The following is a 243,793-nucleotide window of genomic DNA, read 5'->3' as shown; positions in this document are numbered from 1 at the left end:
CGGGCGCCATGGCAGCGAGCAGCTCCTGAAGCCAACCAGAGCCAACTGCGCTACCAGGCTGGCTCCGGGCTGCTTCCGCCACGTTTCCCAGGGACAGATTTGCAAATCTGGGAACATTCCAGGGATGGAGTTTGTCTGGGGACAGATTTGCAAATCCGGGGACTGTCCCCGGGAACTGGGGATGTCTGGTAACCCTAGGGCCTAACATCGCCTACATGTCATCTTGGCTGTTAGAAATGGCAGATTTTGGGGTTCCAAGATCATGTCCAGCTTTTTCCCTCCCTCCCCCCACCCCGGCTCCCACAGCCCTCATTTAGCTTAGCATCCAGACTGAAGAGGAATTGCTTGTGCATTATTTTGCAATGTACTTGTTGGTTCTAATAAAAGTACTGCCTGGTTTTTGGATTCCTGCCTTTCAGACTCCAAAATGGTTCGTTACAAGACAATAACAACGCCCACATTCTGCTGCCATGAAAGTAAGTGTGTGTGTGTGTGTGTGTGTGTGTGTGTGTGTGTGTGTAACATATATCCCAAGGGATGTAGACTATTGGGGAAAAAATGTCCCCCCACTTTACTTGTTCTAAAAAGCCACACAGCAAATCCAAGCTGAAGCACAACTTCATTACTTTTGAAAACATGCCACCATTATCTATCTATCTATCTATCTATCTATCATCTATGTGTACTCTGCCCCGGGGCACCAGAGGCAACATTTGTATGTTGAAGCTGCCAATATAACTCATAAAAGTAAAACTCAGCAAACAGAATCAATGTATATTTATTTAATTACTGTAAAAGTCCACATTAAAGGAATGTACTGTCATGTTATTTAATTCTCATCTCTAATTTGGTTTTTAAAAAGTTGAGCTTGGATAAGCATATATTTAGCTTGCATATATTTTTGCTGACGCATGTAGCATGAACATCATGTGATGAAGGGCAGTATATAAATTTAATTCATAATCACAATAACTTCTTTGTGGACTGCAGATTTTCAAAGGTAGAATAATAGTTAACTAACATATTCAGTGTGCAGCACAATATTATCCATATCTATTGAGAAGTATGCCCTGCTGGGTTAAGTAGCTTTACTCTCAGGTAAGCAAGTTTAGGATTGCAGCCAAAATCAGGAAAGCTGGAAATTAAACTTCTTGGGTTATATGTGAGACACACCAACATGCCAGATTTTCATTTCTTGTTTGCGCAGCAAAACAAAACACAAATACACACCACAAATTACCCTTCAAAGCTACAATTGATTAGCTGGCTACAAAAATTCAAAATTGCTCCCCACCTCTCTCACTCTCTCGATCTTTTCCAAAAACTCTTCTGCACAGAATTGCATTCAATTATTTAGTACAAATATTTGCTCTGGGGCTGTTTTGTGTGGGTGGTGGTTGGAGGGTGGGCGGGGAGAGAGAAGGCAGAATTACTTGCATTATTCACAGTTTGTCCTTGTTTTTTCATAGCCTAGTGCTTGGGCTCTGCCTAGTAGCATTAGGGCATGTAGTGAATGGGGCATGAAGAACATTGCACTGTATAATAAATGAATGGAAAAGGTGGAGTTAGAGATCTGGACAACGCTGATTCGGGGGGGGGGGGCGGCGGTGAGATTCAGGCTCTGGGGCCAAACCTGGTCCCCAAACCTTTCCATTTGTCCCTTGGGAATCTCCCGAGGCCACACTGCCTCCCACAGCTCAGAGGCTCCTTGAATGCTCCTGGAAGGAAGATTGGGTGATATGTCTGTGTGCAGAAACCACTGATTTTGACATGGCTGGAATGTCACCTTAAGAGTCCTATCCATTGCCTTATTGCGTCTGACAGCACCCACATCTGGTTGGTGGCCCCTAGAAGTTTGCTCACAGGCTGATGTGGCCCTCAGGCTGCAAATGTTTCCCCATCCTTGGGCCTAATTCCTCCAACCATCTTTTCCTAGCATTGCAAGGTTGAAAATCTGGAGCCTGAATAGTTCCAGAAACACTTCGTCGACTCTCCAAATCAGGGCACAGCTCCTTCCTCTGACTATCCTGGAAACTTTTGATAGGCCATTTGCAAGAGGGAGACTTTTAACATGGTTTGGATTAGGCAGTGGTGATGCTATCTGAGAAATCTGCCCTGCATCTTAGTACAACCATCGCTGCACATGTTGGGAGCAAGTAGCAGGGCTTGCCAGATACTTGGTCATGGGCCAGGATTTGTGGTTTGGGGGGGGTTGGCTTTATGTTAGGGGGTGCAGAACACAATTATCTGTGATGCAATCAGTCAATTAAGTATTTTTATTTATTTACTTGGGGGCGGGGGCAGCTGGAGCCTGGCCTGGCCTTGCCACTGCACCTCTGGCCCCCTCATTGAATGGCTGCCTGGCTGGGCTCCCCCCTGCACAGGCAGGCAGGCAGGCAGGGTGGGTGGAGTGGGGTGGCCCTATGGACCTCCCATGCCCTGCGCCCGAGGTGGTGAGGGTTGGGTTGGCATAGCAGGTTTAGTGTGCTCTCCGTGCCCAGCTCCTGGGCCCCCCGGGTGCATGTGTGTACACCCTGGGTGCCAGCAAAGGATGCAATGCTGCTGGATGGGACCATACCCCTTCTACTTTGGAGGAGGCACTGGCTGCTACAGAAAGTTGGCTGTCCTCTATGGTTTTTATCTCCATCACAACCACGTAGATTTCTATAGTCCTCGCATATGAGAGTGTTTGCATGCTTGTTCACTCAGCCTATATGAATGCCTGCATTGGCTTATTTGAGTTGTTCATATTTTGTATATTGTTATTGTATATGGAGTTACCCATAAATGTTAATCATGTGACATATGTGCGTGTAGGAGCTATGTGTCACATGCATGGTTCCTTGGAGTAGAGCAGTGGGGCAGCAGAATGTGACATCTCAGTAGTAGAGCACCTGCTTTCGAGGCCCCAGATTCAATCCTGGCATTTCCAGGCAGGGCTGGGGAAGACCCCTGTCTGAAACCCCAGAGAACCTGCTCCCAGCCACCATAGACATTACTGAGCTAGATGGGCCAATAGTCTTACTCAGTAGAAGGCAGCTTCCTATATTTGTGCCAGAAGCCAGAGTCCCTGATGTGGGAAAGCCCCCTCCCCCAATTGCTCAGTCAGTAGAGCATGGGTAGGCACACTAAGGCCCGGATCTGGCCCAATCGCCTTCTAAATCCGGCCCGCAGATGGTCCGGGAATCAGCGTGTTTTTACATGAGTAGAATGTGTCCTTTTATTTAAAATGCATCTCTGGGTTATTTGTGGGGCATAGGAATTCGTTCATTTTTTATTTTTTATTAAATATAGTCTGGCCACCCACAAGGTCTGAGGGACAGTGGACCGGCTCCCTGCTGAAAAAGTTTGCTGACCCCTGCAGTAGAGCACGAGCCTCTTAATCTCTGGGTGGTGGGTTCGAGCCTCACGCTGGGCAAAAGATTTCTGCTTTGCAGGGGGTTGGACTAGATGACCCTCGGGATCCCGTCTAACTCTACGATTCCAGGATCCCATCAGCCTCAGCCCCATGCGCATCCTTTCCCACATGCCTGAACGCAGATAAACCCTCTCACTCGCAAGACGCCAGCGGCAGCTCCCTCGAGACAGCGCCACGGGGTGAAGGAGAAGAAGAAGAAGCAGAAACCCCTGATAGACCCAGCGCAACGAAGCGACCGCCCCGTCTGGCAAACTCTCCCCGCGCGGAGTCTGGATTCCGGAGCCTTCCTACTAGTCCCAGCCTCCCTCCCCTGTGCTGGGCGCAGGAAACTGGGGAAGCGGCTCCTTCTCCCTCCCGCCGAAGCGCGGCTGGGCTGGGCTGCTGCTCCCCCGTGATTTTGTTTTTGCGAGGGGGCGGAGCTCCTTCGAAATCCCACTCCGCGGACTCCAGGAAAGAAAGAGAGAACGGGATCGCCCGGGAGAGGGAGGGTCAGTGTATTTGTGCGTGCGTCTTGCTGTCGCGGGGAGAGCGCGCCCGCATTCTCTCTCGAAGCCCCGGGGTTGTTTCTCTCGCACACCGCCCACCCTCGCCTCCAGCGCCGAGGCAAAGCGAGGAGGGCGAGCCTGCTGAGCCGACGAGAGCTCCCTGCGAGCAAGATCGGACTCTCCACGCCCCGCAAGCCGGCGCCCGGGAGCCTCGTCGAGCCCCGACAGCTGCCCTCTCCGGCGTGGCCCCCATGGAGGAGGACGTTCTGGACAAACTCGAGGACATGGCGTCGGTGCGGGACTTCGACCCTCTCACCGGCAGCATCCCCGCCACCAAAGTGGAGGTCACCGTCTCCTGCAGGTAAATGGGAGGCCGCGTGGGCTCGTGTGCAAGGTGTACGCGTGTGTCGGGGTGGTGGTGCCTTTGGGGGCGCGCACACCTCCAAGTCGAGGAAGGCAGCAAGTTTCTCCTGGCGCAGCTAGCAGCTGCTGGCAGAGATTTTCAGCGGGGGGGGGGGGGGGAGATGTGCGATTTGCCGCTTGCTTGCTCAAAGTTTCTGCTTCTCCCCATGATTCGGCTGGGATTCTGAAAGGCCGATTGGAAATCGTTTGGAAACTTGAGAGAAAAGGCGCGGTTGAGTTAAGGGGGAAGCACAGTCACAGAAGATAGAAATAATCCACGCATCAGTTGCCTTGTCTGAGAACTTGAGATGGTAGATGTTATTGGGGGTCTCTGTTGCACATTACCTGTTCTTGAGTACAGTGGCGTAGCGTGGGTTGTCAGCACCCAGGGCAAGGCAAGTAATTTGTGCCCCCTAATCTGTGGATTTGCGCCCCCTAACCCGTGGATTTGCGCCCCCTAACCTGTGGATTTGCCCTAACCCCAGATGTTGCGCCCGGTGCGGCCGGCCCCCCCTGCACCCCCCACGCTACACCACTGCTTGAGTAGACAGCCCCTGGTCCGGATCCCAATAGCAAAGCTATTGGTGAAGGAGGAAAGGATGCCTCAGGAATCACTGGATCAACTTTTGTAGGTGAGGCACTGCATAGATCTCAAGAAGTATACTGAGCTCAGAACTCTTCACAAAAGGAGGTGTTTGGGCTGTTTCTGATTGTGATGGAGGTGTTTGGGCTGTTTCTTCTTGCTCTCTAGACCTGTGATAGCTGATTTTCATCCTGCTGGAACTGTGTGAAGCTGTACCTTGAGAACTGACCCACATCTCTGTGGCGGAGCCTCTGCTCATCATTGAGAGCAGAGGCTCAGTTCTTGGCATCGCTGGTGGTGAGGCTAGGCAAGACCACCTGCACTCTATATTGAAAGCAGTATCAAAGCACCTTAAACAGTCTAGGCTTCCCCCAAAGAATCCTGGGAACTGTAGATTGTTTAAAGGGCTGAGAGTTGTTAGGAGACTCCTATTCCCCTCCACAAGCTACAATCCTCAAGATGGTATAATATTCAGTTCTTCTTTCCAGGGAACTGTAGCTCCGGGAGGGGATTAGGAGCCTCCTAATGACTCTCAGGATCCTTAACGGACTACACTTCCCAGGATTCCTTGGGGGAAGCCGTGACTGTTTAAAGTGCTATGATACAGCTTTCAATGTATACTGTGGATGAGGTCTGGGAGAGAAGCTTCCAGGTGGAGAAGATGAGGGGTGGGGCCTGTGTGGTCCCCCAACAGTTGTTGGACTTCCAACTCCCATCAGTTTCAGCCAGTGTGGCAAGTAGTGAGTGATGACAGGAGTGGTAGTCCATCAACATCTGGAAAGCCACATGTTACCCAAGCCTGCTGTAGATCAACATCTGGAGTGATGCTAGATGGACCAGGGGCTTAACTTAGTCTCTAAGGAACCTTTTTATCAAACTGTAGCTTCCACACTGCTGCAACTGCAACAAATTAATTTAAGGAAATATCTTACCTATGTTATTTTTGTAAACCCTGGGAGAAAATTTCTCTTATTTGATAATGAAATGAACATGTATCCAGTGAGGAATAAATTCCTCTTCTACTAAGCTCCACAAATACAACATTTATATAGAACATCAAAACATGAGTGGTTTTACAATATGTAAGTCTTACTGCTATATAAATATAGACAGCACCTTTAAGATTTCACACATTATTTTTGTTGTTGTTGGCAAGCTCATGCTGATCAAGGGCGGCAAGGAATTGTTCTGCACAGATGTCTAAAACTGAACTACTTTTACACAAAACGTTTCTCAAACTATAGAATAGGGGGACTTTCCCAGGTCCTATCAATCTCAGCCAGCATGGCTAATGGTCACAGATGATGGGCATTATAGTTCAATAACATCTGGAGGACTGCATTTTATCCACCCCTGCCATAGATCCATCCTTTTAATGTTTAATGTTGCAAAATGCTGCTAGATCACTTAATATGAGACTGAAAAAGTATAGGAAGCCATTTTTGTCCATAAGTGAAAAATAAATACCACCAAGGTCAACAGCTGGGCAATATATTTATTAGGACCAACTGAAATGGTCCTGGTTATGAACAAGCTTTTGAGTTCTGTAGCCTTCATCAGGTTGCTTGCTTTATGTGCAGGCTGATGAAAAGTTCCGCTCAATTTGAAAAGCTTGCTCGCTATTTTGAGACATTTTGCTTGGACTTAATAAGGGTATTGCCCAGCTGTGGAATTTGGAATTAATGCAAGATAGTTATGCTGTACGTACAATTGGTAGGGAGAAGGAGGTGAGCAGTTGGGGGCAGGGTGGGTGGGAAAGAGAAGTCACTCTACTTTACTTAACAGATACAATGATGCGGTCTTGTGATGTGCTCCAGGTTAGCAGGGATGGGGGACCTGTGGTAAATAATAATAATAATAATAATAATAATAATAATAATAATAATAAATTTATTATTTATACCCCATGTTGCTGGACTACAACTCCCATCAGTGCCTTCGTGATTTCCCAGAAAGCAGAGCTTTTCCCTTGTACACTGATATCCTTTGAGCAGTGTATCATTTTGGATCTTCATTTCAGCCTGGAGAAGATACGGGGTTTTCTGTGTGTTTTGTAGCCGCATACAATTAGCAGGCCTATTACAAAGGAAGCATCAGACTGAATCACACGCCGTCATGCTTTCTTAACAGTGCAATCCAAGCCAAGTGGAGTGAATGGGTTCAGTACTGAATCGGAATGGAACTTTGCATGCAGCATTCCTTCAGCCATCCATGCCCCACTTTGAGGGAGAACACGCGTTTGCGCAAGGCAGCAAGGCCCCCTTAGTGTTAAGCATGTTCAGATGGAAGCAGAGAGTGAGAGGAGGCCCTTTCAGGTGCTTTGCAGGTTTCAGGTTGTAGTCAGGCCTCCTGGGAAGGAGAAAATGCAGGTGCTGTGAGGGCTTAAAAAACAAAAACAAAATAACTGGTATATAAATTTGATGACATAAATAAAAAACAAATAAACTTTTCCAGCTGTAATTCTTGTTTGTATCGCATCATTGATGGAAACAAATCTCTGCATGCAGAATTAAGGAGAACTATCTGTAGCTCTGGATGTTTCTTTCATATATAAACTAGCCTTGCTTAGGACATAATTTGTGATTAGATTGCTTTCTTAAAGGAGGATGAAAAGAGGCTTGTAAGTTGTAAATAACCACTCACCTGGTTACCTGTGGTGAATAGGAATTGCCTCCAGGTGACCAAGCGGGGAAACAGGCAAAGCTCTCCCTCCTTTCCTTTCCTTTCCTTTCCTTTCCTTTCCTTTCCAATAGGCACAGTTATCTGTACGTTAACTAGTAAAATTGTTTCTGGTTAATTAAATTGCAAGAACAAATGAAAAGTATACCTGATTATAGTGGTTTATTTGGAAATGTCTGTAATTCACTTGTGGAATGATGCATAGAGAGTACCGGAAATTTGCTGTTTGGTGGAATGCTTCCAGGAAAATAATAGATCTAAATACCATCAGTAATGTTTAATGTCTGCACCTGAAAAGTGCCAAGTTGTGATTGGATATTAGAAAGTGCCTTATTGGGAGGCTTTACTGATATGCTCCCACTGTAACGCATCTCCTTTTATTCATCAGATGGCTTGCAGATAACTCAATTTGCAGATCAGCCTTTGGACAGTGTGAATTCATTCCAGTGAATCAGATGTGTTGGTTTCAGAGTGGTCTTGATGAAAGCTCACCGGTTTCTCAATGGAACAAAAGATGTGGGTCGTGACATGAATCTTACTCTACTTTTCCTGCTAGAGCTAGGGGCACAACTTCCAGTGAAGTTTGTTCTTTGTATTCTTCCCTTTTTTTAATGATGAGGGAATGAAGAGCTTTTCAATGTGCAGTTGGGGAGAAAACCTAGCTGTTGGGTCCACTCAGCCATCGACTGACTCTTCTAGTTGGAAACACACGTGGTCTATACGTATGCTCACAATGGAATTGTGATATTTTGCTACATGCATTTGCATTCAATTTCACAGTGTGGAATTCAGGCTATAGCAGCAAGGATTAGAGCAATCTTTTGGCAAATTAACAGCAATTACATGATGCTAGAAATTCATCCAAACCCCAGCTGTTTCGCATAGCTCCTGTTTTCTGAGATTCTCATTGTGCACTCAACATCTGGAATAACAGCCCAACAGGTGAAACCAAGGCTCCTTTATCTTTTTGCTTGTAGTGCTCAGGCCCAGAAAAAACTCTAGGCAAAGAGGGTTATACGTACATCTATAACTCCCATAGGGAAGAATCTCTTCCTCCACAATTTCCAGCAGCCTGGCGTCCTGCTGGGCTATAGCTTAGAGTTCCAGGCACTGGGATTAGGTGCCTGAAGATCTAACTACAGCCCACTGTGAAGGAGGATTGCTGGATCTTTCAAAGCAGTGCGTTCTTTTCATAAGAGTTCTGTAACCACAAAGCGGTTTCTTAGCGGGCTCCTGACTAGATCTGGTCCTTGCACTGCCAGCCACACAAAAACCCAGCAGGAGGGAGGCCAATCTGCTTCTGGGTGTATCTGGGTCAAACTATTTGAATGCAATAGACTTGCATATGTTTTAAACATGTAAAATAGCAGCCATGAGGGGGCCTGTGTAGCAGTGGGAGCATAGGAGTTGTGGAGGGGAAGTTTGATTCTCTCCCCCTTCCCATGTGGTCCCAACAACTGAAGCTGCATTAGGAGGGAAGCCTCTCGACTATTGATGGGACAAAGCCCACTAAGTCAAAGGCATGCAGGAAAGAGTTAATAGTCTGGATTGTACATTTAAACTAAGGAACCTCAGTGCTTCCTAACCCAAGGAAGCTAGAGCACAAGGATCATTAACCTTTCAGCATTGATTGTGCAGAAGAGGGAAGTGGCAGCAGGGTTCTGCCCACCCCTCCAAACAACTGAAGCTATGTGATATGATGAGCACCAACCACAGACATTCTCTCTTCCACACAACCATTAAATGGAACCCTTTTACTGAAAGATAGGCCAGCTGTAATAAGTTTGTGAAGCATGATCAATGCGGCAATGCATTACTCTGAGTTAACCCATCTATCTCTCTATCTGGTATTGTCGTCTTCTGACTGACACTTGCTCTCCAAAGCGTCAGCTAGAAATCTTTCCTAGCACCTAAAATTATGGAATTCACTACCACACAGGCCCTTTGCAAGCATTTGGCCTGAATACACAAGGGTAAAATGCATAGAGTGGGGTGGGAATGCCACCCCTGCCCCCAATATCCCATGCATGCTGGCCCCACCCGACTTCATTCCTGTCCTTTACATGTTTAGCACAAAGGTCTGAAGGGGGTATGTACAAAGGTTCAGTTGAACGTGCTTGGAAACCTGCCCACAATGTGTTTCCAGTTGCAAGGAGGCTTCAAAGTCCATTTGTTGATCCTGTGGAGGAGCCCAGGGGACAAAGGAGATCAGTTGCCTTAGCACCGTGGAGAGCTCTTAGTGGGCAACTTGCTTTGACAAGGGTTGGAAGGAAACTGAGGCCTTCAAGCTTCTGCCTCCACTTCTAGGCTCTGCTCCCTTTTGGAGAACTAGGGACTGCAATAGTGCCAACCTTTCGTCCTGGAGAAGGGCACATTTTCTGCATCCCATGGTCTCCTGATGGTGTCTCCCTGTGCTGTTGGACTGGCAAAGTACTGTGGGAGACACTCAGGGTTACTCAGGCCCAAGAGAAAGTGTTTGTGATGGTCCTGGCCCTGCTTCTATTTTTTTTAAAAAAATGTTTATTCAAATTTTTCAAAATAAAAAACGTAAGTTTACAAAATAGAAAAAATTATAACAACAATTAACAAACTAAAATTATAACAACAGTTAACGAACTAAGAAAAAACACACATAGAAAAAAGAATAAAAAAGGGTACAAAATGCAAAACAACAACAACAGGCAGTTGAAAAAGAAATTTAAAAAGAAAAAATATCCATTTTTCAATATCTTTGGACTCATTTACTTGTTTCCTTGACCTCTCACCTCCCCTTTTTGTATTCCCATTCACAAAGACATTTCAGCAAATCCTTACCCTCTTTCAACCATCTTTACTCTATATCTATCTATCTATCTATCTATCATCTATCTATCTATCTATATCTACCTATTATAACTATATATTTTCATTCATTATCAATCCATATTTACATATTCTTGTTAATCTTAATACCAATACCACTTATTTTCAATCCAGCATCATTTTAACATTCATTAATTTTACAGTATTTCTGCAAATAGTCTTTAAATTTCTTCCAGTCTTCTTCCACCAACTCTTCTCCCTGGTCTCGGATTCTGCCAGTCATTTCTGCCAATTCCATATACTCGATCACCTTCGTCTGCCACTCTTCCAGTGTGGGTAAATCTTGTGTCTTCCAATACTTTGCACTGGCCCTGCTTCTAAAGACCCTGGTGATGTTATCTAACTGGGGTGCTTCTAGCCTTGAGTTCCTGGTCTTCTAATCACCAGTATCGGGCTCAGAGCCAGGACCCTGGGCTGGCTCCATAGCCAGCAGCACCATAGCCTCTAACCTAGTATCTGAAGTAATGACAAATTCATCCAACATGCTTGGAAGCCCCCTTCAGACCATCCCATGCATTGTACAAAGTTCAAGGTGGATCTGATATACCCAATGTTCATGGGCCTGTTGAGGTCAGGGCTGGCACATGTAGGGCTTCCCCCTAGAGGTTCCCTGCCCCCACCCCTGCCCAAATGCTTGGAGAGGGCTAAAATCTGGTAATAGCTGCTAGCCTAAATGGCTTTAAAGTGAGGTGGTTGTTGTTGTTTAGTTATTTAGTCGTGTCTGACTCTTCGTGACCCCATGGACCAGAGCACGCCAGGCACTCCTGTCTTCCTCCCGCAGTTTGGTCAAACTCATGCTGGTAGCTTCGAGAACACTGTCCAACCATCTCGTCCTCTGTCATCCCCGTCTCCTTGTGCCCTCAATCTTTCCCAACATCAGGGTCTTTTCCAGGGAGTCTTCTCTTCTCATGAGGCGGCCAAAGTATTGGAGCCTCAGCTTCACGATCTGTCCTTCCAGTGAGCACTCAGGGCTGATTTCCTTCAGAATGGAAAGGTTTGATCTTCTTTCAGTCCATGGGACTCTTCATGGATCACTGCTTTGCCGTGGCTTGAATAACTCAGAGAAGCTATGAGCTATGCCGTGCAGGGCCACCCAAGATGGACAGGTCATAGTGGAGAGTTTTGACCAAACGTGATCCACCTGAAGCAGGAACCGGCAAGCCACTCCAGTATCCCTGCCAAGAAAACTCCATGGACAAAGACAACAGGCATATAAAAGTGAGGCTAGGCAAATGCATGTAGGAAAGGGCTATTGGTCACCACTAGCTATGATGGCTAAATACCACCTCTAGAATCGGAAGCATCATGCCTCAATACTGGTTGGCTATAACAACAGGAGAAGGCCATTGTGCTCATGTCCTGTTTGTGTGCTTCCTATAAGCATCTGGTCAACCATTCTGGAAAACAGAATGCTGGACAAGATAGGCCTTTGGTCTGATGCAGCAAGTCTCCTCTGATGTGCTCAGCCACTGAGTTATGGGGCCTTCCCCATGTTGAGTTTTCTTCAACATGTCTCTTCTATTCAAGAATTTCATCTCTTCTTCTTCGTCGTCGTCGTCTTCTTCTTCAATATGCCACTTTTGTTCAAGAATTTCATCTCTCTGCTTCTAGTGATCATTACTGCTATCCTCCCTGCCCTGCATTTACATCAGATGTTACTTAAGAAGATTTGTGTGGCATTGTCTGCCTTCCAGTTCTTTGATACCAAGATAGATGCTGTCTTGCGTTACAAACTGGAATGAGCAGTTCAACGATTTTTCGTATCTGAACTCTCTCAGAGCCCCTGGGTGAATATTGTCTGGGACGGGTCTCTTATTACTGTTTAACCTATCAATTTGCTCTGAAACCTTCCATTTGTGATGGGATTTTTTCTTTCTTTCTAGATTTAACACCTGGGGGGGGGGGGAGAGAAAAAGTCAGGTGTTGGTATTTCCTTGGTGACATCCTTCATTCAGATATCTGTCATTTGTGCTGTGTAGTTTTGTGGCCCTTCTTTTCTGCAATAGGTTGCATATTTTTAATGCATTATTTTAACCATTTCCTTTTTTGTACATTTCAATGGATTTTTTTTTAAAAAAGAATTCTCTTGTTTAAGCTGTTTATTATTCAGTGTGTCAAATTGATCTTTTGGTTTTCCATGTTTAGAACTCGACATCTTGGTAAACTTTTTTTTCCTTGCTACTTCCACCTTTCCTCCCATATTAATAGCTCTAACACATTTCTCTTCTACAACAGCAATGGCAAGAGTATAAAACATTGATAAGGGAGAGAAAAATGTGCATTATGAAAATCTTTGGAAATCTTTGTTTCTCACTCTTATTGAGGGGAATAGATCAAAATTTTGGAACTTAATTCAAGGAGGTTTTGGAGACAAACCTTTTGAGTCTGTACCTCTCATAATACCTGAAATATGAGTTGCCAATTTTAGTGCCATCTTTGGAAGAAAAATAAACCCCTCTGTAAAGGAGAACCCTTTGAATCTCCCTAATTGGCCACCTGTTTGCACCACTTTTAAAATGTGTTTTTTTGGGGGGGTGTTATTGGGTTGCTGTTTTTATTTTTATTATGTATTTTGTGGTTTTATATTTTGATTTTATTCTGTGAACCTCCCCGAGACATCCGGATATAGGACAGCATATAAATTCAATAAATCATAATCATAATAAATAATAATTCTGACACTGTGGCCTGGGAAAGCACTGAGAGAAGATATGATTCCTCCTGTGATTTACCCTTTTCTCCCCTAATCATAGTTCTAACAAATGTATCAATAAAAATGCACAATGGGATTGATTAAATAATGCGCCTTCTTTATCACAAGAAATCAGACCAACCATGCCCTCGCTCTTGCAATGATATCCCGTGGAGTTTGAGCTGGAAAACAAACACACAAACAAATTAAACCACAGAAGGAATGGCTGGCCAAGATCAGCTTGGACAAAAAAAGGAGAACTCCTCTTACTGTTATCAACCCAAGCTGTCAGTGTTGAAGAAGATATTTCATATAAGTGATTCCTGGTGTTAATTTATATATGATACAGCCACTTTGTGCACCTGAGGAGGAGGAGGATATATACTACACAGTCATCTGTGTATGTATATTGGCTGTTATAGTTGAATCAGCCCCAACCGGAGCTAGTGTGCATAGAGTGTTCTGAGGAGAGTCCTGTAGTTTATAAGTTTATATGTTTGTTCCGTTATGAGACGGCTTGAGTCCTTTTGGGGCACGTCACTCTCATAGAGTCATTTAACTCATACCAGTAGTGGCTGGTGAAGCCATTCAATGAGAGAAACCCTTGACTGCTATAGCAGGTCATTCTGAGGTGGAGGAAGATTCCTGCCTACATTGGTAGCAGACAGCAGGTGGCAGAAGCAGTGGGGGTTCTTTGAGCATGGCGCAGACACATGGTTGCTGACTGTCTAGTTGCCCTGGCATAAGCTGTTGTTGTCCGTGAGGGAAACTAGCCAGGAAACAACCATGGGAGGCATTCAACTAGGTTTTCCTCAGAGTAGATCCACTGAAATTAATGAACATAACTATGTTAGGGCCACTGATTTCAATAGGTCTACTCTGAGTAGACCTAGTTGAAAACTGCCCAGAGGGTGGATTTCAACTAATGAGCCCTCCCTGTGCAAGGACTCAGTGGTGGAAGAAAGCCTCTTGGGTATCTTGGGCGGCGCACCCAAGGACAGGGCAAACCGCCCATAGGGAGGGACGGGACGGGGGTGCGGCATCCATTCCCATCCCCCTTTGTTATTTGTTTGCCTGCCTCCTTCCTGTCCTCTCCCCTGCCTGCCTGCCTCCTCCAGTTGGGAGCGCAGGGTAATGGTGCACCGCCTGCCTGTTACTCAGGGGGCAGGGTGATCCAGCGTGGCTGGGGGGCACAATCCAGCGTGGCGGCCAGGCCAGGGGGGATGTGATCCAGCATGGTGGCTAGTCTGGGGGTGCAATCTGGCACACCAGCCAGGCTGGGGGTGCAATCTGGCCCGGCCGGGATTTTGTCACCCCTCCCTCAGGGATGACACCTGGGGTGGACCGCCCCCACCTTGCTCTGCCTCTGCAAGGACTGAGAATTGTAGAGTTATAAGGCAGCTCCAAGTGTCATCTGCTCCAACCTCCTTCAAAGCAGGAATCAAAACTAAAGAATTCCTGACAGATGGCCATCCAACCTCTGCCTAAAAACCTCTGTTGAAGGAGAGTCCACCACCTTCCACTCATGTAATGGGGCTTTCTCCCCTCCTCCCACATGTCCCCTGCACCCCCTCAGTTGTCTTGAGGACAGATTGGGAGTACAGCCTGCAGGGGGAAGAGAGGGCAGCTCACTCCATCAGGGCAAACATTTCTGCTTGCCCGATCGAAAGAGCTGCCCGGCTCTCTGTTTAATTCCTTCCGATGTGCTTGCCCTGTGCTGCCTGAACTGCCACTCAGCGACTGTGTGCATGCATGGTGCTGTCTGAGACATATCCTGCCTCTGCAGCCGCTTCTGACTGCTACTGGTAAGCAAGGGAAATCCAGCTGCCCCCTCCATCACGCCACTGTGGCAGTCAGCAACTCCTATTAGCTACTGGCTTCTCAGTCACAGAGGTGGTGACTGAGCTTTGGAGGAGAGATAATGTGTAAATGTAGCTGCTATCAGGTCTGGACTTGCCAGAGGCATTGTCTCCTCCTCCGTGTTTCCCCAAAGAGTGAATGCAGAAAGATGGTGGGGTTTTCTGTTTTTGTTAGCAACTCTGATGTTTACCCAACCAACAAAGTACAGGGAAACCCCAAACTAGGTCAACACCGTCAGCTCTTCGTCTACCCCACTTTTAGTCTTGAGTTTCATCTTTCTTGAAAGTCATTTGTGCCATGAGCCCCACAAAAACTCCTTGGCAGGACTGGTGGGGGTGGGGAGAGGAATGGGATGATAGTGGCAGGAAGGAAAATAAGAAGGGCCTGTTGGATTGGATCAGGCCAATGGCCCATCTGGTCCAGCACTCTGTTCTCACAGTGGCCAACCAGATGTCATTGATGAGGGAGGCGCGAAGGAACCAGCCCCTGCTCTGGCTCCTGCTAGGAGATCTTCATGGCAACTAGGGAGCGGCTTGTACCTGTGAACCAGCTGAGTGGACTCCACCTCTGTCCCCTAAGAGGCACCATCACATGGACAGGCACGAGCAGATCCAGCCTACTCACAAGAGTGCCCACTTACTTGCCCAATCCCATTGCTCAGAGGGGATGGAGAAAATGGACAGAGATATGTTCTAGTCCCCCTCTCCCAATACAAGAACGCGTGGGCGTCCAGTGAAGCTGAAAGTTGGAAGACTCAGAAGAGATGAAAGAAAGTGCCTCTTCAGACAGTGCATAATTAAACTAGGGAACTTGCACAAATTGGAGGCAGCGATGGCCTCCAGCTTGGTTGGCTTGAATGAATTCATGGAGGAGAGGGCTATCCATCGCTGCTAGCCAGAATGGCTATGCTGTGCCTCTAGGGTTGGAGGCAGCGATGCTTCTGAATGCCAGTTGCTGGAAGCCAGCCAAGAGGCGGCAGTGGAGAGGGCTCTTGTGCTGGTTTCCCAGAGGTATCTGGGTGACCCCCATGACAACAGGATGCCTGGCCTGGCCCAGCAGACACTCCTCATGTTCTTATGTACAAGAACTACAACTCCCATCAGCCCTGGCCATTGGCCTTGCTGGGCGTTGGTGTCTACCTGGAGGGCCAAAGTTTTCCCTATTCCTCTTCTGGTGATTAAACCCATTCCAGAGGCCAGCACCACTTAGATTCTCTCCCTGCAACCGTCCCTACGCACAGGGGAAGGAAAAGAGCAGAGCAGATTGTAAAAGGAGTCAGGATGATTGCATGCAGCTGCGAAAGAAAGAATATTCCAATATTTCAGTAATACAATAAGAGCAAGGAACCCAGCAGAGCTACGCTGTGAATGTAAATTCAAATCTATAATATATAATGCACAAGGATAATAGATTACAATGATAAATCACATTTGATTTGGGGAGCCAGCTGGAAGCCCAAAGTAACAGCTCACTCCTGTAGCAGCCTGTGATCTCAGTGCTTGACCTTTGGCATATGCAAATGAAGAAGCCAGCTGTTTGGGGGGGGGAATCTCATTTTTCTCCTCAAAGCTTGGATATTTTGTAGCTATTTCACGGCTTCCAGCTCCATATTTTAGTAAATTTGACCTTCTGTTTTCTCCTTGCAAATGGAAAGGCTCACTCCAGAGTGTCGGGGGAAGGGCTCTAATGTTTCAACAGAGCTTTCATGAGGGATCAGATTCACTAAATCAGTGTATTTCATCCCCACAATTTGCAGGATTCCAAGGTCAGCATGGCTGACCCTCCACCGATCTACAGATGTGGACCATAAGTTCACCCTCTGTGCGATTAGAGTTGGGCAAAAGAAGAGTGAAGACGAGCCCTTTAACTCCACAGGTCGTGGCCTGGGGATTTTGCAGTGTGCAAGGACTCTGATGAAGATGAGGTTCAAACTGTTTCGGAGGCTAGGACTTCTCCAGGTCAAGAAAGCACAACCCTATCACCATCCTCCAAATTGTTGTTGGATTGGCAGCAGTGGCTCAGCTGCAGTGTCTGTGAAGCCCTGACTTTGCCACCACCTTGCCCTGCCTTGGCCCCATCCAAGTGAGCAAAGGTGACACCATCCCAACACACATGCTGCTAGCGTGTTAGGGACCGCTGACCTAGTGAGGAACCTTCTCGCATAGACTCCCTGCCGAATTAGAGCCCTGGAAACTCTAGCTTCCAAGTCCTATGGGGATCCTGTGTGAGTGCAGCAGGTTGCATAATTAAATGATGTCACTATGTGACTATGGCCACAACTTTAGATGACTTCAAAGTGCATTAGAAACATTCAAGGGAGATACAGGTCAGTGACAATGTAATCCTGGGCATGTTTACTCTTAAGTCTCACTGCACTTACTGTGGATGAGGTCAAACAATCAGCGACTGAATCCAGTCAAGATAGAGGTAAGGTGGGTAGATGGTCCTGATGCTCTAGATGGGGGCTGTCTTACCTGTGATAGACAGGGTAGCAATTGCTCCATCAGATCAGGCCCAGAGTCTATGATTGCTCTCACAGTCCCCTTTGCCTTTTGGTAGGCAGGTGTCAAGGGTTATCAGGAGCTATTTTTCCACCATGCCTGCTACTACACAGCTTTAAGTTAAGAGATAGCAATATTGGATACAGTGGTACCTTGGGTTAAGTACTTAATTCATTCCGGAGGTCCGTTCTTAACCTGAAACTGTTCTTAACCTGAAGCACCACTTTAGCTAATGGGGCCTCCTGCTGTTGCCGCACCGCTGGAGTACGATTTCTGTTCTCATCCTGAAGCAGAGTTTTTAACCCGAGGTACTATTTCTGGGTTAGCAGAGTCTGTAACGTGAAGCGTATGTAACCTGAAGCATATGTAACCCAAGATACCACTGTATATCTATTTACGAAGGCTGTGCCTCTTGAAGGAGTAGTGAAAGAGATATCTGCATTCATCCAAATTGGCATAACTTCTGAGATCGACTGCTGTAATGCGTTCTATACGAGACCTGCCTCCTGTCAGATTTAGGGATGCAGAAACATATTCAGATTGATTGTCTGCAGCTGCACTGGCTGCCAATTAGGTTCTGAGCCCAAATCATGGTTCTGGTTCTTAACTTTTCAAATCCTTTGTGGCCTGGCCTGAAATGCACATCTTAGAAACCTATGACCCCTACAGCTCTTTAGGATCTGCAGGACCTTTATGACAAATTGCCCCAAGGCTGTGGAATAACCTCCCAGAAGAGGGTCATCAGTTGTTTCTTAGTTGTTTCTCCCTGTTGGCTTTTCAGAAAAGATGAAGAGTTGTCTTTTCCAAAAAGCCTTTGGCTCTAAAGCTTTGTATTGCTGCTGCTGCTGCAGTTTTCTGGCTTAAAAGAAAGAACGAATGGGAAGTTTTGGTTTATGTTTTCACTGCGTTTCTATGGTTTGGGTTATTATTGTACATCTCTTCAGGCCTGGGAAAGGGAATGAGAGGCAGTATGGTGTAATGGTTAGAGTGCTGAACTCGGTAAGGTAAAAACGGTAAAGGTCCACTGGATGGTTAAGTCCAGTCAAAGGTGACTATGGGGTGTGGTGCTCATCTTGCTTTCAGGCTGAGGGTGTTGGCGTTTGTCCACAGACAACTTTCCGGGTCATGTGGCCAGCATGACTAAACCACTTCTGATGCGATGGAACACTGTGACAGAAACCAGAGTGCATGGCAACACCGTTTACCTTCCTGCCACAGTGGAACCTATTTATCTACTTGTACTGGCATGCTTTCGAACTGCTAGGTTGGCAGGAGCTGGGACAGAGCAATGGGAGCTCACCCCATCGCGGGAATTCGAACCACTGACCTTCTGATCAGCCAGCCCAAGAGGATCAGTGGTTTAGACCACAGCACCACCCGCATCTATGGCCTTCAGACCAGGATTCAAATCCCTACTCAACCAGACATTGATGGGATGGCTGCAGAAATGTCGTGAAGATTCTACTAGATCTTGGCAAATCCCAGGGGTGCACTGCAGGGATGAGGAAGGACCACAGACCCAATAATTCTAGCCTCTAATGTAAAGGAGGAATGCTATTGTGGTATTTTTGTGTTGCTTAATTCAAGTCTGCAACATGCCCTGCCCATTTCTGCAGTCAGCACATGCTAGCAGTTTCAGCACACAGCAAGAGACTCCCTGCTTGTCTATGCAGCCATCAGGATGACTGATGGAAGAGCAACTGGCTTCCTGCTGCCAGCACAGGACCATCGATCCCAAAGGGGGAAAGTACTTGGCTTTTCCACAGGCGCTTCCCGCCCTTAAATTCCAGCATGATTCCCTTCTGCCTCTCTCCACTTTACTCGCTTCATCCTCCTTAATTAATCTTCCTTCCCAGGACTCGTTTCAGTGAGGCACAGCAGAGCATCGCTGCCACCTCTATTTACGGCGACACCACAGTTGTGTCTGCAGCTGCAATTGGGATGGTAGCTCTGTCATGGGATAAGCTGGGTAATGGCAGAACATCTCCATCATTTCAAGAGGGGCAAAGTGGCCCAGAGTAACCCACACCTTGTAGCCTTGCTGGCAGACAAGACTGGTGCTGCGTCCTTGCAGACCCCACGAGTCAGCTCTGTGTCAGATGTGCAACCACTCTCTCCTTATGAGAGTTATTGCTTGGTTTCATTTCACAACTCCTCCTTAGGAAGCAGTTTCAACCGGCATATAGTTGGGAGACAATTAACTTGAGAGTGAGACTCTTGCGTGATTGAAAATGCAACTTCAGAAAGTGCCCTTTGTAGCGAGCCGAGGTCTTCCTTGAAACGGTACCAGAGTAAAGAGCTTGGGCCGAGGGGAGGCAGCCTCATTAACTGGGAAATCCTTGAGGGAGTAATAAGCACAGCCTTCGTCATCTTTCAAGTTGTTTGGTCTCTCTCACTACAAGGGAAGGGAGGGGGAAGCTGAGATCCCAGTGAGCCCACAGCAGGCCTGACAAATCTCCCAATCTAGGCTTCTTTCTCTCCGACTCTGGATGAAAGGAGATGGGTTTTTCACTCGATGGCGTTCTGGGTTGTGCGCTTGTGAGGGTGATTAAGGAGGAGATAGAGAGCCGTGGGTGCCGTGCCTTCGAAGTTGCACTCTTCCAACAGCTGTAAACCAGACACCCGGATTCTGATTGATTTTCTTCTAATGCAAAGCAAATATGAAAGGGGGCAAAAGCCTAATTTCAGTGCCAGTTTTGAGCATCAGCCTTAACAAGCCTTTAAATAGGATTAAAGCATTTCTCTGATGACTCTCAGGTTTCCCTCTTGGATCTTCTTCAAGGAATATTAATCCCCCTCTATTGCACAGGGCAGCTTGTGCTGCCAAGGCAGAAAATGCAGCATAACATTTCTTCCTTAATGCTTTATTGCCATGGCTACCCCCAAGCCCCATAGAACTCCAAGACATCATGGAGGGGGTTAACAGTGAGGTTAAACTATGCATATTTCATTTCTAAAAGTCAATGGATTTGAATGACTCGTGTGGCTTCCAATTAATAGATGCAGAGATAAGACTGCCTCACTTTCTAGAAGAATATTTTTGGTGCTCTGAATGTATTTGGTGATCCCGATGAATCACCGGATTCTGACTCTCCCGGAAGAGTCGATACACTTCTTGAAAGGTGGGCAAGATAAAATGAGAGAATTGGTGTCATGTAGTAGAGGGTGTGCTGGACTTTGGCTGGGAAGAGCTGAGTTCACATTCCTGCTGAGAAGCCTGGGGTAGCCTTGGGCCAGTCACATTGCATCAGGCTAGTCTCTTTCACATGGTTGTTGTGAAGATAGAATATTCCATGTTTTCATGGATAGAGTTCACTTAGGTACAAGTGGCATGAATAGAATGGCCATCAATTTATTAAATAAGGGAACAATCTCAACCCCCCACACACCCAGCCCAGCAGAAAGTAAGGGGCGTGCAGATTGCTGCCCCAGCCTGGAGGTGTTGAAACAATCTGGCCTGGATTGAGCACAATTCTATCATATGGTGGCCGTGGGATGGCTCAGCCCCAACCCCAGAAAGTTCCTTTGATGGGTTGCTGGCAGGATTTCCACTGGCATCCCTTCCTAGGTGGGGGCCACTGGGAGGCTGATGGAGGCCAGCTCTTTCAGTCTGCAGACCTCATCAAGAAAGAGCAAAAGAAAACATATTGAACACTCCATGTAGGAGTAAACATAAAACTCAAGCTAAAGCAGAGTTTTGTATTAAGTTTTTACCAAATCCAAAGTAAAAACAGGGGAGATAACATGTTAGAATGAATTTATATTGTCAAAACCCAGACCCTCCTTCACAATCACTTGAAATGGATCCCAAATATGGCATGAGGAAATAGTGGTATTTGTGAAGGGCAATATTCAACTAAATAATTGCATGAGGAGAATGACTTCCCATCCCCCTGTGTGCACCCAATGCCATCCTCAGATCTGCTCCAGCAGTTTGGGGGAACCCCAAGAATGGATTTTAAAGGTAATGGGGAGGGGAACATTACATTGCTCAAGAAGAAATCCTTGCACTGATGTAACCAGTGACTTAGTCCTACATTGTATTCCTCCCAAAGCCAGAGTGTGCCAAGAAACTGCTTTTGCTCTTGTTTATTATGATTGTATATTAATAGTAATAGAACTGGCCTATATACTGTGTGAGCAATTGCAAAATCTGGGTCGTATGTCATAGATTTGTCTGATATATTTTAGGGGAAACACAGTTCGCTACAACATAGGTTCCCTGTTTTTTACCAGCTGAGGAGCAGTCTCATAATTCTTCCTCCTCCCATCTGTGTCTTTGAATTCCCAGATGTTGATGGATGGCCACTTTGCTTTAGTAAGTGGCAAATACAGTGGTACCTCGGCTTACAGACACTTCAGGTTACAGACTCCACTAACCCAGAAATATTACCTCGGGTTAAGAACTTTGCTTCAGGATGAGAACAGAAATTGCGCAGTGGCGGCGCCGCGGCAGCGGGAGGCCCCATTAGCTAAAGTGGTACATCAGGTTAAGAACAGTTTCAGGTTAAGAACGGACCTCCAGAAAGAATTAAGTACTTAACCCGAGGTACCACTGTAAATTAATATTACATTTTGCTGCTGCTGCTGTTACTGGATCAGGTGAAATTGGGAGCTCTGTCTGGATCTGTTCAGCCTGGCTTCACTTTTCAAAGAGAAAAGAAGGCCTCTGATTCTAAGGACTTCCCCCCTTCCCCTCCTGTTGGCTGAAGATTGCTTTTATTTTGCTTAGATGTACAAGACTGGTGTTCCTTCCTCCTTAGTCATATACAGATTACTTTACCCTCAAAACCCTCCCTCCCTCAAGTTATATGCATATACACTCCAGTAGATCTTGTAGAAGTGTTAATTTCTGCAGCACTAAATCAAGCACAAATTAATGTTCAGTGTGCGGTATTAACTGTCTCTCCTCTCGTTAGACTACAGTTCTTACCTTGTAGAACTTCATTTATCTCTTGTGATTTGCATAGCTAGCTGCCCTTTATCAAGTTAGCCCATTGATCCTTCTGGCTCTCTATGTCTACATAGACATTGACTGGTAGCAGCTCTTTACCATTGCAGACAGGGCTGGAAGCAGAGGCAAAGCATGTGATTTTTCCACTGAGCTCTAGCTCATTTCCAATTACTTCTTGCTGCCTTTCCCAGATGCCTTTTGCTTCAGCACAGGGAGAAATCCAGCAGCTCATTGGTGCAGTAATGAAGGGACATGTAGAAGCCTACAAAATCCACTTTTTCCACTTGAAATTCTGACTTAGCACAGCAATAAACCTGGCATTGCTATCACCTCTGTTTCCATCTGAAGCTGGCATTTCTGCACTGTTTCTTTACTCCCTGTGGGATTAAATGGCAGGACTCAGTTGCAGTTATGAGAGCACCCCTAGCCAAGCGGAGACATAGAGCTCTGTCACATGTGGGACACATGACACATGTACAAGCAGAGAACAATTGACTTTGGCTTCCCAGCAACACAGCAGCAGCAGCAGCATCAAAATTTCTATACCACCCTTCATCCTAGGACTAATCCAAAACTAATATAAAGTTGGTGCCTGGTGGTCCTCACTGAGGAGAGTGTCCACAGATGGCAGAGCCGCAACTACTGAATATGCCCTCTTTTTGTCACAATCCTCTGAATCTCCCTCAGAGCAGGTACCCAGAGGCACTGGTGCCATCTCCAGGGTCTCCACAAAATTTTCACTGTGGTTGTCTGGCCTCCACTTGCTACCACCACTGCCTTACCTCCCGGTCTCTGGGGCTGTGGCAGTGGCTGGGCCTGGGCCATTGCCTTCACCATCTTCATGGGACATGGGACATGGGACATGTTCTACTGCCCCACCCCCACTGCTGCTGCAGAAGCATGTCCCCAACAGAGGCCCCTTGCTGGAGGCCCTGGCCCAGTCTCCACTATGGCACTGGAGAGTGGCAGCAGCAGACAGAGGTCAATAAGTGTGTGCCGCTGGGCACCCACAGTATGAGGCCCAAGTTGGCTCCTCTACCTGGAGAAGGGTCTCAGATGTTGATCTAAGGGTATGGACAGGTTCCTGTCAACAGAGGCATTCCATTAAGTATTGGGACATTAATTTGAGATGTGTCTTTCCCCATGCATTAGACACTACAGTAAGACAAGTTAGAGAGAGACAAATATTATTTCCCAAGTATAAATGTTAAGTGAGACTGGCATTGACCAGCTGTAGTGCTTTTGCCCAATGCATTTTGTACCAGATTTTACAAAAGAAGGCAACTCTGGTAGCTGGGTCTTAGCTTATTTTCTACACATGGAATCATGAGTTGTTGTTTGAAGGCAAAAAATGACAGGGAGAGGATATCCAGAGTGAATAATGAAGCAATTAAAAAGTCTAGCAAAGTTGAAGCCCTTTGGAAATGTGGAAAGTAACTGGAGAGAATTAAACAGCCTTTCTCCTGCAGTTGGTGACAGAGAACAGAAGATCATCACAAGGTACTTTGTTTATGACAAAAGCTGATGCCTTCGATGGGCTTAATTGTCTGGAGTTAACCCAGGAGAAGGAGGCAATTATGTACCTTGTATTACAGAGGGTTGAACAGAACTGCATGGAACGTGGAAACAAATTATACTGGAGAGACATTTTCAGCCATGTCATCATATTTAGGGTGACTTTCTCACCCTTTGTAAAGTGCAAAGGCGAGAGGGAAGAGAAGGAAAAAGTTTTGCAGCAGGAAGTGCTGATAGCGTAGGGGGATGCAAACCCAGTTATGAGTCTGAGAAAATTAAAGAGCTCATTAGAGGCCCTCGTGTTATTGCATAGTTCTCATGAGAAGTGCATAGCAAAAGTTCCTCTGATGCAGTGCTTCCAAGGCAGGCGTTAATGCAACATTATTGTACCTACAACAGGAGATTGGAAGTTGGGCAATGTCCAGCAACTTGAGCGTGTGTGCAGCCCCCTCAAATATTTTATTGGAGGGTGTGTGTGAAGGAGTTGCCCTGGGCCCCTAGGAGTTGAGGGTGATAAATTGGTTGAGCAGTTCTATGCACACTTACAGAGGAGGCAAGCCCCATGGAAGTAAGAGAGATTTATGTTTGAGAAAATTTGCAAAGGATTGGGTTGTAAATCAATCACCAGCACATTATAGTGATGAATTATGTTCCGCTGAAATGGATTTAGGCTTTCTTTTGCAAATAGCCTTCTACGTATTGAAATGCACTGGCAGTCAGAATGACCACAAAACGCAACACAAAGAGAAAATGGGCTGGCTCTCACTTGCAGTAGAGTTTATTTTTTACCTCATCACATTATATAGTTTGCTGATAGTGGTTATGATTCCTCCCTGACAAAAGCTCGGTCTCTTTGGCAGCTGCATGGCATAATTTCCTTATTCTGTTTTCTCCATGATGGGAAAGAATCTTGAATTTCAACCTGGCCTGCAGGTTTCAAGGGGCACAGGAGCCCTGCCAGTGAAAAGATGGCAAGCCTATTTGCAGCATGCCGGTGCTTTGAAGTGGAATCATTTTGTTTCTATTCAACCCCCTGAGAAGTTGAGAGCGGGCACTTTAGTTTCACAACATGCTTGCATGAAGTAGTTTGTGCCAGTAAATGTTGCAGCGTGGAGTGCTTCTCTTCAGGATCCTAGCCAGCTATGCCCTTTCCCATGATAATCCATTCCACTCCCTGCTCCCTTTTCCATTCCTCCCTTCCAGCAGTCAATCAGTGTTCTGTCCCCACTGAGCTGCCTTTACTGAGCTGCTTTTATCTCAGCCCCACACTCAAGGTTTTTCTAAAGGTTTTGTTTCGGTGGGGGGTAGTTCTGCAAAGCAGAGACATCACCTTGCTAACATAAGTCCGTATAGTTAAAGCTATGGTTTTCCCAGTAGTGATGTATGGAAGTGAGAGCTGGACCATAAAGAAGGCTGATTGCCGAATAATTGATGCTTTTGAATTATGGTGCTGGAGGAGACACGTGAGAGTCCCATTGACTGCAAGAAGATCAAACCTATCCATTCTTAAGGAAATCAGCCCTGAGAGCTCACTGGAAGGACAGATCGTGAAGCTGAGGCTCCAGTACTTTGGTCACCTCATGAGAAGAGAAGACTCCCTGGAAAAGACCCTGATGTTGGGAAAGATTGAGGGCACAAGGAGAAGGGGACGACAGAGGACAAGATGGTTGGACAGTGTTCTCGAAGCCACAAACATGAGTTTGACCAAACTGCAGGAGGCAGTGGAAGACAGGAGTGCCTGGCGTGCTCTGGTCCATGGGGTCACGAAGAGTCGGACACGACTAAACAACTAAACAACAACAGTTCTGCAAACCTTAAGTTTCCTCTGGTCTGCCAAGCATCCACACTCTGAGAACATATCTGTGACATCTGGTAACTTGCTCAACACCACCCACCTCCAAGTTTCAAGCCACTCCACACCACACTGAGTCTGGAAAGCACAGCATTTTATTGCTCTTGTGGCAGTGAAGCATCGTTGTGAACAGGACGTGTATTTGTCTGGGAGAAAAGGCAGGAACAGAAAGGCAGAAGTGGGAGGAGAGAGAGAATAAAAGGGCTGCAGTAACACACACACAGAGAGAGGGGGGAATTGGAGTGGTGGTGGGGAGAGATTGCTGGGAGATACAGTGGAAAAAAGAGAAGGATGGTGACAGACAGGTGACTTACTTCCAAGATAGAGATATACAGAGCATGGGAGAGAGAAAAGAGGCAATGTGGAGAGTGTGCATTTGAGAGGGAGGGGCATTCACAAGAAAGATTCTTCCACTGTCCGGCATTTAGGTAGCCAGTACGAGGAGGGTTTGGATGTTGGAATTTACCAGCCAAAACATTGGCTTCAGGCTCCCAGTCTGTTTCACAAACACAGGGTGAGATTCCCCTGCATGCTGCAAGTTCCTTACAGATAGCTTTCAGATATTTTCCAATAATAAAAAAGACTTGCCTCACCTTGTTTTGAGTTTTCTTCCATGTGTTGAAGAGCTGCTTACTTTGTTAGAAGATTCAGGACAGCTGTTCACAGTTTCGGACCACAAGTTTGCCATGAATCAGTAATGTGACTATATGTAATAGTCCCGCTCTAGTCTGTCTTGGTCAGACCACACCTGGAATACTGTGTCTAATTCTGGGTGCCACAATTTAAGAAGGATATTGACAAGCTGGAATGTTGGTAGAGGAGGGTGACCGAGATGATCAAGGGTCTGGAAACCAAGCCTTATCGTTGAGGGAGTTGGATATGTTTAGCCTGGAAAAGAGATTGAGAGGAGTCGTCTTCAAATATCTAAAGGGCTGTCACATGGGAGATGGTGCAAGCTTGTTTTCTCCTGCTCTGGAGGATGGGACCTGAGCCAATGGATTTAAGAAAACAGATTCCAAATAAATTTCAGGAATAACTTTCTGATGGTAAGAGCTGCGTGACAATGGACTGGATTCCCCCAGAAGGTGGTGGACTCTCCTTCGTTGGAGCTTGTTAAGCAGAGGTTGGGTGGCCATCTGTCATGGATGCTTTAGTTGAGATTCCTGCATTGCAGGGGGTTGGACTAGATGATCCCTGGGATCCCTTCCAACTCTGCAATTTTATGATTCTAATGGAAGATAAAAGCATAATCCATAATGAACAGAAACATTAAAATAATTATGATAAATTACATCATTAACAGTGTCACAAAAATGACATACCCGCCAGCCTCTAAAACCCTAACAAAAATGTGCTTCTTTCAAAGTGAATATTGTAATTAGGGAACATCCAGTACAGACCTGCACATTATTTGTTTAAAGAATGAAAATTGTTATGCACTAGTGCCTTTTTGAAATGTATGCCTTCCCACCCCCCAGATATAACTCAGCTGTGTTCTCTGTGTGCTTATGAAATGAATTTATAAATTTAAGGTTGGATATCTACAAAATCCATGGGGCATGTGTTGGCTTACATATGTGGCAGCATCATAGCCTGTATTTGCTACTGGGATTGTTTTGGGTGAACAAAAGGTGTTTCCTAGTAGTGTCAAGAGGGGACATCCAGGCTCCAGTAGCGGACAGCGCAGTGGGGCAAAGACTCTTACCTGACCTCCCAGCAGACGAGTTGCTGCTTCTGGGAGGAGAGAGGCAGTGGTGAGGGCAGTGCAATGCAGTGCAAATGCACCAGTGCAGTCAATCTATTTCTGCTTGTCTGTTTGCACCGCACCATTCCAGTCACTGTCCAATCCTGGTAAGCAGCAGTGACTCGCCTGTCAGGTTAGGAGGCCAGGTTAGCATCTCTGTCACTGTACATTATTGCCAGGCTCCTTAGCCTTAACCATCTAAATTTTCTTCCTCCAGTGACTTCAGCAATGAGGCTTTGTGGATGGCTGTACTTCTGTGGACTTTCAATCCTTGGAAAGCTGATGTCCCCAAAACTCATAACTTCTTTTTCTCATTGTTTCTCTCATGAGTAATTTTGGGTTACATACACAAATAGCTGATTGAAAGATAATTCCGTAATCATAAAGTTCTAAAAACTAGGCTCTGTTGCCTTTTCAGCGACCCAGATCTATAGTCTCTAGCTGAGAAGGAAATTGACATCCTTTGGTTTGCATTTCTGTCTGTCTATATGAGAAGCTGTCAGCATACAGCTTTTGTCAGAGTGCTAGAACCACCCAGGAGAGAAATGTGGGTGGCTTGGGCTGTTGTGCACAAATGACACTTTGATTGGTGTCTCATTTCTCCTATTTGTTGAGGCAGTGAAGAGACTACATTGACATTCAGTTTCACTCGCTTTCATTTCCCATATCCCATTAACAATATTCACCAACGATGCACTCCTGGCAGAAAGGCATTCTGAACATTAGTTGTAGCCGCCACCACCACCCAACAAAGATGACCTGTTCTCTTCTTTTCTGGTGGCCACTGTGAGAACAGGATGCTGGACTAGATGGGCCAATGTAGGGCAACTTGGGGAGAATTCCCTCTGATGCTTGTGGAAGCAGATTTCAAAGCATTATTCTGGAGATTGTTTTCAGTCACCAGTTGTAAGTCCTGTTCCCAGAGTGCTTTGAAACCTTCCTTAGTCCTCACAATCTCCTCTGATAATCTAGGTAAAGGGACCCCTGACCGTTAGGTCCAGTTGCGGACGACTCTGGAGTTGTAGCGCTCATCTCGCTTTACTGGCCGAGGGAGCCGGCATACAGCTTCCAAACCAGAGCAGCGCACTGAAATGCCGTTTACCTTCCCGCCGGAGCGGTTCCTATTTATCTACTTGCACTTTGACGTGCTTTCTTACTGCTAGGTTGGCAGGAGCTGGGACCGAGCAACAGGAGCTCACCCCATTGCGGGGATTCGAACCGCCGACCTTCTGATCGGCAAGCCCTAGGCTCTGTGGTTTAACCCACAGCGCCACCTGCATAATCTAGTTGGGTCTTAATTTGGTTTCCTGATTTGGGCCTGATGCTTTAGAAAATAGAGGTGTTTAGTTTCCCTTTATTTCTCGCCATCCCCTTCAAAACCCTCAAGGCCCTTGCCCCCTTATCTCTCCACTCTTAGATCCCAATACACCCACACTCATGACCTTTTGCATCTCTAGCTCTACCTACTCTTCACAGGTCTCCTGTTCTCTCAAAAGATGTTATTATTTATAAAGTGACTAATGTTGACTAGGGGGTGCCTGGCTCTGTTGTTGTTTGAATATACACTTCTGTGAGTGTGGGGCCAGTGAACCAGGGAGTTCCACTAAGGCTTTGAGGACTGAATACTCAGACCTTCAGCATGCTCTTATTGTCTTTACTGATGTATAACACAAAATAGCTGGGTAGACAGGACTGAGAGCCTTCAATAGACATTTTAAGTCTTCCCTTTGGGACTGGAAGCTTCACTGTCTGACCCTTTCTGCTGCCTCCACGTGGACCTGTCTCATACTCTCCTTGCTTCCTCTTCCTGCTTTTCTTCACCAGCTCTGTACTAGCTTCCCTTCCCATCCTTGAAGTGTGATGCAGCTGCAATCTGCTTAGTTCATGTGCAGTGAATCTTTTTGTATTTTTTGGCAGCCCTTGTATGACTTACCCTGCCAATAGAGTATTATTTTATTTTGTGGGGGAGCTGGGGGTGGGATCGTTATCCAAGCCCTGTCCTCCAGCAGAAAGTCATAGCTGCTCAATGAGTGGAGAGACTGGAGGAGGTTTTGTTCTATCCCAATGGGCTGTTTATTATTGCAGGAATGAGAGACACTATGGAGGGAGGGAAGAGGGTGATGTATCAAGAACTCCCTGAGGAAACCAATGCTGAGAGAAGAGTGGTATTTTAGGTAGCATCAAAAGGCCAGCACTACTGTCTGAAGGACAAATGGTCCCCATTTGATTGGAATTATTATATTTCTAATTTCTGGTCTTTTGGTTTCCTTCTCTTTTCAGTTCCTTCTCTTGCTCTCACACTGTTCTGTTTTCAGTTCTTCTTCACTTCTTGGTTCTTCTGCTTCAGGGTGAGCTGCATGTAAGGCAGCCAATTCCCCGCATGTTATTCTGTCTCATTTGGGACAAGAGGGGGCTTCTTTTTCTCTGCATGCTTCTCACGCTTAACGGGTCATTCAGGTAATTTGCGGTGGCCACCCACACAAATTCTACCATCTCTGCACATCGTTGTCAAGCAATTGCAGCTTGTCACTGCAGGGCAGGACATCCTACTCAACCAAAGCATTCTTGCAGCAGCATAGCTAGAGGCTCATGGATTCCACATTTTTCAGTCTTGTCAAAAAGAAGACTCTACTTTTCTTATATATAAATCACTTCTAAAGTACTATGTGCTTCAACACCAGTTGCTGCAAACCAGAGCCCATGCGTGGAAACAAGTCTGGCAGGGCATTACTTGAGACGGCATATTCCATCTCTGGAGACTTACTTCACATCCATATTTTTGTGAGAGGACAACTGTACAAAGTGTACAAGGTAGGACCAGCTGTCTGCATCGGATGTCAAAAAGTGCCAGGAAAGCGTCACACCAAAAAACAAAAATAAAAGCTAGTGCAGTCGTGCCCTCCAGTCCCACCCTCCTTTTACGCTCATGCAGCCCAGGGAATTACAACAATAACTGACAGCTTCTCCAGAATTTCTCTGCCCCTCTGATTTCATTATCCATGGGTGTTAACAGGCCAAGTAGAGTTTTTCTGCTTTCTTAATCACTGGTTGTCACTTCCTAAGACAAGGGGATAGATTATCCTTCTCAAGATGCCCCTAAATCTTCCGAGTGTTTAGAAAGAATTACAGTGGATGAATCACTCAGTAATTAGTACTCTCTGTAGCTTCCTGTACTGCAGCTTTCGGTTCTCCATGTTTTACTGTAGTCAGGGACTGGTATTCAGTGCCCTCTGCAATCCCACCAACACACCTTACCTGCTCACTGACAGCAATTGAGAGGAAACAATACTATGGCTTCTTTATATCTCCCTTGTTACTGAACCACATGGTTGTGCTGACTCAAAGCAACTTTCTTCATTGCCCAGATGCAACAGCCTGACCTGCTGCAATCCCTGAAGTTGAGCCTGTCTCTAAAGCAATGAAATATCGTTTCCTGGAATGAGTATGCCAGTGAGTTAAAGCAAGCTCCCTCTGCACTCAGTCTGCATATCTCCTTACATTTAATTGGTGCTCTTGCGTGCTTTGAAGATAAGCTATTGAAAGAAACATTCAGAGAAGTTCTGGCTCTGAAACTGGAATGCTATTAAGCCCTTTCTAATCCTTCATTATCTCTGCTATTCATTGCTGACACTCTCTGCCATTAGGGCCCAATCCAAAGTTCATCCGAGTCAGTAAAGATCCCACTAACTTTTACGGTAGCAGCTCATCTGAGATAGCTTAGCTGGTAGAGCAGGAGATGCTTAGTATCAGAGTTGTGAGTTCAAGTCCCACATCGCAGGGCATTGGGCTAGATGGTCCTTGTAGTCTCTTCCAACCCTACAGTTCTGTGATCTTAAGTGCAGAATTTTCTGACTGCATTCAGCACCACAAGTGCTGGACAGCTCCCAGAATCTTGTCATCTTGAGGACTGTCGATTAATCAAATGGGCAAAGGGAGGGAAGGGATCTTGAAGGAACTGAAGCTACACATTGGGTGCTGGTATTAGAAACCCTGAGACAAATTCCTGTTATAGTAAAATGTATGACAAACTTTCCTATTCATAGAACACACAAAGATGTCTAAGTGTAACCCACCACCTGGCATGGAACAAATGTTTCATCTAAATTTAATTTAAATTTCTTAAATTATTTTTGCAGCCTTTTTTCCTCCCCTCTGTTCATATTACAAGAGTCCATTTGTAGATATTTACATGTAGCAATGATGCATTCAGTATGGTCCAAATTGCACACATCATCTACACAGAAGACCACTCAGCCAGCACCAACCTCAGTTGCACATAAGTCAGCATGGCAAGTGCAGTCTGTGTAGGGCAGTAACAGTTTCAGTACGGAATTATTCTGATACATCATTATTGCTCCTAAAGAGAAAACACTATGTTGTTGTTTTGTTGTTTAGTCGTGTCCGACTCTTCATGACCCCATGGACCAGAGCACGCCAGGCACTCCTGTCTTCCACTGCCTCCCGCAGTTTGGTCAAACTCATGCTGGTAGCTTCGAGAACATTGTCCAACCATCTCATCCTCTGTCGTCCCCTTCTCCTTGTGTCCTCAATCTTTCCCAACATCAGGGTCTTTTCCAGGGAGTCTTCTCTTCTCATGAGGTGGCCAAAGTATTGGAGCCTCAGTTTCACGAGTGCTCCAGTGATCACTCAGGGCTGATTTCCTTAAGAATGGATACATTTGATCTTCTTGCAGTCCATGGTACTCTCAAGAGTCTCCTCCAGCCCCATAATTCAAAAGCATCAATTCTTCGGCGATCAGCCTTCTTTATGGTCCAGCTCTCACTACTTTATTTGCAAAATGAAGTCAGCAGAACATAAAATTGTTGTTTGCATTGTCTTCATTCCATAACATTCCCAGATGGAGGCAATTTAAGAATGGACTCAATAATGCAGAACAAACACTTTCGCAGGTGATTCCAATATATGAGCCCTTATTTAGTTCCTTTGTGCTATCAACCATTCATTTCCCCTAATATCTTTAGAAAAAGTCCTAAAATCTCTATAATCTTTCAGGATGCAGGAGGTGGCTGCTCTTCAATGGGGAAGATAATTGATATAAATAAATCAATACCTTGGAGGACAAGGTGTTTTCATGCCAACATTCTGGTCTACATTAAGAATAAATCAACATTCTGTCTACATTCAGAATAAGTGGTTTTGTGAAACCTTTTTTGGGATTCAAGGTGAATACGTGTAGGCTTAAAGTGGGGAGGGAGAGGGGGCATACATGGAGCCTCACTCCAATTCTCCTGTGTGTGCTGGCTCCAGACATTTCTACATGCAATATGATGGCATGAAGGGGGATTCTAAAGTGCATTTGAGTAAACGTGCTTAGAATTTGCCCTTTGATCAGGAATCCTGATAACACAAGATTCCCAACCGCTGGGAGGATTCTAAGCACATTTACCTGAATGTGCTTAGCATGTCCCTATCATATATTTGTGCTGGATGTGGGAAGTGGATCTGGAATGTGCAGGAATGTCGAGACGGGCTTGTGTGTGTGTCCCTCCCCGCGTCAAGACCAGATGCATTCTTCACAAATGGGGCTTAGATCTCCATAAAGTTGGGAACAACTTAGCCGAGCAAGAAACTCTTCATTGAATGTGCCTACGGACTTGGTTGCTACTACAAGAGAGTCGTTTTGAAGCTGTTTGTCAGTTTGACATGCCATTTTTCACAATGAGATCAAGGAGATGGTTTTCATCTAAGCTTGGATGTAGTTGGATACCATCTTGAATCATGATGGTGGACTGAACCTTTCAAAACTGCATTGGTTTTTGAGTTTATTAGAATTCCTGAGCAATGCCAAGTAGAAGACTTCTGTTCTACTATTGTATATTGGAACGTTGTTGTTTACTGTGCATTTGGACACTTATTAAGATATTGTAACTCAGTTTTCTGTGATCAAGGAGCAGATTTTTGTCTGTGTGCGGATACCATTGGACACCATTTTGAATAATGATAGCAAACTATACTCTAATTTTAACCATTGGGTTTGTTTGTTTGTTTGTTTGTTTGTTTGTTTGTTAGATGTCTTGAATGACTAGTTATGTATATTTTGAGGTTTGCTGAAGCCCCTCCAGTTCCATTCTTTCATATTTGCACGGACATAACTTGCCATGTACATAGCTCAGGGATAACCAATGTGGAGCCCTCCAACTATTGTGGACGATCTCTCTCATCAGTCTCAACCAGCTCTACCAATAGTCAAAGATGATGGGAGTTGGGGTCTACCATATCTAGAAGGTGCTACATTGACTACCCTGATGTAGATCATCATCTTTATACCAAGAGATAATATGGGCCACTGCCTGCATTGGAAAGGTTGAGTTCTGTGGAAAGGAAACACACACTTGGGTGCTGTTGATTTAGAATATAGTTGAAGCATTATCATCCAAAGCGTCAACAAAGAAAGGAATATGGCCAACATACAGAGATCTATTAACTGAGCAAGAAGGAAAACTAAAACTTAAAGACTATGATGAGATAAAGGAATATCTTCAGAGTTGGTTGCATCAAAGGCAACTAAACGAAATCTTTAAAGAGGACAATAAGAGAGGATTTACTTACACAGCTTCCAAATTCCAAAGGGATATTATAGACGATAATTCCAAACTATTGAAGAAGGCCTATAATATACTTTTGGAATGGGAAACTAAAGACAAAGAAGTTAAATCGGTAATGATTAAGTGGGCAGAGGACATAGGTCATAATATGCAATTTGAAGATTGGATAAGGCTTTGGAAAGTGATTTTGAAATTTACAGACTGTATATTGCTGAAAGAGAATTATATGAAGATGATGTATAGGTGGTAAAGGTAAAGGTAAAGGGACCCCTGACAATTAGATCCAGTCGTGACCGACTCTGGGGTTGTGGCACTCATCTCGCTTTATTGGCCGAGGGAGCCGGCGTACAGCTTCCGGGTCATGTGGCCAGCATGACTAAGCCGCTTCTGGCGAGCCAGAGCAGTGCACAGAAACGCCGATTACCTTCCTGCCGGAGTAGTACCTATTTATTTACTCGCACTTTGATGTGCTTTCAAACTGCTAGGTTGGCAGGAGCAGGGACTGAGCAACGGGAGCTCACCCCGCTGCGGGGATTCGAACCGCCGATCTTCTGATCGGCAAGTCCTAGGCTCTGTGGTTTAACCCACAGCGCCACCCGCGTCCCTGTATAGGTGGTATGTCACACCAAATAAATTGGCAAAAATGTATAAAACAGAACAAAAGAATTGTTGGAGATGCAAAGAAGGGGAAGGTACATTTTATCATATGTGGTGGGATTGTAAGATTATTAAGAAATTTTGGGAAATGATTTATAATGAATTGAAAAAAATGTTTAAAGTAACGTCTGTTAAAAAAACAGAAGCTTTTTTGTTAGGTATTCTAGGACAAGATATTCCGAAAGAAAAACAGACATTGTTCATGTATGCTACAACAGCAGCAAGAATTCTAATAGTGCAAAATTGGAAGACCGGACAAATTACTTTTAAAGAACAATGGCAAGAAAAACTGATGAATTATGCAGAGTTACGGACAAATTGCGTGAAAAGGACAACAGTGACTTTGGAAAAGAATAGGAACCTTTTACAACATATTTACAGGGGGGGGAACATGGACTCATTGGCAGGATTTAAATAAATATTCACAACTTTAATTACAAAGAACAAGAAGATTATACAAGTTGACAAAACATTATTATATATACACAGCGGAACGTAACATTTTATGTAACAAACCAGAAATGGAAGCTGAGGGAAGTCAACAAGGAGGGGGGAAACTGGAAAATGAATGTTATTGATATTGGATATTTGTTATGAGAAAAAGAAAATTAATAAATAATATAGATAGATAGATAGATAGATAGATAGATAGATAGATAGATGATAGATAGATAGATTAGATAGATGATAGATTAGATAGATGATAGATAGATAGATAGATAGATAGATAGATAGATAGATGATAGATAGATGATAGATATAGTTGCCTTCTGCTAGGAACTACAGCCAGGCACCTTTAGCAATGTGTGCTGAGCTAAGTTACACCACTGTGTAACAGAGCATCTTCCTTGACAGTATTGTCAGATTGGTGTCTCCCACCCAGGCTGGCCACTAGGCTATTCTAGGTAGAACGGCTTCTGTTGTTTGGGCTAAATTGAATTGGTTATTATTATTATTATTATTAGTTTTGCTCTGTACTGGAAATTGTGTAATTCTTCCTCTCTCTCTTTCATTTCAGAAATCTTCTGGATAAGGATACTTTCTCCAAATCTGACCCATGTATGTACATTTTCTATATAGGTTCACTGCCTTGTAAAATACAGTTTAGCTACAGGGCTTCTGTGATTAGCTCACAGAGGTTCTTGTAGAATCCATGCATTACATTTCAAATGCATGGATTCTTGGAGTTTAACACTGCTTAGATTCCCCCCTCCCTGTGCTTACAGATTTCTTTTTTTTAAAAAAAAAGTTTATAAATGCTTTAAATGAATGAATAAAAGACCACACTCTTTGAGCATGCTGAACAAGATTAAGCAGTTTAAATCCCATTCATTTTAACCTCTGAAACATAAATTTAGTTCTTCCATTGACATCAGTTGAAGTTGAAGTTGCCAGGTAGTGTTCTGGATTCATTGACTCCTGGTTGGCAACATGGCTGGCTGGCTAGAACCTTAAAGAGGAGCCCTCCACTTTGGTTGGTGGCTCCACTTGCAAAATGCCATTTTCTTTGAAATGTCCCTTTGGGAACATAGACAGCATCCTTAGCAGCTCACACAGATGAAGGAGGACAAGCAACAGATCCTGATCAAATCTTGGTGGGGCAGCAGCCTTTGTTGCCAGCCAGTTTGCTGGTGCCTTGGCAGCGGCTCTTCATTAAAACCTCATTAATCTTCTCTACATCTCCACTGTGCTTTTGCTAATGGGGAGTATTTGAAAGGGAGCCAAATACATTAATGAAGGTATCATTATTGGCTAATTTAAACAGACACCCTTAAGATCTCGTTTTGATTTCTATAGTTCCTAAACCATGAGAGACTGGCCTTTGTGTTTGCATTTGCCATAATAGAATGTCCAGGCTGCTTTCTGATGGGCCTCTAAGAAAACAAGCAAATCCATGAGCCAGAGGGTGAAAAATGGTTGAGGGGAGAGATGGTCCACCCTTTCAGATGGGTAGAACTTTGGGCTGGTTCTACAGAAATCAACTTCCACCTGTCCACATACCATGGGTCATATCTAATCAGTGCTTCAGGCTAATGAAAGTATCTTTCATCAGCAGAATGGGGGAGTGAAGCAGTTTTCACTGATCTCCACCTCCACCCTCTCCCATCCAGCACCCCACCACCCACACTTCTTCAAACAATTCCCCCAACCCCCCGGAGCAGATTTTTGGGGCATGCGGGAATATCACAGGGGGAAAGGGAAACCACCAAAAAGTGCCTCCCTCCCTGTTCCATGGACCAAACCCTACACTGGATCTTCCATCACTGCAAAGGGCATCATTGGATACATGTCCCCATGTCTAGAACCGAGTGACCCTGCTTTTGTCTTTTTGACTCTGATAGGTTTTTTGTGCACAATGCCATCCGTTGTGCAGAAAAATGCATTGGTGCTGTTTTTCTACACAGCTGTCAATGTGGTGGAAAGGGAAAAGAGAGAGGTAACAGATCCCAACTGTCCAACTTTTGAGATCCCCCCTTCCAATCACCAATGGGGAATTAGGCTGTAGTTAAGCTTGCTGGGTTCCTGTTTTTGCAGAAGCTTGTGATGGATTTGGGTAACACAGACTATGCTGTATGATACCACTGCCTTCACTCTGCCAGTGACTGAGCTGAGCTGTTTTCCCTTTGCAGTGTGTGTGCTGTATACTCAGGGCATAGAGACCAAGCAGTGGAGAGAGGTATGTATCTGCATTTATTTTCATTTTTGACTGGAACAGGTCTGGTCTTAGAAAGATGCTGGGTGATCAAAACCTGCATTTAATTCCACTTTTCTGCCTCCGATGCCTTGGGCAGTATTTGCAAATGATTTCCCTGCTTTGTACCTCAATTTTCTCACCTTTATGGTTCATCTCCTGAAATGCAGGCTTGGTGGGGCCGGCCCACATTACTACCTGCACAGCTTTCCCCTCTATTACATGGAAGACCACTAGGGGTCTCTATAGGGCCCAGCAAAGCAACATGGATACCGTATATTATTAGTAGGTGTGGTGCAGGTGACATTCCAACTCTAACCAACTGAGCTTTCCAGGATGCTGTGCTGTCCAGGATGCTATGAGCATATAAGCGGAGCCTTTGATGGGTGCAAACAACAAGCAGCCAAAAGCCAGAGAGAGACAGAAATAAAAGGCAAATGAATACGACTTGCTTCCTGAATACCCTTACAAGCACATCCTGCTATAGGTATTGGGCTGTTGACTTAGCTGCTGTGAGTGCATGAGATAGCAACTCCATTCTGCCAGCATTAGCCAAACAGTGTAACTGAGCAAGTTTCCAGCCCCTAAAGATGCTCAATGAACTATTCTCTTCTTCTCATTCCAGCTAGCCTCCAGGAGAGCCTCCTTTATTTCTTGGTGACTTTCTATGCTATTAACCAGGCATTGGCAAACTCCGGCCCTCCAGATGTTTGGGACTACAATTCCCATCATCCCTGACCACTGGTCCTGTTAGTTATGGATGATGGGAATTGTAGTCCCAAACATCTGGAGGGCCAGAGTATCCTTAATAGTATCCTTCTGAAGCGGCTATATCGGAGGTGGGTGGTACTGCTTTGTGGTGGTTCTGGCGCCACTTAGATGGGTGACTCCGTAAAGTAGTGCTGGAGGAATATTATTCAGCCCCTTGCTATGGAACATCTGCATGAAACCACGGAGTGGGGTCACCCAGAGTTTTGGAGTGCATTGTCATCAATATACTGGTGGCACGCAGCTCTGCTTCTCCTTTTCGTTGCCAGAGGCTGTTTTGGTGGATGCACTGAACTGGTGCCTGCCTGAGATAATGGACTGGATGAGAGCCAGTAAACTGAAGCTCAATCCAAATAAGGCAGAGATGCTGCTAGTGGGTGGTTCTGCTGTCTGGGTAAGTGGCATTCTCCCAGCTCTGGGTGGGGTCTCACTCCCATTGATGGAGGAGGTTCATAGCTTGGGGACACTTCTGGATCCATTATGGTCTTTGGAGTGGAGGCGCCCTTATCTGGATGCTGGTAACCTGTATATGCCCTGGTATCCTCATGGTTAGATTACTTTTATTTTTGGGAGTGCCTTTGAAGATGGCTTGGAAACTGCAGCTGCAACAGTTGTTTTGTGGCCAGACTGAGGGTTCAATCATATAACAACGATTCTACTCTGGCTGCGCTGGCTTCTGGTATGTTTTCAGATCCACTATGAAGTGCTGCTTTCGACATATAAAGCCATATATGGTTGAGGATCCCAGTACTTTACAAACAACTCTTCCAGCATGAACCTAACCAGACCCATAAGTCAGCATCTGAGGCCCTCCTTGGATGGTCTCATCTTACAGAAGTATGGGGGGGCTATTACAAGAGATGGGGCCTTTTCAGCAATAGCCCCAGACTGAAGGGATGCTGTTTCCAGGAAGGCCCACCTGGCCTCAGTGGTATCTTGTTGACACCAGCTCAAGGCTTACTTTGACTGTCAAGCATTTGGTTGCTAATTTGTATCCTCTTCGCTGGCTTTTGCTGACGATTGTTTTAATGGTGATTGATTATATTAATGTTTGCAATTAATCCAGAATGCGGCAGCTAGACTGGTGACTGGGAGTGGCCGCCGGGACCACATAACACCGGTTCTGAGAGATCTGCATTGGCTCCCAGTACGTTTCCGAGCACAATTCAAAGTGTTGGTGCTGAACTTTAAAGCCCTAAATGGCCTTGGTCCAGTATACCTGAAGGAGCGTCTCCACCCCCATCGTTCAGCCCGGACACTGAGATCCAGCGCCGAGGGCCTTCTGGTGGTTCCCTCATTGCGAGAAGTGAGGTTACAGGGAACCAGACAGAGAGCCTTCTCAGTAGCGGCGCCCACCCTGTGGAACACCCTTCAGATGTGAAGGAAATAAGCAGCTGTCCTACCTTTAAAAGACATCTGAAGGCAGCCCTGGTTAGGGAAGTTTTTAATATTTAATGCTGTATTGTTTTTAACACTTGATTGGGAGCCGCCCAGAGTGGCTGGGGAAACTCAGCCAGATGGGTGGGGTATAAATAATAAATTATTATCATTGTTGTTGTTGTTGTTGTTGTTGTTGTTGTTGTTGTTGTTGTTGTTATTGGAGGTTTTAAATTGCTTTTATTTTTATATAATCACTTTTAGTCTCTGATTTCATGTAGTTGTGTATTATTTTCTTATTTATTCCCAATATGCATCACCTTGAGATCTTGGGTGCATATAAGGAGATTATTTTGATATATTTATATAAAATGCATCTCTCTCACTCTCACTCTCTCCACCTCCACCCCACCCCCATATATACATACACAAATAAACACACATCCACATTCATGTGTGTCTTTATACATACACATTATATCTATATATCTATATCAAAATGAGAGCCTCATTGTGTGTGAGAGTCCAGCCAAGGACTGGCCAGTGATGGGGGGGGAGAAGAAGGAGAGATCCATTGACCTTTATACTAGTCCCCCCCCTCCACCCCACCCCTCATGTGTAGCTCTGCCTGCGGAAGGTTGAATGTGCAATCATGTCCTAATTTTGTACAATGCTGACAAAAACCTAATTAATCCTAATTTAAAGCATTCATATCCCCCTCAGTTATCTTTTGTAATCACAACTTTCATTAGAGAAGATTGCAATAAATTGCACATGGTTAAGCTTAATTTCATTTTCAGATTTTGATTAAGGCGGATGATTCAGAGATATATTTATGCTTATAAAATAAGAAGGTACATTTTACATTAATATGCACTTTAATTGTTGACTGTTGAATGAACAAATGTGGTTTTGGTTTGTCATTTACTCTGTGTGTGCGTGTGCTTTTAGGAAGTTATACAAGACAGTCCAGTCTTGAGAAACCAAAACTAGAAATTAAAATTATACCAGCAAACCACAATGCATATCTCTAGCAGCGGGAAAGGACAGAGCTCAAAGAAATGTAGCAAAAGGTACAGCTGAACTGGAAAATCCTCAGAGAGGCTTCTCTACTGGGAGGAGAGAAAAAATAAGAGGATAAGGAAAGGAAAAACTAAAAATTTAAGGGGCATGCTGGGCGTATTGCAGTGGAGGCTGGTCCAATCGGGTGAATAAGGTATTGTCACAGTAAAACCACCCTGCCCTCAGTCAGCTCCATGGGTGCTTGCTTAGAACTTGCAGGATGTACCAAATTGCATTTAGTCCCCTCTCTGTAATAAGCGACTTTCCTCAGCTTAATCCAGTGCACTAACAAGACTGAGACGCTACAGCGGGCCAATGCAAGGACTGCCTGAGGTCAGGCATTATGGAGCTGCTGCTTGGGTCCAAAGCTCATAAATCACCAGGTAAATAAAGCTGTGGAGCAGAATCCCATCTAGCCAATGCCTGAAGTCAATGGTTGCCTACCCAGGGTGGTGTAGCGTCTAGGGATAGCTGTGGTGCCAATATGCAGAAGTCATTTCTTGGAAAAAAAGCAATTATTCTTGGCAGGAAGATTCTAGCAATTAGTTTTAGGCAGCCAAGTCCTAATTGAGTGTACCCAGCAACACATGCAAATATTTAGGTACAAACAAATGAGAAGTATACATACAAGGAGGAGTCAATATTGTGATACGTTCTTGGCAATATGGCTCAGGCTATTCTAACCTTGTTTGTTCCCTAGTATAGTAGCACTGATAGTTATCACACATGGACATTCCCTTCCACGCATCTGCATGCACGCAGTAGGACCCCCATATCAAAAGCTGCCACATCTGTAAAAAAGGGATCGTTTAAAATGCAGCTGCAGAGTGCTGTCCTGCCTGTCTGCATTTACAATACAAACAAGATCCTCATTTATTTGTAATACTGCAGAACCTGCTTTTGTTGGGCTAAGGAAGGTTCATAGAACATTCTCACAATACTTACTGGCTGAGCTGCTGTTGTAAGAGGAGCTTGGCAGTTGTTTCTCCATGGCAATTAACCTCTCAGCTCTCGCCGGGCGCCTGCTTAGTAAGGGGTCAGCTGGCCTCAGGGCAGGGCAGCTTTGTATCCGTGCTGTGAGCCATGATTGTGTGCAGGGAGGTTTGTGCAGAGATATCTTGGGAGAAGTGAGGTATAGCAAGGGTAGCAACATGGTGCCCTGCAGATGTTGTTTGGCTCCATCTGCCATTAGCCCTGACCAACATAAACAGCCGTCAGGGATGATGGGTGTCCTAGCAACACCTGGGGGAGCCACTTTGGCGATCCATGCTCTATAGGCTGTTGGTGTGTGTCTTTTTTTGGAGAATTTACTATTGCTGGACAGTGGAAGATCAGGGGCAAGGCATCTCCCGTTTGGCTTTCCTGCCCACCGCATGCGCTCAGCTGGAGAAGAGGCCCTCCTGCCTGCGTTGACTAAGGCATGCTGGGTGGAAACAAGGGAACAGGCCTTCTCCACAGCAGTCCCCTGAATGTGGAACATAATTATTTAAACATTTGGATATGCATAAAGCAGTGTGGGGTGACATCAATGAGCAGACATGGGAAAGATTGCTAGACTGGTTTAATTGTAGGAGGCTTTAAGTTGGTTTAATTGTTTCAGCATAGAATTCAAACCCATTCAATTTGACGCCCCAGGGAAAGGGAAACTTGGAAAAGGAAAAAAAAAGGAATGATAAAATCCCATTCTTATATTTACTTGCATTTGGAGGATTCCACCCCACTCCTCCAGACTTGAGTGTCTCTGGTCTGTAAAAGACAGTTATTGTTTATCATATATTGCCACTTTAACACACTACCAGTGCTTGAAACTTACATTCCAAAGCAGTTACATGCATCAGGCTGCTGCTGAAAGTATATTCCTCTCCACAGAGTCAGTGCTTGAATTACAGAGGGTGTGTGTGAGACTATCATTTTTGAATTATTGAGGGGACTTCTACCCCACTACCAGCATGAACTGGGCTGAGAACAGATGGACATTAAGCTCACCGTTGCACACTAGAAGCAATTGGTTGATTATGATGCTTTGTTCGAAGTCTATCCACTCTGAAGTGAACTTATGTGAGAGCAAGTGTTACATGACCCCATTCAGTGAAAGTGTATAGTGGGGAGAGAAAGTCGCTGTTTTGGAAAGTCTGGTTTGACCATATGAGCACCACAACATTAAGTTTTATTTGTTTCCCAGGAACTACCTGGGAAGAGGGATTGATTGTTAAAGCACTCTCGGAATGGTAGCTCTGGGAGGGGAATAGGGGTCTCCTTACAACTCTCAGCACCTTTAACAAACTACAGTTCCCAGGATTTTGGGGTGGAAGCCTTGACTGTTTAAAGTGGTATGATACTGCTTTGAATACGTAGTGCAGATGGGGCCAGAGTAGAAGGAAAGACCAGTCTAGTCTGTAGCCTAAACCTGACCCCAAGCAACACGGCACCCATGACTGTCCTGTTGAGGACCATAGGTCTACTGCAGTGGTTTTTAACCAGTGTGCCATGGCACCCTGGGGTGCCTTGGCCAGGGGTGTCACAGGCAACACTGGCCTCTGTCCCTCTTCCTTCCCTCCCTCCTCTGATGCCCTCTCGTGTCCCTGCCTACAAGCTCCACGGGTGAATGGTGCCTCTGGGGCTGGCCAGGGGGTGCTGGTTGCCAGGAGCTGAGGCTGCCCTGGAGTAAGCATGCAAGTGGGTGTGGTAGCACAGCCAGCCAGTTTGCAGGCCTTGCTGTTGGGAATGGACAGACTAGTAGGAGGCCAGGCAGGCAGGCACTGTGCTGGCCTTTCTTGTGCTTACTGTGTGCAAGGCCTGCTTCCCAAGGTAAGGTGCTGGCCTCACACTCACCTTTGGCCAGTCTCCATTGGGCCTCCAAGGCTGGGGACATCCTCTTCCCAGGCCCCTGTGGGGCAGTGTGAGGAGGCACCTCTCTTTGGGGCTGGTTGGGGGCAGCTCAGAGATCAGGGGCAGCAGCAGTGCCTGCCCAGGGGAGTCCCAAGGAGAGGGGAGGGGAGGCTGAGGGAACAATCCACAAGGGAGGGTGTTCAAAAAAGGGCAAGAGGCTGTCAGTTCTGCAGGCAAGGGGTGACATAACTGGGCTCCTGAGCCCCACAGGGCTGTCACAGAAAGAATGGAGTTGGCCAAGGGAGCAGTGGACTCAAAAAGGTTGAAAACCTCTGTCCTACTAAGAAACAGACTTAGACTCCACACTGCTGTTACATAGGTATACTCTGTTAACTTCAGGTGATCATGTGTCATATTTCACCAAGGACATTTGAAAGACTGTCAGGGGGTAATCCTCTTTTCAGAAGGTGTCTTCTATTTGGAGGGCTGTCCAGTCCAAATCCAGTTGTAACATAAACAACCCCAAGAAGGGACTTTGATGTTGCCTCTCAAGAGTCTGGACAGCAGACTGAGCCAGCACACAGGTCGCCTGGTCCCTGTCTCGATCCTCCCTGTGGTGAGATGCATTGTATTTCTTTTTCAATAAAACATTACTTCTAAATTTGTCCCTATGAACAGAAATGAATGTAGATCTGTATCCTGTTTTGGACTCAGTTTTACTGATGCATTTCCTGTTTCTTGGAGTTGTAGCCACCCTAGTTAACTTACTAGTTCCACAAGGGAGTCACAACTTCCTATTCCTTCTGTAGAGCCTTTGATGGAAAAAGGAAGGATTACTCAATCCCCTCTTTTGCACTCTGGCAATAGAAAGATCCTGGAGGGTGTGGGCGTGTGTGTGTGCGTGCTGTCAGAGCAAGTTGCTCATTTTGCTGTGATAACATTGCAAATCTTGGTCAAACATTTCACTGCCTGACAGTCAGGTTTTATTTTATTTTATTTTATTTATTTATTTTATTTTTATTAATATCGAGAGAATTCTCAGATTTGTAAGCAGTCGTTCAATCCTAACTGTTAGTACTTTGGAGAATATTGGGCAAGTAGTAAAATGGGGAGCCCCAATTAGTTCTTTGTGATGCTGTCCATGGTATTGCACCTAAACTAAAAAGGAAACTCCCAAACTAAAAAGGAAGAGGTCTGGTATCTCTCTGAAGATGGCATTTGTATCACCCAAATCAGTGTTGTGAGCTGCATAATTGCCGAATCAACACCATGGGCTGTTGTTTGTGAAAGTGAAGAGAGGGAGGCTTATCGAGAGCTCCTGTAGTAATTAACAGGGTGAATTGTGCGCCAAGAAGTCATTGGTGCAAATCCCACTGCAGTCATGAATTCCCTGGGTGGGCACAGCAAGTTACCACCTCTCAAGTCTCACTCCCCTCCAACCCAGCAGCAATATGAGGATAATAATATTGGCCTGTTTTACTGCATTGCTGGGAGGATTGCTGATGGGATGTGCTCAAAGTGCTTTGAGCACCTAGGAAACATTCTATATAGATACTTAGAATGCAAGTGTATGGATTTCTACTCAGAAGTAAGTCCCATTGAATTCAATGAGACATTCCCTGGTAGAACGGCAGCTTAGGCATTCATGCATCTTGAAGGAAAAAATAAAAGAGAAGTATGACAAGCAAACTAGAAAATGTCACTTTTAATTATTTAGTTTTTATATATAAGAAATTACAAAATTAAATCATGAAAGTATTCTTTAATGGATGTATTTTTTCTCTCTCTCTCTCCTGAAGCTGCAGGGGGCTGAGTGGGAAAATTGCCTGGAAGTTTGTATAATTTCCCATGAGAAGATGTTTGACTGTGCTGCTGTAATGACTTGTGTGGGGTGCAAAATTCTTCTTTGCTTGTTTGAGTTTGTGATTTCTTTTTCTTTTTCCTTAGTTTTCATTAAAATTCATTAGCATTTTAGGGGAAATTTCTCCTAATATGCTCAATTTTGCCTGATAGATGCATATTTCCCTCTAAAATAATGATTTTTGTGGGTATGTTTTGCTTAATATATGTATTTTTATGGACACTTTACTCTCGTATGTGCATTTTTCTGCATATTGCTTGGTTGGATAACTGAATCGCAAAATTCAGAGAAGTGTGAATTTCAAAGGATGGCTGTATTTTCAATGCTTGCATTGTTTTGGAAAGTATGCCTTCCCTTTAAATGCAGTCTCAATTGAATGTATCACTAATGCTCTATTATTGCATCAGGGACATGTTGTAGGATATGCCCACAAAAAAACACAAGCCTGGAGGGGCCATTAAGGCTATAGTGTGATGCTTCCTGCAGGGAGGTGGTTTGCTGCCATAGGAAAACTAGGGGAAAGACTAGACTTCTCTTTGCCACACTAGTTTTCCGCCTTCAGGTGTGTGTATGGCAGGAGAACATTTGGATTTCTGGCTCCTGACATGCCAACTAATGTTCTACTATCCAGAAAAAGAGTTTCCTCTTGATTCTACTGCCTGTATAAGCCAATCAAAAGCATGTGAGTTGAAGCATGGGAAACAACTCTTATTAAAACCATCTTGTACCTATTGGTATTTCCCTTGGGCTCACTCTTACACTTTTTGAGTCGTAAAATATACATTGTTCCATTGGACGATGTTGAAATTTGTTTGCTTGTTTAGACTGAGCTGTCTTGATTTCTCCCCTAAGATGGGGACCTGGTCCATTTCACGATTCTGTCAAGGTTCAAAGTCCCCATGGTGTGAAATAACTTTTAAGTCCAGAGTTGACTTTAATTATTAAAAGCAGGCCCCGTGCCTATCAACTCATCTGCTGCTTCTCAGAACATTTTATGGCATTCTGTGTTATTGCACAATAGACACAAATTAGCACAATGAAGTGGTGGTTAATACTGCCACTCATCACAGATAATTGTTCCCTGAAGCACTGCCCCATATCTGGAGATAATATTTGAGGCTATCTTTGGCCTCCTGTATTATATCTCCACTGCTGTACAGCTGCAAGGCTAGCATCCCCCAGCTCCTACCTATCCACCCATCATCCGCATCTCACCTCCCAGTGGAGGCAGTAAAGAAGCATGGGGGAAGAATGTGCAAAAGACAGTAACCATCATGGGATGATGTGGAGGATAAAGTAGGAAATTGGTCCTGTTCAGTGCTTGAGCAAATGTTGCTGGCTTAATTGGAGCCTCCATCTAGGGGTTGAAACAGCTCAACTGTCAGAGCAGCCGCTCAGGACTCAAGAAGAAAGAGCTCTGATTCTGGCATCACCAGTCATTTGGGATAGTATTTTCTGCTCTTCTGTGATTGCGAGCTTGAAAGTTGGTATGGGGTGCAAGAGGGAGCATCAGGAAGCTTCGGTTTCTTTCTAGCTCCTGAATAAAGACTTGGAAGGGTGCTTCCCCAATCTTATCTCAGAAGTGTGGGGGTGGAAGAACAGGATTTTCAGTGCTCAGGCATGAGAGCGGTGAATAGTTGTAAGAGGCCGTATTTATACTTGTAGCAGTATCAACTTTATCTTAGGAAATGACACTTCAGGCTGGACAAGGAGGTCTGCATGTCTGATTCCTCCCTGGCCCCTGCCAAAACCTTCTTGCATGTAAAGAAATTAAACATGGGATGCGGGTGGAGCTGTGAGTTAAACCACAGAGCCTAGGACTTGCCGATCAGAAGGTCGGCGGTTTGAATCCCCGCGACGGGGTGAGCTCCCGTTGCTCGGTCCCAGCTCCTGCCAACCTAGCAGTTCGAAAGCACGTCAAAGTGCAAGTAGATAAATAGGTACCACTCCGGCGGGAAGGTAAACGGCGTTTCCATGCGCTGCTCTGGTTCACCAGAAGCGGCTTAGTCATGCAGGCCAATAAAGAGAGATGAGCACCGCAACCCCAGAGTCGGCCACGACTGGACCTAATGGTCAGGGGTCCCTTTACCTTTACCTTTATGCTCTACCTCTGCTGTCAGGGATGGCAAGGTGAGGCAGTTGCCTCAGGCAGCAGGTTGGGGACAGCTGGAAGGGGTGGCAGATCTGTGCCTTGAGGAGTGTGCTGCTTGCTGCCTCCTGTGTTTGTCGCTTGTCGCCTGCCTCCTCCTGCTCCTCCACCTCTGCCCCTCTGCTGCTGCCTGCTCATATTCAGCCTCCTTCAGCTTGCCTGGGCTTCTGTGTGCCACTTCAAATCACCTCAGGCAGAGACAACAGGGGAGGGGGCTGTGGCAGTGGAGGAGGAGGTGGGGAAGGTGCCACTTTCTGTTTTGCCTTAAGTGAAAAAACTTCCTGGGCTGGTGCTCTCAGAGGTAGTATGCCTCTAAATACCAAGGGGACGCAGGTGGCGCTGTGGTCTAAACCACTGAGCCTCTTGGGCTTGCTGATCAGAAGGTTGGCGGTTCAAATCCCCGCGACGGAGTGAGCTCCTGTTGCTCTGTCCCAGCTCCTGCCAACCTAGCAGTTTGAAAGCATGCCAGTGCAAGTAGATAAATAGGTACCACTGTGGTGGGAAGGTAAATGGCGTTTCCGTGTGCTCTGGCTTCTGTCACAGTCCTCCGTGTGCCAGTAGCAGTTTAGTCATGCTGGCCACATGACCTGGAAAACTGTCTGTGGACAAACGCCGGCTCCCTCGACCTGAAAGTGAGATGAGCGCCACAACCCCATAATCGCCTTTGACTGGACTTAACCGTCCAGGGGTTCTTTACCTTTTACCTGCCTCTAAATACCACTTGCTGGGAATCACAGGTGAGCAGAGTGCTGTTGCTCTCATGTCCAGCTTGCAGACTCCTCACAAGCAACTATTCAGCCACTGTGAGAACAGGATGCTGCAGTAGATGGCTTGACCCAACAGGCTTGTCTTATCTTCTCATTTCCCCAAGTAGCTTTGCCAAGAGTGCAATTCCCGAATCTCTCCTGAATTCCTTTCTTTTAAAAATGGCATTAAGAAACGTTCAGCTTGAAGACACCTAGATGTCTCTGCTTTCTCAAAAAGAGCAGATGCTCAGCCTGTGACGAGGTGGCCCTCTGGGCAAATTGCGAGAATTATTCCACATTATTATTTTAAGCTCTGGCATCTGTCCGTCTCCCTGGTTAACATAACAGATGCATCTTGAGAGTGACTCAGACAAAGAGGTTCCGTTCACCACCTCTGCCTGGCAAGCGTACCAACTATATGGGAATTAGTTTTAATTATATATTGTGCTTAGCTCCTTCTTCAGTCAACAAAGCGTAAATATTTTGAATAGGCAAGCATGGATTTATTTATGCTAAACCTTGTGGTGATGAGATGGAAGGAAAGTGCAACTTTTCATGATCAGAGATGTCGGCCTTTGCTCTGTTCATCATGATTCTTTTTATCCAGGGCAGAGCAGGGCAGGTGCTCCCTCTGGGGGAGCAACGTTCTGTGTTGACCCTGTTTACCTCTGCTGCAAGCTGAGGTTGAGGAATGGGAGTCCCTGGGCAAGAGAAATTCACACTCAGAAATGTGTGTTTTTCTAGTTTCCTTTTTTCCTTTGCCATAATAAGACTTACTTCCACAGGATTCTCACTGTATCATGTAATCTCTTTCTCATCATTAGAGTAACTTTTTTGCCTAAATTTCACACTTTGCCTTACAGAAAGAGAGTGAAAGAAATGAACTGTAAGAATAAAACAGGACTTTAAAGCTTTTCCCCTCTGGCCTATTGCTGAGATGTTTGCATATTAATCCTCTTGCCGATTATCCCCTCGTCATCCTAATTCTTGAGTATCATACACAGAAAAATGCCAGCAAGGCCTGCCATGTTTCCATTGCAACTAAGGAATAATGATACGGGCAAGCTTAAATTTTGGAATGATGATCTAAGATTGGGGCAGAGGCCTGTAATAATAATGACAGACCCTCCACATGTCCTTATTTTCCAGGGACGTCACTGATTTACAGAAGCCATCCCGGTTTCTGATTTGATCCCCAAATGTCCCACTTTTTCTTAGAATGTCCCAATTTTCATTGGAGAAATGTTGGAGGGTATGGAGTTATCCGCCCCCCCCGAGCCGTCTGAAGGCAATCCTTCAGACATTTTGAGACTACAATTCCCATCATCCCTGACCACTGGTCCTGCTAGCTAGGGATCATGGGAGTTGTAGGCCAAAAACAGCTGGAGGGCTGAGGTTGAGGAAGCCTGCTGTATAGGGAAGTTTTTTCGATGTTTTATTTTATCTTTATATATCTTTATATATGTTGGAAGTTTCCTAGAGTGGCTGGGGCAACCCAGTCAGATGTGTGGGGTATAAATAGTAAAATTATTGTTACTGAAAGGGTCGTCCCTATTTTCATCGGAGAAATGTTGGAGGGTGTGTAATGGCAATGTCATTAGTAATTCTGATCACCTAAATTCACTAGTCACTGTACAAAGTATACACAGAGACTGCTGCTACCTAGTTTATAGTTTAAAACATGTAGAAGAAGAAAGGTGAAATAATAATAATAATAATAATAATAATAATAATAATAATAATAATAATGGCTTGGTTTTCCCCATGATCAGCTTAGTGTTATTATCACTGTAACTGAGATCAGTCTAATTTGCAGAGCTCAAATAATTCCAAGTGCCTCAATGAGATATTTCTCCCTGTTGGGTTTGTTTTCTCTTTCTCATGAAAGACAAAAAAGTGAATCTGCAGGTGGCTTCACACAGCCATTGTGAGACAGAGCCTGAAATGAGAAAGCTGTTATGAATTGATTTAGTAGAGGGGTGGGATGGCTGGAGAGCTAAATGACACACCCTAACAATGTGCTGAGTTGAGCAGTCCACAATTTTCTGGGTAGCCTTTGCAATGTGGATTAAGCCAGGAAGTGGAACACTCCAATATCAACACCTTTCTGGGACTTGTCTTTCATGCAACAGATCACATTAAAAAAAAATCAGTTCACAACTGAATCATCCTCTTTAAATGTTGTCATAGCGAAAGTGATTGGATAAGGGGATCCCTGGATCTAAATCCCTGCTCCACCAGGGATCTCACTGAGTGCCCTTGGCCAAATCACTTTCTCTTACCCTAATCTCCCTCATAGCTGCTGTGAAAGTGAAATGAAGTAACACTCTTTATGCTGTCCAATTTCTGACAAATCTGACAAATTTGCAGCGGTCTGATGTGTTGCTTTTCTCTAAAGGCCTTTGCAAAATAAGATGAATTAAATCACCCAACCATTTTGAGTATCTTATGATCTCTAAGGCAGAGATATGGGGAAATCTAGAAGCCTTGATTCCCTACAGGAATTTCAGTGAGCTGTTCTTTCACAACTGCAGTCCTGTTAAGAATACTTCCCTTTTATTCTCTGCTCTTCAAATATGTAGGATCACAGGAAGCTGCCTTGTACCAGATCAGACCACAGGTCCATCTACTTCAGTATTGTTTACACTGGCTGGCAGTGGCTTTCCTGGGTTTCAGGAAGGAATCTCTCTCCCTGCCCTACTGGGAGATGCTGGGGATTGAACCTGTGACCTCCTGCAGATGCTCCATCACTGAGCCACGGCTCTTCCCCATGCATGGCATATACATGTTGGGAAAGAGACTGAACCCACAGTGCTTCTACCACACCAGTGCAAACTCACAGTCATGGCAAAGCGCATGCAGAAGATCCTATGTTCAGTCCTTGGCATCTGCAGGTAGGGCTGAGATAGGTATCTGCCTGATACCCTGGAGAGTGACTGCCAGTTAGTGTAGACAGTGCTGAGCTAGGTGGACCCAATGGTCTGACTTGATATAAGGCAACTTCCAAGGTTCCTAGGTTTGTTCCAGCCTGTGCTTTGCTGCTTTACAAACAGCAATTGAAATGAGTTCCATCAAGTGGTCAGCTGACAAATTCAGCGCTCTTACAGAAATGATCAGGTCCTTTAGCTTTACCTTTCTGTCCTTCAGTTCACAAGGTACAACATGGCTCTCCTGCCACTCAGATTGTACAACAGCTGAGAGTTGAATTTTCTTCAGGGGCAGATTCCTTTCTCCATGGTCTTGGAAGTATCTCCCATCAGAAGCCACCCATTGCCATTTGGAATACACACAGAGAGAGAGACACACACACACACATAACCATGATTGTGTCATAGGATTAATTTATCCCCTAAAGATATTAATTGTTAGCAGACAGGAAGGCTCCGTAAGTCCACCCCGCTATTCTGTGACCCCCTGAGGACTGATGACGTATAATTAACATCCGTTTAATTGATGCACCTAGAGAGACTTAATCACACAGCCTTTATGAACTCTTGCTAGGCTAGCTTTGTGCAAAGACAGCTGCCCTTTGCTACCATACTTACAATGCAAACAAGAAATTGGCAGTTTCAGATCTAAGAAGTTCCTGTCTTTACACTGACTCTCTTGTCCACCCCCTTTCTGTTTTCACTGTTGCATTTCCTCAGTTTGAATATTTTCTTTTCGCACACACCCTTCTCTATCTCTGGAAAGGTCAAACCACTCCCATATACTTCAGCAGTATCTGTTTAGTAGGCTGAGTTACTGTGCATCAGTTGCTGCAATACACAACTAGTTTGCACCAGATGACTGAGCATTCCCAGTGCGCTGCAGTGGTTAGAGTGTTGGACTAGGGTCTGGGAGACCAGGGTTCAAATCCCCACACAGCCATGAAGCTTGGGCAAGCCACTATCTCTCAACCTAACCTTCCTCACAGGGTTGTTGTGAGGATAAAATGGGGAGGGAAAGAACCGTGTGCCTTGAGCAACTGGAGGAAAGGTGAAATATAAATGTAACAATAAATAATGTAACCAGCAGACTGCCTGCCTCATGCTTTTGTCAACCAATCTTCATAAAGGCATTCTGATATTGGCAGGTTCATTTTCAGTACTTTTCCTCATGACCCTCTAACTGGAGTTCATCTTTTTCGTAGCACCACATATTGGGTTGAAGTTTGAATGAAACGACTCTCCACAAGCCCATTTCCTGGTCAGTCCCTATCAACTCAGGTCTCAGCAGCATATATATGAGGTTGGGGGCTTCCGCCTGCCACTGTATGCATCATTGTACAGTGGTACGTCTGGTTACGCACGTAATTTGTTCCAGAGGTCCATTCTTAACCTGAAACCGTTCTTAACCTGAGGTACCACTTTAGCTAATGGGGCCTCTCGCAGCTGCCACACCACCAGCGCGCAATTTCTGTTCTCATCCTGAGGTAAAGTTCTTAACCCGAGGTACTACTTCCGGGTTAGTGGATTCTGTAACCCAAAGTGTTTGTAACCCAAGGTACCACTGTATCTCATTTCTCTTCCTTCCCTTCACAGTTTGGCAGGACCGAAGTCATTGACAACACCTTGAACCCTGACTTCGTGCGCAAGTTCATCCTCGATTACTTTTTTGAAGAGAAGCAGAATTTACGTTTTGATCTGTGAGTGACATCACTCGGGGCATTCTGAGTGTGGGCGAGGAGAAGGTGCAAAGAGAATTTCAATGGCCCCTCCATGTGTCCTTTTTAGGGTGCATTCATGACAATTTGTGCTCATTATGGCATCGGGGCAGTTATATGCGATCGCGCCTTCAATGCCATTTGAGCCTGCAAATGTTTTTGGGTAGACATATTGCTTTATTTCTAGTCAGTGCCAGTCCCTGCTGAAATGCTGTGATTTCTTATACCACAAATGTTCTAGTATATTCCGCACCCTCTCACTGTTGCTTTGCTATAGCGCAAGAAGTCTTCTCCAGATGGCAATGCGGTAGCGACACTGAGGAAGCACCACAGAACAATGAATAGAATGGACTGATGTGTGGATGGCCCAGTGTAAATCCACACACTGATCCACTAGTACTGTGTCAATGACATATTGCAGAATACAGTGGTACCTCTGGTTAAGTACTTAATTCGTTCCGGAGGTCCATTCTTAACCTGAAACTGTTCTTAACCTGAAGCACCACTTTAGCTAATGGGGCCTCCTACTGCTGCCGCACTGCCGGAGCACGATTTCTGTGGTGTAGTGGTTAAGAGCGGTAGTCTCGTAATCTGGTGAATCGGGTTCACGTCTCCGCTCTTCCACATGCAGCTGCTGGGTGACCTTGGGCTAGTCACACTTCTTTGAAGTCTCTCAGCCCCACTCACCTCACAGAGTGTTTGTTGTGGGGGAGGAAGGGAAAGGAGAATGTTAGCCGCTTTGAGACTCTTGATGGGGAGTGATAAAGTGGGATATCAAATCCAAACTCCTCTTCTTCTTCTCTTCTTAACCCGAGGTACTATTTCTGGGTTAGCGGAGTCTGTAACCTGAAGTGTATGTAACCCAAGGTACCACTGTACACCTGCAAAAAAGCAGGCAGGCAGGCAGTCTGGAGATGCCCAATGCCTATCAATAACATTTCTGGTTGGGTAACATCTGATGGCTTGGTGAGACAATATTGGAAAGAGAAAGCATGCGCATTTCCCTTGCTAGGATTTGCAAAGACAGAAAGGAGCCCCAAGTGCATTGAAATTCAGCAGACTTCTTTTTATTCAGAGCTTCAAGGGCAGCAATAATTCCAATTAATCTCAGGATTATTGCCTTATCGAGCCAGGCTTTGTCAGTTCTCCTTTGGAATTCTTACACTGTTCTGCCCTGAAATTGGCTTCTCCAAAGTTCCTCCTTATTTAGGAGATCTGTACTTTATTGAGCAATGTTGCCAAAGGCCCTTGGCATGGGGGGAAAAACCCCTTGGGGAGCAGAAAGTCATGCTGACACAAATTTCTTCCTCATAATTATCCTTTGCCATTTTATCCCCTACAAACCATTCTCCAGCACAGAACAGATACTATCCAAATAATTGTTTTTCTTGTATCAACAACTCTGCATGACAGTTAGGCTTGGGAAAGAAAACTCCCATTTGTGTCAATAGGTCTTTTAGGTGTTTTAAGACCTAGTTGCTATGTGGGGAGGAGAGGGCAGCAAGGATTTTGGGACAGCTCCTGGTCGGACAGAGGGTGGGGAGGGTTAACTCTCCCCTCCCTGGCAGCTACTCCTGCAAATCCCCACTGTCGCTTTAACACAGCCTTCCACAACTGGGGGCCCTCCCGAGGTTTTGTACTACAACTCCCATCAGTCCCGGCCAACACAGACCTGCTGGTTAGGGCTAATGGGAGCATGTGTCCAAAATATATGGAGGGTCACAGGTTAGGAAACGGAAGGTTGTTTTAAGTAATGGATAAAGGAGACAATTCAAGTCTGCTCTCAAGATGCAAAGCATACGAACCCACATAAGGAAAGTAGTGGGTTTGCTTGCCTGGCCTTAAAAACCATTGCAGCTGTTTCCTACTCCACGGATGTTGCAGTCTCCTAGCTGCCATGCTCTTATTTGCTGCATTGGCTTTGCAGAGTACAAAATGCCAGGGCAGGACATGGCTGGAATGTGACATATGGTTTCTGCTTCTCTTTCTGTGCAGCTATGATGTGGACTCCAAGAGCCCCGACCTGTCAAAACACGTAAGTTAAGGGCACATTCTCTGCTTCTTCGTGCAATCCTTTCACATCCATTCTGAGATACTTACCCATTCATCCTTGTCTTCCTTTTCCCCCCTTACAATTCCGTTGTTAGGAATATAGAAAACTGTCCTATCCTGCGTCAGAATATTTGCCTGTCTAGTCCAATACTGCCCACTCTGACTGGCAGCAGCTCCCCTCAGTTTCAGACAGAGGTCGTCTTCCCCGTTCTCTGCTAGCAGAACATTTCTTAACCAGAGATGCCAGGGATTTAACCCTGGACTATCTGCATGCAAATCATCATGTGCTTTGTACAATGGTCCCTCCCTTATGTTGTAAAACCCAGTTAAAATCCAGTCTTTTCTTTCTGCTGATTCTGTCCATACTTTGGTTCATTCTCTCTTTCTTTTTGTCCTTGTTGGATTATTGCAATTCTCTTTTTAATCAGTCTGTTCCCAGCTTCGGTTTCTGTTTAGTATTCTGACACCTCCCTTATCTTGTCTGCATGCATGATTATGATAATAATTTCTCCGCTTTTAATTTCTTTTAGCTGCTTATCGTTTCCTTTTCCTCATTTAGTGTAAGGTTCCTTTACATGTTCTGTTGATTCATCCTCCAGTTCTCCTATCTCTAATTTCCCTACATCAGGGAATGGGGGGGGGGGGGAATCTAGACCTCCAGATGTGGCTGGACTACAACTTCCATCATCCCAGAACATTATTTACTTACTGTTTTTCTGTTGCCCATAGAAGTAAGGTGACCATGTGAAAAGGCGGGCAGGATTATTGTACCTTTTAATAACTGGTCAGAAGAGGAAATTTCAGCAGATGCTGATGCCTCTGTTTGAGAAAATTGACGTGCAAAAAGACACACAGCTATTGAAGATAGGACCATTATCCTCTATTGCATGTGACCACCCTAATAGGCAAGGGACCGTATATGGCCAGGAGCAACCAGTGAGGAGGGGCAGTGCTAATCTGGTCTCCTGGCACTGGCATCGCTGTGTCTTACTGGGATGCAGAGCTATGAAGCTGCAGAGAGTTGGCACCCTAGTGGAGCACTGCATCCATCTCCCCACCACTTCTCCCTTCTGGTAAGTCACAATGACTCTAGTGCCAGGAGACCCAGTTAACCTTGGCCAGATCTGGTCCAGCAAGTTCAGGGCAGAAGCAGATTGGGGTCAAAGCCATGCACAAGGCATGGATGCTTCCAAGGGGCAGACAAAGAATCAAGACTGGGAAGGAATTCAGGGCAGGCCCAAAGCAGAGATTCACCGAGGATGGAAATCAAGCAGAAGCAAAAGTCCTGGAATAAGCAGGCAAAGCAGGTTTGAGGAGCTATGTCAGACAAAAACTCCTGGCCAGCCTACCATCTGTCTCCTCCAGCCTCTGTGTTACCAGTACAACCTGGAGTTGTTGAAGGTAGGACAGCCAAATTCATCTCAACTTCACTGCAAAGCAGGACCAAGCAGGACATGCACCCATCTGTGTACAGATGGATAGAAGCCAATCAGACCCAGACTCTGGCACTGGTATCCCGCCCTCCTTGGACTAGATCTGAAACAGCTGCCTCTCCTGTGTTGTAGGATTAGAGCAGCATGCCATGGGCCCAGTTCAGGGATTATTGGTGTGGTAAGGAAGCCACTTCCTCTTAGTTCAGTTTCCTGTTGCTCCAGTAACGTCTGTTGCAAGGAGCCATGCGGCTTGGCTGAAGGGCTGATTTAATTCTCCTGCAGCTTTGGGGAAATTGAAGCATCCTTAAAAAACAAGTCAGCTCTTCCTCTTGCAAAATAATATATTGATATACTGTATCAGACAGGAAATATTGATGTGCATGGTCTTTTTCTTCTATATTTAACTGAAATGAAGAAAGCCCCACAGGAATGTTGAATTTGTTGACTGGATTCTTCCACGAATAGATAAGGGTTTTACCAGGCCATCTTCTCATCTTCAGTTTCCAGGGATCCCTGGACAGAGGGAAATAGCTCCAATGGACCTGTGCTCTTTCATAATGATTATATTGGTTTCCTTCATCAGGATTTCCTTGGCCAGACATTCTGCACACTGGGTGAGATTGTTGGGTCACCAGGAAGCCGCTTGGAGAAGCCATTGATGTGAGTGCTCACTCCCTACATCTGCTGGGGGCCTGATGGGCTGTTGTTGGGTTTTTTTGTCTGCAAAGTTATAAAGTTAGGCAGAAAGCTTTAGCCGTTACAAACCAATAGTGGATGAAATCACACAAGTCTTATTCCTATTTGAGATCCTTTGGTGTAACCTTTGCCTCCCTGGTTCCTACAGGATGTTTTGGACCACAGCTCCCATCTGCTCCAGCCAGCGCAGCAATGGCTGATGGGAGTTGTAGTCCAAAACATCTGGAAAGCACCAGGCTACTGAAGGCCACTGTATAGGTTTCCTGACTGATTCATAGTTGAGTAGATAAAAATGTGAGCTAGCGCTGCTGCTAATGCGTGATGCAGCCTGCAGCCGAGGTGTTCTTCCTCGCCCAGTCAAATTAAATGAAAGCACAAGAGAAAATCATGCACATATATGCACTCCATATCAGTTCTGTAGCGGTTTAATTGTCACGGCTCCCCCCAAAGACTCCTGGGAATTACAGGCGAGGGTGCTGAGAATGAGCCTTTAGATTTTACCTCATGCATCTGAAGAAGTGGGCTTTAGTCTGTGACAGCTAATGCCATTATACTACTCCTCTGGAAATCATAACCACATGACATAAGTTCTGCTAGCATTTACAGAGGGAGACATCTAATGTTTGGTTTCGCGCAGTGTCTTAAATGCTAAACACGTTTACTAGGAAATCAGTTCCACTGAAATCAACAATATTTTTGAGCAAATATGTTGATGTGGAGGCAGGGGAATGGAGAGCTAGGAATGCTAAATATATATTTTTCTCCAATAAACTTGAATATATGTATATGCGTGCCGCAGATAACATCCAGCTCCTTGAACCTTTTCTCTTGGCTAATATATATAATCCACATCATTTATCACATTTCTTTCTACTCTCTGGACTCATTAATGCATCCCACAGTGGCATCTGCCTCTTATTTAATTTGCAATCTGCATTAGCTTGTATTGAAAATGCCTATCTTGGTTAGTTTTCTTTCATATTTCTAGAAAAACAAATATAATTTTTGAGGATTCCTCCCTCCTCCCCAGGTATAATGCTTTTACATATGTCTTTATTGAATTTCAAGTTATTATTTTTGGTCCCGTTCTCCAGTTTCTCAAAATTACCTTCGGTGCAGATTCTGTAAACCAATGCATTTCCAACTACCTCCAGCCCTACATTTGTTTATTTTTATTTTTCATTTTTAACATGCCATCTATCTCTTTCAAAAGTAATGCTGAACCCATCTTAGGATTCCTTCCAGTAGCACCTTAAAGACCAACTAAGTTAGTTCTTGGTATGAGCTTTCGTGTGCATGCACACTTCTTCAGATACAGTGTACACATTCTTCAGTGTGTATCTGAAGAAGTGTGCATGCACACGAAAGCTCATACCAAGAACTAACTTAGTTGGTCTTTAAGGTGCTACTGGAAGGAATTTTTTTTGTTTTGACTATGGCAGACCAACACGGCTACCTATCTGTAACCATCTTAGGATGATACACTGTGGCCAGTCTCAGGCTTATGCCCTCTCCTTAGATTTTATGAAAGAGAAAAATGGAAACTTCTGCTCGTGATTTGAAGCAAGCTGCAGTTTCCCATTTTTTCCAGACACAGGAAACTGTGATTTGTACATAGTCATTTAATAAAGTAGGATATTGTTTCAAAAACAATCAATAGCAGCTGTGCCATGATCCCATTTTGTATTGGGGTCCGAGGGCTGCTTTTTGAAACATGGCTAGTCTTAAGCCAACTGGTTAAAAATATGTGTAAAGTCCCATCTAGTTTGACACTAAGCAAATCCTTTTTGCTGTGCTGTTTTACTTATTTCGATGCTCTGTTCTGATTGCCCTGCTGATTCTTCTCTTGTGTTAGGTTTTGGATTAATTGTCTGGACTTGAATTTCCTTTAACCATAAATTCTTCTTTAGCAGCCATTATGGCTAAGGGGTGGCCTGTAACTATAGTAAATAAAGAAGTAAGGATATGAGGTTTTGAGCACTCTAAAACACAGATGGGGAAGTGGATCTACCCAATGGGCCACATAGTTATCTCTCCCCCCCCCCACCCTTTGCTGGCCAATTGACAGAAGCAAGCTGGCAGTATATTGCACTGTTCAAGTTGGAGTTTACTCTTTATTAGCAAGAACATGATCTGCACGGACTTAGAAGAGTATCTGGCCCAATGAACACTGCAGCTCATCCCCAGTAAGTTTGACCCCATGGATCAGTTGCCAAGTCTGAAAGTCCTTGCCGCCCCAGGGTTTCCCCCAAGCAATCAGAGACAGTGCCTATGTAAAGCCAACCTCTCCTCTGCCCTTTTCATGCCTCTTCTGGTTCTGGGAGATCAGGAGGCAGGAAAGCCTGTCTTACAGCAGCGTAGCTAGAGGGGGCAGGGCACACTGGGCGCCACTCACTCAAGGGGCGACACTTGCCGTGGGGCCTGCAATGCGCCCGAGCCACGCATCCCTCCTGGGAGTGATGCGGTGACTCAGGCACCTGCAGCCACTGTGCCACCTTTTTGGGTGGCATGGAGCTCATGTCCACCCGCTGCAGCTGAGGGAGAGGAGGCGGGCAGACTCCTACAGCCACTGTGCCATTCAAAATGGCGGCATGGGGCTCACGTCAGCCCACTGCCTCCCCCTCAGCTGGAGGGTGGCTGAGAGGGGGAAGTGGACTCCTCACAGGCTCCACCAAGAGCACCCTGCCTGGCTCGTCCTGCCCCCATGGACAATTCACCCTACGCCGCTGCTGTCGCAGCAGGAGAGGGAGATACTCATGACTCCTCACCAGCCTGACTTATCTCTGCCTCTTGGCCTCTCCTCTCCTCTCCTGCTTCTGCCTCTGATTCTGGACTTCTCTGCCTCAGACTCTCCCAGCTCACTATGCCCTGTTACCTCTTCAGCTTCCGACCCCCACCCCCCGGACCAGTCTTCTCCCTCAATGGCATTTTTCCTTCTAGCAGTAGTAGCTTTTAAATTTTAGAATGCCAACCTGTTGCCCTCCAGAAGTTTTTGGGCTGCAGTTCTCATCAACCCCATTCTGCATGGGGAAGCTGGTTTGGGGCTGACGGGAGTGATTGTCCAGAACAGCTAGAGGATACTAGGTTGGCCAAAGCACAGAGGCGGAGCTAGCTGCTCCGGCTTCCGGCTATGCACCTGGGGGCGGGGCGGCAGTGTCACACCCCCTCAGGGATGACACCTCAGGTGGACTGCACCTGCTGCACCCCCCTTCCTCCGCCGGTGCCAAAGCAGGTTTAGGAAAACTTTCAGGATATCAGCCAAGCAAAATCTTAAGTCCTGGTGTTTTTTAGGAAAGGCATGGGGATGCAGACTGTGTCCTGCAGTTGACCCTCCCTTCTGAACTCACAATGGGAAGCAACTGTTGGGAGTGCAAAACTCTGACAATACAGTCATACAAATGTAGTTTTCCATTCCCTCCAGAGCCCCAGGAAGGCAGCAGGTGCCAAGGGTAGGCTTGCCATGGGTCAGGAAAATTCCTGATATGTCCTGGTTTTCCGGGGGGGGGGGGGGGATTTTGCCGAACTGGCAAAATGTCAGGGAAAACCCGGATGTATGGCAGCTCCTAAAGCTTGAAATTACTATAGGGGGGAGGTCTCCCCAAAACTAAAAAAGCTCAACAATTTTGGTGGGTTTCTAAAGAAAATTTTGGTGGTCTCCTAAAAAAAAAATTCAGCAACTTTGCGGGTGTCAGGAATTTTACTTTTAAAAATATGGCAACCCTAGCTAAGGGACCACTTCCAATTGCCAGACATAATTGGAAATGAAGATTCATACAGTGGGGAAAAAAGATTCACATTTTCTGTCTTTTGAGAAGCTGCTTTTTAATTCAAAAGCACCACGGGAGGGTGACTGCAAGGAGCAAGGCAGTCTTTCCTAGTGGGTGGGGGGCATTATGGAAACCCACTGTGGAATTAATTATCATTACTGCTGGAAATAAGTCAGAACCCCATGCTTTCTCCTTAGAGAAGCAGCAGGTACAAAGTGCCGGCCCTGACTGGATATAAAGAAACAATAAAGGGAAGCAGATTTCCAAATCATTATTTAATCCTTGCACTGCTCTTCTCATGTGTAAAAAAAATGCACTCCCAATTCTCATTTGTTTCTGCCACACGGGAACCCTGTAATATAGGTCATTGTTATTCCCATTCTATAGGCAGAGGAATAAAGACTGGGGAATAGTGACTTGGATCCTGAGACCTGTCAGCAGAAAGAACCGTGTGGGGAAAGGACTTTATCTCCCCACCCCACAAACATACTGCACTTCCTCCTTCCCCAGCAGCCTCCTGTGGCTCTTTCCACACTGTTCAAGGGGATTCTCCAACTCCGCTGCGATGTTTTTCAGTGGTGGGGAGAAAATAAGGTAGTAGAGAGGATTTGCATCACCCAAAAAAGAAGACAAAATAAGATACTAATATGCATAAAACTACATATGGCGATTTATGTCTATAGATGCAAATTTAGAAATAATTGCAATAAATGCATCTTGACATAATAGGAGGGACACCTGTGACTGCTGTGACAGTCTGCACAGACTGCTAACGTGCAATTCCAAGGGACTTCCTGCTCTCCATTTTTATGGTTCTTTATCTTTAAAGCAAACAGAGGACACCTTTGAAAGAGGACTGTCTCCTGACAGCCCTTCAAATAGACTTACACTCCTGTTTATTAGGATCCAAGCCTGTGACTTGCCTGAGGACACCAGAGATGAAATCATGGAAGACCACCTTCATTCCTTGCATAAGGTCTTGATATCAGCATGAGCAGAGCTAGCTCAGCTCCTGGAGGCAAACTGGAATCAGCACTGACTGACTTTAACTTATGGCTGCTAAAGACTCCAAGCATTGTGCAACTTATGGATGCACTCTAAATGTATAATGTAAACAGGTGAACAGCGTAAGAAGAGCTTTGCTTGATCAAACCACAGGCCTATCTGGGCAAGCATTCTGCTCTCACAATGGCCAACCAAATACTTATGGCATACATGTCAACTGCCCCAGAAAAACAGGGACATCCCATTTTCCCCTGCTAGAGTACGGAGGCCATTTTGGACCCCTTGTTCTCGCACAATTTCAGGCTGAGATCTCGCCCTGAAAAAAGCATTTGCCGGGTATGCGATCTCGCACAGTGCCCCAGAACACATGTGTGCCATGTGACTCACACAGGATTTCAGACCTGGAAGATGGTGTCCCAGATTTGGGCCACGCCGTATTGGAGGGTATGTTATGGGAAGCACCCCCAAGCAGGACATGAGCACATGCTCTGCTCGTGTTCCTCATCAATTAGTATCTAGACATGTAAAATATAATCTTATCCTCCATGAAAACAGCAACCCTTCCTAGGCCACAGTGCAGAATCATTTTGTGCTTAGCGTGGACAGACTGATTGGACCGCAACAGGCAAAGCCGGCGAGCTGCCAGGGAGCTCACGGCAAACCAGCAACTGCACTGATTTAATAACAAACACAGAGGGGAGCAGAAGATGTACCTCTACATCAGCACAATCTTCGTTCTTCTTGGATCTCCAGGAGGTGTGAGCAGGCCTTTCAAGCACAGCTACAGAACCCATGTTTTGGCATGTGTCTCTTCCCCCCTTTCCCTCCAGGTACCAGGCATATTTTTGACAGAAGATGCAGGAGCTGCTGACACAGCACTTTGCCTTTTCATCTCCTAGTCTGTGATTTGGTGCTAATAGTACGAAGGAGAGGGTGGCCTGGGAACAGCCAACTCCTGGGAGACAGAACGTAATTGGCCTCTGTGTTTGCAGCCTACTAAGTTAGAGAGTTGCTTCAGTGAAAGTGATAATGGAACACAGAATGAAGCGTTTGGTATTATTAATCCACAGACCCATCCTCAGCATACCCAGGGGGCCAGCCAATAATAATAATAATAATAATAATAATAATAATAATAATAATAATAATAATAATAATAATTATTATTATTATTATTATTATTATTAAGCCCACCTGGCTGGGTTACCCCTGCTCCCTGGGCAGCTTCCAGCACACATAACAACACAAGAAAACATAATACATTTTGGTGTATGAAGTAGAAAATCTAAACTCTACTTGCTGCCCCACCCTGGATGCAGAAACACACAGTTAGATTTATGGTCAACTTCTATTATCAGCATTTAACTATTAAACCACTGGTAATTTACAAAGTACTGTTTTATATTTATTCAATTTATTAGTCACCCACAACAAGGCCTCAAGTCAACTTATGGTAAGGGACAGGAATGTCTCAGGTCTTAATGCTGAACTGCACTGGACATCCAGAGAGGTTTTTCCCTAGGATGTCACCGTATGGGGCTTTCTACTGCTCCCCATTTGTGTTTTTGCCTCATCAGAAGACAACAGCATGGAAGGCATGGGCAGATTCTGCATTTCCAACACACCTTGCTGGCCATTGACATGAGTTTGCAGCCACTTATTGCAGTCGGCCTCTAGCTCTAATTGGCTTTTTTCACAGCCAGGATGTCCTCCTCCAGCAAAGGTCTGGGACATGTAGGCAGTGAGAACAGCATGCTGGAGAGCTTTTCTGACCTTTCCAGTTACAATTGTGGGCCTCTCCTCATTGGTGATTCTGAAATCCCATGCTAGCAAAATAGCGGCAGATTTCTTAAGCACAGTTTCCAGCTAAGCTAATTCAAGATTGTTTCTCCTCTCCTCATATGATGCCTGTGCTTTGAGAGTTTTTGACTTTTTAAACCAAGGATAAATGATTCATTATCCTTCCTCCCCCCCACCCCGCTCCCACATACTGGATTCAGCACAGTTTCCATGCATGACAGTCACTTGTCACTTGAATCTCGATTTCTATTACAGAAGTCATTCTTCACAATTCCAAATGTGTTTGGCACATTGGGTGCACCCCTTTGCTGTGAGAGATGCTAGTGCACAAGTAAATCATGCTATGCATCTTCCAAAGGGCAAGTTCAGTACATCTCAGGAAACGGGAGAGTTGAGTAGAAGCGACTCAATCAGGTAGCTGATTTGCTTTCATAATGAGGGGATGCATGGAATCAAGCTAGCTCCTCCTGTTCAGATACACAGAATGTGAAGGAGAATACTCTGCTTGCTCTAGAGATAAATGCAATTGGCTGGGGGCTCCACTTCCCCCACTGGAGGTAGCAAGGTATCAGGGGGAGTGATCCTCAGCTGTCGCTTGTCGGAACAGTGCCAGGACTGAGCAAAGTGATAATAGCTCTAGGGAAGCAGCAAAGTGGGAGAATAATTTCCGTGCGTCCTTCTCATGGGTGCTGCTTAGATGGATGGGCAGATGAGGCAGTGACTCTGAAGCCACCTGGGAGCAATCCCCACTTGCCACCCATTGCCACACCACCCACCTGCTTACCCACGCAAGCAGTACAAGTCAGAAGGAAGCAAATAACTGCCTCTGGAGCTTTCCATTGTGCATGTGGATGTTCTGCATTAGCCCAGCTTTCATAGGCATGCCTGGAAGCTGCAGCTGATTCTCGTGACAAGCATGGAGAGGGATTTCCCATTCTTGCCATCTGTACTGACTTCTAGAACATACACAGCCGTGGGCTTGACTTTGTGCATTTTCTTCATCGTGAAGGCAGTGCGCGAGTCAGCTCTGAGATCCAATGGCAATCTGCTGAGCCATTGGATAGGATGTCAAAGGAGGCTCTTTTGTGGCCTCACTGTGCCCCTCAATCTGGATCTCACACATATTTTTTTTTTACAATTTTGTTTATGCGTTTTCACTTTTAACATTTGTCATCATACACAAATCTTAATCATTTTACAAGTAGGATTCTCGGAATCCTCTGACTTCCCTCCACCCCTCTGTGGTTTCCCCAGATATTCTTTTCAAACTGCATCTTATCATATTCCCCATATTTTCTTAAATATCAATTTTTATCATAATTCCTGCTTCATTCAACCTGGATCTCACATAAATGGCATGGCAGAAAATGGGCCAAGTGGTCAAAGTGTCATTAAAATGGAATATTGTTGTGTGAGACAGATTGAAACTCCTGGATATGTGCATATTTTGCAACAGCAGCCACACTCGTATTCTCAGCAGTCTCCTCTCAGTCCCGATGGTTTGGTTGCATATTGCATAATGCTAAGGTTCAGCAACCCAAAACATGGTTATATGGATTGACCTGACCTTGGAAGGCAGCCAGGGTGTTGTTGGGAAGCTTGGCCTTGCCCTACTGACCCATAAAGAGGCAAGCTAAGACTGACTTGGCTGCCTTGCCATTCTTGGATTCATCTTCCCCACAGCCCCTGAAAGAGACACAGGAAAATACTGGATGTAGTAGGCTGGCTAACCATTTCTGCACAACATCATTTCACATTAAATTATATCACCCCTGACTTGACTACCTGTTTCCTTTTGTCCTGTATCTTCTGTGATCCTTTACCTTGAACCTGCTGCTGATCCTAAATTTCTTCTTAGTTCTGCCTATTTCCCTCCCTCCAGTGTGGTGTAGTGATTAAGAGCAGTGGACTCATAATCTGGTGAACTGGGTTCGATTCCCCGCTCCACCACATGCAGCTGCTGGGTGACCTTGGGCCAGTCACACTTCTTTGAAGTCTCTCAGCCTCACTCACCTCACAGAGTGTTTGTTGTGGCGGAGGAAGGGAAAGGAGATTGTTAGCCGCTTTGAGACTCCTTAGGGTAGTGATAAAGCAGGATATCAAATCCAAACTCCTCCTCCTCCTCCTCCTCCTCCTCCTCCTCCTCCTCCTCCTCCTCCTCCTCCTCCTCCTCCTTGTGTTTTAGGGCCGGACCCTCTCTTGCCTCTGTCCTTTGATGGAGAGTTGATCACCATGTAGGTATTAGGGCTCAGAGTGGGTGTTCAATAGAGCAAGGTACATTGTATTAATAGCCACACCGGTGCTGCTGGAAGCTTATCAAACTGACTCTTGCTCATTGATGGCAAGTGCAGGATAAATCCCTCTCCTCTTCTGGGGGAAACAGCACCAGGCAAATCCATGTCCTCGGACTCTGCAATTTTCTTAATCAATGCTGTCTCCAGCTGGTAGAGAGAGAGGTTGCTTCACTTCGCTGTCAGTAGCTGCAGCTGTGATGATCCGTCATCTCTACTCCTTTGCCACCTACCATCACTCTGACTGCATGGTGACCAAAGCCTGAACGTGAGGCTGGTGGTGCATAGACAAAAAAAAAGCCTTGCTGAGCCTCAGAATGTAATCTCAGCCCTCCAGTTGGAGCAGGAACTGGCAGAGTTTCACAGTAGAAGCAGGGCATGGCTCTCAGAATTTGGCCACAGCCTATTTCCCCCTCTTTTCCTGTGCTGCTGACATCACAAAAAGACCAGCAAAGAGGATAGGTATATAATAATATGTGTAACCCACTTGGAGCCCTCTTTAAATAGGAAAGGATATGAGGTGATAAATGACATGGAAGCAGACTGCGGGATTTAAACCTCGTGCCCTTCAGCTGTCCTTACTAGCTGGGCCTTATGGGTACAGTGGTGCCTCAGGTTAAGAACTTAACCTGAAACTGTTCTTAACCTGAGGTACCACTTCAGCTAATGAGGCCTCCTGCTGCTGCCACACGATTTCTGTTCTCATCCTGAAGTAAAGTTCTTAACCCGAGGTACTATTTCTGGGTTAACAGAGTCTGTAACCTGAACCGTCCATAACCTGAGGTACCACTGTATTTTAGTCCAACAACATCTGGGGGCATCAGGTTGAGGAAGGCTGATTTAAACTCACCATAGAGTTTTCCCAAGACACAAGAAACTCTGCTTAATTTAAAAGCAGTAACATTGCTTCTTGCTTCCTCTTTGCACCCACACTAGAGAAGAGGAGAAGGGGAAGCAGGTGTGTCTGGGGCTAACTAAGACTTGTTCTCATATACTAAACTATGGTTTAGGATTATGTACTAAATGGGCAACAGTGATGCTTGAGTCACCTGTGAATGTCATAGGTCTTGGGCAAGAAGCCAGCTGACAGCTGAAAAATGCCAAATCCTGGCAGAAGTCATCACTCTTCAGAAAGGTGTTGCCACTGGTCCCCAAAATACTATCACTTTGGCCTCTGCTGTTCCATATCAGATCACTTTGACTCAGACTGATTCAATGAGATCATCATTTGCTTATGATGAAACAATCCTGTGTCTACCCTTCTTCATACCTGTGAAATACAGGACAGTCTCATGTCCTTGCAGAGTGGAAGGAAACCCAAATTGATTAGAAATTGCAGCTTTCCAGATGCGTCTCTGAGCCATGGCTCTTTCAGAGCATTCAGGGAGAGAAGGAATATTAGAGTCAGGTTCCATAAATGTTATCAAGGAAGCTGCATCTCTATAGGAGGGGACCTGATCACAGTCTCTGTAGCTGTGGCCCCCAAACCAAGGAATACAGGTGATGTCCAAAGGTTTAACAGTTCTTAGCAGCCTGGGAGAGGTTGGAGCAGCGAGCTCAACCTCATCACAGCAGCAATGTGTCTCCAACTTACACACAAACACTAAGTTGTTAAGTTGAATTCCAGAGCCCGGGTCGAACTTTTGTCAAGGTCATGGCGTGCTTGATCATTGGCAAGCGTGCAGATTCTGTCATGATGTTATCTCTCTGAATGCACCTCTCTGAATGAATCCCTCAGAGTCTGTAGCGGGTTTTCAAGAAGTGAGAATTTTTGTGGGGTGAGCGCTTACGGACAAAAAACAGGGTTCTGGAGAAACACAGCCAGAGGTTTCTTCTCCCCAATACAGCCAGATGAGCCTATTGCCTGCTGTTAATGAGAGGCTATTTGTAAGCTAATAAGGCAACTTCACTGCTAGACATCTCTGAGCTCAGTGATTTTGACACGGGATCCAAGAGGGTTCCATTGTGAGCCCAGGGAGAGCGAGGGCCATATTGGAATTTCCATTTTGCACCAGGGGGCTGATTCACTGTTCAGTAGCTTAACTGGGAGGATATCCTGAGTCATTTGCCATTATTTTATTAGGTTGAGGTCTGAGTCACCCACATGCATGTAATTGCTCAGTATATCTTTTTGCTCTGTTACTTACCACGAACTCAAAAGGTTGCTATTTGAGCTGACATGTGAAGTGATATGAAAGCCCTGCCTTTCTAATATTTGATCTGCAAGCATAGTTTTGATCATGTAAGTAGTTGCTTGGTGTAGCAGGAACCAAGCAAGGAACAAACACATGGGAAACTCAACCTGAGACTAGACTGCAGTTTGCACTCACTGGCATCTGGCATGTTTTCAAAAAAGGCCTTTCCAGCTCTTGCCACTCAAGCTGATTATGGGATGTACAGAAGAACCTCCACAGAGAGCTGGTCTGCCCATGAGGTTCACTGAGGCAGCTGCATAAGGTGGTGGAATTCTGTGGGGCAGCACCCACATGGGGCCCCCACCCACCCATGCCATCACCACTAGAGAAGAGGGGAGAAGCAGTGGCTTCTGATAAGATATTGTGAGTGCTATGCAAGATCTCGCAAGAGTTTCACAAGATCTCACTGGAAGTCGCAACTGCCTCATGATCCTGTTAAGTGAGGCTTTGGCAGGGAGAATGGGGACACCTTTCTGTTTCGTATGTTTAACCTAACTAAATGTATTGAACGTTTGTATTGAAGGCTATGATTCCTTAAGTGTCCTGGTCCAAAGCTGCACAGAGCTTTGAAGCTAGTAACTGTGGCAATCACACAGGGTCCCCGGACGTTTCACCATCTATTGATCCCTGTGCCACCACTTTATTTCTCGCTGCCACCACCAAGGCCCTACCTGGTACAATACTGAGTCCAGTCAGGGTTAAATTGGAACATAAACTTCTGTTTATTGATTGCAGTTTAACAAGCATGTGGTTTCATAAACGATATTGGTCAATTACGATCATGGGGTGCCTATCCGGACCTATAACTTCCTCTACCTGCTCTCACTCACTAAACCACCTCTCAGATATTTACTTGTCTTCCTAGCCCCTAACTGTTCCTGACTCAGCTTATTTCGCTATACTAACTCAACCCACCCACAGACTCTATCCCAATTCACTCCCAGTCGTACCATCCACCCAACTCCCAACGAACTCCTCCCTTCGCCACTCCCAGAGCTGGTTTTATTGTCCCTCTGACTCCACCCCCTGGGTTCTGATTGGGTAACTTGTTTAACTATTTCACCTCCAGCACTCTCATATGTTACCATCACAGTAACCGCCATATTTAGGACAGGAAATCAGAACCAATTCCAGTCTATACTTTTACATTGGATGAACAGGAAATGATGCAGAGAGAGAGCTTGCACAGAAGTATGGAATCAGTAGGAATTGAAGTTTTAGGTGTCTTTCTTTCCTTTCCCCCTTTTCCAGGATGGGAGCCTTTACATTACATTCCAAAACCGGGAAGCCTATGCCATCTGTCTCCAATGGGTAAGTCATGCCGAAGCGTCTTATTCTCGTACCCTAGAAATAACTCTGTTATTTTTTATCATAGGTTGGCATGTAGGCATATATTAAGGAACCAAGTGCTAGAGGAGAAAGTGGGAGGAGAAAGGCTGTTAATTCCAGCACTGACCTAGCACATTTCACCCACTGCTAAATATAAGCGTAATTTGCACAAAGAACACCAGTCTTTCTTACCCAATGGTGGTACCTCCACATGGTTGTCCTACGCCATTCTGAGCATGATGCTGTGGGCTGGAGTAGATTTTTCACTTTGCGGATGGAATTCCACATTGCTGGTGAGAACTGTGTTAGTGCTATCATCCCCACCCCTGTTCAGATGATATTTACATTGGCTTTACACACAACTGAGACCAGCCCATTGTTTCTAACACTATTTTCAGTGTTAGCAATACTTATGTCATCAATCCTCATAAGAGCATAGCACATATGGCTGACTCTAGGTAATAGAGGAAGAAGAGAGAGGAGATGTGTAACATTCAAAGCAGGTACTGCCATACATGGGCAGTGCAAAAAGGAGCACTCCAGATTCTTCTTTGTCCTTGATACATCACAGAATCAGCCATAGGCTCAGAGGTAGATTTGATTTTATGTAGGCATTTTATTTCATAAATTTTATGCACCTTGAGATTGCAAAGAAAAAAAAAAGAAAAACCTCAACTAGGTTTACAATGAGGTTTTTTTGGTAAAAGCAATGAAAAACAGCTATTTAAAACATTAAAAAATAAAATCAGCAGTACACTAAAAACAGATTAAAACACACTGGATTGAGCAGAGATTTTTTTAAACTTGGATCATTCATATCTAAATGCATTTATTTATCAAACTTTTCATAGCAATAAAATTTCTCATGCAATTGGCAAAAGTATAAAACATATAAAATTATTGATAAAAAGTGGTGAAAGGGTGCCTGCAAACACTCGGTTCTTAACAGCACACTAACCTAATCATGATCTTACTGCTGCCTAGTTATGGGGCATGCTTATGTGAAAACCTACAGCAGACTGTAAGGTTCAGATAATGGTCATCTTAGCGGTGCTGTATACATCTACACTCCATTTGGCCTGCCAGGTCATTTCCCCCAAACCATGCCCACCTGCCCCACACCTGACATCATATGTGATGTCAGGAATGGGCCAAGTAGAGCCATGACTGCTGAAAGCAGGATTGAAAACACACACGCACACATGTACATCAGCTGGTGGGTGTGGAGTTTGATCCTGCTTGCTTCAGGCTGGCCAGTGAGTTCCTGTTGCAAACTGGCTGGCAATACCCTTCAGTAAGCAGGATTGACATTGGCCCACACATTAGCTGTTGTGCAGGGAGTTCAATTGCACTTGGTCAATGTCACCCACCACCTCTTTGGGCCAAGTTTGACAGGTGGGTGGGACAACCCACCTATCAATCACATGGCACCATTGTGATGCTAGATGACTGACAGGTGGCCTGGGTGGGGGTAGGGGAGATAAATGAATGGCCCATTGGGTCAAAAAACTTCCCCAGCCCAGTTTCTCTTTCTTCCTTTCTGGCAGTGGAAAGGTAGGATAGAACTGAAAAGTATATAATCATGTCTCCTGCATATTCCAGCAACCATCACTGCTGTCGCATGTAGTAGGGTCCATGCATGCTTCCCTCCCAGTAAGGTGCTGCAGTTTCCCCAGTAGACCCAGTCTTAATATTTGTTCCTTTTATTTCTCACATATTTATAAACCTGAAGAAATTTGTCCCAAGGCCACACACATGTGCAAAACTGCACTACTGTCATATTTCTTTTTAATAGAGTTAGTGTGTACACCAAGCAAGACACAGATTTTCACACTCTGCCTGTCTATCCTGAGGGAGCCTAGTTAATCTGGCATGACCCCAATGTTTGCAAATGACCCCCCCCCCCGCAAAAGGGAAATGAGATGTGGGGCACATAGTGAAAGAGGGCAGTTTGTAAGCAATATGAATCACAATTGTAGAAAAGACAACTGGGATGTCTTCTTGTACAGAAAGAGCCAAGGAGCACCAGTCTACATAATTCACTTAATTTGCATGATACTGGACACTTATTTTAAAATCCAGATTGCTCCAGACATGTGGCAAATCAGTGGTCTGACTCTATTGTCCCAAGGGATGGGCAAATCTGTAAACTTTAGTTTCTCTTGGTTTCTCATTTTGCCAACCTTGATTTCAGTTCTCCACATTTTCATGTTTGAAATGTTTTTTTTAAGTCCTCATGAAAAACCAGTGTTTTAGTCTGAATTTCTCCTAATGTAGAAATTCAGTTTCTCTGCAGTTTTGTCTAATATACACATTTCCCAAAGTAAATTTCCCTAATGCAGTGCATTTTGTATGCCGTTTTCACAGATACATTCCATTTTACGAACGCTTTACCCTCATATTCTGCATTTCTGTACACATTATTGGCCTGGAGAACTACATTGCAAAATTTAGAGAAGTGCAAATTTCAAGGGATGACTGTGTTTCAGGTCCCATATTGTTTCTGAAAGTGTGGATTAGGCAGATTCACCTTTAAATGCAAAGTAAATCAAATTTATCCACCACCCCTAATTGTCACCGCCACAAATTAGGACTTCATGCCCTACTCCTAGCATGAGTGGTGGTGCTCAAAATTGCAACTTCTGTTCATGGGAAATTCTTCAGAGGACCAATTCGCTACATGCGCAACAAACATTGTGCTCAAATACCTACTTTTCCCTCTTGTGCAAGAAGTTGGTCAAGAACTGAAACCATAATTTAGGTAGCCCATGGGTAATGTCGTTTTTGGAATTTCTTTTACAAAAATTTGATGTCTGGGAAAAGGTCACATCAGTTGCTTACTGTCTTACTCCTAATTTCCAAACCCCATCAAACAAATAAACTTGTCATCTGGCCTGCAGGATGAATTCGTTTTGAGTGATCATTACCCAGCAGGGCTTCCTGCTCTTGTGGAATTGAATGGACAGAATGATTGTAAATCACAAAGCTGGCCAAAATTGTTCTATTCAAAGATGCTGACAATAAAAAGGAGGGTGGGGTGTGTGTGTTGAAGTAAACCTCTTTTCTTAGTTTTGCTCCATGGTGAGTTGTGTCTCTCAATGTCCTACTTACTTGTGCACTCAAAATAAATATTTCAGTTTGTCTCAAGCTTCAGAACCAGTAGCATAAATCGACCAAAAGCTTCATCTTTTCATCTGGGAAGGGAAAAACCCTTCTTGGCTTCTCCTTTATTTTGCCACCTTCAGAAATGTTTGCGGATGCAATTCAAAGCACACTTATCAGGAGTGAGTCCCAATGAACACAGTGGGACTTACCTCTGAGTAAGCATGCACAGGATTGGCTGAAAGTGGCTGTTCAGGTTGGACTCTTTTATTTATTTATAATAGTTTAATGTTTCAGCCTCCAGCAAAACTTCCCAGACCAAAAATAAAAACCAACAGCAACCAAATAAATTAAGCAACAGAACCACAGCCCTAATGCAGCAGGGCCTCATGTTTCAAGCTGGGGCTGAGGATAGATCCCAGGTCTGAAAACCACCGTAGCAAAATGCTAGTTTTTGAACACGGGAAGCCCTAGCCCATATTCCCATCTAAGCTTTCTGCATGATCTTTGGGAAGTTAGACTTTTTCCAGCCAGAAAAAGCTGGAAAACTACTTACACCTGCAAATAAGACTTCAGAAGGGCTCGCTGTAATCCGTTATTGAGCAGTTTCAACCAGCTTCTTTGAAGTTGTCGTGTGAGCACTAAACAACTGATTGATGCTGACAGCATGCCTTCCCAGGGGCTCACTGCAGTTGCCAATCAGCCTATAGTGCAGCCAATACCAGGGGGACTTGCTGGCAGCATCGATCAGCTGCTTGCTCTTTCTTCATCTTCTTCCCAGCTGCTGAACCATTTTCTTTCTTCTTGCAGGGGGATTCCAGGGAAGAAGTGTGGCACCATTATCCTGTCAGCTGAGGAACTGGGTAACTGCCGAGTAAGTAATTCTCTGCTCTTTGAGCTTCTGGTCAGGCCTCTGCTCCTGAGGGAGCAAGGGAAGCTCCTGTCTGCTGGCGACTTGAGTTCAAAAAGCCAAAGAGCTCTAGGGATAATCATATATAACAAGGTGTTTTCTTCTCTAAGTCCTTACCATACTTCATGGCTCGTGAAGATCAGCTGTATAATAATGCAGAGTATGGTGAGAGAGGCTGAGACACAGACAAAGTAGATACGCTGACAAATATTCCATGCTGTTCATCTCATTTGAGTGCTCCTGCAATGCATGCTGGTTGTACATTTGCAGCATTGGCACACAAAATCTCTCACCCTTGCAGATGGTATGCTCTCATGCCAATTCTGCCTTGTATCCATCCACCCATGGGCTGGCAGGGCGTCATGAGGAATGCACCCCAAAGAAAACTGTACCCGGGGTGACACCCACCCCCCAGCCCTGCCCATGTTACGCCTCTCAGAACACTGAAATGAGGTATTGGACACATGGTGCATGTATGTGTATGCACTGTAGAGCCTTGGTGGAACAACGTGTTGTGCAATTGGACAAACTGTTCAGTGAGTTCTCAGCAGAGACCAGAATAGTTGTAATGTGGAAATAGAAAATGTGCAGCTCTGGAGAGTCATAAGGTTGCAATGAGAGATTCCACTCCCTTCAGCTCTTTATCGCTTGTGGTGGGGGTGGGAGTGGGGAGACTACCATGTAAGCTCACTGTCTGCTGCAGTTTCTGGACAAACACTCCTCTCAACAGCTCTCAGAGCAAGAACCGAGATTACAGCCAACGTCAATGGCTAAAGTGTGGTCACAGCTGGAAGTTAAGAGTTCAGATTGTGTACTAAAGGACAAACAAGGGCAGCAACTAAGAAATAATAAGTGTGTGGAAAGATTTGCTGTGAAGAGAAATGCATCTGATGCCTTAACCATTAGGGATGCAGTTTCTGGGTAGAGGTAGGTGGGTGTCAGAACGCAAATGAATATCTGCACAGCGTTGTGTGGATGGAGTGTTTGTCTGTGTCTGTGTGGCATTTGTATGCTGCCTAATAGTACGAAGTTGCCTGGCAGTTTACAGTGAATAAGTAAAAAGCCCATTGAAATACAAAGTAAAAATAAACCATTAAAGCTGGAACCTGCAGAAATGCAACAAAGCAAAACTTGTCAGAGTCAATACACACTCACTCAACATTACTCACTCAACATCTCCAGCCAGTCGCACATTCTCTCAATCTGATCTACCTCAAAGGGTTGCTGTGAGGATAAAAGAGAGAAACCCATGTGCAATAATATTTGGAATTCCTCAAAGGAAGAGCAAGATAAAAATGTAATGAATCAATGGCTGACTCATTGGGCTTCCAGCACAAATCTGAATCTCTGTCCCAGCCCCATCACATTCCAAAGCACAAAGCTGTTCAAAACTGGGTTGACTTGCCATACAAACCTGCCACTGGGCATGCCTGTTTGCTAAAATGTTTTCCTCCTTTTGTAAGGCTCCTTTCCCCAGCCAGCTCCATCAGAGGAAATGGCCACAGAAAATTTTCTGGATTATCTGTCCTGAAGAGGTTAATGAAGTAAAATCAGGTTTCTTCCAGAGGAAAATCTTACCACATCTGGATCGAGGTTCTTCCTAGCATTCTCGGTCACAAATTTGTTTTGTGAAGGGGAGACAAGAGGAGAATGGGCAAGTTGCAAGCCTATGCCCGGTTGAACCCAACTGCCAGAGTCAAGTATCAGCCCCTGACAAGCATCAGAATCTGTCCACTTGCTTGCTGCTGGTGTTGAACAGAACAAAACAGCACAGTTGGTGTATAACTTTTAAGAGAAAGACAGGACTGCCTAGAGACTAAACATCAGCAAAGACAGATTCTTTCCTTCCCTTTCTCTCCCACATACAGAAATGAACACAAACAGTATCACTACATTTTTGTCACCTTCTCTCGCCCACACAGCTGACGTCTGCAAGAGGGAAGGAAATCCTATTTTTTCTCCTACACAGACAATTACAATATATTTTTTAACCCCCCTCTTCACACACCTATGTTGAACTTGCACAGCTAAAAAAAGACATACAGACCAACTCTTTCTCACATGTTCATTTGTGGATTTGTCTTTCTGTAGGCAGACTTGTGCAGATGGATGCACCACACCAAATACTTATATTCAAACAACACGAAGTGCTTCACACTTTTTGCTCATAAACATACAGCACACAGACCCATCCAGCTCACGAGACATGCGCTGTCTGGTTAACGCAGGCTGTTTGTGACACTGATGTCCGTGCAGAATTTCGGGAATGTGCTTGAATGCATCCAAAGCAGAATACCATCTGTTGTGCCATAAAGAGAATTTAATACTCATTTCGATCTGAAAGAACCGAGACAGAACCAATTAGCTCTGCATGAGCCGTTCTGCAGCCTGCGCTAGAATCTGGTTTAACTTTTCCCTCTGTGCTGAGGATAGTATGGGAATGCATCATATGGGATTAACTGTGCTTCCACCCAGTGACATTGTTCCTTGGCAGTTTCTGCACCATCACCCCAAAGAATTCAACTTGCTTGTGTCCTCCCCCCCCCCCCCCGATTTTCCAAGAGCCTTGTCTTAACCCACCCAGCACTTTCTTGCCTCCCTCCCTATCTTATCCTGAATGCTGATAATGGGAAGTCACACTGATAAGAGAAAATCAAACCTGCATACTCCCTCATTTCTATGGATTGGGGAGTGCAGCAACAGAAGTACCGTACTGCCTGAGCACATCCCACTTCTCCAAACAATTACTATTTCAAGATACTGTAAGTGATCAATGGCCAATTTCTGAACCCCAGCTGGGAGAACAATTATTAGACCTTGCCTAGCTAAGCTACTGGAATGCGGGTGGCGCTGTGAGACGCGGGTGGTGCTGTGGGTAAAACCTCAGCGCCTAGGACTTGCCGATCGCATGATCGGTGGTTCGAATCCCCGCAGCGGGGTGCGCTCCTGTCGTTCGGTCCCAGCGCCTGCCAACCTAGCAGTTCGAAAGCACCCCCGGGTGCAAGTAGATAAATAGGGACCGCTTACCAGCAGGAAGGTAAACGGCGTTCCGTGTGCTGCGCTGGCTTGCCAGATGCAGCTTGTCACGCTGGCCACATGACCCGGAAGTGTCTGCGGACAGCACTGGCTCCCGGCCTATAGAGTGAGATGAGCACACAACCCTAGAGTCTGTCAAGACTGGCCCGTACGGGCAGGGTACCTTTACCTAGCTAAGCTACAATTAGAGGGTCACACCTCTGAGCCATGAGATCATTGCCCCTCATTCCCAGAAGTTAAGGATGTGTGGATCGGCCATCCCATTGTGAGTGGTGCCTGCCAAGGCAGAAGGAATGTACCTGCATGCTGTTTCTTCCTGGACAACCCAGCTTTCGCTCTCTGCTCCAGAAGCAGCATGCAGGACACCATACATTATCTGGTGGACACCCCATGGGAAGTGATGACATGCCCCAAGACCTCTGCACTGTTCCATTTTGACTTTGTCCCCAGATCAGGAGCAGTTCGCTTGATTCTTGTGTGCTGTTTTTGGCTTGATCAGGGAGTAGTGCTGCCAAGGATTAAAGCTGCACAAAGGAGCAGGTGACCTCTGGCTAAGCATCCTGCATCACCTGAGAGCCTTTTGAGCATCTTCTGCCCTAGAGTATCTACCATGGTCCTCAAGGATATTTTGCTCTTGACCATCTCAGGAGGCAACTTCTAGGACTGTGGTGAAGATTCTCTCCTCTAAACCAGTAAAGCCATTAGACCATTGTTGGGAAATGGCTTGAGATCAGGGGTTCCTTAAAACATTCCACTCCCTACTTTTATCAGCACAATGCACCACCTCGTGGGTTTCCTTATCTCACCATCTGCTTTGCTACCACAAGCACTAGTGATGTTGATCCTGTGGGAATGTTCAGGGAGGCAGGAGAGGATATATTGTTTAATAATATCCTTCCTAACTTGTGCTAGCAAGTTCTATAACTTAGCAGAGTTTTACATTCCCCTCTTAAACACACAGCAGGTAGCTGGTTGCAAGCTTGTTTAAGCTTCTCAATATAGATTCCTGGTAATTTCCCTTAAAAGGGACGCGGGTGGCGCTGTGGGTAAAAGCCTCAGCGCCTAGGGCTTGCCGATCGAAAGGTTGGCGGTTCGAATCCCTGCGGCGGGGTGCGCTCCCGTTGTTCGGTCCCAGCGCCTGCCAACCTAGCAGTTCGAAAGCACTCCCGGGTGCAAGTAGATAAATAGGGACCGCTTACTGGCGGGAAGGTAAACGGCGTTTCCGTGTGCGGCTCTGGCTCGCCAGAGCAGCGATGTCACGCTGGCCACGTGACCCGGAAGTGTCTCCGGACAGCGCTGGCCCCCGGCCTCTTGAGTGAGATGGGCGCACAACCCTAGAGTCTGTCAAGACTGGCCCGTACGGGCAGGGGTACCTTTACCTTTACCTTAATTTCCCTTAAAAGAATAGACATGGCACAATCTTGTGTAAAGTATATAAAATAAGTTTACTCACACATTCAGTTCACAGATGGATCCCTGAAGGCAAACTTAGTTACAGAGTATATACATGTGGAATCTATCCCATATGGAAATGGTCCCTTTGTCCTCTGTTGGCCAACAGAGCATCTCTAAAAAGCTGCTGGTCCTATAACGAGAGGAAGTGAGAGAGAGGGAGTTTGCAGCATGCTATGTCCTTTTGTGTTACCTGGGCAGGTAAGGTCAAGCCAACCTCTAGCCACATGCAAGAGGAAGTATGTCCCAGTCAGTAGGAAAGAGGAAGTTTTCTACTGACTGGACCAAACATTCCCTTGCAAGTTCACTCTAGGAAAACAAGGAATGTTGTACTTTACTGCTATCTATGTATCACCTCCCACAGGTCCTAGCTTAGAAAGCAATGCTTTCCAAACTTTCTTTAGGAAGCATGAGAATGTGCACATTGAGTGGGGACAAGGCAGCCATTTAATTCTTGGTAGAGTTGGCCTGTCTCTCTACCCTGGATTTTTGCTGCCTTGTCCCCACTCTCAAAAAGTATTGGGTACTTATTAACAAACCATGATGCCAAGACAGATCACTGGGAACAAGAGGAGGAGGAGGAGGGGCACATGACAAGGCAATAGTGACACACCTGGGACAGAGTTATGACATCCCAACTGCCCTAAATCTGCTCCCCTCTTGAAGATGTGCTCCTCCTATTCATTCCCCTACAATGGTATCCTTTGTAAGATTAAATGCTTACACCATTCACACGGTGAGTCACTCATTTCCAACTGAAGAGGGTCAGAGGATCACAGCCTGTAGCATCATTAGCTGAGAGTTTGGCAGGTGAATGGAAGAAGAATTGCGCACTGAGTTGAATTCACAAACAACATGTAAGGTTGGATACTCTGGCTCCCTCTCATACCTGCCTACTACCAAGAAAGTGTAGTGCAGCACTCAGGATCTCTGGGCCAAATTAAAAAAGACAACAAATACACAATTAGCAATTGCACGGATGGTGTCTTACAGGCAAATTGCAGGTACAGGAAGCCCAGTCTGATCTTGAGATGTGTGCAAATTAGGGAGTATATAAATATTTTCAGAAACAAACAAATAGTTTATAGATATATTTTCTGTTCCCCATTCCAAGGATGTGGCCACAATGCAGTTCTGTGCCAACAAGCTGGACAAGAAAGATTTCTTTGGAAAATCCGACCCGTTCATGGTATTCTATAGGAGTAACGAGGATGGGACGTAAGTCAAAGTGCTTTTGCTTTGGGGCAGGATAATTATTCAGATTGTAACAGAGCTTGCTTAGGTGACCTGTAGCAAAATGTTGTCCCAAGCACTCCCCCTTCCCCCCGCCAAGAAGCATAAAACATTTCCCTTGGTAATGAGTTTGTTCAAAATGTATTGGGCACCACATTCATGGTGCAGCTGCTCTCCTTTTCTAACAATAGAAGTATTATAAACCCATCCTCCTGCTCCAAACAAGGGACTCGGCTTAGAAACTAGGTAACAACAGTTGAACAACTATGGAAAACTTAAGATGGAAAACAGAGTATATGGACGCACACATACCAATTGCAGACACAGAAAAACTGGATCTAAACAACCCAGTGTCTGCAGTGCAATGTCCCCCCAGGCAAGATAGGGAAACTCTTTTAAGCATTCTCATGTTTATAAATGTTATGCACTGAGCGTTATGCACTGTTCTGGGAGAAATTAATCCATCTTTACGAAGCCCGTTTTGCAATGTTAGCAGTCCTCAAAAATTGACTGACACCTGTTCTGATGTGACTTCCTAGTGGGTCTACTTACACTTACGCAAGGTCACTAAGAAATGGTTCTCTCAAAATCATTTCAAATCAGCGAGGTAAGGATGTTCTTTGGCTGAGATTTTAAACCTGCTTCTTGATATGGGACAAAAGCCTGCATGTAGTGATTCTCAAGGCCATTTTTTAAAAATGCTTATGAATACTGCTTGGGTTGTATGCAGAGCCAGTTAGAGATTAAATTATATGCTTAATTTAAAACAGATAAAGATAGCCGTTAATAAGCCTAGAAGAGGCATTGGTAGTCTACAGATGACCAACATTGTCCTCCTCTTGACAGTTCTAAATAAAAGGGACGCTTAGTCATAGTTGAATTTCCAATGGAGTAGAGAACATGGCATCTCCATCAGATAGCAGGGCTAGGATTAGGGTTGAACTGGCAACGGTTTCTGTCCCAACCTGTGTTAATCAAAATCAGCTCTGCTTCTGTGTTGCTGCAGTTTGGTTTCTGCCAAATACTACCTTATACATTTCATGTCCCCTATTTAAGAGAAGTTACCTAACTTATGTAACATACGGTACATAACTGTTTACATAACTTACATTCACATTTCATTGTAAAGGCAACATCAAAATGCTGTAAAAAAGAGGGGGAAATTAATTACATATTAGTTAAATGGGGATAGAATAGAACTATGCATGGTCTCCTTCCCATGCCCATCTTTCAGCTAGGTGTTTAATTGGGGTTTTAAAGGCCTAATTAAATATAATCCCCACCCCAAACTTATTTGGGACTGGATCCAGGGTGGGGGTTCCCAATTTGATCCAGAGTCTGATGCCCCCCTCCAGATTCACTGCATGAATTGGCAAGGGCTACTGGAAACCACAACAGGGGAGATTGCAATTGTGTTCAGGTCCTGCATCTCGTTGGCTAGTATGAGAATACGAAGCTTGACTAGACGGGCCCCTGGCCTGATAGAACAGGCTCTTCTTATGTCATTACGTATCATCTGCAGACTTAATAATAACAATGATATTGGTGGACACCAATTGAATTTGCTTGACAGATTTCCATTCCTGACCACAGACAAGCATGCAAATCACAGCAGCTTCTGCTTCCTTTTCCATTTTCATTGGCGTTTTCCACCCTCCCAAGATAGGGGAGACTCTGCTGAGGATTTCAGACAGCTACTACCAGCTGATCTCAGTATAAGGCCATTTCCTTCATTCAGTTGCCAAGGAAGCACAAGTTTGTTTTTTAAACCTGGAGTTGATGGAAGTTGCATGTCCAAAACTATCTGGAGAGCTACAGGCTCCCAACCCCTGGCTTCTAAATTTTGATCTGCTGGCACTGAAGGCCTATGATGCTGCCCTTTGGTTGTATGCAGTTCTATTTAGGCTCATCCAAAAGACCAGGTTCACTGAGGAAGATCCAGACACCTTTTACCAAGATGGTGCTTTGTTAGAGAGTTGTTACATTTTTAAAAGCAAGTAATCCATTTTGGTCCTGGTCCAACCTTGTGCTACTTTGCCCCTGTCCATGACTGCCTGACATTAGGGGAGCATTATTTATTTTTCCCTGTCTACCCTAACTCAACTGGCCTTATTTGTATCCTGCCAGATTTACCATCTGCCACAAAACCGAAGTGGTGAAGAACACTTTGAACCCTGTATGGCAGTCCTTTGCTATCCCGGTGCGGGCCCTGTGCAATGGAGACTATGACAGGTACAGACCCCATGGAATAAGATGCCGTTTTGACAACTGTGTGTCTTGGTTTGTTAGAGGAAAGGATCAGGAGGTCTTACAGGAAAGCAACACTGAGGGAGGCTTGGGTCCAACATAATGTCACAGATGCCCCCAAAATTGCGCTCTAAATACTAGATGCTGGGGATAAGCAATGCAGGGGTGCTGTTGCTTTCAAGCTCTGTGGGGGGCGCTCTTGCCTTCAAGCTTCACTTGTGGGCTTTCTGGAAGCCCTTGGGTGGTCACGGCTGGAAAAATAGGAAGCTGGACTCCATGGTCCCTTGATCTGGTTGAGCAGGATCTTTCGTTTCCTCTTAAGTTCAAAATAAGAAAAGCATGCAGCAATTGACAACAGCTCCCTTTTGCCTCTGCAAACAGTAACTGTCCATTTCACCTCTTCCTATTGTATTAGCAACTGCACTGATTCTATGACTTCATAGGGATCACAAGCCCTTTGAGGATTAAGGCTTTTGGGGCCAAACCCTGAGAGCCTCCTGCAACTTTCAGAGCTGTGTGGTGAGATCTGGGTAATATGCATTAACTGTGCTACCACCACCAGTACTCAGTCAATTCATTCACTACCCACATGCTGCAGTGAGTGGGATTTAAACTGAGCTGAGAGTGGGGGATCAGTGGTGTGCATGGGGACTGGAAGGGCAGACTGCAAGGAGAGGGAGCCCAAACAGTAGGTGGAGCCAAAGCCAAGGAGAGGCAAAGCCAGCTAATTCTAGTTTCCTTCCTGTTTGCCTCCCTGCCAAGTTCTATAAGGGCAACACTGAGGCCAAGGAAGAGGGAGCTGACAGGGTGTTGGGGCAGTGCCCCACTTGCCTGAATGGACTGGTCTTCACTGTGGGTGAAAGAAGGGAAGATGAGTGGACCATTGGAGCAGTGGAGTAGGAGATACCCCTGTTTCATTTCCTGATATATCACTAAACTATTTTTTAGCATTATATGCACACATGAAGATGAGGTCGGACTTGCTTTTAAACTTACCAGAGTTCTGTGTTTATGTCCAAACTCTGGTTAGTTTAAATGATGGTATGTTCAATAACCAAGGTCAGCTATGGCTTATGATTTCTGTAACCCAACTGGCTATGCACTGTATACTGTAGAAATTGTCACATCCAGTAACAAAGCGATGTGAGTGTTTTCTCTTCCCTGGGGACTTAAGAGAATCTAAAAACCTGGGGCTCTGATCTGTTCCAAATTAGATGGCTCAGGTTCTGTCAACATAACTGAAAAGGCAAAAGTGGAGGTGGTGTGAAGAGAGACGACTCTCTAGAGAAGGCTGCTTGGAACAGAGATGTACTTAATGGGTGATTGATGGATGGAAATGAACTAAAAGGCCTGGGAAAGGTGTGATTGAAGATGTCCTGGAGATGGATTATCTGTTTCATTTGCAAAAGCAGCTAGCATTCCTATGCCTAAAACCACAGAAAAGGTCAGTAGCAATTCAGGAGAGATAGTCTTGCTGGGAGGGGATTGACAGTCATGTTAATCAGCGTAATAAGAGAGCCTTGTACATAGGAATGCCAATTACATGAAGAATGATTGGGCCCATTACCCAGTGCAATATATTCTTCACTCAGCTTGCGGTTGTCATAAAACACAATAGAATTCACTCTCAGCATTCGTGTGTTTACACTTGCAAGCTTGAGAGCTGTGCTTTAATTTCAGCTCTTACCACCATGAAACCTACAATGTTTACCATTGATTAGAAGCTCAGCGCTGATGTACATTTACAAAGCTGTTTTCCATGCCAGTGGTTCCTGGTGATAAAACCCAGCTATATACTGGGCAAAGTGTACATCAAATGAACAAAACATCTTCCCCACCCCTTCATTGTGGAGTGATATCATTTCTTGGCAGAAAAGCAAAAAAATGTGACTGAGAATGCAATCCTAATACATCCACTCAGAAGTAAGCTTCGTGGGGTTGTCTCCCAGGTAAGCAAGTGTAAGACACTATCTTAGGACCTATTCATTCATTCTGTTTCATGATAAAGAGTTCTGTGTAACTTGGAATCTTAAATCAGTAAGATATAGTACCTCATACCTATTTTGCTCAGTCATTCTCCAGAAATGGGCTGACAGCTCACTGCATTTTCCTAAATGATTTGCTTTCATATCCTTTAATACAATTCCCTTTAACTTTTTTGCTTTGCTTTGCTAAGACTTCTGAGATTTAAAAGCAAATGAACCTAATAAAATTCCTCCTGAAACAAAGTAAATAAAGAGAAGAATCTATAAGAATATTGACTCCCACGAGGCATATTTTCTTAGGTGTAAAAATGACCCAGTTGGCTGCAACCTCTTGGCTTCATATCATATGGCTATCTTGCTTAAATGGAAGAAAAACCACAATGCATCATTTTCTGAAGGACTCCAGGTTGCACTCCAAAGTATCCATAAAAATATATAGCTGAGAACACTCCATCACTTACGTTGATAATCTGTCAGTGCATTATTATAACCATTTAGGCGTGTGAAGGGTTTTGCTATGGTTATCTTATTAATCCTCACACGCAACCATGTCACTGGAGCTCCATTTCACAAAGGGGAAAAAGGAATGGTAAAGAGCGTTCAGGAATCGGAGCCCATAATAGCCCTCTAGTTCTTGCAGCTGTTCAGAGCAGTCTTATGTGTGTTTGCTCAGAACTAAATACCATTGAGTTCAGTGGGGCTTGCTTTCTAGTAAGTGTGAAATCATTCTACACATACTTCCAAATATATGTGCTCTGGGTTGCCTTTTTTTTTAGCTTTGCCCATTCTACAAGGATGCAGTGTGCTCAACTGTGACTTTAATTTTGCCCAAACTAGCATTCACGACAAATTACTACAACCCAATGAGGTGGCAGACATTTCCTTCAGGGTATTCTGCACTGACACATTCTGTTCTTATAGAAAGTGACGACTGGCCTAATAAGACCTGGGATGCACTCAAGTTTTTGGATGCTAGCCACATATCTAATGACATAGTTCTATTTATGTGAATGGGTTTTCAAGTGCTTTTTGGTTCCCTCCGCCCCCATCTTCATAAATTCTCAAGTTTGATGGTTGCTGATATGGGAGTGATTTGAATCCAGTGATACTGTTAATTTAATTTTATTTACAGATTTTCTTTTTCATTTCCGAACAGCTAAATACATCCAGATTGGTCTACTTAGTGATGCAATATTGCTGGTTATGCAAGCAATATGAAACTTGAGTGCTGCAATTATTGCTTAGAAATTCTGACTGGGATCAGAATTACATTAAGCAGCTTGAAGGCAATGGAATGTTTGGTGCAATCCTGTATGTGTCTATTCAATAGAAAGCCTCAATGAATTTTGTGGAGCTTACTCCCAAGTAGGTGTGTATGCAGCCATAGCATCGCACTGTTTAAGGTTCCTGGCATTGCTAGATTGTGCCCACTGGGCTTCATTTTACAGTTATTTGAATTAGCCACACATCCGCACTGAGAGGTCCATGTCTTTTTATTTGCCAATAGAATGGATTTTCTAAGTGCCTGTTACAAGGATAATATTAGAGGAATGATTTCCATTGGGACCTGCATATAATTCCATTGGCCCAGAAATCAGATGTTCAGTTGTGGATGAGAGCAGCCTTTGCCAACCTGGAGTCTTTCATATATTTCACCCTACAACTCCCATCGGCCCCAGAGTAGCCTAAAACATCTGGAGGAGCCCAGGTTGGCATTGGCTTGGCTAGAGTGTTGGATTTGCCCATAGAGAAGCCAGATTCAGTAGACCAATGGAACAAAGTGAATAAGCTTGTGGAAATAGTGGATCAGTCTGATGGTACTGTTGAACTGACAGACTCATAACTACTTCTCAGTTGTTGAGCATCCTTTCTGGAGCCTTTTAACTCTACCCATTTTTATTATTTTTTTAGCTTCTCCAGAAGAAACCTGAGGTGATAATACATACATACATACATACATACATACATACATACATACATACATCCAGCATACAAACTGGGCAGTAGTTGTGTGTCGAGACACCGAGGTTGATGAATAAGACACAAGGAAATGGATATTAGGTTAATGTTATTGGGCAAATTTAGGCCACAACTTTATTGGTTACAGAATGTGAGCAGTATTGGCTTACGCATTGGAATTGACCCGACTATGTCTGACTCCTGCCTATCACACAGGGAGTCCAGTAAGGGTCAACCACCGGTAGGTGGAGCCCCGTTGATGCAAACCAACTTGAGCTCCCCCTGGGTTCCCGGTGGGGTCGTGGCATGGCCCTAGCCCAGCCCCGGACTTCAGACAAGACCCACACCCCCGGATTCCTTTAATGGAATACCCTTAAGCTTGGAGGGGCAGGTGATGGCCACACCTACCCTCCCCCATCATAAGATCAACCAATGTCTAACCACCAAACCTTACAGAGTTGTGACAAATGCTATGAGGTAGGCGAAAACCAAATGGCCAAATGGCTCATGCCTCAGTTTAAGTGGGGCCTGGCCACACACCCCCAGCCAGCGGATTGGCTGGTAGGCAAATGACATGGCTGGGAATCTCCAGAAGACACAGGACTTTGTCTCCTGCCCCCGGAGAGGAGTGGGTGGCCATGTGGTCCACTGCAACTCCTCCCCACTGTGAAGTGGAGTGGATTTCTCATTTCTCTCCCTTGTCTTCCTTCTTGAAGAGAACTATATTGAATGGAAGAGAAAATGTCTTGTATCAATGATGCTACTATAGTAGAATCACTGGAGACCCAGTCATAGGCAGATCCAAGAAAAATACTTTTGCATGTACAGAAACCCTGCCATTAAGTTTTTCAGGGTGAAGGTTTTCCACCCAAATGCTGGGTCTGCAATGATGCTACTATAAAGTTTGCAGAATATTTTATGAAGGCAATTCTTGGCAGTGCCCAAGATCCATCTTACTCTGCTTAGAGTACACATGGGAGCCCTATATATTGCCATGAAGGCCTGCCATCAGCTTTAATTACAGTATTGTCACCATCCCTCTAATACAAATCCCTCTAGATGTTTATGTCTGTGTCTCTTGGAGGCAGTCAGAATTCATCACGGCTTGCTAATTTATGTCAGGGGCTGCATTGGTGGGGGTCAGAACTTTGTTCAAAGATGCTATTCTGGTGAAGGCTCTATACTAGAAGAGACTAATAAACAATTAGATCTGCCAATGCCCTAGAACATGTTACAATCCTCCTCTTGGGAACCACATTTAGACCTGGCGCATCAATCAGAATAGCAGCCAGACAGGTTGAGATGTATTCAGTTCTTGACCTTGCCGTACTAGGGCCTCAGTGTGGAGATTATCGAAGGAAGGGTCAAAATGATTCTGGCCTTTTGCTTCTTGCAAAACTGAAAACTCGCTGCATTATCACCTACCTTCCATTTTCTTTGCTTTGAAAAGGAACAGGTCTCCCTCCTCCAGCCAAGAGTGCTCTTCTCACAGCAACACAGATGGTTGAATTCTTGCTTTTAAATAAAAAAAATTACACACCCTGTGAGTTATTTGACCCTCAGAGCAGACAGGCAAAGGGCTGGGTATGTTTCTTCAGGGTTGGTTCTCAGTGTTTCTCCCTCACCCTTCACACTCCCCCACTTAACAGTATTTGTTTCGTTTTCTAAATCATTCTAATTTTGCTATCACTTTTCTCCTCTAGAGGTGGCTTAATTTATGTGAAATGTGATTCTGGCTGCCACTGCATTTTACCTGGGTAAAATGAAAAGGCTAAACCTACCTGTGACAGGGAACTGGGGATGGAAAGAGATGCAGTTCACATTTTAATGTGAACCTGCCTAATTCTCATTTCCCAGAGCAAAACACAAACCAAAAGCCAGCTACTCTTCCAAATTGGAGCTTCTCTGATTTTTGTGTTGCAGCCTTCCAACCAAACATTTTGCATTCCGTTTTTGTTTTTTTGTTTCTGTTGATATCTTTACTCACCCTTCACCACACTGGCTGCTTATAGCAATTTACAAAACTCAGAATTACAGTCAGTTTAAAGCAAACAGTAGCAAATGAAAAAGGTCATAAAGAGATAGCGATAGAATATTAGGGCGAAGTGTGCAGTGAAATACATATTTTCATATAAACAACATGCAAAAATACATTTTATTAAGGAAAATTACTCACAAAAATGCATGTGCATTAGGACAAACAGCATACTGTAATGTGTATATAAGGAGAGATTAGCACTAAAATGCTGCTGAATTTTTATAAGAACTTTTTTAAAAAATATGTTAACTCATGATAATCAAAAGTGAGTGCTAGATCTCTGTTCTCACATTTATTTTTGATAATTTTAAAAATAATAATAACCAGCAGAAATACTGAGCCAATAATAATAATAGTAATAATAATAATAATAATAATAATAATAATAATAATAATAATAATAATAATAATTTAAAAACAATTATTATTTAAACCCTGCCCATCTGGCTGGGTTTCCCCAGCCACTCTGGGCAGCTCCCAACAGAATATTATTATTAATGAAGAAGAAGAAGACACATCTAACATTAAAAACTTCCCTAAACATGGCTGCCTTCAGATGGTTTGGGTATCTGAGTTCTGCAAGGGTGGCAATGAAGTTATGTAAATACTAGACCTCTAAAACATATTCAAAGGACTAATAATAATAATAATAATAATAATAATAATATATTATTTCTACCCTGTCCATCTGGCTGGGTTCCCCAGCCACTCTGAGAGGCTTTCAACAGAACCTTAAAAACAGAATAAAACTTCAAACATTAAAAACTTCCCTAAACAGGGCTGCCTTCAGATGTCGTCTAACTGTTTATTTGCTTGACATCTGATGGGAGGGCATTCCACAGGGCAGGCACTACTACTGAGAAGGCCCTCTGCCTGGTTCCTTGTAACTTGGCTTCTCGCAGTGAGGGAACTGCCAGAAGGCTCTCAGCACTGGACCTCAGTGTTCGGGCTGAACGATGGCGGTGGAGACGCTCCTTCAGGTATACTGGGCCGAGGCCATTTAGGGCTTTAAAGGTCAGCACCAACACTTTGAATTGTGCTCGGAAACGTACTGGGAGCCAATGAAGGTCTTTGAGATATGCTGACTGCACCCATTTCACCAATCTGCTTCCCACAGAGAATAAAATATATGGAGTTGGAGCACATTTTGTCTGCTTGAGTCTGATGTAGAGGAGGATGGGTAGAGAGCTGCAGAAGCTATTGCTAATGAAGACTGGAAGGCAACAAGGAGGGACCTGCAACAGAAGGTTTCAGTATGCTCCTGCTCAGGATCTGAGTCAGCTAGCCATGGCATTTTCCAGGATATGACATTCCACCCCCAACTTTCCACCCCTGCCCCACAACAGTCAGGAGCAGCTCAGTCTTCATCGAACTGCCTTCCCTCACTTTTCTTAAGGGTTTCTTCCGCTACATTCGATTGTACTTCTGCAAGTATGGATGTACCGTAAGCCTGTTCCTATCAGCTGGGCAGTTCCAGTCCCGCACATGGATGATGATCATAGAAACAGGAATCAAGGGGACAGCAGCTATGAGAGAGCTCTAAATACAGCTCTAGGTAGTGACTTTCTATACAAACACCTACCCTGTCAGTAGCCAGGATTTGCAGCCAACAATCCTGCTGTCATTTCCAACCACTGGAAGAGGAAAAGGTTAATATTTGAAAGCACACTTTCAATCAGGAAACAGAATGAGGAGAAGATTGCATTTGTTGTCTCGATCGGTGACTAGCTTGGTCCCAGTGTCATATGTTTCCATGGCAACTAAAGCTAAAAATATACCACCTAAAAATGAGGGGTGGGGGTGGGGAAGGCCCACGCAGCAGTTGAAACAAACTAATTAAAGATCCAATGCAGGAATTGCAAGGATAAGAGGGTGGGAGTCATTTTAATAATTTGTTTGGACTTGTTCAGAAGCAGATGAACAAGTTAAAGATGGCAGAAAATACGGTTTGCTTGAGACGCAACGCTGCAATTTCCACCAACCAGAATGGAACAAAGCTCTATAAAACCATCGTGTTTTTTCCACCATATAATCCGAAGAGCATGCATCTAAATCAGTGCAAAAAAAATATCAGGCTTTTGCAGAACACAGCTCCTGTCAGGTGGAGAAGAGCCTTCAACAAGGTATAATTGTGTGCATAGGGAGGGATGTCTAGCAGTGATCTTTGGTGTGAGAATAGGGGTGTTAATAAATACACCCGAGTGTCGCTCTTTTGAAATGTGAAATATTTAGAGGGTATTAAACTGATAAGACAATATAAGCTCATGGGTTTACCACATTAAAAAATAGTGTGTACGTCTGTTCTAAGAAATTTGTGAAATTCTAAAATCTGAGAGACTGAAAGGAATTCATTTGTAGAAGGGAATAGCAAATGCACATAGACCCAAGAAAGAGAATGTGTGTCCTGATGTTACCAATTGGCAAGCTTTAAATTGAGTATCTGCCTGTTTTTTAGGGCCTAAACTGCCATTTTCCGTTCTGGATACTATAAACACAGATTAACTGTCCAAGTAGCGATACACATCAGAGTGACGGAATGCGACAGAGTCAGCTCTGTCCCAGCTCCTGCCCACCTAGCAGTTCGAAAGCACGCCAGTACAAGTAGTTAAATAGGTACCGCTGCGGCGGGAAGGTAAATGGCATTTTCATGAGCTCTGGTTTCTGTCACGGTGTTCCGTTGCTCCAGAAGCAGTTTAGTCATGCTGGTCACATGACCTGGAAAGCCGTCTGTGGACAAACGCTGGCTCCCTCAGCCTGAAAGCGAGATGAGCGTCGCAATCCCATAGTCGCCTTTGACTGGACTTAACCATCCAGGGGTCATTTACCTTTACCTTTTAGAACAAAGCAGCACTTCTCAACCCAAGAAGAGGTTACCAGTGCTGTCCCATTGGACTTTGCAACCCATAGACCCATCATTAGTTAGGCGAGAAATCTCCAGTTTGGGGTTTGAACGTTTATAATGCTTTTTGCTTGACTGGGTTGGGGATAAGACGGTAGGAGCTGTTTGACTGTGGAACAGGAGGTTGTGAACTCTTCTTCCTTGGAGGGTTTAAAGCAGAGGTTGGATGGCTTTAGCTGAGATCCTACAGGGGGTTGAACTAGATGACCCTTGAGGTCCCTCCCAGCTCTACGATTCTATGATTCTATGGACATATATAGGTGTTTGTAGAAAGCTCTACATGGATGGAATGTAGCCTGCTGTATAAAGGTTCCCTACCTCTGATATTTTTATTATTGAAAAGATTTCTATATTGTCCTTCAGCAGAGCTTTGGAGTGATTTGAGATAGGAATGTAGCAGACCACTGGCTGCCTTGATTGCTTTCTGCGCTCTGCTCCCAGCTCACCAAGAGATAACAGCGTCTCTCATTTGCTGCCATTCTTAAGTTTGTGAATATTTTTGGGAAGATTCTTTCAACTTTTTAGAAAAATAGTTTTCGCAAAAGATTTTGTGAATATAGCAGAAAGAAAGAAGAGAAAATCAAACTAGTGATAATTTAAAAGAAATATTGCCAGCTGACATTAACACAAAAAGAATATTTCATCAATTCTGATTTAAAAATGTAGACAGTCCAGGTAGGTATCTAAACAAAACTGGTGGTTATAAGCCATGCAGTGGATCCCCGGGTTACGTACTGTCCTCCTTACGATCGCTTCGGGTTACGAGCTCCGCTAACCCAGAAGTAGATGCTCCTGGTAGCAAACTTTGTTAGTATTTCATTCCTCCGATGCTGCAGATGAGATTGGTGTAAATCACATGCCTGTCTGGGAAGAGTGTGGGAACAGAAGACAGTCTTATCTCTTCCGCTGTATTTACTATTGTACTGTATTTTTGCTTTTACTTGTTCCTGTTTCCTCTCGGAGCTGGAGAGAGTGAGCACCATGATTCCTTTGTCTGCACAAAGCATGTAAATAAATACAGTGGTACCTCAGGTTACAGACACTTCAGGTTACAGACGCTTCAGGTTACAGACTTCGCTAACCCAGAAATAGTACCTCGGGTTAAGAACTTTGCATCAAGATGAGAACAGAAATCGTGCTCCAGTGGCGCAGCGGCAGCGGGAGACCCCATTAGCTAAAGTGGTACCTCAGGTTAAGAAGAGTTTCAGGTTAAGAACGGACCTCCAGAACAAATTAAGTTCTTAACCCGCAGTACCACTGTACGTAGATTAGCTCTACGATGTCTCATGCTTCTTGCTGTGTTATGCTAGAAGATTAGTGTGCATATATCATTTGATATATGTCGCTGAAGCGCACTGGAGAAGAAGAGAAATGCCTTCTCCAGAGCTGTGCATACCGGACGACGCTTGGAGTTCAGGGCTGCAGGGGCAGCCCCAGGGCGTTTCCCAACAAACTTTGCCCCAGGATGCGAGCGGAAGTCGCACACCCGTGGCACGGCAGCAGCAGGAAGCCCCATTAGCAAAAGCGCGCCTCAGGTTATGAACAGTTTCGGGTTAAGAATGGACCTCCGGAACGAATTAAGATCATAACCGGAGGTACCACTGTATGATCAAACACAGAAAAGGGAGTGAGGTCTTCAAACCACTGGGTGAAAGATGGCGGGTGTGTCCTCCCAACCTTGCAGTCTCTTAGCCAACATAAGGATTCATAGAACTCACATTCATTGGCTATCCATTAGTCCCCACACAACAGGAATCCGACAGTCTTTCATCTTCATGAGTATGTTTATAGTTATTTGCTGTCTACCCCCTTTTCATGGCCTTTTAGGAATGCTTATCTATTCGTTGATGAAAGACTGGCTTTGCTGTATATTTTACCACTCATTCCTTTTCTATAACTTGCTGGCTAGTGCAGCCATTCGGCTTGCAGACTGGCGAGCTTCAAGAGGGAGTGAAAATATTTAGGCAGCAATTGCAAAAGTCACTGGGGGACGTGGCACATTCTCTGCAAATGAACTCCAACTGGAGTTGAAAGAGTGATCTGACTTCTCCACTCTCCCCAATGCCTGTGAGACTTCACCTGTCACCTGTCAACATGCATGGAGCCACGGGTGAATTAATCACTGTCACTCTTCTAACAGGACTTTAAGAAGCTGGCTAGCCAAGGGCATTTCTTGACAACAACCCAGTGGCTGGGGACCTGGCATAGGAAGGGGGACAGTAGGAGGAAAGTGATTACGGCCAGCATCTCCACTGCCTTCTTCAGAGTAATGAGAACAGCTGGTGTCGTTGTAAGCAAAATAGTCTTTAGACGCTGGGTTTGCAAAGTTGGCCACAGTGGGTCCATCTGTTAACCAAAGATGAAACTCTTTCCTGGTGCAACTGAATAAAGCCTAGAGAGCTCATCTGGCAGCATCCACTCACGTTTCTTCATTATTCAAAGACAAAGCAAAGCCAGTTTATTTGCCAGTTCATCAGAATCTTTTATATCCCAACTTTTCACTTATCAAAGTATGGCTCCAGAGGTGGTGTGTCCCCTTTTCGCCACTTGAGGCAAGATGGGAAGTGCCACCCTGCTCTGCCGGGCCACAGGCACTGACAGCACCACTGGCATCGGCACGAGTTTCTGGTGAGATCTCACAAGTTCTCACCAAAATCTCACGAGATCTGTCACTCTCCATGAGAACCCGTGAGATTTCAGCCAGACCCTGCAAGATGTCACCAGAAATTGGCATCAATGCAGTTGCTGAGCTCTGCCAGTGACGAAAGCGGGGGAAAGAGGGCCTACAGGGGCATCACCTCAGGGGCTGAGGCAACTTCTTCACTCTCTTTCATGGGTGGACAGGCTACTGGGGGTGGAAAAAATGGGGGTCTCTGGCTCCTTTCCCTGTCAGGACACATTCTGAAAGGGCTTAGAAGAAAGGGCATCTTGCCCACCTCACTCCCTGGCAACAAATTGCCTAACACATTGAAAGCCATGACTGTGTACACACTATACCTTTTGAGCACATTCAAAGCACATTTCCCTCCTCTGGACATTTTTGTTTTCTAAAGGTTGCTAGGAGTTGTAACTCTGTGAGGGACAAATTACAGTGCCCAGAATTCTTTGAGGGAAAGAATGTGCTCTGGATGTGCTTTGGAGATACTGTATCTGTGTACACAGCCCATCAGCTTAAACACATGCTCATTTAACTATAGCAGGGGTGGCCAACTCCCAAGAGACTGCGATCTATTCACAGAGTTAAAAACTGGCAGTGATCTACCCCCTTTTTGTGGGGGGTTCGGGTCAAAGTTGTTGAGTTTTTTCAGGGAGGAGGTAAAATGTTGAGCTTTTTTTAGGGGAGCCACAGTTGTTCAGCTTCTTTGGGGGGAGCCAGTGATCTACTGCAGACGTGCTGTGATCTACCTGTTGGACATGCCTGAACTATAGTATATGAATGTACAGAAACCTCATTCCCAAATGGCTCAGAAGTGCTACTGCAGGACCCACACAAGAAACTCCCTGCCACAGAAAGAAAGCAGTGCCGTTTTAATATCACCAAAATCCCACTGGGCTCATTTCCCCCAGGTTTTCTGCGAAGGATAACTTTTATCTCTCGTGTACAGCTTGACATTTTTCTTGCCAATGATTTCCACAGAGAGAAAGAATCTGAAGTGATAGCAATAGGGATGGCAGCTTGCTTTGGGAATGACCATTAATATCATCTTTTCCAGAACTATAAAGGTGGAGGTATATGACTGGGACCGAGATGGCAGGTAAGTGGCATTTATAACTCCTTTGTTTAAAAAGGTGGGGGTTTTTAATTATCATTATTCTTTCTGGCTAGGAGGAGCTGGACTGAAACCAAAGTTAGATAGAAGAAATTTAGCAGTATCGTGTATTGCAGGTCTGTGAAATGCTTAGAGGTTCTTTGAGGATCGCTAGGAAACAAAACAAAACAATTTATACAAAATATGACCCCTCTCCCATTAATCAACACATTTAGTAAAAAAGGAATTTGGCTTATGCAGTTGGCTGCATTGTACTGGCAGAGTACATTCTCCCCCCTATCATGTAAACAACAACAACAACATTTTTTATCCTAGGGCCACATGTGTAAGATTCACATTGGGAAAATGAAAGGTGGGTGTGAAGGGATGAGAAGGGGATCTTGTCACTTATTTGCTGGCATCATTATTATTATTCAGTTAAAAAAAAGAGGCCTATCAAGTAGAGGAGGTGATGGAATGGGAGTACCTTTGTTCTACAGTGTTGTTCATAGCAATTTCTTTCCCACTTAACAGCCACGACTTCATTGGGGAGTTTACGACCAGCTACCGTGAATTGGCACGAGGACAAAGCCAATTTAATGTCTATGAGGTGAGTGACTTCTTCAGCTGCCCCCAAAACATCAGGGCAGAAGCCTTCTTGGCACTGACCCCAAAGAGTTTTTTGAGAAAAGGGGCCTCTTCCAGGCACTCAGAGCCTATTGGGACACAACCCATTCTGTTGTTCTCCTATGTAAGTCTCATTGAGATTAATGGAAGCTGTGCAAAAGCAGCTCCCATTCACTTCACTTGGGCCTTCTCAGTTGAACTCCCCAAAGGATTGTGTCCTTTAACTTTATTAGCGCTACAGGCTCAGTAGCAATTTTCTGCCCCCAGTGTTGTGTGTGTTAACTTGAGATTGGTGGCGTGTTACTGTGTTCATGAATTTCAACATACTATTGTACTTAAGCCTTTCTACTGAACTTGGCACTTAATGAAGGGTTTAGACCAGCATTCACCCAACCGGTGCCATGCTGGCAGGGCTGATGTGAGTTGTATGCCAAAACATCTGGATGGCATCAGGTTGGTGAAGGCCAATTTAGATGCTATTGTGAATGATTCCTTGACCCTAGAGATCATATAACAGATAGTGGGCTGTATTTGACATATCTTAAGGTAGTACCTGTAGCCATGGCAACTAAGATGCTCACATCCCATCCTACTACTATTGTATCAATAAAACGATAGCTTTGAATGAGTCCATCTATCTGGATAGCCATTGAGACAGGAGACAAACTCTGTTTGGGATGGAGTTTGAAGGATGAAGGTCAGAGCTGATGAGGTGTCTGCAGGCCATACATCTTCATGGGGCCCAGAACCAGAAAGGGATCCAGATTCTAAATTTCATTTGTAAAAAGTATCTAACCCTTTTGGAACAAAAGTTATGAAAGAAAATGAGCAGACACCATTCAAAACAATTGCTTTGTGAGATATGAGACTGTCCCCACCTTAGTGTGTTTAGCCAAAACGTGGCCAGGTAACTCATTAGGTAATAACTGCTAGGTAGAAATTTGGAGTCATACAAGCGCAAGGGAAGACCTAAAATGGCTTCAAAATGGGCCAGGGAAGTTCCTTCTTCAGACAATAGAGAAAGGACTTCCTGGCTCATTTTAAAATGACTAAGTGCTTATTTTGAAGCTGTTTCCCATCTTCTCTGGTAAAGAGAATAATAATAAGAATTTGCAATAAGAAAATAATAGAGAAATCCAGAATTTGAGTATAGTTGCAAATGGGCAACAGCATGTCCACCCCAAAGCAAAAGAAAGCAGCAAAGACAAGAGCTTATTGCTCTTCCTAACCGAGGATTAATTTCATGCAAACTATTTTGTAGGCATTAAATCAATCACATATCTATATTGCAAAAGGGGTGGGTATCGTGGCAGAGAAAGTGTGGGTTACATCATCCCTGCAAAGTAGCCCAGTGTTGCTATAGTAAGATTACAGGGGGCAGCTTGTGAGAGAGTAGTAGTACTGCAATGTAGTCCACTATCTAGCCTTCTGGTATGTGTGTTTTTAGGGAAATATGATTGGCCCAGTGGTGATTAGCTGCTTTCTTACCCATGATGGTAGGATAGTTTGGGGTGGGTTGTTGCTGCTGGTATAAAATTAAAATGGGTACCGGTATATTCATGACAGAGACTCATATGCTTTTTGCTCAAGAAAACAAAAAGGGTCGGTTGACCTGTGCTGATAACATTGCTGTAGCTATTCTGAGGTATAAATAATATATAACCGCAACACATGCTCTTAGAATACAAAGCTTTCTTTTTAACCATTTTTATATTGAATTTATCCAAGCATGGGCATCTGGTTGCTGTAAACCTTAAATATCTTTACTCACACATTGCCATCCGAAATACCTTGCTCTGAATATTGTACTGCCAGCCTAAGATCATTTGATGAAAGACCTATACCAGTAACATAACTGGTTTGCAACTCACAACGCTTGTTTGCATGGTTTAGGAATGGCATTGGAGGGAGAGCAGGGTTCTTGTGTCATTAGCAGCGGTGTGGCAGGCAGAAATCCAGCAAGTTAAGCTTTTTCTAGTGTGGAAATACATTTACAGGAAAAGCTTCACATGTTAGAATTTTGTTTGTCAGACATCGTCTTACTTGCATGTTGTCACAAAGTGTTGCAAATACTTGTGCTCTCTTTTGCAAGTGGGACAGAGGTCCCAATCCACACACAGTGTACATTTTGCAGATATTAATATTACACAGCTTGAAGCAATAAGATGAATAAAAACTGACTCCTCTTGGAATAAATATTGTCCAGACCCAAAATATAGTTTCAAACCTTTACTAACACAACTTTCAGACTGATTTAAAGTAATAAATGATGTATCCAAATAGTTGCATAATATCATGTACCTGTCCAAGCACAGGTTCAGCTTCTTACAAATATTAAATACTATTTACAATCAGAGCTGACAAACAGAGCTCTTTCTCTCCCACAGAGTCCATTAGCCTGGAGGCTGTTTTCTCTCCAGAAGAGACTCATTTGCACACCTTTGTCTTCTGTGACTTGAGAGAAAAGACAACTCACACACCCAAAATAGGGATTTGCAACTGAATAACCCTCCCATGTGATCTTAAGTTAAACACCATGTGAGTGAGCCAGCAGAGATACATCAACAGTTAATTATCAACCTGTTTAGGTACCCAGAGAGCTCTTCTTAGCTTTGGTGGAATTTTCCATTCCCCTTTAGCAATACACATTCAGACTCATTTTCCATTTCAATGTACAATTAAGCAATTATACTTAACAGTACTGGGCCCAGAAAATCTGATTAAGATGTATGCACTGAATGACTGGGTCTCAGGCTACTAAGAATTAATACATCACTGGTTTTTAGTAGCCTATTATACAAGTTAAACAAATTAAATGTGATCATTTGTTGACTAATGTCCATGGAAAGTAGAGTTTTGTGGAAAGACAGCTGTGCAAGGAATTTTTTTAGGTATGTTGATCTCTACTGTACACACAGGAAAAGGTCAGTTTTGCACACCTGAATTCTTTCTTTCTTTCTTTCTTTCTACATCAGCTCTAAAAAATTTTTAGAAAGGGAGCAGGTACTACATTGCTGTAGCAGGTTGAATTTCAACAGAGAAAATTGTTGCTACTCATAGAGACTGTGAGATCACCCCCTTAAGGGAAGCGGGGGGGGGGTCTCTTCTTTTAAGTGACTTACAACTGCTACTTCGCTAAATAAAATGACCCAATGGGGTTGGAATTGGTAGGCAAATATTTCCCCTCCCCCCATTTTTCTGCAATGTTGATTTTGTGTTTGCATCATATAAACAAAAAATCTGCAAGCAACTTGTACTTCTCTAGGGTATGGCAAAAGGGGGAGTTGTAATATGTTACAGTGCTGCTCATTGCAACCTCTCAAATGAGAGTCGTGTCTGAAGACTAGGAGATAAGCTTCAATTTCTTCAGCACAATAAATTAAAGTATATAGTTAATACATCAAGTTAATACCAAATAAATAGAAAAAAGATTCAAGAAATTATTTCCTGCATTCCTCTTATATCAGAGGGCACACATGCAAAGAATAGGAAAAGAATAGGAGGAGCATCTTGCCAACTCTTTCACAAAGATTTTGAGTTTTGCTGGATGCTTTGTGAAATAATCTTTTTAAAGCCTTTCTCCCCTCCCCCCTTCTTTTTTTGGCTGAGATTATTTTTAACTGAACATTTGTATGCAGCCTCTTGCTTTCCTTTATTCCTCTGCAGTTACAGATTTCTGTTATGGAATGCACATTATTTAATGGAGCTTGGAAACAGAAGTTTGGGTATAGATTGCTCAGGTTGTTATTATTATATAACATCCTTTATATAAAGATGTTTCCATTTTTTAAAAAAAATACTCTAAACGGCACTATTAGGAATGTGCCCTTTTACTTGCAAACAGTAAAAATGAGTCTGTTTTGTTTTTGACACCATCAATCGTCAGTACAGTAAATAACTTATTGCACCAGCCTTCTAGAGAAGTAACCTATACTATAGTGATCGTGTTTTGTTCTCTCTCTTCCTTTTCCTTTCTTTTTTGAGCAATTATCCCTGCCTATAACTGTGTGCAAAAAGGCTTGCCTCTGAAAATTTGGTTTTCTCCTTTTACCAGTGGTGGGTGGAGCAGGAAATGTAATTTTTTCCTTTGGACAGCAGGCTAATTTCTACACCCCCCTCCCCCCCACACTCCATGCTCCATCCAGGTAAACAGGGGGCCTTAGCAGAATTCAAGGTCACTTTCCTGCCAGGTGAAAAAACTCGAGGAGGATGCAAAGCAGGGTTGGTGAGGTGTGTGGCTCATGAAAGTTTGTGACCTTGAGAGGATCCTGAGGACCAGATAGAAAAGCCTGGAGGGCTGCATTTAGTGTTCCCTGCCCTTGCCCTATTGGATCAGCAAAGAGCTCACAGGATCTCACCTTGTGTTGGGAGAATGCCAGTAGGCTACATCTCGCAGCAACATCATCACCAGTGATATTGTTACTAAACTTTGTGTAAACCACAGTTTTATATAAAATATCACAAAAAAATCTCAGGTTTGAAAGGCCTGTCAGAAAAAAATACAGTTGTTAGAGTAATCTATTTTTTTTAAAAAATAGTTTTTATTTGATTTTACAAATATAAAATTATAACAATTCAAATGCATATACATATACATATATAGAGATTGAATCTCGTGACTTCCCCCCACCCCCTCCATGGATCCTATTATCAACATTTTAAAGTAAAAAAGTAAAGGACCCCTGACAGTTAAGTCCAGTTGTGAACGACTCTGGGGTTGCAGTGCTCATCTCGCTCTATAGGCCGAGGGAGCCAGTGTTTGTCCGCAGACAGCTTCCAGGTCATGTGGCCAGCATGACTAAGCCACTTCTGGCGAACCAAAGCAGTGCACGGAAACGCCGTTTACCTTCCCACTGGTAAGGTAGATATGTTATAAATGTTCCCCATTCTTTTTTAAAGTTTTTGTCCTCTTGGTTCCTGAGTTTTCCAGTCAGCTTTTCCATTTGAGCATAGTCCATCAGCTTAGCTTGCCATTCCTCTCTGGTAGGGACTTTATCTTCCTTCCGTCTGAGTTGTTACAGTCATCTAAAAACGAGCAGAGATGATTTGTGCTGAACCTCTATTGGCAAGAAGTTCTGCCACACAAAAAAGTTGACCCCTGGTAAAACCCAGCCGAAGCTCAGGGGCATGTGGGAGCATTTAAAGTACCCCATCATGAGACCTCTGCAACTGAGGAATGGGGCTAAACCTGACTCTGCTCAAGTGCCAAGAGCAGTAGATATTAATGCTGCTGTGTCACAAAATCTTGGTTCCCCTGCTATAGTGCAGAGGTATCACTCCGGTGGCATAGGAAGGTAGCAATGTCTGCAGTATCTTGGCAACCCTGTACCAGTTAATAAGAACAGGGCTGAGGGTGGGGCGGAATGGACTGAGCCCCAATGGCTGTGCCCCGTTTGTCAGGCATAGGACTACACTTCACCAGCAAATGAAGCTGTGTGCACTATCACAATTTTAAGTGAATCGCGCTGCTTGGTCACTGTGGACAACTGACTGTGCAATCTGTGCATGTATACTTGGAAGTATGTTTCTTTTAGTTCAGCTGGGCTGATTTCCAGGTACGTGGACATAGAATTGCAGCTTCGGCCTCAAAGAAACTCACTTCCGTCAAGCTCTATCTTCATGCCAAATATCTCTATTAGGGAAAGGCAACTGCAAGAATCCCTTGGATATCTGTAGTGCCAATTCAGCTGGAGGCACTTGGCAGTAACTCTTGTGAACCCACTATGGGTTTTCCTTTTAGCTTTGATTTACTAGATAATTTAAGCGCTTTTGTCAGCTGACATCTAAAGTACCTGAGGTAACCTTATCTGTTCCTATTGCCTCAGTCTCCAGATAGCGAGGAGCAGGAGTGGGAGTGCCTCTTTCATCATTTGTGTTAGGAAGCAAAAGCGTGGATCAGCTTGATAGATTCTCTCATTCTGGCTCAAAGCAATTCTTATATGTGGTGTGGATGTTTTATAGCTCAGTGCTAGAACATCTGCTTTGCATGCAGAAAGTCCCAGGATCAGTCCCTGGTGGGAGAGACTCCCTGCCTGAATCCTGGAGAGCAGCTGCCACTCAGTGTAGACAGATTGTGAGCTGGATGGACCAAAGCTATGCTCCTGTATTCAGTGTCAAGTGTCCCCTGTTCTATAGGTAGGGTTGATTAGCTGGTGGGCATTGTATTTTTTCTTCTCCTCTCTTTGTGCTTTTAAAATCGTTTTAAGTTGTTTTTTAATTCAGTGCTGTTTTTAATACAGTAACTTATTTAATTGTATTTTTTAAAAAAAAATGTATATAAACGATTGGTGTGAGGTTGTTGTTTTTTAGCTGTATCTGTTTTTAATTTGTGTTGTGAGTCACCTTGGGTCCTGCACTGGTATAAATAACATCTCCAGCTTATTAGTTGGTTCTTGTATTTCTGCCTGGCATATTAAATACTAATTTTCCTACTCTCTAATAACATTTATCTTCCAAATTTCCCCATCTTTCCAAATCAGAGAGTTACTATTTTCTGTTTGTTCTGGAGCTGCAAATCTGCAAGTAAGGGGTTTTGGAGTTGAAATACTACATCAATGTCATTCAGGTGATACCACTCAATACCCCAACTGTATTATTATTTTTTAAGAAACTATGTAGTGCCTTCTGTTATTGCTGTCACTTGCAGTATATACAATTTGCCTTGTGTAGCTGGCAGAATAAACAAGTGACTGTGATTAAAGAGAGTTACAGTGATTAGAGAGAGTTACAGTTATTAGTTTAAACAAAAAATAAAAAACAAATTTGGAGGAATGGTTTCACTTTAATTGAAGTGGAACTTACAGTGATGATGGCATGATAAGGGGCTTATATGAACAACAGGCTGCCCCAAGTCTGCTTTCCCCTTCACTCCCATTAGAAGAAGAAGAAGAGTTTGGATTTGATATCCCGCCTTTCACTCCCCTTCAGGAGTCTCAAAGCGGCTAACAATCTCCTTTCCCTTCCTCCCCCACAACAAACACTCTGTGAGGTGAGTGAGGCTGAGAGACTTCAAAGAAATGTGACTGGCCCAAGGTCACCCAGCAGCTGCATGTGGAGGAGCGGAGACGCGAACCCGGTTACCCAGATTACGTGACTACCGCTCTTAACCACTACACCACACTGGCTCTCAATTTATTGTGGTTGACTGCCAAATAAAAATTTTAAAAATTGCCCTGGCAAGCATAACCAGAAATACTGTTTACTGTGTGTATGATATAGTTACAAGAAGAGACACAACAATGGCATGCAAACTGTTCATGCAGTTTTGGGGGATTAGAACATTTTAGTTCTTTAGAAATGCTCCCCTTCCTTCCTGTCTCCAAGGACTCTCTTACTTTTTCTGTTAAAGTGTGTACATTCCACCTCTCCAACACACATTTCATGTTTATTTTCAAGAGGCAAATCCCCCTACGTTGTTTCTCCTCTCACCCCCAAAGCAAATGTTGTGGGACACTGCAATGACATATGCTCCAACTTTTTCTGTCCTAAATCTGGGACACACCTGTATGTTAAAGCAGCTATGCAAAATAGGAAATTGAATTGAAAGGATTATATCCTGAAAGGTAAAGGTAAAGGTACCCCTGCCCGTACGGGCCAGTCTTGACAGACTCTGGGGTTGTGCGCCCATCTCACTCTAGAGGCCAGGGGCCAGCGCTGTCCGAAGACACTTCCGGGTCACGTGGCCAGTGTGACATCGCTGCTCTGGCAAGCCAGAGCTGCACACGGAAACGCCGTTTACCTTCCCGCTAGTAAGCGGTCCCTATTTATCTACTTGCACCCGGGGGTGCTTTCGAACTACTAGGTTGGCAGGCGCTGGGACCGAACGACGGGAGCGCACCCCGCCGCGGGGATTCGAACCGCCAACCTTTCGATCGGCAAGCCCTAGGCGCTGAGGCTTTTACCCACAGCGCCACCCGCGTCCCCTTATATCCTGAAAAGTGGGGTATAAATAATTGTAATTTTAAAAAGACATACAAACGACTTATATCATGGTTGTAATATAATCATGATATGATATCCCCTTGTATCATCAGAGGCACTCACACTTGGCACCGAGAAAGCTCATCTGGGTCATGTAGATTTATTTGCAAAGCTCGTAATACACGCTTCTGTTGTGAATCCTAAGCTGCATTGCGGGGGGCTGGACTTAATGACCATCATGGTCCCTTCCAACTCTATGATTCTAACTTGCGAAATTCTTTATCACAAAAGCAGCTTTTTAAAAAAAATCAGGCAAATTTGAAGAGAATAGGTCTAGTATCAGTAGCTATAGCCATAGCAGTTAAATCAAGCCTCACAGTCTTGCCAGCCACTGATGGAAATAATATGGTGGACTAGATAGACCTTGATTTCATCCACCAAGGTAATAGTTAAACCAGGCTTCTCCCAACCCCATATGTTTTGGACTCCAATTCCCATCAGTCCCAGTTAACATGGCCAGTGGTCATGGATAATGGGAACTGTAGTCCAGCAACATCAGGAGGGTATTGGGTGGGGGTGGCTGATTGATGCTCATAAGCTGAAGGCCAATGCAACAGGCCAAATCTAAATAAAGATCTGGTTTGTTTTGGCAATTGTTTAAAAGATGTGACTGAATTGTGCAACAGCTTGGGAACTAATTGAGGAAGGATAGCTGAGATGATGTTATAAATAACAATAGGCAAATAAATCAGATAGACATGGTCTTTCTCTCCTAGATAGTTTGTGTTTTCATAGCTCATGTTCCTGTCACTCTTTCAGCAAAAGTAGCTCGGTTCTTCTCCACATCGCGCCCCCTTGCTATGTTCTGACACATCTGTGAAGAGAGCTCTTCCACTTCCCTTCTAGTTACCCTGAGTGTGTCTCTAATGCTGGGCTGGTTTCTGTGATGGGTGACAGTGCCTATGAGTTTTGCCAGTCAGATGAGCACGATTCCAGTGGGGAAGGAGAGAATTCTGATGTGTGCCACCTTTGGAATAAGTTCTTTATTTTATTTTACTTTGGAGCCTTTTTGTTTCTGAGTTGCACTTGGCATCAGTGAGTGATGATCTGAACCTCTCTCTTCAAATGGAGAATTTGGCCCCATGAGCAGATGGCAGAGTCCATGTGGAACTGAAAACAAACCACTCCAGTGACACACTCACACACTCATCCCTAAGCTTCGATGTCTGGGTTTCCTCCCTCCCGTTATCTAACATTTTTTGCACTCCGCATGTGTTAAGTGTTCAGCGGCTCCACTTTAATATTATCCATTGTGACAGTTCTAGGCCGGTTTTCTAAAATGATTGACCTGACTGAGACACAACTGGATCCCCTCACAGAGCTTTTCTTTTCCCCTCAGCAGGAAAAGATGGGGGAACACGAGGAGGGAGAGGAGCTCAGGCAGAATCTGTGTAAATCATTAATGCCTTTTGTTCTGGATGGATTCTTGAGATCTTATAAGAATACAGTCACACATACAGTCAGGGTGGAGGGAATAAGAAGGGAGAGAGCTGCAATTCAATATGAGTGTCTTCCAATGACTGAGGTAAAAATCATTTTACTGCCTGGGAAAGGGAACCTATCCGTTTATCATAATGAGGATCAGAAAAGAAGAGCCTTTTGAGATGCTGGCAAAAGGGAACTGAAATAGCACAATCTGAAGTGCTGCATTGGGAACAAAGCAAAGCGAGAGTAAGGCTTCTGTCAAAGCACTGGAAGGACCAGTGACAGCTCTTTCCTGAGGGCAAATGGGGTGCTGCCCCACCAAACTCAGTCTACTCTCATCTCTCCCCCACAGGTCTGTCTTCTTACTTTCAATCAGTCCAAGGGGTTACGCTGCCTGTCAGCTTCCTCCTTTCTTTCAGGCTGTGTACATGCTGTACCTTTAAAGCACATTCGAAGCACATTCTTTCCCTCAAAGCATGCTGTAGTTTGTTAAGGGTTGCTGGGAATTTTAACTCTGTGAGGGGCAAACTACAGTGCTCAGAATTCTTTGAGGTCCAGCTCCTAGAGCCTTCTGGCAGTTCTCTCATTGCGAGAAGTGAGGTTACAAGGAACCAGGCAGAGGGCCTTCTGGGTAGTGGCTCCTGCCCTGTGGAACGCCCTCCCATCAGATGTCAACCAAATAAACAACTATCCTATTTTTAGAAGACATCTGAAGGCAGCCCTGTTTAGGGAAGTTTTTAATGTTTGAAGTTTTATTCTGTTTTTAAGGTTCTGTTGAAAGCTGCCCAGAGTGGCTGGGGAAACCCAGCCAGATGGACAGGGTAGAAATAATTAATAATAATAATAATAATAATTATTATTATTATTATTATTATTATTATTATTATTATTATTATTATGGAAATGTACTTTGAATATGCTTTAGAGGTCTAGTATTTGCATAACTTCATTGCCACCCTTGCAGAACTCAGTAGACTCAGTAGAGAGGATGGAGATAAAATTAGATTGCTGTATCACTGGCTGTGGTTATGTGCCTACTGTTTGTGTCCCTGCCTTCTGCCTTACCAGTTCCAATGGGCAGAGCCAGCACAAAATGCAGGGAATGTTCCTTCTCTCCCCCTGCACCTTTCACCAGCACAGGCCCTCCAAGTGTCCCTGTTTTCCAGGGACATCCTTGACTTAGAGAAGCCATCCTGGTTTCTGATTTGACCCCGGAATGTACTGCTTTTCCTTAGGATGTCTCTATTTTCACCGGAGAAATGCTGGAGGGTATGCCAACAATGAAAGGACAAGTTGATATATATAAAAGACTCATTCTAATACTTGAGCCATTCACCAATAAAAAAGAAAAGGAATCAGCCTCGTTCCGGCCAGCCGCACCTCAGAGGAGCCACCTTTGACATTGGTATTGCTCAGGCATCAGTCATAAACCATCTCTGGAGATGCCTGGGATTGTCTGCGTGCAAAACAGATTCTCTGCCACTGAGCTATGACCCTTCCCACTGACATAAGGCATGGCAATTTAAAAGCTTGATACAGCACCAGGCCCTCCACTTTTTTCACATTAATTTTAAGTTGTGATTATCATGTACATCACTTCTTTAAAAAATAAAATAACAGAAGCAAATTCTGAGCACAGCAGCTCCTGCCAGACGTTTGTCCCACTTTCATCACTGCCAAGAGGTGGCTGGTGCTGTGTGATGAAGGCTTCAGGGCCTAATTATGAAGTGGAGACACACACACACACACACACACACACACACACACAGAGAGAGAGAGAGAGAGAGAGAGAGAGAGAATTCAGAGAAGTTATAGAAAAGAGGAATGCTGCTGTTTATTGGGGATGAAGATAGGGTTGGGAGACAATGATGGTTTCTTGTCTACGGTCCTGTGGGAACCAAGCCCAGATGGAAAGAAAGACCTTTGAATTTAGGAAGAGAGGAAACTGTCGGAGTCAGACCCATTGTCCACACAATGGACAATGCAACTCTCCAGGGTGTCAGACAAAGGACAGCCCTGTGGCCTTACCTAGAGATTCTGGGAATGGAACCTTTGGCATCCAAATCATGCACTCGGGCATTGCACTGTGGCCCTTCCCAATTCTGATAACGCAGAATGGCTTGCTTATTACTTGGCCATTGGGATCTGAGCTCAATGCAGAAATAGTGCTTTATTTTGCCTATGAAACATCAGGCCATGAGATTGTTGAAGCATGAGGGCTCTATTTTTATAGAAGATGAATCGGTACACATGCTGTGGTTGTTTACAGTATGATTATATACAGAATGTTTGCTTTGCATTTTCAATGCTTTCTCGCTACAGTTAAACGATTCCCTACTTCATGTTTGAATTTGCATCAATCATATCTCAGGGGATGTCTCAGATCTGGTACAGAAAGAAACATCCAGATCATTTGGCTTCTTGGTCTTTCTTCAAAGCATCCTACACTATAACAATACTGAGGGCTCAGTGATCCACAGCATCAGCAGACTGGTGTATTGAATGGGGTATAAGGACAGCTGCTCCGTTGCAGTACAGAAATGTGCAACCCTGAAACTGGGGCTGTATGTACCTTGTGCTAAAAATAAAATAAAATTCTCTACCATGACAATCTAAACCCTTTACCAGGAAAATCTGAATTATGCAGCCTACATAAACCTGCCTCTTACCTATTTTGTGTAATTGCCTTGTTTACTATTTTGCAGAAATTATTCTGGTTCTCTTAGTCATGAGCTGGTAAAGCTTAGGGTTGTGGGTTTGAGCCTCAATTTGGGTGAAATTTGCATTGCAGGGGGTTGGATTGAATGACCCTCGAGGTCCCTCCCCACTCTACAATTCTATGATTCTATGAAGACAAGCACATGGCTATGCCCATCCCTGTGCATTGGCAATTTTATCCAATAGCACTGCTGGCTCTTGAGATTTCAACAGGCATCGCCTCTATGCTTTCAAGTATATTGTCAATGCCGTAATAAGGAATAGAACCCTTCTTTTTTTAAAAAAAGAATGATAGTCAAGCTTCTCAGGACACTGAATTCTGCACTTGAAACCACATTCTGTACTGCAGCATAGATGCAGCCCTATCAGTAGAGCAGCCAAAGGTGCAAACCATCAGCATAGCAACATGTGTCAAGACTACTGTGCTGGCAGCAGACTGTAGCAGTAGCTGCAGTGACTGGGGCAACCCAGTCAGATGGGCGGGGTACACCTAATAAATAGTGGTGGTATGCAAGGCTTGGTGAGCTCCTGGCCTAGTGGGCTTTATCAGGTCCTGCTCATGGTGTAAAGCCAGCACATGGCACAGAAACAGGCCTGCGGAGCCTAGCAGTTGTGGGGTGTGTGCAGGACTGGGTGAAAGCAGACCCGAGAAATAAAACTTGAGTGGATCCAGATGCTGTCGTGCATTCACAACGTTGCAGCTGAATCAGACCATATTTTACATTTGGAACACCAGAAAGGAAAGCATTTGCACTATGATTGTTACTGTTGCTAGAAAAACCATTGGAACAGAGCTGATTTTGGACCCCAAGAGACCCAGTTTCACATCTTAGCTCACTCGTTGGCCTCACTCTCAGCATGTCTCTCTCTGCTTCCTTTCCCACATGGTTGTTGCAAGGATGAAGAAGATCCTCCTGCAAATCCCTCCCCAGTGCTGCTTTTTTCACGAAGCTTTTGACTTAACCCCCTGCTCCCCATCCCAACTGAAACAAAGCCTAAGGAGGTACAACTCAAACCAAAAAGCCAAAGGACATGCAGCTGCACTTGCCCATCTCCATCGTTTACGTATATCTGTGCATCTTTTCTTCCTTCCCTCTTCTTCCTCTCGGATAATTCTTCATTCCTTGAGGGAGGGCCTCCTCTTCAAAGTGCTGTCTACATTGATGGCATTGATATAAATGAATGCTTCTACTTCCTCAAACCACTCTCTACTCAGCAACACACTACAGTCCAGTGGGTTGCAAACATCTGTCTGAGGGGGCCTCCTCTATTGTCCAGGAGGCACACAAATAGGGATTTAGGTTTGCATAATTAAAGAAGATTAAAGTCATTTGTCACTCTGATGCAACAAATTCCCTTAGAAAAGAAGAATAGGAATAGGAATAGGAAGAGGAAGAAGAAGAAGAAGAAGAAGAAGAAGAAGAAGAAGAAGAAGAAGAAGACAATGTAGCAGTCAGAAAAGTGACAGTAAAATGTGCTGAATGGTGTGGAATGAACAAAGGAATGGTTAACAGGAAGCAAGCAGCTCAGGATGAATGCTTAGTGTCATATAACTACCTCACAAACAAATCAGAATGAATGCCCAGTGAAGACTGGATGCAAGTCATTTCCAGATGACCTGTTTATTGGTGATTCATCCTGATTTGTTTGCAGGGAGATTCAACAATGGCAGATTTGGGGAGTGCAACCGGTTCGGCTACACTGGAAGCAGAGTCTTGCCAGGGGTGGCACAATTATTATTTAGAATGGAGATCAAGAGGCGCAGAGGCCCCAAATTTTGGTGTTGCACAGGGGCCCACTAAAATTTGAGACCCCAAGGTCTCCTACTGGATTCAGTTACTGGGATTGTTGCCCAATAGCGCTAAATTATTAATTGCACAAATTGGATTTGCTAGTATGTGATTGTATCCCACCTGAAAATAGCTGCAGTCTGGAAGAGCCCACTGTCTGATTTCTAGGTATGGGAGAAAATGTCAATTTCTGTTCCTCTCTGTTTCTCACTTTTCCACCCTTATGTTCAGCTCTCCACATGTCCACATCCGTTTTTGAATTTCTTAGGATCCTCATGAAAATTCATCAGCATTTTAGTATAAATTTCTCCTAATACACACATTTTTTGTATGCGACTTTGCCTAATATACACATTTTAGCAAGACAATTTTCCCAAACATGTTTGTGTGTTATTTTCACTAATGCATACATTCATGTGCACATTTTACACCAGTGTGTGCATTTTTGTACACATTACTTGGCTGGAGATTGCATTGCAAAATTTGGAGACATGTGAATTTCAAAGGATGGCTGTGTTTCAGTTCACATTTCCTTTCTGAAATTGCAAATTAGGTAAGTTTGCCTTTAAATGCTAACAGAATCAAATTTCTCTCCCCCCCCCCCATCTCTACAAACCTGCACATAAGTTTTTGTGCAAGGAGATCAAGGGGTGAATGCTCAATAAACATCTGAAGGAGCCCTTTGTCTTTCAAACCTTACCTTCACAGGTCTTTTTTCTTTCTTTTTTACTCTCTTAGGTAGTGAATCCCAAAAAGAAAATGAAGAAAAAGAAATACAATAACTCAGGAACAGTGAGTAACATTGTTTTAATGTTGACTTTATGTCACTTAAAAAAAGCTGAACAGTTTTAGGCTTCCCCTGAAGAACCCTGGGAAATGCTGTTTGTTAAGGAGAGTTGCTTAGAAGCCCCTGTTCCTGCACAGAGCTACAATTCCCAGAGTTCTCTGGGAAGAGGGGTTGATTGCTAAAGTACTCTGGGAATTGTAGCTTTGTGTGGGAAATAGGCGCCTCCGAACAACCCTCACGACCATTAACAAACAACAGTTCTCAGGATTATTTAAAGTTAAAGTGGTATCATAGCCCTTTAAATATAGATTGTGGGTGGGGCCTCTTGTGTCCTGGCTATGTTTGTTGGGAACATATCACATATCTTTAGGCGCCAAGCAAAAACATGTCTCTTCTCCCAGGTCTTTGGCTAATTAAACTGTCTATGGCCTTTTAAACTGTGGTGGGTATCGCTTTTGTTTGTCACCATGTTACATATTTTTGTGTTTTTATATTGTAAACCTCCCTGTGTTCCTCAGATGAAGGGTGGTATAGAAATCTAATTACAGTCATACCTTACATTCTTTCCGGTTACGTCCTGAGGTGACCCGGAAGTACCGGAAAGGGTTACTTCTGGGTTTTGTCGCTCACACATGCGCAGATACACAAAATGACGTCACATCGTGCACAGAAGCAGGGAATCGCAACCCGCGCATGCGCAAACACACTGCTGCGGGTTGCGCTCTTTTCATGTTGCAAATGGGCCTCCGGAACGGATCCTGTTCGCAACCAGAGGTACCACTGTAATGAATAATACCTCATTCACACCAGTTTTCTGCCTAAGAGCAGGGCCAACCCCACCCATTGGGGAGGGCCATAGCTGAGTTGTGGAGCACATGCTTAAAATACAGAAGGCCCCAGGTTCCAGGGCTGACCCAAGATATTGCTGCCTGAGGCAGCAAGATGACACTTCCCTCTCTCATTCAATGTATAGAAACTGTGTACAAGATTAGCAAGAGACTCCTAATGGCAGGGCTGTGGGTTCGAGTCCCATGTTGGGCAAAAGGTTCCTGCATTGCAGGGGGTTGGGCTCGATGTTCCCTGCGGTCCCTTCCAGCTCTAAGAGTCTATGATGGTTAAATCTTATTTAAACACTGGTTATAAGAAAGCACCCTCCACCACACCTGAGAGCAGCAAGCTAGCTTAGGGGGCACAGATCAGGCCACGAGGCACACACAACTCTGACCTCCAACACCTCACTTCTACCACTCACAGCCTCCCGGGATCTGCTGCCTGAGGCAGCTGTCTCACTCTGCCTAACTGCAGAGCCAACTCTGCCAGGTTTAGTCTTTGGCATCTCCAGCTTAGACCAAGAAAGAGTCCTGTCCAAAACCCTGGAGAGCCCCTGCAATTCAGCCTAGATAATACTGAGCAAGATGGACCAACAGTCTGATTTTGTGCAAGGCAGTTTTCTACACCCAACTTCCTCTGCCTAGTATGTAACACACCAGCTTATTATAGCAACTGTGGGACAGGAAATAAGCAGGAGAGAGAGACTGTGGTTTCCCAATTCAGCATCAGCACACTTCCAAAGCCGTGAGACAATTCTCCAAGTTGTGATCTGGCAACTTTATAAAAACGGGATTTGTTCTCCATGAATTTAAGAAATTGATTTCCCATGGCATAGGGTGGTGAACGTTGGTTTCAAAATTTTGAAAATAAGGCTACAGAATCCCCCTGGAAATGGGAGTTGTTTGGGGCTGGAAAAATCAAGGCACTAACAATGTGGCCCCATGATCGCCAATATCACTCTCCTGCCTATAACTACCGTATTTTTTGCTCTATAAGACTCACTTTTTCCCTCCTAAAAAGTAAGGGGAAATGTGTGTGTGTCTTATGGAGCGAATGCAGGCTGCGCAGCCATCACAGAAGCCAGAACAGCAAGAGGGATCGCTGCTTTCACTGTGCAGCGATCCCTCTTGCTGTTCTGGCTTCTGAGATTCAGAATTTTTTTTCTTGTTTTCCTCCTCCAAAAACTATGTGCGTCTTATGGTCTGGTGCAGGTACTTCGTTGTTTCCTGTATAACAGCATCCCCATTTCTTTCCTTTCAAGGTGACGTTGCTCTCGTTTGCTACAGAATCAGAGCACACGTTTCTAGACTATATCAAAGGAGGGTGAGTAGATTCTCTTTCTGCACAGTGTTTGGGAGGGGATACGTGCAAGCAGAGGGCCACTGGCTGTTTCTACGCTGAACAAAACCAAGTGTCTTCAAGAGGAGTGTCAGGTCTGAGTGTCCCGTTTCACTCTAGAGATGCTATACCGGCAGGATGTAAAACTATTTGCATACAGCAGACTGGGGACGAGGGAGAGATTCAATTCAGTTTGCATTTGAAGGCGAATGTATCAAATTTGCACTTTCTGAAACCATAGGCAAACTGAAACACAGCTATCTTTTATAATTTGCACTTCTCCAAATGCTGTGGTGCAGTTCTCCAGCCAAGCAATATTTACAAAAATAATAATAAATGCATATATTCGGAGCTAGTGTGCATAAAAAGCAATACGCTAGTGAAAATAACATACAGAAATGGATTATATTAGGGGGACCTGCTTGCAAAAATGTGTATGTTAGCTATTACTGCACATAAAATGTGTTTATTACAAGAAATTGTCATAAACAATTAGTGATGAAATTTTGAGTGTGTGTTTTTTATGAAAAAAACACAAATTGCTGCAGAAACATGGTGAACCAAATTTTAGATACCAAAAATGGGATGCTGAGAGAACTGAAATTGACAGGTCCTTCTATTCCTACTGAAGACAGAACACTATGTATTATTCAGGAACTTTAATGTCATGATAATTTTTTCAGATTTTCAGAACACAGACTCTCAATTTTGAGCTGTGAATTTTTAAAGTGAATTCAAATTTCTATCTCAGAAGTGTTTCCGTTAGAATCAAAGTACCCATCAAATTGTACAAGCAGAGCAATCCTGAGCACGTCTACCACTAAGCAAGTCCTACCAACTTCAGTGGAGCTTTACTCCCAAGTAACAATGTATAGGATTGTAGCCTAACAAAATTTAATATATGTCTGTTCTTTCTGAGGAAGAAAAGCTCGTGTACTAAAAAAAAATACACTTTGGAATATTTGGTGCTCAAAAGCAGAGAAAATTATATTTGAAATCCCCAAGGCACTTTTTGACTAAAACACAAGTCTTGCCGCTGACATCCAAGCGTAGTGTACACAAACTGAAAACAGATTTTTAGCTGTTGATTTATTTCCACATGTACATTTCTCCCAATGTAACCTGTTTCAATGGGCTGTAGTGAGGTCAAAATGGAGGATAAACAATGTACACAACCCTTAGTGACTTGGTGGAAAGGCAAAATGGAAGTGGTATAAAGAACTATAGCTCCTCCTTCCCATGAATAATAAGTTAAATTGAAAGATTGCAACTAACCCAAGCAAGCTTCACCGCAGTGAGGTTTTGAACCCAGTTCTCCTCAGTTCTAGACTGACACTACAAAAAGCAGGCTCTCTGAGCCATCACAGTGACATCTTCTTCTGTAACAGCAGTGTGAACTTTTAGTCTCATGTCAGGAAAGGTAAATAACCCTTCTACAAGCAGGTGCTTTTTATATTCTCATGAGATTAGGTTGAAAATTCTAGGGATTTGACCAAAAACCTAAAGGAAAGTTCACAGCCTGCAGAGCCATGAAGTATATAAATTGCATCACAAAGTTCCACTGATGGAGTCTTTGCTAACAGATAAAATTCAACTGATCTCCAAAAAGAAATATGTTAATCTCCTGGGATGACAACCTTCTACGGGGGAAACAGAGTGGCCTGTAATAGAGAAACCAAAGCACATCAAAAATGAAGTCAACTGCTGCCGAAATCCCATAATGGAGAAGAATGAAAGATGGATTAACAATATCAATGTTCTGGGAGGGAAGGTATCTGTACTTGGGAAGATGCATGAGGAAGAAAAATAGAGTCAGCCACCCATTACCTAAACATGTTGGTAGTCTGGAAACTCGCTGCAAATAAGAAGGACATCCTGGTCTGGAAAAGACCTTTAAGACACAAGCAACTAAAGAGTAGCAGGCATGTCTGATGGTTAGATCAGCAGAGGTTGGGTCAGTACTATTTTCTGAATTCATCTTAGAAGATAGAGCCAAACTACATACCATCTTACACCAAAAGTTCATTTTTGTGTTGGCTTTGCCTGTTCCAGCCATCCCGGAGTTACACTAGTTCAGCATCCTCCTTGTGCGAGTACGCAGCACTGTCCAGTCACAAAAGATTCTGCCAGAGATCAATTTGCTCCTCTTGAGTGGCAACAGACTCTCGGAATCAATACAAGTTCATTCAGAGCACTTAACAACAATCAGGTTGTTAGGCCTTTATTAACTTGTCAGAAGGATTCCTAAAAGAACAAGATTTAGATTTGATTAAAAAAGAAAAAAGAAAGCTTAAAGGTCACAGAGATTTCTACAGTTTATTCCATAATGAAGCAGAGTCAGAATTGTTCATCAGCAAGCAAACACACGTTCCTTGAATTACAGAGCATGGCATTTCCAGCTGTTGAAGGCCAGAGCTCTATTACCTCTCCCAAACAAGAAATTAAATGTGTTTCCTTCGTCACATTTTTGTGGGCTGAAATTCCATCAATTTCATCTCAAAATAAGGTATTTAATTATGCACCAGTTTAATAGCTTGTTAATTATTCCTTTCCTTTCATTGAATCATCTGCCCTCTCACTTAGTGGGGGTGAACTGGGATTCCCAACTGGACTATTTTACCAAGCTTGTTTCATATATATATATAATTTTATTCATGAGTTTCATTTATACACATTTCAGTAGTAGTTTAACAAGAAATCAAACATGTAAAAACTCGACTTCCTTCCTCCTCTTTCTGCAGTTCATAAATTTTTTTATCGTAATTCCCTGCATATATAAAGTTATATTAAATCCTTCTTTTATTCATCTATTTTCATATATCTATATTTTAAAAACTGCAGGTTACTACAATAGTCCTGCCAGTGTTTTTATCTGTTTGCAGTTTGAGTGTAAATATTCAATACATTTCCATTCCTTTATAAAAAGTTTGTTATCCTAGTTTCTTATTCTTCTGGTAAGTTTTGCCATTTCTGCATGATCCATAAGTTAAGCTTGTTTCATTCACAGAGTGGTGCTGGAGAGCCATTGGCACCTAGGCAAAGATTCATTTTCTTTATTACTTCTTTTGTAATACTTTAATGATAGAGGGTATTTCTTTTTATTAGTATTGAATTTACACTTAGGTCCAGCAATATGTCTACCAATGCCTGTGAGCCAGGTTCAGAGGTATTTATGCAGAGAAACAGTGGGAGGAGTTGCCTTCAAGTCCTGCTTTTGGATTTCCCAGTAGCTTCTTAACAGACAATGTAGGAAACAGGACGATGGACTACATGGAGCCTTGCAAAAGCTGGGTTCTTATGTCCCTGTGTTCTTATTCTCAAATCTCCAAGGAAATACCATACCGTTGCCCTTTAACTCCAACCTTCTTAATCACACACACACATCCTTTTATGCCCATGTTGCCTGTATGTGTGTGTGTGCCTGTGTATTATATATAGCGGCAGATGAGGACCACACTCCATGTATCTGCACTAGTTCTGGTACCCCAATAGATCTCAGCAGCAAAACAAAAAGTCCTTTCCCACTGGCCTTGTCTCTGCCTATCTAACCAGAAGTTTAAAATGTTATCTTCCATTGACAGCCGCATTCTTTCATTACGGTGGTTGCACAACATCTGAAGGAAGGGTCTGTCATGGAAGCAGCTGATATTGACTGAGGGTAGGAGATGACAGGCTTGGAATCTCATCTGAGAAGGCTGCCAGAGAAATGTCTGCAGGCAGCTTTTTCAATCATCCCTTTTATCAGCACTAATGTTAGCTGTCCTCTAAACCACTGTTCTTCATCCACTGGGATGGAGCCCAGAAATGGGACTTGCTTCGTACCAGTCCTGGTAAGACAAAGAAAACATAATGTATAACTGATGTGCTGTGCTGTTAGCAATGCCACTTGGCACAATCACCTGACATTTATAACTGTTGGTTTATCATCAGTTATTGAAAGCAATGTAATGCAGCAAGGGTGGAATCCTAAGCTGGCAACTCTGTACACCGTGGCAAACTAAGGCCCGGGGGCCGGATCTGGCCCAATCACCTTCTAAATCCGGTCCGCAAACGGTCAGGGAATCAGCATGTTTTTACATGAGTAGAATGTGTGCTTTTATTTAAATGCATCTCTGGGTTATTTGTGGGGCATAGGAATTAGTTCATTCCCCCCCCCCATATAGTCTAGCCCCCCACAAGGTCTGAGGGACAGTGGACCGGCCCCCTGCTGTACCCCATGGGCCAGCAACACGGCAGTCACAGGTACAGAAGTGTCAACAAAGGTTTTCCCTGGTGACCATCCCCACCTGCCTCCCACCACAAAATGAGCTTGAAAGAAGCCTTCTTAAACCAATAGAACAGTTACTTCAAGCCTATGTAGAATCCAAAGAAGGTTACATTGGGGAAGGGAGAGGTGTGGTGCCCACAACAACATATCCATTTTGCAAATGTGTCCACGCCCCCACCCCCAAAAAAGGTTGGTGACCCCAGGTGAATACACTTAGGAGCCTAAAGCCTCATAGTACTTGGTTCCAGGGGCATACCTAGGGATTGGTGAGTTTGGCACCCAGCAATGGCACAGGGCCAGGGGCCCTCCAAAATCACACCTCTCCACTCTGGCCCTGAGTAACTAGGAGCCTGCCTGCCCATCTGCATGTTCCCTGGGCTGCTCCTCTGCTGCTCTGGGCAGCTGGGCACATCTCCTCGCCTAGAGTGCAAGGGTCAGGAGGTACCAATACAGCTCCTTGCCAAGGGCACAAGGGAGCCTAGGTACACCTCCGCTCAGAACACAGAACCATGTTGATGTGTGAGGATTTGGGCTATAGGTTCCTTAACAGTGAGCTATCACCCAGAAAAGAAGAATTTCATCTTTTTCAGCATTATGCTGTGCCTCTGAAGAAGATAAAGTGGCTGGGCTGTGGTGCGTACTGCATTCATGCCCTAGTTTTCAAATAGGCTCTGGGGAATCGTTGAATTAAAAGAAAGATGTTACAAGGGAGCCTCTCAGCCTACTGACATCCTGCAATGAAAAGCAGCATGTTTGGTCTGTGTATTAATTGGGGGTATTTTACCAACCCTCCCTTCTCATATGTCAAGAGCAATGGCGCTCTAGCCAAGGTCCAGCGGCTTCAGCAGAGGACTTGGAGAGTTCAGTTTTGTTTAACCTTGGTCAAGTCAACGAGAACCCAGGCAGCCCAGTTTGCCTGGTTATGGTTTTGTAGTCTATCATTTGGCGTATAAAATGTGTGTTGTAAAGCCAGCTGAAAAGATGGCAGGATTTGGTCAAATTGGCCTAATTAGCCAAAAACTGTCCAGCAATGGTAGCTTTACTCACAGTGTCAGAAGTTTCTGGGACTTGGAGCTGTTGCAGTTGGGAGGAAGGGAAGCAGCTGAGAAATGTGCAATCCTCTTACTCTGGGTGGCCTAGAAGAATCGAGGCTCCACATCTTAAAAATTCCCATTTGGCTTCTGCTGAACTGATAAAATGGAAGTGTGGAGAACAGCTTGCCATGCGATTAGCTCCTTTGTTTCCCCCTGGAAAGATGGGATTATGTATGAAGAAAGAGACTTCTGTTTTTCAACCTGAACAGTAGTAAAGTCACAGGGTTAGGGAGCAATCCCAAGCAGATGTAGTTATGGGGGGGTGCTGGATGAATCCTCCAGGTGCCAATAAGTGGATGCTCACTTTCTTTGCCTGCTGCATTCCTCCCCATAGCCTTTCTCCCCACTGCATCTAGCTCTAGCTAGGCTCCAATATTATAAATTAACCCAGCTATGGAAAAAAACTGAGGGTGGGAGGGTTAGGAGGAATAGGAAGAGGATGGATGGTTCAGCACCCCCATCCCTATAATGCTACTTTACTGTTTTGTGGTGATGACACATTTTCAAAGGCAAGAGGCTGCTGCTCTCACATATATTTGAGAGAAACCACATGTTGGCACAGATTCCTGAGAAGAAACATGTCTGACACCACATGGCCGTGTCAAACATGTTTCTTCTCAGGAATCTGTACCAACATGCAGGAACTCTAACACCCAGTCTTGTGTATGTTTACTCAGAAGTAAGCCCCCACTATGTCCAGCAGGCTTTGCTCTCCAGTACAGTGCAAAAAGCTAAACATTGTCTACGTAGGCTGTTGAGGATCCCAAGGAATATGAGGTCACTTATCTGTTGTGTGTGCCTGTTAAGTGGGTTGAATCCAGTATTAGTTCTGCTCAGAATAGACCCATTTATATCGATGGGCAATACTAACTTTTGTATATTAATTCCAGGGAGCCTTCTCTGAGTGGAACTTAGTTGGTTAAAACCTTGTGATTTTACTTTTGAACTGTTTCCTTGTTTTAATAAAGAACTTTGTCCAGGTTGCCTTTGGGACCACCCCAACCTGACAGTGTGAGGTATTAGGTGGAATCCGTGAATAAAATAAATAATATGGAAACATTGGTTGCTCACAAAGTATCTGACGATTGCTGTGGCCAAGTGTGTGTAGAAGGCACATGGCAGCATAACCTGTCTTTTTACATCTTCTCTCAACTCTAAAGAGAGAGATTCAAAAACTAAATCCAACTCTGAATGATTACAAAATGCAAGGTTTGTGGGAGACAGATGGAAAGAGAAAGGAGCCAGGAAAGAGACGGATAAGTGGTGTTCTAGACATTCACTTGGGTTGGTCATTCCACTCAAAGGTTCTGAGCTAATCAAAATGCTTATAGATTTATCAGTCTAAGTAATGTGATGTGACATTTTTTCAGGACGCAGATCAATTTCACAGTGGCCATTGACTTCACAGCTTCCAATGGTAAGTTTTTTATAGCAGATGTCTCACAGAGCTTCTGTTAAGTTTTTGTTCACTTGATTTCCCAATGTTTAAATAATTCTTTTTGGAGATGCACGTATTTATTGAAGTTGTTAAATCTACAGTGCAATCTATAGCATGTTTTCTCAAAAGTGTTCATTGTGTTCAGTTGTACGTCTGCGTAGGACTGTAGCCTAGAGGCATAATACCGTACGTGCCTAGTCAGAAATAAGTTTTTTCACTTTCGCTGCAGTTTACCTCTGAGTAAGTGTGTTGGATCTTCAACCTTGGAAGGTGGGATACATCTTAGGAGCTTCCTCTGTTCCTAAGGCTTCATGCAGACCTCATGAATGCCACACTACAGCCTACCAGACAGTGAACCAACTACTATTCATTCTCTCTCTCTCTCTTTGGCAGGGAATCCCTCTCAGTCTACTTCCCTTCACTACATGAATCCATACCAGCTCAATGCCTATGCAATGGCACTGAAGGCTGTTGGCGAGATAATCCAGGACTATGACAGTGACAAAATGTTCCCAGCACTTGGGTTTGGAGCCAAAATTCCTCCAGATGGGCGTGTGTCTCATGAGTTCCCCTTGGTACTGACACTTTCCTTGGAATCAGCCCTCAGAAACAGCTTCTTATACTTTGCCTCAAATTGAATCCAGTGGCAGGCAAACGGGACCCATCTGCCAACATTCCCTTATGAAGGAAAATTCCCCATGTTCTCCTTCAGCAGGAACTTTTCACCAATAGCAGATTCCTTAAATATTTTAGAATAAAATCCTAAACACATTTGCTTGGGAGCAAGCCTCATTAAACATAGTAGGACTTACTTCTGAGCAAACATGAATAGGTTTGCACTATACACCTTTGCTTTCTCATGTGATGGTCTCATCCTTGAAGGCTTACCTAGCAAGGAACATCCGAGAGTCCTGGGACTGACTTAGATAAGTTTGGGGCTGGTTTCTTTGTCTCTCTTTGAAAAGTTGACATGAGCTTCAGATGCAAAGAAGAGTCATCATTTTCATTTGCTGTTGCTGTCCCTCTAAATCCCAAGAGACAGCTCCCTTTGCATCAGAGTAATATCTGATTGGTGACATTTATTGCACTCCCTTAGCTAGCAGTTCCTCTAGCCAGTGTATTGATCTCTGCCGATGGTCATCCAAACATTAAGAATGGGGTGGACAGTGGTGGAGAAAGGGGGCAGGGGGGGCAGTCTGCCCCGGGTGTCATCACAGGGGGGGGTGACAAAATCCTCCCCGGGAATATCGCTGCCACGCCGATCGCCCCCCCGGGCAGATCGCCCTGCCCCGTGGACAGATCACCCTACCCCATGGGTGGATTGCCCTACCCCCGGGTGCACAGTATGTGCGCTGCTCCAGGTGCCCAAGCGGCTAGCTCCGCCGCTGGGGTGGGGAATCCCAAAAGGGCAAGGATTCAGCCACTCTGCCTGGGGAACTTTCACCCTAATTGTCTCTCCCTTTCTCTCCTGCAGAATGGCAATGTTGACAATCCTCATTGTAGTGGAATAGAAGGTATCCTTGAAGCCTATCACCAGAGCCTCAAGACCGTCCAGCTCTATGGTCCAACTAACTTTGCACCGGTGGTTAACCACGTGGCTAGGTATGTCTCATCAGTGCAAGGTATCGTCACAAAGCATGGCAAATGCTAGCTGTGTTTGGAAATGACCTGCAGGTACTGAGAATGCATCTCCCATTCTTATGGGCATATTTGGATGGCTGATGACATTCTGGTAGCTTCTTACAAACCATGAAGCGAGATAACCAGCATAGCCGAATGAAAATGTGGATTGGTAAAATTCTCCTTACTTCATAACCATGCTATTTTAAACATCCTTTTCAATTCATTATATATTTCCCAGTAAGCTTTAACGTTACTACAAGACCATATGTCTTTCAGAATGTGAAGTGTTTAGTTCAGAATTCAGACCACCCTGACAACACTCCTGCCTCTGTTCCTAAATTCTCATGATCTCCTCCCAAAACTCAGGTACGCTGCAGCTGTGCAGGACGGTTCCCAGTATTTCGTTTTGCTCATCATCACTGATGGTGTGATATCGGACATGGCCCAGACAAAAGAAGCTATTGTCAACGTGAGTAGCACAGGTTGGGGGTGTTGTCCCAGGAGTTAAGATCTGCCAACAAACAAAAGTGTAACTGCACCTGCCAGGATGGGGAGTAAAATAGTTTCAGGTAGGCAATGTAATATGCTAGAGATTTAAGATCCTGGAATTTATTTCAAGCCACGGGGGGGGGGGGGAGAGAGAGAGAGATGTAGCCACAGCACAGATCCGTTTTCCCACTGCAAAAAGGTCAAACTTTCACTAGCCTCACAAGAACTCCACATAGGAGCACTAAATAGTATTTTTAAAAAAATGCTGTTCCTTCTTTACCTTGTAGCCATTTTCTGCCCTCATGTTAACAACATGAGTGAGCACTTCTAATTAGATTTAGAACTCGCATAGTGCTTAACTTAATTAGTAACCTCTGCACAAGCCTATAAAGTAGACCCCCATTTTAAAGGTGGGGATAACCAAATCTAGCAGCAAGCCTAAAGCTTGGATCTTCCCAACTCACTCTTTTAACCACTGTGTGCCATCCTCTGTTATCTCCTGCCTGATCAAAACAGCTGATGAAAGATTAAGGGTGAGAGAAAATGACTTGCCCAAGGCTAATTTGCCCATTGCTTAGGCAGGCTTTGAACTCAGGCCTCCCAGGCAACTTTGTGTATCACCTGGACCACATGAACTCACAGCATCTTCCTGTTTGCACCATAATTGCTTTAAGCACCCAATCACTTCTTTGGGCAATTTTCCTTTTATCTCCTCCTAACCATGCAGCCATTTTGACGCTTCCATGTGCTGTGTTGTGGGTGAGGGGTGCTCATTATTAAACTGTTCCAGCCCGGCCAGAGATCAGCCCCAGCAAAGAACACACTGATGAACAGCTAAATACAATCAGTGATTGCTGATGGAGAAGAAGAGGAAGCTTGATAATTGAATAAAAAGACAGTGTGTGTGTGTGTGTGTGTGTGTTAACAACAACAACAACAACAAAAGAGTTCCTGAAGGTGTTTGGCAGCAAGCAGAATGGAAAGCACAAAGCGTATCACTGTGATTTCTTTAAATAACACAATGGCAAAGCCCATTAGCAAGTAGGAGAGCATTAGGGTCAGGGAGAGGTCTCAGAAAGGGTTGTTTCTATAAGCAAACAGAAGGGCTTAGCCTATTAAAATTGGAAGAGGCGGCTAAATAAAGTGGGTCTGCTCCCTTTTTCTATGGTAGCAACAGTTCCTTGCTAAATCAGTTGTGACAATGGGTTAATTCTGATTTCATGACTATGTTAGTTTAGCACCGTCGAGTGTGAATTGGCTCCCGCCCCATCTCCCCCATGGCAATATTCTCAAAATATTTTGCTACCCATATAAGGACGAAGTGGCATTTTGTGCTTTTTAAAAGGTCCAAAGTCTGCACGTATAAAGTGTGATCAGAGTTAAATATACAAATATGCTGCAAAGGAGTGGGGGTAGGGCTAGACTGGCAATATGCCATTACAACCAGCAGCAAACTTAGCAATGCGTTTAAAAAGACAAATCTCTCTTCATTGTTCATACGGAATATGGGCAGCGGGGGAACTCAAAGTCCAAGTTCTGCTCCCCCTGGTGTAGTTATTGTGGTGATCACACAGGGTCACAGGACGTTTCACCGTCTATTGATCCCTGTGCCACCACTTTATTTCTCGCTGCCACTACCCAGGCCCTACCTGGTACAATACTGAGTCCAATCAGGGTTAAATTGGAACATAAACTTCTATTTATTGAAGTTTAACAAGCGTTTGGTTTCATAAACGGTCTCAGTCAATTACAATCATGGGGTGCCTATCCAGACCTATAACTTCCGCTGCCTGCTCTCACTCACCAAACCACCTCTCAGATTTTACTTGTCTTCCCAGCTCCTAACTGTTCCTGACTCAGCTTATTTCGCTACACTAACTCAACCTCCCCACAGACTCTATCCCAATTCACTCCCACTCCAGCCAACCTCCCAACAAACTCTCCCCTTCACCCCCCCCCAGCTGGTTTTATAGTCCCTCTGACTCCACCCCCTGTGTTCTGATTCGGTAACCTGTTTAACTATTTCACTTCCAGCACTCTCATATGTTAACGTCACAGTTATCACAAAAACTGAATTTGTGAATTGCACATGAGGATCATATTCTCAATATGGCTAAGAAGTTCCACATGTGAACATGTCATTGGGCTTTTGAAATTCCACCAGTCATTATATAAATCAGATGTGGGGAAACCTTTTCCCCTCCAGATGTCACTGAACTACAACTCCCCGCATTCTTGGCCATTGGCCATGCTTGCTTGGACTGATGGAAGTTCTAGCTCCGCAGCATCTTTAGGGCCAAAGGTTCCCCTGCCTGATACAAATGAATAACTATAAAATTATTACACATATGTCTTTAAAAGGCCTAGATCACCATAGTCTTCCACTTATAATTAGGACTGGCTTTGGTTCTAGCTTTCTTATATTTCTGTGCCAAAGGCAAGCAACAGCTGCTCTGTTCCCACTTCCCAATATTATTTACCTTTAATGCAAATATTCATAACCAAGCAGTGCTAAAGCTAGCCCAGGGGTAGGGAATCTGGGACTTCCCAGATGTTGTTGCATCCCTGACCACTGGCTGTGCTTGCAACAGACTCCCCATCCCATCTCTGCCCCACACAATCTATGTCCTGATTTCTGACACATCACTTTCTGTTTTGAATTCATGCTCTTGTTTTCTCTCTTCCTCTCCTTCCCATCTCAACCCCAACCCTCTGCCACACACATCTTTGTTCCTTCTTTCCTGTTGACTCTCAGGCTGCCAAGCTTCCTATGTCCATAATCATTGTAGGAGTTGGACAGGCTGAATTTGACGGTAAGAACTTTTGTGCAAACAGTCATGAAATATGATGACTTTCAAATGCTTTGGTTGAAAGGCTGAATCTTATGCTCCTGCTACAATGGCAGCTGCTATCCCAGGGGTTAAGGCCAGTAGGTGCGATCTATGCTTAGCCAGCAGCAAAACCAACAGAACCATGTCCAGCAATAGGCACTAATATAGCAGTGCTTTTGGAAACACCCACTGCAACTCTGGTATCGCCCACCCACTGCAGCTTTGCATACCAGCAATGACACTGGATTAGCCATTCTCAGAAAGCAGAAAAACATATATTGTAAATAATGCATTGATACCATCCAACCACATACTTCTCTCCCCCATCTGGCTGAGTTTGGCTGGTGAGTGGGGCCACCTACCTGTCAGTTACCTGACATCAGTTAATCCAATTTTGCCCACATGGTTAGGAATCAAGCTATGCAGGCAAAGGCATGGTGCTTTGCAAGCCCTGGTGTGGTGCTTGCATAGTGCTGTGTGGCATACTTTGCAAGCCCCAGTGCTCTGCATGGGGGAATGACAGTGCCTGCCAACCCCCTTTAGCCCCAACTGCATCTCCACCTGCAGAGGGTAAGTGGGCATGCTGCCAGTGGCAGAGGAAGCCTCTCAGGCACCTAGGGCGGCGCACCCAGGGTGAACCGGTCATAGGGGCAGGGGGCATGGTGCCCTTATTAGAGGCATAGGGATGGGGGGCAAAGCACCCTTAGTAGGGACGGAGCATGCAGCACCCTTAGGGAAGGACGGGGCGGGGGCGCCCTACAGCTGGGGGGAGGCAGCGGGCGGACATCGTGGAGACTGAGACATGTGGCTCTGGCATGCTGCAGGCCCTGCGGTGAGTGCCACCTGCCATTTTGTCACACACACACCCAGTGGGGCACCTGGGGTGGGCCGCACCTACCTCACCGACCCTTGCTACGTCCCTGCATGGTGCTCCTTTGCAAGCAACGTCCATGCAGAAAAGCCACTTGAAAAGAAGAAGGGTGCTCCTTTGGGTGCAAAGGAGAGCCAGAAGAATTAACTCCGCTGCTCTTGGTCAGGGGGATGTAGAGCAACATTTCCTCCCCACCCCCCTGCTCCTGGCTGAATGTTTACTTGGGGGGGGGAGCCCCTCCCCAAAACTACTTTAGGGCTACAGGTGGTCCCCAGGTTAGCTCATGGCAGGTGACCCTGATTCGGGACTCCTGCATCCATGACACAGGGCAGATAGGGGCAGCTGTGCACACCCCTATAGTCACTATAGATTTGCAAATATTCCCATAGGCATTGAATGATGCATGATTAGCCCAGTGTGATATTCAGTCGTACCTCAGAAGTTGAACGGAATCCGTTCTGGAAGTCCGTTCAACTTCCAAAACATTTGGAAACCAAAGCTCAGCTTCTGATTGACTGCAGAAGCGTCCAAAAGCATGCAAAAGGCTGAAAGGCTGTATAGTGAAATCAGTGGGTAGAATATAACAGATTAATTATATCTTGCAGTGAGCAATGAGAAACAGACATTGATAGGGCCATCGGTAGTGCAAATTACAATACACGAAATGAAAATTGAAGGTGGTTTTCCTGCTCTGAAAGAAGATAGTGGAGCTCTTTGCTCAAATTGCCTTTTTCAGATAATGGAACAGCTTATCAGTCATGGCATAGAGGAGTTTTGTGGGCCTCCTGCAGACTTTGACTCCTTTGCACCCTTACTCATGCTATGTATGATTAACCCTCCTTCCTTCCTTCCATTCATCCCTCCCCACAATGGACAGCCATGGTGGAGCTGGATGGAGATGACATTCGAATCTCGTCCCGTGGAAAGATTGCAGAACGTGACATTGTCCAGGTATGTTTTTTTAATTTTTTAAAAAACAAACCACAATCTGCCTTGTGTGCCAGTCTTGTTGCAGAACAGGCAAGAGCTGAAGAGCCTCCATGCTTCAAAGCTGACTTCTGTTAGTCAGTGTGGGGGTTTTCAGCTCACTTTCAGTGTGTGAGGAGTCCAAACAGCAGCTGTTACTCTGCTTCCCAGGCAGGCAGTGGAGTCTTGTCCAGTGGAGGGAATGGCGTGCTGCCCCACCAATCTTGAACCTGCCCTCAGCCCACCCCCACCTGCCTGCCTGCTTACAACCAACCCAGGGGGTGGCACTGTCTGTCAGCTTCCTCCTTAGTCTCAGGGTTGCCAGAACTCAACCGGGAGGAGGAAAACTAGGATAAAACCGGGGCAAGTTGGCTCTGCCTGTGGTTGACTCTGGCTGCACCTACTGTTGCACTCCCCTACCTTCCGGCTCATGAGTCCTAATGGGACACCAGTCACCACTACCAGCAGATGGGTCTCTATTGCTTGCTGGGAGGGTGAGGTTGGTGTGGTGTGAACACACTAGCAGAGCCAGTCTGGCATCTTTGCACTGCACTGACTTCCCTGCCCATCCTAGTAAGCAAGAGCAACCCACCTGCTGGCAAGCTAGTATAATGGTTCCACTGCACCAGGCAAACCATTTCTGATCCTCACTGAACTGAATGTGCCAAGACAGGGTTCTCTGAGTTACATGGTTCCCTACCTCCAGTTGTCTTGCATCACTCTGAATATGCACCTGGATAGAAGAAAGAAAGCAAGGCTGTCAGGGATGGGTGAGAACTATTGCCAGGGCAACAGCTCAGTGACGGGGCACGCCCTCACATGCAGAACATGCCAGGCTCAATATTTGGCATTTTCAGTTAAAAGGATGATAGGATAGCAAGGTGCCATGAAAGACCTCTCAGGTACATACTCCAGAGAGCTGCTTCCAGTCAGCTTAGACTGGCCCAGATGCAATAATAGTGTATCTTGATGCAAGGCAACTTCCTGTTGGACTATGCCGAAATGGCAAAGCTGACCAGAAAGCTCAGAAACCAAGAAGACAAAAACTTCCCATTCAAGAAAGAATGGGGGAAATTATAGTTTATTTGGGAGACCATTGTAAGCAGATGAAAACATTAGCAGGATTTTAATAACACTTATAATGTAACAAACACTATGGACAATATGGAGAGAGAGAGATATGAAATAATATGCACTGGAAAATGTTGACAGTAGGACCCATGGAAGTCTGGGGATTCAGAGAAATGTCTAAATATGATGATCTATTTGGTATTGTTATAACTTTACTTTTGTAAAATCAAATAAAAGTGTGTGGGTGTTTTTTTAAAAAAAAAGATACAAGGCAACTTCCTATATTTTCTAATATGTATTTAATTCTGTAGCCCACCCCATCCTGAAGATTTGAGGTGAGTAACAATTAAAAGGCATAGCCTATCAAAAGAGTTTAACTTACCAGAGAGCAGCAAATTCCATTGCAAACTTGCTTCCCTGTCAAAGCTGGGGAGGTTTTGGCGTGATCTCTGCCTGGCGAACTCCTCGAGTTTTGCCACCTGTGATCTTTCTATACAAATGCGGTCCAGTCTTCCTGGATCAGGGAAGTCTCTGTTGTAAGGCTATATATTGCCTTTTGAATGATTTGCCTTTCATGCCTTTGATATACTCTTCTCTCTCCCAGTTTGTCCCATTCCGAGATTACATAGACCGCACAGGAAACCACGTCCTGAGTATGGCTCGGCTGGCTAAGGACGTTCTTGCTGAGATTCCCGACCAGTTCATCTCCTACATGAAGGGACGCGGCATCAAACCCAACCCAGCTCCACCTCCGTACACCCCCACAGGCCACACCCTTCAGACAGAAATCTGAACGCCAGGAGAGGAAAGCAGCACTTGAGGGCAGGTGCCTACAAAACACAGGTCACTCTCTTGGATCAGCTCTCAACTTTCTGTGGGCAGACTGACATCCAGGCAGTGATCACACCACAAAATGAAAATCTACAGTGTACTCTTTTCTGCAAAAAAAATTAATAATAATCCTCTCTGAGAGCTGGTTTATTGCTGCCATTCTGGCACACCAATGTGCATCATTGGAAGGACGGACCAGCCGTGAAACCTGGGGGGGAAATAAGGGTTTTGATTTCATTTCATTTTGTTAAAGGACAAGCCCTGTTGTTGGCAAGTTTCCTCGTTTCCTATTTGGGGAGATCACCGTGGTGAGAGAAGTCCAGCCTGTCTTGGTAGGCCTCATAAGGAGGCACAGATCATTCATTTCTCTATGGTTGGTGTGATGAAGCAGCCCTTTCTCCATGCATCTTCCCTTGCCCCACCCCTTACAGCTGAATGATTTGGGGTCTTCTTCTTTTTTAAGCCCATCTATAGTCCAGCTGCCACCTCAAGTCTTCTGACACTTCTTCCTCGCTTTGTAATGGCTCAGCTTATGGATTGACCTGGCAGGCTGAATATTGTGATCAAGTGACCGTGTGATGTCGTCTCTTAATGCTGCTGGTGTTGCTGCTGTTCTTTGTACTGCATCCAGTCCCTAAATTGCTTAACCCCACCCCCTTATTCTTTGTAAATCTACTTTGACAAATATTTGTGCAGGCTTGGATTGTTTGTTCCCTTGCTTGTTTGGTTTTTGTGACTCTGTCAAGTCCCTTTTGCATTTTTTAACCCCTCGTTTTCAGCAAATTGCTGTCTAGATTTGATTTGATATCTGAGAAGGTATTATTGTGCAGGGCATGAGAGAGAGAGAGAGAGAGAGAGAGAGAGAGAGAGAGAATAAATGGGCCTTATTTTTGACCTCTTCGCACTTCTACCCATCAGAGTGATAACTTACAAGTGGTATCCTCAGTCAGGATGATCTTGAAGTTTGGGCTTTATAGAGTGTGTTCATAGAGTGACAGGAAAAGTTACTTCCCAGGGTTATGTAGGAATGGGCATAGCTCCTGTGTTGCACTTTGGTATGTCCTTTCTTCATTTCAGCCTTTGCAGAACTTGGACCTGCTATATAAAAACTCCAGCTTGGCATGGATCAGAAAAGCTGCATATAACTCTGAAAGCTGCTTTCCCCACCTGGAGCTCTCCAGATGTTTTGAGCTGCAATTCCCATCAGCTCCAGGCAGCACCCAATGAGGCTTGTAACTCAAAACATCTGACAGGCAGCAATTTGGGGGAGGCTGTTCTAAAGCAGTGGTGACCTACCAGATGTTGCTGGACTCAGCTCCCATCATCCCTGACCATGATGACTGGGGCTGACAGGAGTTGGATTCCAACATGATCTGGAGGACCACAAGGTCTCCTGCTATGCTCTGACACAAAACCATACTCAGACTCCTAGAATTTTCCAAACTCTCCCCTGGAAAGTTTAGTGGGGGTTTGTGTGTGTGTTAAAAAAATTGTTTATGTACATATTTATTTCAGTTTATACCCCGTCCTCAACTCAGGGCAACTCAGCTGAATTTAAAAGTACCGTACCTCTCATTAAGCCAAGCAGATCTTTCAATCGTATCCCTTTTAAAACCAGAAATTCTAGACAAGTGCCCTTTTCTGATTCACTCATGGATGAAGCCCTCACCCATTCATTCATTCATTCATTCATTTCATTCATTTATTTATTATTTCATGTATTTATTTATTTATTTATTTTATTTATTTATTTTATTTGTATACCTCCCTTCACCACAAGTTCTCAGGGCAGGTCGCAGAATAAAAATACAAGTAAATAATTAAAACAAAAACAAAATAACGCGCGCCCTCCCTTCCCACAGACACATTTAGAAAGCTGTAGAAAACTAATCAGCCAAAGGTCTGGTTGAAGATAAATGCTTTTGCCTGGTGCCCTAAAGTATATAATGAAGGTGCCAGGAGAAGCTTCCTGGGGAGAGCATTCCATAGACGGTGAGCCACTGCAGATAAGGCTGGTTCTCGTGTTGCCACACTCCGGGCCTCACGTGGAAGAGGCACACGAAGGCAAGACATTAGTCCTGCCCATCAACTGCCCCACCTGCAGATGTCAAAGAGAAGTAGAGCTGTGTGTCATCAGCATATTGCTGGCATATTGCCCTTTGCCACTTCCTCCTTATTCCACCACCTCTTCACCTGCATTGTCTCTCAGTATTCTGGATCCAGTTCCCTTACCCCAATCACTAACCAACCGTACTACCAGGGTATTTCGTTCTCTCTTGCATATCCACCTTCCAGAGCAGCACTGATTCCCAAGGGTACGTCGGGCAGCTGCCACCCCTATGTGATGATAGGTAAGGCGCTCCTGGAAGCTATTCACAAATCTCCAGGGCAAAAATGGGGAACCTGTGGCCCTCCAGATGTTGTTAGACTACAGCTACCATCGTGCTTCACCACTGGCCATTTAGAGGCCCCCTGGTTCCCTGCCTCTGGAGAAAGAAAGGTGCTGGGGAAGAAGATTGATGGCCAGTGAGATCCTGCTTCCAAGGCTAACTGCTGAATCATAGAACTGTAGACTTTGAAGGGACCCCAAGGGTCATCTAGTCGAACCCCCTGCAATGCAGGAATCTTTTGCCCAATGTGGGGCTCAAACCCACAAACCTGAGATTAAGAGCCTCATGCTCTACTCACTGAGCTGTTCTTGTTTATTAAGCTGAAGCTCTTAAGCATTCGAAGGGCTTTTTTTACGTAGGCCAACAAAAATATGCTCCAGCTTCCATTTTCAAGTTTCAATCCTTATTTGGCAAGGTTTTTTAACCACGGGTTTCATGCATTTGTAAAATCACAAACTGCTTTCCCTCCTCCCGCCCCCCCCCCCCTTTAGCTGGTTGCTTGAGGTGTTCCAGGGATGTCTTAACTCACAGAGAGCCAGATCCCCAAACCTTTCTTAGCTATTAGGGATCGGATCTGCTCTGGGGCTGGACAGCTCTTTTGCTAACTGGAATCATGATGAAAGATGCACTTAGAAGTAGCCTAGCTAGTACTCTCCCCTCCCTACTTAAGAAGTTGTTGGGGAGCATACTAGGCACTTGCTAAGCACTTTCCAAATTATTCTTCTTATTGAAAATAGATAAATGCTGGCGGTAGCATGATGTGAAAGGAAGCACATTGCTTATGTGAGATCCTTAGATTTTATATTCCCTATCACCTTCCCCTTTCCTAGACTAACAGCTGACTACACAATATAAGTCAACAAGACTCTGGACAGCTGGTCAATGACTGCTTGCCAAACCTAGGCTCATATGTTGAAAATATTCCAAGTGAAATAAGGGGAAAATTTCCACTCTAAACAGACACAACACTGGGATCCTGCAGTAAACTTTTAAAAACCAAGGTGCTGTATAGTATAGTATTTCCTCCAAGTGGCTCTCTAACCCACCTTTGTAACTCTCAGGCAAAATTGGGACAAGATTCAGGTCAGTTTGGTGACTGGAATGGAAGGATAAATTTATGTATGAGAGCAAATAATGATTCGTTCTTTACCTTTAGGGCACCTTAAACACTTCATGGGCCTTAGGGTTGTGCTCAGTGATAGTCCTATGCATAGTCGGCCCATTGAAATTAATGAACATGACAAACTTAGGTCCATTGACCTCAGTGGGTTTAGCCTGAGTAAAACTTAGCTGAATACAGCCCCTACAAAGTTGTCGTCTTCTTCCTCACCACTTTAGCTACATTGGATTCTGTCTAAGTGGCCACTTATAGCTACTTTTGAGATGAAGTCTTGGTTGGCTGGCTTGGCTCGTAAACTGTTACAGAGCTAGTCAGCCAGCAAGTTTTCTAATACTCACCTGAGCTCAGTGGTGGATTTCTGTTGGTCTTTGAGGAACTTCAGCTTTGCCAGTTGATAGTAAGTGACACTTAGTCTCCCTCTCTGGGACAGATCCTGTGCTGATGCAGGGTCAGCATCACCTATAACTCAACCAGAAATGGTCAGTTTTGGGGATGGCGTTGCTGTATTAAATTACTTTTCCCACATGATGAATAGCACAGACTCGGGGCAATCCTGCACTGGCGATGATCAATGGGAGCTTTGCCATTGCCTTTGCTTTGGGATGTGGATTATATTCTAAAACTACAACCTTGAAGAGCGTATTGTCTTCCAATTTCCAAAAGAAGTAAGCGAGTGAGAATACTGTTTCTCTGCCTCTTTTGTCTTAGCAGTATTAATACATTTACCCCAGAAGCGGAAGCCTCCATACAGGAGACAGTGGGAGGCACATCTAATATGCTGTCTAGTTCTGCAGGAGCAGAGGTACCACTGAACAGTGTTTGCCTGTGCTAATTTGTACCCCATCTGTCTGTGCATTGTCACATCATCCCAAGAGTGACTGGGGAAGTGCTACATAAGCTATGGTTTTGTATGCCACATCTCTGCCCACCCGTTGGGTGAAGCATGGCACTGAAACTCCCCTGCTCCCAAGTTTATATGCGTGGATCAGCACGGTGTATATACATCATGCAAATGTGTGCCTACAGATGGAAGGGGCTGGCGGACATCTTGGGCACAAACACATTTAAAGATCAGGTAGTGGGTTGGGCATACCTGTTGAATCCCAGGCCCATTGACTAGGTCTTAGGTGGTGGAAACAGCAGGAATTCTCCAGGTGACCTAGTTTGAAGCCTCAAAGGAAGCCTGTTGTATGTACAGTCTACTCCCAAATCCAAATTTTCTCTGGCTTCCGGAGTTTCTTACAGCCACCCAGCATGTTCCATTTCCCCTCCTCCCTTCACGACTGTTTTTTATTTGCATGGCAATGGCCTTTCTCTCTTTTATGCTACCGTTTCCTGCGTTGAATGTCTGATGTAATATAGTTCCTATTGGACTGCCTTAAACTGAAATAAATGATTCCTTTTATTAAAGCACTGTGTGAGCTTTTATCTCGCGGCACAAATGATTTATTCAGGCTATTATCTGATGTCCCTAAATTAGGAGGACAACCTAGGAAAAAAAAATCACTCTCAGGACGGAGAAATGTAGACTGTAATGTTGTTACACGTATGCTGAAAAAGGAATAAAGTAATGGAAATTTTTAGAAACAAAATCTTTACCGATGAAAGATTGTATTCTCTTTCCCTTTATGAGTGACTGGGTTGTATAATTTATATATATACACCCACACAACTTGTAACTTAGCAGTAATTGCTACAAAATACATGCACTCATTAAACGCACTAAGCTACATAAAGGTTACAAAAAGCAAGTACAGGCTACATCATTACAGAAGTGCATTCAAGCAGATCTTGAATCAAAATCCTAAAATCAAAAAACCCTCAGCAGCATTTTTACAAGAACCACAAGAAGGGGTAGGGACTACTGGCGTGATTTAGACAGATGTAGCAGTCCCAGCTCCTTCCTACTCAGATTTCATTGAGTATGAACATCCTACTCAGGTCTACTCAGAAATAGATCCTATTGGGATTTAGGATTGTGTGTTTAGGATTGCAGCCTTGGTATCTAAATTTCAAATTCATTGAATTCCAAAGTAATTTCCTACAAGAACTTGCTTTTGGCAGAATTCTCAAGACTAAAGAAAATGTGGAGAAGATAGAACACACAAAAACGGGGGAGAAGCTTTGCTATAAAAATCTGATCGTCACAAAAACTTCAGATTCTGTTATTATTCACTACAGAAACAGCCTATGAAATTGTACACATGTCGGTCCAGGTGCGCAAAGTACAATAAAAACCCTTTCAAGTCCTCATCTCCTTTTAATTGCATAATACTGTTATGAGTTTGGGTAGGGGAGTAGGTTGTATGCTGAGACCCTTCTATGTTCTGGGTCCGGAAAGTGCCAAATTTTAAACAAGGATTCAAATTCCTGGAGTAGCTAGGCTTGCTTCCTAGTGAGGCGATAGCCTAGACCATTGAGGGAACAAAGGAAGTGGCTCTGTGCCAGATACCAAATGGACGGGGTCCCCTCCCTTGACTCACTGGTAGTTAGTTTAAAAAGAAAAAAAGCCAGAGTTGAGAGGGGAGAGTTGAGGTGGAAGCTAGGCGCTAGAATCAGGAAGCTGGGAAAGCAGATGGAGAGAGCCATGCCTGATTTCTGCTGGAATCCAAAGCTGTGGCTATGGGGGAAGCAAGGCCTTAATGCTCCATCGTAGGCTCAGGTTGTATGTGTAAATAAATCATATATCACAAAGATATCACTGCTCCCTTATTCCAGAGGAAACCTGAACTCTGGGTAGGTGCCTGGGACACTTGGAAACTTGAACAGATCAGAGATTGAGGTGGCGTCATGGGTGTAGCCGGGGGGGGGGGGGCAGGAAGGGGCAGCTACCCCCCCATCAATAAAAATCAATAAAAATACATAGCTGTCAGCGGCTGCCTCAGGTCCCAGCTCACAAAGGACCAACGCCAGTTGCTCTTTATAAACAAAAGTCTTTATTGTGGTTCATTGTTGGTTTGACATCCGTGGCGCGCAGCGCTACGTCTGAGTCCTTAGACCGGCGAAGTCCCGTCTGAATCCGCCCCTCCTTTACACCAGTTCAATACCCGAGCTTTGCTCCACCTCTTCCTTTCCTCCCTCTGCTCCTTTCTCCTCCGGGTCCTCCTGCCCTCTGGGGTCCCAACCCTCCTGGACTCTTCGGAGGCGGATTCTTCTGACTCCTCCCCCTGTCTCCGGCGGGCTTTGGGACCTGGCTCCCAATCCGGATTTTCTGCTGTCCCTCGCGCCTCTACATTTGAACTTGGCGTGCGCGCCCAGCCGCCCACTTTCCTCCTAACGGCTACACTGCTCCCTTCACTGCTTTCTCCTTCAGGGAGGCTGGCCGGCCCTGCTCTCTCCTCCGCCCCTCCACTCTCTGACGGAGGCGTGGTCAGTCCTGCCTCACTCTCTCCTCCTGCAGGAGGAGGCTTTTGTTCTAATCTGTGGGATTCTTCCCCCCCGCTGCGCTCTGGTGGGGAAGCTAGCCCTGATTTCCAGCTGCCGCTTGGCGACTCCCCACTGGCCCCCCTTGCCCTGACCCTGGGGGCCTCCTTCTGGGAATCTTCTGATTCGCTGGAGAGACTCAGGGAATCTCCCTGGTCACTGTCACACCCTCCTGCGTTCCCCTCCGATTGTTCCCCTTCGCTCTCCATCTCCTCCTTCTCCTGTGGCTCAGTCCCTGAGCCCCTGACAATAGCAAACTGAGGTTCTGCCCCCCCCCCCCAAAGAAAAATCCTGGCTACGCCCATGGATGACATGCAACAATACCACGGCTCCTCAGTGTGCTAATTATCAAACTGAAAACAGAAGTTGCCACATAAGCGCTCAAAATAATTTTTAAACTTGATTCCTTCATTCATCAGAAGACAATCCAAATGTCTGTTGTGAGGCTAGTCAGTTGTTCCAGCTCACATATGCTTATTCATGATCAACATACTGATTTTCAAAAATTGACCAATAGGTGAATTCTTTTTCATATGCAGACAAACAGTGGGAATATAACCTGCAAATATGTGGAGAGGAATCCTAGTATGGATACTTAGAGTGGTTCATAAACTGAAAAGGGTGAGGCGATAGAAATGCTTTGGGCATCCACCCCCAAGCAAAGTTAACATGGTGGAACCATACAGCTTTAAAAACCGATGCACCAAATTTGTTTGTACACTATACCTAAGCATTTAAATGCTTTGGGGTCTTTCACTATGAAATTGAAAGCCATCGGTGGTTTTTGTGATTAGTGTGGCATGCCTAAGACAACTGACACTATATTGAATTCACACAGGCAAATGTGTAATTAACATTCAAAAGGCCTGTGGCTGCTGGCAAAGTGTTGTGTTCCAAATACTGTTCCTTGTCATGCATAAAAAGTCATCTATTTTTCTCTCTGTTCTGTCTTTACAGAATGCTAATTCATACCATAAGAAGTGTACATACCATTATAGTACTGGGAGGGAAGATGCTGAGCTTCTGCAGCCCATGGGAGCATGGGAAGGATAGGAAACAGTCGATAAGGGCAATCATTGTCAGCTAATATCTGAAGCAAAGTCCTTTTCTTGGCATTCAAAATACCATCCACTGTTCTTCTCCCAGTAGAGAGCTGGGGATTCCTAAACACATACTAATAGGGGCTTAATACTTCAGGTGTTGCATGATTTATTTAATGAGCATTCAGAAAGATCAAGGATTGCTTCCAACCACAGCATAATGTCATTATGTGCCAGATCAAGTATGATCTGCAGGAAACATCATGACCCTTTAAGTGGTCCCAATCCACGGGGTTCCATGGGGAGCTTAGTGCATCTGTGCGTCACCAGAAAAGCAGTCCGCTTCTCCAAAATTCAGGGCGTGCTGTGTAAGTAGCTCTTGCAGAAGAAAACTAAATCAGAGAGTTCAGTAGAGCCCAACCTTTAACCAAGTGCCAGGAAAATAGTTGTCCCTTAGTAGTGAAGGACCAATTAGAGTGGATTCACAGAACGAGGATTTCCTTGACTTAAGCAACATGTTGCAGACATCTTCTTCCAGGTTTGGTTCCCATTGAAATTGTAGGTCAACAGAAGGCTGGCAGAGCTGAAGCCTTTCACAATAAACAGAAACATTTAAAATCAAGGTGAAGTGGATATGTGGCTGAAAGCAGACCCCACTGACTTCAGTGAGGCTGGCTCCCAAGTAAAGTGCGTGTAGGTTTGCAGCCTTAATCTCACCAACTGTGATTATATAAAGCTGGTTCCATCCTCAGCTTTCAAAGGCGTAAAGATTAATATGATAGTAATGATGATGATTTTTTTTAAAAGTCGACCTACATGGTGGTCCTTAACAGAGGGGCCCACAACCAAGAGAGCTGGTTAGGAATTGTAGCTTGGGGAAACTCTTCTCTTTAGCTGGATGTCCTCCAAGTCCCAGGAAACAGATATCTCTTCCCTGAGCATAGAAGACGCAACAGTGGTGCAGCAGGCTTTAGACAACCTTCTAGAGACCATAATGTCATGCTGATGATGATGATGATGATGAAGAACCTATCCCTTCATCCTGAGGTCCCAAGGGAGGTCCCAACCATTATAAACAATGCTAAAAAAAACACAGTATTTTCAATCCCAGAACAAGGTGGGTCCTTATTTCATAGAAATCTAATGTAGAGATTAAATCTCTGGACATGCTAGGATGGGCCACATTTTTCTGACCTCAGCCTCCGTCTGCCAGCTGAAGAGAGGGACATGCAGGCTGCCCAAGACACATCTGAAGAACAGGCAGCAGTCTTGGCAGTCTGACGGTGGAAGGAGACGCCAAGCTAAACAAGGACCATGATGATGCCAGGCTCAGATGCAGAAGTTGTAACTGAACCACCTAATAAGTATCCAGGATGTTGTCTACTGGAAAGCCCAATGCAGGGGCACAGGTTTAGAGACACCTCTGACAGGGATGGGGAGATTACAGCCCATGGGTCAAATCTGTCCCATCCAATGTCTCAATCTCTGCCCCGCCCCTCGCAACACTCCCCAGGCCACACCTCCTCCCTCACCAATATGCTTATTTTTGAGACTGGCCACATGCACTTCCAGAATGCAGGTTCCAATGTCCTTTTTTTTAATGCTTTGTGCATCCGCATCTAATCTTGACCCTTTCTATATGTATAAAAAAATACTGATGTATGCTTTTCTTTTTATAAATCTGCCAAAGAATAAAATCAAATAAGGATTAAGGGGTTTTCTCAGGACAGTGGAGGGCATGTGTGCTGAGACCTATTGGTGGCGGCACTCACCCTTCTTCTGATAGGAAATGCTCTGCAGGAGGGGAGGACCAAAAATTGGGGGTTGAGGAAGGTCAGTTGCAGGGCGTGAGAAACATCCCTATTTTCAACTGGGAAATGTTGGAGGTACAGCAATCCAACCACTGCCACCACCCACTCTGATCTTGCTAAATCTAGTAGTAAATGATATCAGCGGAGTATTGTCACAGCTCTTTGGCTCTTATGTTCTGAGTGGTGCAAGAAGCATCACTGTATGCGCAAATGTGCCTTTCCTTTCCTTCCGAAGCGAGATGGGAAATGATGAAAAGTCAATCAAAATCATGTTGGCGTGCCACTTGCTTACGTCAAGCAGATTCCTGCAGCGTTTCTTAAAAATGGCCCCTCTGCTGCTCTGCTTTGTGGCGTTCTGGTTTATTATTTACGCCGAACAATGAGGATTGGATCAGAACAATTCAACTTGCTGGAGAAATTGCTTTGTAGTTATTGCTTCATTATTAGATTCTCTTGGTGATTAGGAGCATTGAGGCAGCCTCTGGGGCAGGTTGCAAGAAGCACTGCTTCAGAAAGGAAGGACAACATGGCTGGGGATTTATATATTTAAACGCTAGCAGCCCTGTGCCCATTTAAAAGCAGGAAAAGATGAAAAGCTACTGGAATGAGGTGCGATAAAATAAAATAAATCTAGAGTGAAAGTGCTGCTTTGTGCTTGGACTTCCTCTGCATTTCCATAACTGTTTTCCATTTACAGCAATGAGCTCGTGAAGGAATTTTAAAAATGCAACAGCGACATCTACTTGACAGAGACTGACTCAGCACCATGTTTTTCAGCCCCAGGGAGAACCCCAGATAGCACACAAAAGCCCTGTGGGTCTTTCAGTAGAGACTCACGAACAGGTGACTCAATGAATTGCTGCCGATTCCTATTAAGGGACCAAACGGCATGGCTGTCCCGTAATAATGAAACATTATGCTATTTGTTTGTTATTGGTTGTTTTTACAGATCTATTATAATGGATGATAAAGCTAAGCAAGATTATACTGGAGATTCTGACTAAACATTAGGAAGCACTTTCTGATGGCAAGAGCTGTTCAGCAGTGGAAAAGACAACCTCTTCTTCCTTGGAGGTTTTTAAGCAGAGATTGGATGGCCATCAGTCATGGATTCCGGAGCTGTGATTCCTGCACTGCAAGGGGTTGCGCTAGATAAGACTTTGGGTCCCTTCCAACTCTGCAATTTTATGATTTGCAATTAGCGTTCTTATACCTGTTCTACAGAGTAGCATATAATGCATGTCATCAGTACTGTTCTTCAAAGCACAGTGAGTCCACATTGGTGTTTTGTTTTGTTTTTAAATGACAAAGTGCTTGGTCTGATTGAGTAGCCTAAGTTTGCCTCTAGCTCCCCCTTAGAGACTGTTGACATAGTTATTTAGGTTTAATCAACTCTGCCCTTGGTCCTGGGGTTACCTGAGACCTCGTCGGCAAAGCAACTTTTTCAGGCTAGCCTGAAACTGATCTGAAAGGGAAAAGCAAATGAGGGGGCTTACAGAGCAGTTCGAATAAGCCAGAATGCTAGATAAGCCAGAGGCTACAAATCCTGCAGGAGTTTGTGGGAGGCTGTGGGTGGCTGAGAGGTATATCACCACTGAGCATGGTATCCACATCAGAATGAAAACCGCCAATACGGTCAGGATCATGACAGTTGCTTTCCTGTTGAGCCGAATGCTTGAGGATGAGTGGACCACCACCATCTTCCTGAACCAGAGGGAATGGACGATTCTGGAATAGCACAGGACCAAGAGAAGCACAAAGGGGAAGAAGGCAACCCCACCAAAGAGAACAAAATACAGGTATGTTTGCCTCGGCGTCATCAAAAGCGTACAGTATCGAGCATCTTCAAGCACGACGACTCCTTGGTGTATCCAGTTGGGGACAGACACAGTGAAGCCCATGAGCCACATGACCATGCAGAGAAGAAACCTCTGGAGTGAATTTGCTGAGAAGGAGCAGGTGGGATGAACAACCGCCAGGTATCTCAGGATGGAGGTGACCACCATGCTGTAGAAGCTGCAGAACATGGTCCACATGGAAAAGCTCTGGCTGCTGACACACACAGCCAAGCCCATCTCCCAGTCCTCATAGACAAATGTGAGCAGCAGCACAGTGACATTGTAGAGGAGGAAGATCAGGTCAGAGATGGTGATGTTGACCATGAGAGTGTTGGTCATGGCAGAGATGGAGTTGGTGCTCCTGCTGCTCCTGAAGCCCTCAATCAGGACCAAGAGCATGAAGAGGTTGCCAGCAAAGCCAACCAACAAGATGAGGCCACAGAAAGAAGCAAAGATGTATCTCAGCTGTGTCACTGTCAGGCCACCAAAGCTGTCGTCTGTCCCATGAGAAGAGGCGTTGAAAGTCTTGTTGGATGCATGGAAGAAATCTTCGCTGGTTGTTGTGAGCTCCATTATTCCAGTGTGAGGATGAAACTGAGAAAATATGAATCTACAACAACAACGACAACATACCCTGAGTAATGGGTATATGTATATTAAAATTTGCCATATTAATGCATTAAACACAAATCACAGCAATAATAACAAAAATGATAGGATTTCAGATGTATGTTTTAGATTCTGCACTGAGCAGGCAGTTGCATGAGATGAAGTTCCCCTACAAGTCTATGAATCTCTGTTCAAGCACTGCTTTCCATTCATGCCCCTGAATGGGTCAGCATCCCCATAATCCGCTGAATCTGAGCATCTCAGAAGAAGCGTTGGGAGTGTGGACAAGGTAGAGACTTCCTTCCAAACATGAGCCAGCATAAGGGCACATCTCCTACACTCCATTGTGATCATAAGGGTCACCACATGTCTCCACTCACCAGCTTAACCCGTGGTTTGGACTGCAAAGGGACAGCAGAAGGTTAGCTTTGACACCAGTCACTGCCGAACCAAAAGATCAATCCCTCCCCACTACCACCACAAAGCAAAAGGAAACAGCTTTCCCCTTGAGTAAAATGTTCCTCCCAGTTCATTTAACAAGGCTCTAGGTACAGTATTCAGCAGCAATTGCTAAAGGGTGAAAGCTTACCAGGTCATTGTGTTTCATGAACAGACATCAGAGAGGGCACAATTCACTTGTAAATCATTGCAGCTGGGTTGAGATAGAGATCAGTTCTGCAATTCCCATATCTGTTCCCAGCAGATGGTGACTTATATTACTTTGCCTGGCTTGTGGGGATAAGATGTGTTCTCTCTCCCCCTCCCTTGTAGTCATGGTGGAGAAGGAGGCGGGGCTTGCAGAATAGAGACACAATATTCACATGTCGCAGCATGTGGATGATCTATGGGTAAAGAGGGAGGGAAACAAAGAAGATATTTTAAGCTCTCCTGCAATACACAGAAATCTATCCCCCATGAAGATGCATGGCTGTTAGATATCTCACTGGTATGGTTTGCTAGGGAGGTGGCTAGTAAAGCTACACCCAAGACAAACCCACATTCAGGAGATAAGCGTAGGTCTCCTGTACTTCTCTTTGCCCACAGTATATGTTTGCATGTTCTGTGACTATCCCTAGTCTTCCTGGGTGGTGGAAATGGTGTAGGTAGACCCTAGTGTAGTCAATGTAGTGTTCGCCACAGGGTGTTGCACTACAACTTCCATCAGCTCCAGCCTATATGGCCAATGGTCAGGAATGATGGGAGTTGCAGTCAAATGACATCTAAAGGACACAAGGGTTACTAACATGTCACCTGTGGGCACTCTTGTTCCCTCAGGGTTCCCCCCCCCAAACCCTAAGAGTAGAGCACTTGACAATAGGGCATCCCTAACGCCCAGAGACACAATTTTTACATTGTGAGTGAATCGTAGCAATTAACCTGAGTACTCTCTAAACAAGTTACCAAGGAACTGAACTTGCTTTAAGAAGATCTTGAATAATAATACAGTGCACAAGTAAAGGAATGTGGAAACCACATCCCAGGCATGTGGAAGAGTGCTTCCTGCTCTTGTACTTACACTGTGAAAGAGGCATACACATCTCTCAGCTTTGTCAATGTTAGGTAAGCAAAGCCGGCCCTACCATTAGGCAGAAGGAGGTAACAGACCGATCTGTATGTACCATGCAGCTTGCTTTGTGTCCCCTAACCTAGCCTTCTGCCCTCAGATGCAATGGAGGATGCTTTCCTGTTACTAGTTTTGAAGTAAGAAACACAAAAACCTGGTGATCTGGGTAGCTGTTGTACATGGGATTGGGAGAAGTGCCAGGTGTAGTGATTAGAGAGTTTCGGACTAGGAGCTGGGAAACCAGGTTTCAAGTGCCCACTTAACCAGGAATATCACTTGGGTGACCTTAAGCAAGTCAGAATCTCTTACAATAACCAGCTTTGCAGGGTTGTTGTGAAGCTAAGACAGGGAAGGTGAGATATAAAAATAAATAAATACTGTCCTGTGCTTCAGGCAGCAAAATGTCATGAGCTGGTCCTGGGTAGGAGGACTCAGAGACTGATTGGGAGACTACAGCAGTGACTATTTCACTTGTTGCAGTAACCACTAGCTAAATTTGCAAACCAAAAGAGTGTGGGAGTGAATCAACTGAAAACATTAACTTAGCCCTTCCTTTCATGGCAGCCTTTGATTTTCAAAGTCCTCATACTTCACAGAAACTGTCGATTCCACTGAAGACTCTTCCAAAAAAGCATTTTTATTCAATGTTGTGATATGTGAACATGATACATCATTGGATAAATAATTGGACAGAGCTAGGCAGATAATCAGATATAAATATCTTTAATGGGTTTGACAGCCCCTTGTACTACTCCTCTGTAGACACAATTTTTGGGTCAAGTGATGATCAGAGAGTTTTTGGTTGCAACACACACCATATATTAAAAGAACTCTTATACCACGTTAGCAGTCACAGCTTCTCCCAAAGAATCCTGGGAACTTAAGAAGTTAAGGGTGCTGGGAAATGTAGTCCTTTGAGGGGTTTCCTAACAACTCCCAGTACTCTTCTGAGATAAGTCCAGGAGGTCTCTTCTTCCACACACTTCAGCATGAAATCTTACGAAGAGGGTTTGTTCCAGGGAAACTTGCTGAAAAGAAATGGCTATTCACTTGTCCCATGAACAGCAGTTTCAATTGTGTTGTTTGGCTCCTGCCCACATCAGCTCTATGCTCCACGCTGAAGAACTTCTATGGCAGTCTTCTCAAAAGTAAGTCTCACCCAGTTCAGTGGGGATTACTCCCTTGTTAAGCGTGTATAAGAATGCAATCTAAACATGTCTGCCTAAGAGACAGCAAGCAGAAATATGTTTTCTCTTTCCCCAATTTTTTGTGAGAAATATAGAATTGGTTAGCAACCTTTATAGGACTTTTGTGTTAGTTCAGAGTCTGATTAGTTAGTTCTCATTGATGTATTTATTATTGCATTTGTATGGAATTTTTAACAGAAGAATTGTAAAAATAATTGTGCGGATTGTTGCTTTGTGAGGATGCTGATCATCTTCCTTAAATGCCTGTTGTGCCCTTACAGAATCAAGGTTCCCAGAGTTCATAGCTAGAAGCAATGACAGGTTTGAAATGCAAAATTGTAGTGTACCCACGCACAAGCAGTTTCTTTCCAAGCTATGCCTGTACATGAAATCCATTACAGCATAGAACAGCCTTCCCCAAACTGGTGTCCTCCAGATGTTGTTGAACTACAGCTCCACCCATCATGTCCAATGGTTAGAGATGATGGGAAAAGTAGTCCAACAAAATCTGGAGGGCACCAGGTTGAGGAAGGCTTGGATAGAAGGCATAACCATTTGATACTTTGTATTGTATTGAATAGGGTACTGGCATTTTTAATTTCTCCATAATACCAAGAAGACAATCATTGCTGAATTGTCATAGTAAAGGTAAAGGGATCCCTGACCATTAGGTCCCGTCGTGACTGACTCTGGGGTTGCGGCGCTCATCTCGCTTTATTAGCCGAGGGAGCCGGCATTTGTCTGCAGACAGCTTCCGGGTCATGTGGCCAGCATGACTAAGCCGCTTCTGGCGAACCAGAGCAGCGCACGGAAAGGCCGTTTACCTTCCCACTGGAGCGGTACCTATTTATCTACTTGCACTTTGACGTGCTTTCAAACTGCTAGGTTGGCAGGAGCAGGGACCGAGCAACGGGAGCTCACCCCGTCATGGGGATTCGAACCGCCAACCTTCTGATCGGCAAGTCTTAGGCTCTGTGGTTTAACCCACAGCGCCACCCATGTCCCTGAATTGTCATAGGATATGCCATATTCTGGCATATAGTGTAGAAGAGAGACAATGTGGTATGGTGGTTAGAGTGTTGGACAAGGACCTGGGATACCAGGGTTCTTGGGCCAGTCACAGTCTCTGAGCCTAACCTACCTCACAGGGTTGTTGTAAGGATTCAATGAGGTTGGGGAGAACCAGTGCTATTTTTCTAGAAAAAGAGGTGCCAGAACTCACCATAAATGCCTCCTTTGTATAATGGCAATGGCACCCACCTGAGGGGTGTCAGAACTGAGTCCCAGTGAGTTTGGGCTGAAAAACAGCCCTGGGGAGAACCATGTGTGCCACCTTGTTCTCGGCAAAGAAAAAGATGGGATATAAAGGCAATGGAAAAAAAGAATAATGATAACTTTTAAGAGAAGCTTGGTTTGGGAAGAAAAAGAGCTATATCTTCTTCACATTAGGGAGCTTCAGGTAATTATGCTGTATAGGATAATTTGGCTGTTAATGGTAGAGGAAAAATGAACCACACTCTTGTTTCTCACTGAGACCTCATTAGCCCATTCTACAAGTCAATAGATTTCTCAGCTCAAATATTAAAGGTTATTTCAGGGACTCTTAATTCCCAGCCCGGAAGCTTCAGCACAATTAATGTTCTCTCCAGTGACCCCTGTCTGTTGCTGCTACTAGAACCATTTCAGGTAAACGAACGTACCATATTCCTTGGGAATGAATCTGTGTCCAATTAATGGCACAAACAAGTCAGAAATCACCAATTCAAAGGTGTCATTTGGTAGTCCAAACAGAAGGCAGCCCTTCTCTGCATGGATACGAGCTGAGTATCAAGTTATAGTTACTATATGTTATTGGCAGAAAGCAACTGATCAATAATGTGAATCAAAAATGCAACAGAATGCTTCATAAGGCATTTTAGGAAATGAAGCCCCTAGACAGGATTTAACATAAACTAAAGGTCTCCTGGAGTTACCATTTTTTTCCCTAGAAGTAGATTCAAATATTTTAAATGAGTACAGTGGTACCTCGGGTTAAGTACTTAATTCGTTCCGGAGGTCCGTTCTTAACCTGAAACTGTTCTTAACCTGAAGCACCACTTTAGCTAATGGGGCCTCCCGCTGCCGCCGCACCACAGGAGCACAATTTCCGTTCTCATCCTGAAGCAAATTTCTTAACCTGAAGCACTATTTCTGGGTTAACGGAGTCTGTAACCTCAAGCGTATGTAACCCGAGGTACCACTGTACAACTAATTAAGTTACCACGTATGATTTTCTCCTTATGGGCTCTGTGTATGTCACATAGGGCAGGGACAGGGAATCGGTGGCCCTCCAGCGCTGACGTAAGGGATCCCTCAGACAGGCTACAGGACAGGAAATAATAAATTCTTCTTCCACACAACTTTAGCAAAGCGTATTGTACACCTCAGTCACGTGCTACCTAACACTTCTATCTTACCCAAATGGATAGGACCTACTTGACGAATTCCCTTTCCTACCCGCCTAAAGAGGTTTCTCAGCCTGGCCTGGAACTGGAAAGAAAGGCAGAAGCAGATCATGGGGTTAATGCAGCGGTTGGCGAAGGCCAGGAGAGACGTCAGGTGATAAGCCAAGTACATAGGGGCTGTGGTTAGCAACTGGTCGTACTTGATAAAGAAAATCACCAGCCAATATGGGAGCCACATGACCACCAGGGTCGCCATGGTGACCAAAGCCATCACTGAAGCTCGCCAGTTCACTTGCAGGCTGGAGGCTGTGTGCATAGAGAGCCCCCTCCTAACCTTGAGGGTACAGATGATCCTCAAGTAGCAGAAAACCATCAGCAATGTGGGAGGCAGGAAGCCCACCCCTCCCAGGAGCCGCAGGTAAAGGTTAACTTCCTTCCATGCCATTTGGTTCACACAATATGTCTGCCCCTCCACGTGAATGATCTCATAATTAATCCAGAGAGGAGTGGAGAATATAAGGCAGGTCACCCAGATTAGCCCGCAAGCGATAGCTATCTGCTTTTGGGAGATGGGCATCACTCTCATAGGGTGGAGGATAGCCGTATAGCGAAGCAGCGCGATGGCCAGCATGCTATAGAAGGCAGCAAAGGAGACCCACATGGAGAAGCTGTGGTTGGTGACGCACAGCAGGCGGCCCAGGCGCCAGTCCCTGAAAAGGATGTTGCCAAACATCACAGGGGCATTGTAGAGGAGGAAGAGGAGGTCCAGGATCACGATGTTGAGGAAGAGAGGCTCCGTCAGGCGTGAGATGTGGCTGCCGCTCTTTCTTTGGAGACCTCGGAAAAGGATCCAGAGCAGCAAGCCATTTCCGGGCATGCCCAGGAGGAAGAAGAGGACATAGAGGACAGCAAACACATTCCTGCTATAATGGAGGAAAAGGTCGCTCAAGACAGAGCTGGTGCCATTCCCTGCACTGGAATTGGAGTCCATGGTAGCATCAGTTACTTATTTAGTCTGCGCCATAGAATTTCCTAGCAGCCTGCCAGTCTTTCTTCTGTTCCCTGGAAACAAAAATATGACTTTCAATGCACTCTGAAATGCAGCATTTGGGATAATCATGGAAATGATAGTCTTGTCCAAAGCAATCTGCACTATTAAGAATGAGGAAGGGGCAAGGAAGGTGAGAGGAGACACCTGACTTTCTACTTACGGCTTGCACGGGAAGAAGGAAGAAAGTCTGCATGAATTATTTGAATGTCAGTGTGTGCCAACAGAGTCTTTCCATTTGTACTTCGTCTCTGCCCAGTGTTCCTTATTTAATGTGCTCAGCAGAGTTCAAATTTATGGTGGGAGTCTTGCTTGTCAACTGTACTTGACCAAAGGGATACACACACACACACACACACACACACACACACACACACACATACACATTTCCAGTCTGTCTCCTCCAAAGTTATGTGTACTGTGAGTCTTTGACACATAGGGAGGCACTCACTGCAATATACAAACCATGCAGCATGCACAGCTGACCACAGCACACACACCCCACAAGCAAATAGGCTTCTCCAGGGGTTTCTCTTTGTCAGAAGAGTCTGCTTCCTTTGTGTCTGAACAAGGCACAGAGCATTTTTAATCTCAATACATTAACATTGGGTAAAAGCCTCAGTGCCTAGGGCTTGCCGATCGAAAGGTCGGCGGTTCGAATCCCCGCAGCGGGGTGCGCTCCCGTTGCTCGGTCCCAGCACCTGCCAACCTAGCAGTTCGAAAGCACCCCTGGGTGCAAGTAGATAAATAGGGACCGCTTTTTAGCGGGAAGGTAAACAGCATTTCCATGTGCGGCTCTGGCTCGCCAGAGCAGCGATGTCACGCTGGCCACGTGACCCGGAAGTGTCTCCGGACAGCGCTGGCCCCCGGCCTCTTGAGTGAGATGGGCGCACAACCCCAGAGTCTGGCAAGACTGGCCCGTACGGGCAGGGGTACCTTTACCTTTACCTTACATTAACATTAGATGGGACAAAGAAACCAAAAAAGTACCACTGTGACCAAAATAAATCAATAGATTGCATGGTGTTTATTTTTCCATAGGCTCTTTTATTTGTTTTCAAACAGAAAATTCTGTCTCGGCACATATGCCCACTTCAGTGGATCAGTTTTTGCTGGAAATGTTTTACTCCATCCTGTTTCATTGGCTAGGACAAAAAAAAAACCCATGTAAAATTTAATTGGTTTTCTTGGGTTGTTGTTGTTGTTGTCTCAGGGTTGTTTTGTATTACTTTGTGTGTGTGCAGGAAGATGCTATTTCCATTGCACAAGTAAAACAGCGGCTTTAACTACAACCCAGAATTTATGATTGTGCAAAGGACAGTGTCCTAGGAGGACTATGGTGCACATCTACTTCCGTGTATAGCCTGCAGTGAAAAGTGCACTAGGATTCACACCCCAAGGTCTGGCTTAGAGGCCGGAATAACAAACATGGATAAATGAGCTCCTACTCAAGTCTCTTTTAGATCACCAGACACCTGCATTGCTAGCAATGACCCAGTGTAAGTGTTTTCCTCCATGGAAAAACACCCATGAAGAATTTACATGAAAAGTGAAATTAAGAATCATGTGGGTCTTGCAGGAAAGAATCACAAGAAGAAGTCTAGATACAGGTTCAACAAAACATACCAGGATTGTGTATTCTGGGGACAGAGGAGCTATTTGCTATGCCTGAAGCTTGTAAGGCTAGTTCTCAGAACAGACTTTAGTTTCACAACAGAGCCTCCATACAAACAGTCTTTACTTGAATTTTAATCCACATAGTAAGATACAGAACAGGTGGTTTCATTTAGATCTTTGTAATTTATTGTAAAGTGTGCAAAGAACTTTCATTACTGGATTCTATAGAAATGTAAAAAATAAATATATAAAATGCTCAGAAGATTATAACTGCCCTCCCCTTCAAAAACAGACTTCTGCGTAATCATACTTTGAAAGTGCAAAAACCTGGACCCAATCTCTGTCCAACAGATTTTCAAACCCAATAGATTTTTAAAAAATATCAGATTCATTTCTGTGTCACCAATAGCATGTTGAGATCATCTTCTTTCTTTCCCACAAAGAAATGCATCCTCTGTAGGACACATATGAAATGGCCCAGTGTGAACAACACATCTGAAGAAGACTCTGTTCTAAGATCTCTACTGTTTAACATGTTTAGGATGGAGGGACAAGTTCAACAATCTGGAAGGGTAACTTTAAAACTAAGGATTTAACAATGAGAGGATCTGTGGAAGCAAAGGACCATACCTCACTGCTGATGTCTGAACCGGATACCACTTAGAGAGCAAAGCAAATGGATGTGTAAATTATGCTGGAGTCAGGAGCATTTTCCTTTTGCCTTGTCTTCCGTCTCTTTTCAGAACCTCTGCAGACTGACTTAGGTACACAAACACACACACCCCAAGTGGTTCGGATGCTCTCTTACTGATGCTGCCACTAAAGAAGACCTGCCTATCAGCACTCTTTCATCTGAGCACCAAAGGCAGCCAGCTCAGTCAGAGAGAATCATTTGCCTCATCATATTAGAGCAGAAATCAACCTAGGATGGAATGAGCCATTCTACCCCTCCATCTCTGCTGGCAAAACTTAACTTCTTGAAAGTGAACTATTACTATTAGAATTAGTTTAGGGACCATCCCTTTGGGAACAGGATTGATAAAAGGGCGAGAGTTCAGGGGCTTCTGCTGAGCAGACATGCACCATCACCAAGCATTTAAAGGCATCTAGGAATGGGGGAAGTAGCTGAAAAAAATATTAAATTCAGAGCAAACTACCTTCAGGTATGTATATTTTTTCATACATGTAGTTGCTGGAATAACCACATGTAAGCTGCCATTAGTTCTTTGTACACAGGAACTTAGTACAGGATAGTACAGAAATGCAGTGATTACAGAGAACAACTCACAATACAAGCAAGTACTGGAAAAACAAGTGGCAATGTGGGTTTGGGGATTAGTAAAGGTACCCCTGCCCGTACGGGCCAGTCTTGACAGACTCTAGGGTTGTGCGCTCATCTCACTCTATAGGCCGGGAGCCAGCGCTGTCCGCAGACACTTCCGGGTCACGTGGCCAGCGTGACAAGCTGCATCTGGCGAGCCAGCGCAGCACACGGAACGCCGTTTACCTTCCTGCTAGTAAGCAGTCCCTATTTATCTACTTGCACCCAGGGGTGCTTTCGAACTGCTAGGTTGGCAGGCGCTGGGACCGAACGACGGGAGCGCACCCCGCCGCAGGGATTCGAACCGCCGACCATGCGATCGGCAAGCTCTAGGCGCTGAGGTTTTACCCACAGCGCCACCCGCGTCCCTGGTTTGGGGATTAGAGCCCCCCAAATGATTTAGTCACACTTGATCCCATGTAGCCAATGAGCTCACCCTTATAGTTGGGATCTGGCATTTGTTAATTCAACAATGTCCACTTTTAAAGGGGGGGGTGTGTGCCAAAAAGAGGTGCTATACTTTGGGGTGTACTTCATTTTTCCTTATGGAAAAGAAGGTCATTGGTAGGGCTGTGTGATGTAACTCATATCCATTGCAGTACACACGAGCAATTTCCCATTCATTCTTTTGGTGCCATATTCTGTCCTTTAGAATAAAAAGAAACTCTGAAAAGGGCATCCTTTTAAAATGGAAAACAACAGGCAGATTGCAGGAAGCAAACTTGCACTGTTGCAATAGAAGAGTGAGTTAGAGGATGGAAGAGGCATTGCAAAAAGCCACTTGATCCTTTCCCCTCCCCTTAATATGGACCAGTTGCATAGCTTTTTTTTTCAGCCAGAACTTGCCAGAACTCAGTTCTGTCACCTCTCAGGAGGACCCCATTGCCATTACAAGAGAACAAGGGAGGTGTTCACGGTGAGTTCCAGCACCTCTTTTTCTAGAAAAATAGCACTGGCCAGCTGTATTCTGTTTAAATGTTTGCCTATCAAACATTTACAGTGTATATGCAGTCAAAGGATTATGAGAATGCTTGTGATGGGTCCCCAAGTCTTGACCCCACATGGGCCACAAGATTTTAAAGGAGACGTTCTCAAATGACTCTTCCATTTTTCAAGTAGATCTATTTCCGTATTATATTTCAAGTCACACAGTTTTTGACATTATTAGTCAAAAGATGTCTTGGAGGGCTGGCAGGTGGAAAGCAACTCGTGACATGACCCAGCCTGTTCCAACCACTGGAGAGATGCTAATGAAGGTCTCGCTGCCTGTTTTTGTTTCAGAGTGGATGTCTTCAAGGCTCACACCTTTTGCTTTTCCCCTGTGCACATGGCATGCTCTCAGCAAAGGTAAACTTGTTATGCTAACTTCACTCTCCTAGTGAAGTGTGCAAGTTTGTTTCAAACAAACTATCCAGGCTGGGGGGGGGGGGGGGCTATATAGAGAAAGTTTAGACAGATAATAGGCAGGCAGATACAAATATAAATAAAAATTAGGTCTAAGTTTCAGGCACACACAAAATATCTATTTTGTACATACAGCACAAGATGAAGATACGGGGGGTGGGGGTGGAAGAACACCACAGAGATAAGAAAAATCAGAGCCAAGAATAAAACAAAAACAGCACATAAAAAGTGGTTGTGTGGCTTGATCCTCAGAATGGGATAAGACATTAAGCAGCAAATATGGGTCTGGAATCCTTGGGGAGGCCTAACTTGCAAAGAAAAAGTAGCAGCTGCAGAGGAATTAAAAATCTTCCCCACGTACTGAAGTCCCCAAGTTGATTTGTGGCATGCACACCTCTAGGAACCCTGACTGGGGGTGGGGTGGGGGGGGAGCTTAACAATATCCTCAAGATGTGTCACCCTTTCTCCACTGCTTCTCTTTGCATTGAAAAGCAGCAGCCCAGGTCCCCAGTTCCGCATCTTCCACTTTCTGATTCTTAATACTCTATATACCAGCAAATACATTCTTAGCACAGGACATACAAGCAACTGCAGAAATAGGTTAGAGTCTTGAAATGAAGGGCATGCCATGCCCTTAAGGTGCATCTAATGCCAGGAGTTCACAGGTCCCTGTGCTGAGTGTCAGAAGTGTGTGTTGGGGGGGGGGGGGAGAGAAAGTACCAGTGTCTTTTCTTAGCCCTCCTATCTGTGTAGGAAAACATGGAGCTAAGCTTTGAGCCAATGTTGCCAGCCCTTACTGTGGAAGAGTCTACAGATTCCAAAGCTTTGCCACTGAAATGGTCAGCAGCAGCTTTTACTTTACGTCCAAGGAAATAATTTCACGGCACATCATCTTACTAAAACAGGTTGTAGAGTAAGGGAAAATGAAACTCTGCAAGGTTCAAAAGCACACCCTAGAGATATACCCTGGGCTGAATGGTCAAACACACACACCTTCCAACCTCTAGAACTATTTGGGAAATTGTAATGCAGACGAAACACTGCAGGCTGTTCAAATGGGAAAGAGAACTGCAGCACCTCCAACAAGGTAGCTGAGCGAGTGAAGGACAGCCAGGCATAAGGTGGCAAGACAGTCTTCTCATTGCCTCTTCTTTTCCCATCCATATCCAGGGCAGGAAAGGCAGTGCTAGAAACCATAGAGACAGACAGGGGTTGCCTATCTCATTTTATTGTCAGAGACGAAAAAGGGAAGGACCAGCCTGCACACACCACCCCATTGCAGCCTTGCTTACTGGGGTTGCACAGTGACTTACATGTTCCGGCAAGATTGCACAGGGCTGTTTGTGAGATCTCACTGGAACCCCAAACCTGCCACTTCTCAATTCTGCAGTAGCAGCGGTGGGTAGGTGGGGTACCTGCAGTGCTCTTCCGAGATCTTGCCAGAACCCACTTCAGCCACTTCTTTGGGGGAAGGTAGGATGCCCACAGCAGTGCCGCTCCTTGGATTCTGCCACCCGAGGCAGCTACTTCAGTCTGCCACATGAACAGGCCAGTCCTAGAGGCAAAACTACACCTTTACTTCTTATGTTTATCTCAAGATAAGATTAACCTATGGAACTCACTCCCCACAGGAGGTAGTGAAAGTCTTTAAAAGAGTCAGAAAAACTCATGGAGGTTAAGGCTATCAGCGGCTACAAGTCATGATGGTTGTGCTCTGCCTGCAGTCAGAGAGAGAAATTCTTTTGAAAACTTTGCTGGAAACTATTCCGGTTCTGCTTGAGAGTTTCCCAGAGTCATCTTGTTGGCCACTTTGGATTTGATGAGCCATTGGCCTGATCCAGCAGGCTCTTAAGTTGCTGGGTGCTGAGCAGCAGCCCTGAAAAAAATGGCTAAATGATGTATGTTGTTCCTTATGATCGTGTTTCAGCAAGGTTTCACACTCACAAGAGTAAAGGCAGACCACATAAAAGCCCAATTTTTGTCTTTATTTCTAACCCAAATATTGCAAATATACAGAAAAATACCAGTACAAATTTATAATATAGCCAGGCTTATTTACAAACTCTATACATGGCTCCTTTATTTTTCTTCTGCACCTTGCCTCAGACTGTACATCTTAAGAAATTATGTGTAGAGGAGTGTATTAGCTATGGCTTTTTGTTATGTTATATTTTACAGCCATTATGCACATGGTCTGGTCTGGTCTGCCTTACAGACACATCAGGGAGACAATGACACTTCAAAGCTCATGCAATGGCAACATTTCCAGGACTGCTTTGTCACTTAGGCAGCACCCTTAGAGCAGTGACGAAGATGCAGTGTTACCTACATACTCAACACTATGGAGGACAAGGCTACTGTTGTGTAGGGCGGCAAGTGTGTGACAGTAACAAGGATCTGGTTAGTTTATTGAGGTTTCTAGTTCCTTGAATGCTCTCACTTTATAAGCCAATGTGTCACAATGTATAGTGTCTTATGAGAGGGGAACCAACAGAAATGGAGCAATGGAACAGGTCATGCCCAGTAATGAACTCCCTTGCCTAACCACCCTTCCAGAGATACTTTAATAAACATAGAAAATAGGACATATAATAGGAAGAGTAAGTAGTCAGATTATGTTCTCAGTGAAATGGAAAAGGTCATCACCAGCTACATTACAGGCTTTTCATCACAATCCCAGCCCAACACTTAAAAGAGTTTCAGCCACATCACATGGATAGTAAAGCGATTTGAACCTGGCTCTGCACAGAACAGATGTAGACAAGAAGTTCAAATATGTTAAGAGCAGGGGTTTTTGAGCAGCTGTCAGACACAAGGTTATTGAGCCCCCTTCAGTTCCTGGTTGAGTAACTGTGAGTTTAACATTGACTGTAAACGCCACTCTTATTTACATGCAAGTGTGCTTCTGTACCAGGTTTAAATGGAGTGAGAATAAACAAGAAGTGGAATAAGCTACAAGTGTCTTCCAGGGACAAACGTTCCTCCTTGCCATGTGTTCCTCGTTGGTACCTTCTGCAAGGGACAAAATAATTTTGTACCAAGGAAGACAATGACACCCTGAGATATAATCAAATGATGCAGTGATGTAAGGGAGGAAGTAAGGGCCCAATAAAAAAGCACAGTAACGCCAAAGTAACTGTGGGAAAAACAAATCCAGGACAGACACTTTATTTCATGTTTCTGACTCTCATTATTGCCAAAAAGAGGGGTGGAAAGCTCTGTGACTTTAGCAACATGTCCTAACCACTAGGGCATAATTGATAGCCACTGAATATCTAACAAATCCTGCTTCTTTGAAGAAAGGCAAGCTAAACTGATTAATGGCGGAGTTACCCAACAGTCAGTGCCTCCTGAAAAATTGTGGAGCGTGGCATTCAGAGGGTAGATGCTACTATGGAAAAGGACCACTTCCAGACTGTCACTGGATGACACTCAGCAGGTTGCAGCATTACCAGCAAGTTTTACTCTGATAATCTTAGGGAAGTACTGGGGCTGGGTAAGGGGAAGGTGGTCCTTAAGCACCACACACACCAGAGACCCTGGGGAAAATATGCTATGTGTCCCAGGGCTCCTCGTGTCTGGATGCATGCCCTAGCACCACAAGGGAGCAAAGGCAGCCTCAGCCTGAAACCTCCAGTGAGACCTTCCTGGTAGTGCTGCCTCACCAGCAGGAACACTTGGGGAATAAAAGCAGAGTGGGGCAAGTTCCAGTATAGGCGTTCATAGCAAGATTAAGGGTACAGGTGGTATGTGGAAGGTATTCAGACCCTGCCACGCTCCCAACACAGGTAAGTGGGGAATCATATTTTGTCTAGGGGCTTATCCACATTTCCTCTTGTCCTGCTGCTTTCCTCCAGGGAAAACCGCTCTTTAGCAACCCAACCCAAATTGCCATTTGCTCCGATCAAGCACAAAAGTGTCGTTTTCCCTGGGGAAATGCAGCGGGAAGTGTGGACAAATTGTGACTAATCACTCACCTATGCTGGAATAGAACAAAGTCCTAAGATAAGTGTAAAAAGTACCACTGGGGACCAAAATTCAAGAAAATACATTACTGAATGTTATGAAGATCTTTCAAGTTCAAACATGTCTCTCCAAGCATCTCAGTCCCTTCAAGGCAACAGAAGCTGAATATTACCTATGTCACACACTGGCTCAATACTTTGTGTTTCTATGGATCCCCTATAGTAAGAATCCCTTGGATCTTACTATAATAGCTACTGGAGTGGGATGCCTCCGTCGCCAATTCACATCCCAACAGGCCAACTTTTAGCTACTGAGTTCAAGAAACTTAATTTACTACCTTCTCAAGGTTCAAGTCACAATACCCTCTGTGAACCCAAAAAATATTGAGAAATAGTTATGATTCCACATGGCACATAACAGTCAAACTGTGTTGTTGAACAGAAGTCGGAAAAACACAGTAGCAAAGCGGTGCATGTGTAGCAACCACTGATCTACGTATAATCTAAAAATATAATGAAAATTAGAAACACTTAATAACATCCTGGTGCTGCTGGTAGCGCAAAGAAACTTTCCTTCAAGAACCCGATTTAAAGCAAACAATTTCTGTTCCTTCATAACATTCTAAACAAGTCATATTTCTGGAATATCTGTATACTTAGTCTTACAGTTGATAAATTTAACCCCCCCGCCATGCTTTTGCTTTTTAGATTTATGGCAACACACATGCCGATTTCACAGTTTAGTTCCTTGGAATCGGAGAGCCACAGAGTTGCTCCTAGCCTTGGAATAATCTCTGCTTTGCACGGCACACATCTGCACAGTTGATTACATTTCAGTGAAAACGAAAAGCAACCCTGTTTTGGCACACAGCCCCGGGATGCTGGTTAGCTTTCTCAGTCCTTGCCATAGCATCTCATTGCCCTGCTTGCTAGGAGAAGTGCTGCTCACACTGCAACAGCTTCAAAGCAGTGTCATCACAGTGTTGGAGTGGAACATGTCCCCCACCCAGGGATTTGGAGCCTTCTCCTAGTAGCAAGGTATGTTGTACCTAGTAATGCTAATATTTAATGAAATGTTGCTTTCACATTCCTATTTAGTTTTCCTTTAAGAGTTGGAAAAAGAAATCTGATTAAAACAAAGTTACATTTTTTTAAAAAAAAGGTTTCCCTTCTTCCTTATTCAGAGCTGCAGTATCTCCCCCTTCTACACCCACCCACCCAAAGCAGTTCTTGCAGCCTTCTTGGTTTTAGACAGTTTGATGGAAGCAGTAGGAACACAGAATCCCTTGGATACGGAAAAGGCATTCAAATTAGAAGTAAAATGAACCGTCTGCATTCGTGCCCTTCTGTAGCAGCATCTAAATCCATGTGAATCCAATTCTAGTTAGATCTGCAATATCACTATTCCAGAAGGTCCTGGGAAGAAAAGAGGGGAAGATAATACTTCTTGTTAACATTTGATGATCATGATTCTTTGCAGTTTTGCTGTGGCAAATACAACCCACTTAGCCCCCCAGAGATATACAGCTGTTTCTTTTTCAAAGTGACATAAGCCAAAATCACATGCTTGGGGTTCAAATTTATCTTTCTAACCCAACATGTACTGCTCAGAAAGATGCATGGTGTGCACACATACACATCAGTTACAATCACTTGCCTCATCAGAATCATCATGGTAGCCCGTTTTATTGGCATCTGGTGTGTCAACGCCATCAAAGCCGTTCGCTTCCGCATGCTGCTGCAGGACAGAGTATCGGTGAACCAGAAACCTAGGGGCATGACAAACACACATGAAATGAACTTGGCCCTATGGCGGTAGCATCAACATTCTTTGAACAGAAGTGAATATAACGTCCAGAGACTTTTGGAAGAAATTAATATGGGTTGCTGCTGAGACACCATTTCTCTGGCTGTTTTATCTGGTCTAAGCCAATAAACACTGGGTATCTTTAGAGCCTATATAGGATTTTTTTAAAAAAACTGGTAGTGCAACAATGCTACATGAATCCATCTGTCATTTTGGGCTAAAGTGTCATGGCTCTGCAGCTGGCATGTAGTTTTATCTCTCCTGGCGAAGTTGTGGAACAGGTATTGGGATGGATGAGGGATGAAGGCAAGAATATAAGAGCCTGCTGTATCAGGCCAATGGCCCGTCTAGTTCAGCATCCTCTTCTCACAGCAGCCAACTAGATGTCTATGCGAAGCTCAAAATCGGGCAAGACAGAGGTACTGTGGGCAGGCAAGCCTGCTGATCTAGGAATGTGTGACCAGGGTTGCCATGATCACGTTTGCAGTTTAGGGGTTCTCCTGGACTCAGAGCAGTTTATGCAGGTACCCATGACATCAGTTGTCAGGCACTCCTTATGGGCTCTGGTCAATTTGCCAGTGGGATTCGTTTGTGAAGAAAGTGGACCCGACTATGGTAATTCATGCCCTGGTTACATCAGATTGGGTTATAATGTGCTGTACGTGGGTCTGCTTTTAAAGACAATTTAGAAGTGCCAGCTGGTGCAGACTGCTTGGCCCCCATAAACAGCTGTAGTCTGATATAAAGCCTTATCTGTACTAACTACAGTGGTTGCCAATGTGTTTTCAGGTCCAATCTAAAGCACTGGTTGTTAGTTTTAAAGTCCTAAACCATTTGGGATCTGGTAATTTGAACAATTGCTTACACTTCTGTTTGGGCTCCAAGACCAGCCACAAAGACCCTCCTTACAGGCCTACCACTAAGATCTATCAGGCCGACAAACATAAGAGCACCTTTCAGGATGGCCCTGTCCCTGTGGAACTCCTTCCCACAGAAGCCTCTCTGGCTTGTTTTAAATGGGCCTTACTGACTTCACTATCCCAATCTGCCTTAAACTGAATAAGGTTGGTGATTTTATAGTTACAACCCCTGCTGTTTTATATGTATGTGTTATGTTACATAGCTACTGTTTTTCTGTTTTGAATTGGTTTCATGCTCTTAATTCTGAGCTGTGGTGGCAGAGTCTCTGGCACTGAAAGGCAGCATAAAAATAACTGAATAATAGTTAAAAGTAAGAATGATCTTGCCAATCCCTTCCCAAGGCTCACCTTCCTCCACAAACGTATTTCTTAATGATGACTACTCCAGCTACAGCAGTCATAAGCATCAAGCCTATTACAGCCAGGATGACTGGAGTGGAGTTGGAGGAAGTAGACTGTAGAAAGAAAAGAGAGAGATGCATTAAGATTTTATGACAATTTATTAGATCACTTCGATTACTGAGTCATTTCTATAATGATTCTCCTAGCATATTCTCCCTACCTCAATAACTTACTCTCTTGTCCTTCATGGATCACAGGAGGATTATAAAGATTTGGGGAGAGAGAATGAAACAGCTGATTTTGGAAAGGGTGAAATTTGACTACTTAGTTCAGAATGCCAAACCGCAGCTTCAGCAGCCAATTTGGAAAGCTCATTCATTTTACTGCTTGAACAGAGTCAAGGTTAATATTGGCAAAGAATTTAAAGAAAAACTGCTTCTCAAATATTAACGACAAATGGGCTGTTTTTCAAGCACTCTTTTTACATTTTTTAGAATACTCTCTTTCTACCTCTCATATATATAGGCAGCCTGCAGCCTTTGAACTATATGCAGCCCCCAGCCCAATTTCAGTTGACCCCCTGAAAGCCATCAGTGCAGGCCTCTGACAAGAGTGATCTGCCACTCTAGCACACTGGGGAGGAAAAAGAGAAGGCGGTTCAGAGAGAAAAAAAAGGGATGATTCCACTCACCAGTGGCTTTCCCCTGCCAGCATATGGCCTCAAACAGAATAACCCAAGGAAATATGGCCCTTGACAGGAAAAGAAAGGTTGCCCACCCTTCCTCTCTTTATCTCTTTGCTCCACTTTCTTTCTGCATTTTTTAAAACTTACCAGCTGGCTTGAGTTCAAGTAGTTGCTAGTGCATTTTTTCTTCAGATCAGTCTCTTCACGGATGGGATTTTCCCCGCCAACACATTTGTCTCCTGGGATCTTCCGATATCTGAAATTCAACAAGAGTCTCAATAATCTAGTATTACAAAGCTTCTTTTATTAGTGACAGCTTTCCAAGCAACCTAAAATTAGCTAACCCCTTCATGTCCAAGCATCAGTGGGAAGTCGAGAACATGGTTTCACCATTGCCAGGCTGGGTATCCTCAAATCACCTGTCTGATATTCCCCAAAGCCATGGTTCTTTCAGGGCTGGGCACCTAAAGGGGTATGCATGTCAGGTCTATAGGGCTGCAGTGGCCTCCAAGAAAACATGGAAGTCACATGACATGAAAGTCCAGAATCCTCAAACAATAAATGCACATGTCATGCTAAATTATTTCAGCTGCTTCTGGTCCACAGAATTTATAAGCCAAGATAGTTCTATCTAGAGAACTATTTCCCCACCCAATACAGAATACATAATGAACCACCTTAAATGTATTACAGATGGCTATACTACATCTTCTACTGGAAGATATAGTGCCATGGTCACAACAGCAAGGGGCATATTTTGATTCTAAGGGAGATTCTTACTGTTCCAGAAACACAGCGTGTTCAGAGAGAGGAAGAGAATAATTTTACAGCATATTTGCAGGGCACCAGAATATAGTCCTCTTCCCAGTAGACTACATATATCTGTTTTATAAAAACAAATACACACAGGACCAAGCCACCTCCTCCATCAATAATACTATTATAATCATAGAAAATTACCCGCTGGTCTTTAGCCGCTCTCGCTTCCCATATAGACAAAATTCTAGGTCGTGCCCCTTCAGCTCTGGCTGCTCCACACACTTGGAATGGTTTTCTGGGCGGTAGTAGCCAAAATCACTGCATCACAAATCCCAAGAGTAGAAAGACAGACGTTAACAACCCCCACACAGTATGAGTATCGACTCATGCATCACTTCATTACTGCTGCAACTAAAAGACCTAGTATGTGGTTGCTCAAACTAGAATTATACATTTTTAATGGTTATTCAGGAATTTGGTGATAATACTTCACATGCCTAGTTGTATCACTGGCCCATTATACTGACAGAACATTCAGGAGGAGAAACTACCCTATGATGAAGCATCCAGTTTCTTCAGGGGTGGCAAATACATTTCAGCCCAATGGATGCATTGAGGGTTAGCCATGCTGCCAAGAGCCACATGCCAGCAGTGAGTGTGGTTGAAGTGGGTACAGCCAACACACACACACACACACACACACACACACACACCAAACAGACAAGACAGACAAGAAGACAAATGCTGGTTAAGTTGGGGCTGCAGAGGGGAGAATTCCCTGTGTTTTTTCTTTCCATTGCTAGCTTGGGGGCTTTCTTTTCTACCCTAGTGCTGTAATAGCAAGGGGAAAAAAATGTCTTCAAGGTCTTAACTCTGAATGACACTGCACCATAGGGATAAATAGTTCCCATGTTAGAAGAGATTAGAAGAAAGAGAAAAGGTTTTAGAAGACTTTTCTGTTTCCTTCCTGTAGGAGCTCCTAACAAAGGCAATGCACCAGAGGGAGATGTGGAGCTTTTCAAAAAAAATAAAAAGAGGTGCCAGAAGAAAAAAAGAGGGCTGTGGGTCACCAAAAATGGCAGGCCACAGGTTCGCCAACCCTGAATTATTTCCTACCAAGCATTAGCAATCTAATTTGCTAATATGCAGCACATGTATCCATGGCGATGAATATGGCCCTGAATGGAAAGCAGATTCAGTGTCAACAATGAACCCATGCAAACTGAAAAATTAGAACAGAAACCCATTTCAGTGCTGCTTGATAAACTGGCTGTGAATGAAAATGTTTTTTAAATATTCAAAAAGCAACAGCAGGTAGGAGAAGATGATAGAAATATTGGGTACTGATTCCTTCTAAGGCCCTCTAAAACAACCCCACAACCAGACTGACATCAGTGTTATTACTGGTTTTGTACAGCCTCAAAATCTATTGTGAGAAATCCAAATTGATCTCTCCATTTCCCCAGCACTCAAAAACCAGTGCTAGGCTAAAACTTGTCCTCCAATTTTGCCCAAGGTCATTTGCCCCTTTGCAAACTGGGGAGCTGTTTTCTGCACCTTTCATCACTGCTACATTTGTATAAATTTGTGTGCGTGTGTGTGTGTGTGTGTGTGTGTGTGCGCACTGCTTGTCTTATTCAACCATATGATGTGGCTAAGGAACCCTCTTTTTCCTCACTGAGCTCACTTGAAGTAGTTCAGAACTTACACTGGCTTCCATTTCAACAAAACATCCTGGAACACCCACATAACTATGTGATGTCAGCAGCCATATGGGTATACCAGGAAGTACTGCTGGGATGTAAGCCAGCATACAGAAAGCTTTCCATGGCTGCAAGTGTGCACAAAATTTCAGCTTTTAAAAACAGCTTCTTAAAGCTTGGGTGTTCCAGGAAGTCCTGCCAAGCTGGAAACCAAAATGAGGTCCATGTTGCTGTGGGTGTGGTGCTTTTGTTTACACAACATTTCAAGAGAAAAGCAAGGTGCTTTAGCCATCTCATAAGGTGGTGCTAGTGGAAATATCTGCTTATTCCCACCTTGCTCTTTTTGAAGGCATGTTCAGTTCACACATACACCGCCCCCTTGAGTGGTTTAAAAAAGAAGCCATTCAGGTTTAAGTCCAGCACTGTTCAAGACACACATTTATTGCAGTAATTTGTGTACTCTGGACTATGGCTCTGCAAGTTTAAGGAATGCAAAGGCCATGTTCAGTCTCGTTATTTTCAGGTATGAATTAATCATATACCAGCAAATACAGTTTGTGCAGTTAAAGTGAATTTGGCACTCTTGCACAATAAACCTGCTTACAATCTCCACCCAACCTGCCAAAACACCCTGGGATTTTTCTGGTAACAAAATGGATGGGGAAATGCACTGGAAAGTGTGAGATGCTGATGTTGTGCAGCATTATATCTGTGCAAACAAATCAGGATGAATGCTCAGTTAAACAGGTCATCAGAATGAGCCAGTACATGCTAGAGTCCAGTAGAACAAGCTACCAGCAACACCGTTCTGCTCCCTAACGTCTGCACTATTTTCCACCTTCTTAAATTACACTCCATCCTTTTCGTTGTTCATTTTTCCACAGCTGAATGCTCCCCACAGAAGTTATCATGAGGGCCTTTTAAAAGCAGCACACACAAGCAAAGCTGAACATCAGACGTGACTATTTACTGCAAAACCTAGCGGCTTAAATGAGAAGCCATTGAGATGCAGCTTATTTTCATGATCAAGTTCCCAGCCTGAGACTACTGGGGAAAATAATGAACAAGCAAGCAGCATCTGCTTAAGACCCTGAACCACAGGAAGTCTCATGGCCTAAAGCTTTGTGCACACCATACATTTAAAGGACATGACTTCCCCTAAAGAATCCTGGGAGTTGTAGTTTGTTATGGGTGCTGGAAACTGCAGCTCTGTGAAGGGTAAATCACAGTCACCAGGATTCTCAGGGGGAAGTCATGTGCTTTAAATGTATGGTGTGTACACAGCCCAAGTGTGGGATATGTTTATTGTCCCTAATGCTGCCCCTCTCCCAACACCCCAGTTCCTGTCCGAGAACTTCAGATCCTGCCAAAGCCAGATTTTGGATCTGAACAAACAATGAGTTTGTATGATTTCTTTTAGTGAAGAGGATTTCTGCCACTTTTGTCTCAAATAAATGGCGTAGGTATGTGCAACTGCATGACATCTGTTTGTGAAAGATCTGCCTGCTTTTTTAAGCAGGCATGCTCCTTCAGCCACAGAAAATAGACCATCATTAACCTGCACAGCTTGTTATACTGAAAATGGAATCTGGGTTGCAAAATGTGGCATTTCTTCTGAGAACCCCCAAGTTTCACCGTATTTAATCAATGTTTAATCACTTGACTGCCTCCTTGAAAAACCTCACACTTATAGAGTCATAAAACCACAATTCTACATACATCAGGAAAGGGGAACCTGTGGCCCTCTAGATGTTGCTAGGCTGCAGATCCCACTAATCATGCTGATTGGGCTGATTAGAGCTGCAGTCCAACACCTGGAGGGCCACAGGTTCCCCATCTCACTATTTCAGAAAATGAACTGCAGGTTTAATATTTCAGTGAAGCTCAAAGGGTTGGCAGGGTGGGAGTATGGTCACTCCCCAGGCCATTTCAGAACAGAAAAAAAACACAGCCATGGAAATAGATTATGGGAGGAACTCTCCAAACATACCAGAGGAAGTCACCTAATGTGCAAGTGCAGACAGATGGTTGCTTGGTCACAACATAGTCTCGGCCATTCTGACAGAAAGATGACTTGCGAAGGCGCAGGTATTCCTCTTTGTAGCCCAATATGCAGCCATCTGCTGGGTCATTGGGATTGCTGGAGTGAGCCAACCACTTTGTGTAGTCCTTCTCCATACCTAAGGAGGGAACAATGACCAGATTCCTGAGATAGCCAAAAACTACTAAAATTCTGTGGGCTTTTCTGTAGAATTCTGTGGTGCAATCAGCCACAGAACTGGGGCAGGTACTCTCTGGAATTAAGGGGAGCTGCCCTGTAGCTTTCTCAAGTGTGGCAGCCTTTGTGGGGGACAGGACATATCACATGGTTCCCCATGCCCCACCACCCTGTTACCCACTGCTGCAGAACAAAAAGAGGGGGAGGGAGGAAACCTCTCTCCTTCCTCTGCTGCCAATTAAAGGTAAGGAAAAGGAACAGAGAGGAGCGTGGCCTGGCGTAAATGGCTTTTTTCAGAGAGGGAGAAGGAACAGAAGATGGGTGTGCAATATTTCTGAGCCCTTACATTAGCTGGGGGGGGGGAGGGATATTCCAAATTATCTTGGAGGAAAGTTTTAAAGTTTTGCTCCCCCCGCCCACAAAGAACTTGAGTAATTTCCAAATTAATCTGAGGCAAGCTTTCTCATTTCTGGAGGAACTAACTTTTTTGTGGGGATTACACATGAAGAGGCAGCTAAAAGACCTGACCTGTGCGTTCTCAAACACAGTATTACACCAGTAGCCTATTGAAGATGCTCTAATTCATGGGTAGGCAAACTAAGGCCCAGGAGCCGGATCCAGCCCAATTGCCTTCTAAATCCGGCTTGCAGACATCAGGGAATCAGCGTTTTTTTACATGAGTAGAATGTGTGCTTTTATTTAAAATGCATCTCTGGGTTATTTGTGGGGCATAGGAAGTCATTCATTCCTTCCCAATATAGTCTGACCCCCAACAAGGTCTGAAGGACAGTGGACTGGCCCCCTGCTGAAAACGTTTGCTGACCCCTGCTCTAGTTGCATCACATTTTTTAAATTCACAGATATAGTCAAGACAATTTGAAGACAAGCAGCTGGCTAACATTCTTATTTGTTATAAAGGAAGAGATTACTCACACTCCCTGTTGAGAAGATCATTGAAGTCAATAGTATACGAGATCCACTGACGAGACAGGAAGCTCTCTGTAAATCCCCAGATGCTGACATTCATCGATTTTGCTCCTGGCTCTGATGCCAGGCCAGTAAACGTCATAGGATCCTTACTGAAAACATAGTTGTGCCAGCACTGCCCTTCGTCTGTGGAGAACCTGAAACAGATAAGATTAGGAATGGAATGGCATTATCACTGTGGTTAATTTAGACTGACAGAAATCCTAATGAAGCTTAAGGCAGCCACTCTCAAATACTGGAGATGCAAGATAGGTGACAGGAATATTAGACTAAACTACATGCTTACTTGCCACTTTGCATATCAGAACCTTGTACTGTGTCCATTTCTGGGCACCACAATTTAAGGAGGATATTGACAAGCTGGAATGTGTTCAGAGGAGGGAGACCAAGATGATCAAGGGTCTGAAAACCAAGCCTTATGAGGAATGGTTTAGGGAGTTGGGTGTGTTTAACTTGGAAAAGAGGAGACTGAGAGGGTGGCATGATAGCCATGTTTGAATATCTGAAGGGCTGTCACATGGAAGAGGGAACAAACTTTTTTTCTCCTGCTTCAGAGGGCCTTAGGACCTGAACCAATGAATTCAAACTACAAGAAAGGAGATTCTGACTAAACTTTAGGAAGAAATGCCTGCTGTTAAGAGCTATGATTCCCTCAGAAAGTGGTGGACTCTCCTTCTTTGGAGGTTTTGAAACAGAGGCTGGAGGGTCATCTGTCAGAGATGCTTTAACTGTGATTCCTGCATTGTATGGGGTTGGACTGGATGACCTTTGGTGTGCCTTCCAAGTCTACAATTATATGACTGACTTCTTTGCAAATGAGTGCCAGGAAAAGGTGATTTGCAATGGAGAAGTGGACGGGGACTTCTTCTGTCTGTTGCTTTTATCCTAGCTGGAATTCCAAACATATTTATATCTGCCTATTCTGGACGAGAGCTTGTTTTAAAAATGTCAATAGGGATAGAAATTAGTGGTTCTTCTGAAATCACTCCTCTCAAGCAACGGCTTCGTGGTTAGGATAGCCTCATTCTTTTCAAACATTCTAAATTGAGAGCAACCCAGTTTCTTCCTTTACATCATTCTACAGCAGTGTTTCATAGACTTGGGTCCCTAGCTGTTGTTGGACTTCAACTCCCAGCATCCCTGGCCACTGGTCCTACTAGCTAGGGATGATAGGAGTTGTAGTCCAACAACAGCTGGGTCCCCAAGTTTGAGTAACACTGTTCTATCGGGATAGTTCCAGGTGACGTAACAATGAGGAAGTGGGCACTGAACTTCTTGTGTCCTCCCACCATAGAAGTATTAACAAAATTAAGTTCCTGCATACTTAATCACATTGATAGGATGATCCGTTTGCTCAACAGCCACAATGATGCCCCCAGAATCCAGGATGGCATAGTGATGGGGTCCTTCAAGCATCCGTGCCCAGGTGTAGCCGCCATCATCCGAAATGTAAACATCTGGGTTTATTATTGAAATGGCATCCCCAACACTTCCTGCAACACAAGGCCATTGGCAATACAATGGATATGAGTACACTACAGTTCTCTCATGAAGGTCCACCACTTGTATTCATTCCTAAGTTCACCCACCCTTACTGGCAAAAGAAGGAAAAAAACAGATCTGTAAAATACAGAAACCAGTAGACAATCCCAAGTAAAGCCTCATCCTTTGCCAATTATCTTACATCGTATTATATGTACATAAGGATAATTCATTACCGTGAGCAATGACAATTCCAACAGCATTGGGCTCAGACAGAGGAGCCATTGGTACATTCAGCTTCTGGGAGATGCTGTAAGATGCATGGATGTGAAGGCTGCACTGTAAATGTAAGACAACCCCAATAAGAAAAGGAGGCAAAATGGAGAAGTATTAACATATTTGGTCTTATTAAAAGCAAAACAACCAAAAGTGCTTGAATTTCAACAGAATTGCCACAAAGGAGAACCTTTACTGGTGCAAATCCAAGGCAAACTGAAGCCAAGCTTCCAAGCTTTATTAGCTGACACACTGTGTTTTGAATAGCACATGGCCCAAGGCAGCTTCTTCCACACGTAATTCTGTTCCCTTCTGTTGTTGTTGTTTTAAATCAGGCTGAATTACAAACTGTCTTCTGTTGCATAGTTTGGGCCCAGCTCACTGCAGAAAGTTTTTCTCTTGCAAAATATCCCTAAAAATATGCTTTACTTTTATCTTTATTGTAAGTTAGATGCTCTAACCACGCAGCATGAGATAATACAACTATTGGTAAGCCAATTTCCTAATGGGGCTACAGCAACTTTAATACGTTTAATGCTATTTCAAGACCTATAAATTTGGTCTCTAACTATGATTTTGCACACCCTGTACCACCACACCCTAATCTTGCACTTGAGTCATACACTCAATTTACTAGGAAGCATAGTTTTCAGTAGAACCAACTTCCAAACAAGTAACTTAGAACTATAACTTGGCCTGACAATATTATCCTACATCCAATATATAAACATACAAACCTTTTCCTTATTTTTGGCGGTTGAGTCACATTTGGCATTTTCAGGTTTCCTCAAGTGCACCCACTCCCCTCCTTGATCAAAGGTAATCACCGATTGGATGGAATTATCTGATTGAGAGGAGAAAATGTAAGTATTTGTGCAATAAATTCTATACAACATACTTACTCTCTGAGTAAAACCCAATGCAGTGCTAAGTCTCGCATTCCATCAGTGAAGGTTTTATTGTGAAATGGAACATTATCTGCCTCTCCTCCTCCCATATGCCCCCTAAATCTGTTCCATGGGTTTCCCCAACCCTCTGGATTATATTTGGGGAGGGTGTGGAGTAAGTGCTGAAGGTGGGGGGCGGGGAGAGCCCTGTGGCACAAGTGGAAATGCTTTCACTAATGGGATGCAAAGGTTGAATGCCTCCTGCTATAATTAAAAAGTGGATGCTTTCTTTTATTCCCATGTCATGTAGCAACATTCCAAGCATTCAAAAAGACAGGACATCTTGCAAAAGAGGACCAAACTCTGTGAAAATTGAGTAAGACTGCAAACCTAGTCCCACACTGCGCTGTTGAGACTCATTGGATTGGCTCCTGCAGCACACTGGCTGAGTTCAATGTCAGGTCATCAGCCATTATTTCAGGGACAAACTTTCCAGTACTCACAGCTTGATATTAAAGCTCCAGCCCCTGTGCAGATGTCATCTTTCTGCTTCAAATAAGACACTCCTGATTCCCATCTATAGGAACTGTCTGCCTTACAACACAGTTTAACATATGAGTTTGGCTTCCTTACTTCACTCAGACTGTCTAAAGAGATTCAACCTGGGCTGAAACTAAGTAACTCTATAGTACGCATGGGAAACATGTGGCTCTCCAGATGTTGCTGGACTACAACTCCCATCATCCCTGTCTCTTGACCATGCTTGCTGGGAATGATAAGAACTGACTATACGAAGAGGCACAGGTCCCCCATCCCTGCTTTACAGGATGGGGTATTAACAGACATAGCAAGCACAGGAACAGATCAATGTTGATTATTCCTATTAACTTCATAAAAGCAGAATTGAGAGTAGTACTGCAAGACAAGTGAACTTGTCCTCGACAGACTAAGACAGTAACATGATTGTTTCCTTTAGTCAAAACACCTATGAGAAAACCTAGCTTCAAAACAAGCTATTTCAAACAAATTAGCAAACATAAGCATTATGGATCTCCCAAATGCATCTCCCAGAAATGCCTCAATTCCATTTCACTGAAAAGTTTCCGCTACTTTCCTAACAGATTCCTCAATCTTCAATTACAGCCAATCTAGAATCCATCAGTCCCCATGACGCCATGCAGAAAGTGAGTACTTACCCTCTGAGAGCACACTAGTGATGTAGATGCCTCGCAAGGAGGTCACATTGGTGAAGTCCGTCTCTCCCCCTGTGGTGGTATAGAGATGCCTTTCTAGGGACTTCGAATATATGATGCCTTGGTCATCAGAGGTGTAAATTGTCCCATACCCAGTATCTGCAAGAAAAACAACAGGTTGCAGGAGGTGGGGGTCTTCCAAAGAGTCCCTAAGGAACGGGGCTCTCATCTCAGTATTAGCAACATTACCATTAATTTGAGATTACCAGGTCTAGAAAGCTGGTAGACCTATGCTTATGTCAGTTTCGAAGCTGCCTAAAACTATTACAATAAACTGGATTGGGAAATAAATGAGGACTATATGAAACAAATGAACAGGGCCACAGGGTTCTTGACAGAACAAGGGTGAGAACAGCGGGGAGACACCAGGATCTCAAGTATGTGGACGCAACTACAACTGTCCTTCCCTAAGGGATGATCTGGCAGTCTTTTCACCAAGTGTATGATTCAAATGCTTTACCATTATGAGCGCATATATGTTATTTCAAGGATTAACCTTAGGCGCCTATATGCTATACTGTTCATCTTCACATTTTAAGAGCTGGTTCTCTTCATGAACCATACAAAGTTTTGCTACCCACATCAAATGCATGTTGGAATTCAGATCTTTTTAAGATTTTTAAGAACACACTACACCAAACTCCCTTCTCTCACCTCCAGGCTCATCTACATGCATGAACACCATGTCATCATTAGCTGCCAAGATAGAGTAAAACTGCTCTTGTCCAACTGAAGGAAGTTGTGCCATGTTCCAGGTTTCTCCATGATCCAGTGACACATGGATTCGTCTTGTATTGCCCTAGTGAAGGCAATGATAGTGTTGTTGAATTACTACCACATCCTAGATACTATTGGTGTTTATATAGGAGGTTATTCCATGACGGATACCAGAAATTCACACTACATAGTCTTGATAGTATACTAAATAAGTAATCCCCTGCGATAACTCCCTTATTTATCGACCTGATACTATATATTGGGATGGGAGCTATAGGGGCACTTCCTCAGTGCATAGTGAACTGTTATCTTTATTAAGGAGTGAAATCACTGAGTGGAATTTAACATCAAGCTCTTCCAGTTGTTCCATCTGTACAGGCATTCCAGGTTGCCATTTCTGCACTGTTTGAGGGTTTATCCTAACATCCCACCAAGCAAATTTTGGGGGGCACAGGAGTGGAGGGAGGGAAGCTCCGTTGCACAAGTATAAATTCTTGCACAGGGTTTCTGCTGACAGGGCTGATTACCTTGCCCAATTTTTTTAACTGAAAAATCAGTGGTGCTAAACCTTGGCCTGGATGCCTGATCAGTCAGCCACTTCTGGCCACTTCTACAGCTGGAGGGTTGGCCAAGGATGAAAATGGCCCTCAGACTAGAAAAAGCCACTTGCATTAAAAATGAACTCATATACATCAACAAACACTGGTTCCTTTGCTTTCTATCATAGAGGGGTGGGACCCACTGCAAATTAAACTCTTGGGGCCTATGGAAATAGAAAAAGAGAACAGTGATTTTCCTACCTTTTCTGTCATCACAGATGCAAAGAGGAAGCGTCCTCCAAGACCAAAGGAGTAGATTTTGCTTCCTATAGTCTTGAATGTCTTCCCAAAGTCTTTGGTCCTTTTCAGCTCAAGTAACCCAAGATCAGCTTCTTGTGAAAGAGGAAGTATATGAACATTGTCCCGATTAGAGAGATAGAGAAGCCCTCTTCATGAAAGCCCTCTTCAGCAAAGAGACTTCATCCACTGAAGGGGTTGCAAGGCCACACCACTGCCCCATGAGCCTGTAGTTTCCCATCCCTAACCCCCCCCCCCAATGTCCCTGAAATGTCAATGAGCCTGGAAATCTGCAAAAGAAAAATCTAATTGCATAGGCTACTCTTTTGCAGGCACCCGTGGTCAAACATGCAGGGGGTAGGCCTTAGGGGCTGGACTCTGCAACTGCTTCAACATGTAGTGCCCCTTTCATATGAGTAATGTGTGAAAGGTGCTATAGAGCAAATGGGGGGGGGGAACAGCTTCAAAGTCCTCATTCTTTAAAGCAGGCCCATGCTAGGTCCATTTAAGGTGCTGGCTAGCCTGCACAGTGCTGATCTTTTTTAACACATAGGTATGCTGCTCTTCAGTTTAGCAGAAGTCCAAGGATGGCTCATAATAATAATAAAGCACAGTATCAAAATACAAAATAAAACTCAACATAACCCAACATAACCCAAAATTTGAGTAACACCATCAGAAGAATCAGTAAAAATAACTGATTAAAGCCATCCAGCTTACATTAGGGCCTCTGGTGAAGATTGTGTTATTTAAGCATGCTCAGTGAGAGAAGTGGTGTCCGTTACACACTGTGTTCCCAAGCTGTTTAAAAAGGGTGAGAACCAGCACTTGAAGCCATCTTCAGAAATGGACTGTCTGCAAGTGAGTTGTTAAACAACTAATATGTATCATTATTACTTGTCCTTGGGAATACTTACTACAAGAGCCATTCAGGAATGTGGTGAAGAAAATGGTCATGCCAGAGCCCCTGGAAAAAGTCAAGGGGAAGGAGACTGAGAGCAAAGTCCTGAGAGCAAAGAAGCTAGCTAATTCAACAACTGGCAACAGAGAGCCACTTAACTGGAAAAGTCAGGGATGAAATCTGGAACCCTCTATACAGAAGGCAGGTGCTCTACTGCCAAGCTATTGGATCTACTCTCCAAATAGCCCTAGTACCCGTAAGGTGAAAATGATCCAAAGCTGGAAAATTTAACACACAGCTACCAAGTTGCCCCTTTGTATAGAGCTCTTCCTGCATATGCAAAGTGTATGCAGAAGGCATTACAGCAACTTTTCCAAAAAAGCACACAATACAAACATGACCACAAGAAGGGCTATTAGGGACCAAGAGAATTTCATCCCAAAGAGAGTTATCTTTCTGTTTTTGCAAGCAGCCAGCTCTAGTGTAATCAAGAGAACATTAAACTACTAACTCTCCCTGGGGAACATGTTTGTTTTTCAGCTGCTCACCATTTGGCCAGGCAAACATCTTTGTGTATTTCTTTCCATTTCTCACCAAAGGTCTTAGATACCCACAGGCTGCCCTGAAAACATTAAGAAAGGATTATTCATCATCTGCTTAGCATTTTCAAGTCTGAGCTAAAGATATTCATTAAAAAATATTTTAGCCCAGATTTCCATTGAAAAGCTCAAGGTGGTTTACAATCCAACCAAGATATTAAAAAATAAAATGTAAAATAATCAGTAAGGCAGAGAAAACATATCTAACATATCACAGAGAATAAGATTAGCAATATGGTAGACCAATTTTTTGCCGGAAGATACATCTTTGCACAGCAGTGGAACACCATCAGAGAAGGGTCAAGATGTGACTCCCCTTTAGAGAGTAACTGAAGTGTTGGTGAGCCCACAGAGAAGGCTCAATTGTGTACAGCCAAGCACAACTCAGATGTTGGTGAGACATGGAAGAGAACCTCCATAAAAGATTTTAAGGGCAGGAAAGCTCATATGGGAGAGGACAATCTTTTAAACATCCTAGTGTCAAATCATTTAGGACTTTAAAGTTCATTATCAACACTTTGAATTGGGGCCAGAAACACAACAGAAGGCAGTAACAGTCTGGACACAGTTTCTTGACCAGCTGAGGCTTCCGTACTTCAGTTCTACCACTGAGTCAGACTGTATCTCTTAAAGCAGTTTGATTCACCTATATACAGAATCTCATAGTCCTGTTAGAAAAGAACTTCATGCAACCAATGCAATGAGTTTCATTTAAAATATACCCCACACTTTCATTATGTAACACAGCACTTAGGGCAAAGCAGTAACTATGACCATACAACTGCTGTATTGATGAGACAGGAACTATGACGCTGCCAATTATTACCACAAGGGGTCACACAAGAGCCAAGCCCTCCTGCCCACCCACCCAAACATACATTAAGAGTCTCTCCAGACTGGAGCTTTTTAGTGGGTGAATTCTGCAACATGTCACTGATGCAATAATTGTGGTGGATTGATACTGGACCATCCCTCATTCCACTTTATTAGTTGTTCTGCAATGCTTCCCCAGTATTACGCCATTATTGCTGTTTGGAGCAGTACTCTTGCACTACAGTACCGTAAAAGCAGGACAAAAACTAAAGCAAAACATTTGTGGTATAAAAGGTTACAAGGATTTCAACAGGACATTATGGGATAAGCTGAAAATGAAGCAGTGTACCCACTCTAGAACTTTTTCAGGTTTAAACAGTATTGAAAGTGGGATCAGGAATAACAGCCCCAATACCATCATAAGTCCAAATCATCATGAATGCATAATAAAAAGGATGTCTGGAGGAGCCCTAAATGGCTTCTTGGAGCCTAGATTCAGTGCCTAAATTATACCAGTGAATAAGTGAACCAACAGCTCTATTCTTCCCAAATCCTTACCTCAATACTGAGGGCCAACAACAGATCAGAATTCTGAGGGTGATAAATTATTTGAGTTGAAGGATGGAAAGGAATATCTGTCAACTGGAAGTTCTTAGCAAAATCAGATGATCGAAATATTCTTCCTGTATGGTATGGTCTAGGTCTGTCCCCCGTCAGTATCACCTAGTCAGAAAAATAAAGATCAGTGTCCCTTCTCAACATATCTGTGCTTCTAGTTTATCACAAATAAAGAAGTCACCTGAAGCTATTTGAAACATTGCAGTTTTGAAGTTGGCAGAAACCAGAATAAAAATCCCAACTGTGTGGGAGAACAGAAATCCTCACTAACCCTTAGTGTTTCTTGTGCTTATGCTCCTTGTGCAAATTAGCTGTGCAAATTAGTGCAAAGGGACTGCTTCACAAGGATATGAGTGCTTAGCTGAATTCCATTAATTTTTTTAATACAATCTAAAAGGATGTAACATTTTTTCTCACATCCATCTGGAAGTCATGTGGGAATAAACCAAACCCATAAAGACCAAAGGAAACAGTGATGACCTGAATAAAACCAACAATGTTGGTGTAAACATTAATTCTCTTTCGGCAGCAACTAACAAGTCCAGAAAAAGTAGTAGAAACCCTATAAACCACCACCAATCATTTGACTATTAGAAATATGTCTTATGCAACCTGCTTTAGGATCAAACTTTGTACAGCGCACTACAGAATGTTCTGCCAAGGCAAATGAGCTGCTCTGAGGACGAGACTTTGTGAAAATCACACAGCCATGCCTAGAACACTGTGTGATTGCGTAGGTACTGTAACGGTTTGATTTAATCTACAATCAGGTAAACTGGAAAAAGCAGGTAATGGCTCCAACATACAACCAGGAAGCATCAAGCAGGATGCTATTTCTCAAGGTCATATAGCAAGTCAGTGGAGAGTAGGTTGGATAGGTAGGTGAGTAGAGATTTTGTGGCAGAAATCTGTACTCCAGAGATATAATATGATATGGACAACTAGGCTATATTGTGCAACACTGTAAACTTGTTAAGCAGTTGGAGAAATAGGAACAAAGCCCACATCCTACCTTCCCTGAATTTTCTGGTCCAATGGCCATTCCAAATTCTGTCCGGATGAAAGTGTTGTTAATGAGATCCGTAATGTCTACAAAAGTTTTCCCATAGTCTTCACTACAGTGAGAAGAAAAAAAGACATTGTAAGTGTAAAAGCTCCTCAGTACAGGATAGTTTTGCAGATGCAGCCATTTGTGTTTGGAGGCCTCTTAAATCAATAGAGCACACCAAAAAAATGATAGAAGGAACCAAACCATTTTATGGTCACCCTGTGGAGGTCACTTAACAGCCCTCGTAACCTTTGTTTCAATAATGTGGTGAGCCTATGTTTGTAGTAAAGTTTCTGACACCCGCAAAGTTGTTGAGATTTTTAAAGAATTTTTCACCCAAACACCAGGACCATAGTACCATACTGTGGGCTTGCCATATTTCATAAAGTAAAAATCTAGGCACAAAAAATTGTTGAGCTTCGGGGAAATCGCAAAAACAACAATGCCGATATGGGTTGCCATACCCCGGATCTTCTGCCTGGACCCTGCTTCTGCCTGCAGTGTTCCAGGTATGTCTGGGATATTCCAGATGTATGGCAATCCTACCATAGTAGCAACATCTGAACATGTAAAAACTAATACAGGATACCTGTGAAACAGGCAGGACAGCTTCTTCAGATGATCACAGTGATCTGGCTGGTGCACAAGGCAGTTCTTAAAGTAACCTGGTACTAGACCATTTAAGGCTATGTACACTAAAAAATAGTATCTTGTACCTAGCTGGAAAATGTACTGGTGGCCAGTACAGGGCTTTCAGCACTGTTGTAATACACTACTGCAGAGCTGTTCTGCCCAAAAGTTGGGCTGCACTAGCTGTAATTTCCAAACCAACCTCTGGGGTAGGCCCACATGCAGTGCACTGCAATAGTGCAGTCCAGAGGTTACCAAATCATGCACCACTGTGGCCAAGCTATCCCTGTCCCAGAACAGCCATACCTAGCGTACTAGCTGAAGCTGAAAAAAGGTACTTGGTCTTTAATTAGCTAGAACATTGCTGCTTATGCTCTGTTTTTTAAGCCTATTACTTTCCCTACTCACTTTATATTGAATGTTTTAATACATCTCCTCAAAATGGACACCTGCACTTCCTCCTTGAACTTTGGTTTGTAAACCATCTCCCCAGGGCCAGCTGCCCATGTTTACAGCTCTCTGACAACTTGTAAGAGAGTTAAACAGGAACGCGTCTGAGGTAGTGATGTAAAGCACTTCCAGCTTCAAAGCCAGGGAATCAATGGAGGTGCAAGGGTATCATTTATTAAAGGGAAGCCCCTCAGCAGAGAAAGTTGCTTGTTTATCAACAGCCAGTTACTAAAAATCCACAAAAGAGCATTCAGTCTAAAAGGAGGAAACACTAGTGAAAGTAATCATGTGCTGGGGAACACCCAAGAGGGCAGGATGGACTTCGCCTGGCATCTATAAGAAAACAAAGGCAGGGCCAGGTAAATATTCCAAGGGAGGGACTTGTTCAGTGTGAAGCTCCTTGCTCTATATAGTAGCCGTAATGTACAAACTAACCCTACGAGTTCCACATGTAACCAGCCAAGACTCCCATAAGAAGTCTTGGCCTCTTGCAAGACTAACTCTACCCAGCCATGCTATCCCTACACTTTCAGAAGCCTCGAGTTAGAGACCTGCACATGGCAAAGAGTGCCTAAATTTTTTCTAAACTAATAACAAAGGCTAGAGTTTTTCCCAGTTCTCTTTCTCAGGATATCTGGCATTTTAAATTTGTCACACTTTGCATATGTGAGCCATTTTTTAAGCAGGGTCACTTGTAAGCCTATTCCAGCTGTCGAAATGGGCAGCAAAATTTGGTGAGTGCCTGAACTTCTCAGCTGCCCTTTACCTTTCCCAATGCGCCTGGGAAAAAGGGTGCCACCACTGCACACAACTCTTAGCAGATGCTACTCCTAGCCAAAGGGAATTGCTCTTAAGACTTGCTGTCTGTGGTGCAACTGATTTTCCCCAGCCGCTAAAAAAGAGAAGCTCAGCCACACCAAAGAAACAAGGAAGGAAAGATCTGTCTGGCTTCTGTCTGGCAAGGAACCACACCTAAAGAAAGTGCAGTTTGGACTGTGGTTCACACAAGCTCTATCCCAACAGGAAGCATGGGGAAAGATAAAGAGAGGTGAGCTTTTCAAACCCTCTCAAGCTTCTTGACACCAGTAGCAGCGGTCAGTAAGGAGTTTACTCCTGTAGGATTTCCAACAGGCGGGCAGAAGGGGGATGGCTTACTTACAGTCCCTTAAGGCAAGCTAGATAATAAAGTAGCATATCCATTGTTTAAAAGGCAGAGATAACTGCCTCTGACAAAGAATACACCACTTAGTATATGACTTATTATTAAACCAGCAAATCCCTCCATGATTGCTCCTGTGCTTTTGGTCAGCTTGTGTCTCTTTACATGTCAGAAAGTTAGACTCTCCCCAAGACAGGATAGACCTCAGGATGCAACACTGACCACTTATTCAACCTGCTGTTCATCACTGGCTTTGTAAAGAGGGTGACCTATCACTAGTTTAGAAGCTCTGTCCCTAACCTAACCACTGTACATAGGCAATGTGAGGCTGCTCACAAATCCTCATATATAAGAATCAACAGCAAGCTCTTGGGCTTCATTACAATGTGCATTTCAGTTCATAGACATTCACAACACAATGCTCTCACCTTCTGTAGAGCTTAGACTGCCCGAAACTCATGATTACCAGAGGTATCTGAAATGTGGTCAACACAAGAATAACCTGGAAAGAGAGAAACCTGTTAGCAACAATAGTCTGAGAACAACAGCCAGCACGCACACTGTCTAAAAGCCAGGTAACCATCACATCCCAATAAGGACAAATTCACATATTTGGGGGTACATCGCTGAGCTAACACAAGTTTATGATTTTAATTGGGTTTATTTTGGCATGTTGGGTTGCTGTCATGCATATTTCATCACACGTACAAATCACAACACATTTTTAAAAAATGTTTCAGAAACATTATAAACTTGTGGGGAAGGATTTATAAAGGTCAGCTGAATACACCAACATTTACTAGAATTCATTTTGCTTTTTTTTTTTTTAATGCTATGTCTTATCTTTGCAACTTCTTTTATTCTGTTTGATGACATTTTAGAAAAGCTACTTCTTAACAAAGTCACCCGTGCTTTGACATCCTAGCTTGAAGTGTCAAGGTGTTTTTTCCCTAAGAGAGAAAAACTTGCTTAATCCCTGGTATACATAATTGGCCTGACACAGGTTTCTTAGTTAATAGCTAATCTCTCAGAACAATATAAAATAGCTAATCTCTACAGAACAATATAAAATAAAAGATGTTACTTTAGCCCAAAATTGTACCATAATCCCTTTGTATATCAGCAGCCTGGTAAAGCTGGTAAGTTAGGGCACATCATATTGCATTTTGGAATTATCACACATTGTCATAAAATTGGATTCCGAATCCAATTTTATCTTGCTCTTATCGTGTTTCTCTAAGGCTGCCATCCTAACCCCATTTACCTGGAATTAAGCCCCAATGAGGGACGCGGGTGGCGCTGTGGGTAAAAGCCTCAGCGCCTAGGGCTTGCCGATCGAAAGGTCGGCGGTTCGAATCCTCGCAGCGGGGTGCGCTCCCGTTGCTCGGTCCCAGCGCCTGCCAACCTAGCAGTTCAAAAGCACCCCCGGGTGCAAGTAGATAAATAGGGACCACTTACTGGCGGGAAGGTAAACGGTGTTTCCGTGTGCGGCCCTGGCTCGCCAGATGCAGCTTTGTCACACTGGCCACGTGACCCGGAAGTGTCTCCGGACAGCGCTGGCCCCCAGCCTCTTGAGTGAGATGGGTGCACAACCCTAGAGTCTGTCAAGACTGGCCCGTACGGGCAGGGGTACCTTTACCTTTACCTTTAAGCCCCAATGAATTCAATAGGAAATACTTCTGAGTAGCCATGACTGGCATTGCACTGTTAGCCATTAGGCAAGAAGCAGAAACAGCTAAACTCTAACCAGAAGAGGAAGTTTGCTGATAAATAGTTTACTTTAAAAAAAATATGGAGGCAGGGGTGAGTCTTAAGAGATGGACAGCTGGACCACTCCGGCAGTTCAGCCGAGATATTAGTTCTATTAGGCTTCCTTCTCCCTCAACTGACACCTGGTATCAGCCATGCAACAGGATGCAGCAGAGGGAGAAATGGGAAGCAGAAACCAACAATATCTATATAGTGCAATTCTTCAGTGTGCCTGGAACATTGGTTGTTGCTTACACTTTCAAAGAGAGATGCATTTCTCTGTGCCGGATGTGAAGAAAGAGGCGGTGAGTACTTCCTCCTCCTCGTCAAGACTTCAGTATTGAAGCAATTCTCACCTCAAGTCTGGATGGGCAGTTAGACACTTCTTACCAAATCCAGAGTGAGTCACCCAATATACACAACACCTACACTGTGTCCCTTCTTCCTTGGCCATGAGTAGGAAGGTAATAGCTAAAAGAAGAACCCAAATGGCTTGCAACACCTACATCTGAAGAGGATCATTATTCATGACCCATCAAACAGGAACAACCCTACTTTTCCATGTGGGAAGATTAAAGTAAAACTATCCATTATTGGGAGTACTGAGTCATGCACTTGGAGGAATTATTATTTCACGTGTTGTGTTTTTGTTCCTTTCGAAATAAATATTTAAAAATCCGTTCAACCTATCTGTATTACTTACCCCAGTGCTGTCACCAATCCAGGATAGAGTCACTGAGCCACTGAGATCATTGAAGACACGCTGTAAAGGCAATTAGAAATATAATTCAGTCCTCTAGTCTTCCATCCAGTGCCAGAAAGGAAACAGTCTCTCCCAATTTTCCCTTCACTCTAATCATGGTAACAAGCAGTTCCTGGGCACAAATTCGGGATCTTTATAATCACATTGCCTCATATGTGCCCTATTTGAAAAATAATAGCTTACTGAGCTTCGGGGAACACATCATACAACCCAGAAGCTGATCCAACAGCATCTCTGTACTACTATGGTTTAGATTTAATTTCCTATGCAAGGGTTTGAGTGGATGAAATTCTCACAAGGAAATGACCTCTCCTAGATGTGTCTTGCTGACATTTAATAATATATTGCCATATGGATCTTCAGTCCTTTTACTCAGGATATCACTGGATTTTTGCTGACTCCATAGAATTGGGGAAGAGAGTGCATGCAGGGACTCCTCCCACAATCCTGTTCATAATAAAATCCCTCAAGCTGACATGTCAAGCAATAAGGAAGAGGTGCAGAATATAGTACTGTATATAATTTTGGTCTCTGTAACCAATGAAGGTGTAGCAATCAGTGTAAGACAGAAACTGGAAGCAGCACTAGCCTCATCGTTTTGTAGAGACTTCCTCAAACCATTCCATGCAATTATTGGAAATCCCTGAGTATGTTACCACCAGCAGCTTTTGATCACTTTGGTTACTCTTCTATTACAGTGATACCTCGGGTTAAGTACTTGATTCATTCCGGAGGTCCATTCTTAACCTGAAACAGTTCTTAACTTGAAGCACCACTTTAGCTAATGGGGCCTTCAGCTGCCGCCGTGCCGCCGGAGCACGATTTCTGTTCTCATCCTGAAGCAAAGTTCTTAACCCGAGGTACTATTTCTGGATTAGCGGAGTCTGTAACCTGAAGCATCTGTAACCTGAAGCGTATGTAACCCAAGGTACCACTGTATTATTATTATTATTATTATTATTATTATTATTATTATTATTATTATTTTATTTATTAAATTTCTGTACTGCCCTTCATCCAAAGATCACATGTGGTTTACATATATAAAACACATAATGGCTCATTGTCCTAAAAGCAAAACAAGCTGCACACCTGTTACTTCCAACATATCTGTTACAAGAAGCTCACTGTCCTTTCAGTGTACTCAAGGTGCCTAGCATGATTATTTATTCTAGGCTATCTGTATGCCATTGCTAAACCAGAAGCCTGAGTTCAGAGTCACACCACACCAAAGAGTCTTGACAGCTCCTGGACAAGACCCTGGGGCCATTTAAAAGCTTGAACACCCTTCTTCCATCTCATAGTTCTGTTGGACACCTAGAGCCTCCAGCAAATCATAAATATCCATGCAGTGGAAGGGCATTAATTAGGAATAGGTTACCCTAAAATAGAATGTCATTTCTTTTCACACATGTATTATTTTTTGACTTTGCAAAATTTTGATTTTGCTTAAATGTAGGTGAATGACACATTTAAATTAAGGCTTCCTTCACAGCAAGTAAAAAAATACTCAAGTTTAAAATAACAACAATGGAGAATAGATGAAAGATTCAACAGAACTTACTAATGAAGCACCTTTGACACATGTACAAAAGCAAACAGCATTATTCTGTCATGATGTAGCCAAGGCTCAAGCAACATGGTATGCCAAGTACAGATTCTTTCCTCCATGGTTTGTTTGCTTTTAAAACTAAAGGAGCCTGCCAGTCTGAGCACATGAAAGGTGTGCTGCTTAAAACTCCCCACTCTTGTCCTTTTTTAGTTTGAAATCACCTCTCCTGAACTACTTTTTTCAGGCAGAGGACAAAAAGGGAAATATTCCCCATAGTTTCCCTTCCCCACTCCTCTGGGGGGGGAAAGGAGCTTGGAGTGGGCAATTTTGCACGGAACAGTAGTTAGGCATCTCACTTTTCTACTCAGATGCAGCCTTATATATGTATATATATAAAACACCACAAGACACAGATGAAAGAAATCACAGAACTGTGTTTACATTTTTAAAACTGTTTTTTAATTGTGCTTTTTAATTTAAAAACAAACTATTTTTATGTGTTGGGGGTTATTTGGCTGTTTCTGTTTATATTTTGATTGCGTATTTTGTGTTTTTATATTATAATTTTATTTTGTGAACCACCCTGAGACCTGCAGGTATACAGCAGTATAAACATTTAATTAATAATAATAATGTAACATGTACTTCAAGCCCAAGTTCCTATACAATTGACATCCATTGAAACCTGTGCCAACACCTGCTTAATAGGGTCTCAATCACAATTAATCTTGCACTGTAAGGTTATTACAATAGCACAGAAGACGCTATTATGGTTGCAAAGAGATACACCAACCACAATGTGTGTCAAATGTTAACACAGAAAGCAATACAGTGCAAAATACCGTAGATCTTCATAGAGGGCCTCACCTTAGAAATTTATTTATTTATTTATTTTTATAATATTTTTATTGCTTTGTTTTCCAAGGTCAAAGTGCATCGTCAAAACAACGTCAGTAACACAACAAAAGCTATTTTACAAAAAGAAAGAAAAGATTAAACATAAGTAAATTCATTTTTCCAAATCTTTTTTTTTTTCCCACATCAACTGGACTTCCCCACATCCTCCATCCCTGCGTTCTTTACAATGAAAATAAACAGCAAATTAATACCTTGTTTCATGTGTTTTTGTGTTATCATCTAATTATTTACTCTAAAAATTAAACTTTTCTCAGTCGTAACTTAGTTTCAATCATTTCCGAATCTCAATACTGAAGCATGCTTTTCTCAAAACTTAGCAAATTCTCAACATTCATATAACTTATAATGTTTTTGTAAATAATCCTTAAATTTTTTCCAGTCCTCTTCCACTGCCTCTTCTCCCAGGTCTCGGATTCTGCCAGTCATTTCAGCCAGTTCCATATAGTCCATCAGTTGCGTTTGCCACTCTTCCAGTGTGGGTAGCTCCTGTGCCTTCCAGTATTTGGCTATAAGAATTCTTGCTGCTGTAGTTGCATATAGAAAGAAAGTTCTATCTTTCTTTGGCACTCTCTGGCCTACAATGCCCAGGAGGAAGGCCTCTGGTTTCTTATGAAAGGTATACTTAAATACCTTTTTCAACTCGTTATAAATCATTTCCCAAAAAGCCTTCACCCTCGGGCATGTCCACCAAAGGTGAAAGAATGTTCCTTCAGCCTCCTTACATTTCCAACATTTATTGTCAGACAAATGATATATCTTTGCAAGTTTGACTGGGGTCATGTACCACCTGTACATCATTTTCATAATGTTTTCTTTTAAGGCACTACATGCCGTGAATTTCATACCGGTGGTCCATAACCTTTCCCAGTCTTCAAACATAATGTTGTACCCAATATCTTGTGCCCATTTTATCATGGCTGATTTAACTGTCTCATCTTGAGTGTTCCATTTAAGCAACAAGTTGTACATTCTTGAAAGCACTTTCGTCTTAGGTTCAAGTAGTTCTGACTCTAATTTTGATTTTTCCACCTGGAAACCAATTTTTTTGTCCTTTTTAAAGATCTCTAAAATTTGGGCGTAATGAAACCAGTCTCGCACCTTTCCTTTCAGTTTTTCAAAACTCTGCAACCTCCAAGTGTCACCTTAGAAATTTAAAGGCCACCTCAAATTAAGCTCAAAGTTTCCTGCAGTACTGTGAATGCCACAGTGCTTTGTTCACTGCTCAGCAAGCACCTGGGACCCAAAATGTTCAGGGTCATTCCATTTCCAGTGATCCAACTTTTTTACTTCATGTCATCTAATTTTCTTAATATTTTGTACACTTGTTGAATGATCAAAACTACCGTAAGTTTAAATCTAATTTTTTTTTATCTCATCCCATTTTTTTATTTACTAGGGTTTGAAATTTCAAAAATATGACAATTTTGGCCTTGCTGGACTACACAAAAACCTTAACAGCTCAGCCCACGACTGAGAGGCATCAAAACTAAAAACACCAATTTCTTCAGAACTTCATGAACTTTAATATAATATGTCACATGATGGACTTACTCTAAATTTTAATTTTAAGTTACAAAAGTTAAATTTTTTCAAGGGATTAAAAAATTTATATGATTACAATTTTTCAATAATTTGTATTGATTATTTAATATTTCTAAGAGCTACCTGCACAATTTCATCTTGGGATATCAATGGGATCACATTAAAAAATATTTTGTGCATACATGTATGCCTTATTGGGTTCTATTTAAGCTAAATGGGTCTTCTTGGAGTAAAATATAACAGAATATCACTATAGTATCAGCTGCTTTAGGCATTTCTTTAGAAAGTTATCCAGTTAAAAGATGTCTGAAAAGCTAGCCAGGGTGTAGACACTGCTGTAAACTAGAAAACAGAAGGCTGGCCAACCAAGCCCTGCCTTACCAACAGCATCACTAGGAGTATATACTAGAGCTAACCTTAAAAATCTTCCAATATCAGTGCAGATCTGTGAAAGCAGCCAAAAACGTATCATGAAAGAATATGTGTCCTAGAAATGCTGCTTTTCCAGGTCACATTGATTAGAAAGCAAACAAGATGAGCTATCGTGCTCAAGAATCCAGTTGTAATTGTTGATTCCCAGGGGAAAAGAGAAAGGACAATAACTACTGCAGACCACAGTGTGTTTTCAAAAATGCTTTCCCTAGGGTCACATGCTCAAGTTTTACACAAATAAAACTGGGAGTCAAGTAATAGCTTGCCTTGCAACCTGTTAAATATTGAGATATCTGAAATATTCTGAACTTCAGGAACAGCATTAGTTTTGAATTTAATAGCAGCTGCTAAGTTATCCATCACTATGAACTGGAAAGATCCTAATCCTTCAGTATTGAGAGAATTCTGTTTAAAGACTTGGAACAGTGGCAATGGATAAACTGGTGGAATATATTGGCTGTGCGATGGCAAGCAACACTGAGACTTTTAAAAAAAAAAACCTGCACCATTACTTTCACGAGCAATTATTTTAATATACGAATTGACATCTACAAGGCTTGTGCTGTTTATTCTTTTCTGTACCAAATCAAATGTCAGTGGGAAGATACTAGAATATTTTCTAAATGGTATTTTACAACTTAGATATTAATATGCATGTTGGAGAAGTACAACGTGATGCAGTACCTCAGCTCATAGAGTTGTTGCGGTGTTTTATTTCAAAGAGAAGTGACAACTGGGTATGAGGTTTAACCATACACTTTCCCTTTATGACAAGGACAAAGGAACAACTTCACTTGGATGCATGTCCCTGGAGATCCAATATTAACCCCCATTTTTCTGCAGACAAACTGGGATGCTGGAGAGATAATGATCATTTTCAACCATAATGGAAAGCCATAGAATAAACAAACAAGCCTTGGATTTCTCTTGCGGTTTGTGTGGAAACAAACCAACAGTCCTGATTCACATGTAGCACTAAGCCAATCACATGATCCACATGCAACACAGTTTCTTTCTTTCTGGGTTGGTAAAGAAAGGAGGAGGGACGAGGGTGTGTGACTTAAGCAACGTGTACCAGCACGTTCCTCATTCATAGTAAGTCCTAGTTTGTTTCAGACTATGGCTTACCGCAATATGCAAGTATCAGTATACTAATTTAACAAAGCATATGTTTTCTACTTTGGTCACACAGTAGCAATGTTATTTGCTATCTTTGAATTTTGGGTCCAAAAAATATTATATTTATTTGCGGTGGAAACCAACTATGTCAAATTCAGAATAGACCCATTAAAATCAAGGGACCTAAGTTAGGAGAAGGAGATTTGCAGCTTATTCTCTCTCTGAAGGAAATAAACCTTTGGAAACAACCCGTAATTCCAAACCACTTATTTCCAAATTATTTCAACCAGCATCTCTTTCAGAATGTTGTTTTCTACATTAGTCCTATTTCTGGCCCGTTGGTGGAGGAGCAGAGAAAACCATTCCTCCCTTGTTTTCCACCAAGGCTTCATATCTCTAGGTCGGACAGCAATTCAGCCATCACTTTCTCCACCCAGTGAGGTAGAAGAGGCACAAACAAGTTTCAGCAAGGCTGGAAACTTCCCAAAACAAAGCATGTGAATCAGAGTCAGCTTGTATGGCCAGGGCCAGAAATGTGCCAGACTTCCTTGCAGATTACTGAAATTATTTTACTTTCAAGGTACAAAGCAAGGTTACCAAAAACTGCATCCTGTAATATGCTACGCACAAACAGCAATAAAAGAAAGAGGTAAGCAAAGAAACTGTATCAGCTATGAAAGCAGAACTGAGTGAGAAACTGATCATTAGATGCTAGGGGGTTAAATTACCCTTCTTAGCTATGGAAACATGGCTGTAATTAGTAACTAGACTGAAGAAGGGAGAGGCTGCTAAGAACTATTTGTGTACAAACTGCTCCTTCAATAAAGACACAGAAGGGGCAATGTCAATGCACTTCGATGAATCGAAACCATATCTGGTTCAGAGATATGTTTAGCGATGCTGAGAAGTGTCAAACTACTGACCGAGTTAAAATTAAGAATCAGCAGCACAGGCAAACTAGGAAAGAGCTTCTGGTGAAAGAAATGGAGCAAGAAAGAAGAATAAAGATAAAATGGATGTTTATTAATTGCACAATAAATTAGACACATTCATAAGCAGCATTAGCAGTGTGTGTCTCCTATGATGTCAGAAACAATACCCATGTTACTCAACAATATTTTCACACTCAATGTCCACCACCAGTTTACAGTCCAAATAATCTGGGATCTTAGCCTTTTTGCTATAATGGCTAGTTGCCTTCAGACAAACTGAGAATTGCTTGTCTATCAAAACATTCAAGTTAAACACTTGGAATGTAATACTTCAATTTAAAAGGGCTGTTTCTTTTCCTCCCATATTTTTACTAATCTACCCTTCATAAATTCAAAAATTAAACATGTCAGTACAAGAAAACTGAGTTCTTGTATCATTTACTCAAAATATTTCTGCACTACGCTTCAATCAAAAATTTCCAATAATAAATTAGGATGATAATCTATTACTTATAGGTAACAATGGTCATTTCCATATGACCTGTTTATTGAAAATTTATCCTGATTTGTTGGCACAAAACTTGCACAGAGAGGTTATATAGCAGGCATAGGCAAACTCCGGCCCTCCAGATGTTTAGGACTACAATTCTCATCATCCCTGACCACTGGTCATGTTAGCTAGGGATGATGGGAATTGTAGTCCCAAACATCTGGAGGGCCGGAGTTTGCCTATACTTGTTATATAGTATCTGCACCTTATTGGATATTCATTCTGATTTGTTTGTGTAGAGGCTATATGGAATTCAGTATATGATGAGATTTCACCCTGATTTGTTTGTACATTAATTGATCATTATCCTTTTTCTGTCACTCTCCTTATCATAAAAAGTTCAGTTTTCTTTAAAGTGCGTTTGGTTTGCTAGTGCACTTTAGTCTACTTTAACTGAGCAAATCTGGTATGTCCCACAAAATGCAGTCTGGAGGTGACCAGTGCCAAATTATCCCCACAAATCTGGAAAAACAAGTTCCTGCCAGACCTAATTACAGAGGAGCAACAGTGGATCAATCACATCTCAGAGCACTCACTGACTTTCCTAACAGATATTATCTGACCCTACAGGTATGTTATCAGGAGTGTTGTGCCATGAACAATTTTGTGTTGTGAACCGCCCTGAGATCTAAAGGTAAAGGGTGGTATACAAATTTAATTAATTAATTAAATGGAAGGCAGATGGTTCTGTCAGTCCTGTTGGCAACATTCAAAAACAAATTAGGGAAGCTTCTGACCTAAGTTTGATACGCAAGAAATCAACTGGGCAGTTAAGGACATGTGAGGTCTCCCCAATTATATTTTCGAGAGCTGTCAAATCCATATGTTCCCAATCAAGATGGATGTCAGCTGAGAGCACAGCACCTTTATTTATTTTTTACAATTTGTATCCCAAAGAGCTTTCAGTTTAGTGGTATTGGCAATTCCAGATACTTAAGTGATCCAGGAGTCTCCAGTTCTAGTAACCAATTCAGCAGGCTTCTGACCATGTTTTTCCGAAAGCCAGCATGTTAAACAGATGGAAAAATACATTAAGCACAATTCACATCTCACTGTCTGCTTCAAAGGCTATTTTCAATCAAGACTTGGAGAATACCCACAGTATAGATTGTGCTGTTGCCTCGCCACACTCATGAAAACACTCCACATAGAGGCAAAGTCATGTAAAGCACTTGGGGACCTAGTAAGATGGGTCTGTTAATGAAACTTGGGGAACAATTAAGCATAATAAAATTAACTTTAAGCACTAAAGCTAGTGAAAGGTTTACAGATGTTATACTGCTGGAACTTGGTGACTCTATGTTAAAGAAAGAATTAGAAATCCCACAGAAGGGAATAGGTTGCATTTATTCATGATATAGGAAAGAAATTATTTTATTTATTATCAAGCCCACATATTTTTTATTATTTAACATATTTAATTTGGATTAGAATATGTCTTTAACTAACCCCTATAAATAATATTTAGGGAACGCGGGTGGCGCTGTGGGTAAAAGCCTCAGCGCCTAGGGCTTGCCGATCGAAAGGTCGCGGTTCGAATCCCCGCGGCGGGGTGCGCTCCTGTTGTTCGGTCCCAGCGCCTGCCAACCTAGCAGTTCGAAAGCACTCCCGGGTGCAAGTAGATAAATAGGGACCGCTTACTAGCGGGAAGGTAAACAGCGTTTCCGTGTGCGGCTCTGGCTCGCCAGAGCAGCGATGTTACACTGGCCACGTGACCCGGAAGTGTCTCCGGACAGCGCTGGCCCCTTGAGTGAGATGGGCGCACAACCCAAGAGTCTGTCAAGACTGGCCCGTACGGGCAGGGGTACCTTTACCTTTACCTTTTTATAAATAATATATTGGTAATAATTTATTATTAATCATACTGAATTTTATTTTTAACTATTTTTTATCAGTTACTGATAAATAACAATGTGGAGTACATTGATGTGCAAATATGCACCAAAATTTTTATTAAAAGGTTAAAAGACATTCCACACAGGAACTAATTTTCCCTGATGGTTCCCAACAGTACTGGCAGTTTTAATACTTTGTCCAGTCCACCACCAACTAACTTCCAACATATTACTTTGCTGTCAAGGTAAATAATCACTACCACTTTGAGAGTAATCAGCTCTCCATCACACAACCAAGAGACAGGCAAGGAGAGACTATGGAAATATGCATTTCTGTGGGTATACAGTAAGAAGAAAGGAAATAGTAAACATCCCAATATTCAAATACTGAGAACAATCTCTATAATAAAGTGTCTTCCATTGTATGTATCCTATTATTGTAATTAAATGATGTGTAGTCATGGACGTAGCCGGGGGGGGGGGGGCAAAAATTATAGAAAAGCATTGAAAGTACTCAATAAACTGAGGTTCCATCGCCCTCCAAACCAAAGCCTGCCCCTAAAACTTTAGGGGGCGATCTCCTAACAAAAGCTCAACAACGTTGGCTGCTCCACTGAAGAAGCCAAGAAGCACAAACAAACAGTGAGGGCAACTACACTATCTGGTTTTCTAATGAAGTTCTATCAACATATTTTCTTGGAGGAATATAAACAAAAGAGTGATTAGATCAGAGGAACTATGCTGAATGCCATCACTTGAAAATGAGGTATTGAAACAACCCCATGTTATCTATTGGGAAGGTTTCTGGTTGGTCCTCGGCTGGGGGCAATCGCAGCTCAGCGCTCGGAGTGACCAGCTTCCCAATGTGCATCTTCTGATTGAGTTCAAACAGTCCCTCAGACATTTGTGTAGTTTCTGATCATGCTTGCTCCTCCTCCATAACTGTGGGCAAAGTCTGTTCTATGGATAGAGGTGTGGATGGATTATCTATAGTATCAAACATGTTGATTCGGCGTATAGTTGGATCCAGTTCCTTGGTCTGCAAACGCCTTTCTTGGTTGGGTGAGTCTCTTACAGGGGATTCCTCCTGTAGAAAGGCCAGTATCTCCTCTTTCCCAGATATTCATATTCATATTCATGTTCATTTTCCTGTTGCCCACGTTAGCAGGTTCATGGGGGTTTGTCCTAGGCTTGTTCAGGTCATGCATCAAATCTTGAATACTGTTTGTTATTTCTTCAATTTCCTCTACTATGGAGTTAATTGGGGTTGTGTTTATCATTGCTCTTTGCTCAACATTCCTAAGGAGTGGAGATGTCTTTAAAGTAGGGGAGGTAGTGCTGTACTGTATTATTTATGCAAATTGATTTTCTCTGGAGTTAAAGATCTGACCGGGACAAACCTTGTTATGTTGAGCTCGTATTTTGCACAATTTGTATACGGTGTCTGTTTGATAATGTGTGGTTTGCGATGCCTAATAAAGGATAACTATTTATTAACAACCCCATGTTTGCACCTAATAATCACATATCCAGGATCTGAATCTTTATCAGCAATGGAGCATGCTAAACCTCTGCATCTAATATGAGAGTTTTTTGCAGGCCTTGGGGGTCTCCTGCTTGTGAGTTTCCTCACAGGTATCTGGTTGGCCATGATCTTGTCTAATCTTTATCTAAAAGCTATTAATGACTTGCTCAGTGCTAATTTGCCCAGGTTGTGGAAGTGTGGGGGAAATGGTCTTATTACCAAGTTTAACATTTTTAAGTTTAAAAAAAGACAGAACTAGAACATCTCAAATTAAATTGAATCTAAGTAAAACTTTGCTTTGTTGCTCTTACGCTAATTCTGCCTGCTACTTCTCAATAATAAACCGCCCTGAGACCTCCAGGTAAAGGGCGGTATATAAACTCAATAACAACAGCAGCTACGAATACAGTGGGGAAATTGTTTGAATTCTATTGCATAAAGCCAATACTCTCATCTGGTTTTATAATATCATTGCCCCTCCTTAGCAACACTAATTTATGAGGTTATATACTCTGGGAATTAAGCTGTATTTTAATCACATCACCCATTGTGGTACTTAGAAGAACAGATAGTGTGCTGAACAGTCGAGTGACAGCAGTAATGCTACTGTGCTCCATAATTATGAAAGATTCATTTCTCTCCCACTGTAGGCAGGACTAATGTCTCAGTTCCTCACATTTCCACATGAAGATTAATGATAAAGTGGTAATTCGCAAGCGAAAACAACGGAACCAAAAATTAGAACAGAAGTCTTGCAATATTAACAAGTTCGAATACTAATTCAAATCAGATACTGCACTAAAAGGTACATTATAGGTGCTGAGAGACATAAATACTGCATCCAGATCACTGCAACCACAGTGAAGGATTACCTATACAAAAGAGCCCAGCAAGTTTTTATGTAAACCATTTGGAGGTTTACAATCAAACAGTATATAAATGTTGTGAAATATGTCCAAAATAAAATAGTAATATCTTTAGAAGAGTAGCTACAGAATGAAAGATCTACAACAAAACAAACATTTAAAGAATATTGTTGTCTTGGATTCTTTACACATACTGCTGATAACTCAGTTAACATTTAGTGAGAAAGGAAAATCACAACTTAGCACTTTATTTTGCCAATCACAACATTCACAAAGCAGGGCCATTAGCAGCTCAGCTTCACAATGTTTCAGGGACACTAGAGCAGATTGTAAAATCATGAAGTCTGTTTTAGACCCAGCACAGATAATACTCGTCTAGCAAGGACTAGTGGAGGAATTCCTCTTCAGCTCTACTGAAACAAAGTACCCTATACTGCTTGCATGCAGCGGGGAGAGATTAGGGTTGCTGGAGTTGCTGTAAAGATGCTAATGCAAAGTGATGGAGTAAATGGTGCCTATAACATCACTACAAACCAGCTTCTAATATATTTATCTACTCAGAACATTTTTATTATCCGGTCAGTTATTTAAACTGTTTTACTTTTATTCCTTTTCCCTTCTTTAGATGTGTCCATGTTCTCCAGTGCTCATACCCAGAACTCCTACAATTAAATTTTCAGCCCTGCAACCTCCCAACAGTTAGTCCCACTCCCATCCATAACATGAAGGAAGGCAAGAACATTGTTTGGTAATACAGATAGCACTAGTAAAGTACTAAAAGCACTAGTAAAGTTCCTATTCCTATAGGAAAGAACCTTCATCTAAAAGGCCAATAGTGTTAGAATAGATCAGCAAGATATCCTAGACCAGATTCTTTCGCCCAAACCCTTCATATCAAATGTTTGCCAGCATCACTCCCAATGCCTCAAATGAGGTGAGAGTAACTTTGAAGGTCATGTGATCAATGTGGAAAGTAGTCCCCAGTTAAAAGTGGACATGTAATGGCATAGTTCATAATCCATAGTATACATTATCGCTCCCAAAATTTTCTATGGTACTGAAGGACAACAGAGATCACAGTACGAATAATGAGAATGTTTCCTGACAATAGGATCCCAGGGACAACCAGGGGCCAAAGTGGCAGCAATCTGTACTAGAAGCAAGACCAGGAAGCATGTGAGGACTTCCTCAGTCGGGGGGAGGACAAAAACCCTGTGGGAACAACTATGCTGCAGAGGGTAGTAATCACAGAACCAGGAATGATGGTGGAACTGTCAAAGTGAGTGAATCCTTCATTCAGGAAGGGTTTGATCCTGAATTTCACCCTCAGTGGAGACATGTACTAGAGCTTCTTTAAGATCTGAGACAGTAGTAGCCTGAACACAGCAGAAGACTGAGTAGAAACCATCTCTAGAGATGCTGGTTCTGAGATAATCCCCTACTTCTCCTTCTCCTTCTCCTTCTCCTTCTTTTATTTTATTCTTTAGCCATGCTTTCAGTGACAAATATGACAACTTATCATTGGCCATTCATACCAATGTACTTGTGTCAATGTACTTGTCCAGCAATGGGGAAAGTTCCTCCAAGGTGAATTCCTAGGCCAATATCTTTACCAAGGTATGCACTTGGACTTCCACACCTGATGAGTCAAGTCAAAGCATCGGAGCAACTGTCTCCACAACAAGGTTTGGGAGAAATGTTGATTCCAAACCAGTCAGCACTAAGTGAGACCAGAGGCACACTTGTTGTAGAGGGTGTGCCAACTGCCACACTGGACAGTGTCTTAATTTCACTAGAGGAAACCACCACAGCACTTGCAGCAGTCCACCAAGGCAGATTCAGCTGTCAGTAAAGGTAAAGGTACCCCCCTGAGCATTAGGTCCAGTCGCGGACAACTCTGGGGTTGCGGCACTCGTCTTGCTTTATTGGCCGAGGGAGCCGGCATACAGCTTCCAGGTCATGTGGCCAGCATGACTAAGCCGCTTCTGGCAAATCAGAGCAGCGCACGGAAACGCTGTTTACCTTCCCGCCAGAGTGGTATCTATTTATCTACTTGCACTTTGACGTGCTTTCGAACTGCTAGGTTGGCAGGAGCAGGGACCGGGCAACGGGAGCTCACCCCGTTGTGGGGATTCGAACCGCCAACCTTCTGATCGGCAAGCCCTAGGCTCTGTGGTTTAACCCACAGCGCCACCCGCTGTCAGTAGCAAAAGTGAAAGGATTGAGATGCAGCAGAGTTATGTCACAGTGGAGCCCTGATAACTTGAGCCTCAGAATTCATCACAAGAATCAGCTACCAGCAGGTCATAGAAAGCCAGGACGGACCTGTCTGTGTGTCTGCCTTGTGAACTTTTGACAAAGAGGAAAGGTGTCACAATGTGCCACTCACTAATGCAAAGGTGGCAGCAGTAGTGTCCAAATGAAGGAACTACTGCTACAAATAGAGCATTCTATCAATAAAATATTCATTGAGAGATAGATCACTGTATCATAAGACTCCTGTCAACACTAATGGAAACACGAACAAGCACAGGGAATCACCAAAAGAAACAAAATGAAACTCATTGTAGACTGAACAAGAGAAAAGAGAAAGGAATCTAGATTTTAACTTTCCTCCTAGGGGGGGAAAAAGAAAGAAAGTTTAATCTGCTGCAGCCAAGGAGGAATTGAATGGGAATGCAAGGGTCATGGTGCTCCTGAGAATATGCCCAGAGTGCAGGCCTCCCACCAAAAATATTAATCATCTAGCCCTAGAGCAAGGATGAGGAACCTGTAGCCCTCCAGATGATGTTGGACTCCAACTCCCATTAGCCCCAGCCAACCTAGCCAAAGGTCAGGAACGAGTTGCAGTCCAACAACATCTGAACGGCCACAAGTTCCCAGCCCCGCTCTAGAAAGTCCTAGACTTTGGCTGGGTATAAGCACAGAACCCATACATGGGACTCCACAGAGACCACAAAGAACAATCTTCTCTCCTTCTACTGCAAATATTTAGTGACCAAGATATGTTCAGCTAAGTTTCTTCCCCAGACCAGCTGAAGAAAATGAAATTATTTTAGACAAAACTAGTCTATCTTTTCATTTAGTCAACTGTGAGCATAACTACACCTTGAGAGGCAATAATGGAACCCCCAACCCTGCATTTGCCTTGTAATGTTAACATGGAAACAAGGAAAATGCTTAAACCTTCCCCACCCAATGCTTCTTCTTGGTTTCTGTGCTACATCCAAGTCCAGGGCCAGAAGTAAGTCCAGCGTGGTGGCTGAGGTGGGGGTGGAGTGGGGAGAGAAAAAGAACCCCCCAATATTACCATAATGATCTTGGCAAATATGTGTTTCTCCAAGCGTTTGGTAACATACACTGCTGCCCTGTTTCTTCTACAGCACATTGGATAGCTATTTAATTGCAAGGAAGTTCAGCACTCCCAGAAACTTGTTCAAACCCTGAAAAACCGGTCTGTCCAACAAACTGAGCCAGAATCCATGGACACTGCCCATCTTATTAAAGGTGAAGCCATCATGGCTTACAATTGTTTTGAAACTAAGGTTAGATTGGATATGATTGCAAAACGATTTCTAGGAAAACCAAGGTTGCTTTACATATTTAAGCACACAGCATTCCCAAGTATCTCTCTCTTAGATATACTGGTATGTCGCATTGGCATATGGACTACTTCTCATTTTATTGTGTTTTCCATGTATTGTTTTGCTTTTCAAATACGGGATAAGGATGTTGCTCTAATCATTAGAATCTAATGCAGTAATGCACAGAATGGCATGAACTACATGATTTTCTTATTCTCTTCTATGAACAAGAAAAAATGAACAGGAAAAAATGAAAGCCCCTGCATATATATATGCAACCCGTTGGATAGGAGGGAAAATGTTATTTCCTTTCAGATACTCTTACATAATGCAGTTTTAAAACCAAACTCTTTTGCCAGCAGCATTAACACAAATGCTATGTGAGCTGACAGTATAAATGTCCCATGCTGTTAAGTATGGGGGTCAAAATGCACCTGGGAAGGCTGTTTTAATCCGACTTTCAAGGCATGTGCACATGTGTGACTGACAGCGTGCATGTCTTGCACTGAGTACATTATGGATGCACAGTCATACCTTGGGTTACAGGCGCTTCGGGTTGTGCGATTTGAGGTTGCGTACCGCGCCGAACCCGGAAGTAATGGGTTACTTCTGGGTTTCAGCGCTTGCGCATGCGCAGAAGCACTAAATCGTGCTTTGCGCATGCGCAGAAGCACTAAATCACGCTTTGCGCATGTGCAGAAGTGGCGAATCGCGACCCGTGCGTGTGCATAAATGACGCTGCGGGTTGCGAATGCTGCGGGGGTTGCAAACGTGCTTCTCGCATGGATCACGTTCACAACCCGAGCGTCCACTGTATTGCTTTCACACTGGTTACATTTGCTGCATGAAATACTGGCACTTTTCACAGGAGTCATGGCACATAGCACTGTCCTAAGCAGCTTTTGTATCAGTGACCATAAACGGTAGTTCTTACAAGGTTCTAAAACATTTTCTATACTGAAGTAGGTATTTCCCAAAACTGGAAGCTTCAACACTAGGACTCAATTCTTATTAGTTGCCTCTGCACCAAATGTTCACTATACTATGATACAGCAAGTGTTGCTAGTTGCATTTGTGAAATGTCATTTGCCACTGGCGAAGCAGGGAATATTTCAGGACAGGTCTACACAAATCACCAACAGCTTTGCATCTCACTTCATTTTTTTTAAAAAAAGCAAGTGGAGTACCTCTCTCTACAGAATCTGGTGAAGATATACTAGGCAAATAGCAAAAATCAAGCAGTATTTTGTTGAGACTGTGTGCAAAAGCAGGTTGATCAACTACTGCTCCTTTGTTATGGGCTGCTTCATGTGAAACAGTAAGCAAAGAACAAACCTTGGTGAGAGTTCATGGTTACCTAGAGAGTTCTAGCAACATGCTAAGACTAAACAAAACAAAACCCTAGTGTTATGTACTGAGTTTTAGCTAAGTGCAGAGCTGCAGTAAAAAGAAGCAGGGAAAATCAAATCAGCTGTGAGCTCCTCTCCAGGAGTCCATGTAATTTCAAGAAGCCACAGTACAACTTACTGTGACATGCCAACCCTGTCTATAATAGATGGGCTCTCAGAGGTTAAAAGGGATGTCAACTGGCTTTTGTCAATATCTTTTTCCATTCCACTCCATTGGAAGAGCCATTAGTTATGCATTACAATCCCAATTTTCCTTTTGATCTTTTCACGTTTACAACAATATGTGGCAGTGGAACAAAACTCATACCTTCCCCACAAAAAGAATACTCTTTTTTAACACAAAAAGCCACAGAAAATTATGTAGAGAACATGCTGACCAGATACCACCATCTTTCTGGATTATTAAAAAAACAAAAGCACAGGTAATATAGAGAAAGTCAAGATGGGGCACAACAGCAACCCAACATGACTGAAAATGACAACTAAAGTGGCAACATGAGGTTAGTTCACTGTGAAGTCACACAAATAGGAAACATTAATGCACAACTTTTGGTATAACTTACACTAGAATCTATACTCTTACTTTCCCGTTCAGTTATTAAACCAACTTCAGCTTCATAGTATGGTATGACTAATCAGGGATCTAAAAATACAGGTAAGTTGTTCAAGTTTGACTATGGCTTTTATTAAAAATAGCTTTAGGGTCACGTACTATGTAACAAAATGGTGTATTTCTATAGAACCACACTATTATGTCTACATCCCAATCCAGCAAAGAATGAGCATGAAAAATTGATTCCTTCTCCACTATTGTCAACAAGACTTAACAATAGTTTAGTACATGCACTTGAAGGATCCTTCACATCATTCAGAAAAACACTTATGTAAAAAAGGAAATTGTAGTTGGTTTTACTAACACACAGCAAAATAGCCAATGGAAACATTTTATGTTGAAGGAATTGGCTCCATACCACATATCAAAGCTGATTCTTTTGTATGTCCCCATACAATACACTGGGTGATAGCCAGCTTATCCTCACTTACTTTCCCTCTGCTCTTTCCAGGCACAGTCCACAATTTAAAGCTCTGTGTCCAAGCACCCTTTTTTTTGCTCTAGAGCTTTCCCCATGAAAACTCACTCTTTAAAGATCAACTGGAGCAAATGTTAATCCACGGAAAACCTGAATTGATTCTTGCACCGATTGAGCTTTAAAGAGCGGGTTTTTGCGGGGAAAGCTCGCCAGGGGGTGGGGATGCTTAGACATAAGAGCATTTAAGCACAGACCTCTTCCTGGAAAGAACAGGGCAAAAGGTAAGTGTGGATAAGCCCCAACTCTTGATTTTAATGGGGCTCCTCTGAGTACATCTTAGTTGGGTATCACCCACTGTCAGCATCTGAGGTTATAAGCAATCTTCACATATAGCATTCACAACAAAGTGAAATTATTATTAGGAGTAGAGACTTGTAATCATATTTGAATAATCACGCCACATTGCAAAATAAAATGAGCTGCTTGCAACAAGGAAATTAACAGGGATTCTCCTGATAAGCATACCAGAAAGTTCATTCTAGATTATATCAGTGAGAATTAGACTTAAATTATTGCGCCAAACATGTGCTCTAAACATCGCAGGACCTTCTATATATGTGATGAGCAACTTTTCTCAAGTTAACTTTCAGAAAGCAGAACATTGTAAGAGCTATTGTATAAGACCAGGCATTCAAAGGTTTGCAGGATTAGGTATTAGAGTGGCCTAACCTTTAGTTGGACTTTTTTTTTTTTTACTGTGCATGTATACATGTTGCAATGGGGGGGGGGGGGGAGGTCAGTACCTAGGAAGTTTTATTGAGAAAGAAGCATGTGTTTTTACCCAAGTAGAAATACAGGATTTAAGAATAATCACAACATTGACCTGGGAAAGGATATCTTTGAAGGAACAGCAGTATTTGGCACACTCAACACTCTTCTTGGACAGACACTACGCTATATGAAGTCCTCTGCTTCATATGAGTGATGCATACATTTTTTCAATAGAATTTTTTTATTTAAAAATGCAACTTCTTCATAAAATAATTAATACAATACCAGTCAAACTAGATAGATTTTTACAGATGTAATTAGATCATTTATACCAAGGAAATAAATATAATAGCATGTTCAATGAAAACAGTCAAAACTGTTATGAAAAACAAAATTAAAACAAGGTAAAAGTATGTTATTGAATTGCTTTGTCTTATCTTACAAGTATTTCAAATACAGTCATACCTCGGGTTGCAAACGTGATCTGTGCGGGAGGCACGTTCACAACCTGCAGTGCTACATCTGCACACGCACGTGATGCGATTTGGCGCTTCTGAGCATGCGTGTGACATCATTTTGTGCTTCTGCGCATGCATGAGCATTGAAACCCAGAAGTAACCTGTTCCAGTACTTCCAGGTTCGGCGCGGTCCGCAACCCGAAAAGACGCAACCCACAACGTTTGTATGCCGAGGTATGGCTGTAAAAGTAATTTCCTAGCTAAATGTTGAATTTATGGAACGTAACGGGTGGCGCTGTGGGTTAAACCTCAGATCCTAGGACTTTCCAATCAGAAGGTCGGTGGTTTGAATCCCCGCAACGTGAGCTCCCGTTGCTCGGTCCCTGCTCCTGCCAACCTAGCAATTCGAAAGAACATCAAAGTGCAAGTAGATAAATAGGTACCGCTGCAGCGGGAAGGTAAACGGCGTTTCCATGCACTGCTCTGGTTAGCCAGAAGCGGCTTAGTCATGCTGGCCACATGACCTGGAAGCTGTACGCCGGTTCCCTCAGCCAATAAAGCGAGATGAGTGCTGCAACCCCAGAGTCGGTCACGACTGGACCTAATGGTCAGGGGTCCCTTTACCTTTAACATTTAAGCCACATTAAGTGCACTTTTTTGCATGTTTCCCCTAGTCAAATATTTCCGTCCAAATATATCTGGCTACTGGAAAAGCCATTTATCCAGTTCATAAGATTGTTTTTGAATTTTGGTGAATGAATGTAAGTGACATAAAACACTAAATCGGATCCCAATCAATAGACGCTTTTTGGGGTGGGGGGGGGATCAAAAAACCAAAACTCCACATAAATGCGCTAAAGCCACTAAAGGAGGAGTATAATGGAATCTCTCCTGTAAGTAAAAGTTCTTATGGTAATGAGAGTTTCAACTGTATGCACCTGTATGAGCGAAGGTCCCCAGAGATATGAAGAATACACTTGATCCAAAACTGGAGCCAGAGGGCTGAAGATGAAATCAGCTTTTGCAATTCACTCCTTTTAAATGTGCAAAAGCCCAAAAGGAAAGTATCAGAGCCAAGAATGGCTCTCTAGTCTCCAACAGGCACCATCTATTTTATCACAGTGATGACAAAACAGACACCAAAAGAAAACAATTACAGTACACATTATTTCTTGTGCTGAGACACCAAATTCTTATGACACTTGTTTATTATAGAACCAAGCCTCACAGAAGCTTTGTACTAAAAGGGGAAAAAAGCTTTGTGGACTAGAAGTGAATAACTTATTTCTTCAGCTAAGATTCTCAAAAAGATTGGTTTAATCAACGTTCACGAATTTCAAGTTGATGTACATTAGGTAACAAATAGTGGTCTCCACCTTGCAAAGTTCTACTGAAGACAGAAGACATTAAGTTAACATTGAACACTCAATTCATTCCTGTTTGTTACATTTTGGCACAAGAGATATGAGAGCTAGGGAAGACAGAACTGGAGAATAGAGGTTTAATCTTGGGGTAGAGTGGCTGAAAGGAACAGAAGTAGGTGAAAACTACTATTGGCTACTGAATTTCACATTGCACCATGAGGTTTCAGGAGAATTTGTATCAACTGAGAAACATTTTTAAAATGTAAATTGTCCTAAACCTAAGTACCCTAGAGGGTAAGAAGTGTATTTAAATAAATAAATCTGGGATCTTTCTGTGTATATGGCAGGCTCAGGAAACAAACAGCCAGCTCATTGTAAAGAATGCATTTTGAATGCATTCTCAGCAGGCAAGATCTAATGCAGCACAAATAAGCATCTGCTTGTGCCATTCCCACTTCCTTGTCTTCTCCATTCTATTTAAAAAGAGAAATAAACAGTGAGGGCTTCTTGGTGCTTTGGCCATGAAGAAGTATGAAACAGAAGTTTTATTTGTTTTGAAACCTTCCTATTTCAAATCAGCTGTGAATGCATAGGATGAGAACCTATAGTGTCTCTCAGAAAGTGTCTTGGAGAAAAACTGAACATTATTTCTACAATTTTGGATTATATATAGACCAGCTGTTTTAGATAGACCTTTAATGCTCTGATAATGTGCATTAGTATGATTTTCAAATACCTTAGAAACATTTTCCTCTGTATTAATTAATTACATTTATAAAACACCCATCCTCCTAACACAGGCCAGATGATGAATGCAAAATAAATAAAAATGCATGCAAGTAACCATAAAAATCTATAAAATAACTATATATTGGCATTCCTCTCATTCCACTTGGTAAATGGGTGCTGAGTTGGAATAATCAGATTTTCTTTTATGTTTTAAATAATCAACAGTACTTTTAGGTTTTATGCGTTGTTTAAATTGTTTATTCATTCAATTAATCAGTGTCTTCCTGCTCATAGGATTCTCATGCTGACAAACTGTAGCACTAGACAGACCTGTGATGAGTTAAGATAATTGTACATGTACCTATGCAAATATGGCAATATAACAAACCATAAACAAGACAGTCATGTGTGGTAGGTGGCGGGTGGGATGCAGGGTAGAGTAGCAAAATGACAACACCCAATGATATTAGAAAAGCAGAGAACAGTTGGTGTTGGACACTCTTCTTCTCAAATTGACACCTTTTTTATCTTCATTTTACAAACAGTATCAAATGTTGAGGGGAAATACAGCATAAACTACTAAGTGGGGAAGACTATAACAGGGATTTAAACATTGCTAATAGGAAATGATCAGAGCAGATAAGATTTTCAGGTTCACCAACTCCAGCAGCATCCTCTTAATCTTTATTTAATGGTATCATTACATTTGTGATATAGTAGTTTACTGCTTCTACCAGAGTTTTAGCTCATTCATGCAATATTATTTAGAACTACAGTATATAAACAGCATAGCAGCTGTTAGCTATGTCTCAGGGAAAGGAAATATGGCCCTTTCCCCTCTTAGGAGCAATACATTTCAGTTGAAAAGCTAAGCTATGAGAAATCCACTGAGAAAGAAATGTGCATTGTCATTATGATCAGGAACAGAACATGAGAAGAGGGGTAAAATTTAGCCAGCTCCCCCAGCAGATTATTACAACAAAACTCCTGCTTGTCTGATGAGCTTATGAAACTCTCCCTATTTTCTGTGATTGGAGCGTTCTTCCTGATCCACCCAGATTAAAGTCTCTGAAGGAATTACGATTCACCACAATCATCAGCATAATCATCAGTTTATAGCCAAGCAGGTTAATTGAAGAAAGAGGGATGAACACTCAAGGCATATGTAATGACTTAAAACTTGCTTCATGAGAAGTAAAAAAGTTTGCTGGAGATTGTGGGGTGGAAAGGGAGGGAGGGTTTGGCACTTTGTACTCTTCCACCTTATTCTGCGGTAGTCAGACCTCCTTCTGAACACCGTGTATGGTTCTGGACACCAGAGGCAGATTTACAGGAGCACGACCAATTCAGTCACACTGAGCATAGAGCCTCATGGGCGCGACAGGGGAAGCTGCAACTATGATTTAGAATGGAGTGCAAAGGGCAGGCGGGGGCACCAATTTCTGGTGTTGCACAGGGTGCTGCTGATATTTGAGACCACAACGTGGGCAACACCCCTCAGGAAGAATGTAAACAAACTAAAATGGACTCAGAACAGGGAAACAAAGATGGTGAGCAGAATAAAGAAAACAAGTCCTGTTAGTTAAGGTTGAAGTAGGGCTGCCCTACAACCGGATTTCCCCAGATTTCAAAGTTGGAAATGACGTCCAGGGGGAATTTCCAAAATGTCCCAGATCACAATTTGGCATTTGTCTAAAAAAAGTTTGTCTAAAAACACCACAAACACTTTTATAAAAAGTTTATCCCACCCCCTTTGAGAAGCCTGTTAAAGCAATGAATTTATTGGCTCCAAAACACATTATGGGGCACAAAAACAAGAGGCTATAAGGCATGTAATCTACTATTGTGCTACTATTTATCACTTAGTGTTTATACAACAAGAGGTTTACCATTTAAGTAAGGCAAGGGGAATGGAGAGGAAAGAAAGATGTGCATGATTAGTTAAATGACACAGCAAATACTCAACTTACTTTGTTTTTAAACACACCAACAGAAGGAGCTAGGCAAACATCCAGTTTTTTAAAAAAAGTTCCAATGGTAGGGAGCAGCAAATGAGAATGCATGGAACTGGGAGGATATAATTTTGGTTTAACAGAATATAGTTTTGGTTTAACAGAGGTCAAGAGAAAAGCGGAAAAAACACGGCAGTAGAGAGAAAAAGCAAAATTAATGGAGATAAAATGAGTAACATGGTCACAACAACAATAAAATTATTGTGAGTTTAACAAAAGAAAGATTTGAGAGAAGAGGCCTAAGCAAAAGGTGTTGCAACTTATTAAAGAGATAACAAGAGTGAACACAAAATTATTGGTTGCATCAAGACAGAGATAATTGTGAATGTTATAAATATAACCAAGATAAAAACCATGAAATTTAGCAGCTGAGTGAGTACTGGGAGAGAAATTAAGACTCCAATGCAACACCAAAATTACAAGCTTGAGGGATATAAGAAATAGTAGACCTACCAAGCAGAAGAAAATGTAAAGCAGGAAAAAGAGAAAGGAAGCAGAAACTTGTTTTTTTCAGAATTCAATTTTAAGAAATGCGTAGTCAGCCAAGGAAAATAAATGGTGATGCATAGTTAAGAAAGTAATGAGATCAAGGGGGAGGAATAACCAGTAACTTCTTTCTTTCTTAACAAAAAGGCTGTAAAGTTAACTTGAAGATTCTAAGGTTGTTGTAGTAAGAAATGATTGGCTAAAAATGAGGAAATTGGTTTGAGTTAATTGCCACTCATACCATCAATAAACTTTCTCTGAGTGCAGCTGGCTGGTAGGGATTAGTAAAGTACAGTAATACTCCCTTTTTGAGACACATGACAAGGGAGCACACATTTCTATTCCATCCCGATATTACAGAGTCCAATTTGGGCAGGTTGATATAACTGGGAACAACCCCAGCCATATTACTCATACTTAGGAGTCAGGCAACAAAGCCATATTATTTGGTTAACATCCATCTCCTACATCATTCTTCCTCCTAGTCAGGGGCAATTCACAAGCCAATTGCTACAACAAGAGTTATGTAATACTCATCACTCAGTGAAGCAGTTGTATGAGTGTTTCAGCATAAGCTCAACTAACAATTCAAAGGGATTTTGCCATGTCAACCCTAAATCCACTTTCAGCAGCTTTTAAGTTAGCACAGCAAATACTAGTTAAATTGTGTGCCAAGTCCATACGTGGTAGATTCAGGTGAACTGTTTATGCACCAGTATGCCCTGATTTATGTAGTCACTAAATGCAGACTATCAAGCAGAACTTGTTTATTCTGAAGGGAATCCTTGTGCAACAGACTACAAAACTAACAAGAGGAAGATTTTTTGCAGGGCGGCCAATGAATATTTGCTGCAGAGCCAACTGAAGTTGAACCACTTCAGAAAAAGTTCCACCATCTAAACACACCAATTTAGGGCTTGTTCACGTGTATAGCAGTGAGCTTTGGGGAAATGGGTTGGTGTCAAACTCTAGAAACTTCCTGCCATGCAACTGCAGCTGGTCACATGAATGTCAGCCCCGTATACTGAACACAGCATTTAACACAAAACGCAGTGGCTGTGTGCAGTGTTGTAAACTAGCCTTTAGTCTGTGAATGTCAACGATTCTCAGCTATGAAGGTCCCACAAATGTGAGGGGAAATGCTCTCAGGACCAAACTAAATGAGGCAGAGGAGGCCATTGATCAGCTTCTGCCACATTTTAAAGCCTCAAAGCAGTCCTGAGGGTGCTCATTTGATTTGGGGAAAGTGGAGAGTCCACCCATTCCTTTTGCATCCTTTCTCCATCTGTCCTGCTTCACTATACCTATGCACCAGTCCCTCTCGCCCTTACACAACTACCTGGCCATTCTGCACTCTCACTTCTACAGGTGTGGCTCTCTCTCTGCTCCTCTCCACATATGAGCTGCATCACACCACTCCAACACAAACAAGCACACTCCAGCTTCTTAATGCTGCCTGCTTCCTCAGAGAGAGGTGGTTGGGCTCAACTCTCCTTTTGAGCAACGTTGTTAACCGGCCTGGGAGCCCAGTCCCACCCTGAAAAACTGCTGCCTGCTGCTGCCGTATCTTACGAGGCTGTCAGCGAAACGTACTCTGCACATGTTCAGAGGCGCCGACTGTGAGAGTTCTGGGGCGCCGAGACGAGGCCAAGGCTGACGCTGCCTCAGGTGCGTCTCCCTCCCCGCACCTGCGTCAAGCTCCAGCCCGCGTCCCTCACCTGCCTCCCCCCTCACTGGCCAGAGCGACCCCCCCCCCAGCCGCGTCCGCCTTCGCCTCCTTCGCCGCTCCCCCCCCTCTTCTCACCTGGTGGGTGCTGTTGCCCAGCACCTCCAAATCAAAGCCGCCGTCTCGCGGGCCGCACACTCCCTCGGATTCGGCCCGCCGGACCCGCGGCGGCGCTCCCGCTCCGAAGCGAAGCTCGCGGCCGTAGAGCGGGGCCGCCAACAGCAGGAGGATCCCGGCGCGCATCCAGCCCGACGGCTCCATCTCTGCCGCCGCCGACAACAACCTCCACCACAGAAGTCTCTCCTCAGAGCACGGAGGCGGCTCACCCCCGCCGCCCCGCCCACCAAAGTCTCGATTGGGCTGCGCCGCTCAGGTATGCCGAAGCCATTGGCTGCGGGAGGTGGCACTCTTATCTCCCTTTCAGACAGCAGACAGCCTCTTCTGACAGCTCCTCTGCCATTCGCGCAGCGACCCCAGCCTCTATTTTCTAAGTGGTTTACAGAGCTGCCAATTGCGGCGCAGCAGCCAACCCTGCCCCCACCCCCCTGTGGCCATTGGCTACCTCCTAACACCAGCCTCCTCCTCCTAATTCTCTAGCTGGGCAGCATCACCCCACTTTGGAGAGCACCTTGCCCATTGGCTAGCTGCCTACCAGCGTTTCCCCTTACAGCTCCTAGGAGTAATCTTAGCCTCCTCGCTGCTGTGCTCCGATTGGTTAGAAGAGGGTAGCACTAAGGCTTTTTTTTTAATTGGCGGAAATTCGATGCTGCTTTCGTCCTAGGGATTCTTGGAGTAGCTCGGAGCGTTTGGGATGGAGATTAAGACCAAGATAGGGAGAGTTCCCCCCCCCCCCTAATTTTCACATACTGGCATTTGTTACATTTTCCCACTTATATGGGCAAGCAACTAGTCCCTTGGGGAAGGATTCATTGGGGGGCAAGGCTGTGAGCCATTCTGGATTTGAAATCCTCCTGCAGTTAAATCACCTCGCCTTCTAGACACCTGCTGGCCTTCCTAAAAGATATGCACAAAGTCCTACTGCCTTATCAGTTTGTATCTCTGAGTCAGGCAATTTTTATGGCCATTCTCTTTCAGATGTGCTTTGAACGAGCACAGGGTCCTCGTTTGGTTTCTGGTGAAGACTCAAGTGAAAACAGCAAGCGAAAAAGCAAGGGTCAAATTACAGAAAAAGAAAAGGTCAGGTCTGTCACTTAGATTTTGTCATTTTTGAATGACTTTCTCTTCCACCCTTTTGAGTCTAAAAGAATATTCCAAAGAAAAACAAAAGCATACCAAGAGAAATGGTATTTAGATCCTTCCCAATATGCCTAAAATGTACAGTACTGCAAGACATGGGCTTAAAACCTACACCCATTTACTGAGGAGTAAATCCCATTGTTCTCGAAGCTACAAACATGAGCCTGACCAAACTGCGGGAGGCGGTGGAAGACAGGAGTGCCTGGCGTGCTCTGGTCCATGGGGTCACGAAGAGTCGGACACGACTAAACGACTAAACAACAAATCCCATTGACTCCCAGTGGATAGATTGTGCTTTTACAGTGTGTCTTTAGAGTTTTTAGAGTGCCCCAAGCATTTTAGAGTATACTTTTTTCCACAGTAGGTTAACATGGGTTGCTGCTCTGAGAGTTAGTATATCCTATCTTGGTGCATCCAGGATCCAAGTTCTTTATTCCTCCATGATGCTTGCTTTACTTCATTGTCTCAGCAGTATAGTTAAAGCATAATCCCAGAGACAAAAAAGCACACACAGAACATTTTGAACACCTTTTCTCCCTCATTTTCCTTTTTTCAATGATAGAAATGGCTTGACTAAATGTGTGAAGCCCTAGTATTGGAACAGAGCAAAGGATACATTAAATATTTATTCTCTCTTCACTCCTCATTGCCATAGAGCCGGCAATTATGGCATTTTGCTAACGAGCAACACAAACAGGCACATGATGTTCCTTATACTGCTCTCACAGTGCTGAAGGCTTTTTTCTTATGAAGAGGAAGGTATAATGTGTCCTACTAACAAAAATGCAAATACATCAAAATAGCCATCACAAAGTTACTTTAAAGAAAAGCAATGGTTCATGACACAGATGCCCTTCACAGACGATGCAGTATATATGTATTTTCTGCAACCAAGTACAAAATGTAGCGTAAGTAGTGACTCCACCTAACTAAAGCCTGATCTTTAGGACAATGGTATTGGTAAACTGCCAACACACCTCACTCAGTTAAACACAGTTAAGTACATTCCACCTCCATTGATAACAATGGAAAAGTACGTACTTAATTAACTCTTCCTTCAAACTGAACAGAGCTTATTTTGGCTGGATCATGTATCACCATATATAATTAAAACTAAAGGAAAATGAAGTTTTAAGGTTACATACAAACGAAGATGTTAGAAACGGAGCACTTAATGATAGTTATCAGAAATGATAAATCCTTGCATTACCGAATACTGTATTTTTAATGGGCTGGACAGTAAGGTATCCTTAATCCAAGTCACACAGGAAACCAAGGCACAGACTCCATGAGATGCCTTCATTGAACCTTCATCTACTAAGTCTAGTCTTTTTTGCAGGAATGGAAGTAGAGTGCTGCTAAGTAGTTGGATAGCCAGATGAAGAATCTACAGACTCTACTTTGACCCTCCTTTTTCTACACAACTGAAGACCCAGGAACACTGCAGCCCTCCTAGCAAGCAATGGGTTAACAAGTGTCATAATATAGCTAGAAAGTAAAGGCTTCAAAGTATGAACAGGAAACCATCACATAACAGAAGCATTGCAACATGAATTCATGGGAGAGGGGGAAGAGTTGAAACCTACATGCAAGAACCACAAGTTGCTGAAATAGTGTATAGTTATTTCACACAAAGTATTACAAAGCATTATGGACAAAAAAAGAGTGGAAATTAACCAAAGAAAACAGTTGTATATTCTGAATGTCAATGCTAGAGACAAATAATTTGGACAATTCAGAACTTTGCCACCAAATCTTCAAGCCTATCAGGGTTGCAAGTGGCCACGCTATAGGATGGTAATCTTCTGAGGATTTTGATCACTTGCCCCAGAAAAGAAATACACAATTATATAATGTACCAGGTAAGTACAGCTGCTGCATCTGGAGTCCTAGGGTGGGGAGGTGGATGGAGAAAGAAGCACACAACCAGGAACAAACTGCCTTTACTCAACAGCTCACTGGAAGCAGTCTTCGGGGGGGGGGGGGGTAGGGAAAACTACAGTTGCAATGCCACTGTACTCTATTGCATTAAGTAAAGTCATATTGGAGAACCTTGAGTTGCAAAGGAAATATTAATTACATAGGGCAATATCCTACTAAACAGTTCCACTAGCACTTCTCTTGTGGGTCCACCCCCAACCTCCTAGAACAGATTTAGGGGCCACGGAGGGAGAAGGAAGCCAAAAGTGCTTGCTCTAGCAGAACTGTTTAGCTAGATACCACCTATGTAGCAGCAGCAGTAATAATAATAATATTCCAGAACTGTTAGGAAATCAGTAAATGGCTTTTTTAAAATGAGGATTTTAAAATGTTCCTGTAACAGTATCACCAGAAAAACAAGACTGAAAAAGAATGAAGAACAAAGATTACAATTATCTTTGAAAATACCTGTCAACCTTCTAAAGATGACAATGCATGAAATTTCAGTTCAGAGACTGCTTGGTTGCACCCAGACATGGAGCATCCCAGTTACTATATATTGTGAGCCACAGAGTTTAAAGTTGGGGTTGACCGGTTGTATCCACAGATCACTATTTAGAATGGCCACTTTTCATACTTTATATTTTGTAGGATAGTCACTTTGAAACACAGATCCTTAGCATCTAAGGTCATAAAGACTAAAAGTGTGCAATTTTGGCAACGTTACCCTGTAATACTTATGGTGGATGCACAAGGGCACAAAAATTGGATATGTATATATTCTAATAATATTCAATACATCCAAAGTATTTTGGTACCTCTCGACAACAGCTGATGCAAAAACCAGCTGATGATCCAATAATGTCGCTAACTGAACTGATGTATTTGCTTTAACCTATGGCTACAGAACAAATGCATCTGTACAAGCAACCAAATCAAACTATACACTATAGAAAACACAATTTGACACAGGTGTTTTGGTTTGGTCAGCATCAGCTATGGACACCTAATATGATGTATCTAAAAATTGTCAAAACAGAAAGCAGGTGCAATAAACCCTCAAGAAAATAGCATGTTCCATGTGTATTGCAGCATATAGTGAAACAGATCCTGCAGATATGGAAGTAGTACATGTTATCCTGTAGGCAACCAATAACTGACCCAGGAAAATGAGGAAATAAAGCACCATGGAAAAGTTCAGCATCTTGTACACATAAAAAATGTGGTTTAGATCAGTTAAAGAGTCCAGTATTTGACCTTGGACCAAGGACAAAATAATTGTTTCAAAAATTAGTGAGCCTCCTCATACCTTATTTGCCCATGTTCGTTTGCATTTGAAATGTGCAGGCAGGCATACCTACAGCTACATTACAGATTATTTACTTTCAGAGTCTCTCATGGGCTAAGGAGACACACTTTTCAAGATCTGACTGTAGTAGGCAAAAATTGAATCACTTCCGGTCATAGAAAGACCGATGAGAACAAAGTCTTGCTTTTTGATTTGAGAGAAATCATGGTATGATCACATGGTCTCTGGTACCAGCAACAGCGCCTAAAGCAGAATATAAAAAGCCTTTGTCTTTAGTGCCAGGGAAGGTTTTCCTTTTTGCACAGAGCAAATGCTAGATGAAAAACAAGTTCTATATTCCAAATAGGCTTCAAAATGCACCCATTCAAGCTTATCCTGTGATGTATCCATTCTTATAGATAAGCAGAAAGCACAGACTAGCCACCTGCTATGCAGGTCATTACCTAGCCCAGCATAGGCCTGTCCTTTTTCTGCTTATTGCTCATTAAGACCATGAACTTCTGCTCAGCCAAAGTATAGCCACTAAGGGCACACACAATCATTTCTGTGTTAATCTAAACTGTGCTCAGGATGCAATTACAGCTCTCATTTCTGGCAAAATATTTTTGTAAGTACCAATGACTGCTAGGCAAATATTGTCTGCCAAGCTGTTAAATGGGACAGACAATTCTTAACTTTCCTGAATGAGTAATCCTACAATTTCCCATTTTACCCAACCTGTTTGATATTGCATTGTTTGTTCTCACAGCAGCTTAGATTACTCTAGCCTTGCTGATATGCATTAGAACACCAAAAAGAAATGAACAAGGGCATGGCACAAAGTTACCACGCACTCCTGTTCTAAAGTGAAAATAAAGCCAGTTGGCCACAGTATCAAATATCTAAAAAGCAAGTCAGACTAGATAGTTTATTAAAAACTTTTTAAAATGAAATTTGCAGGCCTATTTGTCTGACAATTCAGTTCTTATCTAGGATAGAAGCATATCCTCTCCCATAGGAAGATACAAGGTGCAAGACTAGATCAATTCACTAGCAGCTAAATTCTGTTGACTCATTAAGAACATGTGTTCCCACACGAGGGAGCTATGCCATTTGAATGTCTAGAAATGGAGCTCCAGAAGTGGATTTTGAAGGCTACATGTCTGGGAGTTTGATTATGAATGCTGCCCAGAAAAGGAAGACAGCTCAGCACAGTAATGTTAGATTAGAAAGGTAACAGAAAATTGCCCCACGTAAGTGAAATACTATACAGTAATCTTAACTGTAGTGAACAGTATAAATGCCCAGAAAGTTAGTTTTTTAACTGTGCTACTTACTCAGGTGCTATCTTGCAATATGAAAAAGGGATTTGGGGGTCTAAAATGTTTCCCCACAGCATACTGTATCAGTGATGTTTGTCACTGTTGTCAGGATGGGAGGTGATTTAGTTTTTTTAAAGAATGAACTGAATAAGCAGTCAACTGAAGTTAAGAGTCGCATTCTGAAACACTACTGTAGTAACAGGCACCAGAGAAGGAAGCCCTGAATTTTCATTGGGATATTGTACTTCCACTCTCTTGTCGCAACATTTCCAGTTTGGTCCAGCACCAAGTTGAACCATTCCCCCAACCCCAGAACTTTTATTATAGAAGAATTGACATAAGAGTAACAAAATGATTTATTCTAGTTTCCTCTTACTGAAGATCTTTTATATGTACAGAAACTGTAAAAAATATTTTGAGCCTTTGTTTAAGAGCAGGCATACTTGCTGCTGAAATAAAGTTACGGGCACTGGAAAAAAACTGAAGAATCAGTTTGCTGTGATCAGGGAATGAGGCATTTGGAGAGGTTCTCTCCCTCATCAAATATCTTTGATGACATCTTCAAGTTCTTCTTTTGTGTACATGTGGAACTTCTTCCCAGGCTGCACTGTTGCAAGCTGCAAGGACAGGAGGAAAAGGTTACATATGCTTATGTACATTAAGAAGACACAGCACAAGACACAGCAGACAGATCACTGTTTGAACTCTTTTGGCTCATGGACTGTTCCAATCTAACACGTATCAGATTCCTGAACAGCTACCCTGTTTCCCTGAAAGTAAGACATCCCCCAAAAATAAGACCTACTTCCAGTTTTGCCTCTCGCTGTAATATAAGGCATCCCCCGAAAATAAGACCTCCCCGATAATAAAGCCTCCCCCGAACATAAGGCCTCCCCGGAATATAAGGCCCCCAAAGCTACCATAAGGTGTCTTGACTCCTCTGGACCATAGCCCATAGCGGCGGGCTCTGCCGCGCAGCTCACTGATTGGCCAGTGCAGCCAGAGCTGTTCAGGCAGTGCAAGGTCTCTTTAAATCAGAGAGCCTGCACCACCGCCTGCTGCTCACTCTGCCCTGACGGAGTCTGGCTGACTCACAATTAGACAATAAATGTGTACCGTATTCTTCTTCATGGAAAAATAAGACATCCCCTGAAAATAAGACCTAGCGCATCTTTGGGAGCAAAAAATAATATAAGACACTATCTTATTTTCAGGGAAACAGGAGATGTGACACTTCTAATGTACTTTATTTCTCTGTGGCAGAGGCAAAACCAAGAAGCCTCTACTGAACATGCTTGGATTCAGCTGCTCCTTTATCAAAATGAGCACGATAGCTCTTATCAGGGCTTTTTTTCAGCTGGAACTTGCCAGAACTGAGTTCCAGCACCTCTCAGGTGCCATTCTAAGAGAACATGGGAGGCGTTCATGGTGAGTTCTGGCACCTCTTTTTCTAGAAAAATAGTACTGGCTTTTATTGTGCAACCCATTTCTCCAAAGCGCTTGAATCCAGTGTTTGTAATTCCACCCTTTAAAAAAGGGGTGGCAAGAGTCATATGAACTGAATTTCCATGCTACTGGGTGTTTCCAGGGCCCGGTTCGCACTAACCATCCTCCCCATTGTAAAGGAAATGGCAGTAATCTCCAGCACACAAAGGCGGTGCAGACCCTTCAAAATGTATGAACTGAAGCATAGTCAAGAGATGGCTCAAGGAGTTTGGCTCTTTTTAAATATATATATACGTGCAAACAAATCAGATAGGCTCTTAGTATGGTTTTCCATGTTGTCAAAAGGTTTGTATTCAATGCTGTCTGCATGGAGTTGTGTTCTGAATGGGACCTCTACTTCATGTCCCTCAAATCTGCTCCAGAGGGTCCCCCAACCCTCTGCAGCATATTGGTGGTGCACAGGGAGCTACAGGAAAGAGGAGGAGGAGGAAGTCCCATTGCACAAGCTTAAGTCTGTTGCAGAATCAGACCAACAGTGTTAGATACAACCCAAAGTGGCAAAATACTGGTAGGCTGGATGGCAAAGAAGACGGCCAATGAAGATGCATCTCACAGCTTTTCAATAATGCCACCGCAGCCTAATATGAATACTGTATGTGAAGCACTTTGAAGCACATTATCTCAGTAACTCTATGAAGAAACATGTTAGGCTCATTTTTAGAATGAATTATAAAATTGTATGACTGTAGATAGGTGTGACTTTCTTTACTTTTGTACAGTACAGTACACTGTTTACATACTACAGAAATAACCCTCTAACAACCCTTCCTGAGGGCAGGTGATAGTGGGGGAACTCCAAAAACATCTGGATGAAACCAATCTGTTGTTGTTATCCAATATTATTAATTGGCTTGAAGCCCAGCTTTGGAACAGAAACTGCCTTGATCACTCTGGTACATGACCTATGCTGAAAAACAGAGACTGCGAGTGTGACCCCGCTGAAACTCCTAGACAATCAGCAGCTTTCAACACTATCAACTGTGATATCCTTCTCAGTCACTTGAACAAGCTGTGAGTTGAAAAAATGATTTTGTGGTGGTTTTGCTCCTAGTTGGTCAGAATATTCCAGAATATGGTAGTGATAGCCTCTTAATCATGATATAGGGTCCTTCAGGGCCCAATTCTGTTCACAAGCATTTAATTTTTTTAAGAAAACTGCTGGGTGATGTCCAGAGTTTAGAGTAAGATGTCATCAGAATGCTGATGACACTCAACTCTATTTCTCTTCTTCAGTGAAGGCAGGTTAGGGTGTGAATGTAAAAAGCTGCCTTATTACCGACTCAGAACATTGGTCCATCTAACTCCGTATCGTCTCTGCTGACTGGCAGCAGCCCTCCAGGGTTTCAGCTAGGAAACATTTCCAGCCCTACCTGGCAATTTCAGGATCAAGCTGGGGTTTTCTGCATACAAAGCAGATGCTCTACCACTGAGCTATTCTCCTTCTAGTCCACAGAGCTATGTTTAAAAATACAGAGGTCTCCCCGCCTCCACTCCATGTTAGATGTGATCAGAAGCACATTCTTTAAAGCATTTCGTGCTTTTTAATTGCAGGGGCAGACTACGAAAGGAGGGCACCAGAGATTTAAAGAGAAGTGCAAAGTGTAGCTAAACAACTTTTTCTCTCCCTCTCGTGATGCTAGACACTTAGGACCCACATCACGCATTACTCACATAAAGGGGCAAAGTGTGTAAAAAGGTACTGCACCTTTGAGCCCACCCCCTGTTGTTGCATAGCTTCCCCCCTCCCCACCACAGCCCTGCTTCCACCATCCACACCTTAGCATGAGCATCTAAAAGGGAAGCCCTCACACATAGATCTCTATGCACAGAGGCTTTCCTGAATCTTGCAAGTCATAATAATGTGCATTGCTTCTGAGCCCAAAGATTTTCCCTCAGTGAACACAGAACTTGCTTCCTGAACTTGTATTGAAAACTCATACTAGAGATTCAACATTGCTTCAGATCTTATTACAAAAAGTCCTTGGAAGTCACACAATTTTCATTCCATCTAAAACTTGAATGCCAAGAAAGCACTGCTGAGCAAAGGAAACTTCCTTCTTAAAGAAGGTGCATGATGGCAAACAGGCATGTTCCCTAGATAGTATAAAACATTTTCTAGAAGTCCTCACCACAGAGGATTTTAACTAGTTGCCTTGGGTCCCTTCAAGGGAAAAAGCAGGGTCTTAAAATATATAATAACAACAACAACAACACTCTGAGTTCTGTTTTCACTTTCAAAAAACCTGCCAGGAAATGAATTTCCAGAATCCCACAAAAGTTTAATTAGGGCATTCATTCCCACAGCAATGGTCTCTAGCTTCTATAAAATTCAGTTATAGAAATTAAGAGAAGCACCAATGCTAAAGAGCCTCTCAAAAGGCACCAAGATGATAAGAAATTAGGGCTGCTATTATTTGGGCAAGAAGATGCAAGAACTCTCACTTCAAGGCTAAAGAGTGTCAGAACTATCAGAGCTGCAGTTATAAGTATAAGATCTTTAAAGATGCATCTCAAAGGCATCTGTTTGGGTACTGTGAGAACAGGATGCTGGACTAGACAAGCCACTGGCCTGATCCAGCAGGCTCTTCTTATGTTCTTATACAAAGACATGGAATCCCCTATGAAGAAGCAGCTATTGGCTAAGGGACATAATGCCTTGTCGTTCCCATACTGTAGACACAGGTGGAAAATGCTTGCCTTTATCAAAAGAGCAAAATACATACCTCAATGTTAGTTGCATTCAGTTTCTCCTCCATAACTTGTTTTAAAATGACAAGGGATGACTTGATTGCTTCTTTCAGTGTCATTGACTGTAAAGAGAAGTTATGAAAGTTAAGCACTGGTGCACACATGACTACTTGAAATCTCTATACCAAGTTTGCCTCCATATAGCAAACAATCTGCTTGTTTTAGCAAAAGCTAAAAGAGGTTTGTAACGGCACACAAGAATTTTCCTGTTCTTTTTGGTATGACATTGTATATGAATGCCTGGATAGAATAACTGCTCTACAGAGTGGTTTAGAATGAAGAGCTGGTATGGAATTAGCTATAATCCTTTGTTAGAGAAGTATTAATAGAAATCTTTGTCCATACTTGCCCACTACTACTATAAGAATAACTTTATAACTGAGAAATGTAGTATTCCATTTACATCAGGAGGCACCAGCTGCTTTACTACACCTTCATAATAGAAAGATTAGGGACCACGTGTCAATTGCAGAACTGTCATTCTTGTCTCTTTTACCTCTGTTCTTCCATCAGGGAACTGCAGTAAAGAGTGTTTTATGGGGCAAAAAAAACAAGATATGCTTTTTTCAGATCTCATCCTATTACCTTATGGTAAACTTCTTGCAGAGAGCTTTGTGCACCTTCTGAAGCTGATCCAATTGCTCTTGCATCACACTGTACAAACGTCCCAGAAGGGTCCATGTGAAACCTACACAAGAAGAGCCCATGGGGGATGAGTAGAAAATTAAAGGGACAAGGAACTTTTCTAGAAGAGACACAGTAAAGCATGATACTTCGAGGATTAAGAGGTGTCTATAAACTTGACCTATTGTGATTCAGTACTACATGCACAAGCTTCTGAGCTTGAGCAGCACCTAGGGGCTTGAGCACTCTTTCCTCCCACATGGCCAAGGAGGAGGGGTGAAAAAAGGATTTAATTTACCAATTTCTGGCTTGTTATGCATGAAGTAGGAATTGTGGCTTGAAAAAAAAATAATAGTCAACTGCAACACAAACCATAGTCAAACCATGGTTTATGAAGCAGGCTTGCTTAATAAACTACAGGATTTACTTTAAAATAAGCTTCCTAATTTGAACATAAAAAGCTATTAGGAAAAGTGGTATTTAATTCTACGTTTTTTTTCTCCTCTCGGCCATAGAGGAGGAGGAGAGGGGAATCTTGAAGCCCAAGTTTTTACTCAGACTCACAGAAGCACATAGTTTAGAGTTACATGCAAACCAGTCATGGGTGTGCATGGCAGCCAAAGTGTTAAAATATTGATAGATTATTTTGATTTATAGAGCATTGCGTGGTGTTCTGCACAGAAACTGGCCTTTCCTGGCTCTCCTCCAGCAATTGATCCTGCTCCAAATAGCTAGTCATGGAACCCTCCCAAAGAGCATATACAGTGGTACCACAGGTTAAGAACTTTCTTCGTTCTGGAGGTCCGTTCTTAACCTGAAACTGTTCTTAACCCGAAGGGCCACTTTAGCTAATGGGGCCTCCTGCTGCCGCTGCGCCGCCACTGCACAATTTCTGTTCTCATGCTGAAGCAAAGTTCTTAACCCGAGGTAATATTTTTGGGTTAGCAGAGTCTGTAACCTGAAGCGTATGTAACCTGAGGTACCGTGCAAATGGCATATTCTGGTTCAGGGACATGTTGTTCTTTAAGGAGCTACAAAGACCAACTATTAACTTAACTAATAAACCACAAACTAAATTAAGAGTATGAGCTTTCACAGGACTGGAGTTTGATTCATTAGATGTTAAAAGGTCATTGCCTGTTTAAGGAATTGCCTGAAGGATCTCTATGTATGTTCCCAAATAAGTTAAATTAAATGATGGACAGAACATGACGTGGCAGAACAAGAACTGATAGAGCAGTTATGTGGACCAAAATTTTCAAAGAGGCTATGGAGTCTCTCCCATTATACACCTCAATGGGAGAAAGAAGATGAATATTCCATGGAGGTGACTTCAAACTCCAGACAACTGTACTTATATTCCTGCAATAATTCAATCTGTTATAGCATTAGACAGTACAGACTGCACTTTAAACCACTCATGGTCTTTAAATAGTTGTTTTTAAAAAATGGCAAAGAACTGGCATAAAGATAATGTTAACAATGGGGAATGAGGCAATGGGTGGGAAAGGGAAGAGAAGAGTGCAAAAAACTCAAGTCTTAGTCAGAATCAAATGTGCAACCATTCTGAGAATGTATTTAAGGTATTACTTGCAATTCTAATAGATTATCAAGAGACAAACTGACTAATACAGTAAAATACAGTACAGAAGGTATTGGGATGTCCGCTTGAGATGACTACTGAAAGATAATCAGACAATTATTATTTTGCAGATTTATTCTGATTTCAGGTTAATGCTAGCAGTATTTGCAAATGTTTTGCATATGCAAATGATCTTGAATGCATGTTCCATATATTTAATTAAGAAAAATGTTTCAATAAACATTTTTTGCAATTTTAGATTGCAACTCTCTTATCTTTTAGTGCACATAATCCTTTGTTTTAATCACACTCTCAACCCTTGTTCATACTGCTCTCTCTCCTACAAAACTGAGGAAGGCTTGCTGCTTTAAAAAGAGCTTGGAGCTTTGAAGTATACAGTTTCTGGTTACAAATGCTCTCCCAACCCCACCTAAGGAATGTCATAGCAGACTACGGATATTATATTACCAATAGCTCTGCTAGTCCTTTAGAAAAGATTGTTTGCATACTCCCCTATTCACTCTGAATGTTTACATGTTCAAACATTCAGGATTTATGCAAGTGTCACATTCTGTGTAACAATGTGCCACTTAGGCAACTCTGAGAACAGGAACGGAGTAGACTTCCCTTGCACCCCGATCTTATAGATAAGGCATACCTACAGTGGCATATGGTAGCCCGAGCCAACATTTGACTGTGACAAAATTCATCATGTTATCCTGCCTGTCCACCACAATTGCACCATAAGGAGTTACTGAACTGCATCAGGCGTATTTAGATTGCACTACTGTAGCTGGTTTGCACCAACGGAAAAAATATCTTTAAAGCAGCTTACAGGGTAATAGTCTCCAACCCCAACCTTTTCACCGCTATTCAAACTTTAGTGATTATGACAGATGCTAGCATAATATGGTTAGGATGCTGTTGCAATATTCTGAATAATCTTGCATTATCAGTCCAATGTATTGCCACTTATTTACTGACATGGTATCTCACAAGGCGTCAGATACCCCCTTTTTTCAGAAGGGTACCCCATTTCCTACCTATTGCACAACAGGTAGACACACTGCACTTCAACATAGAAAGAAAACAGAGTGAAAGAAGTAAGGGGCAACTTACAGCTGTGGTCCCTTTTCATCAACTCCTCCAAAGAGTAGTGCCACGCCAAATGGCCTTGACTGGAACATAATCACAGAAGGATCAAGACTTTAATGGCTGAGTAACTGGGTAAGCCAATTGCCAAAGATGTGCATGCAGAATATAACTGGCACAAGCACCTACTCACCATAGCACCTGGATCAGCATCTTCTTCTCCGAACTGTAATGCTAAGTTGGACACGGCCTGTGTCACACTCTCTACAGTCATGATTTCATTGTATGTAAACCAGTGATTCTAAGACAAAAGAGCAGGTTGAACTCTGTAACTTTTCATGAGAGTTTTTCCTTCACACACACACAGAGAAAGCGAAGTTACAACAAATCAAATAAAGGATCTTACTGCTACAATGAGCAATGGCCAATTTTTTCTTCTTGGAGAGCAAGCTAGTCATTGGCCCCACTCTATGGAAGCAACTTGGCTAAGAAGGGCTCAGCATGCTGCCCCCCCCCCCCCCCCGAAGCTAAAATCCTAAAATGGTCCCTAACCCCAATCCTGAGAAGACACTTCAGGATGCTGGGGGCATCTTCTCCCATTATGCACTAGAGTCCTAAAATACTGACTTTTGTTCTAGGCAGCACTGTTCCCCAAGTAACAATCAGAACAGAACAAAGTGAGAGTGTGCTTACCAGGGAAGAATTACACAAAAGTTTCACATGCCAATTTCATTGTGGTGCCATTAGGGAGTCACAAGGAATTGGGGAAATAATTAATGTGATTCATAGGCCACCAGCTGGCCATTCCTCTTAGAACACCTAAGTATCATATAGCCCAACTATCTGACGAAGGCGAGATACTGTACATCAACTCTACAAATTCTATGATTCTATGATTTTAGGGACGCGGGTGGCGCTGTGGGTAAAACCTCAGCGCCTTGGACTTGCCGATCGTATGGTCAGCGGTTCGAATCCCCGCGGCGGGGTGAGCTCCCGTCGTTCGGTCCCAGCTCCTGCCCACCTAGCAGTTCGAAAGCACCCTTAAGTGCAAGTAGATAAATAGGTACCGCTTTATAGCGGGAAGGTAAATGGCATTTCTGTGTGCTGCGCTGGTACAGGCTCGCCAGAGCAGCTTCGTCACACTGGCCACGTGACCCAGAAGTGTCTTCGGACAGCGCTGGCCCCCGGCCTCTTAAGTGAGATGGGCGCGCAACCCCAGAGTCGGTCACAACTGGCCTGTACGGGCAGGGGTACCTTTACCTTTACCTTACTTACTTAGGATGCTTTTTAATGTCTCTCTAGCCACCGGGAGCTGTTTTTCATAAACAGTTCCTATACAGGTTGGGAGATTATAAAGATCCAACCACAGCATCCTCTGGCTGGACCATTTAAACATCATCTGAGTCACAGAGAAGTCACGCATAGAGTGGTGACTCCTATGCAGTTAGGGGAATTAAGGCCCCTCAATCTTTCTTAACTACCTAGAAAGGATTTATACCACCACCTGAGCAAAATGATGGAGCTCATTGGCTAGAACAAAGAGGGCAAGAATAGTGTTGGATTGTTTCAGAGTGTATGTATTTTCTACATATTAAATAAGGTTCTTCCAAAAACACAATGATAGGTTACCCTGTTACATCTTAGACTTTTTTAATATTCAGGGTAAACAGGAAATAATATATTGATAAAGGAAGAACAAGAAAACCCTATGCTGACCTTTCAAAGTTAGCCTTCAATTTTGTTTATTCCTTAGATAAAGACAGAGATTCAAGTTGCTCTATATTCAGCTCCATTTAGCCATGTTCTGCTAATAAATGACTGACATTAACAAAAGGAGGAGGGGAGAGATGCAACACGGATCAACATTTAAATGTTACCTGTGTCTCAACTCTTGCTTTGTCAATTAATGTCTTTGCATCAGCTATTAAACCGCTCATTGCACAACCTGTAAAGAGATACACAAACTTTAGTCAGCTTTGGATCCAATTTGCAAGAAGTAAAAAAAAGTTTCAATTTCCCAAGTAACTTAAAATCCCTATGAACTCCGTAGTTTAACTATACACCCTCTTAAGCAGTGCTTTTTTCTAAAAACACGTTTAGGAGTACTCTCATTTTGACTCAAGAAAACCACCATTTTATAGTTCAAATCGGGGGAAATAAATACAGTACATGGACAAAAGTACAAAGATTCACAAAATGTTTAGGGGTATGTGTACCCCTGCATACCCACCAGAAAAAAGCACTGCTCTTAAGAATGCTAGGGGGGATGGGCAGGGGAAGGATTAAATGAACATAATATTTTAGCTTCCGTTCATTAATTTTCAGCTTTGTATTCTCGCTATTTAAAAAGCGTGCCTAGACATTCTATAGTTGTGCCCATAACTATGGGCACATTTAGCACCTAGCTTTCATACCTCACTTTCTAACACTGCCTTCATGCGCTACTAGAAATATGAAAATACTAGTGTTACATCTTCAGAGTTGATTAAAAACACAAACAATTGTCTGTGAATAGTAAAAAAGTTAATGGTGTACTAGGGAAAAATCCATACTGAATAGATGATATTAATATTAAATACAAGGAAAGGAAGGTATAAAAATGTAATATATTTAAGAATACACCCTAGTTTTCTACTGTGGTGTGTGCGTGCCTATGCAAGAAACTGTCTTGAGTAGAGGACAGGCTAACATTAGTGGTCCAATCAGTGAGCTTCCAGCACAGAAGCTGGCTCAGGATCAAGCGTTTACATTGCAATTCCCTGCCCTCCAAGTTCTAATTTTGGGGACACACTTTCACTAGTGAGGTCAACCAGAAGCAAGTTACAGCTGCTGCTTCCTACTTCTGCAACTATGTCCTGCTGGCTTGGAGCCTGGAAAACCAGTGACTGCCACCATTAAATATTAATTCCCCACCAAATAAAGTCTGCACATAACTTTGTAGTGTGCATTACAGGATAATTTCTCACTAAGAGACTCGCAGAGGAAGAGTTTTATTCACGTACATGCTGCATCACACACTACATGATTTACTGTAGAAATAAGTGAGATTTTGTGACCCTTACCTATATGAGCATCTATTTCTACAATTTTCTCAATACTGCTGGGTTCCATAAGTGGAGAGGTGATCCTCTTCTCCACAGCCAAGCAAACCCCTTCAGCTGTCTGAATTCCAATCGCTGTGGAACCAAGCTTTTAAAAAAAAATTGAAAGGAAGAGGAAAAGATTAGTACTACCAACCACCTTTGATATTTGGTGTATCTGATCTATATACTTAAGAGATGCACATCTTAACATACATAATTGGTGATAATCAGATTCATAATATTAGAAAAAAATTATAATCATGTTTTACCTACATATGTATTATTATTCAATTTATTATCTTCCCTTCACCATAAGGTTTCAGGGCGGGTTACAACAATATAAAATGAAGCATTAAAAATACTTAAAACAAATTACAAGCACAACTAGAGGGGGTCCTAAAACATATACAGTGGTACCTTGGGTTACAGACGCTTCAGGTTACAGACGTTTCAAGTTACAGACTCTGCTAACCCAGAAATAGTACCACGAGTTAAGAACTTTGCTTCAGGATGAGAACAGAAATCACGCCACGGCAGCGGGGTGCCCCATTAGCTAAAGTGGTGTCTCAGGTTAAGAACAGTTTCAGGTTAAGAACGGACCTCTGGAATGAATTAAGTTCTTAACCTGAGGTACCACTGTATCTCAAGTGTCAAAGGCCAGGGTAAAAGGGTATTTCTTCAGCACACAATTGAAAATAAATGGTTAAGGTGCCTGGTGTACCTCTATGGAGAGGGAATTCCACAACTTAGAGACTGAAGCAAAGAATGTTCTCTCCCAGATCCCTCCCTCTAATTTCTGAAAATGGTGGAACAAACAAGAGCGCCCCCTCCATGGATAACCACACCTAAGACAATCTGTGGGGAAGGAGGTATTTGGGGCCTAAATCATCTAGAGGTGCTTTTCCCCTTTGATAAAAAAAATTTTTATTTCATTTATACAAAACAAATAAATAAAACAGGGAACAATCATAACAACTCTATAATAGGCACAAAAAGTAAGTACAGCTGCACACAGGTTAAATTACGATATCAAAGTACGAAAAAAGTGAGAATAAATGTGTCTTAACACAAAGAAAGAACATGGGCATTGTTGTGAACTGGTCTTTAGCTTACTGCAAAAAATTATAATTACGCAAAGCAATGCAAATATTTTATACAAATACATTTAGTTAGAAAACAGTGGCTTATCTAAGATAAGCTCTCTACTGATGTTACAAGTTAAATTTTCTCTGTCTGAACTGCAAAATAGCACAGTTGGAAGCACTCAAGGATTATTGATAATGCAGTGAGCAGAAATGAACTGGGAACAGTGTTTGAAGATATGTGGATTGCAAAAGCTAAGACTTGCTCTGGCCACAGGGAGTCCCTGCTGGACTCTTAAAGCCACTAAGTGTCATTACCATAATCTTTTAATGCTTCTCTTCTTAATGATGGAAGCATATTTAAGAGTAAATGTGGGATACTTAATGATGAATGCACAACTGTTGTGTCCTGATTCTAATAAGCCTGCACAAATATATTGTACTGGTTCCAACGCCCAATACAGCCCATCACTGCAAGGACTAGTGGATCCAAAATAGCTAGTTACCATATAAAGCTCACATTAAGTCTGATTGTGTTTGTTCTTAGAAGGGACATTAATTACTGATTTCTTAAAATTTAGTTGCATGCAGAGCATGATAGAAAGAAGTACCCATTTAATTTAAGTGTACTGTACACAGAAGTCGTCATCTAAGGTATGCAGACATCAACTTTATTGCTTGACTTAACAGTGCAATCCTATTCCTGTCTCCTTGGAAGTAAGTTCCACTCAGTTAAATGAGACCTGCTCCCTTCTAGGTAAGTATGTATAGGATTGTAGTCTTAATGAGTTTAACATTTTACAAAAATTCCAATTTTATGCAGATTAATACAATTAAAGAACACCAGGTTAGGCACAACAACAAAACCAAAGCAAGCACAGCTGCTCACAGTCTGTACCATCTAAACTTCTGTGATCTGAACATGCAGCACAAGCTTTGGATAAAGTTGCTCAAATTGTACACCTCACTCTGAAGCTATGGCTCTGAGATTCCCCATTTCAACCCATCCAGACTTTCTTGATGACTTGTGGAAGTCATAATGATGATGATGATGATAATTTATTATTTATATCCTGCCCATCTAGTAGTTGGTAGTTCACCACACTTCAATCAGTATGATTTATCAGCAGAGTATGTGGGAGCCCCAGCAGAGTCTTCAGCAGAACACCTTCTTCCAGAGTCCCTGATTATGGGAAAACCTCCTCTCTCACACAGTTCAAAGCAGTGTTAGAAATTGGCCAGATGCCAGGCACATTTTGCAACTGGTGCGGGTCCAAATGCAACCATGTGGAGATCTCTGGATGCCAGGTTGGCAACTGACATCTTCAGCTGGCTAGCCTCTCCAGCTTTCTTAAGCAGGTAGGTAAGCAGAAGAGCTTATTTATTACATTTATATTCCAAGGACTACATGATTTACACACACCCCACAGTTAATCCCTACAATAGCCCTGTGAGGTAGGTTAAGAGGCTGTGCCTGGCCCAAGGTAACCCAGTGAGCTTCATGACCGAGTGGGGATATGAACCCTGATCTCCCAAGTCCAACACTCTAAACCACTTCCTAGAGTACTTCTGCTATGGGGCAGCTATTAAAATTAAGTAGGTAAATAAATATGGTGAAAGCAAAATGTCTCTTAGAAAAGGATCTGAAATATTTTCCTTGAAGCTTGAATTTGTTTTATTCTGGATAGTTTTACTTGATGCTTTAATGTGTTGTAAACCACTTTGAGATTTTTTATTTAAAATATGAAGTGGTATAGAAATGATGGTGTCCATAACCTAGCTTTAAGGTGCCATTTAATGATTAGCTTATATATCTGAGTTCCTAACACTGATTCAAAGTAACGAAGTGTTTATTGTCACCAGACATAAGACAAAGCTAAACACTATTATCTACTGTATACCATTCTTCTGGTCTCTGCAGTCAAGATACATGTGTACAGAGAGATCCATTAACACTATCACCATGGTAGCTAAAACTGCTGTGTAAAACCCACAGCCTCTTTTCCTGACTCTCACTGATTCTGAGTCAGACAGTGATAGAAACAAATCATGTAACAGGACGAGACATTGACATGGAGAAGGCGATAATAAAAGCAATGCGCTAGAGACTATTATACCCATCTCTACATGTAGGCATATTTCCTGAACCAATGGGAGAGTGTATGAATCAGCAAGTCATACATTTAAGCTTACTGGTGTTGCTATGGTAACCCAGTGCACCTGGCACTCTTATCTCAAAACATCCAGGGGGGTATGCTCCTCAAGACATGAGACCATGCACTGTATAATTTAACCCATTGTTCACATTACACCAACAAACTGAGAGGTGGTATTTACAGAAGAGACTCAAATGCTTATTGTACCTTTATAGCTTCAATGGCATATTCCACCTGGAATAATCTTCCCTCTGGAGAAAAAGTGTTCACACCCCTGAAATTGAAAGAAAAAGTAAACTCAGAGCAGAATCCTATGCATGGTAACTCAAAAGTAAGTGTTCCTACTATCACAACCTGAAAAAAATGAGTCAGACTCTTGGAAGTGTCAGGAAGTTTACAAACAGAAGTAAATGGTGCTATATCCTGTAAGAAGAAAGAACTAGGTATGCTTCTTTCAGTGAGTGGGCAGGTGTGTGTTTAAATACAGTCGTACATTGGAAGCCGAACGCCTTGGCTCCCAAACAAATCAGCTCCTGAACAACTGAAACCCGGAAGTGAGCGTTCCAGTTTTCGAACAAAAGATAATAATCTACAACAATGCTTGTGCATCTATAGCAAAATCTACCAAGGCCCAGTGTGGGTTTTAAAGGCAGAATAAATCATTTAAAGTGAGTTGTGATTTCTATAACCACAAATGTTCTGTGTTACCTTGCATAAATGAGAGGCCACCAACCTCACCTAGGAAAACCAAAAGTACCTAAAATACCTTTCAATTTCATCTTGCAGGTTTGTCAAGCTGCAACCAATTTTCCGGGGGGGGGGGGGGATTTAAGCCAGAATTTGGCACTTGAGAGTCTGAAGAGTCAGAAATAAATATGAGCTAAAACTAAATTTATTTTGTAAAGTGTGCACCCAAGGAAAATTCTTATACTGTAAATCCCTAAGTATCACAGGGAACTGAGCAGTGTTCATTCACTAGCAGTTTGTGTGATGTTACCTAATATTCAACAAATTAATTTGAGACGTTCTGCATAAGTTACTTTGCCCACTGTCGTATAAGTACAGAAGTGTTGTTTAGTTTCAGTTTATTAAGCATGATGAATCATTCATAACCTTTGTCAAATCGGTGCAACTGAAAGCAAAAGCTTGAAGACTCCATCACTATGACTAAGGAAACTTGCTGAGGCCTTGCCTCTGCAACAGTTCAGATAATACAAAGCTACCATTGCACAACACGAGAATTTTGCCAGCATTGAAGTACAAGGTTAACTTTGTTTATGTTTTTCTAAACAGCATACAACTTAAGGGACACAAGCCCCTTCACAACTCATGTTTGCCCATCACTGAGAATGCATATTTAAGACAAACTGGACCTGGAGGCAGAGGGGATGGGAAGCAACAGGAAGAGGTTTGTTGTGATCAGCCTACATTACAAGTGAAAATAATTGGAAACCTGCGCAGAGTCAGTAACACTCATTCTCTTATTGATGTAGTCGGTGCATTACTTCTGCAGGACGGAATTTTCCAATTTAGCCTTCATAAATGCCTGTCCTCCACTCCCACCTGGCTGGAGAAAAAAGAAGCCCAGAATAGGAGAGCGGGGTTGCTTCCCCTCAACTTGCTACTGCAACGGGCTTCTTTCTGCCGAGCAGAACAAGGGTGGGCATCCCAAGTTTATCGGCATCTTCTTAAGACCACGCCGCTTCCCAGACCACTTGCCTTCAAGCGAGCGTGATGATGGCGCTTCCCGCGATCTCCTCTCTGGCAGGAGGTGGGCTAAGCGACTGTTCTCAAGCCCTTCGGCTGGACGTCAGGCCCGAGGCGCTTCAGTCTCTCGAGGGGAGCAGAGACTTCCGAAGGACACCTGCATCCCCGCCCTCCATGGACCCTCGCAGGGGGAGGGGGCGCCTGAGGGAGAGAGGGAGGGAAGGCGCCTCTAGCCGGCACCCGAAGGCTGAAGCAGGCAGGCCGCCCCGCAGTGACTCAGCCCCTGACTAGGCGCAGGCCGCGCTCCCTCACATCCTACCCGCACTCACCTGTCGTACTCCGAGCGAGTGAGAAACATGTTGGCGGCGGCGGCGGCTGCACTAGAAAAGAACTGAGCGCACGCGGGGCACGGAAGTTGCAGGTCCGAGTTCGAGCCCCCACGCTAGGCCGGGGATGGCTGCGGCCCTGTCAGCACAGCACCCGGTTTCACAAGCCACTGTCGCCCCGCGCATGCGTTGAACGTCACGCCGTACGCGCTGCGGCTCTCCGGCCAATCCTCTTCTCGCGGTGCCGTCGTGCTATTGGTCTCAGAAACACTCGTACCGAGCCCTGGTTGGCTAATGGTTGCCATGGTCTGTGGAGGGACCTCAAGCCCGCCCTTCCTTCTACAGTATCAGCCACAGGAAATCGCCGAAGAACAAGAAGCAGCAGCGGTGGATCGGAAGGTGCCACTGTAGTGCGCGAGGAAAATGTTTTTTTTACTCAACGCTTATAAGGAACAAGCTTATTCTGAGGGACATCAATAAACTCACCCATCCCAGAACTGGCAAAATAAACTCATCCATCCGGCTGACAAAGGCACTCTTATTATGATTTTGATTTAAATTTCTTCATCGCTTTTCACAGTGAAAAGTGACAAAGCGACTTGCAACAAGTAAAACAAAAACAAAACAAAGATAGCATACAAATCGCATTAAAACAAAACTCTAGATTCCCAGTCAGAGGTGTTTCCCAGCCTTGCTGCCTAATGTATTTTAAGCTAAAGATGCCAAGGAGTGAATCTGGGACTTTATCCATGTGCTCTACTTACTCAGATACTGTACAGTACTGTGTCACACTGAGCTATGATAGTCTTCCAGCCCTGGATGTCCCCCCCCCCCTCCCATATCTGCTCAGCTGTAATAGCATACTCAAATTCATCGTGATTCAAGGACTCTGTGAGGCTGAAGGATCCACAGTTGGGAAGCAGGGAAAGTTGAATTCAAGGGCCACAGGCATAGTTCACTGAAAGAACTCAGAGTTTAAAGAGTATGGTAGAGAAAGCCAAAAGTAGGAGTAGAAGGAGACTCTAAAATGCCCCTCACCATGGCTGTTAAATCCTGTATCTGCAAGACAACTGCACTCAATCATCAGCATCCATCCTTTGACCCAACCTGAGGATGCTCCGGCTGCTCCCAACTGTCCAGCAAGTAAGTCCCTTACTCTTTGCCTTACAAAATCTCCACACATGCCAAAACAGCTCCCACAACAGCATCACCTAAAGTTCAATTGATTCAGGTCCCCTTCTCCACTGATAATGGCAAATGGTCAATACCACATACCTTGGCGGGTGGCGCTGTAGTCTAAACCACTGAGCCTCTTGGGCTTGCCAGTTAGGAGGTCGGCGGTTTGAATCCCTGCGACGGGAGTGAGCTCCCATTGCTCTGTCTCAGCTCCTGCTAACCTAACAGTTCAAAAGCACGCCAGTGCAAGTAGATAAAAAGGTACTGCTGTGGCGGGAAGGTAAACACTGTTTCCATGCGCTCTGGTTTCCTTCATGGTGTTCCATTGAGCCCAAAGTGGTTTAGTCATGCTGGCCACATGACCCGGAAAGTTGTCTGTGGACAAACACCGGCTCCTTTGGCCTGAAAGCGAGATGAGCGCTGCAACCCCGTAGTCACATTTGACTGGACTTAACCGGCCAAGAGTCCTTTCCCTTCACCTTCTACCAATTCCACATACCTTGGCAGGCGGGCTGCTGTTGTTGAGGCATGTGGTAACACAGCCATTGTTACGCCAGCCCCTTCCCCCTGCTAAGGAAGTTGCTTTTTTGCCTGGATAACAGTTCAGTAATTCACGAATAGTATAAGGAGGATGCTGTGGGATCCCCCACTTTGGACCCACAATGGCCTTACATTTTGCAGCAGTGCTCTAGAACTAAGCAAAGAGACTCTAGATAAAATATTCACAACAGCTTGCTCAAAAAGGAGAGGTCCATCAAGTTAAATATGGGTGAAAGGGATGTCATTGGAGCCTGTGGGTCACCTGACTCAACATTTTAAAAAAAAAATCCCCAGATGAAGCTTCTTGGAAGACTAAGACAGTGTTTCCCAACCTTGAGCCTCCAGCTGTTTTTGAACTACAATTCCCATCATCCCTGACCACTGGTCTTGCTAGCTAGGGATGATGGGAGTTGTAGTCCAAAAACAGCTGGAGGCCCAAGGTTGGGAAACACTGGACTAAGGTACTGGTACCTGCACTTTCCTTTTATGATAATGGTGCTGGGATTAGGGAACTGGTGCTAGTGGTCCAGGTTATAAAACCCACGGTGCCTGATACCAGTTCTATACCTATTTTGTTAGTACTGTGCCTCATGCACCACCCACTACCTTTTAATGCACACATACATGCAAAAGTAAGCTCTGCTGAATGCAGTGGGACTTACATGTTAAGAACGGAAGAAGAGCCCTGCTGAATCAGACCAAAGGTCCATCTAGTCCAGCGTGCTGCCAATGTGTATACACTTCACCATGTGTATGTGGTAGAATACACTGACCTATGCATGAGAACTCACAAATGGCATGTTGCCTCTGTGTGGAACCCATCTATTCAGTCTCATAATGTGAACTCCTCCCGGAGTTTCTTGTGCCATCGTGTTCTAACTCCTGCTGCTGGCAACCTGCCCAGTTGGCAATCTGCCACTGATCCATAATGGGATCCCAAGTGACCGTTTGAAAATTACTGCTTTGTAGCCTGATGTGGTAGTTCAATGTGACTTGCTCCTGAAAAGTGTGTATAGGTTTGCAGTCAAAGACTCCCTTCCATTCTCTCCCTGAAGTTACACAGCAAGACGTTTTCTGAAACCCACCCCCCTTTCTGCTAATAACACTGTCTTGAAATCAAACCAACATCTTCAAGCGCATAGCTGAATCCAGATAATGAATCCAGATCTTCCTTGTAGTATAGGACCCTCTGGTAAGATAGGCATACCTTCCAGAACAAGGCATATTATACCACTTCTGTTCAGTAAAATTGGCTCGTCTTTGCAAAGAACATTTCAAAATGACAAGCCACCATTTAAAAAATGTTAAAATATCCTATTTTTAAAGCCAAGCATTAATTTCATGGCCCAAGTTCCCTAAATATAGGAGGAATGCTGAGCCAGCCATAAGTAGAGCAGAGAAGGAGGACTCTGTTCTATCACATAAGGAAATATGCTGGAGGTGTAAAGTCCAAGGCTTAAATAGCGATTCAAGAGAAGGAGGCTCACATGTGGGTTTCAGGTTGCATTACATACAAGCCTATAATAAAACCCTGTGCTGTCCAGGGTGTCTGCCAAACATTAAATTTACTGTATGAAGAAGCATACTGTATGTATGCTTGCTGTTCAATTAAGCAAGCAATTGTCATTGTGCCTCAATTTTTGACCGGGGGGGGGCAGGGGGAATCAAGAAGTAAGTGTTCAGTCCTGACCATTGAGCAAATTGAAATAATAAAATGGTGGCATTCTAATTGATGCTATGGCTATCCTGTTCTCATTCCACAGTAAATAAAGGTAATGCAGGACTCCTAAGGTTTTGCTGCTATGAATTTAACACAGCTACTCTTCTGCAAACCTTTTTCAATTCTCAAATGTGCTTTTAAAAATGAAACCTTTTTACACAACCTAACCTCAAACATTTATTTTTCAGGAGGATTCCTTAACATTCTGTACTCTAGAATATTTACTCAGGTGAAAGAGACTCTCACTGATGTATGTGGATTCACTTTTTCTGACCTTTAAATAATATTTGAGAATCAGGGGCGCCAACTTGAATAAAATATTGGAGGGGGCAGGTAAGACCCATCCCACTAATCCAACACAAGCCACAGCACATGCTCACCATTTGAATGGCAATGCTCATCAACTGGGGGGAAGGGGTAGCTCCTCATATATTTTATTGGGGGGGGGGGAGAGAAACCTCGGCCCCTAGTAGTTGGCTCCTATGTTGAGAATCTATACCAAGAGTGCAGCATTCCGATTTTCTTAATGCCTGTGCACTATCTAGATCCTGTGATCTTCAGCATATCATCTAAGGCTGACAAATTCAAGTTGTTCACAGCCATCCTAGGAGTGTGGTTGTGACATGGATGTAATCACTGTTGTTTCAATCTCACAATTGCCTATTTATTAAGATGTTCTGCAATGAAACAATTTTACTATGTTACACACAAACACACAACACTTTTCTAAGCTGTGAGAAATTTCAGAACATTTACAGGTTTTAGTTTCTTTTGAATGAGAGAGCACTCTAGGTGTTACTATATTTTTTAATGATACTATGTTCAGGGCTGGCATCAGTGGTCAGCTTGAATGGGCACCTGCTGAGGCTCATACATCAGCAGAGAGCCCGCTGCCAGCTCTCTGGCCTTGTTCATTTTCCTCTTTGATATCTCTGCCTCCTCTCCAAGCATGTAAGCAGTGATAAGTGTAAAAGAAAGGAACCGCAGTCTTGCCCTCTCCTTCCAGACAGCAGTGTAGACTGGATCCAAAGGAAGAGAGCAGTGGTGAAAAGGTGGATCCACTGAGGGCTGAGTGGCTGAACAAGATTCCAGGAATCTTGGCCCTGGTTTAACCAAGGTTGCATTTCCATTGGCAAATCAAGGCTTGATCGAGTCTACAGTGTCTTAGAAATATGGTGTATTCACACATATATACACCTGAGTTTTACAGAGGGAGAGTTCACAGCATTTACATCCCAAGAGAGGCTTGTCCTTCCCACCAGTGCAGCACTGGATCCAGAGGCATACTAAGCACCATCCCTGTGTTTCCCTGCAACAGTCTGCTCCTGCCAACAAACATGTCTATTGCCCTTCAGTCCCTGCGTGGAGTTCTGCTCAGTTCCTGCTGCTCAGAAACCCCTGCTCTCCAAACCTCTGTTGTAAAAGGACACCCACTCTTCCAGTAGTGACATCAAATCTTGTTATCTGGACAACCTGCCTCTGTGCTTGGCAGAGCTTCTGCCTAGTTGATGACTTCCATTTGGGAGCTAATGACTGGCCATCAGCACCATGGTTTCAACCCACCATCCCAGGCTGGCCTCATGAGGATGTTAGCTCTTGTTATTCTCAGTCCTTGCTAAGTTCAGGACTGTATGAGTTTGCTCAAATTCTGATCTTTCACTCAATGAAGAGATTATGGGGAGTTTGTCCCCACCTCCACCACTGCTGTAAATTCATAACAATACAAACAGTGAGGGAAGTAATGGTCTGGCAGCCCAGCATACAATTTTATTTTTATTTTAACAACTTACACCCCACTATTCTCCATCAAAGATGGACCTAAGTGGCTTTCAAGCAAAATCAAATATAGTCTGTAAACCAGTATCTACTGTGTTGTTGTTTAGTCGTTTAGTCATGTCCGACTCTTCTTGACCCCATGGACCAGAGCACGCCAGGCACTCCTGTCTTCCACTGCCTCCCGCAGTTTGGGCAAACTCATGCTGGTAGCTTCGAGAACACCGTCCAACCATCTCATCCTCTGTCGTCTCCTTCTCCTTGTGCCCTCCATCTTTCCCAGCATCAGGGTCTTTTCCAGGGAGTCTTCTCTTCTCATGAGGTGGCCAAAGTATTGGAGCTTCAGCTTCACAATCTGTCTTTCCAGTGAGCACTCAGGGCTGATTTCCTTAAGAATGGATGCGTTTGATCTTCTTGCAGTCCATGGGACTGTCCAGAGTCTCCTCCAGCACCATAATTCAAAAGCATCAATTATTCAACGATCAGCCTTCTTATACATCACTACTGGGAAAACCATGGCTTTAACTATACGGACCTTTGTTAGCATCTACTGTAGTCCAGCAGAATCAAACAACATCCACTTGGCGCCTCTCTAAGGATCCTTCTTCCATTCAGCCGCAAATCTGTTTTTCTCTCGATAACTATGCTATATTGCCCCCAGAACCTTTTCTCTCTACCTCACATATACAAACCTGAAAACTAGTCTCAACCCCACACTAGCTAGTGGGTACACATGGACTGAGTGCCCTTCCAGATGTCATTTTTTTATTTTGCATTCATGATTATTTGTGCTTATGCTGCTATCAGGCCAATCATATGCAATCCTGCTTTTAATAGTTTGCTCTTGCAACAGTTTTGGAGTGATCATGCTGCTTCATTTCCATTCAGTGCATATCCTGTAACTTCTTGCTGAAATCCCCAAACTTTTTATATCACGAATGTTTTTATTTTTGGCCACACTTTTGTCTGTCTGTAGCCCCTTCAGCATTGAGAAAGCATTGCAGAACAAACTGAATGAGACAAAATCCACCACTAATACACTATTATTATTGTCTTCCAAAGCAGCTACTCTATTCCCAACTTAAGAATGGAAAGAAAAATACCGGTGGACACTCTCAAGGCAAATATAAAAAAATGTAGTATAAGCACTGATAACTGGGAAACACTGGCCTATGAGCGCTCCAATTAGAGAGCAGCCTTTATCAAAGGTGTCATGGACTTTGAAGATGCTCAAACTCAGAGCAAAAAGGAGAAACAAGCTAAGAGGAAGGCATGTTTGGCAAACCCTCACTGTGATCAACTCCCATTCAGAAACCTAAGTCCCCACTGTGGAAGGACGTGTGGATCCAGAACTGGCCTCCACAGTCACTTAGGGACTCACGGTTAAGACTGTTTTCATGCAAGACAATCTTACTCGGCTATGAGTGATCTCCAGAGAATATTGTGTCAGGACCATGAGGCCAAATATACCAGCAATAAAACACCAGTCTGAAGGAGACTTGCTAGAGCCCCGTCTGTCATGAGTTTTTGAAGACACATTTTCCAAGCATCTTCAACTTCTCTGAAATGAAGGGATAAAAGTTTACCAAAGAGGGTCACATAACAGCTATTTATTCTTTTTATTCAATCACTCAATCAATCAGTTTATATCCTGCCCTTCCTCCTGAAGGAGCCAAGGATGGCAGCTGTGACATATAAAATATTATTACTGACAATAATAATATGGTGTACATATTTGCTTTTTATTCCTAGTTACTGGTAAAAAACTACAGAATTTTTAAACAAGTTTAGCTGTGTATGTTGCTGATCCTTCAGGTAAACAGGCATTGGTAAATTTTCCAGTGTGTGTAGATGATATTGTAATGTAGAAGAACTGTAAACTAACAACTCTTTCACATTTAAATATGGTTTTGATTGTTGTATATCTGGAGGCGAAAGCAGTTCTGGAGCAGAGGAAAAAAAAATTTCACCAGCTTCTGCTATGGAGACAGGCAAGACCTAACACAAAACTGCTTCTTCTGACTGAAAATCTGTTGACATTGGCAGGCACCATTTAAACACAAGCAGCCTTTCCCAGCACGGACATGAAAGTAACTAGAACATGTTGATTTCTGCACAAAGTGAAGTTTGATAACAGAGCCCCATCCAGAGAAAAAGTGACAATCCAAATTGGCCATGCATTCTTGGGTGCATAAAGCTGCTGTTCAGGTGTGGAAAGGTCAGGCATCTCTGTGTCTGGCTGGGCTGAGAAGGATGCTCATGGTTGCTTATTGTTAATAATCACTGTCATAATAATTTGACTGCATCTTCTCTGATGCTGGAGGAATTGTGATAGAAGCACCACACCATATATGGTAAGGGGAAGACCCAAAAAGAAACTCCTCCCATTAAGGAAGACCTGTTCAGTGTCTAGTAGATGATAGTGTAGGCTTTGGGCCTCAACCATGCTTTCTGAGGACATTGGGCCAAAATCTGCAGCTGGGGGTAGGCCTGGCTTCTAGAGATGACATTGAGCTGAACTCTGAAAAGCCTACTTAGATGTGGTGTGTCCTTGCCTAGCTGTGAAGATGGAGTATCCTTCTGGAATCGGGAGAGCAGGGAGAGCCCATGGATCCCCGCAAGGAGACAGTTGTGCCTTGATAGTGCCAGAACCAGAGGCTGCTGCTTTAACCTTTCAGAATGAGCAGCTTAAGACAGAGAGGACAAAATGTGAGTGCATCATTGTTGGCAAGTGCAGCAACTGGGAATAAAGCAGGGTGGGCACAATAGGACACAAATTTGCATAACGTGCACAACGTTGATTTATACTGTCACACGCCACTGCCAGTCTCCGAGCGGTGCAAGATTCCAGGGCGTTCACCCAGGTCTGTGTTTCCTTATGGGAATGAGGCACGGTGGAGACTATGATATATGGTTTATTTACACATACATACAACATCAGCCTACGATGGAAGGGTTCACAGCATCAGCACTCCAAGAGGGTCTTGCTTCTGCCATAACAACAGCTTTGGATTCAAATGGAAATCATACATCATTCGCTGCCAGCTGCTTGGCTTCTTGGTCATACAACGCCTAACTCTCTACTCTTAAGCTTCTAGTTCACTTTGCTTCTACCTCTGTACTCTAAGCTCTGGCTTTATCTGTTGAGAGAGGGGCCTCATCCTGTGGCTGTCTGGCACACAGTCCTTTTGCTGCTTTGTTCTCTAAGTGGCCCATCACCCAGGCTATCACTTCATGGGAAACTAATGTGGCTTAACTAGCTTTTAACAGTTGCTGAATCCAGGGATTAAAAATGCACACAATTTAGAGCCCCAAGCCTTAATTAAATTCTAACACTAGCTAGATCTGGGGATTATAGTGGTCTGGCACCCCCAAACTCATAACATTATGTGTAGGTGGAAGTTTAGAAATGATTGCTATAATTTAAACAGAAATGCAGTGCAACTCATCATAGTGGGCAAGACTGACCAGGTGGCTTTTGTGTACCTGTGTCTGCTGTCCAGGTGCTAGGGTAGGAATGGGAATAATATCTGTGATTGTACTAAGCTGCTAGCTGGGCTACTGAGCTGAATTCTGAAAGTGCTGTAATTCTCAAATCTGCCTCAATCACTTTATCATTGTTCTCTTCCATGGCCCACCTGTATGTATACTGGGCTAGTGTTTTACATGACTGACATCAGTAGCGTTAGCACTTGACTGTGGTAAATATTAACCAGTACAATATGCAAATTACCTGTGCAAATCCTCTGTACTAGGTCATGAAATCAATTGTCCTCCTGGCATGAAATGGTGGCAGGAGTGGAATGATGATTGATTGTCCCTCTCTTTATATAAGATTTCTATATTGTCCTCCCTCCAAGGAGCACAGGGCAGCACACATGGCACACACACACCGGTTTCATTCTCACAACAAACCTATGAAGTAAGTTAAGTTGGGAGTGGTGACTATCCAAAGGTCACCTAGCGAGTTTCATGAGTAAGGATTTAAAGGTAAGTCTTCCTGACCCAAGTCTTATGCACTTCACACCACACTGACTCAGTCTTGCAATTTCCCTATGGCATGGAGAGCCCATGGTAGGAAAAAACAAGATAATGAAAATAAGTAGTCAAGAGGAGCAGTCGAGGACTGAAACATCTGTGATAGCAGCATGCCCTAGCACATTCACATTAAGCTTTAGTTTATTTTAGCCATGTGACATGCAATCTAAGTTTCTGTTGGATGCTAATGATGTATCTCAGGGAAATCCATAGTAAGTATCACATACAGCAAGACAGACCTGGGTGCATTGGTCAGGGAACAGTGTTTTTGCCAGGAGTGATCTTGCTAATGTGACTGCCCTAGATAGACCCTCTTTAGACCAGGGAATGTGTGGATTCGAGAGCGCTTGATTGAAACAGTAATATGGTCTCATGTTGACCACATCTGCTGCTCCTTCAGTTATGATAGGGAATGGAGGGGTTTCAGTGGGAACAAGGCCAAAATGAGAATTATGTATAAAAGCCTGCCATGTTCATTAATGGTAACTGTCCTCTATTTTCAAAGTTCCACGAGGAGATTAAGAGCAACTTCCTGTTTCATGCATTTGTGTACAGCCAGCTATAGAAAGAACTAGATTCCACTAACCATGATATTTTATGATGTCCTTTGCCCGCAACTGTGAGCAGCCTCTGTTTCTCACTTTCCTTAACAAGATTAAATGTCACAGTTTTCTGAATCTAATAAGTATCCATCAGCATTCTGAATGCCAAATAGTGGCTTTATGCAATGCCAGGCTGGATGCCCCATCTTTTCAGAGCGCAATTGGAAAACTAAGGTTTCATTTTTACAGGAGTACAAACCATAGCTCCTACCAGCACCAGCTTAGTACCTCTGAAAATAAAGTCCAAATGAACTGACCAATCAAATCCAGGCCTGAAGTTGCTGTTTTATTAATAGAATGACATGAGCTGATGATACCAGGGAGAAAATAATTAACTCCGTTTGGAAAGAGACCAGATTGGCAGGCTGGTTGGCTCCTACTAAATGGCAAGACTCCTCTGGTAGCTTTATTCTCAAATACTATATTTTGAACTGTCATATATGGTTTTGTAAAATATACCAAGCTGTATAAGCTGAGTTGGTGCTCAGAAGCTCAACTTTGGATTTGCTACACTAGAATGTTAAGTTTATGTTTTTTTTAGGCCTCCCAGAAAACCTTTGAGCTGGGAAATAGGCATATTTGATTTTAAAATGAACAGATTCATAGCACTGTTGTGAATCGGCAGCTTGCTGTGCAGAATCAGAACATCAAAATGCTTGGAAGACACACGTTGACATTTTAGGTGCCATACATTATGCAACAAATATTTCCAGAATTTAATTTTACTACCACAATATAGGCACCACTGTCAATGCTCAGGAGAGCTGCCAGGGAAAAAGATAGCAACCTTAGACATGCAGATAACATAATGTCAGGCAAATGGTAGTAGGTACAAATTCTGTACACATCAGAAACGTGAAGATCTAGGTGTTAGGACTTTTATTTAGAAGAAGAGTTTGGATTTGATATCCCGCCTTTCACTCCCTTTAAGGAGTCTCAAAGCGGCTAACATTCTCCTTTCCTTCCTCCCCCATAACAAACACTCTGTGAGGTGAGTGGGGCTGAGAGACTTCAGAGAAGCGTGACTGGCCCAAGGTCACCCAGCAGCTGCATGTGGAGAAGCGGAGACGCGAACCCGGTTCCCCAGATTACGAGACTACCGCTCTTAACCACTACACCACACTGGCTTTACCTTCTCGCTGGCATTACAATCCTTTCATTTGTGCTAGGAGAACCATCCTGGGTGTGGGATGGTTAGTTTAAAGTTGTGGCTGTGAAAAACTCAGGCACCTCCTGCAAGTAAAGGAGATCCATTCATGGAAGCAGGCTTCAGGCCCACTGTTCCCTCTGCTGTCTCAGGATCTGCGTAAACAGGTTTCTGATGCTGGATAAGGAACCAGATGTGCAGTGCTGAACACACAGAGAGGATGCAGATGTGCATCCAGATGTGCACTCTCCAGTATGGTGTGAGTGAAGCACATTCCCATTCATCTTATTAACATATTTAATGTCACACTGCTCATAGCTTAATCACAACTATAAATGTGTATTAGTTTCCCATCTGTCATGCAGGACCCACATATCTGTCTTCAAGTTATTATGTTTATTTTTATTTCTGTAAAAGATTCTCTTCCTCTTCACGCTTCAGGTGCAAAACTGCCCAGAGTGGCTAAGAATAACCTTAAAAGCACAACTGCAATAAATGCAAAAAAAAACTTCCAACAGTAACCTTTTAAAAAATATATTTAAAAAATCATTAAAAAGTAATAGCAGCAGAGATACAATAGCAAAGTAAAACATCGGAGAACATATTACCTAAAATACCTGGGCAAATAAAAGGATTGATGCTGAAATGACACTGGATTCAGGGCTACTTTGAGCCTCCCTTGGGAGATAAAATACAAAGGTGACAATGATAAAAAAAAAAACACCCTGCAAAGTCTGTAGTTAGGTTTACCTTTTATTAGGACTAACCCCAAAGGCACAAAAACATGACATCCTTCTAAGTTTTCCAGAACTCTTCATTTGGCAAGATGTAACACAAAGTGGTGGGACGAAGAAAACCATCCCCTTTGTGCAACATCTTCCATGTTGAGGAGTTCAAGAGAACACAAAAGCTTGCCACATTTTTGTGACTAAAGATACCGTACTACCTACAACTGAGAAGCCTCTTAGATGGGGCACCAGTCACTTCTCCAGGGTTACATACTTATTGCTAGAAAAACAACATGGGGTTGAATGATGACTCCAACGAAGTCATTGCACAAGTGGAAAGACTTTGGCTCTTACAACAAAACTTCCCCTCTCTCTCTCCTCCTCCCATCTGTCCCCACACCTCCCCAGATCTGCTGCAGAGGGTTGGGGAAAACCCAGAGCAGTTTTGAGGGGTATGAGGGGCATGTAGAGGGAGGAGAAGGAAAGGAATTTCCCTTGCACAAGGTGGAGTAAGGCGTGTTGTTTTTCCTGCAACAGACAAACATGTCTACTCTACTGGAAATTCTGTATTGCAAAGGATTGTATCGAATGTTAGTCATACTCATGAGCAGAACCACTGTAATTAATGGACATGATGAACTTAGGTACAGTAATTTTAGTCGGTCTACTCCAAGTAACACTTACTTGGATGCAACCCATTTTCCTAGCATTTTTGTTCCTGGTGAATATGAAATATTTCCTTTAGTTAGGCACATTTGTTGCTATTATGACTGTAGTCAGCCCCACACCACCAGGCTTCATAAATAACAATAAAGGAAGAACGGAGTTGGATGAATCCATTGGGGATGAGGAATGTACAGATTCATTCTGGTAGAGAGCTGTGCAAGAATATCCGAAAACCCCAAGTCCAGTCTTCTCCCATTTGAATCTTATTGGTCTGGGGGCACAGGAACACAATCCAACTAAATATTTATATCTGATAAGCAACAAGGAGCACTGGCTGGCACTCTTGGCTTGCATAAAAGTGAACAAGACAGACAACAGGAAGCCAAGGGTGGGAGCAAGTCACCTACATGGTTTCCTCCCCATCAAACAGTTGTGTGTTTTGAAAACAAAATTTCTTAGTGAATTTGTTAAGCAAACAGCAACAGTACAACACGTTTGTTTAAAGGTCTTCTGCTTGGAGTTTAACATGCTTTTAGTTTAGTTTAGTTTAGTTTAGTTTAGTTTAGTTTAGTTTAGTTTAGTTTAGTTTAGTTTAGTTTAGTTTAGGAGATATTAGCCACATTTTTTTTTCTTTATAAGTGTTACAGCTCAACTGAAACAACCAGGCTTTCAAAACTCAGTACGCTTCATCAGAGTTTGGTGGTCTTTCTGTGCCCGCACTGAGGCTGCGATCCTAACCCCACGTTACCTAAAGCACTGATTACCTAAAGCACTGATTCCGCACTGACTGATTTTACTAGAGGGTCCACAGGGTCATCTAGTCCAGCCCCCTATGCAGGGCTTATACCTGCAAAAATATGGCTAGGATTGCGCTGTCAGTCAAGAAGCCCCACCGGCACGTCCCAACCCTCGAGACGAGCGAGGCCGCTTAAGAAAGACTTAAGAGCAGATCCGGATCGCCTTCGCCGCCCGTCCCTTCGAGGGGGAAGGCGGAGCCGCCTGGCAAGAGGCTCCGCCCACAGCCCGCGGGGGGGCGCCAAGCTCCATGTGCGCCCGCCGCCGCGTGACGCGCTCCCTCTCCCCCTCCCCACCCGCGCCTCCACTTGCGAGTTTGACAGGACTTTCGACGGGGCTTTTTTCCCCGCAGCTCCGCGGAGGAGGGAGCAGCAGCAGCAGCAGGCGCCTCTGCAGCCCCGGCCGTCGTCAGCCCCGGCTCCCCTCGCCTGGACCACTCCTCCGTCCGCGCGGCGGAGAAGCAAGGAAGCCGCGCTCCCCGCAGCCACTGCCGTGCAGACGACCACCGTCACCAGCAGCAGCTCCTCGCCGAGAATGTCGGAGCCCAGAGCCCAGAGGGGGGCGGCGGCGGCGGCGGACAAGGAGTCCCAGAGCCCGGTGGTAGGGCGCCCTTTCTTGGCTACTTTCTCCCCCCGTCGCTCTTCTCTTCCCTCCCTCCCCCGCATTGTTCTCTCTCCTCTTTCCGACGCCCCTTCCCCTCCTCCTCTTCTTTGGGCTTTCCCTCCTGGCTGACCTGAACTCCCTGCCCTTGTTTCTCCCTCCTTCCCTCCCCCCCTTTTTTTTGCTTCCCTCGCCAGGCCCAGCTGCTCTTGGGGCTGCGTTGGGGCCGCTTGGAGGAGCCCCTGGGATTCATTAAGGTGCTGGAGTGGGTAAGTTCGGCCTCCCGTGCAACTTTTTTTGGGGGGGGTGGGGTGGGGGGGTGCGAGAGAGAGGAAGGGGACGCTGCCGTCCAGCAAACGCGCTGAGAGACCAGGCCCTCGGAGATCAGGGGGACTTGAAGAAAGGGGGCGTCCCTTCTCCAGCTGTGGGACCCTGCGAGCCGACTTTCTGGCTGCGAGCCGGAGGCAGCGTGCAGGGGCAGACTTGGGAGGGAGGGCGGGAGGGAGACGCCCGAGTGCCTGCCCTCTAAGGCAGCCCTTCTATGTGCAAGGAGTCTGGATTCGTGGACTGGGGTATGCATGGGAGCTGGCGTTAGCAGCGCTCACATTTCACTCTGGCGGGTTTAACCTTTCTGGAGTTCTGATCCTGCACATACCGCGCCTTAACTTGTCCCTGAGCTCACGGATTCGCTCTCTTCTCAGGCTTCCCAAGGGGAGCTTAGAAGCCCTGGTCTTATTTAGTCCCCAGTTTGGAGCCCAAGGGTTGGAGGGGCTCGGGGTATTTCCCTAAGATTAATGGGTGGCCATGAAAATGCCCAAATTTCTGTCCCTGCAAGAATGAGAATGGAATTTTTAGAGCTAAATGTCTTCTTGAAAAGGGAAGAGCCCTTGTTCTCACCTACAAGAAAAGAAAAGAAAAACTCTAAGATATGTACTTTTCCCTAAGTAGCTCCACAATACAGTTGTAACACATGGAACCTGCATTTACTTTCACTAAATGCACATGTTGGCACAACATGACAGGTATTTCAAGTGGATCCCACCCCCCTTTTGGCCAAAAGGAGATGGTATGACCGACTCTGAGGTTGCGGCGCTCATCTCGCTTTATTGGCCGAGGGAGCCTGCGTACAGCTTCCAGGTCATGTGGCCAGCATGACAAAGCCGCTTCTGGCGAACCAGAGCAGCGCATGGAAACGTTTACCTTCCCGCTGAAGCAGTGCCTATTTATCTACTTGCACTTTGATGTGCTTTCAAACTGCTAGGTTGGCAGGAGCAGGGACCAAGCAACGGAAGCTCACCCCATCGCGGGGATTCGAACCGCCAACCTTCTGATTGGCAAGTCCTAGGCTCTGTGGTTTAACCCACAGTGCCACCTGCGTCCCCACTCGACAGCTACCTGGTGACAAAACTTAAATCAAAGGCAGAGGGTTGACAGTAACAAAACAGAACTGAGCTGGCATCCATTTCATAAGAACGTGCAGTCTTGGATAGGTTGAAGGTCAGTGTGGACACATCACAAATACTGAAGAGCATAAGAGAACCTTTTCCAATCTGGTGTCCTCCATCTACTTTGGACTTCAAGTCCCATCAGCTCCAACCAGCACAGTTCTGACTTTACAGGTGTTGCTATAGGACAGGGATGGGGGATATGTTGCCCTCCAGACCGAGCAGGCTCTGCTATTAGGCAGACTGAGGTACCTGCCTCAGCTGGCAGGAGCCACCAAGGCACCAGATGTGATGCTGGTATTGGCTGAAATTGCAAGAGATCTTACAGAGAGCGCAAGATCTTGTGCGATTTTGGCGAGATCTCACCCAAAATTGGCGCCAGTGCTGGCATCGCTTCTATACTAATGGGAGGGCAGGCAGAGAAGCAACACCAGTTCCAGCAGGTATGGCAGTGCCAAGGGCAGGCAGGGCAAGGCAACATTTCCTGTTTCTCCAGACTGTCCCCAGGTGTCATTGGACTACAACTCCCATCATCTCTGACAACTGGCCGAGTGGGTTGGGACTGGTGGGAGCTGGTGTCCAGTGATACCTGGTAGCTTCCCATACCTGCATCAGCAGGGACCTCATGAAAAAATTGGCCGATTAAAGCAGTGGATCATGGGAACAATGCAGCATCAAAGACTAATGACAACACAATGACTTGCTTTCTGTGAAGCAGTATTAGTGTTCATGCCTTCTCCGATGTGCAGTATTTGCCTACTTGGTTATTTCTGTGTGCACCTCAATTTTTGTGAATATGGCTCTTCTCCCTATAAGCAACAGATTACATTGCACATTCCATTATGTTGTCTGGCCAACTCTATAGCTCACTAAGTCTCTATAGCCTGCCTGCCTCTTTGTGGGGGGGAAAATGGTGGTATAAATCAGTCTTAAGAGGTTTTCATTTTGGGGCATAGGCCAAAAATGTATGTGACTTAAAAAGAGAGAGGCATCCATTGATGGCTCCCCCCCCCCTTAAAAAAAAGAGTAAGGCAAGCACCAGACTTGAGATCTTAAAATGGGTTTTGGATTCTTTGAATGGAATAAATAGCCGTAGTAGCATCCAATTATGCAGCTTGGATAATAATACAAATAGTTCCTGAAGGAGCATGGTATAATTAAATAAGTAGTTCTCCTGTGCTGTGTTAGGATCTCTTTTTGCATGTTCTCCCCCCACCCCCAATGATTGTGGAAGCATTTGTGCATGGCTTGATCAGGCCATCTGTTGTGGTGATGGTACGGTGAAGATGGTGTTTTGCTCTATTGCAGCATTATCCATCCTATACAGTATAAAATCTTTTTCTTATGTGTCCTGCCAATTTATAGACCTGGAAAACAAAGGGCAGGATCTCAGTAGAAACAGAGGCCATATCCCTTAATGCCTTTGTTTTCAGTTCAGTCCCTATTTCCTTCTACACTTCTTCCACATATTTGGCCCAAATTGGGTGTAGTTCAAATCTACACCAGTTCAGCATTTGGACTGCTGCTGCTTACTTTGTTAAGTTCAGTCAATTATGCTTGCAGCTTGGTCTTAGCTCCCCCTCCACCCCTGGAAACAATGGATACAGTACTTCGATGAGTAGTATGGTGCTGTCATGAACTGCTGAATGAATGTAGATCTTAGATAGGATTATATAGTTCTGGAGGGAGGAGTCGGTTGATGTGACTGGCTAGTGAACAGACTGTAGGACAGGGGTCAGCAAACTTTTTCAGCTGTGGGCCGGTCCGCCGTCCCTCAAACCAGGTGGTGGGCCAGACTATATTTTGAAAAAAATAATAATGAACAAATTCCTATGCCCCACAAATAACCCAGAGATGCGTTTTAAATAAAAAGGACACACTCTACTCATGTAAAAACACGCTGATTCCTGGACCGTCCACAGGCTGGATTGAGAAGGCAATTGGGCCGCATCCGGCACCCGGGCCTTAGGTTGCCTACCCCTGCTGTACAATGACGTTTTTAGCTTGACGCTTCATTCAGTTTCTACCAGCGATGTAGGATGGCATAGTGATCACTTCCTGTAAGTGTCTCTGGCCCAAACTCACTAGACCAGGCCTCTTGGCTTCTCAGAAGGCAGGAACAAGTGTAGAAACAGAGGTCATGGAAAATAGTTGCTCCCTTGTGGAATAATAATGCATTATTAATTTCTTTTTATTTTTTATTTATGCTTCCATCATAGTCGGAAATATGAACAGCTGCAGCCCTGGCCCCCACCTCATTTGTTTGCAGATTTCACATAGGTTTCATTTTCCCTGCACTTGTATTTGGACGGCCGAGTTTTGAAGTTCTTCAGCTGTAGCGGTGCAACGAGTGACTAGCGCTAAAGCTATATCCCTTGCCTGCAAGTTCCTTTCATGTTTGAGCATTTAATTCTCAAGAATGCTATATGCAATGATTTTAGCAGCTTTGATCCTATCAACTGAGCTGTTGCTGGGCCTGTTGTCCACTGGTACCACCTAGGTGTCATAATGCAGCACCGATACACCAAAACAGGGGCAAGTGCTGACTCTTTTTGCTGTTGTTGTAATACTGAAGCATCTTAAAAGGCCTAATCTAGTTTTGTATGGGCCTGTGTCGGTATGTAGACATGCTTGGGCCTAATAGCAAAACAAAATACTGATCTCGGTGCATGTATATTCTTGGTTGGCATGATATGCTAAACTGGAATAACCCTTAGTTAGAGAGATTTTAAGTTTCAGACTTCTGCTTTGTAATGCATTGACATTTGCTTTTGAGCTGATTGTATGTAACTCTTGGTTAATGGTACTGATAATAAAAAACTATTAACATGTAGAGAACAACTGTTCTTTGGTATATAGTTTGGTGGTGAACTTGGACCAAATTACTTTTTAATTTTTATAAAAATTGACCTCTTTCAGTTGTTGTACCAGATAATTGTAGAAATTAATAAACTCCCAAGATTCATTTTCTTTAAACCAGTAAGTTCTACCTAAGAACCTTAGCACAATCTGGTTTTCTGCATAATCCAGCTTGACATTTATTTGTTACTGTCATTGTAGTGGAGAGGTACTTAGTACTGTACTGTGGAGGTTACTGATAACACACCCAGATGAGAAGTGCATTTTTTTAAAAGAAAAAACCATATTTAACTATCTTGGGTTGTATTATATTAAAGATGAATAGTTCAATGAAAAGTAATATGTTGTCTGCTTCTCTCTCTCCCCCCCCCCCCCCAATTAATTGGCTATCTTTGCACATGGATTGCACATGGATTGTGGCATTTATCAGTGTGGCTTGCATGTGAGCTGATCTTAACGTTTTGCAAGACAAGCCTTGATGATTGTGATTTTTTTAGGTCTTGGATAGTTCATAGTAGTTGATGCCAGATCTGTTGTCCTGCATGATGCCAGAGCCTGTGCCACTGTTTGCTACCGACTAAGACACATTTAGTTCTAAACTCCTTTGCTTTCTCCTCCAGCTCTTTGCCATATTTGCCTTTGGAGCCTGTGGTTCTTTCAGTGCAGAAACAGGGGCTACTGTGAAATGCAATGAGAATCCTAAAGAGACAACTGCTATCACTGTGCAGTTTGGATATCCTTTCAGGTAAATGGGGGTCTTACTGAGTGTTAATTTAGGAGATACTATGTGGAGCTGGACATTGTAGCTAAACGCATCATGGTGTTTATGCTTCTGTTTCTAGCACCTCATGTTGCCTGTGTTTGGAAAGGCTTCCTGAAGAAATGAAACTTAGTTGCAAAATTTCTGTTTGTACTGGATAAACTCCAGAGTATCCCAACTCTAAAATTCTGGGTTTCTAGGAAATGACTCAAAATACATTGGGGGGGGGTGTGGAGAGAATTGTGTGGTTTATTGGGGTTAGGCATGCCAAGGGCTTGTGCAGGCTTAATAAGATTTCCCCCTAATTTACCTTGAACAACCGCCCCCAATGCAACACCTCAAACCAATTTTGTAAATTATTTTGATTTCAGAACTGGTTTGAAACACAAACACAAAGTCCGATATGGAAATACAAACACAAAGTCCCCCTTGGGGTATATGCAACTAGTTTTATGGTTCTTTGGATCCTTCCAACGTAAGGGGAACTCTGCTAGATCAAACCAAAAGACCATCTCATCGGGCAATTCTGTTCACTCAGTCCCCAAGCAGGACACACACATAATTGCCCTTGTCTACTCATAACCCCCATTACCTGGTAATTAGAGGCATATTGCCTCTGATATTGGAAGTAGCATATAGACATTGCCACTAGAAGCAACTGATAGCCTTATCCTCCATGCATTTGCCTAACCCTCTTTCAAAGCTATCTAAGTTGGTGACTCAGATTTGGAAGGGCTACTTTGTACTAGATCTCCCACTAGATCTTTGTTTGTTCTAGATCTTCTTCATTGCAGAAGCCTGCTGGCAGTGGCATCACTGCCACTTACTGGTAGGAATGAGATGGTGAGGTTGGGGTTGTGAGGACATACCAGGAGGAGCCCTGAATTGCTTCTTCTGGTTTGTCCACAAGCCATGACCTTGTACCTTTTCACCCCTGCCATTACATAGCAGCATTGCTCTGCCTCTGCCCCAC

General features: G+C 43.7%; 5 protein-coding genes across 9 annotated transcripts in view; 2 read left to right on the top strand and 3 right to left on the bottom strand.

Moving 5' to 3' along the window:
* The first annotated feature begins 3,475 nt into the window (after positions 1–3,475).
* Positions 3,476–127,739, top strand: LOC114598451 (copine-5). The gene is made up of 21 exons (XM_077928844.1): positions 3,476–4,264; positions 35,789–35,829; positions 37,401–37,447; positions 52,778–52,881; positions 54,895–54,934; positions 56,968–57,044; positions 69,390–69,449; positions 73,380–73,443; positions 79,082–79,185; positions 81,328–81,432; positions 94,042–94,083; positions 94,612–94,687; positions 109,356–109,409; positions 111,497–111,558; positions 118,305–118,351; positions 118,766–118,947; positions 119,847–119,974; positions 120,362–120,464; positions 123,240–123,297; positions 125,064–125,137; positions 126,828–127,739. The coding sequence occupies exons 1-21, from the start codon at positions 4,155–4,157 to the stop codon at positions 127,014–127,016; spliced, it is 1,767 nt and encodes a 588-aa protein (XP_077784970.1). The 5' UTR covers positions 3,476–4,154; the 3' UTR covers positions 127,017–127,739.
* A 16,243-nt stretch (positions 127,740–143,982) lies between these two features.
* On the bottom strand, positions 143,983–145,896 carry LOC114598350 (galanin receptor type 3-like). The gene has a single exon (XM_028732027.2). The coding sequence runs from the start codon at positions 145,469–145,471 to the stop codon at positions 144,464–144,466; it is 1,008 nt and encodes a 335-aa protein (XP_028587860.2). The 5' UTR covers positions 145,472–145,896; the 3' UTR covers positions 143,983–144,463.
* Positions 145,897–151,834: 5,938 nt separating this feature from the next.
* SORT1 (sortilin 1) lies at positions 151,835–202,604 on the bottom strand. Of its 2 annotated transcripts, none has more exons than XM_028733887.2 (20): positions 202,357–202,604; positions 177,378–177,437; positions 175,354–175,427; positions 172,651–172,753; positions 171,579–171,743; positions 170,157–170,230; positions 169,625–169,674; positions 168,672–168,799; positions 167,809–167,953; positions 167,098–167,253; positions 165,752–165,858; positions 164,975–165,077; positions 164,581–164,749; positions 163,203–163,393; positions 162,042–162,231; positions 158,550–158,666; positions 157,737–157,845; positions 156,911–157,017; positions 155,493–155,604; positions 151,835–155,251 (listed from the first exon to the last, which is right to left on the bottom strand). In XM_028733887.2, the coding sequence occupies exons 1-20, from the start codon at positions 202,537–202,539 to the stop codon at positions 155,237–155,239; spliced, it is 2,358 nt and encodes a 785-aa protein (XP_028589720.2). In that variant the 5' UTR covers positions 202,540–202,604; the 3' UTR covers positions 151,835–155,236. The 2 variants fall into 2 exon arrangements, with proteins under 2 accessions (XP_028589720.2, XP_028589718.2); XM_028733885.2 differs by having other exon boundaries at positions 168,672–168,802; positions 202,357–202,593.
* A 5,799-nt stretch (positions 202,605–208,403) lies between these two features.
* Positions 208,404–224,158, bottom strand: PSMA5 (proteasome 20S subunit alpha 5). The gene is made up of 9 exons (XM_028733888.2): positions 223,975–224,158; positions 222,146–222,212; positions 218,680–218,806; positions 217,495–217,562; positions 215,811–215,918; positions 215,645–215,703; positions 212,905–213,007; positions 212,295–212,381; positions 208,404–208,682 (listed from the first exon to the last, which is right to left on the bottom strand). Exons 1-9 carry the CDS (start codon positions 224,001–224,003, stop codon positions 208,605–208,607), a joined length of 726 nt encoding a protein of 241 aa, XP_028589721.1. The 5' UTR covers positions 224,004–224,158; the 3' UTR covers positions 208,404–208,604.
* A 13,213-nt stretch (positions 224,159–237,371) lies between these two features.
* The window catches only part of SYPL2 (synaptophysin like 2), a 22,305-nt gene continuing 15,883 nt past the window's right edge, over positions 237,372–243,793 (top strand). Inside the window, exons 1-3 of one of the 4 annotated variants that reach the window (XM_028733883.2) lie at positions 237,376–237,756; positions 237,954–238,025; positions 242,681–242,805. In XM_028733883.2, the coding sequence (XP_028589716.1) occupies positions 237,691–237,756; positions 237,954–238,025; positions 242,681–242,805 (263 nt within the window). In that variant the 5' untranslated portion in view covers positions 237,376–237,690. Of the gene's footprint in view, positions 237,757–237,953; positions 238,026–242,680; positions 242,806–243,793 lie in introns of all 4 variants that reach the window. The other 3 variants (XM_028733881.2, XM_028733884.2, XM_028733882.2) reach the window with 3 other exon arrangements.

Source organism: Podarcis muralis, chromosome 5, assembly GCF_964188315.1.
Source record: "Podarcis muralis chromosome 5, rPodMur119.hap1.1, whole genome shotgun sequence".
NCBI lineage: Eukaryota > Metazoa > Chordata > Lepidosauria > Squamata > Lacertidae > Podarcis > Podarcis muralis.
This window is presented reverse-complemented; position numbering and strand designations above follow the sequence as displayed.

Coding starts and splice junctions, on each gene's coding strand:
- PSMA5 (XM_028733888.2), bottom strand. CDS start 224,003: ATGTTTCTCACTCGCTCGGAGTACGACAG. Junction 218,807..222,145: donor ATGCCATTGAAGCTATAAAG/GTACAATAAGCA, acceptor TTTTTTTAAAAG/CTTGGTTCCACAGCGATTGG. Junction 215,919..217,494: donor AAGCAAGAGTTGAGACACAG/GTAACATTTAAA, acceptor CTTTTGTCTTAG/AATCACTGGTTTACATACAA.
- SORT1 (XM_028733885.2), bottom strand. CDS start 202,539: ATGGAGCCGTCGGGCTGGATGCGCGCCGGGATCCTCCTGCTGTTGGCG. Junction 175,428..177,377: donor GGATTGGTGACAGCACTGGG/GTAAGTAATACA, acceptor CTCTCTTTCCAG/GTTATTCTTGTGTTGACCAC. Junction 163,394..164,580: donor CATCCTATCAATGTGATTAA/GTATGCAGGAAC, acceptor TATCTGTTTCAG/GTTCTCCACAGACGAAGGGC.
- LOC114598451 (XM_077928844.1), top strand. CDS start 4,155: ATGGAGGAGGACGTTCTGGACAAACTCGAGGACATGGCGTCGGTGCGG. Junction 52,882..54,894: donor CAGAATTTACGTTTTGATCT/GTGAGTGACATC, acceptor CTTTCTGTGCAG/CTATGATGTGGACTCCAAGA. Junction 69,450..73,379: donor ATGCCATCTGTCTCCAATGG/GTAAGTCATGCC, acceptor TTCTTCTTGCAG/GGGGATTCCAGGGAAGAAGT.
- LOC114598350 (XM_028732027.2), bottom strand. CDS start 145,471: ATGGACTCCAATTCCAGTGCAGGGAATGGCACCAGCTCTGTCTTGAGC.